Source organism: Cololabis saira, chromosome 10 (assembly GCF_033807715.1).
Source record: "Cololabis saira isolate AMF1-May2022 chromosome 10, fColSai1.1, whole genome shotgun sequence".
Lineage (NCBI taxonomy): Eukaryota > Metazoa > Chordata > Actinopteri > Beloniformes > Belonidae > Cololabis > Cololabis saira.
This window is the reverse complement of record NC_084596.1, coordinates 35412368-35700427: the sequence shown is the minus strand read 5'-3', so window position 1 is coordinate 35700427 and position 288060 is coordinate 35412368. Positions and strand designations below refer to the sequence as shown.

At 41.2% G+C, this 288060-nt stretch overlaps 1 protein-coding gene across 1 annotated transcript; it reads right to left on the bottom strand.

Annotated features, from left to right (window-relative positions):
* Positions 1-58638: 58638 nt before the first annotated feature.
* Positions 58639-268345, bottom strand: LOC133452993 (uncharacterized). The gene is made up of 14 exons (XM_061732788.1): positions 268254-268345; positions 189471-191264; positions 156877-157171; positions 148959-149078; positions 143113-143280; positions 112449-112630; positions 97341-97597; positions 96563-96699; positions 87467-87588; positions 80000-80117; positions 70897-71223; positions 66019-66226; positions 62871-63348; positions 58639-61742 (listed from the first exon to the last, which is right to left on the bottom strand). The coding sequence occupies exons 2-14, from the start codon at positions 190989-190991 to the stop codon at positions 60759-60761; spliced, it is 4917 nt and encodes a 1638-aa protein (XP_061588772.1). The 5' UTR covers positions 190992-191264; positions 268254-268345; the 3' UTR covers positions 58639-60758.
* Between the last annotated feature and the right edge of the window lie 19715 nt (positions 268346-288060).

The following is a 288060-nucleotide window of genomic DNA, read 5'->3' as shown; positions in this document are numbered from 1 at the left end:
GAAAGCAAAACTACATGTACTGCTGCAAATTTTCAAAATGTAACATGTTTTCGAATTGTAAAGATTTTCAGCTTTTCAGACTTTCAGACAGTATGAGTTAACAGCATTCTTGACGTTACCTAACCAGCTTACTAGCTGGGTGGCCTTGGTTTAAGGGTGACATATTACGGCCTTTACAAAAAAAGATGACAGAATTTCTTGAGATCATAATAAAATTGGGTTCTACAAACGTAGGTCAAAATCTCATATATAGAAGGGCAGCTCCACTCTTTTTTTTTTTGTAAAGTGTTTTTTCTTTCTGAAACCAGAGAGTAACACAGCTTTGTATAACGCGTTTCCAAGGTTAAAAAAAATGCAGCATATGTTTGGAGGTTTTTTTTAGATAAAGATGAACAACTGGATAATTCCTGATACAAGTCTGTGATATCAACAACAATCAACAACTTATTGGGTGACATATTTTAAGACCTAGGTGGCCCCAATCAAAGCGGTAGGGTTGTTTTAAGTTTTTAAGCTGGTAGTCACTTCAGATGCGTAATGATCACTATCGGTCCCAGGATATGTTTATTTTTCTAAATATCCCCTATAAGCGAAAGTTAACCACTGTTGTGACCGCTATTATAATTTACTTGCCTCTGAAGTGTATTGGCTCTAGAGACGCATACTTCTGAGAAACTTCGAAACATAAATTGCTTGCATATGAAATCACTGAATGTTCTCTCTTCAATAATTCCTGTTTGATGATAATATTGTTCAAAGGCTCTCTGATGTTATTAGTTATGGTCAATTAAGAAATCACTTTAGTGGTACTAAAAAGATAACTGTTTATTATTAAAAAATAATAATAATACAATAAGAGAGCTATGCTATCTGCAGCAATGAGCTTACAGTAATTGAAGCAACCGCAGAGGTTTTCAGGGACAGAAACAACAGAATTAAAAGTTATTTTACACTGTTCTTCGGTTGACTTTTATCATTTATTTGAAGAATGTTTCAGCATTATCTCTTCTAGCAGTAATAGGTTTACTATTTCATAGCAAAAAGCTGATTTGCTGCTTTTGATGAATGTGTTTTGATAGCAATATTACTGTAAAGATGTTTGGACACTCAGGGAATAGAATCATATATCACACGGTTTCATTCAGCAGCTTTCTCCTCAGAGTTTTGTGATCACAACTCATGGAATTGATGGTATTTGAGATGGAGAATTGGGGGGCCAGGTTGGATCTCTATCTAAAGGTAACACTGATGTATGATTTATGAACTCATCTGAATGGCTGCTAGTTGTCGATGTCATCGCTTATACAAGATGCTTGAACTGTTTTTCTTTGTTGCAGCCACAATCAGACTGGGGTTTGGTTTTTTGTCTTTTAGACCCATATATCACTTATTAATCTGTCAAATCTGTTCACAAAGACACAAATGAGTAGCCTGTGGTGGCTGCAGCTGTCTCTGGATTGGAAAATATTGCCCCCCTGGGTCGATGGAGCCATACAACAAAAGTGTCAGGTCTGCTATGTCTTTCTATGCTTCTATGTATAGTAGTCTGTGTATGTGAGACCTTTGTGTTTGCATCTCACTGTTACTTCTTACTGATGAAAGAAAAACCCAATGGGGGGCATTGTGGCAGAATGAGATAGGTTTGGGGGCATTGAAAGAGAGTATGGCTTGAATATGATGTTTTAGTCTGGGGTACTAAATCTATCTCCAGGTTTCATCAGGATAAAACTTCAGTGATTTTCAAAGATGCCCTTGAAAGGGCGATTTATTATTTATTCATCAGAGCAGCATCTCATGGATACGTAGGAGTCAATGTGCTCAATATGATCTCTATTACTTGACTGTCTTCTGTATGTGCATGAATCTGCTTACATAAAGCAATGCAGTTTTACAAAGGATTTGCTTCTTAGGCAGCTACGTGTTTAAAACAGACATGAAAGAAGAAAAATCCCATTCATTTGAAATATCTGCCTCTCCTTGTACGGATATATCATTTGTTAGAGAGTAATTTTGAAACAGAGACAACCCAAAAATCACACAAACACAGGACGATAGAACAAAAGAGGAGACAAAGAATTGTAAGAGATTGGGGGATTTGAGGAGGGACGTCACCTCCCTTATTATCAGAATTACCAAATTACAAAAATGCACCCCGCTTTCTGCCAGTTCTACATGTGTATTGTTTGGTGATGTCAGAGCGCTCCCATGAGGCCAGACCCCCAGGTTAACAAATGATAAATCACCTACTAGGGAACAAAATGCTGGAAATGGCAATCCGTCTGCAACAGCCAGTGGATACAAACTGCAGCATCATTCATCTTCCTGATGTTTCAGATGTTCTCTAGATTCAACATGACGCTTGAAAGCTGGCATCGATCTATCCCCAATATTCACCCCAGGCAGGGGAGCTCTCCGTTGGTGTGAAGAATGTGCTACAGTAACATGTGAATTCAGGCTGTGCAGAGTGCTAAAGAAAGTAGTGCACTGCCCTCATCTGGTTGAACATAGTTAACAGCTACACCTGGGATTTAAGCAGGGAGCAAACCCAGGTTACACAGAGCAGTTTATTTTAAGGCAGAAGTTTTATTTTATTGATATTATTTTGTTTATAATCTGCAATACATAATTTATACATTTGTTTCATTTAGTTTATCTTATTCTATTTTGTTACTTCTGTCCTATTTAGAGTGACGGGGTACTGGAGCTAGGGTTGCCACCTTTCAGAAATAGAAATAAGGGACGCCCTGATTTCAGCAGCGCAGGAGCCAAAAAAAAAGCTCCAAAACTTCTAAACTGAATAAAAATGTGTTTATTTTATATGAAAAAACTAAATGCTTTGATTTAAAGTTTCAAGTGCTTTAATAGCATTGAACTTGCATGACTGTACAGACAGACAACCACACTAGCAACTGAAATATCCTCCTATGCTGTGTACGTCCACATCAGCCCAGATGTAGAATATAGATACAGGTGAAGAATATGGTGTAAAAGTTAATTTATTTCAATAATTCAACTAGAATATGGTGTAAAAGTTAATTTATTTCAATAATTCAACTAGAATATGGTGTAAAAGTTAATTTATTTCAATAATTCAACTAGAATATGGTGTAAAAGTTAATTTATTTCAATAATTCAACTAGAATATGGTGTAAAAGTTAATGAAAATACGGTACAAATAGCGTCCCGTATTAGTTCAATACGGGACGCAACATTTTTTTCTCAAATAAAGGACAATTCCGTATTTTACGGGACGGGTGGCAACCCTAACTGGAGCCAATCCTAGATGTGTTTTGGTGAGAAGTAAGAGCCATTACATGGCCACACAGAGTCAAATGAAACAAACCACGTATGCTCACTTTTACTCATCTGTACATTTGCCAGTCATCAGTCAACCCTACGTGCATATGTTTGGACTGCGAGGGAAAGCTGGACTCAGCAGACACCACTTTGCATCCCTTAGTTTTCCTTTTTTAAAGCCTGATTGAAAGATTGGAGACACTTGTGATGTTAATTACAGTGAACACTTTAGTTAATGACATGCCACCATGGTTAAATTATTTTCAATTTTTTTCTACAGGTACCAACTAATTCATCAAGGCCAGTCTCATTAATTTGTTTTAAATGATTCTGTTAAAGGTCGGTTCAAAAGAAATTTTCATCTGTCAATGTTTGGCAGATTATTATTTGTTATCACTTTGTCAGTTTTCATTTATTTCACTGACTATTGTGGGTTTTTCTTTCTTTAGTGGAAGAATGGAACATATTTGTCCTTGTGTGTGTTCTGTCTTGCTCATGCATATCTCTACGTATACCACTTGCTCCTCACTCTCGATACAGATCACAATGTCATCTGCGGACATCATAATCCACGGAGACTCCTGCCTGACCTCATCTGTCAACCTATCCACCACGGTGGCAAACAAGAAAGCGTTTGCCACCATGTGGCAAACTCTCAGGGTGGGTCGATGTTTGATGCAGTCCCACTTTCACCTGACACCCATCTGTTCATCTACTTCCACCCATCTACTAGATATCCCACTCCTGTCATGCTGTCCTCATATATGTCCTGTACCATTTTAACATATGTTTCTGACTCTGCACTTCATACTTCATGTATGAAGCAGGACCTTTCTGTGTGGAGTTTGCATGTTCTCCCCGTGCTTGCATGGGTTTCCTCCGGGTACTCCGGTTTCCTCCCACAGTCCAAAAAAAACATGCATGCTAGGTAGGGTTGCCACCCGTCCCGTAAAATACGGAATTGTCCTTTATTTGAGAAAAAAATGTTGCGTCCCGTATTGAACTAATACGGGACACGATTTGTACCGTATTTTCATTAACTTTTACACCATATTCTAGTTGAATTATTGAAATAAATTAACTTTTACAACATATTCTAGTTGAATTATTGAAATAAGTTAACTTTTACACCATATTCTAGTTGAATTATTGAAATAAATTAACCTTTACACCATATTCTAGTTGAATTATTGAAATAAATTAACTTTTACACCATATTCTAGTTGAATTATTGAAATAAATTAACTTTTACACCATATTCTTCACCTGTAGCTATATTATACATCTTGGCTGATGTGGACATACAGAGCATAGGAGGATATTTCAGTTGCTGTTGGCTGTTGCAGTTGGCTGTCTGTACAGTCATGCAAGTTCAATGCTATTAAAGCACTTTAAACTTTAAATCAAAGCATTTAGTTTTTTCATATAAAATAAACACATTTTTATTCAGATTAGAAGTTTTGGGGCTTTTTTTTTGGCTCCTGCTCTGCTGAAATCAGGGCGTCCCTTATTTCTATTTCTGAAAGGTGGCAACCCTAATGCTAGGTAAATTGATGATTCTAAATTGCCCGTAGGTGTGAGTGTGAGTGTGTCTGGTTGTTTGTGGGGACTGCGGGTGGAAACTAGCATTTCTGCTAAACCCGGTGTATTTACACTGCTTAATGTAGTGTTCATGAATATGCATTGTCCCGTCTAAATAAACTTTGAAACATTTTCAGCATGTGGCTTATCAGTTTTATATCTCTGTAGTTGATACACCTCTGGCCATCACTCTTATACTTGAAAATCAGCACTAGTACATTTTTCCTCCACTCTTCAGGTATTCTTTCACTCTCCAAGATGTTGTTGAGCAATCTAACTACATACTCCATTCCCATCTCTCCTGGACACGTCTATACCTCCAGTATGTCACATGACATGTTTACTATGTCATCAGGCCCAGCTATGCTATTCTTCATTCTTGTTCAGTTCAAGTACTTCAGCTGATTTCACTTCAACCTCTCTGATTCTTGGTACTTCTTGGTCTACAGGTGCTGCCCTCTCCACCATCTCTCTCTCTCTCTCTCTCTCTCTCTCTCTCTCTCTCTCTCTCTCTCTCTCTCTCTCTCTCCTGTGTGCTGATTTTCTCCTTTCATCTGTTCTCCAGGGTTCTTTTTCCATCTTGCCCTAATACTTTCCTCATTTGTCAGCACATTTTCATCTCTATCCTTAATCACCCTAACCTGCTGCACATCCTTTCCATCTGGATCTCTCTGTCTCACCAGACAGTGCAAATCCTTCTCTCTTTCCTTAGTGTTTAGCCTCTCTTACAACTCATCAGGAAGCTCCGGTTTAGCCTTCGCCACCTCACTCTGTGCCTTACATTGCAATCTCTTTGCACTCCTGCCTAGCTTCTTTGTCTCTCTTGGTACCCCACCTGTTTTAAAATTCCACAGAACCTTATCATTTCATCACAAAGTTTGCTTATTGCCATTCCTCTGCCCAGATGACACAACCGACCTACTCTGATAATGTTTTCAGTAGTTGCTCAGTCATCTGGAAGTCCTTCCCAATCTCCCAGGGTCATTCTTGACCCCTCCAGCCTTCCTTCTCCAACTACTACCACTTGATCTTCTGCTCTACCTTTTACTATTTTACTCTTTTATATCAACAAAGTAATCTTGCATACTACCATCCTGCTCGGTCTTGTCACTCTTGACAATCTCGAATCTCTTTCAGACTCTGTAAACAATCTAGCCACCATGCAAACTCCTACTACCACTCTTATATGTTACCTGGTGCTACTCCCATTTTTGTTTGTATGTATTCAATACTGCTATTTATATACTTTTTGCAGTCTTCCATCATTTGTCCTCCCGTGTAGCTGTTCTTAACACCATACTTGCCCATCACCTCATTATATCCACTGTTCCCCTCCCTAATACCACTGAAGTTTCGTCCAACGACTATTCTGTCACCACTGGAGGAGAGAGGTGAATCTCAACCAATTTGTGGGACTTTATCATTGACAATGTTCATCATCACTCATCGAGTTTCTATTTTCATGATAATCACATCATCTGGGACTGTTTTTATTTTCAGAACACTCCCCTCACACACTCTTCCTTCACAATCACCCATAAACCATTTTTCCTATCATTTACTCCAAAATAAAACAGTTTGTATCCTCCTCCAGTTTTTTAGTTTTGCTGTCTCTCCACTTGGTTTCCTGGACATGCAATGTACCCACCTTTATTCTCTGCACTACTGGCTCCTCTTTTCCCTGACTCAACCCTCCCCATTCATCTTGGTTTGGGACAGGCACTATGAGAACGCTAGCTTGTGAGGCCCCTCATGGCTAATTTAAACTGTGATACATTTCATATCATATCTGGCATTTTGCTCAAGTCAAATTTAAAATGAGCATTCGCTTAAAACAAACAATTGTTCAGTCTAATTCACTTAACAAAAGTGTTTGAACTGTTTGCACATAATTGCATTCAGTTTCGATAATATTTTGCATAGTAAGTCATGTTCTGAAGAGTGACAGAGGAATCCTATCCTGGAGTGAACTTCCAGTATCTGTCCTTAACTATAGTCTCTGGATTCTCACAGAAGCTAATTATTCCGGGTACACATTTTCACAGGATGCACTGTAAAGTTTGTCACCTATTTTTAGGGCTTCCCTGAGGCATAAAATGTATCTATACATTGCTACACTAACTCTGCATGGGGATACTGAATCCTAGCAGCCAGATGCTAAATGGGCCCGGATGCATCAAGAGCAAGTGTGAAACAGCTATTAACACAAAGACTGCTTTATTAGCTGCATGTGCTGCACTCCGCCAACCCAGACAGCGTGGACCTACATGCTCCACATCAACCGAATTCCTGCTGTTATTAAACTCTATCCTCTCTGATTCATCTACTTCATACATTTTTACCATAGGTTACATGAGGACAACTTGAGCTAATCTCCCTGCTGATTAGTTGTACAACTTCCCTGATCTGTTCAAGGAAACAATTTGACACAGTTTCCTAAGGCCTTAGTAAAATGTCAGTGACTTAATTTGCTTAAAAAGCCACACCAATGACCGTCTTTAGAGCTCCGTTCCTAGCAGCTGCTTTGAAAGGTGTCAGCTTTGGTCATACCGACTGGCTCAGCTAAACTGAAGATGAGGGAAACATTTCAAAATAAAATTGACAGTCAATAGTTAATGGTTTGGTTGATGGTGGTGTGTTGAGTGTACTCTCACAGGCTTAGTGTTGCATGCTCTCTCATATGGTAATGATGTGCTTCAAGGGCTGTTGAGTGTGACCAAGATGCATTAACATGAAAGAGCAAAGCTGTAGTAAGGATCTGTTTTAACACCATGGTGGAGTAGCTCACTCCTCGCATAGAAGTTGCTGCTATGAACAGAGGTGACATATAATATTCCTTTTGTACCTGGTTTCTCTGGCATTTTCACCAAAGCATGGCACTGACCATTCATTAAGTGAAAAAGGGCATGTTACGTTTCCTTTCAGGAATTCAGGGGCTTTTTCCAAACATCTTTGAGGCCTTAGATGGACCTGGCTGCCTAGATTTTGTAGTTGCCCAGTATGGGATGGCAACAGAGATGTTCAATTTAATACATTTCCATCAGGACACTCACATCAGGCTCAAACTATTTTATCCAACCATCAATAGAATACGATGGCTGTCGTCCCAAGAAAATCAGTGGCACATTCACAAGGATCATCTCTAAGTTTAAAGCACCTCACGCTTAACATGTGATCCAAAACATTTGGATGAACATGAAGAAGCAGCAGTAAAACATCGTAAACCCATATGCTAATGTAGGATGAGGCTGGAGAGGTAGTAGTGATGATATACTGTAGCTGCTATTAACTGTGCTGAATCTTCAAGAATGTGGCATTAAAAAGAAGCATTTAAGGTGCATTAAGACCAGCTCATCTCCATTTTTTTTTAAAATATTTTCTTTCCAAACAAGTGAGAATAGAAAAACCTTAAGAGACATTCTCTGTGTATTTCTCATTACAAGGTCAGTCTGAAAAAACTATAAAAATATAAACTACTCCAAATATCTATTTTTCATCAATGTTATTTTCACTGGACCACTTAAAAACTCTGTGTGGTAGACACACACACACACACACACACACACACACACACACACACACACACACACACACACACAAACAGAAATTCTACAGCATTTACAAGTAAAGTCTTGTTTGGTTGCAACAACAATAGTGCCATTAAGTCCTCATTGCAGGAGCAAAATAGCAAACCTATTGATTTTCTTTTTCTTTTTTTGGCAAACACTAACCATTTTCTCTTGAACTGAGTCCATAATACTTGTGAGTAAATCCGTAATCCCACCACTCTATCTCGTCTGCCAGCCTGTTGTGGAGCATCCACAGCATGAGTGAGTAGCTGCAGCTCTCTGAAAAGCACACTAGAATGGATACATCGTTCACAGTTCAGGATGGGAAAAAAAATCACAAAGTGAGTGCCGTCTTTCTCACAATAAATATTAATTTCAGATCTAAAGTGTGCATTAATTTGGTCTTCTGTTATTCAGGTTAGTCATCAACATATTTTTGCGAGCTAACAAGTTTGTTTGATACTGTACATCCATGCTCCAATCTGGCTGAATTAGATCAATGAATGTTTGACTAAAAGACCTCTCAGCGCAAGTCTGCGTCCTGTGTTATTTCTGGTGTGCACCTTCTGGTACCTTGGAAACCAACTATTACAATACAGGCACATATACAGGACTGTCTCAGAAAATTAGAATATTGTTTTTATTATTTTAATATTGCTGATCATGGTTTACAGCTTAAGAAAACTCAAATATCCTATCTCAAAAGAGTAGAATATTCTGGGAATCTTAATCTTAAACTGTAAACCATAATCAGCAATATTAAAATAATAAAAGGCTTGCAATATTTCAGTTGATTTGTAATGAATCCAGAATGTATGACATTTTTGTTTTTGTAATTGCATTACAGAAAATAAAGGACTTTATCACAATATTCTAATTTTCTGAGACAGTCCTGTAAATCTGATAAAAGGAAGAACAATAATGTATACTGAAAGCATGGAATTATGTACTCAAAATACTGAATTTTACAAGTGGAGGTCTATGACTGCGGAGCAAGGATCCTGCTATCCATTCTGGTAAATCTACTTTTACTCATTACTTAAACTTTTTGTTATAGTTTCTGTTGTTGTCACCAAATAAATATGAATGGTAGGAAAGTTGTCCTTCCATGGCTAAGCAGATGCAATTGGTTTTTCCAGCCCACCGACAGAGTTAATGTATCTTTTATTTATTTATTTTGTGTTGGCGTTAGTGACACTTCACGGAGCAATGTTTTATGACCAAGGCCCAGTACGCCATATGATTAGGACAAAGACTGAAATTGAAGGCTGCTAGAAGCTTTTGAATCTAACGTAAACTGTCTTTCTTGTTCTCAGTGTAAAGCTTTTAGCACAAACATAATTTTTACAGTGACCACAGACCCATTTATGCTCTGATTCCTGCTAACAAGAAAATTAATCCATTCACTTCAATGCATTTCTCACACACACACACACAAAAGTAATTAAGTTTTATCCCACCAAGAGCATCCTTAGCTTTTTTATGTTTCTGACTGAGCCCACATGTTCCCAGACTTCCCACATGTGGATTAATCATATCTATACCTCAAACATGCTTGGAAGAGTTTTTAGATGTTGAGACTGTTTAGAAGAAATGGTGAATCGAGCACTGACTATGTGGATTCATAAACCATTAGTTCTGTTGCCCAGGAGGCTTTCAGTTATTTGAACAAACAGAAAACAGTCTAGCTGAACCTGCTTGTTTACAGCATGAGCCTCTCCCTGTGATTCATGGTTTTTCTCATTCTGAGATAATTACAGCGTTTTAAGTTATGCCAGATACCAAGCTGCTCTGGAGGTGTCACGGATTTAAATTTGATCACAGAAAATAACCCTAATATTAACGCTGATTTAGCTTCAAGTTACCGCGAAACAACTGCTGCACTTCTTAGTATGTAAAATAGAGGAGGAGATGGAGGTCTTGTAGGGAGAAAAAAGCGGATTAAGCAACAGACGGAGTGGTCATAATTGTTTAAAAAGTCAATCGTGGCGTTCAAGCATTGGTCCTTTACAAGTGAGCTGAAGCAACAACGTGTGCATGAAGGCATTAGTGGGGGTTAAGAGTTTCAGGGCTCCACTGCTAAGCACACTCCATTTAATTCAGCAGCATAGTTTAGAAAGAGCTGAAGTGGAAGAGTGGCCAGATGAAGGCGGATTTAAATTCATGGTTCTGTGATCAGAAGCAGCTGCACGACTGCCTACTTAAAAAAGAGATTGTGCCTAACTTATAAAAGCTTTTGAGGCTCTGGGGAAATAAATATTCTGTGACTATAATGGTGCATGGTGTCTGTTGTGCACAAGTTCTTTCAATTGCAATGTATGGCATACCTATGGGCACGCCCGCCGATAGGGGGGGACAAACTGGCCTGTTGTCCCGGGCCCAGGATAGGGGCCCAGAACAGAAAAAAAAAAAAAATATTCTCATTAAATTATGGAATCATTTTTCAAAATGTTTCAAAATATGCCTATTTGTGGAAAAAATATGTAGTATTTGAGTTACATAAAAGCTTGTTATTTGTTTTCTTCCTAATTGTCCTTGTGGTCAAGAACCCCCAACACAAAAATGGTTTGGCCGCTGATCAAAATTTGATGTTATCATTTAATTCAACCATTAGAATGGTCAAAATGTCCGGTCAGCACAAGTCTGGTGCTCAGAAAAGAAGAGAAAAGAGAAGAAGAGAAAAAGAAAATAGAGGTCTCCGAGATTCTCTACACAAATATTTAAAAAAGGGTGGTGACGGTGAAGCTGGAATTAATAAAGTCCTTAACTTAACCTAACTGGCTAGCTCTAATGTTAACGTCCATTAGCTTGTATAAAAACCTGAAGAGCAGAGGGAGAGGAGAGGAAGAGGGAGAAGGAGAGATCCGGGCGCAGGGGGGCCCATCTTAGATTATTTTGTCCGGGGCCCCGGCAAGACTGTCAGCTGGCCTGCCTATGGGTGAAAGATCATGTGGTGTGACACTGGTAAATCCTTTTGAAATGAACCCACCGTAAACCATCAACATTCACAATTTACTGTACAGACTTGTACAAATTGAGAACAAATTTTGAGCTGCAAAATTGCGCAGATGATATTAGTAGAATCCCTGAAAACGAGATTGCAAATCGGAAGTAATTAAAATCTGAAGAAAATGCTAATTGAGCATCATCATCAAATGTGTACCTGCAGATCCTTCTTCACTCATATGTTTGTTTTCTTTGCCCATCTGCCTCCCCTCTGAGGCAGTGGGGCTGGAACTCCCCTCCTCGTGTGCTCTGAGGAAAGCCTGACTCGGAAAACGAGTCATGTTGAGCTGAAAATAATCTGGGAGAAAAGCAAAGGCGGGTGTAATTTCACAGTCATTCGTGGCAACAGAGAGAACCCTTGTTGCGTCAAGAAATCAGCCTCGTTAATGCAGCTTGATTCTCCCAGGGACTGAATGTGCATTCTGAGCATAAAAATTAACTAGCATGGAAATGAAAAGTTAATTTGGTGTGCAAATGCCAAAACAAAACAACAGACTCTATTTCAGCTAACAGAGCAGCTCAAGCAAGTCTCCAGACACCACAAGACGTTTGATCTGGGCCGCGGCTCTGCTAGGAAGGCTGATCATTGCTGCTGTTAAACATTTACAGTATGAGGGTTGTTATATAGAAAATTGGATTGTTTCCGTAAATAGTTAACTTATTACATCAAATTTTCTCACCCCAGTTCAATGCATAAATAATGTCTCTTATAATCATTTGAACTTTTTTAAACTAAAATGACATCAGCGGGATCCAGACATTAAAAAAATAAGCCTAATTCATAACTCTGCCCCGTTTCAGTGGTCACTCATCTGACATATTGCCTTCATAAAGTGTTGTAAATGATCAAATGTGGAATAAAAACTCACACATTGAAGTAAAATAAAAGTGCTGCGCTTAATAGTATGTAATATCTGCCTTTAAAATATACAGCAAAGACATTTTCATGGGTTTTTCCACTTTGTACTCGGTGTTAAACCCAAATCAGACTCAGATGTAGAACTGGTTTAAAATATTTATCCAAGAATTGATATGCAGGGCTCCAAAAAGTCCCTGAAGTAAGACCTAAATTCCAGTAATGCACAATATCAGTGGTTTGGTCTGGGTCCAGGGAAAAGAGGATGAATTCATGCAGAAAGTCTTTCATACAGACGTGGGACTACAGAGCATAAAGACAGTTAATCTAGTTAAAAAGATGAGAGGATAGTAAGTTTCAGCAGGTCAGTAACAAGAAAAACTATATATATATAAAAGGTATAACGACGGAGCAGGAAAGTGAACAATCTGTTGGGCTTTATGAGGTACAGTCCATAAGTGTATTTAATTCGTTGGAGGATGTCATAAACACAGTCTGTGTGGAACAACCGTATCTAGACAGGAGCTGATGCAGTCAGACACTGCTCAGCCTCCACCGGCCTTTCAGACGCCTGAACACAGCAGTCCCCAGCTGGCAAACAACTTCACATACGTAACATGTTGTGGTGTATGAAGTCAGGCCTTTTAGTTTGGTTGTTTTTTAAAACTGTGGTTCTTTTATTTAACCTGTTTCTTGTTTAATTATTTTACTCGTGGCATTCTGTCATGTTAATTCTATTGTGTGTTTAATCTGAACTTTCTGACTTGATCCTGTGTCTTCATAGCCTGTGTGTGTGTGAGTGTGAGTGTGAGTGTGTGTGTGTGTGTGTGCGTGTGTGCGTGTGTGCGTGTGTGCGTGTGTGCGCGTGTGCGCGTGTGCGCGTGTGCGTGTGTGCGTGTGTGCGTGTGTGCGTGTGTGCGTGCGTGCGTGCGTGCGTGCGTGCGTGCGTGCGTGCGTGCGTGCGTGCGTGCGTGCGTGCGTGCGTGCGTGCGTGCGTGCGTGCGTGCGTGCGTGCGTGCGTGCGTGCGTGCGTGCGTGCGTGCGTGGTCCTGCGTCTCCTTTTACTTTTGTGAGTCTGTTTGTTTTCCACCAGCCTGTTTTCCTCCTCTGAATTCTGTTTTTCTGGCCTATTTCTGTCCAGTTTTTCCTGCAAAGTTCTTTTGGTTTTGTTAGGATAACTTTACTGTGACAGTGTCTTCGGTTACTAATTAAATATCCCATGCTTGCTGCTGTCGGCTTGCATCTTATGCATCCGGGTCCTTCTTCTGCACAACTCTATGATAGTTTACAGGGTTTTACACTTTGGGATTTAAACAGTGAAAGCCTATGCTTGGGAGGACAAAGGGGGGGCTTTGACAGCTCTGGGGAAACAGCTGTCCCTCAGCCTGTTTGTTGTAGTCAGTGTGTATCTGTACCACTTGTCTGATGGAAGCAGTACAAACAGTCTGTGGCCCGGGTGGCTGGGCTCCGTGGCGATGGATATGGCCCTCTCCGTGACCCAGCCTGCATAAATAGGGTCCAGTTCTGCGAGGGGGCAGCCCACAATGCCCTGATCAGTTCTCACCACCCGTGCCAGCTATTTCCTCTCCAGTGCCGTACAGCTGCCATACCACACTGTCACACCGAGGTTGAGGATGCTTTCGATGGTGGCCCCGTAGAAGTTCACGAGCAGCCAAGAGGAGAGTCCAGCACGTTTCAGCTTCCTGACGAGGAAGACTCTTTGTTGTGCCTTCTTCACCTGGTGGGAGGTGTTCATGGACCAAGAAATGTCAGATGAAATGTGGAGGAACTTGATGTTGTCCACACGCTCCACCACTTCTCCACCTATGAGAAGGGGGGTGTGATCCGTCTTCCTGGACCTCCTGAAGTCCACAATGACCTCCTTGGTCTTCTCTGTGTTCAGCATCAGGTTGTTGGCTGAACACCACTGAGTGAGGTGCTGGATCTCCTCTCAGTAGTGGGTCTCGTTGAGGTCTGAGATGAGACCCACTACTGTTGCGTCATCTGCAAACTTCACGACTGAGTTGGTGGGGTGGATGGAAGTGCAGTCGTGTGTGAACAGAGTGAAGTGGGCTGGACTGAGCACACAGCCCTGTGGCATGCCTGTGTTGAGGACCAGAGAGGACGATGTCATGATGTCCCCTATTCTCACCACCCGGTTAGTGACAAAGTCTCTGATCCAGTGGCACAGAGACACAGGCAGGCCCAGCTCACGTAGCTTCAGCATCGGCTTGTCTGGAACGACAGTGTTGAAAGCTGAGCTGAAATCTACAAGCAGCATCCTGGCATAGGTTTTGGGATGCTTAAGGTGGGTCAGGGCTGTCATCAAGGTTTGCACAATTCTGTTAAGGACACAGTCACTTGTATCACTGTGCAATGAAGCAGATAAACATCTAAAACCTGTAGGACACCGGCCCTCGAGACCCAGGAATGCCCACCCCTGATCTAAAACATGCAGGACTGGGGCTCTCTAGGACCAGGGTTGCCTACCGCACTAGGGGAGTTTTTACCTGCCATTGTTGAATACCCTATTTACCGCACCATAAGGCGCATCGTATTATGAGACGCACGTAATATACGGTAAGATACCGTAAAGTCAAACTTTATTAACAAAATAAAAACCAGCTTTCTGAAAACTTTGTTCACTCCCAAAACAAACGCGGAGGGAAACTTTAACAGTTCATTCCCCATCCTCGAATCCCTCGAAATCTTCTTCTGTGTCGGAATAGAAGAGCTGGGCGAGTGCGGCATCCAATAGTCCCGGCTCCGTCTCGTCATAGTCATTATGCGAGTCAGCATCGCTGCTGTTGTCTTGAACGTCTGTGACGATCCCTGCCGGTTTTAGCGCCGTAATGCTGACATCGACTACAGTACCCCAATCATATATCCCCAATCATGATCATATATAAGGTGCACTGCCGTTTTTTTCAGAAAATTAAAGGCTTTTAGGTGCGCCTTATAGTGCGGAAAATACAGTACGTGTGTGTGTGTGTGTGTGTGTGTGTGTGTGTGTGTGTGTGTGTGTGTGTGTGTGTGTGTGTGTGTGTGTGTGTGTGTGTGTGTGTGTGTGTGTGTGTGTGTGTGTGTGTGTGTGTGTGTGTGCGCGCATACTTGAAGAGACATTTTTAGGATTCAGGAATCAGACTCAAACCATGACAAATTAGTTCAGACAGCAGGTGATGTCATTTTCACACATGGATTCACCACAACAGTGTTCGGGATTTCACCCCACTGAGAATCTTTGGGATGTGCTGCAGAAGACTTCCCACAAGAGAGTGACTCTGCCGTCATAAGAAATATTCCTTGCTGAAAAATTGATGCAACTAGGTATGTACAGGTGACAATGTTATGATACGCCATACATTAATAAAAAACAACGTGCTGTAATCAAAGTTATAGATGGTTTAGCAAATATTAGTGTGTAAGCAACCTTAATAGTATATGATAATGATAAAGACATTATGACAAGTAATAATAAAATGACATTCCACTAATTATCATGTAATGTTTGCTTAATTTACAGAGCTCTTATCATGGCAACGCAGTTGTTTCACTGAGATAGGATTAGGAAGCTTCTAAGCATTAAAAATAGATTATTAAAGGTGTTTGGAGATGACTGGGATGTGAGGTTCGGATGCAACACGCCTGAATTACTCCTGCAGCTACAGAGAGGAACAAGGGACACGAGCAGGAACATTACCTACAAAACAAAGTGCCTGAAGGGTAAATATTATTTGCAATATTGTATTCAGTATCACAGTTACTTTTTCTGCGTCAGTAAACATAATGAAGGTTGTATACATGATATCATCAGTGCAGACTTTTACTAAATTAAGACTTTCCAAATTAAATCTGCATATACAGGAGTAGATTTTTGGCCAGACTCACAGTCCTGATGCATGGTGACCGCAGAGGTGTCACAACAACGGGGCAGGCAACCCAGGCAATTGCCAAGGGGCCAGAGCTGAAGGGGGCCCCGAGGGACGGCTGACGTCAACAACAAAACAATGGAACTGCTTTAGACGCTGCAACAACAACGCATCAGAAATGCCCCACATGCGTCCTTTCCAAGTTATCACTAGCTACTGTAGGTGATAGTAGGGGGCTCCAACAGACGGCTGATATGGCTCCATATCAGCGATGCAACTCTAAACCCCCATAGACACTGCGATGACAGTCAGGGATCTCACTAATGGGGCCCCCTTACTAGCCAGCATCGACTTGTGGCATTAGTGATTCACAATTTGAAAAAATGAAGGGAACGTATCCCCCTGTCCACACGAAAAGAAAAAAAAAACAAGAAAAGGACTGTAGCAACTCATAATGTAATAATGGCTCATAATGTAATAACTTAAATGTAATTAAAGTTCATAATGTAATAATCGGCTCATAATGTAATAAAATCATGAGCACATAAAGTAATAACTGCTTTGCGCATAATGTAATAATGTAATAACTTATTACATTATGAGCCTTACTGGCGCCGCTCATAATGTAATAACAGCTCATAATGTAATAATGGCTCATATTGTGAGAAAACAGCTGCATTATCATCATTTTTACTTCTTAAGAGTGCAAATAAAGCAAACAGCATGGGTTTCAGCGCATTAGTAAAGTAAATTAGTGAAACCAAGTATTATTTAATAGTAATTGCATTCTCACATTTTATTATGTAAGATTTATAAAGTTGAGCCACTAGGTGGGACCCATGTTAGTTATTTTGGGCCTTTGCAAATGCCATGCTAACTTCCACTGTCTGATTGTTGCAGGTAAGCAGTAGTATTTGTGAACTCCAAGGTTCAATTAATCTTTGTTAAACCACCACCATATCTCTTTAAATATTGGGTGTATTAAGATGTTTGTTAGGATAATGTATGTTTTAGCTGGCAGCTGAAGTCTCATGTATAAGCCCTGTGGAGAAAAAAAAGAAAAGTAGCTAATCTACCACAGTCCCCAGTAAACAAAAAATGAATGTTGATTTAATTCTTTATAGTGTTTTCCACTGAGCAAATACCTTATCATCAAGCAAGTTTCCTCTGCTCTATGTTTTTAATTGGTTATCTGTGGCTCTATCAACCAGCAACAGGTAGAGGTTCATCAAGCACCTGTATCATACTGTATAGGTGCATAACACGCTAAAATATAAGCAGATATCCTACTTGTTGAAAATAAATCAATATTGACATTAATCTAGTGATTCTGAAAATTAAAAAAAAGGAATCAAAGAATGTTGTTTCATTCACATAAAAGGAACAATGAGACTGGACATAACAATTGCTCAGTGCAGGGCCCTCCCTGGGTTGGTAGAGGATGGCAATGCCCAGGACTGTCACTTAGGTAGGAGCACTGGGTGATATAATGGGAAAAAATCTGGGATAAAAAAATATTAAAAAGATTTTGGTTGCTGATCTGTGGTCCTGGATATCATTCATCATGATTCTGGGGGGCCCCATGGTCTCTCTTGCCTCGGGCCCCCAGGGGGTCTAGAAACCCCCCTGGGCGACCGCACTTGTCAGTTTTGAAGTCAGGAAGACATAGAGCAATAGCAACACTGCACCGACATTGAGCTCCTATTTGAGTCTTCTTCTTCTTCTTCTTCTGCTTCTGCTCTGGTGTGCATCTGCATTGCATCTGCAAGTTTCTAAAGTCTACATCCATTCTTGTTACTTTGTAGTTCTGTGAAATGATTTTGTATTTTCAAGGTGAGCTGAGTGTCTCCTTGTGTCATCATTTCACATTTTGCACTCTGAGGAGAGATGCTCAGAGGACCTTGTCTGATTACTTTTCTCAGGAGGCGGCTATTTTCATTACCACAGAGCTCTGACACCTCTTTCACAGCAAAGTCTGCTTATAGGCCTTACAACAAGCAGATGATTAAAAGTCAAGCCTTTATCCTCAATCAGAGACAACAACCAGTTTACTTGAGCAGCTGTAGACCCAGAGCAACAAGAATAAGGGTTATAACAAATACAATAGCAGCAGTAAAGTTTGAGGTTAAAACAACAAGTTTCATGAAAATTAAGCATATTTGCAAACTATAAAGACATTTCAAATGACCCAGACACACATTTACATCATCAGATTATAAACTCAACATCGTTCTGACCTCTTTTGTTAGATTTCCTTCCACAATAAAAGTTCAAAAGGTTTGTTTGCTGTTGGGTATTTTTTTCTTCTTTTTTTGAGGATGTTGTTTTGGATCCCTGTGACAATCTGCCTTTTAGGCAAGTGTGCTTCTGAGAAAGAGCAGGGTTTGTGGTAGTTTCATCAGACCGGTCGTGCTGAAAAGAGAGCAAACTAGACAGAGCTGTCAGTCTTATTTAGAATCTTCTGTCACTTCGTCTCTGATTCAGTCAAAACATTTCAAAACAGCAGTTCAAAAATCTACCAGACAAGTGAAAACGATTCAAATGGAGGTCATCGTGGCATCTTAAACAGTGTATGTGGAAATAACTTCCTCCCGGTTGAAAAAAGGGTTTCAAAACAAGGTCAGAGTGACATTTTCTTAACATGTTACTCAGAACCATTTCAGACTTTGTACATGATTAATGATTTATGAAAGTACATATTTATATGCAGCACAACTGTTGATCCAGTTCTCAAATTTACGTATCAAAGCGTTTGGAAAAGGTTGATGAACCTGATATATTAACTATCACCACTGTTTTAAGGATTTATAGAATACATCTAGACTCTTACTTTGCATGGGACGAAAGCTTCACAGGCTAATCAAATAAATGTGATTATAAAGAGAGAGAAATACAAAAGAAATAGCTCTCCTCTGCTTTGTACAATCAATAAACGTCATGGCTCTTTTATTTAATAGTTTTATATTTACAAAACAGGAGAGAAGGAACAGAACTGCGCAAAAAAAGAAAAGAAGTCATGCATTTTTTATAGTGACAGCAAGAAATATAGTTTCATATATATTTTTATTTTATTTAAAAAAGCCTTTCCCATTTACCTGCTCAATTGATTTATTGATTTAAGAAAAAGAAAGAATTACATGGAAATATAGGGGGATTAAAAAAAACATGTTGATTCTTAATAAACTGTGTGTGTCTGTATCGTGTGGAGTAAGTTAAGCCTGGGATATACTTGGTGCTTGCGTTCACATCTGTTCGCGTCCGTTCGCGTGCACCACCAACAGCAACGTTGCTCACGTAGTACGTGAGGAGAGCGCGTCGTACCGGCGGTCACCGATTGGGGGCAGTAAGCAGAGGAACAGTTGTGTAGTAGTAGTGATTAAATATTTAGTAGTAGCGGTAGTAGCAGTAGCAGATTAGAACAACAAACAAGTTTATATGACACCATTGGATGATGTAGGAGATTATAACATTGCTTTGGTTGCGATCTCGGCAAAGGAAACGGCACCAGCGACCTCCGCGTCGTCACTTGTGGCCAGCTGGTATCAGACCGGGACCAGCCGGTACCAGACCGGGACCAGCCGGTACCAGACCGGGACCAGCTGGTACCAGACCGGGACCAGCTGGTATCTGACCGGGACCAGCTGTCTAACCGGGACCAGCTGGTATCTGACCGGGACCAGCTGTCTAACCGGGACCAGCTGGTATCTGACCGGGACCAGCTGGTATCAGACCGGGACCAGCTGGTGCCGGGACCAGCTGGTATCGGACCAGAACCAGCTGGTATGAGACCGGGACCAGAGCCACTCATGGCCAGAGCGAGAACTGCAGGTCGCGTACGCGTTCAGTGTCTTTTTGAGAATGTGCACATCGACACGTCAAATGAACGCAGGATACGCGTGGCGGCCATGATGCGTACGCGGTCTGAACTGCAAGTATATCCCAGGCTTTAGTGTTTATCTAACTCTGCTTCATCCATTCATTCATTTTATACACTGGCCTCATCCCATTCAGGGTCACATGATTGCCGGTGTGTGTCCCAGAGATGAGAGGTGAGATGAGATGTGGGATACACCTGCAGGGTTTCCAGTCCACAAATGTGTCAACACTACTTAATTTTAGCATTACCTTACTGGATGGTGAATTATATCATGAATAGGAGTGGAGGCTGAACACACAGACTCACAGCAGATATAAAACATGTCTAGAGTCTAGAGTCTAGAAATAACTGAATCAGTACAAATCTAATGAAGAACAGGGTGAAGATTTAGATGCATATCAGATCAGGCATTTACATATTATCAAACTTGATATTGTTCATCAGTGAAACATCTCAAAGTTGGCATTTGTGACATTGTGGCATAAAAGAGGCACGTGTTACCTTCTGGGATCAGAACAGACGCCATAGAAAGGCAGAAACTCATTGTCTGGACATCATGAAAATATAATATTTTTGATTTATCTTTGATTGTGTACAGCAAATTCCAAGTCCAAGGGGAAGCAGCTAAAACTTTACAATAATCTATTGAGAATCAGCCTTTAGGGATAATAAATCTATTCCAGTGAAATTGTTGTGTCAGTTATTTTAGCTTGCATTTGATGCTGATTTAAGGATATGTGTATTTTTTCATCATTTGCAATTTTTTTTTCACCTGCAAGCGCAGTGGGAAAATAGAGTTGTTTTTAAATGTGCTATATAAAAAAACTGTTTTGACATAACTTAGAAATACTTTCTGTTGATGGTGATGCATGAAAAACAGCTCCCTAAGACCTGCAATGCAAGAACAGCAGGCTGAAGAAAACAAACACATGAAATTGACACCAACTGTGAGGTTTTGGAGATGATGCAATCGGGGCTGGAGAGTGGGACATTTTTGTGATAACTGAAATGGAAGGAAACAATTACTAAGTGTACAATAAAGTTGCATGGTTTAGAACCTGGAATACAAATAGAGAAACAAATCGAGATGAAATAAACATAATAAATAGAAGATACAGTACCTCATGCTTTACTAAGCCAAACATCTGATTTAACTTGAGCTAAATGTTATTAGAATGGGTTTTTCAGAATCAGAATCAGCTTTAATGACAATGTTTGAACATATCAAACAGGGAATTTGACTTCGGTAAACACCGTTGGCACCATAGTTGTTATAAGGCACCATTTTTCCAAAAGAGGATGACACTGGGATGGAGGAGGGAAAAAAGCATCTTCACACTGTGTATAAATACACAGTGTCATGGTGCAAAAAACACCTCAGCACAGAAAAGCATCATAACAACATCATGACAAAGACTTGCATGTGGGTGTTTGTTTGTTGCTTAAAGAAGGCCAAACTCAAGTATAACAATGATTCATTCAAAGGTTTTTATTGAAATTTAAGCAGGTGAATTAGTTGCACTCCTGTTACAATTAGACTGGTGGTGCTGTTGATAAAATCTTGACAGTGTAACTATGTCTGACATTTTGTCAGACAGACACAAGTTAAAAAGAACAAACAAATGAGATGTGGAATATAAAACTTTTATGGTGCATTATGGTGGATTACTGAAATGCTGCAGTAATTAAAAGGCTTTCAACTTTGACTCAAAGAAACTGAGTTTCCACAGGTGAGGAGCATAAAAACTAAACGTACAGAAAGTAGGTGTGACCCTGATGACCTGAGGGTGTCTGGTTGGTTCATGATGGAACAGGAGACAACGAGATGTATTTTGGAAATAGACTATCCAGATATTTATAAACCAATGGCAGGATTTCAACATCTATTCTGTGACAGACAGGAAGCCAGTGTAAAAATCTAAGAACTGGAGTTATATGGTCCACTCTCTTGGTCTTAGTGAGGTCTCAGGCAGCAGCGTTCTGGACTAACTGCAGCTGTTATGGATATTGGATATTTAAGGGAAACCCGTGAGAACAGCGTTATAGTAATCCAGTCTACTGAAGATAAAATCTTGGACAAGTTTTCCTGAATCCTGCTGAGAAATCAGTCCGTTAATCCTTTATATGTTCTTTAGGTGATAACAGGCTGACTTCACTTCTGTCTCAATGAGGCTGTTATATAGATTTGTGTGTCATCTGCATAGTTATGGTATACTATTTTGTTCCTTCTCATTATTTGGGGAGTGGGAGTAGAATGTTTTAAACAATAAAGGCCCATGAATTGAACCTTGGGGAATGCCATACATTATTTTTATTAGTTGCAAATTAGATAATTACCTAAAGATACAAAATAGTCTGTGTCTTTTATAGAGGTAAGTGTAAGTGCTATGCCAAAAGGTCCCATCCAGTTCTTCAACCGGTCTATCAAAATGTTCTGGTTGACCTTGTCGACTGCAGCACTGAGTAACACCAAGACTGAAATGTTGCCACTATCCATATTGGAGCAGATGGCATTAAAGACCTTTACTAGCGCTGTGTCAGTGCTGTGATGTAGCCGGAAACCTGAATGGAAAACATCAAAACAGTCATTTAGTGTTAGGAGGTTATAAAGTTTTTTCTATGGTTTTACTGAGAAAGGAGAGGTTTGATACAAGTCTATAGCTGTTCACGAGTGACCTGGATGTTCTTTTTAAAAAGTGGCTTAATTATGTCTCTTCTTTGGCACTGGGGAAAGTTACCTGAAAGCAGAGACATATTTACAATCTCTAGAAAACTTCCCAATCTCTAGAGACCATACAATGTGCAACACTTAAAAAAACCCTGTTGGCAGAGTATCAAGGCAGCACGTGGTGGTGTGGTGATGTGCAGGTGATGTGTGATGTCATCTAGGTTTTTATGAGTTGTGTCATGGTTTCTTTCAGTGGACTCTGAGGCGGTGCATATCCTGCATCTAGCCTAGGAGCAGTGACTGATTTTCTGAATTTTGTCACTAGAGAAAGAGGCAAACTCATTACAGGCACGGTTGGTTAGAAGTTCAGGGTCCACTGACTCGGGGGGATTTGTTAGGCTGTCAACAGTAATGAACAAAGTGCATGAATTATTATTGTTTTTAGCAATGATATCAGAAGAATATGACTGCCTTGCATTTCTCAGCTGTATATTATATATGCTCAGTCTTTTTTTTTATAAATGTCATAATTAACCTGTGATGTAGTTTTCCGCTACCTGCGTTCAGCTTTTTGACACTCTTTTTTCAGCTCTGAGCCATGCAGCATTTACAGTATCCATGGAGGTTTCTTTCTAGTAGCGATCACCTTCACCTTGGTGGGGGCAATGGTATCAATAATACCAATAATTTTACCATAATATTAATCCACAGACTTAATAACTAAAGGAGTGAGTGGTGGAGGAGGGGCGAGGAGGAGAATATTTGGATGAACATTCTTCTGGCATTTTCACCAACGTATGGTTTCTTGTCGATCTCTGTCTGGAAGCTTCTGTTGACAATAATAAAACTCTCAAAGAAAACACAAGAATGGTCCGACAGAGCAACATCTGTCACCGTGACGTTAGAGATGTTCAGACCTGTGGACATTATTAAGTCGAGACAATGTCTTTTGTTGTCTGTGTTTTTTTCATCACACGTTGAGTCAGTTCAAAATGATCAGGAACACAACACAATTCCTTTGCCCATACCTCCTGGGTGGTGTGGAGACATTGAGAAACGGCACACAGGACTAGGATTTCCACTGAAGAGTCACATATCAAAATGAAGCATAGTTGTCATAACACATTTAATTACATTGAAGGGAGTCATTAAAAAGAACAGCTACTTCTTTCTATTCAGTCTGTGTTTGCTCATGAGGCTGCCGCTGTGAGGGGTTGTTTCAGGAAGAACTGCTGCCATGTTCCTGTTAAAACCATAAAAATCTAGTTTTTGTTTTGAAATAAAATCATCTACTTATCATTTGTCACAATCAATTATCAATGCTCAACATGAACGGGATGAGAAGTACACACACAATTAGAATAATACATAGCTAATTTCCAAAACATTGGGACACTGTGCATAATGTAAATTGAAAAACAAAACCAAAAGAAGCAAAATACAAGGATTTGCAAATCTCATAAACCCTTATTTCACTTCCAACAGAATATCAACAACCTACCAGATGTTGAAACTGCAACATTTTTCCATTTCACGGAAAACTTTAAGTAATTTTGAATGTGATGGCTGCACATGTGGAAAGGCACCAACGATGTTGAAAAGAACAACAGGTTTTAGAGCAACGTACTGTATGCTCCCGTCCAGACAACATCTCTTTCAGAGAAGACCTTGCATTTTTCAGCAAGACAATACTAAACCACATACTGCACCCATCACAACAGCAAGGCTTTGCAGGAGAAGAGTCTGAGTGCTGAACTGGCCCGCCAGCAGTCCAGGGCTTGACAACATTGGTCATGAAATGAAAACTCCAGCAACGACGGCCCAGGACTGTCGAGCAGCTAGAATCCTGCATAAAAAAATAACAGGACAACCTTCCTTTTCTAAATCCCCAGCAACTGGTCTCCTCACTTCCCAGACGTGCACTGACAGTCGTGAAAAAAAGACGGGATGCTACACAACAGTAAATGATCAACTTCTTTGAGATGTGCTACAACTATCGATTTCCAAAATGAATAAACATTTTCATGAAGTGGCAAACTCTCTCAGTTTTAACATCTGTTATGTTTATGTTCTGTTAGGAATAAAACATGGGTTTATGAGACTTGCAAATCACTGCCCTCTGTTTTAATTTCATTCTTACACAGCATCCCAACTTTTTTGGAAGCCGGGTTGAAATTGTATAATCCATTCAAAATTGGGCCTGAGTTTGCAGATGGGTAACAGATTAAAGGACAAACCAACATAAAGTGGAACAGCATCCTTAGCAGGAATACAGTTTATCCCATTTGAGATCAAATGGGAAGATTTCTGATGGAACGCTTAGCATGTTTTATGGACCGTTATCTCCAGCTACTGGAAGTTTATAAATGTCAATAAATAGACACCATTACCTGTGATATACCTTCCAGGGCAGGACAGCAATAGCTAATACAATCACATATGCAAACACATCACTGCCGTCTTCTTGTAAATGATCTTGTAGGTATAATCCCCTTCCCTAAAACTTGGTTTGATTAATGCAATAAATGATTTCAAAAAGCTATTCATAAGAATTCAGCACATCTCTAAGGCAAGGCGTTCTGGTTCCTGCACCCCTGCTGTTTTAATCTCCCAACATGAAGGTTTAATTCCTCCCCTGAGCTTTTATGCTGCAAGTTTTCTGCAAGATACTTGCATATCATTTATTTTTTCTCCCTCTGATTGCAAAGTCCTGTAGACCAGACTGACTGAAAAATGTTAATTGGCCAAAACTGAGAATATGAACGAAAGTTTGAATCAGTGAGTTAGTACTATAATGAGCTGATGATCTGTGAAGGGTGCTCCCTCTGGTCACGCTGACATGGTCTGCAGACACAACTGGAATGTATAAGCAGGGAGAGAAGTTCATCAGCTCTGGCAATTGTGAGTCCAGCAGGTGGCACCAGACACAAACCAATGAGCTTATATGAGCTGTTACTTGCTGGGGAGGCTTGTTTGTGTCAGTGTGGTTTTGTTTTCAGTGAAACTGCAACACCAAAAATGTGTCCAGCATTCATGACAAGACGACAGATCAGAGCTGTCATTGTGGCTGACGGATTTTCAGAATCAGTGGCAGGCATTCCCAGACCTGCAGGAGCATTCACTTCTGCATGTGCAAATGCACTCTGGTAGATTTAATTCAAAACCAACTCTGTGACACCAAACAGACAAACAGTTCCTTTGATCCCGTCCCACAGTGATGCCTTAGTGCACTGGCACATCCCAGCTTTCAGTACTACAGGAAGGTGACACATTAGGACTGAAGTGAACTGAAGTGAAGCTGTCTTAGAAACGATCCAACAAGTTTGGCACACCTCTCCTTGGAAAACGAACTTCTTCTCAGATGTGCTTGTCAGATGGGGAGAAACGGTGCAGAGACGTCTTCTGTTTTCTCTAGAGACGCCTAACTGGATATGTGTCCGTCTTCAGGAAGAGATTCCTAATATGTGTTCTCAGACGTCTTTTCCTTGATCTCAAATAGTCTCCCTATTGCAGTTAAACATAACATAACAGCATATTTGACTGAGGTACGATATCATTAAACACTGTTAGGGATCGTTGGCAAATAGTTTACTCATTCTTTTATCCAATCACAGGATTTTGATGGTTATACAGAATATGTGTTCAAATATTTTTCTATCTAGTTATCTTTCTGCCTATACCAAAAGAGACCTTGTAAATAAAGTGCAGCAGTTGTTTCTCTGTCAGGATCTTACAAAAGTACTCTGGATCTCACTTTTAGCAACCAGTTTGAAGGTTACCCATCCGAACAAAACCCTTCATCCCTGATTAATCTGCTGTCTCTCAGGTCCACTGACTGCTCTCGTGGCTAATTAACCCGTTTTTGATTTTGAGATAAAATCCATTTCCAACTGTGAGACCTTACACTGACAGGTGTTTGCCTCCTTGACGACGTAAAATGTAATCAATTCAATGGAGACTGACCTTTCTTAGTTGCAGGAGCTTTTGAAGGACCACTAACAGAAGCAGGACGCATCAGAGCCCAACAGTGTCACAGCCGTGGCTAAGTAACCCTATATGTAAATAAGATACTTAGCTTGTTACTTTAAACAAAGGAAAATAAATACAATTCTTCATGAGTGATCAGTGCTTTGTAATTGTGGAGTATTTAAGTATTGAAGAGGAGTGTCTTTGAAGAAATATAAAACTGAAAAACTGTTAAAAAATAATAATCAGAATTACAAGCTGTTACTGTAAATCAAAATTCTAGATAAACTCCACAAACAGATCCAATATTTCCATTTGATAATCGCTGCAGGCAAAACAATCATAGAGGCCAAGGAGTAAATAACTCTGCGAGATAGCTTGAGGGGAAAGCTCAAAAAGCTGGAACACAATCTGCACTATAAAGTCAGAGGGAAGTCGCATAGCAGCACGGCCTCTGTAAGCGTATTTCATAGAATGTGTTAAAGCTTAGATTCAAACATTTTAGTTATATCACTAATAAACATGTCCATGTAATTGATGTAGCATAATTTAAACACAAACAACACAAAACTAACAGGAACATGCATGTATCTACAAGCCCAGGAGGAAGCACCATCCCAGTAATTGGGAACTACCAGTAGGACTGCCACTAACCATTATTTTCGTGTTGATTAATCTATCAATTACTTTTTTGAAGTTTCTTTAGGGGATCATTTGGTTTATTCAGGACCATATCCATAAATCTAAAATAACTTATTCAAAGTTTAAAAACACTGTTTAAAACATCACTTTGTGTAAGAGTCCATAATTCTAACATAAACTCTGCCTAATGTAAGTCTGAAGTCTTTCAATCAAACGCATAATCGCTGCACAATTCATGTTAAACCTTTTATTTTTTTAATCTTAAAGGATCTTTTACTAGGTGATGGCACAGAAAGGGATGTATATATGCCAACTGTTATATTGACAGACAGCACCAACATGACATTAATAGATTCAATATTGTTTAGTTTTAAGTGCTTATAAAAGACCCAAATTGTCACGGCAGAACTAAGATCTGGACCCAAATGCACGACCGGAGACCAATTCAAAATAAAACAATCTTTTTAATGCAAAGTATCAACAACAAAAAAATCACTCTACAGAGGAAAATTCTCAAACTGGAAAAACAAAGTATCAACAAAAATTCACTCCACAGAGGAAAATGCTCAAACTGCAAAAACACAAAGTATCAACAAAAATTCACTCCACAGAGGAAAATTCTCAAACTGCAAACAAACAAGGAAATGCAAGACCTGGCTTTAACAAATTGCGTGACTTGGAGGCTAGAACACTTGACGTGGCAGACAAGACGAACTAGCAACAAGACAAGGGGAGACCATGGATGTATGGGGGAGACACGGACTATTTATACACGAGGAAAGGGAACACAGGTGGAGTCAATCAGGGGCGGGGTCAACAATCACAGTGGAGGGAAAATCACGCAAAGGGAGGAAGTCAGGATCTGAAACGAGAGGGAGAAGGTCAGTATCAAAATAAAACAGGAAGCCACGAGACAACATAGAGACAAGACAAAACTAAACACAACTTAACGTTTCTTGGACATGACACAAATAGGCTGGAACACTTTGAAGCAGGTAAGCTGTTCATCATTTTATTTTTTACACCAGAAAATGATCAAGCCACAACTTACACATGAAAACTATAAAATAACAAACTACTATTTAATGCGTCTAATAAGTTTACCGTCACTTGATAATTAGGTAAATGCTTATATTGTTGTAGGGTCATCATTTTAAGGTTTGAGAACTGCAGGATGTTTTCTTTTGAGATGCTCACGCATGGCAGTTGTGATGTGATACGCCATTTCGATTTTACTGAGTGTATTGAGCACCATTTTTTTGGGTTTCTCTCTGAAAAAGTCCCAAACCTGATCTTCAATTCCAATTTTAAGGGGAAGAGTTTAATTTGATTAATGTATGGTACTTGTACCCGCCATTGTCAGGGTGTTGTGTACATTCGGCGCATCGACGCACTCTATACAAGTTGATGTATTTATGTAATCAATTACGTTGACGCGTCGCTGCAGCTCTAATTAACAGTAAAATAAAAGAAGTTGCTAACATTCATGAGTCTCTGTTATTGGCCTCTGAGCACAAGGGAGTGTATAGAAAAGAATGAATACAGTGGGTACGGAGAGTATTCAGACCCCTTTAAATTGTTCCCTCTTTGTTTCATTGCAGCCATTTGCTAAAATCAAAAAGGGTCATTTTATTTCTCATTAATGTACACTCAGCACCCCATCTTGACAGATAAAAACTGAAACGTAGAAACTTTGGCAAATTTATTAAAAAAGAAATATCACATGGTCATAGACCCTGTGCTGTGACACTCATATTTAACTCACATGCTGTCCATTTCTTCTGATCCTCCTTGAGATGGTTCTGCTCCTTCATTGGAGTCCAGATGCATTTTAATTAAACTGATTGGACCTGATAAGGAAATGCACTCACCTGTCTATATAAGGCCTTACAGCTCACAGTGTATGTTAGAGCAAATGAGAATCATGAGGTCGAAAGATCTGCCAAGGAGCTCAGAGACAGAATTGTGGCAAGACACAGATCTGGCCAGGGTTACCAAATAATGTCTGCAGCACTCAAGGGCACTCTTTATGGCAGAGTAGCCCGACGCAAGCCTTTCCTCAGTGCAAGACATAGAAAGCCCGTATAGATTTTGCCAAAAAACACATGAATGACTCCCAGACTATGAGAAATAAGATTCTCTGGTCTGATGAGACCAAGATTGAAGTTTTTGGTGTTAATTCTGAGTGGTATGTGTGGAGAAATGCAGGCACTGTTCATCACCTGGAATTTAGTTAGTACCGAGATATCCTGACAGAAAACCTCCTCCAAAATGCTCAGGACCTCAGACTGGGCCGAAGGTTCACCTTCCAACAAGACAATGACCCTAAGCACACAGCTAAAATAACTAAGGAGTGGCTTTGGAACAACTCTGGTACCATTCTTTTTTTTTTTCTTTTTTTTTACCTTGTCTGCACACATAGGGCCCGATTTACTAAGATCCTAAATAAAGAGTACTAAATTGCGTGTGCACTGAAAAAGTTTGCACGTGCTGTTGTTGTGTGTTTTGCGGGTGATCAACTAAGATTGCGTGCGCAATTGATAACAGGTGCAAACAGCAGTATTTAAATGAGGTGTTGCGCGTCTTAGGGTTTGCGGCGCAAACTTTGGCCATGGAGAGTCTGGATGGAAAGCAGGATATAGTCGCAAGCGCAAAATGAAATTTGACGAGTTGGAGTTAGAGATATTAGTGGAAGAGGCAAATTGTTGTGCCGTATTCAGCACCCCTGCCGTGAAAATCACCCCCTCGTATATTCAATGATAAGTAGACCAAGAAAAAAAACAACACACTGACACTTCAATATATTTATATATACACACTCACACAAACACATACTTAGGAGTTTATATTATATATATTTACAAATATTATGGAAGACAACACAGTAAGCAGGCTATTAATTAATGACATCAATAACCATTTACCCGATTTTTGTTATCTGTGACTGTGATTGTGGGAAAGTATGACTATTGTGGAATCCATGAGCGCATTTAAACATGAATCATTAACACAAAACTGGACGCTAAACAGAACATGACACGGAATGAGAATATAATTTTTGTCAGACGAGGGGGTGCTTTTCACGGCAGGGGTGCTGAATACGGCACAACACCGGGGTATGACAACTGCAGAACAAGTATAGGCGCACAATGAGAAACACTTTTTTCTCCATGAAAACACATGATTTATTTATTATCACAAATAAAAAAATGAATGTGCCTCCTGTGGCAACCTTTTGCTGAATAATACTTGATTTAACATTCAAATAAAATATTTCTCCTTTTGCATGTGGAGATTAGCACCTTCCTTTTGAACGTATTAAATACAGACGCAATCACAATCCACGCAAAAACTTTCAGGCTTGGTAAATCTCATTGCGCGTGGTAAATGGACCAATTTGCATTTTCCCCTCCCAGTATTTAGCGATTTCTGGCGGGTACGCCCCATATTGATTATTCATCAGGGCAAAAGTACTAAATGAACAGCGTGTGCTATTTTGCGCATTTGAGAGGCGCAGCCCTCTTTGCACGCTGTTAGTAGATCAGCTGGCACTTTGGTTTGCGGGTGCTGTCAAGTTTGCACACGTTTTTACACACGCAAACCTTTAGTAAATCCGGCCCATAGGCTATTATTGGTTAATACCATGCTGGTAAAAAAAACCTAAGGCATATATATGCATTGTTACTATATTTAATGTATATACATATATATACGCATACATACGCATACACATACATACATATACACATACAAACCCAGTGATTTTTTTTCAACTTTTTTGATATTAGCCAATGGCTGCAATGAAACAAAGAGGGAAAAATGTCTGAATACTTTCCGTACTCACTGTCTTTGGTAGAAAATCATGAAACAAGTGTGTGAAGAACAACATGGGGGGATTTTTTTTCTCCCAAAATGATTAAAAGATTGGTGTTGAAGTTTTAAGACAAATGCTGCACGTGTTATTTTCAGTAAACTTGAATCAAACACATGAGGACATATTTTCTGAACACTGACATTGTTACATGGTGAGTGGAGCAGGAAATGAAGCGCCTGGAGTTTCAAAAAACAAAAAGGCTTTTATCAAACCAAAAATGCTGCTGAACAGTAATCCAAAGCAAATAAGGTCTTTACCAGTGTTGCCAGGCACCCAAAGCCAAATTATCGTACAGAGAGCCAGAAACTATCATATTTCGCATAAACTTATTGTACGCTACAATAACCGAGAATGAGAAAGGAGTTTGCTGATGGCTTGGGGCTAAGGAGGTGTGTCTGTGTAAGAGAAAAAGTGAGGATGTACAAAATAAACTGTGACAAAACACCAGATTATATACGAACAAATTAATCTGCTAATTATGATTCCGAAGCAGACTAGTAGTAAATAAAAGCTGCGAAGAAATACTCGCTTGTCGAGAGGGATTGTAAATTATCGTACACTTCCAACTTTTGATCATATGAAAGTCGAGATAATCGTAAAAATACGATAATTACCGTATATGGCCAGACAAGGATGTGTGGAATGAAAAAGAAATCTAATGAAACTGCCACCCTGGGGATTTCCCCCAGGGAATTAGTTCCACGTTTAGTAGGGACAAACACAAGTTCACTTACTCAAGCCAGGAGACGTGGTTCAAGTTTTAAAATACACATTTTAACTTTAAAGTAGTAAAAAAAAGTTAAAAAAAGAAAAAATAAATATACCTCAGACGTGAGACACCGGATGAATAGCACAGTGATAGAAGGGGGAATCCACAAAACAAAAACAAAAAACAAAAAAACACCCAGACAGTTCCAAAGCAACTGTGAATTAATGCAAAACCCAACATAGCAAGAAGAGGAAACCAGCAGCAACACCACCAGGGCCTAGCACACTGAAATGAAAAGAAACAGACACATTAAAATGAGCACTTGGCTAGACCCAGCGCAATCGCCCTGCGGGGCCACAGTCCGCAGGACAACCAGTTTTCCGACAGCGAAGGGGGCTAGCACCAGCCAGGACAGAGCCCGCACACCGATGCACGCCACTGCTGATTATGAGATGGGAGCGGTCGTGAGACACAGCAGCGAGGAAGGTAGAAATGCAGGTGAAGCACAAACCCACGCAGCAACCAAAGCGGAGACGCTGGATGGAAACCCGGATGACAAAACATCCACGCAAATCAGGTATCCCCGTAGCAGCAGTATGACCGAGTAGGTTGTCCGATAAGGTTTCCAACAGTGGTGACTACAGCTGCTCTTACTGTTTTAAGATAATTAAAAAGAGATTATTTAAAAATTTTGATCAAGAAAAATATGTGAGAGATATTGCAAATGCTAGGTTAACGGATATTCTGCTGCTTGATGATCCTGAGGCTGCCTTTCAGGTTTTTAATGAAACTTTAACGAATGTTATAGATAAGCACGCACCTGTGAGAAAATCAACAGTTAGAGCCATCAACTCTCCATGGTTGGACAAAGAATTGAAAGAATACATGATTGAAAGAGATCAGGCAAAACAGATAGCTTTATCATTGTGTATTAAGTCAGATTGGCAAGTTTATTGTAAATTAAGAAATTTTGTTACTAAACTAAATAAGAGAAAGAAAAAAAAGTACTATGGTAATATTATTCATGAAATTAAACACGATAGTAAAAGATAATGGAGCACCTTAAGTTATTTAATTAAAGGCAATGCTAAGTATACACCATCTTATTTAGAAACTGGAGGGGAGTTTTTCACTAAACCTAAAGACATTGCAAATCATTTAAATAATTATTTTATAAGTAAAATAGAGAAACTTAAGAGAACTGTACAGCATAATAACACTGACCTAGCGGTTAGATTAGTAAATCAGATAATGGAGCATAAGGACTGTATTTTTAATTTTAAAAATGTTACTGCATCAAAAGTTGAGTTAATGTTAATGACTTGCAAAAATAAACCACCTGGAGTTGATTTTCTTGATGGAAGACTGCTCAAGCCTATTGTTTCTATTGTTGCTCCAGTGATTACACATATAATTAATTTATGTTTTACAAAAAATAAATGGCCACAGGGATGGAAAATTGCAAAAATTATACTTATACCAAAAAATAAAAAGTTGCAGTTTTCTGAGTCTAACAGTAGACCAATAAGTTTATTACCTATTTTGAGTAAAATAATGGAGAGAATTGTGTTTGAACAAATTCAGTTTTATTTTTCAAAGAATAATTTATTTACTGATTTCCAGCACACATACAGGGAAAAATACTCCACAGCAACAGCCTTAACTCAGATGGTGGACGATTGGTATAATAATCTCAAACAAAAGAAAATTATTGGAGCTATTTTTCTTGATTTTTCTGCAGCGTTTGATATACTTGATCATGAGTTAATATTAGAAAAACTAAAACGTTATGGTTTTTCTTCTTCTGCATTGTTAACAATTAATATTTATTTGAGCGAGAGACAGCAATTGGTTTATTTTAATGGAAGTGAATCAAATATAATGTATGTTAAACATGGAGTACCTCAAGGAAGTTGCCTTGGGCCTCTTTTATTTTCTATTTTTACTAATGATTTCCCCTTGGTATTACATAAAGCACACATGGCATTGTATGCGAATGATAGTACAATTTATTTATCAGAAGAAACAATTAGTGATTTAAATACAAATTTAAGAGAGGAAATTAAATTAGTTATGGATTGGATTAATAGCAATAAACTTATTTTGTCGAAGACCACTGGGATGATTGTTGGAACAAACCACACATTGCGTTCGAATCCAAGGCTTTATCTTACCAATAATAATGAAACAATCAAACAAGTGAATGAAGTTAAACTGTTGGGGATTATTATTGATAATACATTAACATGGGACAAACACATACAGAGAAAAGTAACAAAAATTGGAAATATTTTATCAATGGTCCGGAGATGCAAAAAATATCTCACGCCACAAACCACTAATCAAGTAATTCAAGCCTTGGTTTTGTCACATCTGAATTATTGTACTGTTGTCTGGTCAAACACATCATTGGGAAATATAAGAAAGCTGCAACTTGCTCAGAATAAAGCAGCACGTGTTGCTCTTTCATGTGGAAGAAGGACAAATGTTGCTAAAATGAATGACAGTCTCTGCTGGCTAGATATAAGAAATAGATTTATGTACTTGTTGATGGTTTTTATAAGAAATGTTATTATTACAAAAATGCCAAGACTTTTGTATGGAAAATTAACCTTCGGCTCAGAAACTCATAACTATTCAACAAGACATGCTGCTAGAGGTTGCTTTACCTTACCAAAATCTAACACATCTGCTGGCACAGTGATATACAGAGCAATGAAGGAGTGGAATTTACTTCCTGATTATATAACGCAACAGAAAAATGTGCTAAGTTTTAAAATGAAATTAAAAGATTATTATTCAACACAAAATTTTAAGGATTAATATTTAATAATTAATTAATTAAATAATTAAATATTTAACTCATATTGTTGGGTCATGGCATCTTTGCAATGTAAACAAAAGTATTCGTGATGATTCAATGTAGGAGCTTGTCTTGTATGTTTTCTTGTTTATATGTTTTGTATGTGTGAATTTTTGTGTTTTTGTATATATTTGTGAATTAGTATTTCTTCTGTTTGGTTTGTATTGTGTGTACACTGTATTGTCACTTATGAGTGTATGACGACCCCAGGAAGAATAGCTGCTGCTTTTTGCAAAAGCTAATGGGGATCGTAATAATACAAACAAACAAACTGTGGCTGATACAGACACGCACACAAACACACTTGGGATTGAGGAACGGGACCCTGCAGCTACCGGCGCTCACCTGTGATAGCACTTTTACACTAGTACCTACTCAGCCCGACTCGACTCGACTCGACTCGACTCGACTCGGCTTGCCCTCATTTATTTTCGATACCCAGATCAGAAGTAGGAGGTTGGAGCGAAGCTGCTGTGACGTACTTGATTGTGTGATCTAAACGGAGAAGACAACAACACTAAAGATGTAGAACATGGAGGAGATGATATGTGCTGCTGGATCTGTGACATGGCTTCGATAACAAGTTAAAAAATGAGAGTGAAAGAAGCTTCAAGCGGCAACGCTTTTTTTTTGTTTGTTCGTCTCGGCGCTGCTGAAAAGTCAGTTGGGAGCCGCGAGCAGCTATGAAGAGACAGAGCTCCTGGTGGATCTTGTCCTTCCTTATCGCCCGTCTAGATCCTTTTTTAATTTTCTCCTCAGCCACCAGGTTTATGAATATGGACAGAACATGAACAGAAACAGACTTTTGCGCTGCCATTGCTGGTGGAATAAAATGAACAAGAAGCCGCAAGTCGCTCTTTCGCTGATTTCCGCCTCCTGACTCAGACATCTGACTCCAACCCCCCGACCAATCGGTGGCCTGTAGTGTGATGACGTCAGATGCCGCTGACTCAGCCGCTTAGAACCTCGGCAGAATAGATACAGAAAAATAATCTACTCGGCACGCCTCCACCCGCCTCGACCCCTAGTGGAGAAGCGCCAAACCGAGTGGAGGCGAGTCGAGTTGGGCTGAGTAGGTACTAGTGGAAAAGCGCCAGATGATGCAAACCACTATTTGGTGCAGGCAGACGCTGTGTAGTAGAGAGTGCAACCTGACAAAGAGACAGACCAGCAGGGTGGAAGGGGAAGAACAAGATAAGATACTCACTGGGTCTGAATAGACACAGGTGCAAACAAACAGGACAGATGAGGCAGCAGAAAACAAGACGAGGAAAGACCTTCAAAGTAAAACAGGAAGTAAAGTTAACAGAAACAAATCAATAAATCTTTATTTCTATGGTCGTTTTTGCAGATAAAATCACAAAGTGCTTTACAAGAATATACAGAGTCAACTAAAATCAAATTAGTTCAAACACAAAGGGTAAGATGAATGTAAAAAATGACAACAATAAAAGAAATGTATACACAAAAAACATTTATAATGAAAGACAAGTTGCCCAGTCAACTAAAAGCTTGTTTAAATAAAAGTGTCAACACTATTGGCCAGACGCAGATAAGGACCAGCGTTCCATAGTTGATGGGGATCACAAATGTATTTTTGGGCTTGTCCGTGAAAAGCTCCAAAAGTCAGAACTAAAATGTTAAAAATCAATGCGTTGTCTGACTGGCAGCCAGTGCAGAGAGGATAATGTGGGGGTAATATGTTGCCATTTACGAGCACCTGTTAAAAGCCGAGCTGTTGCATTCTGCACAATCTGCAGACGGTTAGAGGAGAACTTGTTGAAACAAGTAAAAAGAGAGTTAGAATAATCAAGGCTAGAAGAAATAAAATGTAAAATTATCTCCAAATCAGTGATGTTCCTCAGATGATAAAAGTAATTACATGGTCAGAGGAGCAAAAACAAGACAAGACCCAAAAACACCAACATCAAATTGAACACAGTTCAGAAAACAGAAAACACCCAAACTAAAGAACCATGTATGACAAAAGTATATCAACACCAAAACCACAATAACCTTACACCATAACTTGTATCTTCAATCTTGCAGTCAGTCAGTCTGACTATTTAAATGGTGATAAATAGTCAGGCTACTGTTTGGTATCATGCAATCAACGTGGTCAAAAGAAAGCCAAGGAGAGAGTTGCTTTAGAACAGTGGTTCTCAAACTTTTTTCAGTGATGTACCCCCTTTGAAATATTTTTTCAGCCAAGTACCCCATGACCAGTGCAAAACATTTTTGGTAGAAAAGAAAGAGGTACAGTGCTGTGCCATCAATGTCTAATTTATTAAACCTTAACTAAACATTAAACTAAACATTGCATGTAGAAACAAATAAGAAAAACAGAAAACAATGAATATACATAAATAACTAAAAATTTGTTCACAAAAAAATGATTAACTTAATTATAAATAAATCATATTTTCTTTACAAATTGATAACATAATAATAAATAAAGATTTGCTCACACAAAATAATCAGCAACTTTGCTTCTTTTGGGATCAAACAATGAAAATTGCAAGTTTTCATCACATAAAATTGAATTGTCGCATTGACATTGAACATTTTTTTAAGGATACTACTATAATATAATAATTTCTCAAGACTTATTTATTATTATTAGGCTTACTGCTTTTTTTAAATATATATTTTTATAAATCTCACGTACCCCCTGGAGTACCTCCATGTACCCCCAGGGGTACGCGTACCCCCATTTGAGAACCACTGCTTTAGAAGATCAGAAAGTAACTTACATTTACAGGACATTAAAGGTAAAGGTTATGAGATTATCCCCAAGCAGCTGGAAGCTCCTGTGACTGCAGTTTCATTCTGAAGTTTAGAGTCTACAGGACCTATCTGGACATGGCAGCAAAAGAAAAACTGATGACAAATTGAAGAGACAGATAAAACAAATAGTAACCAAAGATCCCAGAAGAACTTCCAAAGAGATTTAAAGGTCACGCCATCCATCCATCACTGTTTGCGCTAAAATGGACAATAGAGGAGCTTAAAAAAAAAGACAAACGTGCTAGAATTTGTCAAATGCATATTTACAAGCCACATAACTTCCGTGGGAATTTCCTTTGGACAAATGGCACATAATTGGGGCTTTTTTGGCAAGTCAGAGAAAAGTGAATGGTTTAGTGGCAGCACACACTGAGTGAGTTTGAGTTGTGGGTAGGTGAACAAACACTGACACTGCCTCTTCTGCAGCCGTCAGGTAGTAGCATTATTTCATGATCTGTGTTGGACGAAAAAGAGGCACCGCAGATGAGAATGAATCCCCGTGATCATTGCACCAAAGGCATAACATCCCCCTCAGTTTATTACTCTACCCACTTCATTGAACAATTAACCAATCTGACACAAAGCTCTAATGAACGCACTTAGCTCCCCGTCTAGTCTGTGTTTGTGTGTCTGTAATTGGTTATCATGTTCTCTGTTTCTCTTTGTCTCTAAAGACCAGCTGTGTAAACAGAATCTGTCACCTCCCTGAACACATCCACCGACTTGTCTCACGAGTCTTCAGCTGCCACAGAAACGCCGCTGCAGATATGATCATCCTGCTCGGAGCGGTCAACCAGCGTGGCTCCCTGGAAACCGCTCCCAACAGATAAACAAAACTCAGGTCCTATAAATAACACTGTGTATCTGCAAATAAAGAAGCACCTGGACAAATAAAATGAATAATATTAATTATGATCCAAGGATATCTATTGTCTGAGGCTAGGTTGCTATGCTGCGTTTATGGGCTTTCGTTTCCTCGGGTTTGGATCCTGAGCTGAGGGATTTTGATCATTTCGTACAGGAAACAGCAACAGAACTACAGCAACGACATCGTTCACTGAGGTGAAACGAAGCAACAGAGGAAAAGAACATTTTCAGTTTTAGAACCCCCTCTTTTAATCCTGTTTTTTTTTCATTGTATAAAACACAACAAAAATCATGTGATTGTGGTGAGTACTTCATACAAATACAACTTCAGATGAATAACAAAGCAGAATCTTTTTTCATTGTTTAAGTATTTCTTTAGGAAAAATTAAGGCAAAAAGAAAAAAAAAACATCTGGGGAAAACTAAGTACCTAAGATTCAAAAGCTTGTAGGGCAAGGCAAGGCCACGCAAATTTATTTCTACAGCACATTTCAGCAACAAGGCAATTCAAGGTGCTTTACATAATACATTTATGAAATGTCAATAGAAGAAAAAAGGTTACAGTGCAGTGGCAGAATAAAGCAAACTTAGACTTAAACTAAAGTTACAGTTTAGTTCTAAAATTAAAATTAAATTCAGAACAGTTTAAATAATTCAGTCACAGACAGCTGGAAACAAATGAGTTGTTAACGTTGATTTAAAGGAACTGAGGGTTTCAGGATTCCTGCAGCTTTTTTCTGTTCCAGACCTGTGGAGCATAGAAGCTGAATGCTGCTTCTCCCTGTTTTGTTCTGATTCTGAGGACACAGAGCAGACATGAATCAGAATACCTGAGAGGTTTGGATGGTTGATATGGAAACAACAAGCATCTGATGTATTTTAGTCCTAAACCATTCACATTGTTGGGCCTGTTCTCCTTTACAGAATTGTTTAAGTTCATTAGGGTTTTTGGATGTTGGTTTTTCTCCTCAAGCTTTTCTCCAGGTACTCTGACGTCCTCCCACAGTCCAAAAACATGTATGTTAGGTTAATTGATTCAATTGATTGAAATGTAATGTAATGAGCTGATACAGGCTCCAGCAGCCCCTTGGGATCCTGTATAGGATTAAATGGGTATTCAAAAAGTGGGTGGATGGATGGATGGATGGATGGATGGATGGATGGATGGATGGATGGATGGATGGATGGATGGATGGATGGATGGATGGATGGATGGATGGATGGATGGATGGATGGATGGATGGATGGATAGATTCCTACTTAATTTAATAAACTTCGTTGAGGCACCACTTTTTATTACAAAGGAAAAATAAATGACATACTGTACACACATACATAATGAGGAGAACACGACTTAATAAGATGATTATACAGTAGGATCTTTAGGTCAACATCAGAGAAGAAAAGAGATTCAATGAAAATGAGAAAGAGAGAAAAGTTTTCTTGACCAAAAATCTGATATCAAATACACTAAAATAAATCTGGCAACTAACCAAAAAAGGATGATTAGCTTTAAAGAAAAATTAAGTTTGGGCTTCTTCAGTTCAAACTGTGAGAGCAACCAACGCACACCAGATGACCTGCCTTACGGAGCCGTAGACTGGTTGAACCGAGGTGGAATTTTGCCAAGTAGACAAACTGCCGGCCTCAGTGAGATGCTCTGGGGCCTAATGGACGCTTCTCGGGGATGTTGCGGTCGGTCTGCCATCAGGTCGACTGCGCTCTGGTTCGTCTCGGCTGCTTGGCTATTGTCTAGTCCAGCCTTTCTCAACCGGGGTGTCGCGGCACCCTGGGGTGTCGTCTGACGCTTCAGGGGTGTCGTCAAAAAATTACCTATTCTGACATTTCATATATAAATACCGTATTTTCACGACCATTCGGCGCGCTGTGTGGAAAGGCGTACCCTCAGTTGTGTGTGTCATTTCTGTATTTAAAACACTCACACGGCGCACTGACCGAAAAGGCGCCGTCTACACACACACGCGCCGCGGAACACACACACAAGCACACAAGTGTGCGTATTTAAAAATAGAGCGGGAGTAAAACTTGGTTTGATTGTACTTTATTTATTTCCATCGAAGTCTCATCCTCTGTTTCTGCATTAAAGAGCTCCGCTAAATCAGCTGTGCCAGTCCGAATTTCCTCGCTGTCAGAGTCACTTTCCGTGCCGTGCGGCGCCTCGGAAATGCACGCTTTTGCGAAAGCTTGCAAATTAGTCCCAGCAGACACGTTAGCCCACGCATCAACAATCCATCTGCAAACTGTGGCCCAACTTGCCCGACGCTGCCTTCCACTCTTGGTGAAACTGTGTTCTCCCTCAGTCATCCATCTCTCCCACGCCGCTCGCAGCCTTAAGACTGATTTATGGTTCCGCGTTACACCAACGCAGAGCCTACGCCGGAGGGTACGCGCATGTACGGTGCGCGTCGCTGCGTACCCTCCGGCGTAGGCTCTGCGTCGATTTAACGCGGAACCATATGTAGCCCTGTGGGGATTTGAGATTAAAAAGGCATTAATTAGTGTTAAAAAGTCATTTTATTAGAGTATTTTCAAAATAAATAACCTTTGTGATTGAAAAGAAAGAAAAAAAAAGGTTAATGGTTATGTTATGTCAAATGTTTATTTGTGTTATAAAAGAAGTGCATTTAATATGTTTTTATTTCATGATTGTGAATGTTAATGAGGCATTTTGCTGATGTTGAAGGTACAGGAGTAAATGTATGTATTTTATTTTGAAAAGCCGGGTACGGATGTTGGTCGGGTTGAGAAAAAAGACGCGAAGAAGACGCAGGGGAGACACGAGGAGAAGGCGCAGGGAGGACGGAGCAGAGAGACGCAGGAGAGACGACACGAGAGCGGAGGAATGACGGTTGGCAGGAAAGCAGACAAAACGTGGACAACTTTGGCTAAAAGTCTGTCGAGTTTTCTGTCTGTTTCACCAGAGTCGAGCAGGAGTTCGGCCAGGACTCTGAGAAGACGTGTGGTGATGGTCGTGTGCGGTCCAGTGGCAAACTGAACCCGAGAACGACCATGCAGCAAAGCTAGAGGCTAGTCCAGCCGCACGTGGTTTCCCGGGACGTTGTGGAGGGCGCGGCCAGCTACCTGGACGGCAAGGACCGGGAGAAAAGCGGGCGTGGAGCCGAGCAACGCGGGATTGGCAGTGGCGGTTCCTCAGGACGGGTCCTCTTCGCAGAACCTCATCTCTCCTCCGGCCATCAGTCTGTGTGTGTGTGTGTGGATACGACACTCGGGGGGTAAGGTACCTTTTTTCTTTTGTCGCCATTTCATGGTGAAACAGCCATTTTGTTTTAGGCTTCAACGCACACAAGCTTCATTCAGGCCTGCAACGTTGGGACAATTAACTGAGTGCTCAATTTAATTGGCACGTGTTTTATTTTTGAGTTTATGGAGACCCTTTAAAGTGGGATATATTATATTTTTGCATTTTGTGAAAGAACTGTTTTTGTTTTATCTGTTGAAACCAAGTTTTGAGTAAACGATTTATTTTTTGGAAAACTGGTTTGGTTATTGAATGTAACAGGTGGTATTTTTTAAGTTTATTACACAAACCCCATTTTTTTGTTTGGAGGAAAAAAGAGCTCAGGTTAGCCACCTCTCGCTTATAGGTTTTCACCCTAGAGAGGCGCTACATAAAATGGAGGCACCGCTGGGATTATTTTAATGTGGGTTTTTTGTGTTTTCTGTAGGTTTTGAGTTGTAATCTCTGTGTTACCTGTTAAGCTAAAATGGAGACTGAGCTCCAAGCAGAATCAGGGGAAGAGTTGTATTTTGCTTTCCGCTTACTACAGCAGCAACCAGGTGAGAAGCTTTCTGACTTCCTTAGGCGGCTAGAACAGTCGTTGGGCAGGGTCGTGCGGAGAGGTGGTCTTCCCCCGGGTTATACAGACAGAGCCAGGCTTGAACAGTTGTTGCGTGGGGCTATAGCATCTGACCTGATGCTGGTCAATCTTCGTCTGAGGGAGAAGAAGGAAAAACCCCCAACCTTTCTTCAGCTCTTAAGAGACATACGCACTGAGGAGGAATATGAGGCCTCAAGAAAACAGCTTACACCTATAGTGCAGAGTGCGTATAAGGAAAATGTTGTTGCGAAACAAACTGAAATCCAAAACTTACGGTCGGAGATCAGAGAGCTCAAATCCTTAGTTGCTGCTGTGGTTTCTAAGCCGGCTCAAGATGTGTCAGATAGCCAGGAGAAGAAAACTCCCCTAAACGCTGCGCCCAGTGAGTGCAGTGCTGATAGTGAGATAGCAGCTTTAAAAAAACAGTTAAAGCACCTACAACAGAAGTTCACTAACAAAGTAGCTGAACCTAGAGCCTCTGTTTCCACTGTAAATGCCTCGAAACTGGTAGCCAGCGTTCCCCAAAGATCATTCAAAATCTCAGAAGAAGATTTTTGTTATCGATGTGGAGAGGGTGGGCATTATGCTGGGAAGTGCCAAAACCAGGAAAACCAGGCTAAGGTTATCAGGAGACTTATTCAGGCTCTGAAGGTGTCAAAAAACAGGCCGTCGAATAATGCCACTGTGAGTAGAGTTAACTGCTCGGTGGTGGAAAGTAAAGCGGACATATCAGAGACAACAGGTATACCCGATGGGTTGGTTGGTCCACCTAGCCTGATGCCATTGAAGGTTAATGGACAACCCTGCACTGCTTTGATGGATAGTGGCTCGCAGGTGACGATCATATTTGAGCCCTGGTATCAGAAACACCTATCAGATATCCCCATTCATCCGGTGTCCCGTCTTTCCCTGTGGGGGTTGAGTGAATCTGGAGATAGCTACCCTTACCGTGGTTATGTGGTGGTTGACTTGGAGTATCCAGCTGAGGTGTTGGGGACCAGTCAGACGGTTACGGTCCTTGCACTCATTTGTCCTAGTCCAGGGACTGGAGATGAGATACCTATTGTGGTGGGAACCAATACTAGTCATGTTAGACGTTTGGTGGACCAATGCCAGAAAAATGGTCTTGATGTCGAAAAAACACTTGGTTTTCGGGTGGGTGTCAAAGAAGATCAGTCTGACTTACATGGAGCTACGTTTCAGCTTAGTAATGATGAGGCTGGGCGGGTCCGATGGATGGGTCCTGGCCCTTTGACCTTACCTTCAGATGGTGACATTCAAGTGGTGTGCAAGGTTGAGTTGAAGAAACCTGTCGGGGGTGAAATTCTAATGGTAGATTCCGCACCGGCAGCTGCATTGCCTGCTGATGTGTTTCTGCATCCCATGGTTGTGCCCAGTGGGGCTTTGGATGTCAACAGTTTGAAAGTGTTAGTGAAGAACGACTCTTCAAGAGAGACTTCCCTACCTGTGGGAACAGTGATTGGAGGTATGTACTACGTTGATTCGGTAGTCACTATTCCTAACAAGGAGACAGGCTCCACAGACTTTGATGAAAGCGTGATAAACTTTGGAGATTCTCCCATCTCCGAACAATGGAAAAACAGACTACGAAAGAAACTGGCTCAGAAGTCTCATGTTTTTTCCATGCAGGAGTGGGACATGGGATTGGCCGAAGGGGTGGAGCACAAGATCCGCCTTACTGATCCCCGGCCTTTCCGTCAACGATCGCGCCGCCTAGCCCCAGCCGACCTAGAAGATGTGCGAAAGCATTTGCAGGAGTTAATGCAGGCGGGGATCATAACTGAGTCACGAAGCCCCTATGCTTCCCCAATAGTGATAGTTCGAAAAAAGAATGGAGCTATTCGGATGTGTATAGATTACAGGCTTTTGAATAGCCGAACCACACCTGATCAATATACCACGCCCTGCATTGAAGATGCACTGAATGCTCTTACTGGGAGTCAGTGGTTCTCTGTTCTGGATTTGCGTTCAGGTTACTACCAGATAGCCATGTCCGAAGAGGATAAAGAGAAAACGGCATTTATATGCCCGTTAGGATTTTTTCAGTTTGAGCGCATGCCACAAGGCATTACAGGGGCTCCAGCAACCTTTCAGAGGTTAATGGAGAGGGCGGTAGGAGACATGAACCTCCTGCAGGTGCTGGTGTACCTTGACGATTTGATAGTGTTTGGTAAGACGCTCGAAGAACACGAAGAGAGACTGCTCAAAGTCTTGGATCGTCTTGGAGAAGTTGGGTTAAAGCTGTCGGTAGACAAGTGTCAGATATGTTTGCCGAGGGTCAAATACCTAGGGCATATTGTGTCTGCTGAAGGGGTTGCGCCCGATCCTGATAAGATTGAGGCTGTAACCACCTGGCCTAAGCCAACAAACCTGAAGACGTTGCAGTCTTTTCTGGGTTTTTGCGGTTATTACCGTAGGTTCATACAGAACTATGCTGCAATCGTTAGACCACTGACTGAACTCACCAAGGGCTATGCTCCAACGCAGAAGAGAAATAAGCTTGCCCCAGGTGTAGACAAAGTCTACCTGAAAGAGTCAGAGCCTTTTGGAGACAGATGGGACAAATCCTGTACAGATGCGTTCCACCAGATCATCCGCTGTTTGACCCATGCCCCTGTACTGGCTTTCGCTGATCCACAAAAGCCGTACATTCTGCATGTAGATGCGAGCTTGAAGGGTCTTGGGGCCGTATTGTACCAAGAGTACCTTGAAGGCCTACGACCGGTTGCGTTTGCGAGTCGAAAGCTGAGTTCGTCAGAGAAAAATTACCCCATACATCAGTTAGAATTCTTGTCCCTTAAGTGGGCAGTAGTCGACAAATTTCACGACTACTTGTATGGAGCAATTTTCACTGTACGCACCGATAACAATCCGCTGACGTACGTGCTGAGTACAGCCAAACTCAGTGCGGTAGGGCATCGCTGGCTGGCTGCTCTATCAACGTACGAGTTTGATGTACAGTATCGCCCTGGGCGACAGAATATTGATGCCGATCTCTTGTCGAGAAACATGCCAGGTGCAGATGATTATGGTTGGGTGACACTCCCGCAGTCTGGGGTCAAGACTATCTGCCAGAAAGTCGCCATTCCAGAAGCTGCTCACATAACGCCTGTGTATGTTGCGCAGCTCGGGGCATCCGCTCACTGTGTTCCAGATGTTTATGCATTCCCAACACACATGGAGCTGAAGTCACTAGAACTCATGAGCAAAGAGAGTCTCAAGAAGGCTCAAGAGGTTGATGAGGCCATTGGACCAGCCATCAAGGCTCTTAGAAATGGATGTTGGCCTGAGGAGGCAAACATGAGTCCAGAGTTGTTGAGGTTTAAGAGAGAAGCAGGAAAGCTGTCCATGAAGGATGGCATGCTGTACCGTTACAGTAAAAGACCCTCCGGGGAGGTGGTCAGTCAGTTGGTCCTGCCAATAGAGTTCCGAGAGACTGTCATGAGGGCTATGCACGACGACCTTGGCCATCTGGGGCAGGAAAGAACGGTGGACCTGCTCCGCAGTAGATTCTTTTGGCCTCGGATGTTGGTGGATGTCGGGGAGTACATCAAAGATTGTGTAGAGTGTATTACACATAAGACACCGGTACAGAGAGCTGCTCCATTGCACCAGATCGTTAGCCATGGGCCTATGGATTTAGTGTGCATGGACTTTCTTTCTCTAGAGCCTGATTCCAAAGGCATTAGTAATGTGTTGGTCGTTACGGACCACTTTACGAGGTATGCGCAGGCCTTTCCTACAAAAAGTCAGAAGGCACCAGTGGTAGCAAAGGTCCTGATGGAAAAGTACTTTGTACACTATGGACTGCCCTCCAGGATCCACTCGGATCAAGGAAGGGATTTTGAGAGCCGGTTGATTAAAGAGCTGATGAACTTGATGGGAATACGCAAGTCGCGAACAACTCCTTATCACCCCCAGGGTGACCCTCAGCCGGAAAGGTTCAACCGAACATTACTTTCTATGCTGGGTACGCTAGGGCGAGAAAAAAAGCGCTCATGGAGTCAGCATGTGCCCTACTTGGTCCATGCGTACAATAGTACTAAGTGTGATGCCACGGGGTATTCACCATACCATCTAATGTTTGGCCGTGAAGCGAGACTTCCGGTAGATGTATGTTTTGGAACGTCCCCTGATGGCGCTGAAGATGTGTGCCATACACGATATGTCACAAAACTTAAAGAGGATTTGAAGCAGGCTTATAAGTTAGCCTCCGAGGCTGCAAACAAAAGACACCAGAGAAACCGAAGGTTGTATGACCGCAGAGTTACCTTTCAGTCCATTGAAATCGGTGATAGGGTTTTGCTCCGGAACTTGGGCCTGAGAGGAAAACACAAACTGGAGAGTAAGTGGAATCCTGCTCCTTATGTGGTCATAGGGAAAATGCCGAACCTGCCTGTGTTCAAGATAAAACGGGAAGATGGAACACGAGGGACTAAAACTATGCATAGGGATCACCTTCTTCCTATAGGCCAGTTGGTGAGAATACCTCCCACTGAGGAGCTTGAATGCCCAACAGATAGGCGCAAGACCAGAGCAGTCGCAAGAAGGCAAAGACAGAAAGAAGCCAGACCAGAAACTCAGGAGTTTCAGGAGTTTTCTGACTCGTCCTCTGACATGGAATATTATGTCACTCATCACGCCAGTTGTAGGGACTCAGTCCCGAGGGTGACATCTACTTCCAAGTCAGTGGTTGAAGTTGAACCTGACTCTGAACCAGAACCAGACGATGACTCTGAAAGTGATCATGATCATGAATCTATACATGTCCATGAGCATATTTCTGACAGTGAAGATGATGGCCACAAATCTGAACATGAATCTCAGGGTGAGAGGAATGAGTGTGAAAGAGAAATAACGTTGGAAGAAACCCGTGACGTTGTTTCTGAGTCTGATCAGGAAGAGGAGGTGTTCGAGGGTCAGGACAGAAGAGGGGTAACTCAACCTGTTCCGAGAACTATTCCTAAGAGAGCGGTTAAGCCGATTGTTAAACTGACCTACGATGAGCCGGGTAGACCGAGAGATCAGGCTCTGACTATTGTTCACAGAGGGATAGTCATCAAGATAGGGAAACACTAGTTATACTGAGGTATTACACTCTTTTATTTTCATTTTCTTGCTCCTTAGTTAAGTTTGTTACAGTCTGATGAGGACATACAGACATTTTAAAAGGGGGAGAGTGTAGCCCTGTGGGGATTTGAGATTAAAAAGGCATTAATTAGTGTTAAAAAGTCATTTTATTAGAGTATTTTCAAAATAAATAACCTTTGTGATTGAAAAGAAAGAAAAAAAAAGGTTAATGGTTATGTTATGTCAAATGTTTATTTGTGTTATAAAAGAAGTGCATTTAATATGTTTTTATTTCATGATTGTGAATGTTAATGAGGCATTTTGCTGATGTTGAAGGTACAGGAGTAAATGTATGTATTTTATTTTGAAAAGCCGGGTACGGATGTTGGTCGGGTTGAGAAAAAAGACGCGAAGAAGACGCAGGGGAGACACGAGGAGAAGGCGCAGGGAGGACGGAGCAGAGAGACGCAGGAGAGACGACACGAGAGCGGAGGAATGACGGTTGGCAGGAAAGCAGACAAAACGTGGACAACTTTGGCTAAAAGTCTGTCGAGTTTTCTGTCTGTTTCACCAGAGTCGAGCAGGAGTTCGGCCAGGACTCTGAGAAGACGTGTGGTGATGGTCGTGTGCGGTCCAGTGGCAAACTGAACCCGAGAACGACCATGCAGCAAAGCTAGAGGCTAGTCCAGCCGCACGTGGTTTCCCGGGACGTTGTGGAGGGCGCGGCCAGCTACCTGGACGGCAAGGACCGGGAGAAAAGCGGGCGTGGAGCCGAGCAACGCGGGATTGGCAGTGGCGGTTCCTCAGGACGGGTCCTCTTCGCAGAACCTCATCTCTCCTCCGGCCATCAGTCTGTGTGTGTGTGTGTGGATACGACACTCGGGGGGTAAGGTACCTTTTTTCTTTTGTCGCCATTTCATGGTGAAACAGCCATTTTGTTTTAGGCTTCAACGCACACAAGCTTCATTCAGGCCTGCAACGTTGGGACAATTAACTGAGTGCTCAATTTAATTGGCACGTGTTTTATTTTTGAGTTTATGGAGACCCTTTAAAGTGGGATATATTATATTTTTGCATTTTGTGAAAGAACTGTTTTTGTTTTATCTGTTGAAACCAAGTTTTGAGTAAACGATTTATTTTTTGGAAAACTGGTTTGGTTATTGAATGTAACAGGTGGTATTTTTTAAGTTTATTACACAAACCCCATTTTTTTGTTTGGAGGAAAAAAGAGCTCAGGTTAGCCACCTCTCGCTTATAGGTTTTCACCCTAGAGAGGCGCTACACATAAATCAGGCTTCACTTTGAACGGCCGGTTCACACCGACATCCAGCGGTTGGAATTCCTTCGTCAGACCTCTCGGAATAACAGCAAGCACAGCGTTCATATTTTTCATTTATTTTTTTACATTGTCTGTGAGATGGGCGCGCATAGAGTCACAGATCAGCAGCGATGGTGATGTGTGGAAAAAACCAGGTAACGGGACATATGCATTTACAGTCAGAGCGATGTAGTGTGGTTTTTAATTATACTTTACTCTGGGGTGTTGTGAGATTTTATTCACTTTTGAAAGGTGTCATGACTGAAAAAAGGTTGAGAAAGGCTGGTCTAGTCTGACGTGATTGATGGGCGACGGTGCTGGGAGATTCTTGTTGGTAAAACCAGACTAGAACCAGTTTCTACTTGCTGTGACAAACACCGCGACCAGACCTAAAATGGAAAAACTTTACTTAACTCAAAAAGAAAAAAAATCTAAATTTCTCTGGAGACAATATTAACTCAGTTTTAGTAACGATACAAAACTTGATCGAAAATTAATCAATGCAAAATTAAAGAAAGATTTCACATTTCTAAAAAGAACATCCAGTCAAACTTAAAGGGGACGAATTATGGCATTTATATGTATTAATGTATTTTAAACAGGCCTTGAATGTCTTAAAAACAATCAAAAGCGTGTTTTTTCTACATAAATCAGAAATTCAACCTCTGGGCCATGTCTTTATTTTAACCGCTTCTAACCTCCTTCTGTTCTCACTTCCATCTCCACCTTCAAACTACATCTTTTATTAATTACAACCGACTCCTGCACTTGCCTTTAGTCCTCCTTCATGCATACTGACTGTTTTACTTGATTCATTGTTTTATCTTTTGTATTGTGTTTTAATGTCTTTTTGTGTATTTATATAACTTTGTTCTTTTTCATCTTAGCTCCCTCCCCTTACCCTCCTAGGCTGCACTTGTAAATAAGAAATTTGTTCTTAATTTGCTTGCCTGGTTAAATAAAGGTTAAATAAAATTCTCTATGAGGGATCCTGAGGGGAGGGGAGGTTATGATAATGAGGCTCTGTGCTGATTGGCTGCCTGAATGACGTGTAGCAGGGGAGGACACAAAGCCTCGCTCCGGCCAGAAGAGCCGGCTGCGTACACAAAGCGTGTCCCATGCGAGCGAGCTTCGGCGACAAAATCAATTCCATAAAGCCTGAATTACGGTCCTGCGTTAAATCGACGCGTACCCTACGCCGTAGGCTCTGCATTGGTGTAACGCGGAACCATAAATCAGTTCCCTGACCGGGTCACCTCGTCTTCACACTAATTCACACAGGAAGATTTAATTGAATTCTAAACAGGGACACCACAGTTATTTACTCCGATTCCTCATCATTTCATTTCTTATGTTACAAGACAAATGAGTCATGTTAACTGTAAAGAAATCACAACACTGAATGTTCACAAATGGCAACTTTATTGTTAAAAAAAATAAAATAAGTTGTATATAAATAACATGTATGCACTATTGCTGGCTCAAGGAAGAACCGTTCATTTCTTCTGAAGGTGTCGTTGAACAGCTTCAGGTGCTTGGAAGATCTGAAACTATAAACAGAACAAAAATGTATTACTAATAGAGCTCCGGTGTTACCTAACGAGTGAGTGGCTCCATTAGGGAAAACTGGAGCCACCGGAGCTAAGCTAAATACTTAGCTCATGCAAAGATCATACTTGTAGACAAATATAAATAACAAAAAAATAACGTCACTTACCGCTGACTCGTGTGCAGTTGCCGGGTCCGTACTGTTGGTACTGATCCTTTTATGAGGGTAAGTGTCGATGCGAAACCTAATTTTCACTCTCCCTCATTGTTGAAACAGCCACCGCTTCGGAACAATGGCGGACGCTCTGGCCGGCGGAGTTAGTTTTGGGCGTGGTTTCACGCAGCAAGGCCGACTGAGGCGTGGTTTGCATTTTGCTTACGTAACGAAAATGTGCAAATCTGAACGGCTCGTAAAAGTCACATGACACTGGAAGGCTCCTCCGGGTGGCTGTACAGACACTGCAGAATTTGGTTGCTTTCTTCCTTCTGTGTGTTGGCAGGGTGATGGGAGACCACTTTATATATGTTAATGCAAGAAAAAACGTGTTTTTCATAATAGGTCCCCTTTAAAGACTCAAAGAATCAGAGGAAAATGACTATGGAAAAGAAAAGATGGCTAAAGGAGCCAAAGGAATAGTACAAATCTTAACTCTCTCTCTACTCTGACTAAACTGTATATATATCTATATATATATATATATATATATATATATATATATATATATATACATATATACATATTACGGTTTTCATGCATACTACACATAAGGCATCCGGTTACATTGGTCCTGTGACTTAATAAAGGACCTGAAATCATTTACAAAGCATGGAAAGAACAACAACAGAATAGTTCAACCATGGTGATAGACGTGGAGATAGAACTGTAGTTTAACCAAAGCAAAATCACATTGAAGGTTGGTTAACTGAAGTTAATTTAAACATTCCAGTCTTAAAGTTTATCTCATGGTGTTGGGGTTGCTGGAGACGGAGTCAGGTCTGGTTCTTCTCAAAGTGATAATTTTACGACTATAGAATCCTTTGTTTCTTGTTGTGCCAGGCTCTGATGGGCCTCCCCCGAATTCTTCTCTGGTGGTGCTTTCGACAGGCGGTTCCTCCCCAGGTGCATCTTATTCAGGGAAATAATCATCCTGCTTTGAAGGAATCACCCAAATTCTTATTTGGTTTGTTTAAGGATAAGATGTGTATCTATTTGGAGGCATCTGAGGGCCGTTCCTCCCCAGGTGTAACCTACTGAAAAAGGTCATGTGTATTTCACTCTCCTTGGATTTGGGGAGAGTGTGTCTGTGAATTGAGGTGTTGACATGTGTCAAAATGAGGTATTTTGACACGTGTCAAACCATGATCTTTTATTTTTCAGCCATACTGTTGTACCTTGTTTTGGAGGGCTTTCGATCCTTGTCCAACTGGATCCAACTTTGACCAAGCTGCAGATGTCACGCAGATAGCCTTAGTTTTGGCTGAAGAATACTAATGTGCAGATAGGCTCATGGTCATGCTCATGGTCATGGTCATGGTCATGCTCATTCAATGACTGCAAGGTGCTCCGGTCCCACGGCTGCAAAACAAGCTCAAGTAAGTAACACCTGTCTGCAATTTTCCCTCTTCAGTGTATCGAGGGGGTTCTTAGTATTGGCTACATGATTTTTTCTTCTTTCATTTTGGATTAATTTTGATCAAATAAAAACAGGCAAAATACATTTTATGCTGATGTTCACCTGAAGTTGTCTTTGCCTACAGAGCAATGGGCAAAAACCCATTACGATCAGATGATTTTTTTATGTTTTACACCGAAAACAAAGGATTAAAAGAAGAGATACTAATTTTTGCATGACTGTACCGGTCGATCGGTGCACAAAGGAGCTTAGCAGTGTCATATGTAAATGTGGATAATAGAGCAAGCACTGGGCTGCATGCTTAGCAGGGTTTTTGTATGGTTAGTAGCTTGTATTAAGCAAATGCTCCTCGCTTATGGGGCCTGATAACAGAATATGTTGCCTCAAGTAATGCCATGTCACCAAAAGCAAGACAAGAAGCAATTTCAGTAAAGGCTTCTGGCTAATAAAATCTTCCTTCTACTTCTGCTCCCATCCTATGGGCCACAGTCTGGGGCCACAGTCTGACAGCAGAGCGGTAACATGAACTCCATATGCATAAACATATATTTCACACACGTAAGACTATTGTTCCCTTAGCCCACCGTTGATCGAGTGACTCTTATTAACCACTTCTTATGTCAATTCCTCTGCCTCATAAGTGTAAATACCTCTTGTGTAATTTACCCCGAAGATCCTATTCACTAATTACCCCTTCTAATCCCCCACCAATACCAGCACCACCTTCCAAAACCAACTGCATCCCCAGGTCTCCCCCCGTTACACTATAGATTCTCTGTCAGCTCGCTACGGGGAGATCGAACTCTAATTAAGATTGTTAATGAAGATTTAATTTTCCACTTCAAAAGAACCAGTGAACCAGTGAAGCATCAGCAGCAAAACGCATGAGCGGAGGTGAGCGAGGGCTAAAACTACAAGACCAGTTGGAGTTAAAAGTGGCTGTTCGACATTAAACTGTGAGGAAGGAAGTTGTCAGGTCTGAAAAGTTGTACGCTCAGCTCGAGCTGCATGTGTTCTGAAGATGCCTTTTTACAGCCCCATGCTCAAAACACCAAGACAATCGCAAGTGTGGCACATGCTCAGAAGCGCGCACATGCACGGGAATGCCCGTGCTCGCACTGTGCTGAGGAGCCAGAGGGGACTGAGTGTGTCAGCAAGGTTCAAACAGAATGAGGAATTTCCATGTACTTGACTTCTCCCATACGCACACATTTACCAACGTGCACAGCTCCATACACCAACTCATGTGTCCTCTGATGCAATCCTGCAGCAGAGTGTGCAGCTCTCCATTACAGCGCACAGTTAGACACTCCCAGGTGTACGGCATTAACAGAGCTCATTTTATCTCCAGCTCCGCCATTATACTATGATCAATTATGCATGCTGTAATTATTGACAGTGCCGTGACAGCACATCTAACCTACCTTGCTGCATTGCAGTGTTGATGCTTGAGGGAGACTGATAAAATGTATATGCAGAAGCTGTAAATTGATAAGAGAGCTGTATTGGTTGCACGTCGGTGTGTTTTATCAGTTTGGTTGTGGTAAAGCAAGTTAAAGCTCTGTTTCGCCTCAAACTGAATTTCCTATCCTCTTTAGATACAGGATGCTGCTTCCGTGGTGGGGGGGGGGGGGGGGGGGGTGGCCTCAAGAATCTCATAATTATGGGAAGGCATAGTTTCTGACTGAGATGGCGAGGCTTTTTCTTCTGCAGAATCAGCTCTAACCCACTCGCAAATATGATTTTATGTAATGAAACAGACTAGCATATTAACTGCTAATATGCCTCCCTCTATCCTCTCCCCTCTCCCTCTGCTTCTCTCCTTTTCTTGACTTGAGGCGGGTATTATCATTGTAATCAAGCGAAGACCCAGCTAACACGATCATTCTCTAAACCATCATGTAGCAATAATCCCCTCCTTCATATTTGATTATTGTAATAAATCTTTTTAACTAGCTATTCAGTCACACAGCAGTGGTGCACATCTCCCCAATCCATCATTCGGCAGGACAAATGGTGCAGGATTCAGGAGAGCTGCAAAGGTTGATGAAGGGGTCTCATATATTTGCGAGCGGCTGTCAAGTTTGCTTTATTTGCTTGCGCTCCGGAGTTTAAACTTTTCTTTTCTTTTCTTTTTTTTTAGTTTCTTCATGTCTGTGCAAAAGCCGAGAACCTCATTCCCCGATCCTCCACTCCCCTACCCCGCTACCTGTCTTCATCTGAAAGCCTTCTGTCGGCCCTCTTCTACTAACCTCACATCCTCCTGTCATCTTGCATGCATACATGCACACGATATGTCCATGGTTTGTACGTTTCAAAGGGCCAGTCTTGACAAGGTCCAACCACCTACTCACACGGAGACATGTGCTTCTAAGGTGTGCTCAGATTTGTATGCACTGTGGGTTGGCACCTCACATCTCAAAATAGTCCCTCTCCGGCACAGAAATGCAGGAAGGTGTGTGATTACTCAGAAATTACAGAGACTGCAGCAAGGAACACAGGCCAACTGTGACTCATACCTTTGAAATAATTTGATTTTTTATTCAAATTTACAAAAAGGAAAAAGTACAACATAAATAAATACAGTCTGTTGAGCATGCAACAGTGGAATGGTGTCAACATGGTGCAGGACTTTAAACATCACGAGGGCATGGGTACAGAACCGATGGGGTCAGCTTGCTCTTAGTAAAGAGACTCTCACAGGGCGTAGGCCAAACCCGTCACCTTGTACCCTTAACTACATACAGCAATGTCACAATTTTTACCATCATTCTTTTTTTTTTTTTTCTTTTTTACAGAAAAGTTGACAACTGCGCTGGCAATTTTCATTTCTTAACGCATCGAAGCTGGGTAGGAGAGCGTAAATGTGCGGAGGAGTGCCGCAGAGATTGCAGGCCCTAATTTCATCCAAAACAACTGATTCAACTAATCACGCCTTTGATGGAACCAATTTGCTGGTCTCAGGAGGTGCAATAATCAGCTCTGTGAAGTGGTTCAGTCAGCACAGCGCTTATAAACTCTGAAATAAAACAAATCAAGAGAATCATCACTCTGATTTTGACCAATCAGCCAGAGCAGTGCTTTGAATGAACAAACACGAGACACCAAGAGCCAATCAAGACTCTGGAATGAACCATGTGATTAGAAAGGAGAGAAAGGTCACTTTGTGATATGACACGTTAATTGTTTTTGCGATGGCTGCCCAAGAAGTGCTCATACAGTTGGGTGTATGAGACGAAGTTGGCACATTACACATTAACGCTGGAGGAAAGTCGTTATAGGTGATGCGTTGGCAAAGCATCAGTGCACTCAGCCATATTTGAGCTCATTCAAAAAAGTTTCCAAGTTTTAAGGCAGTTGTTTAAGGTGTACCTCTGAGATTAGGAAACAACAACCCCAAATTTACAGATAACCCGGGTATGTTAAAGCCTCTTACATCCATCCATCCATCCATCCATCACCCGCCGCTTATCCGTTCCCGGGTCGCGGGGGCAGCAGCCTCAGCAGGGATGCCCAGACTTCCTTCACCCCAGACACTTCCTCCAGCTCTTCCGGGGGGAGTCCGAGGCGTTCCCAGGCCAGCCGAGAGACATAGTCTCTCCAGCGTGTCCTGGGTCTTCCCCGGGGTCTCCTCCCGGAGGGACATGCCTGGAACACCTCCCTAGGGAGGAGGGACATGCCTGGAACACCTCCCTAAGCAGGAGGGACATGCCTGGAACACCTCCCTAGGGAGGCGTCCAGGAGGCATCCAGTACAGATGCCCAAGCCACCTCAGCTGATTCCTCTCAATGTGAAGGAGCAGCGGCTCGACTCCGAGCTCCTCCCGGGTGACCGAACTCCTCACCCTATCTCTAAGGGAGCGTCCAGCCACCCTGCGGAGGAAACTCATCTCGGCCGCTTGTATCCGCGATCTTGTCCTTTCGGTCACTACCCAAAGTTCATGACCATAGGTGAGGGTAGGGGCGTAGATTGACCGGTAAATAGAGAGCTTCGCCTTTCTTCTTCACCACGACGGTCCGGTACATCGACCGCATAACTGCGGACGCTGCACCGATCCGTCTGTCAATCTCCCGCTCCATCGTTCCCTCACTCGTGAACAAGACCCCGAGATACTTGAACTCCTCCACCTGAGGCAGGACTTCTCCACCCACCCGGAGAAGGCACGCCACCCTTTCCCGATGGAGAACCATGGCCTCGGTTTTGGAGGTGCTGATTCTCATCCCTGCCGCGTCACACTCGGCCTCAAACCTCCCCAGCACATGCTGAAGGTCCCGGTCTGATGAAGCCAACAGGACAACATCATCTGCAAAAAGCAGAGATGAAATCCTGAGGTTCCCAAACCGGATCCCCTCCGGCCCCTGGCTGCGCCTAGAAATCCTGTTCCATAAAAATGATGAACAGGACCGGTGACAAAGGGCAGCCCTGCCGGAGTCCAACATGCACTTGGAACAAGTCTGACTTACTGCCGGCAATGCAAACCAGACTCCTGCTCCGATCATACAGAGACAGCCCTTAATAGAGGGCCCCGGACTCCATACTCACTGAGCAGCCCCCGGCCTCTTACAGTTTTAGTTATTGTTTCTATCAGTCCATTAAACATTATACATTTTGGAGAGTTACTACAAAATCCAACTGGATAAAAAAAAAGATGAGAGAACCAATTACTGCAGCGATTGCACTTAAATCCAGTCGTTTAATATGATCGTGTGGATGTGTAGGCTTCATCCACTTAGTCACAGAAGACCAAAATACCAAAAAAAAAAAAGTTGCAAAGCTGTAAAATATTTTATTCCCAGGGAAACATAGAAAGCATATCAAATGATGAGAGTCAGACATTTTACTAGTTCATGAAAAATATTACCGGTAACTCATTTTGAATTTGATGCCCCCAAAGATTTGGGACAAAGGTAACAGAGTGTAAAGATGAGCAGAGGTTTTTCAATATGGGAAAGGGAAGGGAAGGGAAACGCTTAATATTCAAAGTCGAGTTCTTTACATATCGTGTCATCTATAGTAAACATCAAAGGAAACATCTGAAGAAATCTCTGTCAGTGTGGGACTAGGTCATAAATCAATACTGTTTGATGGATTTCAGGCAGCACTGCATTAAAAGCAGGTATGATTTATTGTTGGAAATCAATGCATGGGCTCAGGAACACTTCTTGAAATGACAGTGCACTGCTCTCTGTGCCATCCACAAATGCAGGTTAAAGCCCTATCATGCGAAGATGAAGCCGCACATGAGCATGTCCCAGCAGGGTCACTGCCTCCCCTCACTTAGACCAGACCCAGGGGAAATATTCAAAACAGCCTGTGGGCAGACTGACTGTTGTGAGTCGAGACCTTTCACCAGTTGAAAATATCGTCATGAAACAAAACTATAACAAGGAATCCCAGTGCTGTGGAGCAGCTCACTTTCTGTATCAAAGAAGAACAGAACAAACCTCCTCCAACTCGTCGCCTCAGTTGTTAAAAGAAGAGATGATACATAGTGGTGGACACCCGTCTGCCAAGACTTTTTTTAGACTTTTCGATGCTATGAAATTCAAAATGACATTATTTTTTGTTTCCTTATAATGGTCCTCAGTTTAAGCATTTGGTATGCCGTCTGTTTTGATGAGGAAAAAAAAGATTCATCTGGATTTCCATTTTACATAGCACATAACATTTTTAGAAATGACGTTGTACATGTATAGATGTGGCATGTTTGACATCTGCTTTGTTATTTCAAAGCAGTATGCACATCTGACTGAACGTGGGGGTGGTGTTGCTGCACTTGGAGCTGTTTAGCAACACAGAGACAGACGGGCATGTCCACGTCAAGTGTCTGCTTGAAACCATGACAGGTTTATTATTTACCTCAAACCCGTCCAGCCTCCACGGTGGGTTTTCTTTGCTTGAAGAGTCGCTGCTCACTTAGCAGTGCAAAGTCTCTACACGTAAGCTCGTACAAAACCTGATGCAGGAGCTTCAGTGATGACATCGTTGTCTCTTTGGCAGTGTGACATAACTTTTTTATTCAATATTTTCTGATTTTATGACATTGCCTTCCAGGGATTAATGAACTGTGATAAATTAAGACATGAATGAACTAGCATAGTAGGTTTGTTGCCTTACTGGACTTCTTTTTTCTTTAATCAATGTCGTCCATGGTCAAATCCTCAACTGTTAACTTGGTCTCTGCAGTATTACTGATAGAAAAAACAGCTGAGATGATTAAAAAGCACGCACACAGCAATAAACAAGAATGTTCCTTTACAGAATAAAAAACAAACCCCTCAGCATCCAGCAATGTTGATAAGACTTAATCAATTATCAGCAAGAGCTCCCCAGGTATCTGCATTCCCCCAACTCTTTCCAACTCCTTACGCAGTACTTGTATCCTCGGTCCAGGCTGCACAGTGGTACTGCAGGGGGGGGTCTGTGGCTCAGGTAACATGTAGAGAGGTGTACAGCAATGAGTCTGACTACCTGGTCGCTTAATTAACGCGTGACATCAAAACTGTGGTGGATCAGACTCGTGGTGATGCTTCGAGCTCGGCTCCATTCCTGGATAGCGTGATAGTGACGCGGCGATAACAGACGGCGGCAACATCTCCGCCACAGTACACCAAAGACATCTACATTAAAACTTGGAGTGCTATTATTCCACAAAATTTAAAAAAAATGTATCTTGGAAAAAAAAGGAAATGAAATATTAATCTTGCGATGAAGTTGCTGAAATGTGTGAAAGATGAAAGAAGCCACTTTCCCTTAATGTACACTTTTATTAAATTCCCAAAGAGAGGTAACTATCTATAAAACCTCCATATCTCTCAGGCATAGTAAAGTCATTACATACTCAATTATTTTACCTTGAAGAATTGTAATACAGATTTTAGGGGGGAAATGATTGCTGATTTGTCCGCCTTTGAAAGGAATTTCCTCTCAGGCCGCAGGATTTTCGTCAAATTGGTTCCTCACTGGGACAGGCTTGCCGACGGGCTTCCTGTAACAACAATACGGTTCTGCACAACAAGCTTCTGCCCGAGGCCACATGTAGAACGTAATCCTTAGCTTGTCCACATCAAGACCAGAGCTACTACAGGACAAACCCACATACAGATGTCGAATACATGGTGCTGTTTTTCAGTCCGGCTCAGATGACCCATTTCTAATCTACAGTACACACAGAGAGTCCCCACATGGCTCCATTTGGACATCTAAATTCTTTTTTTTTTTTTTAAACTCTTTCTTTTTTTTAAATTTTATTTTATATACTCTATTTAGCAATAATATTCAGTGGTATTTACATTTGACATGATTTTACATACAGTCAGACATTTTATCATTTATCATTGACATCTTATAAAACATCTGCAATTTGTGACATTATCCATGATCTATTAATGAACATCACATGTATAAAAGTGCATTCCAGCAGAAAACTCCAGCCCGTCAGCGCTATGACCTCTGACGGCAACACAAGGCCTGTTGTGTGAGTTTCTGTGGCGTTGTTCCCTCACGATCTCGTTAAAAGACCTTAAAAGAAATGTTTCAATTTGGGCAGTACGAGTGTCAAAGTGGAAGCTGATTGCCATTTTGAAGATTTTTCCCGCTTTTCTTTTTTTATCTTTTTTTTTTATTCAAAAAAATTCATGCATACTTTGTCAGCAAGGTGCTTAATTTGAGACTACAGTAGAGAGTGGGGGAGGGGGGTGATTTAAACTGAAACAAAACGGCAGACTTCCACCTTGAAATCATTGAAATAATCTTAAAAAGAGTGATAATTACTCTGAAAAGCAGATTAGTCGTGGGTGGCTCGGCTTTTGGAATTTTCTGTAGTACAATCAAAGCCTTACGATGTTAATCATTTCTTTTTGTGTCTGTGTGTGCTTACGTGTGAAACTCTGTAAACATATCAACACTCACTGGCATTAGAAAAAAAAAATGCAGGTGGGGGTGGTCAGAGAGAAGGGGATTTCCCTAAATCATTTAAATTTTTCACAATGTCTGTTTTCCTTGTGGGCTGAAAGGAGGGAGAATCTTTTTCAGGATTTAAATGATTCATCATTTTCATTTGGAATGGAGTAGCAAGGTGAATTATTCACTTTTCTGCCGCTGCAGATGGACTAAAAAGTGACAATGTTCTGTACAATTTCCCCACTTATGAGATCATTTTAGTCTTCATACATTCTTGCCATCCTATTAACTTCTTACCCCCAATCATGTCATCCCCTCCACCTTTACCCTACTTTCTAAACTCCCTTGTACATCATTCAGAAACCCCGTGTCACAGCTTATGTGGAGCTCGTCCTCGGCCTCGTCATTAAATCGTTTCTGGGTATCATGATTTTTAACTTACCCATCTCTATTTAAAGTCCCACGAGCGCGCTCCAACAAGTGAACATAGAGAGTGCGGTTGTGCTCTCATTCTCCGTATTCCCTCACACACCAACGTGATGTTCAGGCTATAGCAAGCACAGCGAGGAACATCTCCTTGTTCCCTGCTGTTTCTCATTCCATACATGAGAACTGAATTAAATTGAGTCTGGGATGTTTGGAGTTGTTTTTCTTTGTCCAAGGAACAACAAATTGTTGGTGCCCCGAGCCGCAGCAGCCTCTGCATTGTCTCAGTATCTGTGCTCAACCGTATCAGCGTTTCAACACTTATTGCTTTAAATTACATCAATCACTCCCTCTCCTGCCCTCGCGTTCTCCATCCTCCCTAGGCTCATTTTTCTCTGTCTGTTTTTATTACTTTTCCTCTTCATCTTTCTCCCCTTTAACTTCTCTTCACATTATTCTAACTCTAGTTGCCTTTTCATCATCTTCCCATTCCTCTCTTCCTCTCTACCTCCTTTGCCCCGTACTTGTTTTATTTTTTCGTCTTCTTCCTCAGTCTTCCCCTTCATGTTCAACCTGCTCACCTCCCTCTTTCTTCTCGTTGTTTTCCGGGTCATCTCTCTTCTCCCTTTCCTTTTTGGCAACCTCTTCAGTGTTTTCCTGGTCCTCCCTCTCTTTATCCCTGTCTTTGAAGAGCTGGGCTAATTTCTGAAACTGGGGACCCCACTCTTCTAGTCCTGCCCCCCAATCCTCTTTCTCTCCTTCGCTCTCGAGTGAGCTGAGGGATCCAGCCCTTGACCCGGTCCCCTCCAGGCCGTACACCTGCACGGAGTCGTACGGTGGCTGCGAGGGGTCAAAAGTGACCTGGGCAAGGCGTAGCCGTAGGAACTCTCCCACCCTCAGTGCCAAGGAAGGACCCCCGGCCCCCGGCTGCCCTCTTGCCGCCTCCATTCCAGGAACCCAACTAGGGCCGTAGCCCATGACTCCACCGTACGCTCCCCGCGGCTGCCCCGGGAAAGGCAAGAGCTGAGGGCTCATATCCCTCCTCCCCAAAACGTACCCTCCCAGACCCACTCGATCACGCCAGTCCCCGAGGAAGCCAGATGCTTCTGAGTAGACGGATGAGGTCCCCGTTACTGATATCCCTCCATTCTCCCTGTCTGGCCTCGCCACGACAAAGTTGCTCCCCATCTCCAGTCCTCCTCTCCCCAGGCTGCCGGGGTAGTCCCTTGGTCCAGATGTTTCCCCCTGCAGAACTGTGGCATAGTTGCGTCCACTCAGAGGTTGCTGTTGTCCATCTGTAGGAGCCCCCCGATTCCCATTGCCACCCGCACCTCCCCCTCCACCGGAGTCAGGGTCAGCCAGAATGAAGCTTTTATTTTTTGGGGACAAGCCAACGCGCGAGGCCCGGCGACCTGCCAGGGGAAGGGTAGCCGAGTCACACACCCAGCCGCCGGCACCGTGACCCTGGCCGATCACGGAGCCAGACCGGGTCAGGACGAGGTTATGCTCCCTAGGCAATGTCTCCGACTGCACCTGGAGGGGAACATACACAGACATGAGCCATTTTTCCGTCTTGACTGGGGGCTGGCTGTTGGGGTTCAGTTACAGCAGTATTAAGTTTAGATGAGACAATTTGCAAAAAGCAAGAGTGAACATTTCATAACCGACATAGTAAAAGCCAGAAGATGGGGAGAGAAGATGGGGAGAGAGATGGCTTTGTGGCCTGATGAAGAGAAAAGCAGATGATAAAAATATGATTTAGTTGACAGAAAGACAGACGCTGAGCAGAACAGTGTGGAGGAAAAGAAGAGTTAGATGAAGGCGTTGATATTAATTGCACTCGAGAACGAGCTAACACTGTACTGTGAGAAGGAGATGGAGAGGCAAGTGACAGAGAGATAGAATATTTCAAAATTAAATAAAGAAAAAGCGGGAGAGCTTTGGAATGACCTTATAAATAAAAGAAAACACAGACAAAAATGAACAGTGGGACATAAATATGCTGATATATCGGAACCATCATCTCCTCCCAGTATTGCCTTCACAATTATGCTTCTTCATAGAGATTAAAAAGAAGAAATCCGAATGTGCAATAGCTGATATTATCTAGTGTACTTGAATGGCAACTTAATAATTCCATTATGTTTGCTTAATTACCTTGTTACATATTTTTTGCTTATTCAAATGAATAATTAAGTCTTTCATTCCACTTTAATTATATTTCCTTTACAGCCATCTATCATTATTCAAGTAAATTTATTCAGCCTAATAAATGATTTATACCAACATCGCTCGCTCATCTCTTTTCTCCTTCCGGTAACATCTGTCCATGTATTTTGCCATTTTGCAGCATACGATATGTAAATATGCCAGTTTGTTTCACACACAATGCTTAAAACAATTAAGATTTCAGGACATTATTTGTAGAAGCATTAGAGTACAAAGCAATAATCATATAAACTACATAACCTTGTATTTCCATTACTCTCTGCAAAGATGCAGTAGACTGGAACAAAATACTTATTACTTATTTGATTACATGAATTTAAAATACATTAAAACTTTCTTCCATATTTGACTGTTCCACACTGGACCCTGGGCTCAAAAACTGAACTATGGTCTCTATTCCAGCCTTTTGTATGAAATCGGACTATTTCTTACCCAGTCCACGTCTTGGTTGGGGTTCCCTTTGTCATCACCACTCCCGTCTGTGCAGTTACTTGCGGGTCCTCTCTCCTGGTAGTCACTGATCCTCGGCGTCCCTCCATCCGATGTGCTCACTGCACTTTGAGGTGCCGTCCCATCCCGGCTTCCCGTGCGACTGTCCGTTTGGCTTCCCGTACTGAGATCGGTGGGAGCCACGTACACCGCTCCCGACTCCATGGCCCCCACAAGGGCTCCCTGGTTCTGGATGACTAAAGAGTGGTCCGGATTGCCTCCGGGGAAGCGATATGCCAGTTCCGCCAAGCCTTGGTCAAACGTTCCACCTGGCGCGCGGCGGAGAACAGGTAACGTGTGGCTGCTGTAGCACAGACGACCGTAAAGGGCTCCTCCTGGTCCTGAGAGGTTTTGATCCACACCTGGATTCTGAGCCCAACTGTAGTTGCGAGCTTTGTCTTGACAGTGCTGGGTGTATCGACTATGAGACACAATAGGAAATGTCAATAAAAATTTGACAATTTTTTAGAACAATGTGCATTATGAACACTTCAAAAACTGTTATGCCTTTGATCTAAATAACAGCCATCTTGTTTCTAAACAGCCATTCTTTAGAGCAGTGGTTTGCAACCTTTTTTCCTTGCAGCCCCCCCTACTTGTGTCTAAGACCAGCCGGGCCCCCCTACCCGTACATACTAGCAGCAAAAGAGTAAAGTTATTCGTTACAAACCTTTAATTGAAAAAAATGAACATTAATTATGTTTTTTTGATACATTTCTCTTTGGTTTACCCTGTACTTTGTTTTTCTCACCTTCCTTTTGTGTCACCAATGTATAAAATACGCACAAAAAATAATTGCAAGGACATAAAAATATTTCTGAAAAATGTCTCTTTTAATATGAGAGCAACATTTTTTTACCTTTAGTAGTAGTAGTATGATTAAATGTTGAATAATGATATAATAATACGTTTTTAAGTTTTTATCCCGATAAATAACTTAGTATTTTAAAATGACCAAAATATATTTCTAAGTGGGTTTATACAGACTTGGATTACTGTATTCCATTAGGTGTGTTATTATGATTTTTTTATTTATTTAACATGTGTAAATATAATTTTTACAACTGCATATCCTCAAAGCAGACAAAGTTTCGCGCCTCCCCCCCCAGAGATCTCTGGCGCCCCCCCCAGGGGGGGCCCGGACCCCACATTGGGAGACACTGCTTTAGAGAAATCCTCCAGTTATTTCCCATATTCTTTCTGGTCACTGATTACATCACTCTCTCTATTAAAACAGAAAAAAAACAGCAATTTGATTGTTGCTGAGCCATTTTTTTACCATCAGAGGCTTTCTGTTCAAGGAGTTAATCTTGGTTCACCGTTGTTCAGAGAGTTCAGCAATAACGGTAGTGAAATCAACATTTAAATGCCTATTTTTAGGCAAATGACATTCTTGTTTAAACAGCAAGCTCCATTCGGCCTATCCCTGCTTCTTCTTCTGTCCTCTTTTCAGTTAGCCCTCCACTCTGCAAAGTTCATGTTAGTCTTCACCTGAACAAGTTACTCTGACTCTTCTGCCATTTCAGCTCTAAATGGCACACTCATTACTATCGCTGAGTCATGCGAACAAGCGAACCTCGGCGGCAGTTAAAGTGTAGAAGTGGCTCTCATAAGAACAAGGGTTGGTGTGCCCACTTCTGGTTAGAAATAAGCTACTGCCTCAAGTAGAGGAGTAACACAGGGTGGTGGGGTTAGGACGGAGTGGGAGACTGACAGGTGTGGGCTGAAGCTGCACTGCTCTCTCCCTTTCTGGAGGGAGCGCTGAGCCAAACGGCAAAAAAGCTGCCGACTTAACAGTCTACGTCCCAAATCACCTCCAGGTTCATGAGCTGTGGGTGGTGACCAAAAGGAATGAGGTAGCAAATACAACTGGCTGAAATGAATTCCTACAAAGAGCATCTGATGGGAAGTCAGTCACCAAGAACAGCCTCTGCATTCAAACGAGCCATTTCAAGAGATGAACAGGACAAAACGATGACTCCTCTAACTGTAAAACTGCTGCTCAGTATTTCTTCATCCCTGGCCATATAGAGATGATCTTTATCGTCACGACACACTCCAATATCAAAGAGCATTGTGTCTGATTACAAATAACACATTAAGTAGGATACTCATGATTATTATTTTAAACAGGGGGTTGGTTTGACTTTATGGCATTAAAAAGAAAGAGCCATGTCACATCATTCGTCCATAAAACTCTTGTTTAGACTTCCAAAACACTTTTTCTCATCAGGTCAGTGAAAGACCTGACCACATTTGTCGTTAAAGACGCATTATCCTGGTTAGATTTTAATCTCCATTATGCTCAGGAACCCTTATAAACGCTATCCTTAAAGAATGAACCATTTCAGAAACATTTACCGCTTTAAGTATGAAGACAAATTGATAAATGTTTGTTATCGGGGTTTCAAGTCCTCAAGGTCAATAAAAATCCAATGCAGTAAACACAACGTGCGGCACTAAAGTTACCACAAAGTTTAGCCATCAACCTCTCAGTGACATTGCATCAAGAAAAGGAAAAAAAAAAGGACGCATCAAGAGCATTTTTGCAGGTATATTGCACCGGATTGCATTAGATCCAGACAATTTTTCATGCTTCTGTGTCCACCTCCATAAATTGCAAGAAGCAATTTCAGATAAACTACAGGCAGCCTTTGTACTTGTTTATGGCCACTCCATATGGCTTGCATGAATTCAGGAGCTAATTATTAGTCCAAAGGCAATAACAATTTTTCACAGGAACATCAAAGTGGGTGCAAACAACCCTCTGATGTAGTCGAACATAAATGAACCTCAGCAAAATGAGATCAACAAAGTGGTCTTTTACGACTGCCAAGCTTGATAGCCTTCTGTTTCACCGTTTTGATCAATGACTGATTAAGACCTGGGGGTTTGGGGCTCACTTAGTTACATAATTGGATCAGCTAAGTGCTGGGCTATGATGAAAGTTTTGACTCCAAAGGGGCAAATTTGTTTCCCCACTTAACTTTAGCATGTCATAGGGGCCCAGCTGCAAGATCTGACTTAATTGAATATGTAACACCCCGTGCAAAAGGAACACTAGCCCACGATCCCCCCCCCGCCTGCTTACATATTTCTGCTGTCTAGCGTGCGGTAGCCATGGGAGCGTGAACTGTGCGGGGCGCTCTGGAGCGCAGCGATGTCAAAGGCGGCCGTGTCAGCCTCTCCTCCTCCCTCGTCATCATACGTTATGATGTTCTCGCGTACGTCGTCCTCCTCCAGCGGTGACAGGGAGTCGCGCTTCTGACGGCGCAGAGACAGCGACAGGGCGCTCACCGCTGCCGAGGGGCGGGCGGTGACAAGAATGAAGGATACAGAGGGCATGAGGCAGAAATTGGAGGGAAAAAAAAAGAATGATGGAGAATGGAGAAGGGGGAAGAAGTCACAAGGGAAATAAAGGAGAAAGTGGGCGAGAGAGAAAAATTCATGGTGAAGAAAAGGTGAAACACATGAAGACAAAACGAAAACAGGCGAGGCCTTAGGTGAGAGGCCTGGTATATCGTATCAGCACACAGCATGCCTCCACTAGGTAATTGACTTTGAGCTCCAGCTGGGCGAATGGTTGCCATATTCTCTCATGGCTCCCTGACTCTTATTATATATTCTCCGAACATAGAGCTACATTTGACCCCAGGCTGTGGAAATGAGCCAAGCTGTGGCGGTTCATCTACACGTGTTTAACTCAGACACCTGTGGTAAAAATCCAACCAAAAAACACATTTACAAGAATTTACAAGAACCTTTAATTAACCTAGTAACTTGGGAAATGTTATAAATGTGCAAAACAGATGGCTGACAAAAGGAAAAGGAAAACTCTTTCGATTCTAACCTAGATATTTCCTCCGGCAAGGTCAGCCCTAATCACAGCAAACGTAACATTTCCAAGTGATTACAGGATCCTCCAGAAGCAGCATAATAAAATGTCACCGCCGCCTTTTGCAAAGAAAAAAATTCATACGCTCAGTTGCTTTATGTCTAGGTGCTGAGAAGGCTATGGCTCTGGGCCAGCATCATTGTCATTTTTATTCAGTCCGCTGGATCACCACTCATGCCTCGTTGATAGAGGCATTATCATTCAGGAAGAAGCCAGTTCAGCCGAGACAGAGAGGCAACACGGCGTGAAGGTGATCACACATACCAGCTTTGATGAAGTTAAGAATTTAGTTCACTAAGTGACAAGGAAACACACACAACTTTGCAGCAAGTTTGCAGCTGCATGAAAGATCTCTTGAATCATGCCATTACAGCCCTAATTAGAAAACAGTGGGGGTGCCATTTAAAAGAAAATGAGGGAAAATTGCAAATATTTGCATATCTTATAAAACTATAACTTATTCACAATAGAACACAGAATATACACCGAATGTTACATTTTACCATTCAAAAAACATATATATTTTGAATTTGATGGCAGAAATATGCCTCAATATGCCTCCTCATGTACAGCGCATAATAATGTGTAAAGATTCAGAGAATCTGGAGAGAAGTGGGACAAGGCCGACAATCAGAATTGGATGAATGTAATTTTCAGTATCTCTCTGCATTAAACACAGGTATGATTCTGTGGTGGAACTCATTAAAGCGCTGAGGCATTATCGTGAAGCGATGTGTGAATGTGATCAAAAAATGCGTCTGTCTTCCCTGCAACAAAGCTCGTTTAAAATAGACTGAGGCAAAGTGGAAGGCAAAGTTGTCAGATAAACTGAAATTTGAAGGTTTTTAAATATGGGCTGCTCCCCCAGACCGAAAGGGGGATGGATCGTCTGGTTTGCCGTCAGCGCTAAATTCAAAGGCCTGCATCTCTGATGGAGTTTATTAGACCCTGTTCAAATTAAAATGGAAATTCCCTCACAATAAATTCTCTTCCACTAACGTAAAGCATAAACACATTTCAAGACGAATCCAGATCCGATCCCTTTGGACACATTTAAAGGTGGTCTCGGACACTTGTGGACACATTCTCTTCACAGTCTGAACAGGAAAAGTGTGTGTGAATGACTGCAAAAATACTCTTTCCTCTCCTGGCGGAGCTTTCTTCATATTGTCTTCACCCTGATTTATATCGTACATGTCCTTTTGTTCAATAAAGTTTGGGAAATTGAGTTTGTGGCAGATCTTATTTATCTTGTTATTTCTGGCTTCTTCTTATGTTTTTATTTTTTATTTCTTCACTGTTTTTTTTCTAGCAAGTTATGCCAAGTTATTTTCTGCCGCTGCCTTTGGTGGTTAAAAATAACAACGCAATTCGTGTTTGCAAGCGAAAATGGCGTATCTATTTATTTGTTTGCAGCGCGGGAAGGCCAGATCAAATGATTGACGATGCATTTGGGTACTAACTTTAATGCAGGTACGAACATACGTGCTCTTCACCGGCTGCTTCTGATTCGATTTCTGAGGATGCACTGTAATACAAAGTCCGGCCAGAGCCTTAGTGCCCACGGAGAAGGCAGCTCGCACCTCTGGAAAGGAAATATAGTGCACCAGGCATAGATACACCAGGCATACTTAATAATGTGGTTTGTGAGTGTTTTGCTTCTAGAGCAACATATGCTCCCATCCAGACAAAGCTTTTTCAGGAGAGAGCTTCTGTCTTCCAGAAAAATAATACTCAGAGGTGTCAAGTAACGAAGTACAAATACTTCATTACCTTACTTAAGTAGAAATTTTGGTTATCTATACTTCACTGGAGTAATTATTTTTCAGACGACTTTTTACTTTTACTCCTTACATTTTCACGCAATTATCTGTACTTTTTACTCCTTACATTTTAAAAACAGCGTCGTTACTCTATTTCATTTCGGCCTTTAAAAAAAACTATCCAGTTAAATTGCTCCATCCGGATAGAGTGAATTTGGTTGTGGTTGTTTCAGATGTTCTTGTCCAGTTTTGTTCTTACATCCGTCGCCCTCAGATTCCTGCAACTAAACTTGGATGTACATTCCAATAAAGGTTAGGATAAATGATAACATGCCTCTGAAGTTTGACTTTTTGCACCATTACAATACTTATAGGCAACTAGTCATCATATCTCCTGCTCTCTGAAACACATTTTAATGCTCAATAGTACACATATATGGTTCTTTAATATATTTGCATTATACTAAGATACATTCATTTTCAATGGCTTTTGTCCTTAATGGCTTTTTTCCCCCTTACATTACTTTTACTTTTATACTTTAAGTAGTTTTGAAACCAGTACTTTTATACTTTTACTTGAGTAAAAAACTTGAGTTGATACTTCAACTTCTACAGGAGTATTTTTAAACTCTAGTATCTATACTTCTACCTGAGTCATGAATGTGAATACTTTTGACACCTCTGATAATACTAAACATGAAACTGCATCCAGAATGAAAGTATCGGTTTTCAGTAGCAGAGTCCTGTATAGGCCTACTTGCAATCATGAGTTGAAAAACACCGCAAAGAAGACCCAGGTCTGTTGAGGAGCTCAGATTTTATATCAGACGACATTTGTCTCTGGATAAAAAGCAGCGACTGGTCTTCTTATCTCCCAGACAACCATGATCCGTTGCTAAATAAAGAAGGGATGCTACACAGAACTAAATATCAGCTGTTCTAACCTTTCTTGAAATGTATTTTCTGTTCGGTTTTTATTCACATTTAACATGGTGTCCCAGCTTTTGTGGGATTCCAAGTCCTCTAGAGGAGTAACAATGACAAATGTCCTCGTAGCAGCTTTGAAAATAGCTCCATCAGGAACTTAACTGTGTATGTAAAGAAGGGTTTGAACACGTATGCATTCAGTAACCTTTCGTGCCTTGTGGATAGGGCACCCTTTAAGTGAGAAATCATGCACATCATGGCGTGAAGATAATGCCACAAATGATTATGGATGGGGAGCGTTTTCCCATTCATTCCAGGGATCACTGGATTATTTCCATGGGAATCAAATAATGCAACCTCCAACAATATCATGACTGCAGATTACCTCACTACAGCAGCTTAACCACCTACGATGCTCCCACATGAAGGCGCAGGCACAAATCCACACAAAGTGATAGAATGACTCTCTGTTTGTGAAATCCACTTTCCAAACTGAGAGGGTCTAATTATAGTACAGCAAATGTAATCTATTAGCAGAGCGGGTCACCTTTTTGTTTGGCTCTTGGTTAATGAAACTTCTAATGCTGTATATTCTGGATTTACTGGACCATGTCTGCTGCTGTAGTAGCAGCAAAAAAAGAAAAATATGCTCTTTTAGATTCTAAGAGTGAAGATTTTGGATCATCTTCATCTCGTAATTTATCCATAAATTGGATATAAGTTCTGTTCATGAGCCTTCTTTGGCTTGAATTCATAAATTTGGACTTTTGATGACTTCTACCTAATAAAATGATTAGAAATAATTCAAGATGGGTAACAAATAGAAGGAAAAATCCTAATTTAAGGTAAAATTTTATAATTAATTTGTTGGTTTCAATCCTTGAAGGTCAAAGACAGAAATCTGCTCAATAAGGTTGTCAGTCTAAGCAGTAAAATCATCGGGTCGGCTCAACAAACTTTACAAGAACTTTATAAAAAACAGCTGATCAAGAAGGCAAACTCCATATTGTCTGATTGTTCACATCCTTTACACCAACAGTTTCAGTTTCTACCATCAGTTACTGCTTAGACTCTCTTTTGCAAAGACAAACCGATATAAACACTCCTTTGTTCCCACCGCTATTGTTCTTTTAAATGCCGGAAGGAAAAGTTAGTGGGTGAAAAAGCCTTCATTTATTATGTATATTTTATGTATATTTAACATTGTGTGCTTCTCCTGTCGCGAAACGAATCGCCCCCTTGGGGACAAATAAAGTAATTGATTGATTGATCAAGTAGGCACCAAATCATATGAACAGCATGATTAAAAAATATTTTTTAGATGAATAATTTCCCCAGACTATATATTTCAAAATCTATGAATTGACCCCAGAAGAGTATTTACCCAGTAGTGTAGCGACACAAGCCAGGATAGCCAGCAGGGCGGCGGTGCTCAGGCCCGGGGAAGGCAGCATGGACTGCTGAGGGAGACACACGGCCTCTCTCTCCCAGTCCCACTCCCCCTCCGCCTCTGTCTGTTTGTCCTTTTGTTTCTCCCCGGCCCGAGCCCCTCCTCGCAGGCAGGGACAGATGGACACGGTGACCGTCCCCGTGCTGGTGAGGCCGGACGTCCCGTCCCTGAGCACCAGAGGAACGTAGAGCGTCAAGGTGGAGGCCGAAGAGCGGGACAGTGGCAGGAGCTGGGACACCAGCACCAAGCTGGCTGTGGGGCCTGAGGGAGGACGGGGAGACAGGGACACAGTCAGAGGTGTCAAAAGTATTCACATTCATTACTCAGGTAGAAGTATAGATACTAGAGTTTAAAAATACTCCTGTTGAAGTTGAAGTATCAACTCAAGTTTTTACTCAAGTAAAAGTATAAAAGTACTGGTTTCAAAACTACTTAAAGTATAAAAGTAAAAGTAATGTAAGGGGGAAAAAAAGCCATTAAGGACAAAAGCCATTGAAAATGAATGTATCTTAGTATAATGCAAATATATTAAAGAACCATATATGTGTACTATTGAGCATTAACATGTGTTTCAGAGAGCAGGAGATATGATGACTAGTTGCCTATAAGTATTGTAATGGTGCAAAAAGTCAAACTTCAGAGGCATGTTATCATTTATCCTAACCTTTATTGGAATGTACATCCAAGTTTAGTTGCAGGAATCTGAGGGAACGGATGTAAGAACAAAACTGGACAAGAACATCTGAAACAACCACAACCAAATTCACTCTATCCGGATGGAGCAATTTAACTGGATAGTTTTTTTTAAAGGCCGAAATGAAATAGAGTAACAAGGCTGTTTTTAAAATGTAAGGAGTAAAAAGTACAGATAATTGCGTGAAAATGTAAGGAGTAAAAGTAAGAAGTCGTCTGAAATATAATTACTCCAGTGAAGTATAGATAACCAAAATTTCTACTTAAGTAAGGTAACGAAGTATTTGTACTTCGTTACTTGACACCTCTGGACACAGTCATTATTAATACACTTCTAACGGCAAGGCAAGGCAAAAACTATTTTCTTTTTCGAACCTTGGCAAAATGTTAATATTTGAAAATGTAGCCCTGAATTCAATGTTTATAGCTGCTAAAAGGAACGAGGCAGACACAAATATTGTCAGCTCATTTTCGCCTCCTCTGTTATCTTCACAATTTATTTTCACACCTCTAACACCTAGAGAAACATTTCTGTCAATTAAGCTACAATATGTTGCCTTACATAAAAAGGTTGAGCTGCAGTTAGGTTGTCTTTGAGCCAGTAAATGCTTTCAGGGTGGGGCGTGATGCTCCAGCTCAAACCCACAATACAGTGTATCACCGTAAACAGCTCAGACGGTGACGTTAAGGAACCTAATCGGGATGGGGGCATAAGTCGCTGTTTGCATGCTGTGGCGTCTTTTCTCTGTCTACATCATACTAACTAAGAGAGATAAAAAAAAAAAGCTCTGTGGCAGCATTGATTAAAGGGAGCTAATTTTGTTACATGGCCATTCTGGTTCCTTGTTTATTTTAGCAACAGAGCACAATTAAGTGACAAAGAGAGTGGATAAAGCAAAAATGAGAACATGAAGAGGAAAGAGCAGACTGAACAGGTAGAGTAATTATTTTTTAATGTAACCTCTAATTATTCATCGTGACACTTAGTCTGCGGCGTCGCCATACACAAGCTGTTTCCAAGCTGATATTGGGACTGCGCGCAACTTTCACACAACACACGGCAGCAGTAAATAATTGCTAAATGTTTCATGGAACGGCAAACGACTGAGCCACAGAAAAAAAATAAAAAAAGACAGTTAGTTGAATTATTTGCTGCTAACCTAGAGAATTAAATTATTGGAAAGACTTGAATATCTCATCATGTACAGTACACAATATCCTAATCCTCACTGGAACTCTACGACTCTGAATCTGTGTCTGGAGGCAAAGCAGTTGAGAGAAATTAGTCTCGTAGCTGTCACAAATGTGTATTACACGACGTACAAGTGCACAAAGATTTATGTCTAACTTTGGGGCTTGCAGATGTTTACTGTGATCCACACACAGGTACAAAGCAATCTGAACACATGTAAAACAACTTAAAAAAATGCTCACATTACAAATTGAATAGATATAAATATTTCATTTGCACATCGTTACTCTCAACCTCACAGATGTGATCGTGAAACCTCTTCTGTTAAATGGGTGAGCACGCATGACCTAACACGCACAGATCAGGTTACATTTGCTCACAGATCCGCGTGTGTGTGGAATTTCGAAGTTTTCTTTCTCTTTTTTCTTAACTCTCAGCTTTTCTACAGTTATTTTGACATGGAAAATATGTTTTACATTGGAGACAGAAAAGTCATTGCTCGTCTTTCACTTGGACAGCAGCAGGACTCAGAAGACACGAGCGAAGACCCAGGTGAATCCCGGTGGCTCTTCGTCTGAAATGTGCAGAAACTGAATATGCACACTTGCAGTGTGAATATTATGATATAGAATATTGTCAGACTATGTTGCTAGAAGGCATCCCTGAAATATAAGATGCTGAAAAGAAAAATATTTCCAGTTTTGAACCTGCTCTAGGCATCTCATTTGAATGTAACCCTCTGAGCTACAGTTGTAGTTAATTTCACAGCTGTGCATTTAACATACAGGCCCAAATATATTTATGCTAATGTTAATATTTTAGTAAAGGAAAAAAAAAATTAAAGGCTGTATTTGCACTTAACCACAAATTTAAATAACATGTGAATTTTCGACAGCCCAGATGTAACAATTATAACACAGATTTCAGAAAAACTAATGGTTTCAAAGAGTTTCACACGCCTGCGCTGGATTTCCAGCCCCATCAGCTCCCCCAACTATTTCCTCATTAGCTCATCATCATGGCAGACATTTTTTGATCCGTCCTTTTCTAGAATTATCTGCATAGATATTGCACTGAGCCCTCTGACAACCACTACAATCTGACCAATGTTGCAGCAGTTTTCAAGCTGTGGTCAAGCTGAAGGAGATTGGCGAGTTGTTGAAGCTTGTCTTTGGTACACCTCGTCTCCCCACCTTCATCCTTGAGTAAATAAATCCTGTATCTCACCACATTTATCCCTGTAAAGCTCAGGAGTCAATTTCAGGGCAAAAGACGAGAACCCCTAGATCAAGCGAGGCTACAGCGCCAGAAATGACCACATAGATGCTGTTGGACCTGGTACACGTTCCCTCACTTACTTTCAGCACAATAATATGCATCCTAGTGGCACTAACTTATCTCAGCCTTTATGATCTGTGACTCTTTTTTACTACAAAATTTTTAAATATAATTGGATCGTTTCACATGTGAAACTATTATCCAATAATAATATCCACTCATGTCCCGTTCTTGTATCCCGGTCAACAATAAAATGTGCAATACAGACTTCTACATTATGTTTTCATGAGTCAAACAGCTCATGAACAGCCCATTTGTAAACTATGTTATGATGTTGTGACACTAATCATGAACATACTTTCTTACAAGAACAGCAGCAGCTCAAGAGATAATTTGCCTGAACTAGTTGGACTTTTCTGACTTTTAGACAGAAAAATAGTGGACAACTTATGTGATAATTATTTAAGACTTCTATTAAATATAGATATAAAATATTTATTTATATTCTTACAGTCACAGCATGATCTCACTGATAAGAGGCTGGGTATCTTTCATAATCACGAATGGCAGGGAAACGCTGTACCAACATGACAAAAGTGATTATCCAGATATTCTTCTGTGATCCAAATCACAGCTCAAATTATTATCTTCTGCAACAAAACAAATAACGGAGCATGTTTTAGTGACAAGCTGTCCATATGGGAACAGAAACCGATCTTATTGTTCCTCTGTTCTACTGTTGGATGACACATCAAAGAGGCCTTTGATACCACATGTCAGAGAGTTTTTCTTCCTGATCCATGATCCAATTGTGTGTTCTAATCAAGGAACTGTCAGCTATCCAAAAAAGATCTTTCCAGCTTTAAAATGACACATGAAACCTACTAAAGCCAAAAAGTCTCATTGTTTCAACATCTCTAGGACGCTGCGAACTTAAAATGATCTTAGTGGCTGCTAAATGTCTCCAAACTTCAAGTTTTGTGCAGTGCAGGGATAGGAATTTAATTGTCCTTAAATATTGGTAATATAGCTTCATTTCCATTGTGTGTGTGTATAAGTGTAATAATTCTAAAAATTGCTTGGTAATTGTATGCAGACCTGTGAAAATAAAGTAATAATGCAATAATAACAAGGATACACCCTGTGTGTAGATCAGGTATGTTGTGTTGAGGGCAGGATCAGCACACCAAGACCCAGGCCTTGATGTGCCGATCCTCGGCTTCCAAAGCTAGATTAGTTGTCCCAAGTCTGAGACCATGGGTGGAATGTCATCTCAGGGTTGGAAGTGAGGTGCTGCTCCAAGTGAAGGAGTTTAAATATCTCAGGGCCTTGCTTCAGAATAAGGGAAGAGTGGACCCGGAGACTAACAGGTGGATCAGTGCTGCATCTGGAGTGGTGCTGGTCTGATGTGGTGAAGAAAGAGCTGAGCCAAAAGGCAAGGCATCCTCTTTACTGTGATGTGTGTTTCTACCCATGCCTTCAGCTTGAACTGTTAGTTCTGACCGGAATAATGAGACTGGCAAGCGGCTGAAATGACTTTCTCCTGTAGGGTGGATGGACTCTCCTTTGGAGATAGGGTGAGAAGTTCAGTCATCTGGAAGAGACTCGCAGTGGAGTCGCTCCTCCTCCACACTGAGAGGAGCCAGCTGAGGTAGTTCAGGCATCTGAGGATGCGTTTACACCGGAAGCGTCAAAAATCGCCTGTGGTCACTCAGGACGCCTGCATCGCGCCGCCTGCCAACGTCTGCAGTAGACGGGGCTTTCAAGCTGCGCTGCAGAACTGGAGGGAAAAAAGTGTATATACATATATCTATTTATTTATGTATATAGCGTGCACACCTCTTTCCTCTTTCACAATGGATCACACTTTGGGAAGCTTTCTTTATATTTCAGCATTATTTCCGCATAGATAAGAGTGAGTTTGATGCTGTCCTTAACAAGGTTAGTACTCGGATCAACTGGATGGACACCAGCCATCGGCGAGCCGTCGGTCCCGGTGAAGCTGCAGTCTGTCTGCGGTGAGCACCACTCACACACCGGGTAGTAGCAAATTTGGTCATAATGTTTAAACTGTTTTGTGATTAATAAGCACTGTTTTTAATGATTTTGCATTGGATCGATGTAGCAAAATAAAATTGTTCAGACCATACAGCTCCTCAACCATCAGTTACGTGTTTCACATGAGCAGAGTTCAGGTAAAAACGGCAGTCAAATCAGCTAAAATGTTAGTTTGCTAGATAAAATATATTAATTCTTGATAAATTAAGTGTATTTGGGCATAGGTACACATGTGAATGAGTGTAAGTTTGTGTGTACACAAAAGTACAATGTGTGTTGAGGCTTCTTGCTTTGGGAATCCCGGTCTGTAATTGGACACTGCTTCGCCGTCGCAGCTGCTCATTCACATAAAGTTGAGATTCTCTTCAGACAACTTCAAATTGATGCTCTGGACACTTCCATCGCGCCGCTGCCGACACCTCCGACGCTTCCAACGCCTCCGACCCCTATTGCAGTGTGCTTTCATAGAAAATGAATGGCTGCCGGCGCCTATGACGCCTGTGACGCTTTCGGTGTGAGTGCACGGTTAGATGGGTTGCCCCTGGACGACTCCCTTCGGAGGTGTTTCAGTCCGATCAGGGGAAGGCCCTTGGGCAGACCCAGGGCATGCTGGAGAGATTATATCTGCTAGCTTGCCTTTGAATCCCTCTGTATTTTCCTGGCGGACCTGGAGCAGGTGGCCGAGGGAGCGAGCTGCCTCTCAGCTTAGGCTGATGAGCCTGCATCCCCAATTCAAATAAGCAGAGCCGAATGGATGAATATAATAATTATAAGCACCTGGCAACTTACCAATTCTTAAATTAGGTAATTACATCAGCAAATTAGCAACATATATAGATGTAAATAAATATCACATCTAGTCTTTTCACATTTGAACAAAACCTACTAGGAATTTAAAAAGTAAGCAACAGTAATCACAAACCTTCATTAATTGAAAAGTAGGACAAAATTCCCCCGCAACAATGGGACAGTCTCATGACTTCATACATAACTTGTTTTTCTTTTTTTTCCTCTGTGGTGTACGTGCAATATTGTTTGTGAGTACGGTCTACAATGTTGTAACTTTGGAGGCCCGTAAATGGTGTTTCTTTACGGTTGAGCCACTGCAAAGCAAAAATAACTCCCAACTCTGCTGTTCTCCTGCCTTAGCTTCTTTTAACAAAGCAGCCACAACAAATGGCCCTCAAGAACACATTCACAAAGTTTGACACACTAAAAAACTTAAAAGCAATACCAGCACTGGATGTACAACCAGCAGGCGGCCCAGAACAACACTTGAAATCCGTGCCTTTGTGTCTGCTGAACACGTGACTGAACACGTTCACCCTTGCCATAACCGTGTTACGTGTTAATAGAACAACAATTGTTTTTAAAACTGGTTCTGCTTCATGTCCAGATGAAGCTGAACACATGCATTTAATTATTTCTCTTCACATTTTCCAAAGCACATTCACATAAAGACTAATCAGATCTGATCCTTTACTGGGGATATGTATTTCCATAATCAGCCCAATTATGGCCTAAAGTTCTTCACACCTACATTTAGGTGAGCATAGTTATCAGAAAGTCTCACAACCTCATGTAAAATAGGCCAGAAAAAGAGATGTCATAGACACTGCGATAATTAAACTCAAAATTTGCGAAACGGCTCCCAGGCAAACACAACCCTGCTGAAATAGTATTCATAACTGTCAAGGAGCAGCTACCTAATGATCAAATAGTTGCAAATTGATGATATAGTTGTAAATATGCAAAGAAAAGAAAAGGAGCAAGATCATTACAACAGAGTTGAGAAAAAAAAGAATGCAGCCACAAGCAACCCGGTATCCTGTAGTATCCTGTAGTATCATGTAGTATGTTGTAGTATCCTGGAGTATCCTGTAGTATCCTGTAGTATCCTGTAGTATCCTGTAGTATCCTGTAGTATCCTGCACCTGGACGACTCCTGATGCAACACATGTTGGACCTGTGGCTGGATCACTCATGCACAGGCGTCATTAGTGATTCAGACCCGAGCACGTTGGTAGCGCTGGAGTGGGCTGCTGTTGTTAAGGAAGGGATAATTAGTGCGTTTTGAAGCCTATGTAGAACACTGCTCCACCACAGGCATCGCAAACTCCGCAGCTCAGCTATTCAGAAAAAGGACCCAAAGATTACAAAGACATGGCTTCCTCCCTCTTCCCAATTAAATCCTACTGAGAACATAACAGCCCCATTTACACTGGAGATTTACAATCAGAGATAAATCTTTGCGGGGACGATGTGCTTGATCAGAAACCGAACAAGAGACCCGGGTCCATGATGCAATGCTTACAGCAGTTAAGAAATGGATGTATCCTGGTCACTAAAACATCTTAAGAACAAAACGTAAAACACAGGAGTTTGTAATGTTTATGCTGCTTACCATGAAGTGGATAATGTAAGGCAAGCTCGGAAAATCTTTGTTTTTAATATATTTTAATTATTCTGCACACTTTCTGATTTCCCCTCAGACATACAGAATGCTCTTACTTTGTAAAACATTCAGGTTTGAGGTTTATTGCCCCTTCAGACTGACTGAGAGCACTGTATTTGTTCAACAGTGCTTCCAATAATTGACAACTTAAATCTCCACTGTTAAGTAGTCTCAAGTGTAATTGTGTATCAAGGACAGTCTGCAAAGCTTCCTGGGTTTCTTGCTTTTCCACATCAAGACTGTCACATGCAAAAAAGGTTGATTATGTGAGATTGTAGATACATATTGTGGTTAAATGTATTGTATTGTAATGAATTTATCCTTAAACAAGATCTTTTCCTAATCATGATAAAGTATGTTGGATTCTTAAATATCACCAGGCATATGCGATTCAAAGGAAGGTAAAGGCTTTGTAGCAGTTTTTTGTAAAGAAAATGTGATCACTGTTTCATAAACAGTGAGGGTATATTTAGTTTGGAAGAACAGTTGCTAACATTTGTTGAAAATGTCATAGAAATAATGCAGCAGGTAAATATGAGAAAAGTACTCATTTGTAAAATTAACTGTAGTATTAGATGTACGGGTTTAAAAAGTTCAAAAACTAAAGTTTTACAAACGTTTTATGCTTTTTTTATGCTCTTCTCAAGATAAAATGTTTTCAATTGATATATAAATATTTTTGTCAAGTATTACTTTTTTGCACATGAAATGTGACTTATTGAAGAAGCAAAATGTTTGAAAGTCTAATTTAAACCCAACACATTTATTCATGAATGTTTACAGTTACAAATCATCATGTGTTTATGTATGCATGTTTTGTGTTTATGTATGTTTTTAAAAAAACATGCACTAAGACCTAGTATGTAATAACTGCATATTTATGCACCACATGGGACTTAATGAAGAAAAAAAACCTACCAAGTTGCCACATTCACTGCAGCTTAATTGCATTAAACGAAGCAGGTCTGATATCTTTAAGAACCTGCTGTGGAAATAGTAAGTGTATGCAGCGGGGTGGGAAAAAAAGATGGATGGAAAGGATATGGCGAGGCAAGCAAGAGGAATGAGCTAAAGAACGTAGAATAACAAGGCAAAACTATGAAGCCACCAGCATTGAGAGATGGATAAAGGGAAAGAAAGCACGAGACAGAAAACATGAAGAGGGAATTAGAAAGGCTTCGGATTCAAGAAAGAGAGAAGAGGAAAAAGACAAGACATGTAAAGAGAAAAAGAGAAAAAATATGTGGGATTTGTGTGTGTGTGGGGGGGGGGGGGGGGGGGGGGTACTTTGTGCCTGTCAAGGGAACAGAAATAGAAATAAATAAAAGAAAAACCCTGAGAGTAAAAGATTGAGTACCCACCACCACTGTCCCTGATGCTGAAGTTGAGGGCAGCGCCGGACTCTGGGGGGATGCTGAAATACACGGTGCTGTCATTCCCTCCCTCATCTCTATCAATCGCCCGCAACACCTGCACCACCTGAAAGAGAGTGAAGGAGAGCACAAGAGACAGGATGAAGCCGTGTGTTTGTGTATATGAGAGTCCGCGTGCATTTCTTGGACAGAGGAGCAAAAAGAAAAACAAAAGGGCTGGAAAAGCAAACAGACTGCTTTTAACATCAAACTATTAGCCAATGTAGGCAGGAATCCAAGCGAGCCAATTAGCATAGAGGCACAAGCGAACTGTATAGAAACTGACACCAAATAAATAACTGCGTCTAATGTGAATTGCAGTGCATAAATACATTGAAGTATGGCTTTCAATTTAGAAACAGCATCCACACCAGCTGTGGTAATAAGATTAATCTAAAAGAGATCTCCCACAACCTACGCTGATGGGTAATTTCTTTTTAATGAAAAACCCGCTGCCAACATGCAAGACGCTCTTTCAGGAATACTTTCAAGACTGAACGTGGGGATGAAATGTGCCATGTGCTTTCTGAGTTTCAGTCTCCAGGTCTCTAGAAGATTTGTCGTGTTCACTCATATTATCTTATCAGTTTCTTGATGGGAATATCCAAACACGTTTTGCCTAATGACTTGTCAAACAGAGATGTGAACACAGAACTTTAACACAGTGGAACACATCATAATCCTTTCTTCTTGAATTGTTTCCCACTCAGTCAAATAACAGTATGTGCAGATCGAGACATGAACATCACAGGCAAAAAGCAATCAACGCCATTGCCACAGAATCACAGATTTAGTGGCAAAACAACAAAGACTCAAGCAGCGCAATGAAAACACCAGCAAAAAAACAACAGATGGGACAAGACACCAAATTATAATGATGGAGCCAGCGTGGAATACAGAAGACGGAAGAGAGGGAAGAAAGTATGTGAGAGCAAAGGCTGGCTTCCAGGGAGAGATTGAGGAGCACAGAGATGATTTTTATAATTGAGAAGGGATCAAATAAGGAAATCATGATGCTGAAAAACAGACAAAAAGAGAGGAAAAAAAGCAGGAAGCAAGTCAGGAAGGAAGGATGTGGTTCATGAGGAGGCAGAATTTAATTACAATGTGAATAGCTGTTGTATTCTGATAACAGGCCATAGAGGATTCACCTGCTTTTACGGTGAATGGGCCTGCTTAATAGACGCAGTCTTGCATTACTGCAGTCTGTTTGGACCTATAGTAGATCATGCGTTGCTTTGTGAAGCAGGTTATACCTACACATTTGAATGAAAATGAATGAAAAATGAAAAATATTTATTTATTTATTTATTTACCGTATTTTCTGGACTATAAGCCGCTAGTTTTTTCATAGGTTTTCAACCATGCGGCTTATACAAAGGTGCGGCTATTCTGTGGATTTTTCTTCCACCGCTCGGGGCGCTCTAACCGGAATTAGAATAAAAACTAAGACAAAATAAATGCAAAGAAGAATACGCTACTTCTTCTTTAGCAGATATAAGTAGGTAGAAGTAGATTTCAAAAAGATAAATAGATAAATAAATAGCGGTTATTTTCTCTTTTGGTTCTGTCCCGTTTTAATCTGCAAAGTTGCTGCCGTGTTAAAAGACACTGTTAGGAAAGGATCTATTTAGGTACAAACATGTACATCATTTACAGTTCAAAATCCTTCTGTACATGTAGTAAATATCTAATCTAACAACATAAATATCTGCGGCTTGCATATCTTTTTTAGAGCGGATGCGGCTTATATGCAGGTGCGGCTTATAGTCCAGAAAATACGGTATTGATTATTTAAACGAAAGAATCACTCAGATATTGTTAACATAATTTCTATGTTTTTTTTGTTGCAAACTGGCTGCTTGTACTAAAGTTCTATGAACTATTGACATAAAGCACAATATCAGATATCAGGTTCAGATCCAAGCTTATCATGACATTTTTTATTTGCTTCATTTACACACACTGTTAAGTCAAATTTGCCAATGCAAACATTTTAGCTTTAAAAAGTAAAAAGACAATATCTGGGGAAAACTGTATTTAAAGGGGACCAACCATGAGAAATAAAAGTGACTACCAAGTCAAAGACTTTGACATAACTCAACTTCGCCCCTTTGTGGCCATTTAAATCTTAAAATACCCTGTTTAGCGAGCAGTTCACTGACCCGGGATCAGCACAGTGTCACAGTTTGGGGTTTTTGTCACGGTTTTTCTATTTACAATAGGTTCCAGTTTTATTTTGAAATCCCATGTCCTCTGTGCCTATCTTGCCCTGTCTTCCCCTTGCTCCCCGTGGATCCGTACTGTTCTACTCCTCATGTTTCTCGTCATAGTTAGTTAATCGCTCAATTTTTTTAATCCCTTGACAGCACTAATTTTAATAAATCACATTTCTTGGAACTACTGCCGCTTTTGTCTCCTGCACCTGGGTCCTACTCATCTGAACCTTGACACATAGAATTATCTAGCTTCTCCTTCTTTAATGCCATACACTTTTGAATTTTGCTGGATATAATTTACCACAGAAATAACTACAATGAGAGGTGCACTCTGTAGAAGAGGGGGGTGGAAATATAATTTTCATTCTTCTTAACCACTTAAACTAGCTGCTACAAACAAAGATGAACAGATGTGGTTATTATATAAGGGAGCTATTGTATAATATCCCTATGGTATCTAGATTAAAACCTGTCAGGGTTAGGGTTATTTTAATCAGACCTCACACTTAAATGCTGATCTCACTACTTAGGGCCAAGAATTAATTAAACATTTGATGTTGCTGTGGTTGTTACTGTGAAGAGGAGAGACTTTGGGAAGCAGAATGTGAAGTGGAGACAAGAAGATTTCTGCACTCATGTTGATTTATCTGTATTTCCAGAAGGAGACATTAGCAGAACATTTTGATTAGCTTCCAGAAACAGATTGTGGAGGATAGAGATACTTTTAAGACCAGTAAGTCTCAACTTGCTGAAGGAAATCTAAGACAACTTGGGACTTCTAAGGATAATGAAAAATATTAGACAGCTAATTAAAATATATGTAATTTCTTAAAATTCTAAAGTGGGGCAGCACAGTGGTATGTTGGTTAACACTGTTGCTCACAGCAAAAAGAGTCCTGGTTCAAATCTCAGTGGGGTTCTTTAGTGTGGAATTTGTTCATTCTTTTTGTGTCTACTTTGGGACTCCCGCTTCCTCCCAGTCAGAAACAAGCCCAGTGTTTGCATACATTACTGGTTCTGTGGGGACACGGCAGTCTGGGGTACACCCTGGACTGCCAACCTGTTCAAGCTGTACCCTCACTCTCTCCAGACGAGAGCTGGAATAAGCTCCACCCTCCATGCTCCTGAAAAGGATGAAGTGGTTGTAGAAAATGAGCCAACAGATTTCAGTCACCGCAATCTTTTGCACTGTCCGTGGTGCTGAACGACAACAATTCAACTAAAATGACACTTGGGTGGAAGTATTTGCTTATTGTTTTAAATGGGGGTATAAAGAGCATTTTATTATCATTCAGATAACTTATTAAAAACATTAACAACAACTTATGCAGGCTCAGGTTTATTATAGATGGCCCATTATCTTTGAAATAAACATGTTGGTCCTGTGTACTGTGTTTGGTAGACCGTTTTGGTGATCACTAAAATCTGTGTGTGTGTGAGAAAATGAGTGAAGGGTTAGAAGCTGAACTTCCCCTTCACAGCTGTTTCTTATTCAAGAGCACGTGCTTGTCTTAGTACAATCCATGTCTACATGGTACTGTATGTACCGGTACATCGTATTCAGATAAAAACAGTGTTAATACCCTAATGCAGTGGTTCCCAAACTGGGGGACGCGCCTCCTAGGGGTGTGTGGTGCTATTGCAGGGGGGGTGCGGCGAGGTTGGAAGGTAGATTCATTTAAAGGAGCTTGAGGCTCCTTTTAAGAAATGAGACTCTCTAGCGCCACCCTTCACCACGACGGCCGTCGGGGGTACTGCAGCCAACAGTGAAGCCGGCACGGGAGAACGGGGAGAACGCACATGCAGCGTCATATGACGTCACATCCGCAGCCCAGCGCGGGAAATTCGGGACCGAATTGCAGCACATTTTGCAGCACACAGCCTGTTCAAGGCAACTGAGAGATACACTAGAGGGCTCATTCTTTTGGGTTTGGAACGCTTCATCTGACATTATTACTAGAAAACTTAAAACGTATAGGAATTTTTTCATAAATCCTGCCACAATCCGGCCTCAAGCTCCTTTAAATTTTTTTTTTTTAATTTCTTTAAGATTTTGCCTTCAACACATAGTGCAGTGAGAGAGAGACAGGAAATAGGGGGAAGAGAGAAGGGGAATGACATGAAGAAATGGTCTGGACAGCGGGAATCTAACTGGGGACCTGCTGCTTCAGGTCCCACAACTACCCGGTGCTACTGAGGAAGAGTCATGTGGCAGTTTCTCACCTGCAACCGGTTTGAGAGGATCTGTAACATGAAACAAGCCCACCCACTCACTGAAAAGGTGTGGGGATTAAAACTGACATTTTTGCAGAGCAATTGTTGAAATTTTGATTATTTGTTTAGCTGTTGATGCTGTTTTTCAAAAATATGTTGAAAGTAATGCATACTGTATTGTACAGTAAAAAGGAAAAAAAAAACAATGTGTTGCACACATGAAGCAAGCCCACTCACATCACTGAAAAGATGTGGGGATTAAAGGTGTAATTGTTGTAGAGATTTTGGCTCCTATTTGTGTTGTTGTTTCAATCTCTGTGAGCTGGTCAGGTTGAAAATCTATTTTTACAGAGATGGACAGTTTTTTCGCACATATGTTCAATATATGAAATAAATTGCAGTCGCATTTGAATGCAAAAGATGTGTGTGTCTGTGTTGGGGTCGGGGGGGGGGGGGTCGGGGGGGGGGGGGGCTCGAAAATTATGTTACGTACAAAAGGGGGGCCTTGCAAAAAAAGTTTGGGAACCACTGCCCTAATGTACTAAAACAAATACACAACTAAACATACTAATGCACTGTAGGTTTACTTTGTTCACTATTTATGCATTTATCTATTTTACAGATGGTAGTTTAACTAAACTCTAAAGTGTGGTTCAGATGTTTGCAAGTATTTGGCCAGAAACTAGAGTATTAGATAAATCAACATTTTAACTCAATGTAAAATAGTGAAACCTCTCCTGTCAACAAAATAGATAAGTTCATCAAATCGCTCATGCTCCCTTCTATAATTTTTAAATAAATGATTTGAAAGCTTAAAATTTGACAATTTTCTTAATGCAAGAGCTGAATGAACAATGACTCTTATTCAGAAACCTTTGTTGTGGAATCAGTGTTATTTATACATATTAAGTATTTCAGTCTTCTACGTCATGTGTCTTTGGCAGAAAATATACAGCCCTATTTTTATCAACCCAGCTGTCCTGACAGGCTGGCATTTACCCATACTATACTCCCCCGCTGCAAGTCTGTTTTATATACAGTATGTCTATTCCTGTAGTGACTGCATGTTGGACCCTAAGTCCATCTAAAGTGCTGCTGGCCTATCCCCAATAATGTGTCACCAGTGCCTTGATTGTATACACAGAGAGAGCTGGAGCTGCTGCTTCTTCTGCCTTTTCTTGGTGGATCATATTTCAACGTGGTCTCATTGAAATATTTTTTGTCTGGAGCCAGGAAAACACTCAGATGCACACTCATTATTGTTCTCTCTTTTGTATTGTATCTATTGTATTTTTTCTGATTCTCCTGGCTTGTCTCTCCATCAGTGTTTCCAGAGTATGATGCTGCCATGACCACATCTGACTGTAGGAATGGTATTAATGAGATTAGCCCCCAACATTCACACACTGTTCACAGACTGTGGCCAAATAGTTCAGCGAGATCAGAGGATTTTGCTTCTCATGGTCTGAGAGTTAATCTGGTGCCTTTTGGCAAACTACCAGCTGGGTGTGATATGCTGTTTAGTGAGGAATGGCTTCCATTTGGACAATCTTATCTTGAAGGGCTGATTGGTGGCGTATTGCCCCGATGGTTGTCCTGTTCTTTCATAAACACAGATGAATGGTATTTTCTTGTTATATACCGGGCTGACCCAGACACTTCACCTTTGATTACTGGTATAGCTATGAGATTGTTGATTCCAAACTTCAGTGCTGCTGCACATTACAGCATTTTTACAAAAGTAAAGTTCCTGTCTACTTCTCCAGATCTAACAAAATGAAGTCACTAATCTACAGACAATTGTCAGGATCTCAACACTTACAGTGGTTGTCACTAGGCCTGTGTTGAAAAAAAATATTTCCCAATTCTAAATCGATTCTCATATTAATTCCTAAAAATCGATTCATATGTCTAAAGATCGATTTTTTTTTTCTCTTTTATGTATTTTTTTTTCATCATTACATTACAACTTTTGGTTATTTTTTTGTTTATCCCCAAAAAAGTAATGTTTTGTTGGACACGAGAATAACTGGTGCCATGTTTTTGCCTTTAAATATGTTTAAAGGTATGAAAACATTAAAGTGTTAGGTTATAATTGCATAAATTGTCTATATTTCATTACTTTATATACTGTCTTGGGGTTACATTTGCAAAAAATGCTAAAAACCAAATGCTCAAAAATTAAAAACCAAAATAGACAAAAAAATAAAAACGGAATGTGGGAAAAAATAAAAGCGATTTCATCCGTCTCTGTTTGCTGCCCTGGATCTGTTTGGTAATTCTGACCCACACAATGTTTCTGAAAGCAGTTCTATCAGCATTCTGGGAGGTGATTGGTCCTTACAGCATCATTAGCTGCAATACTTGCTGTTTAATCTCAATATAATACTAGTAGTAATATTTTGCATAACTACAGTCATATAATTCATGCAACAGCTCAAAAAACATTTTTAATAACACTAACCCAAATCAATATCGGAATCGAATCGAATCAAATCTTGATAATCGATTTTGAATCTTAAGAATTGGAATCAAATCGATTCTTGACATTTGAATCGATCCCCAGCCCTAGTTGTCACTCCAAATTATTCCTCCAACCACTGCGGTTCAACATGACGAAAGAGTGACCTAAAGTACCTTTGGAAATAATTTTTCTCTCTATGGTTATGAAAAGTCAACATTTTTCATTTTCATGTGATTCAACGCTGATGGGAAAAAAATATTCATAAAACTACATTTTTCTTCCAATATACTAAACTGACGAAAACGTGTTTCTTGCCTTTTCATGGTGGATAATTGTTTGATGAAAAAGAAAATTGAATGACTTTAAACACAAAATATGCTCCTTTTTCTTATTTCACTCCCTATTCTCTAGTGGGTGAAATTACTGATAAATATGAGGCCTTAATTTCAAACTTTGAAACAAACCATTTAAGTGCAATGAAACATATTTACCTCAAAGTTTATTTAAAGCCACACTGACCTGTCCCATGGAGGAGGAGTCACACATGGCTGTTGTGTATTGCCTGTCCAGCTCGGGTGCGTTGTCATTTAGGTCTAATGTCTCAATCACAACCAGAACTCTGGATACTTGGTTTGGATTGTCTGGAAGAAAAAGAAAGAGGCATATCATAGTTTGAGCTGTAAATGTGCACACAAACTCACCTGCACAAAAAACTAGATCAGGAGCAAGTTTTCACTCTATTAATTCCTTTCAATTGTCCTCGTAAGCACAATCAAGCATTTCAGACATTGTCCAAATTCTTCAACAACTCTCAGATCACATTAGCCAACAAGCATTTGGCTAAATAAGCGGTAGTACATTCGGTTTCATTTGGCTTGTGTTTCAGCCCACCAGATCCCAGCTGGAGTATAACTGATGCATCCAAGCAGTCACATTTCTCCACATCAAAGTGTTGGGTTCCCAGCCAAAACACTTCACACTGTCAAATGTGCAAGTGTGTTTTTAAGAAAGAGAGTGATCAGGCAAGGAGGATGTACAGAGCAGTCAATCTGCATGCAGTTACACAATGATGCAGTTTAAATGGATTGGCATAGGCTCTCCTACACCATATTCACTTGGCTGTGCACTCAGAACATGAACATGAAGTTCTCACAGCTATGCTTGAAATTGCATGAAGTCATACTCTCATCCTCCTGAACATTCACCCATTTTCCATTTTAAGTTACTTTGACGCAATCCAGGCTAAGCTGCACACATCATTAATCTAACCAGGCAACCCTGCAAAACGGCAGACCACACTCCCCCCAAAAAATGAGGCATGTACATTTACTTGCACATTACGAGACCCTCCCACACCATGATCTCAAGCGCAGTGGAGTAACATTGTATCATGGATGACAGGAATTGGTTCCCATCACAGAAAAAACAGAAAATAATCTCTTCTGGAGTGCCACTGGGTGAGCAGGCCTGCCCTCGGCCATGGCAAGACTCCCACTGTGTTTATGTCAACACAATCTCCGACAGCCTGTTTATTAGATGGAGCTCATTATTCAAGGGAGGCACTCGCTGTGCTGCCGTCTCATTGCCACCAACATTCTGCTGCCACAAGGAGCCCCGAGAAGATTTTAAGTAAAGATTAACTTTGCCCAGGACAAGACTTGGCAGGAAAACAACTGCCTTGCACACAGCTGCCAGTATAATCTAGCAATACTTCTGTTTTTACAAAAAGCTGTTGGATTTTTTTTTTTTTTTTTTAATTAATGACTTGTCACCTGCCAAAAAAGTACTTGAGCATAACCATGATTTATTAGTAAACTAGTGTTAATTTCATTTCATATCTCAAATTAGAGAGACTTTTGGCTGAGTGAGTGTCACGGCTGAATGAGTGTTTTCTGAGCTGGCACCTGGCATCGGCAGCAACGTGTCAAACCCTTAAATACAATGACTAACCAGATGATTCTTATTGACTGCTTACTGATACGCCACCGATGTGCCTGAAGTTTGGGCATGATACAGCACTAAAAATGATGATTGCGGTTTCTTGTTTGTTCCTGGTTATTCCCAAAGGCACAACCAATGGGAAAATTGGTAGCCTATTAGGTAATTGCAGCTATTTATTATTAATATTTATGTTTAATTTATGATAAGAGGTAACAAAGGGGCAGGGTTAAATAAGTTTTACTTCAACCTGCTCCTTTTCGGACACTGTTTTTTTTTTTCCCCCTGTTTGTATTACATTTTTGTTGTTGTTGCTTTTTTTTCTGTATGTTTTGAATTTGTTTTGAAATCTTATATTTTTTTATGTGTTCGAAATAAACAATTCAATCAATCAATCAATCAATATACAGTAGCTAGGATGTTAATATCCCACTCTAATAAAAATAGTTTCTTAGACTAATAATGATTTAAATCACATTTCACATTCATAATCTGAAAAGACAAGAAGATCAATCACTGCAATCTTAAACAGGAACAATGTTTTCTTGAATGGGCTTCCATTGTCTAACCAGCTAATAATATTCTTCATTAAATGTTTAATATATTATTTGTTTTACTGTCATACTTCCCTTGTTGCTTTAAAACAAGACTTGGAAAAGAAAAAGAAAACACTACCGTGTTTAGCCACATTTAGAAAAAAAAAAGCTACTTTCATTAGATTTGTGGGTTGGAACCATATTTACATGAAATATTTACTTTTTCACTATTTACTTGAAAACACTGTTCATTTGCCTTGGCGCAACCTTTCTGCAAGCGGCAGCCCAGTCCCAGGTAAGCAGAATAAAATAAATGGGTGGATTTGTGACCTCTAAAAGAACAATCCACATATTAAATCCCACTCATGAACAAAACTTCACAACTACTACTTGGGATGTTTTCCCAGCTGAAATAAAAACCTGTTACGAATCTAAATGCTTGCTGTTACTCTGTATCCTTACTAGAAATCTTGAGGAAGCTTCCGGGTCCCCTTTTTCTTCACATTGTGCAATGTTTGTCTTCGATTTGTTGCTTCTGTGTTGTGATTCAAGTTGTATCCTTGTGAGAATGGATTTATTGCAGCATCCATTAATCAACACAGTATAGACCAGGGGTCGGCAACCCGCGGCTCTAGAGCCGCATGCGGCTCTTTAGCGCCGCCCTAGTGGCTCCTGGAGCTTTTTCAAAAATGTTTCACCTTTTTTTCCCCTTTTTCTTCTTTTTTGCTTCTTTTTTTTCTTCCTTTTTTTCTCTTTCTTTCTCTTTCTTTTCTCTTTTTTTTTCTCTTTTTTTCCTTTTTTTCTTTCTTTTCTTGTTTTTTTAGGGCCCGAGCACCTTCAGTGCGAAGGCCCTATTGTATTTGCAGGAATTTTTATTATTATTAGGGCCCGAGCACTTGCAGTGCGAAGGCCCTATTGTATTTGCAGGAATTTTTATTATTATTAGGGCCCGAGCACCTTCAGTGCGAAGGCCCTATTGTATCTGTAGGAATTTTTTTTCTTTTTCTTTTTCTTCTGACGAAAGGATGGCCTTTTTGCCCCCCTAAACGTTCCCAAAAAGTCACCAAATTTTGCATGCAAGCCAGGTCTGGCGAAAAATTTGATATTTAATGGTTTACATTAATGGGCGTGGCAAAATGGCTCAACAGCGCCCCCCGGAAAACTTTGTGACTCAAGCCCCACGATACGGTTTGACGTACATGCACGAAAATCGCTACACACCTGTATCAGTACACAACTTGAAGAAAAGTCTCTTGGCGACATGGCCGAAACCGAACAGGAAGTCAGCCATTTGGAATTAATCGTGTCACTTTGGCACAATTGATGCCATTCCTTCGGCAGTTAATACGGCCCGAACCGTAACGTGCCCCCAAGTGTGTTATACATCAAAATGTGCGTCTCCATCCTGCGACAACACGCATTACTTTTCTCTTTCAAAAGCGTTACCGTGGCGACGCTAGACGCCAAAAAGCGCGCCCACCCTTCATCTGGTTGGTTCAGACCGAAAAAACTTTGCGCCTCAAGCCCCAGAATACGGTGTGACGTACATGAACGAAAATCAGTACACACCTGTATCATGTCGCAACTTAAAGAAAAGTCTCTTGGCACCGTGGCCGAAACCAAACAGGAAGTCGGCCATTTTAAACATTCTGAATTAATCGCGTAATTTTGGAGCAATATGAGCCATTCCTTCGAGAATTAATACGGCCCGAACCGTAACGTGCACCCAGATGTGTTATACATCAAAATGTGCGTCTCTATCCTGCGACTACGCGCATTACTTTTCTCTTTCAAAAGTGTTAATGTGGCGACGCTAGACGGCAAAAAGCGCGCCCCCCTTCATCTGATTGGTCCATATTTGATAGTTCCCCAAAAGTCACCAAATTTTGCATGCAAGGCAGGCCTGGCGAAAAATTTGATATTTTATGGTTTACATTAATGGGCGTGGCCTAACGGCTCAACAGCGCCCCCCAGAAAACTTTGTGCCTCAAGCCCCACAATACGGTTTGACGTATATGCACGAAAATCGGTACACACCTGTATCATGGGACAACTTAAAGAAAAGTCTCTTGGAGCCATGGCCCAAACCCAACAGGAAGTCAGCCATTTTTAATTTATTGTGTAATTTTGGCGCAATTTATGCCATTCCTTCGGCAATTAATACGGCCCGAACCGTAACGTGCACCCAGGTGTGTTATACATCAAAATGTGCGTCTCTATCCTGCGACTACGCGCATTACTTTTCTCTTTCAAAAGTGTTACCGTGGCGACGCTAGATGCCAAAAAGCGCGCGTCCCCTTCATCTGATTGGTCCATATTTGATAGTTCTCCAAAAGTCACCAAATTTTGCATGCAAGCCAGGCCTGGCGATAAATTTGATATTTTATGGTTTGCATTAATGGGCGTGGCCTAACGGCTCAACAGCGCCCCCTAGAAAACTTTTCTCTGCCATAACTTTTGAATGGTTTGACATGGAGAGTCGTGGGTTGTGTCATGGGACTTGGTATTGAGTCCTTGACCATAATTGGTGAAAATTAGCCCCGCCCCTTCTTCTGATTGGTTGTCCCTATTTCCTGCTATAACATTTAAATGTTTTGACATAGAGAGTCGTGGGTGGTGTCATGGGACTCTGTAATGAGTCCTTGACCTTCATTGGCCTGAATTAACCCCCCCCCCCCCCCTTCTTCTGATTTGTTGTCCCTTTTTTCTGCTATATCTTTTGAATGGTTTGACATAGGAAGTCTTGGGTGGTGTCATTTCTGTTATGCTTATGGGGGCGGTGGCCGTGAGTGCGAGGGCCCGTTCATCGCTGCTTGCAGCTTTAATTATTATTATTTTTTTTTTTCTTCTGACAAAGTGATGGCCTTTTTGCCCCCCTTAACATGCCCAAAAAGTCACCAAATTTTGCACCCAAGTCAGGCCTGGCGAAAAATTTGATATTTAATGGTTTGCATTAATGGGCGTGGTAAAATGGCTCAACAGCGCCCCCTTGAAATCTTTGTGCCTCAAGCCCCACGATACGGTTTGACGTACATGCACGAAAATCGGTACACACCTGTATCAGTAAACAACTTAAAGAAAAGTCTCTTGGCGTCATGCCTGAAACCGAACAGGAAGTCGGCCATTTTGAATTAATCGTGTCACTTTGGCGCAATTTATGCCATTCCTTCGAGAGTTAATTCAGCCCGAACCGTATCGTGAACCCAGGTGTGTTATACATCAAAATGTGCGTCTCCATCCTGCGACTACACGCATTACTTTTCTCTTTCATAAGTGTTACCGTGGCGACGCTAGAGTCCAACAAGCGCACCCCCCTTTCATCTGATTGGTCCATATTTGATAGTTCCCCAAAAGGCACCAAATTTGGCATGCATGCCAGGCCTGGCGATAAATTTGATATTTCATGGTTTGCATTAATGGGCGTGGCAAAATGGCTCAACAGCGCCCCCCGGAAAACTTTGTGCCTCAAGCCCCACAATACGGTTTGACGTACATGCACGAACATCGCTACACACCTGTATCATGGCACAACTTAAAGAAAAGTCTCTTGGAGCCATGGCCGAAACCGAACAGGATGTCGGCCATTTTGAATAAATTGTGTCATTTTGGCGAAATTTATGCCATTCCTTCGACAGTTAATTCAGCCCGAACCGTAACGTGCACCCAGGTGTGTTATACATCAAAATGTGCGTCTACATCCTGCGACACCACGCATTACTTTTCTCTTTCAGAAGTGTTACCGTGGCGACGCTAGATGCCAAAAGGCGCGCCCGCCCTTCATGTGATTGGTCCATATTTGATAGTTCTCCAAAAGTCACCAAATTTTGCACGCAAGCCAGACTTGGCGATAAATTTGATATTTCATGGTTTGCATTAATGGGCGTGGCCTAACGGCTCAACAGCGCCCCCTAGAATACTTTTATCTGCCATAACTTTTGAATGGTTTGACATAGGAAGTTGTGGGTGGTGTCATGGGACTCTGTAATGAGTCCTTAAGCTTCGTTGGCCTTAATTAGCCCCGCCCCTTCTTCTGATTGGTTGTCCCGATTTTCTGCTATAACTTTGGAATGGTTTGACATAGGGAGTCGTGGGTGGGGTCATCAGATTCTTTATGGAGTCCTTGACCTTCATTGGCCTAAATTAGCCCCGCCCCTTCTTCTGATTGGTTGTCCCTTTTTTCTGCTATAACTTTTGAATAGTTTGACATAGGAAGTCTTGGGTGGTGTCATGGGACTCTGTAATGAGTTCTTAAGCTTCGTTGGCCTTAATTAGCCCCGCCCCTTCTTCTGATTGGTTGTCCCGATTTTCTGCTATAACTTTGGAATGGTTTGACATAGAGAGTCGTGGGTGGTGTCATCAGATTCTGTATGGAGTCCTTGACCTTCATTGGCCTGAATTAGCCCCGCCCCTTCTTCTGATTGGTTGTCCCTTTTTTCTGGTATAACTTTTGAATGGTTTGACATAGGAAGTCGTGGGTGGTGTCTTTTCTGATATGCTTATGGTGGGCGGTGGCCGTGAGTGCGAGGGCCCGTTCATCGCTGCTTGCAGCTTTAATTATTATTATTATTATTTTCCTGACAAAGTGAAGGCCTTTTTGCCCCCCTTAACATGCCCAAAAAGTCACCAAATTTTGCACCCTAGTCAGGCCTGGCGAAAAATTTGATATTTAAAGGTTTGCATTAATGGGCGTGGCAAAATGGCTCAACAGCGCCCCCCGGAAAACTTTGTGCCTCAAGCCCCACGATACGGTTTGACTTACATGCACGAAAATCAGTACACACCTGTATCATGGGACAACTTAAAGAAAAGTCTCTTGGGGTCATGCCCGAAACCGAACAGGATGTCGGCCATTTTGAATTAGTCGTGTCATTTTGGCGAAATTTATGCCATTCCTTCGAAAGTTAATTCAGCCCGCACCGTAACGTGCCCCCAAGTGTGTTATACATCAAAATGTGCGTCTCCATCCTGCGACAACACGCATTACTTTTCTCTTTCAAAAGCGTTACCGTGGCGGCGCTAGACGCCAAAAAGCGCACCCACCCTTCATCTGATTGGTTCGACAGAAAAAACTTTGTGCCTCAAGCCCCATAATACGGTTTGACGTACATGAACGAAAATCGGTACACACCTGTATCATGTCGCAACTAAAAGAAAAGTCTCTTGGCGCCATGGCCGAAACCGAACAGGAAGTCGGCCATTTTGAACATTCTGAATTAATTGCGTAATTTTGGAGCAATATATGCCATTCCTTCGAGAGTTAATTCAGCCCGAACCGTATCGTGTGCCCAGATGTGTTATACATCAAAATGTGCGTCTCCATCCTGCGACTACACGCATTACTTTTCTCTTTCGAAAGTGTTACCGTGGCGACGCTAGACGCCAACAAGCGCACCCCCCCTTCATCTGATTGGTCCATATTTGATAGTTCCCCAAAAGGCACCAAATTTGGCATGCAAGCCAGTCCTGGCGATAAATTTGATATTTCATGGTTTGCATTAATGGGCGTGGCAAAATGGCTCAACAGCGCCCCCCGGAAAACTTTGTGCCTCAAGCCCCACAATACGGTTTGACGTACATGCACGAAAATCGCTACACACCTGTATCATGGCACAACTTAAACAAAAGTCTCTTGGAGCCATGGCCGAAACCAAACAGGATGTCGGCCATTTTGAATACATTTTGTCATTTTGGCGAAATTTATGCCATTCCTTCGGCAGTTAATTCAGCCCGAACCGTAACGTGCACCCAGGTGTGTTATACATCAAAATGTGCGTCTACATCCTGCGACTACACGCATTACTTTTCTCTTTCAAAAGTGTTACCGTGGCGACGCTAGACGCCAAAAGGCGCGCCCCCCCTTCATGTGATTGGTCCATATTTGATAGTTCTCCAAAAGTCACCAAATTTTGCATGCAAGCCAGACTTGGCGATAAATTTGATATTTCATGGTTTGCATTAATGGGCGGGGCCTAACGGCTCAACAGCGCCCCCTAGAATACTTTTATCTGCCATAACTTTTGAATGGTTTGACATAGGAAGTTGTGGGTGGTGTCATGGGACTCTGTAATGAGTCCTTAAGCTTCGTTAGCCTTAATTAGCCCCGCCCCTTCTTCTGATTGGTTGTCCCGATTTTCTACTGTAACTTTTGAATGTTTTGACATAGAGAGTCGTGGGTGGGGTCATCAGATTCTGTATGGAGTCCTTGGCCTTCATTGGCCTGAATTAGCCCCGCCCCTTCTTCTGATTGGTTGTCCCTTTTTTCTGCTATATCTTTTGAATGGTTTGACATAGGAAGTCGTGGGTGGTGTCGTTTCTGATATGCTTATGGGGGCGGTGGCCGTGAGTGCGAGGGCCCGTTCATCGCTGCTTGCAGCTTTAATTTTGCTTTTTTCTTCTTTTTTTCCCTTTTTTCTTCTTTTTTTTCTTCCCTTTTTTCTCTTTCTTTGTCTTTATTTTCTCTTTTTTTCTCTTTTTTTCCTTTTTTTTCTTTCTTTTCTTGTTTTTTTTCTTTTTTCTTCTTTCTTTCCTTTTTTCCACCTTTTTTTCTTCCTTTTTCCTTTCCTTTTTAATCTCAACATTTCGACTTTTTTCTCGACATTTCCACTTTTTTCTCAACATTTGACCTTTTTTCTTGAGATTGTACTTCAACATTAATCTCAACATTTTGACTTTTTTCTCTAAATTTTGACTTTTTCTCCACATTTTGACTTTTTTTTCGACATTTCTCCTTTCACCATTTGTCTTCATTCTAAGGCTGATACAAGACCTTTCATTTTTTACGGCTCCAGACATATTCGTTTTTTGTGTTTTTGGTCCAATATGGCTCTTTCAACATTTTGGGTTGCCGACCCCTGGTATAGACCAATTGACTGTGAGGCACGCTTTAACGAACTGTTTCTGCCAACAAACAGCATTCCTGACTTGAGAAACTAAGCTGCTTAGTGAGCAGCACCACAAGCCGGAAACTGGGCTTTTCAGATTTCAACTTTCTTAACCCTTCTACTCATCAGTGGATGTAGGTGTCAAGAGGTGCAAAATGTTGGTTTTCACTGAAAACATGCCCAGATAAAAGAAATGATCCAAGGGGCGAAGTTGGAACGATGCCTCAGTGTTAATTGGCGTACAAAGAGGGGCGCCTAACCTCTCTGGGTGGCGATGACTGTAATGTTGTGCCAATGCTCGCGCTCCCGGTCCAGCTCCACAGCCGTGGTGATGAGGCCGCTGTCTGGGGTGATACGAAACAAAGCCTCGGGATCTGACTGCGGATCAATGGAGAACCTGAAGAAGAGAAAGTAGGACGAGAGGAGAAATAGTCTTCATAGAAATCAGATGAATGAAAGGAGGAGAGGGTAAAGAGAAGCGCTGAGGCAAAAGAGGGAAGGAAGAACGCGGGAATGGCAGTTGGCTGCAGAGTGAAAGACGCCGACAGGGCAAGTGTGTGAAGAAGTGATAAGGAGGTCGGCATTCAAATGGCCAAAGAATTAATATAGTGAGATTATCACAGCAGATAGGAGGTCTTTTGAAGTGCAACCAATTATCTGAATATCTCTGTGAATATAGCAACTATCATTCCTCCCCATGCAGTCACTCATAGCGCTTTTGCTTTTAATTGGGACATGGCTTTCTGCGGTTATTACAGACAAATCACTTGCCTCCCTCCTTGAACTTTTTAGAACTAAATTTACTGCAAAAGCAAGTGGCGGCACGAAACCTGCTAGTTCTTGTGATTACGTTCTGGCTCTTATCTTTCTTTTTGAAGAATAATGATCGAAGTCAAATCTAAAAGGAGAGGGGATTGTTTGAGTGATTTGAATTTCCTCAATCTATAATATAAAGGACACAGAGGGAGACTCAATTCCAGCAACGTAAGATTATTACGAGTTCTGTTTTTCTCTGATTGCAAATATCCTAATCTGTACCTGATATTGTTGGTCAGTCTAGTATCTGGGTCGGAAGCACTGACGCTGCCCACAGTGCAGGCCGGCGGGCAATTCTCAGATACATCCATGTGATATCGGGAGCGGGTGAACTTGGGTGGCTCATCAGCGTCCAGCACTGCCACTTGGATTGAAGCGCGGTCTTTAAATGGACCTCGACGTAAGAAGCGAGGGTCGATGATTGGGTTGAGGACCTCCACAGAGAAGGAGTAAGAGCTCCGACTCTCATAGTCCACTGCCTGGGGAGGACAGAGAAGATTTATTAACGGGTTAGTCTTGAAGTATGTGACAATGTAATGCTTACATATGAACATAATGTGAAATTAGCACTGGAGGCATGTTTCAATGGCATGAAATTACGCACATTTCACAGTTTTAAACATCAAATCATGTGTTTATACCTTAGTTGGGTAGAGTTCTCACACCGAATTCTCTACCGAAGAATTCTAAATTACATATCAAAAGCTGTGAGATGGTGCATAATGAATTTCTTAGTATATCAGAGGTAGAGAATGGTCACATCCAAAATAAGCTCGGAATAAACTGGAGTGAATAACATCATGGCTAACCATCCATGTTGTGACGTTTGGGTGTCTGAAGTGATACTTTGAAGTTTGTTGTGGGTGGGTGGCTGCTTGGATGGTGGAGTTGTGTGTGAAGTGGAAGAAGGCATTCATGAGGTTTTGATGTTCCAGCGTTACCAATGAGATTCTTGATGCTCACAAAGTTAAAAAGCTTCTTCAGAACTTCGACACTGAAGTCACTACGTGTTTGGGTGTCACTTTGACATTACTTGGAGTTGATGTTTGGATATTCTTGGCATGATAAAAGTAGAAATATATAGATTTGGAGTATACTTCCAGCAAGTTGAATGTCATTGGTGCATTCACAGGAGTTTTTGAAGTTAGTTTTACAATCTGCTGCAGGAGCAGATAAGATTTTTTTTCCTTTTCTTTTCTTTTTTTTCCTCGGCTTTAGCATTGTTTTGTACTGCAGTGTTGTGAAAAAAAAAACAAAAAAAAAAACTAGGTTTTGTTTTGGTCTGTACCTGTCAAGAAGTTTGTTTTTTTTGGTCTTTTTTTAATGTTGCAAATGTGTTGTTAGGAATAGTTTCAGACTTGTAAAAGGTAGAAGTGAAGCTTGTTTTTATGAAAACATAGCGTGGAGACGGAGTTCACTTTCAGGTGCGTTGCAAATTGCCTGCTGCGCTACACAACTGTGGAGTCAACAGATGATTTCCATAAACATTAGGGTTTCCTATGACTAAAATGAAAGCAAAACCATTCTCCCATGTTCCATATGAACACTTGCCCTGTTTGAAACCCTATCTCTGTCACTATGGAGATTCTGCTATCACCATGGAGACCCATACCTGGCTATGAGGAGATTAAAAATTCCTTTGTATCCTTGCATCTACGCAGGTGCAATAGATTCGATTTGGCAAAAGGGGCTCAGTTCCCAGAGATTGTTTGTTACAGAGAAGTTATGAACCTTGTTTGTCTGAGGTCTCACTGTGATTGTGTGCAGCTATCCAGCCAGCACAGCGCCTCTGAAGTGAAACCGTCTCCGATTTGGTTCATCGAGATGATTGTTGGCAAGGATGGAGGCACACACAAGTAATCACATACATCTACTCCCTCACACTAACATAAACCTGCTGCTGATACATTTTTAGAGAAGTAGCATGATTGTGCACAGTCTTTTTGAGCTAAGAGAGGGTAGTGTGTCCAAATACAATTGATTATTTTGAGCTTATATATCATAAGATACTTTAAAAGCAGTTATGGGTCCTAAAAATGTAAATTGAATTTCCCAAACCTGCAATAAAATTTTTCATGCAAAAATCATATTAAAAAAAAACATAGTAAATACAACTTCTCATGAACAGCAAAACATTTAATAGTGTTAGATATAACAAAAAGCAGGAAACAGTCTGTGGAAAGTACAACAAATGATTTATTATCCTGTAGAACCACATTTAGTAGCAATAACTGGAATTAACTTGTTTTTTTTTATCAGTTTTTCACATTTTGCGGAGGATTAGCGAACCACTTAATATACAATTGTTGCTCATCGTAGGTTGTGTTTGCCCACTTTAACTACCAGTAAGAACAAGATGATTTATCTGTATTATGTATTTTCATTTAGTCAGGGAAACCGTTAAATTGAAAGAGTCTTTACTTGCATTTCTCACATGACTATAAGTATGCACATAAATAATCTCGGTGTGATTGGTAGAGTGAACAACGTCGAACAGAGGACCAATAGGCCCCCTGCGTGATGCAGAAGTGTTGCTGTCAGGAAAAAAAAGAGAGGAAAAAAAATCAGAAGATCCCACCAGCAATGGGAATATTGATATCCTTTCCTTTCATTCTAATCTCGGTGAACCAGTGTACACAGCTTTGCAGAAAATCAGCACTTTTAGGGCAGAGCTGCTGATAGATTGAAAAGTATGCCGGGAAAAGTCGAACTGAAAGACTTCAGAATGTGAGCAATTCGACAATATCTGCATAAAAAAAGGAGAACAGAAAGATGAAGATCATGACATTGTGTCTGCAGAAGGGGGATTGATGGGGGGAAATTGTGCTCTAACAGGGTCCCCATTATTACAGGGAGGCAGAGAGACAATCTGTCTGAGGAGGAGAGGTGTCACTTACACTGTGAACACACACTCATCACCCCCAGCCCTCCCTGCATCCCCAACTCCATCACTCCCCACCCTCTCTTTCACCACTTCACACACTCCATCACCTTTTCCCTCCCCCCTTTTTCCCCACTAATGCGTGTGCAACAGGGTGCCAGCTCTGACAATGCACAACACACCAATTCTCCTCCCTCATGCATCCAAACGGGAAGCACTTATCACCCAGTGACAAAACATTTACTATGGTTTTGCATTTTTCTGTCTTGTGAGGAACTCATTGTCATTTTCTCCACACGTTATGCTATCTTGGCTCCAACATCCCCAAAAGACACACGCACACACATATAATGCACACAACCTTTAATGAGCAGCTTACAGCCATGCTGATAGAGCTTTGAGGGAGTGGGTAGAGATGTCTCTGTTAAGAGTTAACGCTTAAGAAATAACACCGACTTCCATTCTGCCTTGGATCTCTGCCTTCACTGAAAGCTAAGACTATGATTTAGAGTAGTTTCAACTGCTTAGCATTAATTTAACCAGGCTGTAGTAAAGGTATTGATGAATAAGCAATTAGGAGAGTTACGCAAGAGGAAAGAAGGTAAAAAGGAACATTTCAGCTGGCGAGACTTTCCCCGTGTGCAGGAAAATGTTGGAAGTCCCAGGTCTCGGTTCTTACTGCGAAGAAACGGTCTTTCTATCTCACCAAATCCGTCTGTCGGTCAATATCCACAGCAGTACATAATATGATATGTTTGTTTCGAGATTGAGACAAGGAAATATTGTTACCGGTCTGTCAACCGGCAAGGGAGAGACAGACAATGTGCTGGAAGCTGCAATGGCTGAGCGAGCTGGAGGGTAAATGTGAAGAGGAGGATGCCATCACGACAACAACAGACAAGGATCCACAAAAACACAAAAAACATATCTGATCCATCAATTTTCTATCCCGGCTTCATCCTATTATCCTGCTCATCCCAGGGTGCACCATGGAAAGTTTGCTTTTAAGATGTACAGTCTTAACAGCTGGCCGTGCAGGGGTGTACTACTCTTTGTTTTCATAAATATGATCCATTAATATGTTTTTTTAATAAATTGGTTGTTTATTATCAGGTCTGTAAGTAATCTCCCTCTGATTTGGGTGAATAGATCAATGAAAAATGTTTCAGAATTGGAGATGAGAGTTAATTTAAACCATAAATGCCTGACATATGAAATAACACACAACAAATATATTTATTTTTGAAGTGTTTATTATATATCGAAATCAAAAACACTTCCAATATTGTTTCATTGTTCATTATGAATACATTGGGTAAGTTTATGTATTTATTTATTTGTTTAAATTTGTATAATATTTTTGTTTGAATAAAACTTTTTTTCTTTTTTGATTATGGGGTGGTTTATAGAGGTCTCAGAAATGTATGTGCCAAATATGATACATCCGGCATCATACAATAGGGTTAAGAGACAGAAAGGGTCTTATTTTCTTACAAAAGGAAATACTGAAACCTCACTAGTTTAGGTTCTTCCAACTGGCTGTTGGACTGTGCTGCATCGAGATTTCTTATGGTGAGGGACTTCACCGTTTTCCTCAGAAGAACATTTGGAAGATAAATTGTTTTTGCTTTCATGCCTCTGCAGTTTTGGTGTATTTTTCAGGCCAGTAATCTCTAAAAACCACAGAAAAACCTATTTCCCACTTCTAGACTTTACGCAGTACAAGTGTGTTGAGTATAAATACTTTAGTTTTGTGTTTAATGTTGACATGAAAACTGAAAACAACTGGAGCAATGGACCGCTTTCTGCTTAGACAGTGATGCACAGTTTCCATGTGCACCACTTGGGAAGTGGTAGTGTAGCCTAGAGGTTACAGAGGTGTCAAAAGTATTCACATTCATTACTCAGGTAGAAGTATAGATACTAGAGTTAAAAAATATTCCTGTAGAAGTTGAAGTATCAACTCAAGTTTTTTACTCAAGTAAAAGTATAAAAGTACTGGTTTCAAAACTACTTAAAGTATAAAAGTAAAAGTAATGTAAGGGGAAAAAAAGCCATTAAGGACAAAAGCCATTGAAAATGAATGCATCTTAGTATAATGCAAATATATTAAAGAAGCATATATGTGTACTATTGAGCATTAACATGTGTTTCAAAGAGCAGACGCGTACAAACCAATAAGGTGTCGGAATGGTATTATGTTTATACTTCTCATCCAACCACAACCAAATTCACTCTATCCGGATGGAGCAATTTAACTGGATAGTTTTTTTTAAAGGCCGAAATGAAATAGAGTAACAAGGCTGTTTTTAAAATGTAAGGAGTAAAAAGTACAGATAATTGCGTGAAAATGTAAGGAGTAAAAGTAAAAAGTCGTCTGAAAAATAATTATTCCAGTGAAGTATAGATAACCAAAATTTCTACTTAAGTAAGGTAACAAAGTATTTGTAATTCGTTACTTGACACCTCTAGTGGTTACAGAGGTGGACTTGGTTCCTAACCCTAACTGCTCCCTGGGCAGCCCGCTGCTCCTAGTCCAACTACTGATGGGTTAAAAGAGACTCATTTCAGTGAGTTTCATAAACTGACAAATAAAGATTATTATCCACTGTCAGGATTGCAGGAATGTTGCATCCAAATGCACGAAACCAGGAGGTGAGAGTACTAAAAGTCCTGTAGCTAAAAAAGAAAAGTTGCACAAAACTAGAGAGAAAAACAGGGAAGCATGAATGGAGCTGCAACAAGGAGCAAAATGACATCAAACTGGTATCGAAGGGAAATAATAAACATAGATAAACACACCTACAGATACTCAAAGGTTAACACACGGGTGTTGATAATCAAAAATGAGAGGACAACAGGAAGTGATATAATAAATCACATAGAGGGGAAAAGCATTTTCAACAGAAAACATCACAAGAAAACTTTACAATAAAAGAGAATTCAGAAAGGACCACAACCAACTCAAACTCAACACCCCAGGACCATGACAGGCTCATGCTTTGAACGTCTGCCCTGACATCTGCAGGAAGTGTTAATGTTATGGCTCGCATGATAAAACAACAGTTTAATGCTGCTACCCCAAATGCTTGACGAATACTTGGTGAAGTGTTATCTCTATTGTTAAAATGCGTAAAAGAGCTTTACGTGTTTATTTCAGAAACGCATCTGTGGTTCACGTCTCCATTTCATATTTGCAGTGACTACTCCCAAACCAATATTCACCTCTTTCCAACACGTTGAGCCTCTTTGTAATGAAAACATCCTGAAGGTGGTCCTATAAAGTAACGATATGCCGATTGCTGTTGTCCAACGGAGTCATATTAAATGCACAGTAAAGTGCTAAGTTTCATTTATAGCTCCACCTGGTGCGATCTGCTGCGTAATCACTGCAACTAGTGTGGAAAGTGTGTTTGGATGCTTGTAAGTGAGGAAGAGTGGACCAGGAAAACGTGATACAAATACATACAATAATAGAAAAGTGGGGGAGAGCTTTTAGTTTAGAAATAAAACAAAAAAAGCAAGTTTTTGGGGAAAAAATGCTCAGTTAGTGTCCTCACATGTGTCCTCAAACTCAGAGAGCTGAGGACATTGGACTGACATGTACTGTTACTGTGGCGCTTGTCTTTGGACCAGTTTTTAACTGCAGGGCTCAGCGGTCACGTGTCTCCAGCGCTGATTTGTGGCCTTGGCCTTCATGCTCAGATTTTCATCAGACTTCTGGCATCTTTTTGCAGAAGTTGAAACTTTTTGTCACTTTGCACTGACATTTTTATTTTAACCAAACAATGATTCTCTGCCAGCTTTTGGCACAAAGTGGTGACCCACAGCCTGTCCTTGTTTGCTAAAAGTCAAGCTTTGGTGGATACTCTTTTTATGTCCAGTCCTGACACCCTGATCTGTCAACAATTAAAGTCATGCTGACAATTTATGCCATTTGTCCACTTTTTACTTGAGTGATTCTGCCTCAAACTCCAGAAATATTTACAGTATGTTCTATAATTACAATGAACTTAATCTTTTTTTTTTTTTTTTTTATTAAAATATTTTTTATCCCCGATTTTTTCCCATTATATCACCCAGTGCTCCTACCTAAGTAAAAAAAAAAAAAAAAACAAAAAAAAAACTTAATCAGTTGTGACCCTGAAGATAATTCCCTATGTACGTGTATAAATTCAGTGGGGTTCGAACAAATGAGCAAGTCACAAATGTACGTTTTTGTTGCACTTTGGTAGACTTCCTGTCTTTTTCTGGAAATGGGAAAAGTGTAATACTGCAGTACTGAGAAAAAGCTGGGATGTTTTAAAACATATTAAGTACATATTCATGCATTTTAAAATTGCAATGTTGTTTTTTGTTTTTTAAACATTAGTCTTCATTTCAACTGGATTTAAAGAGACAATAACCTGCCACAGTTATTACTGTGGGTGCTTCTTTAGCACCGGATCACGTTGACTGGCGTGAAACACAAGAAAACAAGAGCCGACATGAGTCTGAAACAGGATTATAAGACACCAAAGAATTCCCACAATGCTGCATGTGGTCATTGCTGCAGACCGTGGCATCTTTCCACACTTTATTTTTCTTCTTCCTTTCTTCCTTATATTAATTATTTTTTTGCAGTCTACGGAGCTGCAGTAATAGATTTTATAAAAGATAAAAAAAATTGTGCGTGAAATCAGTCACATTTATTTATGTAGTTTAATTTAATTCAAGTCTATTTTATTTATATAGCGTCTATTACAACAGAAGTTGCCTCTAGGTGTTTTCCAGAGACTCAGAACATGACCCCCGAGCAATTATTACATAAACAATGTCATGTTAATGTTAAAATGTTATATTTATGTTTCAAAGTGCGAGAAAAGTTGAATTTCAAAGATTTTAAAGCTCAAAACAGTTCACTCCAACCACACAATAACACCTCTGACATTTAAAAGATTAATCATTAAAAAACATTAATAATGAGGATAATACTGAAAATCTTCTTTGGTTTGGTTCATTTTCCAACTCTTAAAATCTTAAAACTGGAATATTTACATTATAAACCACTGTTTAAACAAGCAACAAAAAAAACCTTTGAAGAGTTCCTCTTATTCTCAATTTTCTCACTGTTTGCAGTCACTCATCAAATTGAAAATATCTGATCTGCAGCTCTTGTGAAGGCACACACACTCACTTCCACACACTGCCCTCTTGTTCCTCCCCCACACACTCTACAAATGTAACCTTCCCGTGATGCGTGCCTTCAAAAGTCCTTTTTGAAATTCTAATTTCTATACAATTTCCCTTTTAAATTTGCTTCACAGTAAGCAGAAATTAATTAGCTAACCTGCATGCTAGGCTGGCAATGCATAATACCGCTCCTCTAAAAAAGGCCGACCCACAGTCACATGCGCTACACATCTTACAGTCGAACAAGCACGGGGCGAGGCTTCACATCACAGAGCTGCCGGTTCTCCCAGCCTCTACTGTAATTGGTAGAAAACAAGAGGATGCTGTGTAAATGCAGGTGAGCACATGCATGTTTTCGCTCACCTCCTCATGTTTGTACATCACAGTCAGCACATATGGCGTACACCACTTGCATGTTTGGCGCCCTGCTGTCCTTGGCAGCTTGAGTTCTTTTCTGATTTTGAGCACTTTGAATCAAGATCACACATCACACTTGTCTGATGACAAATGCAGCTTTGGACATGTCTGCCAACAAGCACAGCTGCAGAGTTGAGAGAACAAAGGCTCTTCTAAATCTCCCTTTTGACTTTGTCTGCTGCCTTCCCTCTGTCACTTGTCCCTTGCCTTCTGTCTCTGTCTTATTCCACTGTCACGGGTCCTGCGTCGTCGTCGTCTTCTTTTTTTTTTTACTTATCAAGAAGAAGTTGGCCTGCCTCTCTTTTTCTTCCTCTATTGCTCTATCTCTCTCTGTTTTTTTTTTTTTTCCCCGCGAGGAGATTAACACAATCTCTCCTCCGCACGAGAAAACAAACACAGATAATCCTGGGCGCGCTGCTGGCGTGTGACCGAGGATTAGCCAACCGTTTTAAGTGAGAGCATATGGAAATAATAACGGCAAACTGACACATGCATGAGCTAGTTTGTCCCCCAGGTAAGAGAAATGAAAGGCGCACAAATAGAAGGCTTATACAGCTCACAGCACCCCAAAACATACCTCAAAAGGGAAACCTCATGAATCACGCTGTCGACTGATTTGTGTTAATGCTGCTGGGAGATACATACTGTGGCATCTAGTGGTCCCACTTTGTCACATAAAATGCTATTAAGTACACTATACATGTGTAATGAGGTGTTTTGAAGTTGGGGCATTATCCTACATCCGTTAGCTCTCAAAGCTTTTTTTTATTTTTTATTATATCCTAATAAATGCAGCTGCGAACCTGAACGAACCATTTGCACATGAAGCAGGTTTTTATATCAATCAGCTTCTAATTGCTCCTCAATGTTGCGGGTGATTAGTGGATTGACTTCAGGGTAAACCCAAACCACCAGAGACCGGTTCTGGCTGCCACAAACGCCGCCCTCTGGCCATTAGAAAGCGCTGCCATGTCAAGGAGTCACTGGGTGGGGAGTGAGGAACTCATTCTTGAATTACGCTCCACTTGCACCGCTGCCTCGCCTCCACGTTGTGTGAAGGAAGAAAGAGGAAAAAAAAAACTCTTATCCTTAATAAGTTCATTCATTACAGGCCGTATATAATAAGTAAATGAGTGGAGTGGAGCGGCGCTGACCGTTCTGGGAGCAACGGAGGAGCACAACAAATAGCAGGGAAAGAAAATAACTAGAAAGAGGAAATTAATTCCAAATGAATAAAAGGCTGGCTGATGTGTGTGTCATTATGTGTGTGCTTGTGTCTTGTCATGCAAGTGTGTGTGAATATGAATGAAGCAGAGCCAGGCTGACTCACAGCCCCAGACGAGCAATCGCGCGCCACGTGACATGGCCGCCAGACAGAAGGCAGGGCAAGGACGGGGCGAGGGAGCCGGCAAGACGCGGGGTTAGGAGGGGGATGCGTGTGCATCCATTTGCATTTCGGCTTCTACCGAAATAAAAACAGAGCCCCTCCCCCCGCCCTCCCTGTGTTGGCTGCATATGAGGACATGTGTGGCACAGACAGGAGGAGTAGCGACATGCATAGAGACAGCAGCTGATGACGGGGGGGGCTTTTATAATGCTGGGGTCTCCGCGGGGCTGGTGGGTAATGTGCAGTGATAAGCGGCAGGCGGCTTCAGTCGACACCCAGACCTGCAGGCTGTTGACGATCCAGCTTCAGTCCCTGGCGATGATGTGCGTTCCCCCCCTTCCATGCTCACGCCCGATTCCCAACGTCTGCTTCCTTTTCCTAAATTTTCTCATCACAATTTTTCTCGCCATCTTCCCCAAATGATTCCCAAATCCTTATTTCTCTAGCTCTCTCAGTATTGACGCTGCGTCTTTTCCTAATCTGCCGCTATAACCCTCCCGCAGTTCCCACCCACCTGGCATCTGACACATCACTCCGAGGTAAAGACGAGCTCTGTTTTCCCTTTCCATCTTCAGGCGAGGAGCTCTTCCCGAGCTCCTTCCCTTCAATTCCCCCTTCGGTTTAAACAGAGGGAGCAGCGAGGTCAAGTGAGTTATATTGATTTGTGTATATCTCTCCGTGCTTTATTGTCGGATGTGTAAATGCGCATCCACATTCCTGTGTGTCCCCCGCCCGCGTGAGCGGGAGGAACGGCTCTCGTAGATCAGCGGTTAAAGAGATTCAGCCCACAGCAGCAAGATGGCCATCGAGGTCAAGGCCGGCTCTCTGGCAACACAAATTGTTCTGCTCGGAAATCCTTTCCTAACCGGAGGGTCACAGATCGTCTTATTCCCCCACGTTTGACTTTCTCACAACGTGGAAACCATCTGACTCTGTGCACAGACACCAGAACACAGCATCATCACACATGAACACATGCATTCACACACGCGGATGAGGGAAAGAAAGCAGGCCTATATTTATTCAGTATTTTTTTTTTGCTTGTTTGTTTAATGAAGTGAAAACTGAGGGGGCGCTTAGCGCTAATTTTACGCTTTGTTTGTTTTAATTCTATTAGAGTTGTAGACTGCTTCAGATTTTCATTACTAGTGTAGATTCCTTGAAAGCCTAAACCCCTCGCAGCCACATTCTGGCCTGCTTTTCCTTCTTTTTTTAAATTAATATGAAGTTTCTCAGGAGTATAGCCATATTTACCAAACATTCTGAACAACAGGATGATGTAAACAGCTGGAAAACTGCCTGGACCCACCTGTAAATATTCAACATGCGTTCCACTCCGCTTGCAAACATTAAAAATCAATACCCGTGGAAATTGGGATTTTAATTTTAATTTTTCAGAACATTCCACATGTGGCTGTTCAAATCTATTCCTCAGCCTCTCTGGGTGTCTTTGTGGAGGGATTAAAGCAGCCCGAAACAGCATAAAGGAGGCCATGTTGAAATACTAATTGTGTTTTTTTGTTTGGTGTCTCTGAGAGCGGCGAGGCTGAATCCAGTGGGAGGAACATCGTGGGTGGGAGATGTTTGCTGTATTTGTTTTACTGTACATGTCATTTTCCAACACCAGTAACTCCCCCGACCGCCGACACCAACTCCCAACTCACTCACTCACTTCTCATGTCGTCTCTCTTCCTACCAACCGATAAGGGCTTCTCTTTTAAAACTTGTTTAACCTCTCCATATTAGGAATGGGTGATATTTTACCGTTCACGATAAACCGTCAAAAAAATTCCTCACGATAAGAATTTGTCATCTTGCGGTAAAACGATAAATTCCCGTTGATGATGTTTTTGTGTAAAGCTGATTTATGATTCTGCGTTAAAGGAAGGAAGGAAGGAAGGAAGGAAGGAAGGAAGGAAGGAAGGAAGGAAGGAAGGAAGGAAGGAAGGAAGGAAGGAAGGAAGGAAGGAAGGAAGGAAGGAAGGAAGGAAGGAAAGGGGAGAAGGAAGGGAGAAAACAAGGAAAGGAGGAAGGAAGGGAGAAAACAAGGAAAGGAGGAAGGAAATGACCCTGAAAGAAAGAAAGAAAGAAAGAAAGAAAGAAAGAAAGAAAGAAAGAAAGAAAGAAAGAAAGAAAGAAAGAAAGAAAGAAAGAAAGAAAGAAAGAAAGAAAGAAAGAAAGAAAGAAAGAAAGAAAGAAAGAAAGAAAGAAAGAAAGAAAGAGAAAAATTCCCATTGATGACATTTTTGTGTAACAAACATGGTGGATCTGAGAGCGAGATAGATTTATAGTTTAAAAAGGTGGAGTTAAATTGTTTTGTTTTTTTATCGTTATCGGGATAAATGCCAGATTTTTTATACATTTTTTAGTCCATACCGCCCATCCCTACTCCATATATATACTGTGTGGATGGGTATTTCTATACTAGCTGTCCTCTAATCTCCACGAGGCTGTCACTGATTTCACGACTCTTGCCATCTCTGCATATCTTTCACTGTCTATTTGCACATCTCTCTCTGGTTCTCCCCAACTCTTTCCCCCTTGTTATACTGTCTTTTTCTGCTGTCGCAGCCACACAGGACCTCATTTAAACACTCCTCCTCTGCCCATGTCCTCTCTCCTTTATTCTCACCCATTCCCCTCATTCAGGGTCCTTGCCTTCCCTTTCGTTCTTCTTGCATCCCTTCCAGTCTCCAGCCCGCTCCTCTACTCCTCTGCTCCTCTTCAAAGAGGCTCTTAGCGGTCCTTGAAATCCTGCTCTACATGCTACCTCAAGGTGGGGGATTGTTTTTCACTGACTCCTACAAACCCAAGGCTAAGAACTGACACGGTGATAAATTCACACGTATTCCCTGGTTCCACATGCCCACATGCTTGCAAGAACACATGCTGCACAGAAACAGAAGTGCTCATCTGTAAAAATACACAAAATACTTGTTATTGATATAAACAGCCATACACTTGGAGAATCATGCAAAAAATGGATGCTTTTTGTTTGTTTTCTGAAACAGTTTGTTCATGTCTGTTTCCCAAACTATAAACTTGTCATTAAAATATGAAAATGCCATAGAAACTTGACTTACTCTACCATCAACAACAAAAAATCAGCAGAAAGCTTCAGCCATCCTTGTTTCCGTTCACCTATCTTGAAATACTGACTTGGGGGCGGTACTCGATGACTGGCAACAAGTTCAAGTACGCCCACAAACCATGCAACATCTTCGTGTCATCATATTGTATCGAGCCCGCTATGTTGCTCGCTATCGCCACACATGGCAAAAACTGGTATTACAAGACTGGATTGACCAGAGCTATTTATTTAGCACGCTAAATGGGCAGATATCTCAGCAGCCAAACACATAGTCATCATTTTTGTGACATGACTGCACTTATTTCCTCTCACTCTTTTGCTGTTTTTATGCTATTTTGGGATATTTTTAACGTACAATCTTACACTTTTGTATTTTAATGTGGATTTAAAATGATAATTTGGGGATTTCAACTATATATTGTTTATTGTTGGCTTTGTCTCGAACACAACAAAACCCAATCAAATTAAAAGCATCAAAATATAAAAAAAGCTAAACAATTTAATAGTCTCATTCAAAAATAAAACACACAGCAAAACAATGTGTTCGAGAGGGAACAGGAGGAAGCAGAACGCTTATTTAGTCTTGTCCCTTCCTCACAATATCATATCATATATAACCTATAAAAATTAAAAAAAAATGTAAAGAAAAGAAAAGAAAAGAAAAGAAAAGATATATATGACTATGACTATGACTATATAAAGGTGAGTACCCTAAATGAGTGGGATTTTTTTAAATCCGTTGTGTATCAACATAATTAATCGCATTTCCCTACTTTTTGAGATGTGTTTGCTGCCATCAAGACAAGTTCATATTTTCATGACAAGGTGAGACTTCTCACTCTAAAATATAGGTATATGAGATTTGGAAATCATTACACGCAGTGAAAGGTTGTTTTTTTTTTAATCAGAGTTGTATATGATATATTGGCTGGAATAATTGAAGCGTTTGAAAATGTGACCCACATTGATTCTGCTAATGGAGGCCAGAAGGAGGGAGGAGACGCCCACACGTAGTGAAATTTTCCATCTTGTTTACATTATTTTGCAAATACTGTAGATGAAATGGAATGGCAATGGCCGGTTTTTATGTCATGCCATGAAACCACAGGTTTACCGCTGCAATTGCCCTGGTGCTGCCCACTGATCTGAGTTTAACAGTTTTTGGAAGAGACAAGCCCAGTTTGGCAGAAGAGGAAAAACAGAGATAGCAGCGTTGTCAATGGTATCATTTCATTGTTGTCATCTTTTTATGGGAGTTCTCTAAACACAGTGCAATACTGGTGAGCAGTGTAGTGAATTTAGGGCAGGACACAATCATACAGCCCTGAGAACAGAAAACATCTGACATCATTAAAATGGACAACCATATGTTTTTTACTGAGACATAAAAGACACTTCTGAAGATTTTGTTTGAAGTGAAAGTGTCACATATGAAACTGGCTTCCAACTGAGGGACCACCTCTGTCTGCATATTAAATTTGGCACAGACCCTGTGCAGACACATATGCGCTTTAACAACTGGCTATGACAGGGTGTTGGCACTCATCACCCCCTCTGAGCACACACATCTTCATAAGAATGTGATTATTGTGGATGACAGGCTTGGGGAATGGCTGTTTGAAACTGAAATAATCCAGTATTACACTAAAGGGATCTATTAGCCAGCTGCTCTCAGAATGGAGCAGAAGAGCTTCACTGATTCTTTTGTACATGCCAATGCTCTGTATGGACTACCCTTGCTGAAAAGCAGAGTCAAAACTCAACAACAGTGGTCAAAACACTTTTTTGCAGCAAAATTTGCACTCAAATCGGCTACTGAAGGCATTTGCATTTGGATGGCGGTTGCTTTGATTGATTTTCACACAGAGGTTTGATTACATTTGTTGTATATAGATAGAAATATTTATGCGGAAAAAAAGGCTAAATTACAGCAAGTGAATTAAGCATAACTTTGTCGAAAAATCCATCAAAGCACTCATCTGATGGGAGTCAGATACACAGAAAAGATAGGATGAATAGAGATTAACTGGTTTAAAGCTCTCACTAAAAAGGCTGCTAATTGATGAACTGTGTAAATTCTTACAGGCTTACCATGTTTCCTGTGTATTTCCAAGTAATTCCAGGTTAATTGGCTTAGATGAAATGTTGTAGCTGTGATTTGACTCAAAACAGCACATCTCTAAAGATCATGCCACATTACCTCATCATCTGCTCCACTTTCTTCCCTTGCAAGCACATTTCCCTGTATTTTTATCTTTGTTTTTCCCCTTTGCCACCATCTTTCTTACACTCAGACAGGATTTTCTTTCCTCCCGTACAATGCTGTCCTTCAACACCTTCTCCCACCTGACCTCATCTCCATCTCTGCCATCCTTGTCTCACCTTGTTGAGCGTGATGACCGCCTCTTGGTTCAATCCGGTGATGTTGAAGATATCCCCACTATCCAACTCCAGGATGCTGTATCCCAGTTTAGCGTTCTCGCCGAGGTCGGCGTCGGTCGCTGAGATGCGTCCGATCTCGGCGCCCGGGATGGCCAGCTCCGAAACGGAGAAGGACCACGACTCTGTAAAACAGACACGAAGGCAACGCGTTAGAGACGTTGTCACTTTATTGCCGGCGACGCGCGTTTATTTGTCAGTTAAACATTTCATTTTGTCTTTTAAACTGTTTTCAAATCACTGCCTCCCACCTTGACGGCGCCAATATTTACAGCATTTCGTTCAGATAAGGCAGCATTTAGTTTAACTGAACTGAGAGGATGAAGGAGAGCGATAAAGCAGGAGGAAGGCAGAGTGTGTTTGAGCACTTGGCTCAAACGATATTATTAAAAGCCAGATAGAAATTGGCCGGAAAAGACTGCTGTGAAAAATAGCTGAATTATGAGAGGCTAGGATTGAGAAACAGAACATTGAAGATAAAGAAAATGAAAAAGACTGTAGTTAAGAGAAGACACACCATCCCCTGCACATTTTAACGTGAAATAACATGTTATTATAAATACTTATCACAATCACTGGTGTTTTAGTCCCTGAGTTGTCCATTGTTTCCCTGTGCTAACAAGTATTGATCAAGATAACAGGCCTTGGCATATGTGCTGCCATCCCATTTAAACATGGTGTTTTATTTCAGTGCCAACCCCGGTACAGGACAGAACAGCAGGGCATTGTCTTTTTTTCTGTAGTTATATAAAAACAACGAAATACAAGATGACTTTCCCTGCATGAAAAGGGAAACACTCACATGACCGTGTGAATTTAAATATAGTCCTGCCATCTTATTTTATCTGGGCGCGCACATAGCCACCAGCAGCAAGGATAAATGCACAAGGACAGGCAAAAAAAAAATCAAAATTGAGCGAGGAAAAAGGTTAAATATCAGCATTTGGCTTGCACACAAAGAACAGAGCGGCTCGCTCAAACTGAGCTCTTATCTGTTCGGCTAAAGCTAGAGGAATCAGATAGACCCATAAACATAGGAGAGAACATCCACACACAAACACGATGGGATGACAGAATGAAAGATAGCCCACACTTTAACAAGACAGTATCAGTGCCAGCCAACAGTCAGATGAATTCTGCAAATGTGAAGACATCACAGCGAAACAGACTGTGGGGGTATTTCAGTTAGTGAACCGGGATTACAGTTCAGACTTCACAGTGTTATGAGCTGCCAAAGTCATCCCTCAGGCTGTTCCACAGTTGTCTTTTCTAGTTTGCTGAAGTCAAACCTGCAACAGAGGCTGTCCTAGTAGTAATTTGTAATATATTTAAAAAAGAATGCTATACTTGCTTTCAAGGTCAAACAATGACACTACTGAAATGACAACAGACTGCGCTTTCTCTCTGTTTTTAAAGTTTTGTCAAGCTTCAGAAAAATATTGAGATCTTAGAATAATCTTTCAATACTTAAAATAAAAAAGTTTAGATTTTTCATGTCTTTTTTAGTCAGTTGACTACATTTTCTGCAGATTTGTTTTGCCCACAGAAAATGAGGAAGGATGGTGGTTCAGCACAGTCGCCTTAAAACAAGAAAGTTCCCATTTTCAATCTTGCCTGGGCATTTTCTGCATGGAGTGTGAATGTTTTCCCCCCGATTAGGATTTTTATTTTATTCCCTTGTGAATAAGATGAACTAGATAAGTAACTATCAGTTTTAATTCAAGCAGTTCGTATTCTAAAAAGTCTAGAAAAAAATGTCCAAAATAAGTTTCCTCGCCTTACATCCTTGAAGAAAAAAAGAAGTACCTAAAATAATAATAAAATTTAAAAAAAAAAGGATTCAAGCTGAAAACTTTTTTGGATGCTTAACTTTGTCAATCAATGTTGAATCTATTTCTTTTTATCTCAATATTCATGACAGTGTAAATCCTAGAATTGAAACAAATGAACATAATAACTTAATTCTGCAAAAGATTCAAGGTTGAAAAATGCTAAAAATTTGACGTAAAAGAGAAAAACGCAGCTGATGGGATTGCCTTATGGAGAATGCATGAGAGGTAAAAATAATGTAACAGATGTGGATTTTCTCACAAGTTCAAAAGCTGCTTTATGGGTCCGTTTTTCAGCAGAACAACACAGAGATGACACCACCCATGACTCTGTATGTCATACCATTCAAAAGTTATGGCAGAAAATAGGATCTATCAAATATCGACCAATCAGAAGAAGAGGCAGGGCTAATTCATGCCAATGAAGGTCAAGTACTCAAAACTGAGTCAGATGACACCACCCACGACTATCTATGTCAAACCATTCAAAAGTTATGGCAGAAAATAGGAACTATCAAATATCGACCAATCAGAAGAAGGGGCTGGGCTAATTTGCACCAAATATGTTTAAGGACTCAAAACCAAGTCCAATGACACCACCCACGACTATTTATGTCAAACCATTCAAAAGTTATTGCAGAAAGTAGGAACTATCAGATATGGACCAATCAGATGAAGTGGGGGCGCGCTTTTTGGTGTCTATGGTCACCACGGTAACGCTTTTGACTGAGAAAAGTAATGCCCATCGTCGCAGGATGGAGACACACATTTTGATGTATAACACACCTAGGTGTTACGGTTTGGGCAAAGAAACGGCCGAAGAAATGGCATAAATTGCGCCAAAATTACACGATTATTTCAAAATGGCCGACTTCCTGTTCGGTTTCGGCCATTGCGCCAAGAGACTTTTCTTTAAGTTGCAACATGATACAGGTGTGTACCGATTTTTGTGCATGTACGTCAAACCGTATTGTGGGGCTTGAGGCCAGAAGTTTTATAGGGGGCGCTGTTGAGCCATTAGGCCACGCCCATTAATGCAAACTTGCATGCAGACTTTTGGGGCACGTTTAGGGGGGCAAAAAGGCCCTCCTTTCTTCGGAAAAATAAAAACGAGAAAAAAAAATTCTTACAGATACAATAGGGCCTTCGCACTGTAAGTGCTCGGGCCCTAAAAACCAAATTCCTACAGATACAATAGGGCCTTCGCACTGTCAGTGCTCAGGCCCTAATGATTGAGTATGTCAAGTATCTTGAACATGACTATGGACCATGCATCAGCGTTCAACACCATAGTCCGCTCTAGGCTGGCCTCCAAGCTGAGTGACCTCAGACTGAACTCTTCTCAATGTAGATGGGTCCTCAGGTTCTCAGGTTGGGCAACCACACCTCATCGCCCCTCACCCTCAACACCCTGTGGGGGTCTCATCTCCAACAACGATGAGTTGGCATACATGAGAGAGATCCGCCACCTGGAGGATTGGTGCCAGTTTAACAACCTCCAGCTGAACGACGGCAAAATTAAGGAGCTGATTGTGGACTTAAGTCGGAAACAGCAGGGGATCTCCACCCCACTCACCATCAGCAGGACGCAGGTGGAGAGGGTGGATACATTCAGATACGTTGGGGTCAACATTTCAGAGGATATGACATGGGCTACTTGTCACAGTTTGGTTATTCAGTTCCTGTTTTATTTTGAAACCTGTGTTTGTGTTTCAGTTCTGTTTTGACTTCCCTGGTTCCCATCTGCCCTGATTGTCTGCACCCGTGTCTCGTCAACCCTTCTATGTATATCTGGTCCCCTTCTATGTATATCTGGTCTTGTCTTTCCCTTGTTCCCTGCTGGTCCGTACTGTTTTCACCCTCCGTGTGTCCTGTCAGGTTTTCGGATTTTGGCTCTTGTGTTTTTTTGTCAACCCTGCTCTGCAGCGCTTCTGGTTTGTTTTTACTTAATAAATCAGCTTTTTTTGGAACTCCTTCCTCCTGCTCTCCTCTATTTGGGTCCTCATCTACCCACATCGTGACACTACTCACATCAACGTCGTGGTGAAGAAGGCCCGTCAGATTTTTTAACACCTGACACTGCTGTGTAACTTCATACTCCCTGTCAGGATACTTGGGAATTTTTACACATACACTGTGGAGAGAAGCTCCAAACAGGACGTACTGGCCATCAGGAGGGGGGTCCGCTCAGCACCACAGATCATCAGAACCACTCTTCCCCAGCCATTGGAAATTTACAACAAACGTTGTAGAACCATAACCACCAGGGTTCTGAAAGGACCCACCCACCCCGCCATAAACTAACTGCTGCATTCAGGGAGATGTTACCCCTGCCTGAAGGCGCATACCGAGAGGATGAGGAGGAGCGTCTTTCCTCAGGCCATCCGCATCCTCAACGGACACTGAACTGAACTGATCTCCACCTACATGGACATTTCAGTTCACTGCACAAAACTCAGCAAAATCTGCACACATCCATTTGCACATACCCACATTTATGTTCATTTGCACATCTGTTCCTATTTTCTTCTGCTTTATGTTGTGCTGCTGTTGTATTGTGTTGTTGTTACTGTGTGTAAAGCATCTGGAGCAGGTACACAAAGCATTTCACTGCACATTGTACCATGTAGAATGTTTATGTAACAAATACAATTTGAACTTGAATATTGATGTAAGTTGACAGATTTTCTATTTTTTGCTGTAGTTACTCCCACTTAATGCCTTTGATGTGCTGAGGATTTTTTTTTTTTAATGGAAGTGCCTCATCTGCAGAAACTGAACATCACTAGAAATTAACTTTGTGGTAAAATATCTCTAAAATAAGAACTCAGTAATCAACATGTATCAATCAATCTGCAGTGGCAGAGGCAGGAATCCATGAAATGCTGGGATATCTCAACAGCTAAGGTTTAACTTTTTTCATGTTCAAAATGAATCAATATTTTTAAAGGAGAGATATTTTTCCCCTTTTTATCTGCAAGGATGACTCAATATCTCATGGTCTTTGTAAAATGTCTCTCACCAAAATACAACAGAGACAGAATACCATACCCTCCTTTTCAACGCTGAATTTACAGCTTTTTTCATAGCTCCTGCTTTTATTGGCGGGGTGTCGAGCCACTGTACTTCATTTCACCTCTCTTTTATGGCAAATGTGTCTTATTTAAGATCTGCCCCTGGGTGGCAGCCACTTGCCCTGAGTAGGGTATCTGGACTATTGCGGTGTGGGCCTGGAGCTTCCGCATCTGGGGGCTGGCAACTTTCTGCATTGGGTGGTCATCGTTGAGGTGGGGGTATTGGCTCGCCGTGCCTGGGGGGGTCTGCTAGGCTGTGTCGGGCCTCCAGGGGGAGATGGGAATGGTGAGAGAATGATTGTCCATGTCATTGTCAGTGAGTGTATGTTAGTGTCTGTGTGAATGGGTGTCCGTTGTCTAGCCTGGGTTTGAGACTCTTTGCTGTTGGGCTTGTCTGGGTGGCTCCTTGTCGGGGGGGTTCTTGCGCTCTGTGCCCGTCTTCACTTCCCCCCCGCTGCCCCTGCAGCTGGGCACACCTTTGGCTCTGGGGTTCTCACTTTCATCGGGGGTGGCCCTGTCTCTGCCGGCGGGCTGGCCTTTGGCTGGGTGGGGGTTGTGGGCCTGGAGGGCGTGGACCTCTTGACCCTGCGGTCGGCCTATGCCGGGTGGTTGGTGTTCGGCTGGGTCCTGGTCCGTCGCCGTAGATTTTCTAGCTGTCTCCTCCCGTGGTCATGGGGGCTCTGCCCGGGGCTTCCCTCTGTCACCTGCTGGGAGGGGGCGGGCCTTGCTGGCGGGGGGTTTCCTCCTGCCCTCTTCTGGTCCTCCGTGGGGCTGCTGGTGGCCTGAGTTCAGCTTTCTTCTTTGTCAGCTTCTGGGGCCTCATGTACAAAGGCGCACAAAAAACATGCGTACGCCACTTTCCATGCTCATGTGATTTGAACGTGGAAAGTTGCGGTCCTTCACACGCACATCAAGGCTGGCATATGCATATTTCTGAGGTTTTGTCCATTGGCAACACTCATTGGCAATACAGTGAAGTCCAGAATATGAGGAAACTTGACGTCAATAAATTCACAACCACACGTGAAGGACACAACAGTCCACACATCACCAGATAAGTTACACACGAGTGGAGCTGCAACAATCTCACAATCAACCACATGAAGATATGAAGGTAGGAGCACAATGATGGAACCCGCAAATACCAATGGCAGCCTTGGCTCTGAGGACACTGCTGATGGCAGGATCAGGAGGGAGTCTTCAGGGACCACACCAATCTGCTGGTCCAGAATTAAGACTGGATCATCAACTGATTTAGGTTACCAAGAAGATCCTTCTGGATCGCTGCCCTGAACTGGACCAGCTGCTCCGGTTCGGACCAACATGATGCCTTCAGCGGGAGCTGCTGACAGGTCGGACATCTCTTATGGACCCAGGATAACCTCCTGGGTCTCAGGAGGATATATGTTATATATATATATATGCCCTACAGCTTTGATTAAAAACAAAAATGTATGTTGTGTATGTTGTTTTGTCAGAGGTTGTATTTCCCTAGTTTTAAGACCTGGTCAGGACAAAATTAAATTTTTCTTTGTTTGTTCATTTACCACACATCTCTACACTACTTTCCAGGCTGTTTTATAAACTATGTTCCTGCTATCATCAACTGGTTCCCATGTGTGAAACTTACAAATTATTAACTACAGTATAAAATTACATTAGGAGGAATTAATGATTTAAGGTCACTAGAGCACTTCAGTCTCTGAACACCGCTGGATACAAAACTACTTGAACTGCTATTTATACTTTTTTTTTATTCTTTATTTCAGTATTTGAAACTATTAGTTTCACTGAATCAATTCTGTTTTATAAACATTAATTAAAAAACTGAAAATCCAACAAGAAACATATTAGTAGACAATGAGTAATTCATCTCATATTCATGTATTAGTATAATAAGTAAAGTGTGTCCACATCCCCACAGGTTCCTACTAAAATTAGTATAACCACTATTCATTTACTATTCAATCCATTTTCTGACATGAACTTGTGTATGACATGACTATGTTGTTTTTATGGTTGATGTGTGGACAGCCACAGCTTGGTAAGTAAGGAAAGGTTTAATAATAAGATTTCATCTAGCATTAGACAGATGTCCACATCCTGAACGTTTCACCAAAACTCAACCAAAATAGGAGTTTTAATCTTACAGTTGCAGTATCTCATTTATTCATAACAACTTTGCATCCGTTTTGAATGAGAAAAAATATGAATGATGTGACTTGTTGTCAATATTACAGGGGTACGTGTGGTATTTACAGCTTCTGCTTCACAGCTCTCAGCTGAATGTTGACTTATTTGGTCCACTTTCACTGATCTCATAGTGGCAGAGATCAGGAACATGTCTCCAATAGAAAAAAAACCTACCAGCCCAGCCTCAAACAGCAGACAAACCTACTGACAAGTAGCTGGTAATGAAGGAGGACTGCGTTCCTTCGACAGGAGGTGCCAAAACTAACACCAGACCTGGTAGAGAATATGAAATAGCAGTTAGGTAGCTGGGGGGAAAAAAGCCCAAACATCTGTGTGTTTGTGATTTGGTTTGGCTGATTGTGCCTTATGCTACCCTCTAGGAAGAAGCAAAAACAAAAAGAAACTATGATTCTAATTATATAGTTTGCATATTTAACAAACCTTTAGATAATTAATGACACAATTACACATTAGTATTTGTAGAAATGTAGCTAGGCTTTAAATAACATTTAATCAAATTTACTGCCATGCCGCCACTTAAGGTCTGGCAATTCTTCTTGTTTCAACTCAGTGATGCCCTCATGCAAGATGCCAGGTCCATAAAGACCAATATTTTCCCGGGTTGGCATGGCAGGAAACTTGATTGGCCTGCCCAGGGCCAAGACCTCGGCCCCATCCATCTCCTCTGGGATGGATTAGAGCACTGACAGCGAGCCAGACCTTGTCAAAAAACAGTGCCTGTCTTCACTGTTGTGCTCGTGGCTGAATGGGGGTCTGTATATGTTGAGTTGAAAGCCTTCCTTGAAGAGTGGAAGCTGTGACAGCAGCAATGTAACGCCCGTGGTTTTGAAATAACATGCTGAACAATCAAATGCTATATGTGACTAAAATATTGATACATTTGCTGCAGAGACCTTGCGACAACGATACTTGCATAACCGTAACTTATACGTATATATATTCTACTGCTGACAGAGAGTGCCTTGGCTCACATGGTCTTACAAGGCTCTGCCCATTTAAAGGGAAAGAAAGTGCCAGTTAATCAATGCTAAACGCCAGTTTATGTGGCGTGACTACCATGCCCACCATCTGGGACTGACACTACACCAGAAGGCGGAGATGAAGGCAGTTTGAACATAAACAGGCCTGTTGCTAATGAGACATCAAATTAGCAAAGTTATTTACAAGTCAGAGACTGCGGTTTCTATTGATCTGGGTGATTGTGAAGAAGCAGGGGCACAACGGTCCCAGTCATGAGCTTTTTTTTTTTTTTTCTTCTCTTTATATCCCCATAGACACCAACAGAGAGAACTCCTCCAGCCTTGCTCTTTCTAATACACACTTGTCACACACAGGGAGCACTCAAGAGAGTACTGACAAAGGGGGCGTGATGCTGGTAACGTAGGCTAGCCCTAATCATTATCAGCTTTGTGCTCGCACAGGAGAGCAGCGTGCAACACAAGTGATACATCATTTCTACCTTTGATAGACTGAAAGGGGGTGTGGGGGGGGTTCAGCAGGGAACATGAGAAGAGACAGGATAGTGAAAAAGTGAGTGGCAGGGAAAGAATCCCTGCTAATTCCACACATGGAGAAGCTCAGAAAGGAGCACCAGTCTAATAAAAACACACGTTGGACCAAAATGAGGCGCAGATGGCTTGTCTGCTACCTTTGTTCACACAGGTAAGGCCATTAATGGGGGCTGTGAGCAAACAGCATGAACAAGGCAGCTCAATTATATTTCACCAATGTACTGTAGGTGTTTCCCAATGAGCCGGCTATAATTGTGCCCAGGAAAGAATAAAAGAGAATATTACTTTTTCTATATTCAGGAACATCTTCACAGAGGAAATAGGCTCTTCCTCCATGTCTCTGTCTCAACTATTCTCTATGAGGCTGTACTGATTTACCGTGACATCAAACTGCGATTCACAGGGAGCATTGCAATTGGCTGGGGACCTTCAGTTTCTGCAGGTGACTGGATGGATTGAGGCCATACTGGCAAGGAGTATTAGTTGGATATGAAGCAGAATGACAGGCGGTGATGGTTAATTAGGAAGTCTGTCATTTAATATGGGTGTAAAAGTGCAGAAAAAGAGCTTAAATTGACATACTGTTTGATACAGAAAGGAAGGGAGATGGGTGACATTATGAAAAGGAGAAGGGGGCAGACAGCAAAAAGGACAGATAAACGTGTAATGAAAGATGCAACATGAGAGGAACAGAGAGGATGGGAAGAGAGGAATGAAGAGGGTGACAAGCCAGCAGGGAACCCCTTTTTGAAGAGTGGACTGTGGGTCGGTACTGTAAAAGCACTAGGAGATGAGAGGCAGGGGGTTGAGTGGAAAAAAGAAAAAAATAATAGGATGCAACTGAGGCACATTTTATCAGAGCCAAAGGAGGCATGTTTCTTTTGATGGTGGTGGAAAATTTGGAGGAAGGCGAGTCAATAAAAAATGCTTGCTGGCTAAAGTGCATGCACAGGTTTTAAAAGAGGCCTGAATTAAAATCTACACCCATTAGAGGGAAGCTCATTACACAGGCATTAATACACAAAAGGGCGTAATAGAAAATGCCAGAGACAGAGGGGATGATAAAGGCAAAGCCAAGTGCAAATAAGGGGTGATAAGGGGACAAAGAGAGGAAAGTAATAGTTGAAATGGGAATGGTGAGACAAAAACTGAACTGTAATTCATGTTTGAAGCAACTATAAATGAAACAGAATGCAGTAAAAGTGAAAGTGATGTCTTCTATCTCAGTATTCAAAGGGTTAATAATGAAACATAGAAGATCTCTTTCTTCTTTCTTTGCATGATCCAGAGCAAGCAGTATAAAGCACTACAGACTGCTGTTTAACTTGCCGTGTACAGAGAGGTAAGCCATTAGCCATGACTGAGCTCTGCTCTGATGCCATATGGAGTGGGAGGAAATGTCTAGGAGAGCTTGAGTTTGTGTGTTTGTGTGCGTGTGTGTGTGTGTGTGTGTGTGTGTGTGTGTGTGTGTGTGTGTGTGTGTGTGTGTGTGTGTGTGTGTGTGTGTGTGTGTGTGTGTGTGTGTGTGTGTGTGTGTGTGTGTGTGTGTGTGTGTCCATTAATCCATTAGTATGTGAATGCTTGCACATGCATGCTAACATGGGCACACTCAGGTAGGTAAACACACCAAGCCCCAAACAGAGTTAACTCCCTCGCCCTGCATCGATTCTCAGTTAGTGCTGGTCCAATGAGGAGATGTACATTGGAGAACTTAGCATTTGGATCTGTCTGCAGAAACCTCTTGAAAGCATTTTAAAATGACATACCGTGCAGTCATTTTAAATGCATTCAAGCTGTAAGGGGGTGAAAAGACTACAAGCGGGAGCTCCAGTCTACGCAAGATATCAAGTGGCTAAAAAGCTTTGCAAAGACTGGCGCTGGAGTGCACTGACTAAATGATGAAATGACAGAGTGGGAGGCTGGCTGGCTGGCTGGCTGCTTGAGAGAATGACTGACTGGTGTCAGAAAAGGGAACATGGAGTTTGCAGCCGTTAAAAGCCAGTTAGAGTCATGGCTGACATTTCCCTCCACCTGCAAGGTATTGCGAGGGACGAAAGGATTGAGACAAATGTGTGGCGAGAGCTGAAGAGAAAGAAAGAAACGGAGAGAAACGCAACTTAAGACTCAAAGCGAATGATGTGAGAAAAGGAGGAGAAGAACGAAAGAGAAGGAGACGTGACCAAGAGCAATTTTTCCAGCAGTGATTTTACTGTCTACTGAAGCAGAAAGCACTGAACTTTAGATTAAATATTAATACAGAGCCGGAGAAAAATACAGGGATGGAAAAAATGAAAGGATAAAAAGTGTGTTGATATTAGCCACCTCTGTTTTAATTAGTTTGTCCTTTTATTCCATTTTGTCCATCTCCTATTTGGGTTTTGCAAATGAAGAACTTAATTAAGGAATAACAATTATTGGAAGTTATAGCATATTACCTAATTGTTTAGGTTATCACAGTAATCGGTATTACTCTCTGCAAGTACAAATGAGTATTAACACTAGAAGGGAAAATAGTAAATCTCTGGAATCAAACATTAAATTTTTTTCCCCCAGAATGTGCAAAGAAGGCTAAGAGAAGGCAAATTCAGGGATTTGGTTTAATTAACACAAGGCATTGTTCAAACCTGAAGGGGGCTGCACACTGAGTAAGTGAGAAGGAATTTTAGTAAAGAGAAACACTTTGTGGGTTTTAAAAAACATGAGATGGCCCACAACCCCAGTTCCACGGTTCCTACACAGTGAATGCCGTACACGCTTGCTTGTGCAAAGTAATTTACTGTGATTGCATGCAAAAAGGCTCTGTGAAATGCAGTCAGTGCTTATATTTACCAACCATCCGAGAAGTATGTCTGCGAGTCCCACTATAAGTAAACATACGAGAGTGAAAACAGTCCTCACACCAAGATGTGCCAGTTATTTATGAAGCCTTCTGTACGGATTCCTTGTGAGACAAATATAACCCCTTCCTTTCTATTTTTACAATACTTCTGGACATTTGAATTCATGGGGATGTTTCTCCCTGACAGTCACTGTTTAAAATACTGCATTGGCAAGATATAAAATGCAAGGAAAGAAGAAAAAAGACTATGTGAAGGAGGTAGAACAGTCCTCTGCCAACGGGAACATCTGTTGTTTGATCCTCGGACTCCCAATGTCTCAGTATCTTTGGGCAAGACACTGAGCCTCAGATTACCTCTGGCATGTAAATGTGTATGATATAAAAACAAATGAATAAAAAAATATGTGCTTCTATGTATACATGTTTTGTGTGCTCAACAAGACTAGAATCATGGAGCATAAATGCACTCCATTGAAGGCATGACATATACAAGCAAGTTACAAATCCAGTTTCAAGATCATTTACAAATCGTATTGTTACAATATTTTTTGTGTATTTTTTGTGCAGTTAAAGTAGCACAAAGGAGTGTTTTTCATGTTCAAATATCCGTTTCAGTGTGACGTGAAGGAAAATTTGATGACTCTCAGGAAGCGTTGTCCAGCTTTCGGAGTCTCCGGTCCCTACTGTCAGCAAAAGCCCGCCAAAGTTACTTTACTCTCTTTTGACAACTGTGTATCACATCAGGGCACTATGTCTCACTTCAACAACAGTGGAACTAGGTCAGTGTCTGCTGGAGCCCATCCCAACTGTCTTTGTGCGGGATAAACCCTGGACAGGTCAGTAAAAGTCCAAACAAGAGTGCATTTTGGACAGTGTTTGCTTTTAACATGTATTTTATGTTATTTTCCAAAATTATTCTCTTCATCCTTGGACTAACACCAAAGGTACCAAAGAATTACTTTCATCCTTCACTGATGAAGTCTATTGCATTCAGGAAGTCTAGAATTTAATGCAAAAAAACACTTAAAAATAAGTCAAAAGAGATGAAAATGAAAAACTTTAGACTTTAAGTCCTTAAAGTCTTGAGAATATGCAAATAACACCATACTACATTCAACAGTGTTGAATTATTGAAATAAGAAGCACTATATACTGTGTTTATATATATATATATATATGTATATATATATATATATATATATATATATATATATATATATATATATATATATATATATATATATATTTATTTTATTTTTTTTATCTAACCTAAAAATGGCTGAGAAAAGCCCTCAACTTGTGGTGTTTTCCTTTGAATTTATTACATTATTGTGGACGATCAAAACATTGATATATAACAAAAAAAAAAGTGTCTTTATAAAGGTTTTTTTTTTTTAACAGACCTGAACAGATGCAGTCCTAAACGTTTACATCCACTTGGCAAGATCATTCGTCAGCCTCTCAGTCGCAGTCGTGCGCATGCGCGGCCTGCTCTCCTGAAGTTTAGTTTGAAGAGCGTCGGGGCGTTTTAGAAATGTAAATTCTCCATTCACTGGATTGATAACTTTCACATGCTCCTCCATTTTCAGCCTGTTCAGCTCATGGTCCAGCTACGATGGGAGCCTAGCAACGTCTGCTAAACACGCCCACACACACTGACAGCCAATCAATGTCCACTTCCAGGTGTGACTGACCGTTGTTTTCCAGCCCACTGCACAAATACAGATTTCACAATAAAGGCAACTTGCAAAAAGAAAAGGTAAAATTAAAGATTAAAATGTAGATTATTAGGCGCTTACAAAATATAACGCGGTGCAATTAACGCGCTAATTTGACACCCCTAATATACGTGTGTGTGTGTGTGTGCTTCTCCATTGACTGCAATTGAAGAGGGTGGACTCTGCCGTCTTTACTCCTTCACAGACTGTGCCCCTTTTAAAACTGGTGTTAAAGATTTGTGCTGTGAAGTACAGCAAATGCAGCATGATGAGATGTTTGGTGGAGATAAATATAAAAAGCTGAAAGATTCTGCTTTCTATATTTATCTCAAGCTGTCATTACACAGTACCACATAACTATGAATGGCTCGCTGGGTGGGAAAGTTTTTACACCAAGGCCACACTAAACAAAGAGAGCATTTGTAGTAGCTTCACACATCCAGATAAGGGCAATCAAGCATAGAAAAGGAGTTTTTTGTGTCATTTCAAATGGAGATCACAAATTTGCATTCTGTAATAACACCATATGTTACCTTTTCATAAACGTCACTCTTTTTTTTCTTTTGTGCCCACTTATCTTATAAGTGTGAGCGAATGGCATGGCTGAGGTAGTAGTCCATTTGCTCGGCAAAGCCATTAACAGAAAAAAAAAAGAATTGTGTGGAGGTGTGGATGACTTATCGTGTGCTTTAGAAGGTAATCACTGTGAATAAAACGAGAAATAAAGTCTTATTTCCCTGATTTACTGATTCATTTTGTGACTGGACCTGTGAGTGCCTCGTGAGCAACCTCAAACGCTATGAGGGTGTGTCGTGTGAAAGCATCAGCGATGCACAGGCTTATATTGGATTTTCAAAGAAACATTTGCGGCAATCAAAGCAATGTCTTCTCCTAAGAGGTTTGTGCTTATTTCGGTTGGAAAACAGCAGACCTCGTTTGGCCCTTCACACAACAGTGATGCCTCACTGACAAACAGACGTTGTGCTTCACTGGCCAGCCTGCAGTCCAGACCTTTCTGCTGTTGAAGAAGTATAGCGACTCATGACGGAGACAGTCAGAAATTAATGATTGCAGACTGTTGAGCTGCTCAAATGAACAAAGATTCCTCTTACAAAACTGCAAGAATCGGTAATCTCACTTCACAAAGGATTAAAGAAAGGACAGGTGATGTAACACAATGGTAACTCCTCACTTTTATTGAGTGAGTGCTTTCCTAACATTTGATTCATTATTTATTTGAGCAATAAAGTTGGTACAATGACACTGTTCCTATGCATTGGTGTTTGACTAATAAAAGCTAAAAAGACTTTTTTAAAGTTTCTGTTGCATTCTCTTACCAGACAACAAAGAAACCTTGCTCTTGTCAAGCTAAAATGAACGGGACCAGTACACAAAAATCATCCTGAAAAAGAAATCTGTGTTTTGTTCAGAGGGAGGCCACACTAAATATTGACTTTTGCTTGTAGAGTCATTTTATTCTGAACATTGTGTGGTTGTATTTTGTGTTTTGTCTTGAAGTCAGCCAGTGCAGCCAGTGCAGATTATTAAAACCTGGCCGACGATCGATTAATTGGTCCATCACTATACATACATAAATAATTAGAATGGTCACTAAAACTTTGATGAAACCAGAAAGACTAGGAGTGCCTTTGATTTTTGCACAATATTGGATATTGCCGTTTTGAAATGCATGAATGCAGATGAATATATTTGAAACAATCTATGTGTAACTTATTACTTTTGGAACCAGCATTCCCCTTTCTAGTGTTTAGCGTGTTTTATGCAAAGCAGTTTACGATGAACACATGCTGTGTAGCGATATGAGACTAGTGAGAAGTGAACACATAATTGCAAGTGCAGCAGTTACAACATAGTAAACCACGCGGGAGCTTTCATACATTTGGGAAAAAAAGAGTGTGCAGGTGCACAGCTTTAACGATATTAACGGAGCAAAAATCACTGCTTTTATAAAACAGGTAGAAAGACCTTTTCATTTGAGAGCTGGAATGCAGAGCTTTCCTTTGGCTCTTTAAGTCTCTACAAAGAATAGTTTTGAGCTTCAATAACGGTTTTTCAATATCAGTCCTTCAGAGTGACTGACGTTCAGGACAGACCCACTGACTTCTTCCAATGTTCTTTTATTAACCTTGTCTTCAGTCATCTTTTCTTCCTCGCTTTTGTGTTTCTCATGAAAGATTTGTTCATTCACAACATTACAACAAACAACTCCTGTTTGACCCATTTAAACAGCTGGAAGCTTTGGATTCCCACGAGGCCCAGCAGGGTCCACATTGGCATCACATCTGTCTGCATAGATCCCCCATCGTTTGTTTATACATGTACCCTTGCAGAATGATCACCCATTTGCCCAATAAAGCCAGATCTTTCTTATTATCTATGATAATATGTAAGGTTTGTGGGCTTTTATTTATAAGAGATGAGAGGGCAACTGAATAGTTTACAAACCTGCCATTTCTCTGCACAAAGACCGCATGGTGGATGGAGCTACTTAGCATAAATTGGGGAGATGACATGTTGGCCTATTTCCAGCTGTGTACTGAGTAAGCCTAGGGAAAGCAGTGTCAAGTATGTGGTAAGGGCAGGAGGCAGAGGCAAAAACCTCAGGGAGGACGCCTTAGTCAGCCACACCGGGATCATTTGGAGTTTAGGTGCAGATTGAACATGTTCAGCCATGTAGACATCAATGTAGTTCTTCAGTAACAAGGGATAAGGGATTTTCAGAGATGCTCAAAGAGTTCTCTTTGGCTTGTCCAACTTTTTTTTTTTCAGTCCAGGAATCCATGTGGATGGGTTTGAGTTTGAGGGAGGATTTTTATGCATACCAAAAAAGCAATAGTAACTGGGGGAGAAAGCAAAGAAATATACCCCAATAGATAACGATGAGAGACAGCTAGAAATGGCTCACCACACCTCATTAGGGACACTGCTCAAAGTCCAGCATCTTCATTCATCAGACTCAGAGAGATCAGAGCAAGGCAGCAGACAGACACAAAGCAAACACCAGGAAGGAAAGGAAGAAAGAAGTAAACAGAGACTGAGAGGTGAAACGTAACGTTGCAACACAAGAGCAGAAGGACCGAGTCCTTGGGGACGGCAGCAGGTAAAGGACCACGAGCACAAAGCACATAGGAGACGAGGAAGCAGCAATAGAGGAAAAGGAAAGGAGGGTAAGGTTTAGATGCTGCTGGGAAGGTTCCCATTAACATGGAAATAACTTCCTCCGGCTCTCCATGGCTCACTGATGGCTCGGCAAAAAGAGAATGGCTTTAGCTCCTATTATTCTGCGTGATGGGGCACACTGCCAGGTCAGATGAAAAAGCAAAAGTAAAAAAATAAAAAATAGCCAAGGCAGTCTCTTTGGAGCCCTGTCTCTCTGTGATTTTTTTTTTTTTTCTGTGTGTTCTCAGCGAACAAAGGGCACGGGCTTTCCAGGAGAAAGTGTGATGGATTCACTTAATTTTCACAGTACAGCTAGAGCTGATACACAGGGAAACAAAAAAAAAAGGGAAACAGGGACAAAAATGGCCCAGTTTATGGGAGTTTGTATAGGTTTTAAATTTCCCAGTTTTTCTTCTTTGGTCACAGGAAAAGTTGGGACTATGAAAACTGTGGAGAATTTAAACCCTTCTTGAGCCTCAATAAGGCTGGATTGCCTGCATGGAGGTCCTTTGGAAACCGTGGGTTGTATAGAAAGATTACTGCTCGATGACTCTCCACTCCCAGGCTCTTTTAGCTGCACAGGATTGCAGACGAAAAGCTCGTCTAGGAAGCTCTGACGGAAAATTCCTAATAAGAGCTGCCAATTTGACTAGGTTCTGATGTTAGCGTTAAGCTTCATGTGTGGCGTATGTGCAACATATATGAAAAGTGCAAGAGATGAAAGAGAGCCAAAATCCACCACCCAGGGGGCTGACTGCCTCTGCTTTCTTAAACACTTCTGCAACCGCTGGACACAAGACACATAATCACACAGTCAGTGGGCTACTGCAGCTTTCATAATCGCACAGAAACCTATCCAAGCATAGTTTTCAAGTGCCACCATTGACTCCAGGGCACTGCAATGGCAGGTCTAATTGTGCATTGTTTTATGAGGGAGCCACTTTGGATAACGCTTTTTTTATGGCCCAGTGCTCTCACGCACGCCAGAGCTGCCTATATTTAGTTTTTTTTTTTTTTTTTGTCATATATAGCACATGCACGTTGAATTGGTGATTGTGCTCATGAGAATTCTCTGAAGAATTCTTAAGACAGATTTAATCAACATCTGTCAATAGTAGCTTGTACACAAACCCGAAACGCTTATTTTTTTTGCGTGTACTCGCACACAATAGTACACACAAAAAGAAACCCATCTTTCTGCATCATGTCCTCTAAATGCAACACTGAAAACCCGCTTCATTCCATTTCCCAGCATGCCATCAGCCCAGTGTGAGATGAAGTGATTTTTAGTTAGCCTGATTATCACTGTTGCCGTAAAGCCATTAGCCTTCCTCCCCTCCTTTCTATCCCCCCATTTCCATCTCTCTATACCATCGTCTCCCTCCTCCATCCTTCACGCTTTGGTGAACTTGCCCCCAGGACTCGCTTTCATGCATTCTAAAGAGTTTATCGTGCCGGTCCAAACAATGGGAGATGTGTGTGTGGGTGGCGATCATTGGACAGGACGGCAGCATGTGGGCGGCCGTGTTGGACCGGATTGGCCTATGTTTGTGTCCCTTAACTCCAATGAGCCCATTACTAGTTCAAAAATGCACATTAGTCATGGCCTTTAACCAAATTCATTATCGATGCCCTATTGAAGAGGACACAAGCTATTTTCGACATATTAGACTGTACTGAATGTGTATTGACTGTAAAAAAGGATATGACGGAAAGACATGTCATCGGATGCCAGCAGTGGTGACGGTATGCTGAAATTGGTAGAGATAAAGTACACACTACCTCTTTCGTATAAAAATAAAGTAGTTTGAATCATTGACATTTCATTACCTATAATTACCTATAATACCTATAATATACTGACCTGTACATAAAGAGGCTTTACTGACCAATATTAACCCAAGGGATGGATTTTTGATTTCTTTCCACTTGGCAGGAACCACAAATATTCCGTGACAATAGCTATACTAGTAGGTGGAACTGTGAAAGTAGATAACACAAGTGTGATTCCTCGTGAGGATACCAGGTGTATAAAGAGCACCCACACTGAGAGTGAGACTCAGGATTGTTTGTGTGCCTGTAGGCCAGACAGGAGATGACAGAGCTGCCACTGCTCTGTGTCCCCATCGCCTCACCTCTGGCAGACCGGGAAAGTGTGCACAAATGTATGCATGTGTCTGCAAGTGTGTATATGTGTGTGTTTGTATTCTTATAGGAACTCCACTTTTTTTTATTTTTTTTTTACTTTGGAATTAGAATTTCCTATAGGGGGGTGATTCACCTGAAATGTGAAATATTTCTGGCACAGCATTCCACTCTGTATTTATTTTCACAAGTGTGGTCCTGCCTCAGTGATCAAAGCAGTAACCCAAAGCAGTAAGCCACCAGTCACTGCACACCATGACTAGAGTTTTTAGTGATATGATCTCCCACATGTATTAACCATTATTTTTGTAAAAGCAGTGTAGGATCACCCCCGGTGATAATGCTAATGATGGCCTGCCTGAGCTTCATGATGTCATCATTAAGCAACACAGATACCAAAACACACCAACAGAAACTGGCCAGGGGGACCTGAGGCAGCCTTATGCAGCGAGAAGACCGTGGAAATTTCCCATCTGCAACCATTACATCTGCTAGCGATAGTAGACATACGCTGTGATTGGGTATAGCGAGCTGCATAAGGGCATCACTTTTGTAAACATCATAACCACATATGCAAAGAGAGGTTGTCAGCTGAGGTCCATGCCCTGCTCGGAGTGAGAGATTCTGCCTTCAGGTTAAAAGAGAAAGGCCTTCTCATGTCAGCAAGGCATCAGCTTTCCAAGGCAATAAGCAAAGATAAAAGACAAGAATATGCACAGGAGATTAATGAAGACTTTTGTTGCACAAAAGCACATTTGTTAGGATGTCCATGGTTAAGATTAGGGTTAGTGTGAGGCACCAGAGCGGCCTCCCCACGTACAAGGGGATCAGGCAAACTGGACCTGGGTGATGAGGTGTAAAGGAGAGACCCCGCAGAGCGTGGAATGCCAAAAAATAAGGCTTTTTATTGTATGCCAAAAAAGCACAAAGACATAAAGGCGAAGGCAAAATCAGTATTCTAAAAAATGGCAGATTGAGTATAGCCTCTCAGCAAGCTACCTCCACTCAGCAGCCCCCTTTCTGGTATGCAGCCACTGGTTATGAAGCCAGGCAGGGTGGGGAGGTTGATTGGGCACAGGTGTGCCCAATCAGCAGAACCAGGTACACCTGTGTGCTGCTCCCCCGCAGACCACGCCCAATCCTCCACCCTGCCACACACACTAAAAAAGTCTGGTGACGGTGAGAAGGGGAGGGGTTGCTCACTTTCTCACAGTTAGGGATAAACAAATAATGGTTAACATTGGAGTTAGGGTTTTGGATAAGCTGTGCACTATGAATGGAAGCCAATATGATGTAATAACAAAGCTGTACAAACCTGTGTGTGTGTATCAGAGAGCGAGTGTGTGTGTAATGTTAACATAAAGTTCCACGGATGCAGAGGAAGGTTTGGGGGCAGAGAACAGGGTTATGTGATTTTTTTTTCTAAGTAGGCTTTTAACACACCCACTCAACTCCCCTTTGTTGTCTGTAGGCCTCTTTACCTTTTTTTTATGTCTCATTCAAGCTAAAGGAAATAATACCATCTTTATCCCTCGCGATTCCCTCTATTACATTCACTCCTCCGCTTTCTTTTCTTGTGCTTTTGTCTCCTTGTTTCTTGTCTCTGTGGCATCCTATACATCCTATACAAATCTTCCTCACCCACTTCCGTCTTTTTGCTTAGTCTTCAGACAACTTCATCATGCCTTTGCTTTTTCTTTTTCCAGCAAATTCTCACATTTGAACCTAATCACACAACAATGCGCAATCACTTGCACCTTCCTCTCTGAATTTTTACCACCAATTCACACTCTATTACAGATCTCGCTCTCCTTGGGGAATGGGCTGCTGATTTTTACGACGATACCCAACCTGGCAACTCCCTCTATTGCTCTTCCCTCTCTCTGTCTCATTTCCCTTGTGCATAAAATGACACTGATCTTATCAGCGCTACCGTTGTAGTCATCTGTCAGGCCATCTATCTTTCCGTCCATCAAATTGCTGGGAGAGTGATGGTTCCCTCAGTGTCTTTATGCCGCACTGTTGGCAAGCCAAAGGTTGTTTGGGGACCACATAAAAATGGAAAGTGACACCTGTGCCTCTGTCTACAGACTTGTCACTGAGCAGGGTTGTAGCTTTTCAAAGGCTTCTCGCAGGCACAGCCGAGGAGCCAAAAAGTTGAGTGTGTGTAGAAAATGCTGCTCACACTGTCACAGCACACTGAATCAACATTTTGCCATTTGGCAGCTTACAGATATATTGGAGAAGCTAGGGCTGGTGTAGAGATCTCTAGCTTGTTTGCGAGTCACGTTTCGCCATCAGCAGAAACACATAGTGACATTTCGATTTCAAAGAGAAGAAAATGGCTATGAATAATTTCTGAAAACGTTTTGAATCAAACGGTTTTGAAAGTTGGCCTTGCATATTTAAGGTGGGTTTTTAATGGAGTGAATGGCATTTATTTTAGATTATGTGTGCTTGTTAGTTAAATGTTAAAGGAAATAATTATCGCAGCTAAGATAAATAAAAAACGACCAGAGTTTTAGATCACAATTACGCGCTTCTCAATATGTCAGCATGACAAAGACTAGACTTAAAACTGTCAAATTATGTTCAATTGCAGCCTTGTAGTTTTAATCTCTAGTGGCCGTACTGTAGCTTTGTACCCAGCATTACTCCAAAAGCCTGTAATTATTTATGAACAATAAAGACTAAAACTCACATGAGGAATATCTGCCTGAAAACAAGCAGATTTGGCTCAGATGTTTTGTTTGTGGGTCAAATTCCTGGAGGCTTGCCAATAGGCAGAGTTAATAGCTCATGAACATGCAGAACGTCTGTTGTTAGCCAGACACAACATGCTACATTTCTCAAATCACCTCAACACCTCCAATGGGAAATGGATCACATGATCATAAGTGCATATTAATGAACTGTTGCTTTTCAAATTAGTTAATGCTTTTGATCTTCTTTTACTAATAACACCAGAGAGTTGGCATTAAAAAAAAAAGGTCTCCAATAGGAACCACTCTGAGCAAGTAGTAACCAAATACATTATTCATTTAGTAAAATTTTTGAACCTGAGGTTACAAATAAGATAATTAATCACAATAACACTGTAGGTAAGTAAGAAAAATGGAAAAGCACAAGAGGACTGTGGAAATGTGCTTTCTAGGCATTTGAATGGTTCTGCGCATCAGCACTGATTCCACTTTTGAATCGTGTGAAATGGATTAACCAGTAAGATATTTAACTTAAGTGCTAGTGGATTGGTAATACTTTTATTGTTAACTTTTAATAAACAGCTGAAAGCTCAGAGAAAAATATGGGGATATAGTATTGGGATATTCTTGTAAGATCCAGTGTCAAACTTTTCTGGTGGTCCTCTTCTAACTGACTTCTCATTTGTAATTATCTGCATTAGACATAATCAGAGGCAACACTGGGACATCTTCCACTGGACTTGGCTGCTCATGAATCTATAACTAATGTAACTGGCTCAATAGTGAGTCGGTGACATTAGACAGGAAAATGAGATCTATTTACATTGTGATGTCACTGGTATTTTGGATTGCTTTTTTAAGTGTATACTGTATGTGTGAGTATATGACTAGAAAATGGACAATTATACAGTACATCATGTTCTTTATAGGTCTGATTTACTGTATAAAAGAGTTCAGTCAACTTTTCCCGTGGGAATTCAGCCACACACATCAATCATTGATGTACACACATCAATGAAATAGTTATATTCCCAGATAAAACACACGTCAAAACGTACGACTACATATGTATATTAAAGTGGTGGTATGGACTTTCAAATTGGCTCAGGCACAACACATTAGCCCAATTACAAAGTCATATGTAGCCGTGGAAGAACTAATTTCCCAGTGGATTACAGGAGTACAGATACATCTGTAGCACGTGTTCTGTGGGTTTGCACAGAAAGTTAATCATTTGTGGTGTTATATTACATATATATATATACTCTCAAACAGTTAGCCATCCTCATCCACAGTGTTGGATTATAATCAACAGCTTAATCCAGTGTTTTTTCTTGTACATCTGCCTGCGTTATTAGCTGCACATATTCCAAATTCAGTGATCATTTTAGAAAAAAAGTGTAGTTAATTTTGAGTTATATTCAATTAGGTGCAATTCGGGTTCAAAAAAATTGAAAAAAAAAGAGAACAATGGAAACCATTAGAAAAATAAAACATAAAACTGGCAATCAAAACTTTGATTTCTTATTGTGGATATACAATATCCAACAACATACTGGTAAGACAATGACTTTCTTAAGGTAAGGGAATTGCAATAGATCTTGATAAGAATAAAAATTCCTGATTGCATAATGAATTGAAATTGCATTTAGGTGCAGATAAAGACGAGAAGGCTGAATCATTCTGGTTGGTCTGGATGTGTAGGATACCGACCCTGTTTCAAACCCAGGCTCCCACCCACCCTTAAAGTGACAGGGTTGTGTGTTTGTGGGGGGATGGGTAAGGTTTTGAGTTGGTAGTGACTTCACACATGCAAATATGTGTGTTCAAGTGCAGAATTAGGTTTTCTTTCATAATATTCCTCAAAATATTACATTTCTGTCTTTCAAAGTCTGCAGGACTGCAGAGCTAAAACATCCAAAATAATGTTCATGCCCAAATATATATATAGTGCTTGATGTGGGCGCTTTTGATTAAAGAAAAAATAAATAAAAAAGTGTAAAAAAAAGCATAAAATATAGCTCATTCTCTAAAAAACCTACAATCTGCATGGTAGCCTACTTTCCCTCTGCGACACTGCCTCCTCCAGGCATAAGAAATCCCCAAACAATGCGTATACAGGAAACCCACTTAGTTCCTAAAATCATGTTTTAGCTAAAGAGAAATTCCAGGGTGCAGTATAAAGGCAAAACCCTCAAAGCTTGGTCTGTTTTTTACTTCTTGTTAAGGCTATGATAGACAGCCAATACCTGGTTTATGGGCTCCAATGTTATCCTCACCCTCTCGCTTTATGGAATACCACATAAAATAAACTATTTTGACCCTGGGATGCACGAGGGCTAGATTTGAGTGTGTGTTTTTAAAAGCCAACATGTGTAAGTGAGTAGAGTAGTGGGACAGCTGGATTTGTGATGTGGCTCACAAGGAGAAAAAAAGGCAAGCAGAGCATCCGAGATATATTAATACAAGAATGTAATATTGGGGTTGTTCACACACAGCCCAAACTGTGGGAGTCAATATTCAGTAAAGTACATAAATGCAGGGAGTCACCGGCAAGACAAGGGGGGGCAACAGCGAAGGGAAATTAGATTGTGAGGTTTCAAAGGAGTCACTGATACTGTGAGACTCTTCCTTTTTCACATAGATCAGAAAGAGCTTAGTTTCCCTCTAAGAAGCCCTCTGGATCTCCCACAATCCCCGTCCTAGACATCATATTTGATGCTGAATGAACTTGACCAATAAACCTACCACCCCAAGACATCATTAGTTCAATTTTGACATTGAAGCCAGTGTTGAAAAAGAAACCTTCATCATAAGCTAAAGCAACCCCTGTAGGCACTTCTCCCGCTTTCTTTCATCAACGTGTTATTTTCAAAGCAGTAAAATTGTTTACTCACTCAATCAATAGGTACCTTGATACAAGAGCGGCAAATTGAATTCTAACTTTTATGAGTCAGAAGTAAGTAATACGTTTAAATATCCTCATGAAACTGTTCTATTAACCCAAAGGTAATTTGACCATCTTCACATCTAGAAATCTGAATGAATGAAAGATATTTTTCCACATACTTCATAGTTATGAAACATAATTGCTGGATTGCATATTTCTTTAGCAAACTGCCGGATCATGAAGGGCAGTTTCCACTTGATTTGCCTAAACAATTATTTAATTCTTTTATGGCTGTGTTACTGCACTTGCAGCATTAAGTTAAGAGTATGAAAAATCCTGTAATGGCTTAATTTAAAAAAAAAAGCAGCACATTTATTTCACATGCCACATTTAATCCAAATTGCACTGGTTTCCTTACATTAAATAAAATGAAATTTAAAAAAAGAGTCCTTTTGTTGCTCAAGTTTAACCACAGACAAATGTCTCCATGCAATTCTTGGTTTTGTGATGCAATAACTGTGCTCCTGCCCATCCCATCTATCTCCTGCAGACTTTCAAGAGGTACTTTATTCAATCAAAGAAAAGAAAAAACAAACATCGCCTCCACATCCAGCTACAGAAGCAGCACAAAGACTTAAGAAGGAAATCAAATGATTTGTGTATGAACGTGGTGGCTTAGTTTGGACTGCTAAAACATCCTTTAAGGACAAAAGGTAAAAAAAAAAAAAAAAAAAAGCCCCATATTTAGCATTCATGTCAATATCCTTTTTTCGTAATAATTAATAGAAGAGAAGAAGAAAATTGACAGCTGCCTTTCAGCTAACAGCAAAAGAATGACATGTTAACTGTTAATACATTTTTAAAATCTCCCTTTAATATAGATGACTCTAAAACTCCTGAGGGTCTACTACTCACAGACTAGTAAATGATCATTGACTGAACGAGAAGGGGTTAATACAGCCAAGGCTTTTTTTTCTTCAGAAAATACATAGTGCTTTGAGGGTAAGAATAACAAGAAAAAGAAAAGGGATGGTTTCGGTTTGGAACCCCCCCTCCCCCTGACGTCAGACACAGTAGAAGACAGTTTACACAACCTGAGATTTACATGAAAACGAGATAATATCTGGAAAATGAAGGGCTGAGTGCATCGCTGCCTGTCCCCAAATGATGTGAGCATGTGTTGTCCAGGGAATTCTCCATAAAACAGTGTTTGAACATTTTTACTTAAAGGGGACCTATTATGGCATGTAATGTAAATCTTAAACAGGCCTTGAATGTCTTAAAAACAATCAAAAGCTTGTTTTTTCTACATAAATGAGAATTTCAGCCTCTGGGCCATGTTTTCATTTGTACCGCTTCTAACCTCCTTCTCTATGAGGGATTCTGAGGGGAGGGGGGGCTATGATAATGAGGCACTGCGCTGATTGGTTGTCTGAATGACGTGTAGCAGGGGAGGGAACAAAGCCTCTCCGGGCTGAAGAGCAGCATGGGACACAAAGCGTGTCCCATGCGACCGAGCTTCAGCGACAAAATCAATTCCATTGCTTTATTTTTTTTGTATTGGACTGTCCTAACTGGCCGCGAGTTTAACGGTTTCAGTGTGGACAGAGAGCGTCCGATGTCACGCAGCTCGACGCGATAGTCGGACGCTCGCATGCAGTTATGACGCGTGTAAACCGGATCTTAAAGCCTGAATTACGGTTCTGCGTTAAATCGACGCGTACCCTACGCCGTAGGCTCTGCGTTGGTGTAACGCGGAACCATAAATCAGCCTTTAGTTCCCTGAAGGGGGGAACGGGTCACATCGTCTTCACACAGGAAGATTTAATTGAATTCTAAACAGGTACACCACAGTTATTTACATCATTTCATTTCTTATGATACAAGACAAATGAATCATGTTAACTGTAAAGAAATCACAACACTGAATGTTCACAAATGGCAACTTTATTGTTAAAAAAAAGTCAGGTGCCTGCATAATTCTGAAAAACTACTATTCTACTAATAAAACTAGACTGTTTGCTGATTTTATTTTTTATTTTTTTTATTTTTTTTTAATTTCAAGTCACTACCAGCCCGATCACAAGTAAGGATCACACGCACATTTAATAAAATGTGTAAGTATGAAAAAGTTCAATATGCATTACTTGCCCATAATGTTGGGTCTTAAAGGGGACCTATTATGAAAAACATGTTTTTTTCTTGCTTTAACATGTATAAAGTGGTCTCCCCTCACCCTGCCAACACAGAGAAGGAGTAAAGCAACCAAATTCTGCAGTGTCTGTACAGCCGCCCGGATGATCCTTCCAGTGTCATGTGACTTCTACGAGCCGTTCAGAATCTGCATGAACTTCAACACTGACCACATACATGGTCACATAGTCAGAGTTGAATTTAATGCGTAGAGTTGGAGCCTACAGCAGAAAGTTTTAGCAGTTGTGCATTCATTGTCAAAGCAGAGATGGACACTCTTTGCTCCTTGAATAGAAGAACGAAGTAATCGAAGCAAATTACTATTTTAGAGGAGTGTAAATGAGTGCAAATATGTGTTTCTGCACCTGCCAGAAAGAACCCTGGAAACATCTCATTTTAGGCTTATGGAGCATACTGTACACTGGCAATGTGTTTTCCTGGCAACTAGGGGGTGTTCTCACAACTGGAAACATTTTGGAGACATGCCTGGTCAGCTATAGCAATGACACATGATAGTCCAGTTTCATTTACTCATTTGTAAACTTCTTATTCATTCATTCACTCACAACTTAGAAAACATATCCAGTATTAAAAATTAGACATTTTACCATTTTAAATGTTGAACCGTTTTGAAATAGAAAGTGGTAAGTGAGCGCTAAAAAAGAAATACCTCAAGGATCATTGTGTGACTATTTGGTAAACTGAATTAAATAATAATCGTTATCAGGTCAGTGACATGACTGTGTATAAAAAAATGCATTGTAGAAAGGCACAGTCTCTCAGAAGTAATGGTGGGGAGAGGTTCTCCACTCAACAAAAGACTGTCCACCAATTGTGAAACTATTTCATAATAACATTCCTGAGTGTAAAATTGCTGAGACCTTGAATAGTTCTCATCTACGGTAGGTATTACCTCAAGATTCTGAGAATCTGGAGAAATGTTCAAAAAGAACAAGGTTCAAAATCGATGTTGGATGTAATCTTCAGGTACTTATGCAGAGAAAGGAACAATCAAATAATGGAAATCACAGCAGGAGCAATACTTCTGAAAGTCTTATTCTAAGATCAGTTTGTCATTCCATCAACATATGGAGGTAAAAAAAAGTTTGACGTAAACATTATTCAGAATAACTGCATTTTCTCTGGTCCAAAGCTCATTTGAAAGGGTGGTCAGACGGACCTCAGTTTGAAATTCATTTTAGGTTTTAAGTTCTCGACTCTGATTCTGATGTGGGGTGGAGTAGTGTATTTGAAAATGAAACAATTGTGCTAGAAGATGAATACATGTTTCAGAACAACATACGCTTCCATCCAGACAAAGGAAGGGAAGGCTTTGCTCTTTCAGCAAGACAACGTTAAACCATGTACTTCATCCATTACAAAAGCATAGCTTTGCAGCACAAGAGTCCAAGTGCTGAACAAACTTAAAACTGCTCTTTATTTTTACCAGCAGCATTTTTTAAGTACTGAAACAGTTTTTAAACAGTACTTGAATTAAAAATGTCATACTGTGTAATGTGATAACATGAGCTGGTATGATGATTTTTGAATCCTTAAATCCTTGTTGAAATGATAAGCGGATGCTAGATGGGTAAAAATGTGTTGCCACCATCAAATCCAAATCTCCCTCGTTTCTGTGTCATAGTTTGTCAGTTTAGACATTGGATCTGGCACCAGACCATCACAGGTTCCCGCTGCAGCCAAATTAAAATGATTTATGTCATATGCATGTCTTTGTACGACAGGGTGAAAAACAGAGCACTTAGTAAAAAGCAGTTCAGAAGAAAGAAATAACACACAAACCCCACACAGACAGAGTCCTAATAGCGTCCCAACTATCCCGCTTCAGGATACCAGAACTGAGCCCAGGGAACTTTTACAACTTGGGGGCCATACCTCTGGAAATGTTATTGGTAAAGATTTGAAAAACCAAATATTCTATTCCCTATTGCTTTCAAGCGATTAAAAAAATCGAGAGATTAATGAATTCATTAAGATCTGTAATTAATTAATCTCTTTTTTAATCTCACCTAAAAATTGCTGAGAAAAGTCCTCAATATGAGGTGTTTTCCTTTTAATTCATTACATTATTGTGGCAGATCAAAAGATTGATATAAAACAAAAAAAAGTCTTGAACAACCGCAGTCCTAGCCACTTACATCCACCTGGTGTGGCTGACCATTGTTTTCCAGCCCACCGCACAAACACAGATTTCAAATTAAAGGCAACTTGCAAACACAAAAAGTAAAGTTAGAGATTAAAAAATACATTAAGCGATTAAAAAACATAACACACTAAATATGTCTGTATTTAATTAATCGCAATTAACATCCAAATTTGACACCCCTACTATCTCTTGTGTCTCCACTGTAATAATTTCAAACACAAAAGCCACATTAGCTTTTCAAAATTGTTTGCAGCGTGAGTGCCCCCCCTCTCTTATACCTGGTTATTGCATTTTATTTTCCGCATAAGTGATGCGATTATCTTTATTTGAAGAATGTTGATGAGCAAATGACAACTCTCCTTTCAGCCCCTTAAAAATATGAAGTAAAAGTGTGCAACTCTTTTCCCTTTAACTAAGAGAAGGTCAGCAGTTAAATTGGAGGAGACAGAGTTGCTCAGATGACAGATGGTAGTAAGGATGACATTAAGCATAGGATGACAAGAACACAGGGTATCGACAGCACTTGCTTCACTTGATCCTTTACTGAACGAGCGACTGGCATGTCCCCCCCCGAAGGTAATAAAGGTCACACCTTATTAATTTGTTTGGTGGTTTAATGAAAGCAGATTTAATTAACAACGGCCTTCATCCAACAACAGAGGCAGTCAAACACAATGAAGTGTGAAGTGCTGCATGAAGAGCTCTATACATAGCACATCCACCTCCTCACTCACAGAATGATTAACAGTAAATTGTCCAACCCAGAAAATAATAATGCATTAGTAGACAAGGCCATAGAAGTAAGTACAAATTGAATTTACCAACAATAACAGTCAAAAGCTACGAAGGAGGCTGGCATTTTATATCCATTGTTTGTTTAGTGTTTCCACTATAAAAAGTTTATGATTCCAGACAATGAAATGGTATAGGAAACACTCCTAGAGAGTTTTGAGTAAAGCAGCTACTGTATACAGTAGATATAGACGATGCTGAAAACAGTATGATCAGTCATTGTAAAGGCGACTTAAATCCACGGCTAAATGTTTTTATGAGGTACTTTGCAGCCCTGCAAGAGTCTCCGCCGTCCGACTGCGGCTGTGAAAATCCTGACAGGACCTGCAGGTCAAAGAGGTCTGAGAACTCGCCTGCCCTCCGGGGCAAAACAAACACAGTGTTTAAGCTGTGAAGCAGACGAACGTTTGTTTTCCATTCACATCTTATGATAATGAGAACTAAAAAAGTTACCACAGGGCCAAAGAAATAAGTTATTTATTTTCAGAGGTGGGTAGAGTAGCCAAAAACTGTACTCAAGTAAAAGTACTGTTACTTCAGAATAATATGACTCAAGTAGAAGTAAAAAGTAGTCATCCAAATAATTACTTGAGTAAAAAGTAAAAAAGTACTTGGTGAAAAAACTACTCAAGTACTGAGTAACTGTTGAGTAACGTCTGAAGTACAAAATAATCATCTTCAGGCAAATTAAATCAATAAAATAAATAAAAAATAAAAAATAGATAAATTAAATTAAATTAATCTTAAAGTAAATTCAAGTACTTTAATAAATAATAACAGAATAAAAAAAAAAATTAAGCACAAGTAGCACAAAATTTCAAGCCTTTGTACTTTTCTTTTTTAACCAGAACTAGAACAAGCCCATGAACTCATAGAAACTCTGTGTGTGTTTGAGTCTGTGTAAATGTGACAAAACATGCAAAAACAAACATTTTTCCCAAAGAATCACTCAGTGATGTCATGAGATTGACGCGTACGTGGATAAAAAGGGATAAAAGAAAAGTAACAGCTCAATGTAGCCTAATGTAGCGGAGTAAGAGTAACAGTTTCTTCTTCACAAATCTACTCAAGTAAAAGTAAAAAGTATAGTGATTCAAAACTACTCCTAAAAGTACAACATTTCCCAAAACGTACTCAAGTAAATGTAACGGAGTAAATGTAACTCGTTACTACCCACCTCTGTTTATTTTACTTCACAGACAAGACAGCTCCCTTATGAAGCGGTAATGCCAACTGCATCTGTTGCAAGCAGAGACCCACCAACCCACCAACGCGTGGTCGTGATGCAGTACTTTCTCTTCCTGTCTGGTTACGCTTTGGGTGCGTTGTTGTGTGAGCTGCTGAGATACTCACTTTTGACGAAATGTGGAGGGTTGTCATTGACGTCAGAGAGCTTGACAGTAACGGTGGTGGTACCGGATAATCCTCCCAGGTGGCCCCCCATGTCTTTGGCCTGGAGTACCACTAAATACTGGTCCTGGGTCTCCCTGTCCATGTCAGGCACTGCTGTGCGTAAAATACCTGGGGAGAACACAGACAGTAGCGTCAAGGCCAGCATGACGTTTTTAAAGCAGGGATCTTACGGCTTAAAAGAATTGCACCAAATGGCCATCGTATATCTGAGAGGGAGTAAAAAGGTTTCCTGATCAATATTTATGGCTCTGTGATTATCCAGCAGTGAACCTCCTGCCTTCCAAACATGCTTTTTATCTTCTGCTCTGACGTAAAAGAAATGCTTTGTGCATACTGCGTTTTTTTTTCATTCAGCTCTATTTTATATTTTTCACTGCAGGAAATATTGTTAATATACAGACGTGTTATCACACCTTTTATTTTATGAGCTCATTTCATTATTATACATAAACTAATTCTAATTACAACAGTAATGGGTAACAATCAGCCATTTAGCTTTTTTGGATCAGCAACATGCCATTACAAATACTATTAACACATGCAGTGATCAGCCTTCATGGATTAATATAATGAAGTAGCTCGGCATTAATGACTGTGGCGGGGGGAGCTGGATGAACTGCTCTACAGACACAGAGCAGCAAATACAGCCGGTTTGAACTACCAATCCCATGAAGTGGTTGGAGAGAAAATTTTAATAGACACTGTGACCTTTTATTGATGACTTATTAACATTTATAACAGCACATTTAACGGCCCATTATGAACTGAGAAAGTCATGACCCTTTATTTAAGGCTTCATCAAAACTGCAGTTACATGTGTTAGTAAGTCATTAATAAAATGTTGTGCGTTTCTCGATTTCCAAGCCATTTAGCCTACAGCTATAAATGTTAATAATGGTTTTAATGGGGTTTGGTCCAGATGCTCTGGAGCTCTTTCTTTCAAACTGCCTGGTTCACTGGAAAAAACGTATACTTATTAGAGATATAAATTAACTCGTAAAGCAGTTGGGCCAATAAAGTAACTTATTTGTTTTGCATTTGCATGATATGCTCGTTAAATGTGTGTCCTTTCATAACCCAAGCTTTCAAGCAAACTAAATGACAACCAACTCAGCAGCTGAATGTGAACTTCATCAGATCTTCGGTTCAAAACATATCTTTCTTACTTTCCTTTACTATGACATATTGAAAAGCAAAAAAACACAGTCCTTTTTTCATTAAATGAGAGTATATATATTTATGTGAATGACATAGCTATCAATGAAAAGACTGCACTCACAACCCATAACCCAGAGAAAGATAAAACAGGTATAGAAAGTTCATGAATAATACATCAGAGATCCAGCCCAGAGTAAAACCTCCTTCTCACCGCCGAAGATCTCCGGCCACAACTTCAAATCATGCTACATTAAGCTTTTATAGGGCACTCAATTAAATAGTTGGAATCTATAAGTTTTAATAAAGTGTCTTTGGAGAATAGAAGACCATTTTATTTCTTTTTTTAAATTGTATGTACGTATGTATGTGTGTGTGTGTGTGTGTGTGTGTGTGTGTGTGTGTGTGTGTGTGTGTGTGTGTGTGGGTGCGCGCGCACGCACGCACGCGCGCGCGCGCGCACGCACGCACGCACGGACGGACGGACGGACGCACGCACGCACGCACGCACGCACGGACGGACGGACGGACGGACGCACGCACGCACGCACGCACGCACGCACGGACGGACGGACGGACGGACGGACGGACGGACGGACGGACGGACGGACGGATGGAGGGATGGAGGGATGGATAGTCACCAGTTTTCCAGTAAAGGATTTACTGTACTTTATAAGCAAAATGCTGAAACTCCTTTGATCTTGCTTATTCATATTTGCTATTAATTCTCGTTAGCAGCTACAAAGTTTCCACAAAAAAAATGGGACAGAACTTGTGGGACATCTGACTTCATATAAGGATATTTGTTTGTTTTATTGTTTTTTTTGTATTTCCCAAATCTTAAATTTGAAAGTCCAGCATCGGTGAAATGTTGACCATTTAAACGATAGGTCTTATTATTATGACGAAAAAAAACCCTTAGACACACAGGAATGGACTGAGCGTTTAACACAAGACTGATTGAGCAGACGTCACAGAGTCATTTTGACTGTCCTACCAACCGCCAGCTAGGTGTTACATGTTTCTTTTTAACCTATCCGGTGTCGTTTTACAAACCCGGGCCTGTTCAGTGGATGAGTCATGATGATATTTGTCCAAACGACAGATAAGCATTAACTGTTTGTGACTAAACTATGTGGAAGTGTGTGTCATTATTGAGAGATAGGAGTATTAGATAATTTATTGTCACTGAGCGGCATAGAACCATTAAGGTTAGGAATAGACACATTCTGTCTTTCTTCTGTCCTTCATGTGGAAACAATTTGGAAAGGACATCAAAATAGCCAATCTGTGCTGGCCCAGTTTTGTGTGCATGTGTGCCGTTTTTGGAGAAAGCTAGTGGCATAGTACCTTAAAGGTGCATTTCCATGACCTGGGGTTCCAGGTAGTTTTTCGGGGCTGGATCATTGACGTGTGTCTCCATTAGCAGGAACTGCACTGCAAAAGTGGCCTTCTGGAACCCTTACGGGCGAAAAACAGATTGGCCTACAGGACCTACCTAGCGGGGGTCTCTGCTGATCGGGTGTTCTGGGTTTTCAGCCCTCTCACGTGAACATAAATCACACCAACACAACTCAATTGGACCTACCAGAAACATTTTGCTGATGTTACATTCGATGAAGAGGGAGATTACAAAACAGACATAGCTGGACCAACGAGTCCATTCAGATCTTGTTACAGGTGAAGATATCCAGCAGGGGGATTTATTTTAATCTCAATCGCTAACACTGCGGTGTACAGGTATGTTAAAAAAAGCAGACAAAAACGCAAGTAGCATCCCTTATGTTTACTTCTTTCTTCTTCTCTTTCTTCTTTGCTGCATTCTTCTCTTCCATCTCCTTGGACAACCCAGGTAGTGAACACTATCCTTGGAATCATTGACTACGTTTACATGCAGTCAAAATTCGGGTTATTGCTAATATTCCAGTTACTGAAACATTCGGAATATTCTGTTTTCATGCGTGAGCAGAACAGGGTTATCCCTGTATACATGGTAATTAATCATTTGGGATATCCCGATCAAACCAGCAATGCACGGAGAACGTGATGACGCAATTAGCGTCATTTCCGCTTCTTCTTCCTGTATCCAAATTCAAAACAAATGCTGCTTCGTGCAACTTTTCGATCACCTTCTTGTAAATCTCGCTATCCCGGTACTTTCTACCGTCTACAAATGCCAAAATGTTCATATCCTTCATTACATTTATGAAGTGATTAGTCTCCTCCTCACTCCAAAAGTGTGGTGTGGTCCTGCGTTTCGCCGTGTTTATAAGAACTTCCTGGACTCAAAAGACCAGGATTCCTTGTGAACAGAGCATGCGCAGAAAACAAATTCATGTTCCGTTTGATGGGGATATTCCGTTTGGCATTTATATGACCGAATATTCGGGTTTTAAAAGGTGTAACCCAGGGGTCATATTTGGGTTTTTAAAAACCGGAATATGAGCAAATTCGGGTTATTCAAAGGGGTTATTGGTGTTTACATGGCTGTGCAAATTCGGGTTATTGCCAATATTTGGGTTTTAAAAGCGTTATTGAGTGCATGTAACTGAAGAAACTGAAGAAGAAGATGCGCAAAAGGAACTTGATGGCGAAGTGAAAAAGGGGAAAGTGTTCCACCAGGAAAGATTCCAGCAGATTGGAATTGCCTGATCAGATGTCAGGAAGGGAGAGCTATCTGTTCTGCACACCTGGTCGTAGAAATGGCTGCCATGTAGGGATCTGTAGCACTGCGGCTCCATCTGAGCCACACCGCTCACTGGAAATTTGGCTCAATTTCACTTGTGACGCAACTTTGTCGCAACTTTGAGAAATTGAAGCACGTTAACTATGACAGACGAATGTATACTCTAAGTTCTTTTTAGCCTTTTTTTGGAAACTTATGGCACAATATCAAAATGCATTGTCATCAAGCCGCAGCATTTCCTGACATTTTGACAGTCTTTCTGACATTTTGGAGACTCAGTTCCCATTTGACAGCATCAATACATAATTTATTGTCCCAGTGAAGACAAACAGAAGCACATACAGACAGCGCTTCGCAAATATATAAGCACACATACGTGAAGAAGCTCATATGGAAAGAGATAAATCACCAAATGACAACAGCTAGACATGCTGACGGAGCGTAAAATCTCGTTTTGTGTCATGCTCTTTAACAGCATACCAAGATGCCACGCTTACACGCATTCAACATCGATCACCTACTCTGCGTAAATGGCCTCATTCTGCTACATATGATTGGACGTTGCACATCAAGAACTGGCTGCTTGCGGGCCCATAAGAGTCAGCGGCTCAAGATGAATAACATTCAACAAGGCTTGTTTTGTGTGCTAACGAACACACAGAAATGCATCGAGCTTTATGATCAGATTCCACAAAGAAACCTTCTCAGCTTATGAATAAATGTGCTTTTTTTTTAATAACATGTTTGGTGATGGAGCCAAAAAGGCATACCAGGATTGAAAAAGGACTATAGAGGGAGGGAACAAAGGGCAGACGTGCAGAATACCAAAACTCGTCTAATTGCACAGGGCCGTGATTAATACTGGCCAAGTAGAATTAGGCTTATTTTCCTCAATTAGTATTTCAAAAAGTGCCACAACTTCCGCCAAACAAAAATGCATAACACAAACAGCGGCCACCTGTGACCCATGTGTGCAAAGCAAATACTCATAATCCATCCTATTTCTATGCACGCTTCCTATCAAAACTAAAGTGTCAGACAGAACTCCCTCTCTGTATCAACAGAGCTACGATTTTCCCTCCAAGGTAAAGTGCAACAAAAAGTAATCATCATAAAAATAAATGTATATATAAACAATGGGCTCAGTAATAAAACTTTTTGCCCCTAAGGTAATACGAGGCAGAAACATGAAGAAAGACACGATAGATCTTATCTGTTCTTGTTCTGTAGTTCACAAAGCTTTCCTTACATTTGTCTTTTAAAATGCCATTTATCTATTTTGACAAGCTGAAATTGGGCTAACATTGGGCCGCTGCTGTGTTTTTGTATCAGGCATGCACAGCCTGGCAGCATGGATGCATTTCTGCCAACTCATTCTAGCGCAGGAGGAGGGATGCAAGGCGAGAGGCGTGTGATTGAGAGAGCGAGCATGCGTTGGAGTCTGTGGGCCTGGGCACAGGGTATTTGAGGAGGCACACGAGGGAAATGGGGAGAGGTAAAGACGGATGACTGACTGTGACAGGGGAACGAGCGACGCACAGGTGGGAGAAGTTAAAACATTGTGTGCGTGTGTGTGTGTGCGTGCGTGCGCGTGTGTGTGTGCGTGTGTGTGTGTGTGCGTGTACATATCCAACTCCACAACTTCCACCTGTGATTGAATGCTCATGCAAACCTGGGTTTACTTGTGTGTGTCCCTTTGGCCCCATCTGTGTGTCTGCACACCTATTCAGAGGTGTGCGTGTGTGCGTGCATGTGTGTGTGTGTGTGTGTGTGTGTTTGTGCGTGTAGTTCACGAGTCAAGACCAAATGCACTTGTTTGGTCTTCATCGCCTTGAGTATATTTGTCTTTCTGCAGCACGTGTCCGTGTGTTTGCCTTCCGACATCTGCCCATCTTTTACATTTCCCTGCCGGTGTGTGTTGTGCGGAACGCACACACTCGCTCACCTGTCTGGGGATCGACGGAGAAGTACTGCTGGCCCTGCACCAGTGTGTACACAAGCTTGGCGTTGTTCCCATACGTTGGGTCATCAGCATCTGTTGCTGTCACCTGGATTATAGACATGCCTGCAGGGAGGACAGACAAGGAGGGATGGAGGAGAGGAAGAAAGGCAGAGAAAGAAAAATAAGCATAATGAAAAGAGAAAAAGACGAGGTAAACTACAAGAACAGTCTAGAGGAATGAAGGCTTTATGTGAAGAATATCTCTGCCTTCCTACCTGCACACATTTATTGTTTTTCCAACAGAAGTGTGACAAATACTTCATTTGCCATTCACCCCGATTCTATGTACTCACCCTCCTCTCTCCTACCACTCACCTTCTTTTCCCCTCCACTCCCTTGATTCTCTCTGTCTCACTTCATTTCTCTTCATCTCCGTCTCCAATTCCCTCTCGCTCCCTCTCTCAATCAGACCGTCTGTCTCCACAACAGGCCTCCCTCTCATACCCTTAAATCTTCTTTTTACGGATCACGGACCATCAATTTGGCAGGATATTTTTTTCTTAAGTTGTCGGCAAAAAATAAGAACGTATGAATGACAGTAAGCACACATCTCATTTGTTTCGTATTTGTAAAGGTCTGTATTTGTACACAAGTGCAGACAGAATGACTATTCCCAGGAGAACTCCTTTCAGATGAGGAGGCAGGCAGCAGCTGGTGGTTTATTTCTGATCAAAGACCAGCTGCAGTGGCAACGGAGGAAAAAGGGGGAGGGAATGTATTCCTGCATGTGTATGGAAAAGTGGAATACGGGACAAAACGTCATCTGATCATTGTACTTAACTTAAGAATCAGAAGGAATTACAGTCAGATGGTAGACATAGTGCACAAAGACTTCACCTTAGTGAACCCAAGACAGAGAAGAGATATGCATTGGGTCTACAACCTCTTATGGTCCTAAATCTTACTGATGAGGTATTACTATAACCGGATGAGCTTGGTTCTGCAGTGTTTCATTTCTACAACGCTGCGGTATATATTATATATTTAGTTAAGAATAGATTTAAGCTTAAACTACATGTTAGAATTACAACTTTACCATTAATTAAAAACGAGACCTTAAGCAGGGAGTAGCAGCCATCTAAAATGGTATTTGCAGGTTAAAGGAGTCAAGTTTACACCTGTACTGAACAACTAAGCAGTGTGCACACAAAACAAGTTTCTCCATGTATCTAAACATGGGCTGAAAGCAGTACTGGGCATTTACAGATCCAAAGTCAAAATCAATCAAAACCATATAGCCAATAAAATGCATCATGATTCTAATAAATGCTGGAGATTAAGATAGTGAGACTGTGTTAAATGTAGTCTCATACAAGTATATGGGTATACGTATATTCATATGGGTCTGAGACGTCACGGTAACATGCAACTTGTAAACTGAACAGCTCAGTGATTTACATATTTTCTGACTCAGGTTGTCTAAAACAAAGTAACAGGGTTGTGTTATGTACGAGTATTTCATTTATTAGTCCCTTCAGACTATCTCAAATGGATAGGGAGGTGATGGAGGCATAACAGGACTTTAATTGTAAGGGCCCATTGACTTTCAAATATTATTAGTTTGTTTGTTTTCTTTTCACATTTCTCACATTTGCAGATGCTATCTGGTTAAGCTAGGGACTGCATTATATTTTATTTTACCAAAAGAGGAAAAAAATATCCTGAATTGTACTCTCCAGTGTTCAAGAAACGTTGTCTCCATTTTTGGAGTTTCCATGGTGACTCGTCCCATGACAGTGATGACACCAGCAAAGACATTTTTAGCTGTGTTTTATATGTTTTGCTGTTATTTTAAATTCCCATTCCCCCCATTTCTGGCAACTAGAAAGGAATAATATTAGATGACTGTCTGCATGTCGCCTTTTATTTTCAGAGCACTTGTAACCGACACCATGTTTTTTAACAACTACAGTGCGTCTGCTTATGACTCCCCTTGTTTATCTTTATACGTTTTTCCCCTTCTATAGATGTTACAGATTACATCCTGAGGACAACAACAGATAAATGCAAGAAATGTTTCCTTTGACAACAGTAAAAGTAATCAGACTTGCATGGCTCTGAGGTTGATGCAACAAGTGCAAACCAGAGGCAAACGTATTGGTATGCACGCTGTCAACCGTGCACCACAGTCAGTCACACTCCACATGGATCAAATATTCACACCGCCACTCATCCTGGTGGAACGCATGTTCCTACAATAAGATGTTGGTCCTCTGAGGAGACGGAGCAGGAACCTAGGAATCGCTGGTATCTACATATGTATGAGAATACTGCGTTTAAATATCAAGGTTACATTTTAAATGTGAGCCTCTCTCCCAGAATGCAGATGCACATCTGGAAAGATGTTTACACACAGTCAAGTGAAACCAACACACAAACATTTCAGGCAGGGGAATTGGCTCTCTTCCAGTGCATCTTGCTTCAGCATCTCTTTGTCATATGAGACACAAACTCCCCACTCCCCCTCCCCCCCGAGCCTCACCCTCCAATGTCTCATGTAACGAGTCTTTGATAGGATCCTCACCGCAGCACTATCTCCTCAGTCATGCACGCTACAGAGCATCTTGGTAAATATTGAATTGTCGAGTAAATATTGAATCCATGATTGACTGAACAACTCAATCTGAAGATGGAGGGGCTGCGAGGAACAGACGCTCATGAGGCAACTGATAGGATTACTAAATACAGCTGGGCAGCATCGCCCAGTCTTCCTCTGACCCTGCTCCACCAGACTGCTGCCAGGGGTCATTATTCTAATCTGAATAAAACAATCCAACACAAGAGGGGCGTTAATGTTAGGGAGGGGGGAACAAAGTTGCAGAGGCAGATGGCGAGGACCCTGGACCAAATTCAACCTTTCTAAACTAACCACCTTAGCGGTGAATTATTTGCAAAAATACCTAACTTTCTGGCAAATTGTTAGAAGCAATTGAGATTTCTCTAAACTGAAATAGTGCTTATCAAAGGATTGCTACTTTAATGGGGCTGAGTGAAGTTTAAATGGAGATTAGAGTACGTTTTGTACATACAAACTGTTCCCTACTGGTACTTTGCAGTCATGACTTGAATAACAATTTCCGCCTGTCATTGTCACAAAAACATCTCACTGAAATTTTTTTTAAGAAAAACCCACTCTCACACCTTTACTTTTAATGTCATTCCTTCTCTCAAGGTTGCAATCACATTGTCAATGTTTTATTTTTTTAATTTTTTTTTGTTTTTTGCTGTTAAAAGAAACAAGATCGGGTCACCAAGGTTGTGACATCTACTCTTCTGCATTTTTAAACAGAAAGCCAATGAAAATTGACAAAAATAGGCAATACATTTGATATTTTTTAAATAGTTTTCCTCAGCCTCAGCTGCTCTTATTTGTATCCAGCATCATTCAAGTTAATAAAAGGTTTCCTCAGCATTTGAAAAATGGCTCCAATCTGTCTTTGCAAATGTTCTGAGGTCTCCTCGCTTTAGCCTCAAAATTATTTTATATTTTCAATTTGACTGACAGAGGTATCCAGGTTTGTGTTTAATATACTGTTTCACATAAAGTCGTAATAACACTCTTTTCTCTTCCCGTGAAATCATTGTAAATAAAAAGAGGGGTGTTTCTGACAATAAAATTATTCCTACTTTAGAAACAGTGTAGATTAGATTGTAGTGAATGGTTTTATTCAATTGAAAGAATCCACCAGTTCTGCCACACTTTTATTCACAAAAGGAATTATTTTTAATAAAAAAACAGAACATTTGCAAATGCAGACACTGGCTGTGGGACCAATAGATTCCTGCAGCTTTGGTGCACAGGGCAACGTGCAGGCCAGAATGCAAATTTCATTAAGAGTCAGAATTGATTATTCATAGTTGGAGTCAAAAGGTTTGAGCTTTGTCCATACACATAAGCTACTCATCCCATTTTAAAGACATTGTCAGGGACCAAATAAGCTGGGAGGAAAATCCATACTGCTAGGACACCAAGTCCCAAAGGAGCAAAGTAACGTTCAGCAATCAAATATGAATAGAGAGCATCCCTAAGATGCACCCTATTTGTATCATAAAGTGCATTTATATGTTTACTGTTATTTGCATGTTTAAACAGTGTGTACACATTAAACAGATTATATTTGGGTAATAAAGGCTTGGAAGAATACATTCTCATGCACGCAAGTGCAAAAGCACAAACAAGACAAATAGCCTCTAAAACCATTTAGATGATTGCATAACATTAAGGCTTCCTATACTAATAACCATATTAACATTATAACCCATACCGCTTGACCTGTGCATAATCACAAGCGACACATCTTTTAAATTAGTGACTGCAGATATGTATTAGTCTCTTCCTCATGCTGTGACATGGTTGCAGTTAGTTAATCAGAAACAGAGAAGACTTTCATGCATCCAGCCAGCCGCTTTGGTAGCATTCCCATTAAAAATCAGCTAATAATCTCATTTATTTCAGAACGTACTTGCATCGTCTGTCAATAGATTTCACATTTGCATATTCCATCCATCTATCCTCTATATCCACTTATTCCTTTTAAGGGTCACAGGGATCTGCCAGAGCTTATCCCAGCTCTCTTTGGGTGAATGACACCAGGCACACAGAGAACATGTCCAACATCATCTCCATAAAGAATGACTCCTGCTGAGATTCAAACCAGGAACCTTTATTTTTCAATTCTAGAGACATATGTGTGTGCCTGCTCTTGCACTCCAGCCATGACCTTTTCTCACTTTAGTTTGAACAGGTGGAAACAGATTTATTTCACACCAGAAGAAAAAAAAACAAAAAAAAAAAGTCCCACATGACCTGCTGACACCTGGTGAAATTTTCCTATAAAATATATTAAAACTAATGTATAGAGTTCTAAACTTAAATTACACTAAATTGTTTATATATTTGGCTTTAATGCTACATACCTGCATCAAAGTCTCTTGGAAAGAAATAGTCATGGGACTCTTAAAGAGAGTTTTATGGGATGATTAAGCACATGTCCAATATATAACAGCGTTATAGCAGGATAATTGCCCTTCATTATGTGCTACTTTTAGCTTGTGACTGCACTGAGGGCAATTTTGAAGCTGCATTTAAGTGATAAAGCTCTGTAAAGGGCACCCAGGACTCCACAGTTCTCCTGTAATTCTGGTGCCTCAGATTCTGGAGCCAGGTGCCACATTAACATAAAGATCTACTGGATGTCGTTTTTTGCATCACTCTGCTAGATTTCTAACATTAGGAATTATGCTCAGTACTATTTTTAGAGTTCCTTTAACAAATGCAAAACCCCCAAAGAACCCAGAAAAATGCATACTTAAAAAAACTAAAACAAAAAACAAACAGGAATGCTATTATCATTTCATTTGAGAGTGAGAATTACTGAGTTGGTCATTCATTAGTTGTTCAAAGATGCATCCCAAACAAGCAACCTCTTGCATCTTTTTCTGTGTTTTTAGGGGTCACCAGGATGGACCAGCGTATTCTGCATATTAACTTAGCAGCTTGTTTATGTTGAACATCTTTCCTGACCCACCTCTCACCCCTGATCCATGCTGGGGACCAGCGCTATATGAACACTGGTCTGTTGACCCTTAATGGCGGGAGCATTGGCGGCGTTATGGGATTGTCTCTGGGGAACTACAGTACATGACGGGGCTGGGAATGGATCTGGCAACCTCCCGATAAGAGGCCAACCAACTCTTGGCTCATGGAGTACAGTACAGTTTTAGAAACAGCTGCTTTTTCCTCAGCATTTATTTTAAAATACATAAATAATTCTGAAATGGGGATAAGAGTTCTTTCATTTTAGACCAGATAAAATTATCCTGATGAATATTCATGCAAATGTGGAGCAGTAGTAACATCCGACAGTTTGCTGCCTTTGCCAGGACCCCAGCATGACACAATAAAATCTATGCTTTGAAAAACAGTCATTCAAAATTCAAGATTATTTATTATTATTTCATAATCAGCTCCATTAAAGCTTTTTCTTTTAATAGTACAAGCTACATCAAGTTTATAGTTTTGAATAAGTGGTTATTTCTTCTAAAGCTATCCAGATATAAAACTTGTAGTATTGCACTACACCTTTTGTTGATGACTGATTTTGCCTTCAGTCATCAACTAGTTTCAGACCAATGATGGTGAAACTCAAAGGGTTACCTAAATTCTGTTTCTCTCTCTTTTTTTTTCACAAGTTAATATTGCTGTGTGCATTAGCTGTGAAATGTAGTGTGATATGTTCTTAAGTCCTTTTTTAAAAACTAGGTAGTTAACATCTGACAAAACTAAAGGGAAACTTTTAACTTCATTCTCAAAAGCAGCATGTTTTGCTAACATCTTATTGTTACAGTAGAATAAGATTAACTGAATATATAAATGAATGGCCTGGCAACTTGTTCAGGGAGTGTATCACCTGGGATCAGCTCTAATCTCCTTGAATCTGACTAAAGCAGGCACAGAATATAAATGAATGGATATTTTCTAATATAATAAGTTATTTTGCAAGCTGTATTACATTATTGATTATTCAGTACCAGTTGTAGTTAGTATATTGGGAGAAAGTTTAAAAATATTATGCCTTCATGGTTCCCACAGCCCCATGACACATTGCCTCAAATTTGTTTAACTTCTTAGAGGAATGCCTCTTTGGTTGATAACATACCCTCAAAACATCTGGGAATTTAAAATATTCCCCAAACTGAGTGTTTACATCACAAGTTGTTAATTAAACATATTTATCAAGGCAGAAGTGTTGAATTTATTTTTTTTTTCTTTAGATTAAAATCCCTTCATGATAAACTATCCTATAGATTCGGTGCTGAAAAGAGGGGTTTGAAATTGTGTTACAACAAAATTTGAAAAAAATAATTGTAATATATATAATTTGGTCAGGCACATGGGAGCACATTGTTTTGGAGAACATTGTTACCAAACTAAATTTAATCTCTTGACCAAACGAGCAATAAGGCAGTTTTGTGGTAGTTACGATACCATGAGCTTTCGTGGTCTAGCCATAATATTTAACTGCTATTGGCAGATAGTGCTGTGGAAGTAGTTAGGCTACTGTATAACCTGAGAAAAATGGAACAAACTGCTGTGGATACTGAGAAAAACAGAATAGATTGCATAGATGTCAGTATCCTTCCTGGGAACCACAGCCTTAGAGAAAAATAAGAAATAAAGGGACTGTAGCCTGCAGTAGCCTATGCGTTATGAAGTTGATGCTTCATATGAATTTAAAAAGTGCAATGGTACCAAATGGGTACTACAAAAGCATTGTGACTTTTTGTTATCAAACCAGTTTTCAAGTCAAAACAAAAGCATGAAGCTGTTCTTTATCACTATCCTGTAGCTTAGCTACCTTTCTTGAAGCTAGCTCATGTTTTAGCTTACTTTTAAGTGTGCAGCAAGTGCAGTCCAAAGTTATTAAATTAAAACAATTGGCATCTGTACTGCAAGTATTGTGTAATTTTACTTCAGAAACTTTCGTTCCGAATGATTTCACGTTGCGGTGGTTCTAGCTGCCAGAAGTTACCTGGCTAACTTTGGAAACATTGGAAATGCTGAACTGTTAGGTAGGATTCACACTGTTTTTGATTATTTGTTGCTTCCCATGCACAATGATGTGCTTGTGATATGGGTCATCAAATGCAATCGTGGGTCTCTTTTAGTAAAGTTTTGTGTTTGAAAAGTTACAAACATTTACACTGTTAAAGTGGCAAACAAAGGTTCCAGCCAATCGTGCATGGTTGTTGCTACATGATCAGACCTCGTGGATGTCCAGCAGCAAGAGATAGTGAATTTAAGTGTGAATCCTGCCCTACAGCTCAGGCACAGCTGACTCCCCCACCCTTCTTCCATTACCGATGTTCGACATCTCCGGCACAGTGGCGCTGTAGGGACCGTCTTCAAAGACAGGAGGATTGTCGTTGATGTCCTGCACCCGGATTATGAACTGTGATGAGGGCTCCAGAGGACGTTCAGTCAGCCTGTCAATGGCCGTCGCGACGAGACGGAACTCATCCTTCTCCTCGCGGTCCAGCGGTTTGGTGACGTGGATGTTACCCGTTTTCTCGTCAATCACAAAGATCGCGCCTGCTCCCTCGCCTTGGAGGACATACTTAGTGCGGCCATCATTCCTGTCCATGTCAGTGTGGAGCTAGAAGAGAGGTGAAAAGGGGGTTTAAAAAAGAAAGCAAGGAAGAAAATGTGGAAATAGTAAAAAGGAAAAGGGTTGTGAGAGGTAGGGACAGAAAATAAAGTAAAGGGCAAGAAGGAAAGAAGAAAGTAAACAGCAGTTAAAAATTAAAGTTGTTTTCCAAGACAGGCAGTGAAGACTAAACAAGCAGATTATCCTCTGCATGCCTCCAGGGTATAATGAATTTAAACACAGGCAAATAAATGAAATGGGTATAATACCTCATTTTCTCACTCACACTTTCCTTCCATTGTCCTGTGCTTCATCTTTCTTTTTTTCACAGCACTGCAAAGGCAGTTATGAAGCTAGATCTCCTTAATCTCAAAGATATCCAGAAAACATGCTCTACTGCTTACACATAAAGCCCCTATCCTTATCCCAGCAGCTGTGGGCAGCGAGAGCTGACTAGTTACTAGTCCGTTCACATACAGTTCTAGTATTTCATGAACAGAACTAAATCAAAGGAACAATGAACACTAGCCCAATCAATTACTCCCTACCTAATGGGTGTAGATGAGTGAGAGTACAGGGGTGCAAGGCAGCGGGACATTTGGTATCGATCACAGCACTGTGTTGCATTTTATTGGATCAGAGCCTGGTGGGATGGCAGTGCAGCAGAGCAACCCCCATCCCCTCATGCAGGGCGAGGTAATATCGGGGAGGGCTCCACTGTCCTCTGCCCCCGAAGAGAGTATAGTCAGCGGGATGCAGCGAGCACTCCAAGATTCAATCTCATTACCCCACACCCATGCGGATCGAATAACAACTGTGATGAAAAAAAAAAGAGTGTGCTAAATTAGGCTTCACTCCCAAGAAAGTGTGACATTATGACTTCGGGTAGAAAGAGGGTGTGGTAAGCACATTTGCTAAATGAAATGAGAATGGATACTGTGAATCGAAATGTTCATTTACTCTGAGAATCACCATATTCATGGGTGTGGGGATGGTGTGACTGAAACAGCCTCTCAGGGGCTAAACGATAATCACAGTCACAGTCGGTGCAAAATAGTGAACTTGCAAAGTTTGTCTCGAGCCTTTAAAAAGACAGAACCAAACCTGAAACCACAGTCAGCTAGGAACCCTCTAGCAGCGCGTTGGACTCTATCGTTGGAAAGCAAATTTGACTGTGGTCTTATCATTTTTAAGACTCTAGTCCTTCGGAGAAAGTGCACGCTGATTAAAGAGGCCCTCCACTTTTTCGAGGGCTTTTTTAATCAGTATGCACTTTCTTCTGTGGTGAAAAATGTGGAAGGTCACCCCGAGCTAAATATCATTTCTCCAATGCGGTGTGAGAGGGATTTAAACATGCAGTGCCGTACGCTTGTCACCCGCTCAGCTTCTGCATCCGAGAACAAAGATGATCAGATTACGACACACACTTTTCTGGCATTATTCAGGTATACCGCTACTCTTCTACCAGATAAATGTCTGCTGTTATACCAATAATTAAAGTTGATCAAAATATTCTAATCACATAACTTCTGTTAATTAATTTAACAGCCTTTTTCCTTCATGACCAAAGCAAGTATAGGCCTTGCAGAAGTAACACATGGTGACAACTTCTCAGGGTTGAGAAAATGGAATGACCTCATACATTGAAACCTGGAAACACAGGGTCATGTTGGTACACGTGAGCATGTTAAGGATACTACTCTTTCTGTGGCCAGTATGCAGACCAAGAATATTAATATCAAAGTAATACATTTGGCAGATAAGTTAATTACTATGCCAAGGTGCTTTGGCAGCCTTCAGCTGATATGTTGATACTTTCCGCTACTGTAATAAGAGGTTGGGCCCTCAGTTTTATAATAGCTTATTAATATTTCATTACCTAAGTTCTCTCATTAGTCTCTCTCTCTCTCTTTTTTTCAAGGCCAATTTCAGTACCCATGTGTAGCACTTGGGTAACGGCCCCTTATTCTCGGTTATTTTGATGAGTAACAGCAGGAAAAGCACAAAACAACAAATGACGTTAGAGATGCACTTCATATGTCTCGCTGAGTCATAACAGTGGGATGGTGAATCAGCACGCAGGAATGTGAAAAGGAAGTAGCTGTAACTCAAACCATTATTATCAACCTTATTCATGCTCTTGTTATCTTGCTGTGTCCTGCCAAAATGTAAGTAAAGGAGATGTATTCACATCCTATGAAGTTTGCGTCCTGTTGCAGCAGTTTTGCTGGTGTTTTGTTTTTTTGTGTTTTTTTCTGTTGTCTTCTCATCGTGTGATCAACAGCAAATTTCCCTTAGCCAGATTCTCTGTGTACACCTGGCCACACACATCAGCCCTCTGCAGACTGTAAATGCTATGATTGCCTCTGAAACCCGCAAAATTGCTCCTGACTGTCCAACTGGTGGAGGCAGATGGTGCCCTCCCCGCGTCTGCTTTCGCCAGAGATTTCCTTTGTGTGAAGTCTGTTAGTTTCCATTCCATCCGAGAAGACTTTTTTATGAAGTGGTACTGTATAGATTAAACTAAATTATGCTAAATTGATTTCACCTCCTCTCTGGGACCTGGTTGCTGACTGTCCATTTGACTTTGAGCCCACGCAACAACAAAGACGAGGATTAATAATAACATTTCAGAACTTGTCGGAGAAAATGGATTTACTGTAGGATCCACTGTATCGATAAGCTTCATCAATCTGGATTCACAGTGATAAAGCAGATGGATTTATTGTCTGTCTGTGTACAACCTACTGGCATCCCTTGTACAATAACCAAATTGCATATTGTGCATCTAAATAGTTAACATTTTGACTTGTTCAGAGTTGAGAGTTCTTTTTATCTTCAGAGGAGGCCAACTGAGGGCAATTGCCCAAAACATCCGGCTGGTCAGGATCCCGATAGGAGCCTGGTTCGTCATTCTCCTTAACGAAGAGCCATTAACTATCAAAGTCTTAACGGCCCTGCAGCTTAACGAGGGGACTTAACGAGCTTCTTAATGAAGCCCCGGCCATCATTACTACGGTGAGTGGTGGCACTGCTGACTGAGAGCACTGCTAAGTCATCTTGAAGCAAAGGAGCCCAGCCCAAGGAAACCAGATCCATTTAAGGCCGACCTTTCACCCCTTTCCTTTCACCCTTTTCTGTTCCTGCAAGATTAATTGGAAAGTATAAAAAGGACACACAGCTAACCAGATGTAATGACTGTGGATATTTTATGACTAGAGAAGTGAAACAGCTTTGAAATTGCGCAGTCATCTTTTTTCGGACTAAAAAAAAAGGGGCGGTGTCATAGAAAACAAAATTACCTACCATCATATTTTTCCTGTTTACACAAAATGATGTGACATCTCATAAGTCTTGCATTTCATATCCTGGTGATATAATATCAAACATCAAGATCCAAACAACATGAAGCCACTGGCTACAAAAGTAAAATTTAGTGATGTGTCACCTCTGCTTGGAGAATGATTTGAGCCCGATAAGCTGCCATTTCCATTTTATTTGATGCTGTTGTGTATGCATCAGCCAGCCTCTCCAGACTCCTAAATCTCTTTAATTATTTATATCATCATAAGGTAATATGCTTATACTCATATACTCAATTTCACATTTTTGCAATAACCATAAATCATGAAGTGTGCAGGAAAAGTACTCCCTGGCAACCTCTAAATCACTTAAATAACTAATATCCCATGCACACAACTTTACATTTATGCTGCACAATCAATCAGAAAAAAAAAACTGAAAAAATTTGGGTTTTTTTCCACGGCTGTGCATTAGCCTAATGAATGTGTATGTCTCCCTTGTCAGTGATTGTGTGTGTGTGTGTGTGTGTGTCTGTGTGGTCGCTATGCTTGCTAAAATGGACAAGAGGTTGCACGAGCAGGAAAAAGAGGGTGAGAAAACAAGCTGGCAGCTCACATGACCTGCCAGAAGGAATACTGAAGCAAGACAGGGCACCGCTGAGCCCTATGATTGGCAGCAGAGTTCAATTCCCTCAACACATCAGGGAAAGTTTGCAAGGGCATGCACGCAGGTGTGAGAATATCTCCCGATCTCCTCAGCAAGCCCGTGGAGGAGGGAAAGCTTTTCATCTTCTCTTTGGTGACTTCAAAAGAGCCAGAGGCTTACGGGACAACCGCAAGCTAGGCTGGGTGGATGTAAAGCTGCGGGATGGGACTGAACCCGGCTCTATCATATCAGCCAGGAGATGTCAAGCGGGGTAGAGGGTCAACCAATTGATTTGAAGCAAGGCCACCGATTCAAAGAAATGTCTGGGAAAAAAAATAGAAACCTATCAGGGAAAACAGGAGGAAATTAATTTGGGACATGGACATATGAGTTCAGAGACGCTGTTTGAAATGAAAACCCGCCTGGTGGCCAGCTTACCTGCTGCTATCAGACCATCATTTCTGCTACAGGATGTGTATATTTAAGCATTTGCACATTTGGATTCATGTGTGTCTTAGTGGATGTGATTTCTTTCTGTATTGCACGTGTGTGTGTGTGTGCTTCTGCCCCAAAGAGAAGCTAATTTGATCTGTTTTCAATGTCCTGCTCAGTGGGATATGTGCATGGAGCACTATTTAGACTAAAAAAACTGATAATGCTTGTTGGGAAATGAGCGAGGAGGTTTACAGGTTTGCAGCCTATTTGCATGATTGTCATTTATACCAGAGGTATTGATTAAATAAATATCATCATATCAGACACCTTTAGTATTTATTATGGCTTAAAACGTATGCATGAGGTATTGATTAAATAAATATCATCATTTTAGACGCATTTAGTATTTACTATGGCTTGAATCTCACATCATTTACTTGCCATTGTCATTGTCCTCTTGAATTATTGCAAGTCTTTATTGCAACTCTTGAACCTTGCCAGAATGATTGGTGAAAAAGCATGCTCATTTAGTATTTTCAGGTAGCCTCATCTTTTTGGGGCCCACAACATTGCAGAACCTTAAGCCGACCAACTGAAGCAGCTCCAGATCATCATACTGACTCACAGTTGGCTCTGTATATATCCTCTACATGATGGCTACACTGCTAGAACCTGCCTCACCTCAATGCACCCATCACTATTTGATGAAATTGGAATACACCACACCAAATGACTTATTTTTCTCTCTATTTCGCCACAATCCAGTGTTTAGGCAGCTTAAATCATCATTTCATGTTGTTTTTTTTTTTAAATCTAGCATCAGCAATGTAGCTGCGTAACTCTTAATGTGCAGCTCTTTTGTTCAAAAAAGAGAACTCAGTTTCACTACTTAACATCGCCATGAGTTCTACTGTTGATTGTCTTTACTTTGATTGGAGTGTTTGATTTGAGTCTTTCTTCCCTCCGACCTCATTTGTTCTTCAAAGAGAGCGGTTCACCTCTATCCTCTATCCTATCTTTGATGTGCTGGACACTTCTCAAAGTAGTTTTATTAGGTTCAGCGTTCAACACTTGTATCGTTAACTTAAAACAGACCAGCGATTTGACCTTCTTAAAACTAAAATAAATTCCACATCCATATCTTCTAACAAGCTTGTTCAAAGAGTAAGAAGCTGCATCAGTTAGGCTCAGTACCTAACTCTTCCAGAGTTAAAAAATATTACTCAACTTAGTCTCTTACTGGGTTTAATCTTTTTTTTTTTTTGCACAGTGTTTTATTGGAGTTATCAATTAATTTGTTGAAGTTATTTGATACTAAATAAACGATCATACCTATGTATTTGTTTGTAATAGAGTCTGTACTATTTTCCCAACTTGACTGTCAACAATGTCAGGGAAGTGAACGAAGCACTTCAATTTTGCAAATTCCTTTGACTGTTGTCTCTCTGAAATAATATTTCAACATGCTTGATGCAAATTTTAGAGCTTAAAATTCAAAAACAGAGTGTGAAATTCCAAATACCTTACGGAGATTATGTTAATTTCCATTTTTTTTTTAAATTTGCATATAAACACACACCTATGAGGTGTAAAAATAAGGCGGAGATGACAGCTGTGGTACTTTAGTCCTGTGGTATTTTGGCCAAAGCATTTTATTAAGACCTCAGGTACTGTAATTTTATCTAGTAGTCATTGAAAAAAAAAGAAAAAGGTATGTGTGTCCTTTAAAGTCTGAGTCTCCTTCGGTCCTGGCAGAACCTCAACCTGGCAGAGTTATAACCCAGAGTGGACAAGGAGCCAAGCTGTGACTAAGATTGTGTGTGTGTGTATCTGACTGTGAACTCGGTGTGTGCCTCTGAGTTCCGGTGGCGACTGACCCAGAGAGAGAGAGAGAAAGCTAAAACAAACAAACACACACACAGCTCAAAGCTGCCCAGGAACTGAGGAGCAGGTAATCGGGTTTTAGAGCACACACTCAGAACGTCAGCGACACAACAACTAATAATGAAAGTCAACACCTCTCTGGGTCGGTTGACATCAGCCCTGGCAGATGTTTTTGGTTTCACTCCCATCTGGAGAAGAGTGGGTGTGCCCCAGCTGCGTCTCCAGAGAGAGAGAGGTGTACTGTAAAACAAATAAATGCCTATCCAGGACTACAAAACAAACAGGCACCGGCAGGTTGAACTGACCTGATAATGCCTGCTCAGTTCCTGTTTAACACGTGCAGTCATGTCAAATTCAATTCAAGGTGTTCAAATGTTTTTTTTCCGGACTTCAACTCTTGTAATCATCTTCATGCATGTATATTAAGGAGATGTGTTGAGCAAGGTTCGTCAGCATTTTCAGTCTTCTGCTTTCCCCCGTCAGTGGTCGACACTTTCATAGTTGTCAACACGTTTCGACAAGCGTTTAGAATTTTTTTATCAGTAATCCTTGGCTACTCGTTTGCTTTTTTCTCTTTTCTTTTCAGTTTTTTTTTTTTCATTTCATGCCTATTTAAAAAAAACAAAGAAAACCTCTGCAACATTTCAAGCGTACAAATCTCAACCTTAACAATTCTATCATCCTCCATGTCTGCCAATTTAAAATATCTCAGAATTTGTGAATTATTAGTTGTTTCTTTTGAAAGTTACCTTCCACATCATGTGTGATATACTTTCAAAGAAGTGGCCTTGAATTAATCTCTCTTTGATCTGATGAAAAGATCACAACGGAGTAAATGAGTGCAAGTTAACGTCAGATGCCGCAGTATGACGCCTACACATCAGTGATGATGCTGACCTTCTTGAAGACTTGCTTTTCCTTTCATTCAGAAACCTTTAATGCTATGAATTCAAAATTGTATATGTTGTTTCTTCTGTAATCGTTCAATGATTAAATGTCATATTTAAAGTCAATAAACATATCTTTAAAGTAGCAAACAATCCCCTTTCATAAAAGGCTATAGACAATAAAATGTGCATTAAAACCAAGAGGAATCATGAGAACCGCAGTCACACAAAAACCCCACCAGATTATAGATGCTAAATATACAGATGAATGATTTCAGATTATGCTTTGGTCTGATCATATGAGCCTCCAGAGGATGAGATCATGGAGCAGGCCCCATGTGTGCCAGTCTGATATAACCATCTAAAGCTATAAATGATGTCAGATTTACATAGCTATGCATTACTGCACTCAACCTGGACCTAATAGTCCTCTAATAATCTGGAACATACCACTGATCAGATTAAAGACAATGGATACACAAGTTCTCTATCCATATTGATGTTATTTTGACCAGCAGTCTGACACATTTTAATCAACCCTACCGAAAAAGTCCACAGACATTTCATTAGGACTTAATGGCATCATGTCTTCTCTAAGGCCACGTTTACACGTAGCCAGGTATTTACAAAAACGGATATATTCCCCTCTACGTTTTCAAAAATATCCTCGTTTACACGAACCCGCATGAAAACGCTGTTAACGTCATGCCAGCCAATCAGAATCCTGGAAAAAACATCAACAAATGACACGTGTAACTTCCAGTTAAGGCTGATTTATGGTTCTGCGTTACACCAACGCAGAGCTACGGCGTAGGGTACGCGGCGACGCACACCGTACGGCGCGCATGGCCGCGTACCCTACGCCGTAGGCTCTGTGTCGATTTAACGCGGGACCATAATTCAGGCTTTACTTTCATTTGGAGTGACAGAGAAGTGGAGTTACTTTTAAATGTGACTTTAGAATATAAAACAGGTAAAATACAAGAAAATATTGACGGTGGCCAAACTAATTGTAAACACAGGTCGCACACATGACGCTGGTGAGTTTCTGGTGCATAATGTGACGTTCTGAAGCTTAAAGGAGCCGTCTGTAAGAAATGGCCAAAACTGGTACTGCAGTCACTTTCAAAATATTGTTGAGCGGCGTGTACCCTCCCCCTCCTCCCCCCGACCAGAGGTTGCCAGGTAGACTGCAGAATGCAGCAGGAACGTAGGCTGCCATGGCTGCGATAATTAGAGCCGAGCTGGCAACCCGGATGCCGAAACAATACTGACTTGGTGATTGGGAGATAGGTGGAGGGTGGAGCTTCAGAAACAATACTGACTTGGTGATTGGGAGATAGGTGGAGGGTGGAGCTTCAGAAACAATACTGACTTGGTGATTGGGAGATAGGTGGAGGGTGGAGCTTCAGAAACAATACTGACTTGGTGATTGGGAGATAGGTGGAGGGTGGAGCTTCAGGCCAAAACAAAAAATGACAACATAAACATCAGTTGAGGGCTGCAACTCCTCTTTTTAAACTGGAATATCCTGGCTTGAGTGCTGTTGTCAGTGACATAAGTATTTGAAATGAACATGATTTTTAAATGTCTGTTGACATATCGGGGTCATTTTATGATTCGTTTTATTGTTGCTCTTACATACAGCTCCTTTAAATCTCCATTTTCCTCCATTTTCCTCCGTTTTCCTCCGTTTTCCTCCGTTTTCCTCCGTTTAGACGCAAACGTGAAAACTGAGTTTTTGAAAATCTCCACTTTGGCCGGAGTTTTCAGAAATGATCGTTTTTGGGGACTTTGAGCTGCGTTTTCGTGTAAACGAACGGCCAAAACGCATGAAAACGCCTCCGTTTTTGCTCCGTGTAAACGGGGCCTAACTATTATGTTGTGTCATTCTCCATGCATGGAAATTATAACACACATATCCCTTTATGATTTTTAGAGATATCGTGCCAATAAACAAACAAGTTAGACCAACTACATTGTCTATCAAGTCAGATTTCTGCAGTGTGAAAGTTGCGAGAACTCCCCTGACTCAGCTGGAACCAGGATACTTTAATCTGATAAAACAAGTCACGCGCATGCAGATCTGGACGCCCTCATCCGGATTCCCCGCTCTCCGGTTTAATCATTAAAGACTAAAGACACGGATCAGAAAAACACCTTTCAATTTCGCGGAGACACTCAAACATCAAGTCCGGGCTCAAGACGAAGAATAAAACTGCCAGTTCTCTGAGGAGCACTTGTGACTTCAGAAGACAGACAGGTTTAAAATTCTGTCTGAACTTTCAATCAAGCCTATTCTTGCAGCAAGTGTGTGAGGAGGAGGATGAGGAGGAGGAGGGGGAGGAGGAGGAGGAGGAGGAGGAGGAGGAGGAGGGGGAGGATGGGGAAATTCCCTTTTGTTCAGCACTCACACTGAAATGTCAGACGGTATTGAAAAGAGTCTCTTCTCACCCTGTCTGTTTGTCTTACACAGTTTAAATGCGTCATGAGGAGCAGCAGTAAATTGTTTAGCATTGATCCACCATTGATTGACCATTGAAGTTTGGTTAGCGTAGATTGCCGTTTAATTCATTTGTGGCATGGACATGTTGGCCTGTTCTCACTTGATCTAATTCAGTCTGTCTCCGCGGGCACACTGTGTGGCCTCCACATCAATACGCTCACATTTACATTCACAAAATGTCTCTCTGTCACCCTCGCATACTTCCTTCCACTCGCACACTTCCTAATAGAGCATTCATTATTCATCATTATTAGACTTTTCTTTTTGCCCCATAAGCTGTTCGATGCATCTCGCCGCTGTTCTCTTCCTCTGCGATACATTATTCAGGACAAAACTGTGCTTTTAGCCTCAGAGTATGCAAATCCCGCGTTTGATTATCATAATCAGCTGATGTACATGAAGCCTTCTGTGTGTGTGTGGCAGCTTGTCAGATTATTGTTTGTATTTATTGCTTTAGAGCTCCGCTCTGATAGCGTAGACTTTATATTATATTTTTAGCTGAGAGAGATGAGCTTGGAAAAGGCCACTCGAGGGTGAACTCTTTGCTGTACATTCAAAAGGGCAACTCGCCCACATATATGCCACTGCATGCTTTTGCCAAAGGGACTGGCCTCTGCCACCAGGAAATAAAAGGCTTTGAGTGGTTGCGTAGAAATGATGGAAAGCATACGATGAAAGAGAATTTCAAGCTCCATTTATTATCTTATTTATCACTACAAATGTTAGAATTTTTAAAGGCAAAGTGTTTACAGTATATACACGTCCAGACGATTAAGGAAAAACACTGATTACATTTGGATATACCGTATATTATTTTAAGTAAAACGAATGTGTAAAATGCATTCAAAACTAGGGCTGGGGATCGATTCAAATGTCAAGAATCAATTCGAATCCGATTCTTAAGATTCAGAATCGATTATCAAGATTTGATTCGATCCGATTCGATTCGATTTCGATATTGATTTGGGTTAGTGTTATTAAAACTGTTTTTTGAGCTGTTGCATGAATTATATGACTGTAGTTATGCAAAATATTACTACTAGTATTATATTGAGATTCAACAGCAAGTATTGGCAGCTAATGATGTTGTAAGGACCAATCAGCTCCCAGAATGCTGATAGAACTGCTTTCAGAAACATCGTGTGGGTCAGAATTATCAAACAGATCCAGGGAGGAAACAGAGACGGATGAAATCGGTTTTATTTTTTCCAACATTCCGTTTTTATTTGTTCCATTTTCGGTCTATTTTGGTTTTTAATTTTTGAGCATTTGATTTTTAGCATTTTTTGCAAATGTTAACCCCAAGACAGTATATAAAGTAATGAAATATAGACAATTTATGCAATTATAACCTAACACTTTAATATTTTCATACCTTTAAACATATTTAAAGGCAAAAACATGGCACCAGTTATCCTCGTGTCCAACAAAACATTCCTTTTTTGGGGATAAACAAAAAAATAACCAAAAGTTGTAATGCAATGATGAAAAAAAAATAACATAAATAAATAAAAGAAAAAATAAATAAATAAAAAAAATCGATCTTTAGACATATGAATTGATTTTTAGGAATTCATATAAGAATCGATTTAGAATTGGGAAATCGATTTTTTCAACACAGGCCTATTCAAAACATCCCTATAATAATTATCTTACACTACATCATGTAATAAAAATGTGAATAAATAAAAACTGAAAACAGTACTCGAGTACTGTATAATATCCTGACCTTACGGCTCCAAGGCTCCAATCACCCCCTTCCTCTGGTGTGGTATTAGCGTTTTGTGGTGATATGGTGCTTCATTTCTGCCAAACATGTAGATTACTTATTGACAAACATCTCCACTAGTTTGTTCAGATTAAAATGTATCTTCCCATAAGTCTTTGGGAGAAAAGACATTTCTTCCTGACGACCATCCAGACAAGCCATACTTGCAGCGCTGTGAACTTTAATATGCAACATGTTCACTGAGGCTTAAAGATTCTGAGATATGTTCCGAAATAGTTTTTGTTGTTGTTGTTGTTGTTGTTGTGGATCAATCTTTCTTACTGATGAATCTTGGATCAAGAATGCTGAAACTGTGTGGAAATGCACTTCTAATTTCCTCATACAATCTTAATTATATAAAAATATGGACAAATAAACTAGAAGGGGTGTACTTTCTTTTTCATGTGAATTCTTAAGCTGCTATAAAAGCTGTATCATTGTTTTAAAAGGATCAGAGCATGCGTGTGCATGAAAAGAATAACCTGCATGTCTTCATGTGTCATAAACCTTCTCCCCTCTTCTGCCCTCTGCTGTCTACTCTCGTTTCCTTTTGCAGCTCTGTTGATCCCTAACATCTGGAGCCACCTATGACCAGGTTGCTCTCCTCTCCACTGATCTCCTGCTCCTCTCTTGGTGTCCATGCTCTCTTTTCCTGACATGTCTCTCACCATTCACCTCCTTAAGTTGACAGCTGAGCCTCTTCACACATTCGGTGCAGATTTTGGGTTGGTGTGTAGGTTTCTCATGGTGTTTCTGCTTCCTCACACCATCCAAACACATGCATCTGGAGGAACTGGTGACTGTAAACTGGCCGCAAACGTCTCATACAGGTACTTGGAAGGAGACTTTGAGAGCTAAGTCTGCTTCTCATTCACCCACTCAAACAAATATATAGCACACTCGTTATACAGTATCAATTACTTTTTTCTTCAATTCACAGTCACACACCAATGATCATTTAGGAGGCAAAGCTGGAGTTCAGTTTTCTAGTTGGTGTCACATGGACGGAGCTATAAGAATCATAATAATCATAATCTGATCTGAAGATGAGCTTTCTTCTACCATAGTTGTCAGCAAACAAACATACGTTTTTCTTTCTTTCATACTTGGGGACAGAATACAGTAGGGCTGTAGCTATCGAATATTTTAGTAATCGAGTATTCTACTGAAAATTCCATCGATTAATCGCGTAATCGGATAAAACGTATTTTTGTTTAGTTAAAGAGCAATTATAAATATACATAAGATGTATGTTAATTGACATTACTAAGACTAAATTATATAATACAGTAGGTTCATGGCTGTGTATTTAAAAACCCTGAACTTACACCAGTTGACCAAATTCACTGCCTTCACTCAAAAAACTAAGGATCTTGCCAAAATGCCATTACACCTGATAACACACATCACTTAAAAGGTTAGGTGTTTTTCCCACGTGTTTCAATTGAACTTTCATTTGTGTCAAGCAAATTTTAAGTTCTAGTTAAGTTTTAAGTTAGAGTTTTGGCAGTGTTCAAAATAAAATGATGAGACCTGCTGTATTGGAGCACATTTTCTTTTAGTTAAAACTGTAGCGGGAACAGAGGTTTAGAGGAACCTATGTATGTACCGGGTAAAGGCTGATTTATGGTTCCGCGTTACAACAACGCAGAGCCTACGCCGTAGGCTACGGCGTAGGCTCTGCGTCTATTTAACGCGGAACAATAATTTTGGCTTCAGAGGGGGAACATATAGGAGAACGGACCAGAAGAATATAGAGTGGATTAAAAATAAAAGTTAAGCACTGAGCTACATGTGTCTCCCGTCTGGGCCATTGCAGACTCATTGCCTGAGCATGGCATGTTACAAAAACCAAACATACCCGCTGCCTCTTTCTTCTACCTTTTACGTGCGCGGCGTCAGTGCGTTGTGTCCGGGCGTAATACGATGCTTTGAGCTGGTGAAATTAAACGATTCCTCGAGGCAGAGAAAATTCCTCGATCATTTTTTGCAATCCAATTACTCAAATTATTCGAGGAATCGTTTCAGCCCTAGAATACAGGTTCAAACAGGAATACAGTCTCATAGTATTTTATGAATCTGTTAAACAGGAGTGATTACAAGATGAGTGGCAGAAAAGTTTGCTCGATTGCTTGTGATGGACCTATTGACTTCTATTGTCCAGAAGAGCCAAGCTCTTCTCCCTCCCAACACAATGCTTTCAACCGAAACTGTATTTTTCTTTCAATTGCTCTTTGCCGTCACCTTGAGTTGCCAATCAGATTTTTAAAAGTTGTCCTGACTGATGTGAAATAGACATACACAGTTGAATACACAGATTTTGCTTTTGTGACCATTTACATTTGAGGAAACAGATCCCTAGCAGTGTAGATTTTCTGTCTCTATTTATGTCCCTCGCCCCTTTTTCCCTTTGCTTTCTGTCCTGACCTCTCGCCTTCTTTAGTGCGCTCCCCCGCATTCGCCAGCTCGTGCCCTCAGCTCCATGACTCATAGACTCCTCGCGGGCTTTGGGGAGAAGTGGAGCGCTAGGTCCAGGCCAAGGCATAAATATTAGCTCAAGGTCATGGTCACAGGGCTCACACCAGGCTATGCATAATCATGAATCCAACTCCCGCACAGTCTGTTCACTTCACACATTCCGTACGCCACATTACCGCACGCGGACTAAACACCCAAACACGGTGTTTCTCACCACTGACTCAGCTAACCTTGAAGGGCTCAAGCCCCAGGTAATGAACCGGCTCCAACACCAATTTGTGCTTTATGTTGTATTAGGATTAGGCCTCCGTGCATTGTTGGCTTCTGCCTTCGCTAACTTACATTTCCAAGGCTACAAATGCATTTTTATATTTTGGAAGAAGCAGGCTTCAGTATTCTGAGAGGCTCACATTTTCTTGGAGATAAAATACCAGTATTCCCATTTCCAAGAGGAAGACGCTTTACATTCAGAGACTTGCTTTTCTGATTTGTTCGACATCATCCCAAGATGAAACACTGGCTATATAAAAGCCGTACTATGGCTTCTTTGAATTCTGTCTTGAATAGATTCCTATTCTTTCCCCTCTTTTACCTGTGCAGTTTTGTATCTTAACTTATCTTGCCTTTTACTTCTTCCGTGTGATCCTGTGCCTGCTCAGCACAGGGACACATTCAAACGAAACCTCCACGGGGGTTTGCAGTAAAATAGATTTTAACTGCTTTCTTTCGCTCCCCCCTCGCCTGAACTCTCCTGCACATTCCTCCGCGTAAAAGCCCGCTCGACCACGAGCCGATGGGCTCGGATTCCCGGTTGCCTCTTTTCATGACCCTTCTCATTCTCCCTCCAGTCTGTCTTCCTCCAACTCGCTTCAGACTCGACAGGCTACGAGGTGAGCATCAGAAAGAGCCTGTGATCTCACAGTCTTTCTATGCTTCCCGTTTCTTCCGCTATCTCAAACGTTGCTCCCACTTTCAGTTGTCAGCTGTTAGCCTTTTTCACATTTCACCTGTCTGGCTTCTTTTTTTTATATGGACAGCGGCGCTCTCTGTCCATATACCATTAACTTTCATCCACATCATCTCTCCTTTGTCGGCATAGAAATCACACTCATTCCCCCCTTGTTAACCCCTTCTCCACCGCCTCTACCACACTCCCTCTCTCCTTCCTGTACTGTAGTCAGTCTATAATTGCTGTCTCCCGCCTGCTGTGATCAGACCCAGAGGCTAAACGATTCTTTTTTTCGATGTAAGCACATGGAAGCATAAGAGATATTTACAAAGTGAGTTCCTTTCATTACCATTATCGCTGATGAGCTCCTTGTCAGGTCCTGTGTGTGTGTGTGTGTGTGTGTGTGTGTGTGTGTGTGTGTGTGTGTGTGTGTGTGTGTGTGTGATACAGTTACTTTGACCCTCCAACGGGGACCATCACTTAGTTTTCTCTTCTTTCTTTTTCTCTTTTCCTACACCCAGCCATCTCTTTCCTCCGGTTTCATAAGAATCCCTTTTATCTGAGTGGCTGTTATTTTTAACCTTGGAGCAGGATATAAAGGTTTTTGTGTTGTGTGATAGGTTCATGTTCTGACACAGAGTGGATTTCAACTGTTTTTTAATAAAAGTATATACCCAGAATCTACAACTCGTGCTTGTTAGTGCAGAGCATGTTTCTACAGCAGAGAAAGACATATTATTTTGTTTACATATTATGGGTTTCCTTCAAAATCGAGCACAATCTAAATTGAATACATGTGTTATGATTTTTTTTTTTTTCCATTAATTCACACTGATGCTCATTGTATCTGCAAAATATGAAAAGTGGTGGAGATTTAAAAAAAAAAGTGTGGTGGCAGTGTAATTCTACTTTGGATGCATGATATCACAGTACCCTACAAATTTGAAGCACTGAAGCATATTTTCTGACTAATGAATGCCCAAGGACAAAGTTTTACTGTTATATTGGATTTTTTTAGTTTGTAGTAGTTTGCAGGTACTCAGATATTTGCTCTCCAAAGCAGCAAAAAAAGACCCCTTTAAGCCGACATTTTTTTTGGTATTCAAATACCAAATACCTTGGTGGGTTTGCACAATTGCCTCATAACAAGAAGGTTGGAATACCGGCAGGGGGCTTGGCGGTGTGGAGATGTTCTCTCTGTGCTTGTGTGGGTTTTCTCCAGGAACCTCCTCCAAAAGCATGCATGCCAGGTTAATTGGTGTACATTTCCCATGGGAGTGAGTGAGAGTGTGCATGGTTGTATGTCGATATGTGGCCCTGCAAAGGACTGGCAGCGTCTCCAGGGTGTACCCCTGCCGTTTGCACAAACAGAGCTGGGATATGCTCCAGCAGGTCCCTGTGAACCTGAAATGCAGGTATAGATAATGACTGGATGGATTATTATTCTTAGACTAAAATACCAACTGAGAAATGCTGAAATACTTCTTTGGTTGTGTAACTTCTGCATGAAAGCATCCTAACATCCTAAGACCTGGCGTACATATATGTGGACATCACATGTTTTGTTCTTAACTGGAGCCCAAAGCAACAAGGAAAAAAATGACATATTACTTTGGAGGCTAAAGTGCGTTGGAAAAAAAGTGCATCATGATAAAAGTACAAAATGCCAACCAGAAACATTTTGTAGGCAGGACAGTTCCTCTGCTTTATGGGTCAGCTTACCACCACATGAAAGCTGCTTTGGAGTGCAAATGCATCAGAAGGTGGATTTTCATTACACTTTTTCACAAAGCTGAAGCAAAACATTGAAATTGTGACATACAGTAGGTACTGCTGTGGGGGGGCGGTGTTTCCATTGAACAGTGTTTTTCTTTGTACAGTATGAGTGTAACTCTCCGAGTTCTGTCTTCTGTCTCTGTAACGCTCCGTATCTCATCCTGAGAGACTTCTTGTCAAAACAAAGAAAAAGAAAATCTCGACTTTGAAGAAGATGGATGGAGACGTGTTTCGTTTTGGTAAAATTAATGAGACTGCCACTGCCGCTGTTGTGAAAATAGTCAACAGAAGAATGCAGTGGATGAACATTCAAATGATTTCTCAGAGGCAAAGCCCTTGGGTAATGCAGTAATGCATATAGATTAAGTAGTGTTATAGCACAACTACATCACATTAATGAGGCCAAAAACAGCTGGTACCTAGATTTTGATGATTTTGGATTGACGGATTACCTCACATCCAGTTTTTGCAAATGCAAAAAAGCATTTCCATTACACATTTTCGATAAAATGGATTATCCGTACATCTGAATAAAAAAAACACCTCATAAAAGGTAGTTTTTTCCAATTAAAGGCGTTTCCATTAAAGGTTTTTCTTTGCGATGTTTAGATTTTGTGTAAATCGAAGGGTAATAGAAACTAGAAGGGAACACACTTATGATGTTGTTGGTGTGGATGTCCTTTTATTTAATGATCTCTCTAACCAAGTAATAGCCACTATTACTGATTATGGCTCAAACTTTGTTAGGGTGTTTAAAGCTTGTGGTTAATTATTCTGATCATGTGGAAGACACTGCTGTGGTTAAGGATGAAGATGTAGGGTACAATTTATTACTTCCTCGAGTGTTTTAGTTACCTTTATCGGCTCTGTTAACTAATAATTGCATATCAGCTGTCTTTAAATATTCCTTATTAGAGAACTGATGGAGGATTTTACTGTTACCTGATCCAGGTACAGAGTTTTTCCCTCCAGTTTTTTAAGTGCTTCACGTCATCAGCAGAATACCTGCTGCTTGCAAAGCATTGTGGTGGGAGAAGGAGTGGGCGTGCAGGCTGGTGTCCAGACCAGGCTGGGAGAGTGTTGAATCCGAGGGCATCCACCATGGTCCGCTGGGATCTGGCCTGTTGGTTGCGAGTGGTGTTTGCGACCAGTTCCAGTCTGTGAGTCAGATCTTGATGTGGCCTGAGTGCTGACATCTCTATTGAGTATATTTTCGGACTGGATTTTCCCGACTCGTCCAGCCCAAAATCCTGCTCCGCATGAGCGGTTTCTGCATCCCATCATCTGTCTGAGAAGTGGGGATGCTGTCCTGTGACCACAGCACTGATCTTACCAGTGCGCATCCACAGCTGATCTCATGCATCCAATAGTGATCACTCTGCTCAATGAGTGCTCCATAGCCAATAAGGCATTCATCCTCATCGACTTTTTTATTAAAAAGCAGTTAGATTTTATGTCCCTGATGGAGACCTGGCAGCGCCAACGTGATCATACACATTTGAATGAGCGTTGCCCTTCAGACTGCTCTGTGTTTGGGACCCCGTGGGTTTTACGGCCTGGAGGTGGACTGGCAGTCGTTCACCCGTTTCTGCTGCAGGTTATCGAACACAGACTCTTTCAACTTCTTCAAACTGCAGATGAGTAAAGATGAACTCATTTTATTGTATTTTAATTTACCCACCACCTGGCCCTGAAGCCTTGTTTTAGAGTTCTCAGACTTTCTTTCGTCTATCATTAAACTTGAGAATATTTTAATCCTTGGCAAATTTAACCTTCACATTGATGATCTTGTTACATGGCAGCAGAGTTATTAACTAACTCTTAACTTACTGAACTTTATAATTTTAAACAACACATTTGTGGTTCCATGCATATAAAGGGCCTTAAGAACATTGAACAGTTAAGCATTGAGGGTGTTCATATGAGTGACCATTGTTGTGTTTTATTTAATTTGCCTTCTACCATGCCTTCTACTGGCAAAATCTTGTCTCACAGACATTTCATAAATCAAGCTGCCATCGAGGGATTTTCTGCTTGTTTTGATCCCAGTTCCTTTTCTGAATGTGTCAATATTGACTCATTTATGACATGTTTCAACAGCCATTGTTCATCTATTTTAAACGCTGTAGCTCCAGTTAAAAAGGGTTCCTTTTTTCATTAAAAACCATGCCCATGGGTAAATTAAGCTTTTGTTAGCTTTAGGAGGAACTGGTGTAAAGTTGAGTGTCTGTGGAAAGCTACTAAACTAAAAGTACACTGATGCATCTAAACGAAAGGATAAAACAGGCTAGATCAGCTTTCTTTTCTCAACTGGTTTCATTTAATTTATATAATCCCAATTTCCTGTTTGAGACAATTAAGAAAATCGTATTTTTCTTTCAGTTTCTCAAGTTCCTGCGTAAAAAAAGACTGTAATGTATTTTTAAACCTTTTTAAGTAAAGTGCAAGACATTAGGGGTAGCATTAACCTAAATAATGGCACATCATCTATGCATTTGTGGTCCTCATTCACTCCTGTTACTCTAGAGGGTGTGAAAATGTTATTAAAATAAGATAAAACCATCCTCTAGTCCTGTTGACATTTTTTCCAACAGGTTCGATTTTAAATGTTTTTCATTTGATTGGTCCCTGGATTGAGAAACAAATAAATCTCTCTCTTAAAATTGGATTAGTCCCCATTTATCTGAAACATGCCGTTGTTAATCCAATTTAATCAAAAAGCCTAACCTTGACCCCGTGGAACTTTAAAACTACAGGGCTATATCAAAACTCCCCTTTACGTCAAAAATATTGGGAAAAATGGTAGCAGGACATCTAATTACTTTTATGGAAAATAATGAATTATTTGACCAATTTCAATGAGTTTTTAGGAAAATGCATTCTACAGAGACTGCTTTAATCAATGTCTCTCGTGATATAATGATGGCTGCTGGCTCAGGTCGATATATACAGTTTTAGTTTTACTTGATCTACTGTCTGCTTTGATGCCGTGGATTGTGCACTTTTGATAAACGGCTCTAAACTGAAATAGGATTTTCTGGGTCTGTACTTCAGCGGTTTCATTCTTATCTCACTGCGGTTGTCATTAACAATATTCTCTCTGAAACATCTAGTTTGTGGAGACCCACAGGTCTCAGTTTTGGGTCTAATTTAATTTTTGTTGTATTATTTGTTGTTTTAATAATGTATCGTATCATTTTTATGCCAACAATGTTCAACTTTACTGTTTTTTCAATGATTCAGAGTTTCATTTTTTATCAATATTGATCTGATCATTGCACTGGATAAAAAGTTCCCTTGAATCCAACAGCACCTGGGTTTTCCGGGTTCTTCTGTCCAGTCGAGCCATCGGAAACCTGGGTGTTGCAGTTAATGTCTCTCAACTTATGACAGTCAATCAAAAACTGTCAGCTCCAGGTTGTTCAAAATGCTTTTAACAGGAACTTCTAAAACAGCTCACATCACTTCAGTTTAATGTTCACTTTACTGGTTATCTGTCAAGTTCAGAATTGATTTTAAAATGTTCACGTTAACATTAAGAGCATTATCTGGCCCCTCAGTGCATTACAGACCTCTTGAAACCATACTTGTGGCCGGGTGGAGAGGTTGACGGGACACGCACCTGTGTCCCATCCACCTGAGTGGCTGCCACGCCTCCACCCGGCCTGCCTTTATAACGCAGCGCTGGAGAACAGAAAAGGGTCGGAGGAGCTGCTGTCAGGCAGAGGTGCTTATGCACTGTGTGTGGGTGATTTGGGTGTTTGAAGTGAATAAAACAGGGTTCTGCACAAGCTTCGTGTCTCTCCATCCTTCGGGCGGGCCCCCGTGGCACGCACCCTGCCACATCTGGCGCCCAACGTGGGGCCTTCGAAGGTGGATGAGAGAGGCATGGAGCGGGCCCTGGACGCGCTCGCCCAGGCCATGGCGGGCATGACGGCCATGTTCCGCGACCAGGGCGAGCGGCAGCTGGCCGCAGTGGAGGCGCTCATGGCCGCGGGGAGACCCACCCCGGCGCCAGCAGCGCGGGAGGAGATGCCAGCGCCGCAGCTAAGCGGCCGGGAGGCAGGAGCTGCGGGCCGCCAGGCGACGGCTCCCGAGACGGCGGGACCGACGGAGCGACCCATCCCTGCACCCCGTCTGAGGTTCGCCGCGGCAGCGCTGGTGGCGGAGCTTAGGGGCCGCGAGGCAGAAGCTGCGGGCCACCAGACGACGGCTCCTGGGATGGAGTCAGCGGCGGAGACGGAGGGGGAGGCGGAGTTGGCTGGGGAGGCGGCTGCGGAGGCGCAGCCGCCAGCGACGTCGGGTCCCGCGGAGACGGGGCCGGAGCAAAGTGTGGGGGAAGTGGCGGTCCTGGAGGCGGACCAGCAGCCGGCGCAGGGCTGCGTCACCAAGGAGGGCGTGGTCCGGGACGCACCAGCTCCAGGACGGGGCTGCGCCGTGAGGGACGCGGTCGTGGACGCACCGTGTGGCCCGAGGCCACCATGGGCCCGGCCCCGAGAGCGGCTTCCACGGCGGGCGGGCCGACGCCGGGGGCGACCCCCCCGACCGTTGCGCTGGTCAGGCCGACGCCGGGGACGACCCCCCGACCAGGAAGGCCCGGAGGGTTCCGGGCTTCCTCTCCCGCTCCGAGGAGGGGGCGGGGGGGGGAGTAGGCTCGTTCCGGACTGACCCCGGCTCGAGATTGGCGTTGGGGGTGTGTGGCCGGGTGGAGAGGTTGACGGGACACGCACCTGTGTCCCATCCACCTGAGTGGCTGCCACGCCTCCACCCGGCCTGCCTTTATAACGCAGCGCTGGAGAACAGAAAAGGGTCGGAGGAGCTGCTGTCAGGCAGAGGTGCTTATGCACTGTGTGTGGGTGATTTGGGTGTTTGAAGTGAATAAAACAGGGTTCTGCACAAGCTTCGTGTCTCTCCATCCTTCGGGCGGGCCCCCGTGGCACGCACCCTGCCACAATACTCATCTAGCTGCTCTCTCCATTATTTTGGGTCAAAACCTCCTCACCACTAAAACATGTTTTAAAATTTGGAGGGGATGTGTCTTTTAGCCTGTACCCCCCAGATTGTGAAGCTACTCATCCCTGTCCCTGCATGTCGCTGAATCTGTTGAATGTTTATAAAAAACAGCTGAAGACACTTCTATTTAGACACAGGTCCCATGACCAGCAGTGGGCATAGTCTCATTCTGCTCTAAATAAACCAACAAAACAATAAAGAAAGAAAAACAACCGATTGGCTGACAGGTTGGTGACTCCAGACAGCTGCTGTGGGCTGAGAGCTCAGCGCACAGTAGCGGGGTCTACCTTTGACATGTTTGGAAGATGGGCTGTTGGAATTACTGTGCCGTGAAGTTAATTTCTCAGCGAGAGAAATGCCATGCGTGGCGTGAGAGCGTGTGAACACTCAATCCGTGAGACTGCACAGGGTTCCTTTTAGCCTGTATGAAAGTAGTGATGTTCACCAAAAAGGGACTGTTGTGTTGGGTGGGGGGGGGGGAAACAAAAAAAAAACCCTAGCACCAATCCTAGCAGTGTCCAACCGGACTCCCAGCAGTGGAGGACCCAAATGCAGGAGACGCCAGGAGGCAGGAGTTCCAAAAATGATGTTTTTTTAAAGGAGCATGAGGCTCCTTTTAAGAAATGAGACTCTCTAGCGCCACCCTTCACCACGACAGCCGTTGGGGGTACTGCAGCCAACAGCGAAGCCGGCACGGGAGAACGGGGAGAGCGTGCATGCAGCGTCATTTGACGTCACATCCGCAGGACAGCGCGGGAAATTCGGCCCCACAATTGCAGCACATTTTGCAGCACACAGCCTGTTCAAGGCAACGGAGAGATACACTAGAGGGCTCATTCTTTTTGGTTTGGAACGCTTTATCTGACCTTATTACTAGAAAACTTAAAACGTATACGAATTTTTTTCATAAATCCTGCCTCAATCCTGCCTCATGCTCCTTTAACTTAAAACCAAAAATGCCGCTGAACAGGATTGCAAAAAACTAGAGCTTAAACATGCTCAAAAGTACAAAAAAGTGACATGGCACATGGAGGAACAAAACAGTACGGACCAGCAGGGAGCAAGAGAAAAGACCAACACAGAGGGGTTAACGACACACAGGTGCAGACCAGCCCCCGGGTCTGGCACTCAGAAGGCGCGCCGATTTTTTCCAGTGGCCAACCGCGGTACTGCAACCAAAAATCCCATGCGGCCCAGAAAGCTTTTTTCCCATAGACCGCAATAGTAAAAGAGAAGCCTCTAAAACTGTTCACAGGACACCTCCAGCTGTAATCCCCGGCAATTACTAATCTTTGTATTCTATATTTTTAAGTCATGGACTTTATATCCGTCAAAAATGTTTTATAACGGCCAGAAAAGTAAAAGAAAAGTCTCTTTCTGGGCGTGACGTCACGGCTGACGTCACAGCCGTGTCCGTGCATTCCACGGATGTTTTATATTAATATATATTATATAATTATATTATATTAATACATTAATAATATATGTAATGCTATACATGTAATAATATACATTAATTAAGATATTATATTAATACATATTATATTAATACTCGCGTCATTGCCCCGGGGCATGATGGGAGGCCCCAGAGCATCATGGGAGGTGACTCAACTGCGCATGCTCTATGGGCCGCTGTATGCGGAAGTAAACCCGGAAGTCAGAGATTTTTTCGGCTTATGCGCTGGCTGAGCAGAAGGCATTGAAATGAATGGGCGGCCATTTTTAGTCTCCGATCCAGTTTCTATAATACATCCATGGTGCAGACAGTCAGGGCAGATGGAAAGAAGGGAAGTCAAGACAGAACTGAAACACAAAGACACAGGTTTCAAAATAAAACAGGAACTGACAAAACCGTGACACCCTCCTATGTGATCTCTTGCTTGTGTTGCTCACTCAGATGTAAGTCGCTTTGAATAAAAGCATCTGCTAAATGACAGTAGTAGTAGTAGTAGTAGTAGTAGTAGTAGTAGATTAAGATTAGATACTTTATTAATCCCTCACAGGAAATTAAGATATTACAGCAGCATCAGTGCGTTTTTCATACATGCATTCAACACACTTAAAGTAGTAGTAGGCATTACAAGAACTCAGACCAGGGAGGGGAAAGAAAAGGTTCCCTTAACCCCTCATCCCTGGCCCTGACCATCAGGTAGGAGCACAGCCCCAAGCAACCATGGAGGGGGGTGACCCACAAGAACCAAGTATGGGCAACTCAAGGGACGGCAGGCCATAGGGGAACACCAGGGTATGAAGGGACAGCATCCTGGAACCCCCACTCCTGTGGTCATAGTGACTTGAGCCAGATGGGAACAGGAGTCATTTTTGATACCAGCAGCTGGGAGGTTCATAAGACACGGCCCCCAGAGCCCCCCTAGAGCCACCCCCACAGGATGAATATTATAATAAACTGCTCAGATTGCATGTGCTAAACTAATCCTGTATGAATAGGGCTATAGCTGCACTTTCACAGGTAAGCATGCATGTCTGAATTTTAAGGAAAAAGGATGCACTTACCAATTCTTTTCAATACAAAAATGCACAAATGTGTTGCATCATATTGTGTTATTGGAGTTTCTCTCCTGTTTATGTATCCATTATATATTTTGTATAATGTATCATCTGAATATTTAGAAATAAACAATGTATAGAGGAAAAACAACTTTGTCTAGCTGTGGTGAAAAAAAGAGTACAAGTTGAGCACAAATATTGCATCCTCTTTTTCTTAGTAATGCCCTTATTTAACCCTGGAGAACCCAACAACCTTTTTCTTCTTTGATAAATTATGAACTATGCATTAAATGATTGCTTTAGGTTAACTGAACACCAGAATTTTTTTATTATTTTTTTTTATTAATTACTCCCTAATCTAGTATAAGGGTTTAACGGGTATCATTTGAAATAATAGAAATTGTCAATGCAAATTATTAAATTTTTTGGGAAATTAACAGTCCAACACAGAACTACATTTAACATTTCTTTCTAACTACATTTTTTGCATGTTAGGCAAAATTTAAAAGATTCACCTTCATCACCTTAATGTGGTTGAAACAATTCATCAGAATCGCAGTCATTGTCCAGTTCAAGGCCAAAGTCCCTTTCATCAGCTTCAAGTAGCTCTAAAACTAACTTCTAAAACTGTCAGAAGTGACACTCTGGGCTTTTTTTTGGTTTGCTTATTTTAGGTATCAGCAAAATATGGTGGTCAAATTTGACACCATGGGTTCTCCAGGGTTAAATTTACTTTCTGAAAAGTCTATGTAAAAGACGATCTATAAGTCTAAACCTTCCATCTAAATTTTCAAATATTTCACTTGAATCCAGTATAATTAATAGTGACGGTGTAAGTGCTACTTTGCACAGCTTAATGTAAAGCTTAAATGCATGAAATGGCTATTTCTACTATGTGCCAGCCTTAAAACAATAGTCATATTTAATTGAATTTGATTTATTAATGTGTTTTGTGTTGCTATTGCTGTAAAATATATATATAGTGTGGTAGAAGTGGCATTAAAGTAAACTGTAGCTGAATCTGTTTGCACTTATGTTCTATTATTGAATTAATGTGGTCAGGGGTTTGCTGGAGTAAGAAAACCCCAGGCTTTTTAATATAACATTTGTGCATGTTGTATTACATGCAAGCCCAATCGGTCTGCAGAGAGGGAAAGGAATCAAATACAATATTCAGCAACTGGGTTGTTTGCTGGTTGTTTCTGGGGTTGTTTTCTTTATGTTTAGAAATCCATGGGCAGGGAGAATCTTTTATCATGCAAAGCAGTTTTTGCATCTGTATTTTCATGAATGCTGATAATTAACACTACATAATGCATAAGCAAATTACAATTGATTGTTAATATTTTGCATCAAATGTTGGAATTTGCCCAATATGTCTTATTTTTGTATTCTTTTTATTGATGCCTGCATGTTTTATATTCATGTTGCATGAAATGCGGCAAGGCATTAATGTTAACTGTGTAATTCAAGCATATTACACTATAAATTATGTACGCACCGTAGGATATTAATAATATGCTAATGATGAATATAGCCTTAGGACCATTCTTTTTTTTCTGTGTTGTGCAGGTGAATTAGATCTGCGTACTCGCCAATGTGTCAGGTAGCTCCATAATATACTTAAGCTGTTAGAATGGTGAGACAGGGCCAGATGGAATTTATATATATATATATATATATATATATATATATATATATATATATATATATATATATATATATATATATATATATATATATATATATATATATATATATATCCAGGTACAGGTGCCCAAGCCACCTCAGCTGACTCCTCTCAATGTGAAGGAGCAGCGGCTCGACTCCGAGCTCCTCCCGGGTGACCGAACTCCTCACCCTATCTCTAAGGGAGCGTCCAGCCACCCTGCGGAGGAAACTAATCTCGGCCGCTTGTATCCGGGATCTTGTCCTTTCAGTCACTACCCAAAGTTCATGACCATAGTTCAGGGTAGGTGCGTAGATTGACTGGTAAATCGAGAGCTTCGCCTTTCGACTCAGCTCCTTCTTCACCACGACGGTCTGGTACATCGACCGCATAACTACGGACGCTGCGCCGATCCGTCTTTCAATCTCACGCTCCATCGTTCCCTCACTCGTGAACAAGACCCCGAGATACTTGAACTCCTCCACCTGAGGCACGCCACCCTTTCCCGATGGAGAACCATGGCCTCGGTTTTGGAGGTGCTGATTCTCATCCCTGCCGTGTCACACTCGGCCTCAAACCGCCCCAGCACATGCTGAAGGTCCCGGTCCGATGAAGCCAACAGGACAACATCATCCGCAAAAAGCAGAGATGAAATCCTGAGGTTCCCAAACCGGATCCCCTCCGGCCCCTGGCTACGCCTAGAAATCCTGTCCATAAAAATTATGAACAGGACCGGTGACAAAGGGCAGCCCTGCCGGAGTCCAACATGCACCGGGAACAAGTCTGATCTACTGCCGGCAATGCGAACCAAACTCCTGCTCCGATCATACAGAGACCGGACAGCCCTTAATAGAGGGCCCCGAACTCCATACTCACCGAGCACCCCCCACAGAATGGCATGAGGGACACGGTCAAATGCCTTCTCCAGATCCACAAAACACATAGACTGGTTGGGAAAATTCCCACGCACCCTAGAGCATAGTATAGGTATAGTATAAGTATAGAGCTGGTCCAGTGTTCCACGACCGGGACGAAAACCGCATTGCACTGAATCCGAGGTTCAACTATCGGCTGTATTCTCCTCTCCAGTACCCTGGCGTAGACTTTCCCGGGGAGGCTGAGAAGTGCGATCCCCCTATAGTGGGAACACACTCTCCGGTCCCCCTTTTTAAAAAGGGTTTGCCACTCCAGCGGTATTGTCGACCTTCCTCCATGCAATGTTGCAGAGGCGTGTCAACCAAGACAGCCCTACGACATCCAGAGACTTGAGGTACTCAGGGCGAATCTCATTCATCCCCGGTGCCCTGCCACTGAGGAGCTTACGAACCCCCTCAGTGACCTCGGCTTGGGTGATGGATGAGGACGTCCCCGAGTCCCCACCCTCTGCTTCCTCAATGGAAGGCATGTCAGTCGGGTTGAGGAGATCCTCGAAGTATTCATTCCACTGTCCGACGATGTCCCCAGTCGAGGTCAACAGCTCCCCACCCGCACCGTAAACGGTGCCGGCAGAGTACTGCTTCCCCCTTCTGAGGCGCCGAACGGTCCTCCAGAATTTCCTTGAGGTCGAGCCTCACCGAACTCCTCCCAGACCCGAGTTTTTGCCTCCAGGACAGCCCGAGCTGCAGCTTGCTTGGCCTGCGGGTACCTATCTACTGCGTCAGGAGTCCCACAGGCCAACATAGCCCGGTAGGACTCCTTTTTCAGTCTGACGGCATCCTGTACTTCCGGTGTCCACCACCGGGTTCTAGGATTGCCGCCACGACAGGCACTGGAGACCTTGCATCCACAACTTCGAGCCGCCGCGTCGACAATGGAGGCAGAGAACATGGTCCACTCGGACTCGATGTCCCCCGTCTCCCCCGGGATCTGAGAGAAGTTCTCTCGGAGGTGAGAGTTGAAGATGTCCCTGACAGAGGGCTCGGCCAGACGTTCCCAACAGACCCTCACAATCCGTTTGGGTCTGCCCGGTCTGTCCAACCTCCTCCTCCGCCAGCGCACCCAACTCACCACCAGGTGGTGATCAGTTGACAGCTCAGCCCCTCTCTTCACCCGAGTGTCCAAGACATGCGGCCGAAGGTCAGATGAGACGACAACAAAGTCGATCATTGACCTCCGGCCTAGGGTGTCCTGGTGCCACGTGCACTGATGGACACCCTCATGTTTGAACATGTGTTCGTTATGGACAAACTGTGACTAGCACAGAAGTCCAACAACAAAACACCGTTCGGGTTCAGATCGGGGAGGCCGTTCCTCCCAATCACGCCTCTCCAGGTATCACTGTCATTTCCCACGTGAGCGTTGAAGTCCCCCAGTAGAACAATGGAGTCCCCAGTTGGAGCACTATCCAGTACTCCTCCCAGGGACCCCAAGAAGGCCGGTACTCCGCACTGCTGTTCGGCCCGTAGGCACAAACAACAGTGAGAGACCTTTTCCCGACCCAAAGGCGCAGGGAAGTGACCCTCTCGTTCACCGGGGTGAACTCCAACACATGGCGACTGAGCTGGGGGGCTATAAACAAGCCCACACCAGCACGCCGCCTCTCACCCTGGGCAACTCCAGAGTAGTGGAGGGTCCAGCCCCTTTCAAGGAGCTGGGTTCCAGAGCCCAAGCTATGTGTGGAGGTGAGCCTGACTATCTCTAGCTGGTATCTCTCAAGAAGCTCTGGCTCCTTCCCCCCCAGCGAGGTGACATTCCATGTCCCCACTGTGAGGGTTTTAGTCCAGGGATTGGGTCGTCGAGGCATCCCGCCACGACTGCTACCCAGTCCCCATTGCACCGGCCTCTTACGGTCCTTCCTGCGGGTGGTGGGCCTACAGGAAGTCGGGCCCACGTCGCCGTTTCGGGCTGAGCCCGGCCGGGTCCCACGGGCAAAGACCCGGCCACCAGGCGCTCGCCTATGAGCCCCAACCCTAGGCCTGGCTCCAAGTAGGGGTCCCGGTGACGCCGATCCGGGCGACATAGCGGTCCTTGTTCTCTTCCTCCCCATGATAAACTTTGTGAATAAGGTAGGCTGTGGTATTTAAACAGATACTAAGGGACCCAGAACTTGCCAAGAAATTATCCCCCACACCAATATACCACCACTATCTGCTTGAACTGTTGATATAAGGCAGGATGGATCCATGATGTTCAAATTCTGACCCTTCCATCTACTGTAAATGTTGAAGCTGAAATCAAGACTCAATCATACCGAGGAAGTTTTTTTCCAATCTTCCAATCTTTTTCCTTCTGTCCACTTTGTAAATTGTACCTGTGTAAAGTTTGTTCTTAGCTTACAGGAGTGGCACCTGGTGTGGTCTTCTGCTGCTGTACCCCATCTGCTGTAAGTTCCGATGTGTTTTGCACTCATATATGCTATTCTGCATATCTTGGTTGTAACGAGTGGTTACTTACAGTTGCTTTTCTATCATGTAGAACCTGTTCGTTCATTCTCTTCTAACCTCAGACATTTAAGAGGGTTTGTCCAGATGAATGGGGCACCAAGACAACGAAGCTCCTCACAATGCACAGGGGATTTCATTCCAAGTCAAGCACCATGAGGCTCTACACAAAGTGGAACTATGGAGGCCTAGAATTAATGAGCATCAAAGCCACCATCCCGCTTTAAAAAACAAATATCCAGGAATACGTCAAGAAGATGGTCCCGAAGGATAAGCTGCCAAGTGAATCCTTCAGACGCAAGAAATCCAGTGAGGATTGGGGCAATTGGAGCTGTGTCCTCCAAGCTAGGAAAGTGGCACCAGTGGATCCCAGGAACAACATCCGGGCTCTCGGTCCAATAGAGCGCAGTCTGAGGAACTGTGAAAATACCGCGCAGGCCCCCTTAAGCTCCCAGGCCACTGGTAGAGGACCCGGGCTTAAAGAGGGAAACCTCCCACAGAGGAAGGGCAAGGGTGGAGTTTTTATGCATGTGTGTGTCACGTTTTCTACCCACATGAGTTGTTAGGCAGTTTACATTTCAAGGGGAGCGTTAGGGGAGAAGAAAAGCTAATCAGAAAGGGGTGTTTTTTTTTCTTTCCTTTAATCCCTGCTCTGCTGAGGCGCCTTTCCTCCTGAAGAAAAATCTGTGTTTCTTTCACACTGCCTCTGCAATCACTTGAAACCCCATTACAGACCATGTGACAGCATCAATTAAATTCACAATTATCATGGGGTATAGACACTCCAGCATGAGAAAATATAGTAACGTGGCATCGTGTGAACGTGTGTGTGAATATGCCCATGCCCATGCGTGTGTGTGTGTGTGTGTGTGTGTGTGTGTGTGTGTGTGTGTGTGTGTGTGTGTGTGTGTGTGTGTGTGTGTGTGTGTGTGTGTGTGTGTGTGTGTGTGTGTGTGTGCACTGAAGAGATAGATAGATAGATAGATAAAAAGAAAGTATTGATAGAAAGCAGAAAGCAGAGCCAGACAATCCACTTCTGCAAAATGTTTCATACTCTTTTTGGCAACTTTTGTGATCCTGAACAAATCTCTAAAAACAAAAACGTAGATCCAGTATAAAGACATTTCAAGGGTTCCTCCAGCAACAGTGGGTGGTAGCGGGTGCTTCACTGACTTCTACATGCAGTCTGTTGCCATTTCATTTTATTTTTTGTTTGAGTGTTTCGGAAAATGTTACATCAGATAAAGCGCTTAAAAAATATCCTCTGAAAATAACACCAGATGCTGTTTCACAAATTGTACTGTAATTTATTATCAATTCAGAAGCAGAGCCTTTGTCTCCCTTTGACATCCCAGATAAGAGTCTTGGCTCTGGTTTTCTCATGTTAGGGGAAATTTTTGTCTGACTCAGCTGCCTGAAATTACACCACAAATACAACACAGAGGCTGATTTATAAGAAGAGCGAAAAGTAACACATCTAAAAAGAAATAAAAATAAAAATAAATTTAAAGAGTATGATTTATGTGACAAATTGTCCTCATGTCTGGCAAATAAGTGTAGTTAATCACTGGCAGCAATATTAGAATTTGGCTAGTTTTGTATCTGCCTAATAGAGCTGTACTGAACATTGGTCATTTTCCTCACTTCCTCACCACATAGCTGTCTCCATTAAAACACAATCGGGTGCCTGATAAGAAAAAAGAAAATCACGGCAGCATTGATCTCTCAACCTATAGAGACCACACTGGAACAGAAGATTAAAAATCATAAACGTATTAAGCTCTGTAAGAATATTATTTGGATGTGTACGATAACTGTTTAATGCGATGGGGTTACAACAGTAGGCTGGGTGTACTCCAAGTATCCACACTATCATATGGGCATGTGTGCACCCTGGTGTTGTTTTCTTCTTGGGTCCCATACAAAATTCTGGCATTAATACCTGCCTCACACAGCAGATTGGCACTAATGACTTTACATGCAGTGCCATCTGTAAGCTGGACCGCTGGCTCTTCTATCTTCTCCATGCACACTAATAGACCTTCATAGCATTTTGCTCAGACTTCATTATTCATGATACAAAAGCAGAAGCAGCTAAATTAGATGTTGGCTAAACAACAGAAAGGCTACACAGACACCTCTCAAGGTCCTTCCCATTTGTGTGGACCTGGATACACAAAGCAGCTTGGGATTTTTTGTCTATTCAAAGATGAAGCACTCACACTTACACAAACCAACTTCTTACTCTCCAGCTTCCAATAGCCTGCAGCAGTCACACAGTGATCATTACTATTCATTTGCTCTGCAAACTGGCTACACAGGCTTATAAATTAGCTCATCTAACTGCAGCTGGGGACTCAGACAGTTGGCGCATTACAGTGCTGGGATCAGAGGCACCTTCTGTCCATTCGACGTGATTCCCCCCTCCACGAGCATCTCTCTTCCAAAGAGGGGATTGGCAGTAAGATAGGAGCAGGGGTCAGACATTCCCCCATCTCTGATTGAAATAAATTGGGGAGTTGGGCGAAAGAATAGCAAGAATATCACTGCTGAGGAAGCATGCAGTGATATTTGCTGTCAAACCAAGTGTAAATCAGTCTGAATGAAATATCATAAGAAGGACCTCTTACACCAAGAGGGAGGAGAGCTGACAGGTCTGACCTACAGGGAAATGAGGGAACACTCGGACTACTCTTTCTTTCTGCCTTGAGGGGAGGATCAATGGTGGAAGGAAAAAGCATAGCTATTAATTCTGCCGGGTATGTCAATTCCCATTGGCGTGTGCAGATTGGTAGTGATCATGACTAGCCTCTTGGGCAGGCGAGATCTGGGGTTTCGAGGCGCCTCAGTGGACCATTGATTTATTGAAGTTTTTTTTACGATTACCTGGAAGGCACCACATCGCACCAGAAGAATGTAAATCAATTCTAATTGCAGGGTTATAACAATGCATAAGAGAAAAAAAAACTCTGAGCATGACTTTGGGGTTAAATTATGCTAATCATCCCCTGGATGATAAAATAAGCTTTGTAAGAAACTTCTAACAGTGTTTTACATTTTTATGAAATATTCATAAAACAGTTCACAGCCTTTTTCTTTTTCCTTACCCGTCCGATGAGCACAGGTTCAGGCCCGGCGTATTCTTCAATCACAAAGAACTGGTTCCAGATCCAGCTCCTCCTGCTGCGAGAGCGTGACCCCTTCCCCTCCGTACGGTCCTGTGCTTCTTCCTCCACCTCCGAATCAGCTTCTTCAAACACAAGACCGTCTCCATTTTCTGGGTCGACTGCTTGCATCCCAGAGTATTTCGTGCCGGGGTTCCCTTCGGGGGCAGGGGGAAGCCTCAGGACATGACTGCTGTTGACAAGTTTGTTGCCTTCATTTCCAGGGTTCTGAGCTGCGCTGGGTTCTATTTCAGCACCGTGAGATGACTCTGTTAATGGGTCTCTATGGGAATCTGCTGGCCTATTCCCTCGTTTCCCTCCTAGGGTTTGGCCTGTCAGCACTGGTGGAATAGAATCATTCGTCTCGGAGGAAACGTGCACTTGGGTGTGTTTCGCCAATGTAAATGGGGGTTCTGTTTGGCTGACCATCACTTCTCTCTCCGAGCCAAGGCTCACCCCACTCCAAGGTGACGACAGAAAACGGACAAGGTGTTTGCTCTTACCATCATCACTATCAGACTCCTGTATTCCCTGCCCTTTACTTAAAGCTTGCTTGACTCCATTTAAAGGATTAATTTGAGCATCAACAGCTTGGTCTTGATTAAGATCTGGATGAGTGACTGGACTTGCATACGGAAATGCTGTCTGATTATCAAACCCAGTGTGAGACTGAGTGACAGCTGTATCTTGTCTCTGCACCTTCTGAGCCTCTAACTGCCCATGATTAACGTCAATCAAATCTCTCTTTCTACTCCGACTGCCCTTGCTTGGGAAGCTGAGGCTAGGAATGCTTTGCATTTGGGAATTAACAATCCTAACTAAGTTCTCTTTGGACAGCAGCTTCAGTACTCCAAAACCACCTGTGAGGTTAAGCTTTCGGTTTGAATCTATACCGAACCCTTTACCAGGCATACCAGTGGTATGGACACTCGGCTCAGGCCTGCTCCTGGACCTAGAGCCTGATTTGAACCTGGTTCTATTGGAGTGGAGATCTGACTTGTGATGGATCATGAGTGCTTTCTCTGACCTTCCTGTTTTGAAGATCTCAGTACTCTTGGTATTGTTTTTTACTTTCCTTCCATCCTGGTTTAATGCCTTATTACTGGCTAACATGTAAGTGGTCACCTCCCTTTTACTGACGGAGTCAACTTCGCGCTTGGGCTTGAACGACTGCTTCTCCTTGTTAGCCACTGATGGGGGATGACTCTGCAGCATTTTAGAGCGAGGAAATGACCCAGTGTCACTTGCTTGCTCATGACTAATCAGATTTCTAAGGGTCACCATGGGCATTGCATTCCGATCCACGTTAGCATCCCAGTGGTCAGCAGATCTGCTCTCGCTTAGCTTCACCAGGTGCGATCCACCCGCGCCTCTCCTGCGAACAGCCTTACTGGACAAGGCACCTCCCGTGAGTTCCTTCCACAAGCAAAGAAAAACCAATAGGAGCAGAACTCTTGCAATCATCTTGTCTTGTGCAGAGATGTCCTAATTTGAGCAGGGTTTGCAGAAATGCAGGTCTTGTTTTCCAGTTGTCTTCATTCTCACCTTCATGCCCCCACCTCTCACTCTCCCATTCCGTGTCCTTCACACTGAGCTGGAGGGTAGGTGTCAATCACTCCTTTTCTCTCTTTTTTCTGACACTTTCTAATATCTTCCTCTATCGCATGAAGCCTCTTGCCGCTTTTTTTTCCCTCTTTTGAAGCGTCTCATTCAGTTTTCCACAGAGAGTTGAACACCCTAAGAGGAAAGATAAAGATAATTAAGCCAAAACTTTAATCATTGTGCTGCATTAATTAAAAACGGAGCTGCATAGACAGGTGGGAGAACTCATAGACAAGCGGGACAGACCTTTTAACAAGGCGCCAATCACTTTTTCACAAGCACAAAGGGCTTTTTAGACCCAGAACATGCTTTCATTTATACCCTCATAATGACATAAATGTTTTTGCTTCACATCTCTGAGATAGACAAGAACAAAGTTAGAACGGCTGACACAGGAAAAGGCTCTGAGCGTTTATTAATGGGAATAGGTGTCAAGGATATTTAACAGCTGTGTAAAAAAAGAACTAGAATATGAAACTACCATATCCTCATATCACTTTGATGTGTGATTAATTAACTGGATTAATACTGTACTTGGATTAGTTAGTTATCTCAGTTCAGATGTAAACCACTAATCAGTTGTACTTTGTTGGCTACTGTGCTTCAAGTGATCTGAAAGTTCCCAGACTTGTGCATCCGACCCATGCTTCAAGCGTGTCTCTCATACCCTCAAGCCACATATTTAAAAAGCTACGCTGAATGAAAATGGCAGCTATCAATCAGTGGGCTTGTTTTATCACACAAGCAGACGTCCTCCAGTGGTGTTTCAGAGAACCCAGCCTACACATCTGACAAGTCAACAAGTTGACAATTTGACAAATTGCATTAACAAAGCAAAGTAATTAAAGTAATATAAGTATGCGCAATACAGAACATTTTATTTTCAGTGGTTTGGCAATACACTTCTAAAATGTCTAAAATGTTTGTCACACAGGACAAAAGGATAGGTCATTTCAAAAAGGTCTGTTATTGTATATGACTCCCTAGAAATGTACCGTATTTTCTGGACTATAAGCCGCACCCGTATATAAGCCGCATCAGCTCTATTTTTTAAAAAACAATAAAAAAAGATATACAAGCCGCACCTGTATATAAGCCGCATCCGCTCTATTTAAAAAAAAAAAAGATATGCAAGCCGCAGATATTTATGTTGTTAGATTAGATATTTACTACATGTACAGAAGGATTTTGAACTGTAAATGATTTACATGTTTGTACCTAAATAGATCCTTTCCTAACAGTGTCTTTTAACACGGCAGCAACTTTGCTGATTAAAACGGGACAGAACCAAGAGAAAATAACCGGTATTTATTCATCTGTTTGAAATCTGCTTCTACCTACTTCTATCTGCTAAAGAAGAAGTAGCGTATTCTTCTTTGCATTTATTTTGTCTTATTCTAATTCCGGTTACCACTCCCCCTAGCGGTGGAAGAAAAATCCACAGAATAGCCGCACCTTTGTATAAGCTGCATGGTTCAAAACCTATGAAAAAAGTAGTGGCTTATAGTCCAGAAAATACGGTATGTCCTTTTTTAAAACCATTGTGTATGTTTTTGAGCTGACAACTTTGAATAGTTGGCATGTAAACACCAGTCAGTGACAGCACAGCAGGAATGGAGACGCAACAAGCATAGCAATCAGTTCACATTGTCATCTTGTACACGTTCTATTCTCTGTCTATCCGTCTGGGCCCCATAGGGCTGGTCAGTATACAAAAAAACCCATAAATCTGTACTGTTTGAATCAATTTCATATGTTTCTCCCAAAAGGACATGTCAATGTCCTCTTGGTCAATTCTCCACACACCTCCCATTGTCTGTATTTGCATCATGGAAAGCATGCAGAATGCTAATACTGTGTTCTAGTGTACTGCTAAACATATTTGAACTCAGTATTCATAGACCAAAACCAATATTCCAATTCTATGAGCAATAACTATGTATTTATTTGTTTATTTATATATCTATTTACCATATCACCTAGCTCAAGTACCACATCAACATTCAGGCAACATCGAGACGTTACATGAACTCTATTGATGTGGCCAAGATTATATGGAGCTACGCATCTGTTTATTTCTGCTTTGGAATCTCACCTCTGCGTGAAATAATCAATAACCTTTTATTTATCCTATTTACTATTTTGTGGTTACATAATTACAAAGTGGAATGCTGTTTTTGCAAGCAGTAACCTAAAATGAGTTTATCCGGATTAGTCTGGCCTTTAGAACGAACGTGAAATCGAGGTGAGCTGATAAATCACGATTTTCTGACACTGCAACTCAATAGCATCTTTTCCCAGTCTTCTGCTCTGATTGATAAAATGCCTATACCTTTTAAACTCCATGTCAAAGTTATTAATATTATCAACCGGATATATTTCTTCAAGGCCATGTAAGACATCACGCGAGCCTTTGAAAGAGTCCAAAGAAGTCTCAATGATGTACAGATTTAAAGCGTGAAGTGCTTTAAAGTATTTCTACTAATCATTTTTTTTCTGCTGGTCGAATGAATATACTTTGTAAAAAGTGAATTAAATGCCTTTAAAGTTGGTGAAATGTGTGTGTTAGGGATTACGCACTGCAAGTTTCTGAGTGCATAGCACTTGCTGCGCCGTGGCATTGACAGACCTTGTCAGCGTATTCACTGGGGCCTGACTGAAGTTGCTAGGTTCCTCCTGGAATAGGTTTCACCTTTTTCTTCTCTCATCTTCTCCTCAGCATCCTCAGCCTCATCTTTTTCAGCCTCCCTTTCTCTAAGCAACCTCTTTTGATGTACAGTAAGAGGGCAAAAAAAAAGCGATCCACCTCTCCGCATCTCGGCTTTCTCTCTCCCCACCTCTCCTACTCACCACCTGTCTCTTCTTTGGTCCATCTATCTATGTAAATCTCTGTTCATCCTGTCTGTTTAGCTTGCTATTGTTTTAGTATCCCGTCCTCTCCACTGCTTGATTCCACCCTCTTTTCTCTTCCTCTCATCTCTGTCAATCACAGGCCTGTCACAGCGTACCTCAACCTCGCTGCACTCAGACTTCAATCAATCAGCCAATCTCCTTCGTTGGCCTTGCAACATGGAAAGTGACAGGTGTCTTGTCAGCTACCCTGCTGATGACAGGCAGCAGCATTATAATTGTCCATATAAATCTAGTCATAAAAATAAAAAAAGGTGGCAAACAGGATGTTTCCGGTATTTACATGAGACTTGCTGAGAAAAAGCTACAGAGATTTCGCTGCATAAGTTATTCCTAAACGTGACAGGGGCCTTTACGGAGGACATGAGGCTGGGATAGACTGAGTGTTATCTCAAATGTACAGCACGAGGAGCCGATCAGGGTGAAGTCAATGACAAAGCTCTCGCTCTCTCCCTCCCAGAGGAACTTATCAGCTTGGAGTTTGATGGCCAGGCAATCATTGCCACAGGCACCTTGTTAACAATCCTGGGCCAGATGGTTGGATACAGAATACTGTCACCCACTGAGCACAAATTTAAAACATTTTTGTGTGCGTGAGGATCTGTTGGTGTGAGAATTACTTTTTTAAAAACCAAAATATGAATAAAACCCCAATTATTCTTTGATCCTTCTACGTTTTACATTATTTTTTAGCAGATAAATCTCCCTCAGAAGAGTAAAGACTCCTTCTGTGATGCACCGATTGATGCCACAGCCATCGTGCTGGGCACCTTTGCTGATAACCGTTGTTAGGTCATTATCCTGGGTGCAACACAGCGCAAGGGAAGGTAATTGGGTGCTACAGTAAGATGCAGAAGGTGGCTCATGCTTTCTCATTACACTTCTATGATGTTATATACTATAACTGTTGTCTTCCAATGAGAATAAAAGCAGGAATTCCACACTTGCCTTACCTTGAGTATAATGAGAAAAGTAAATTAGGTAAATGGCAAGTTGATGTAGTTAACAGCCACAGCATCAAAAAATAAAGTTGAAGTATATTCTTCTAGCGACCTTGTTTGGGTTGTCTGGTTTTTTAATTTTTGTCTTACCTATAGTGTTATTATGATAGACTATCATATTAGATGTAATCAGAGGCTCAATAACTGAGGTAAATAAGGTTTTAGTCTTCCTATGCACAAAGCAGTTTGTACTAATGGTGCTGGGGACAGTTTCCTTTTCTTCCTAACACTGTGGTTGAGGGTGGGATTTCTCTTTGTGCAGATATTCTCCAGGCAGTCCATGTTCACATATGCAAGAGCTTCAACAGTGACTTTTTCTAGTACTTCTCACTGAGAACTTAGCTTTTTTTGAACGTGTGTTTAGTACAGAGAGAAAGTGGTTCGGACCATGACTCAGGTCAGCAATGGTGCAAATGAATTATTTTCAGGGCAGTTCATAGAGAACTGTTTTATGACCAAGGCTCAGTGTGCTGCTGGATTTGCAGAGACTAAAGCTGAAAGTCAGTGCATCCAAAGCCAGAAGCCAATGGTGTGGTAAACTGCCCGTTTTCGTATCAGAATGTTATTGCAAACATTGCAACTATAGTTCTTAAGTCCCACCTTTTCATGTCATGTTTCATAATACCAAATGACAAAAACAATAAAATATGGAGTTTGCTCCCATCATTTTAAGCTTCTAATTGTTTATTAGCAGCAGCCGTTTTCTGACACAGTCAGCATTTAACATTTGCTCGAGTGTATGCAGAAAAACACATTTATATAATTGTTCACTGACTAAAGAAATGACATTATCCATAATGTTACGCAGCATCTGCTAATGAGCAAAGTATTGACCAAACAGAGTCCAGCCATCATCTTGGCTGTTGCAGTTTGTTTTGCGGTCCACTTTAATATTTCTATTTCAAAATGTTGCGGTTAAGTGTTGAGGGTGTTTACAGAAAAGGATGCAAACATAGCACTGATAAAAGAGTTGTGCTCATTAATGAGCCATTTGCTCGACCCATCGGAAAGCTTCCTGGATTCCACACTCGGAATTGAACCACTCAGAAAACACTTGAGTCAACTCTGCCTGTTTTCAAGTCGAGTCTCTCCTTGTAATTACAGATTTTTGAAGTTCTGATAGGTGAAAAGCTACTCTAGAGGTATCAGAGATTGAAATCAGGTGGCTGAAAATACGCATATAGCCAATTTGAAGTATTTATACCTACATTATACACAAACGAGTTTTTTTATGTACGCCTACATCATGTGTCTCAGTGAATTGATTAATTGATGCAACAAATAACTTAATTATTTTCCCCTTATCGTTCCTGATCCCTCTTAAAACTCATCAGCTCTAATCTTTTGGTTCGTTAAGACTGGAGGCAGATCTTCTCCATCGATCGCGAGCTGTCACCAGCTTAACAAGACTGAAATTTTAATCACGGCCCACCGTGTCACTAGCTGTCCATACCCATTTTCTGTAGATAGCCCATCTATTGATCAGGCATTGCTGCGGATGCTACAACACCACACTATCATTCTCATCCATTTCACAACAATGAACAAACACAAAGTTTTGTTGGCGAAAGTCATTGATTCTCCAGAGGAAAAGGAAGTAAAATAAAAACAAAAAAGGAGGGGGAAAAAGTGTTTATTTACTTTTGTGTGGAGGAGGTACGAAACTTGGACTTAGAAAACTTCATTCATCTACCCCTCTCAAACACAAAGTCACTGAGGAACCCAAAAAACCTGAGCACCACTTACATCCGCATTGGTAAGAAACACAAAGCAAGCTCAGGGGACTGCCTCTCTGGACGCAGCACAGTCTGAGAGAAGAAAGAGAGCGCTTGCGCACACCGGGATGGAAAAGAAAAAGCAACCACCTCAAAAGAATTATGCATGGAGTAACAAAGGAAAACTTCAGACACTGCTCTGGGTTTTTGAGCATATGTGCACGGAGAGGATGGGTGGTGAGTCACCTTTGGTATCCTGACCAGGTAGTTTTAAGTGCAAAGCCCAGAAAAGCAACTCCATCCTCACCTTCCACCTTTGCTGATAAAGCACATCCTTCGGGTGTAAGGAGGTGAGATGTATGGATACCCTTTCTGGCAATGTCTTACCTCATCTGCACTTCAGGCTTACCGATATACTAACAGGAGGTGCAAAAATCTCTTGGGAGAGCATTAAAGCAGTGGGACATGGACATAAGGCAACTCCCCAGAGATAGTATAAGTTTACAGCAACTGTGGCAGCTCTTTTTTCCACAGTGAAAAAGACTTGTAGGAATTATACAGTTTGCAATAGTGGAGGCTATAAAAGAACAGTCCACTTAAGGGTGGCTTTTTGCCTGCTGGTGAGATTAAGACTAAAAATACTCTGTAACAGAGCAGCGATGCAGGGCTTTGGATTTACATGGCTTTACAATAAATCCTAAGTGCTTAAACAGAATGCAACTGGACTTCTTCCTCTCGTTTCTTAAAGACATTTCACTTTTCATGCGAAAGGCTGCTTCTATTCCCAGGAACTGAAGGGACATGTTAGCCTTATAAGTTGTTGCAGAGACATTCATCTTTGGGAGTTATTGGGTTAGATGTCTGTCTCTGATCCACCCAGCCCCCATGGGTCATTGTCAAATGTGATATTGACGTCCCATGATTAAAAGGTATGAACGTAAAGTTTCCAGTGGATCTGAAGCAAATGCATACACTTGAAATCCAAATACCAAATATCTAATATTGATACAGGTGCTTAAAATGCTATCCATGATTGTCATCACCAGGAAATATGTTGGCATTGCCAGGACACAGAGCAGTATACACAATCAAAAAGGTATACTCACAATTGTGCACACCGTGTGCACAAATGCATTCTAATGCAGAACTGTGATGATTCTACCTCCATCCTTTCATCTGCTCATTTCTCACAAGCTTTTCATCCTTACATTTGAAGCTGTGTAAGGCAGGATTAGTGTCTGGCTTCTCTCTTATGTTCATCCTTCAGTATTAGTCCAAAAGAATCTTTAAAAACATATTCAATAGAATATAAGAAAAAAAAAAACCTTGATCAAGCAACAGTTCCCTTTGGTTGTTGTTGAAACAGGAAGTGATGTGACAATGTTAGAGAGGGAGAAATTACAACCTGTTTCAAGCAGCCTCCCATCCAATAACCTGCCATTGATGCTTTGAATTCCTGTACTTCCATTGTCACCATTACAGCAGCCAAAAAAATGTAACATAATGGTATATCTGTTACTTGTAATGTCACCGTTAATCATAGTCATATTAGTGAACATCCTATTATGCTCATGCTTTACTTTTGTTTCAGATACAAGGACCAAACATGGCTGGGTTCAGGCATTATGTAGTCCACTACGTAGTCCACTATGAGCATGGTTAGTAGTCTCAGCAAAATAGTCATTTCAAATGTTAACAAAAGTCAGGGTAACATTTCTAAATCAGCATGGTAGTTTACATCCACTCAGGCCACGTTTACACATAGCCGGGTATTTACAAAAACGGATATTTCCCCCTCTACGTTTTGAAAAATACCCTCGTTTACACGAACCCGGATGAATACGCTGTTAAGGTGCTATGAGCAGCCAAACCTGCAGGGGGCAGTGTAACGAGAAGAATAAAGTCATGCTAGCCAATTGGAATCCTGGAAAAAAACGTCAACAAATGACACGTGTGAAGCCTGAATAATATGGTTCCGCGTACCCTACGCCGTAGGCTCTTCGTTGGTGTAACGCGGAACCATAAATCAGCCTTGACTGCCAGTTACTTCCAAGACGGAACGAGAGTCTCTCGTTTGGAGTGACAGAGAAGTGGAGTTACTTGTAACAAGTGTGACTTTAGAATATAAAACAGGTATAAAACAGGCTCCGTGCCGGTTTCGGGCTTTGTTTGTGGTTTTTTGTTGCAGATTTCCAGTGCTTGACGTGTGTTTCCGTGTGTTCCTGCTTCCTGGATTGGCAGTGGATGTCGTCACCCCCCCCCCCCCAAAAAAAAAAAAAAAAATCACTGGGTTTGTATGTGTATATTTATGTATGTGTACGCATATGTATGTGTACGCATATGTATGTGTACGCATATGTATGCGTATATATATGTATATATATTAAATAGAAGCCCCTTTCACACAGCCAGTTCGAGGCGGGAACGTTGCGCCTTTAAGCCGCCTCGCTGTTCTGTGTGAAAGTCACGGAGGCGGAATGGGGGGGCCAAGTGGCCCCACCAATAAGCCGGCAGCGGAGGTAGTCACAGAGCCGTCACAGAGACGAAACGGGGTCTGTGTGAATGACACAGCCGGCATGCCGCTGACATGACGGTCGGACTGACGCTGTCGTCACGCCTCTGATTGCGGAACGCCGGCATGCTGTGTGAATTTACAGACGGGAGCGGCGTTATGCCGGCGTTGTATGGTTCTGTGTGAACCAACAAAGGCGGCGTATTGGCAGGACTTCTTTACACCAATATTGCGGAATCTCTGTGTGAAAGGGGCTATAGTAATAATGCACATATATATACTTTTGGTTTCTACCGTCATGGTATCAATCATTAATATGTGTGCAGACAAGGGTAAAAAAAAAAAAAAAAAGAATATAAAACAGGTAAAATACAAGAAAATATTGATGCTGGTGACGTTTCTGTCTCATAATGTGACGTTCAGAAGCCTAAATCTCTGTTTCCCTCCGTTTACAAGCAAACGTGAAAACTGAGTTTTTGAAAATTTCCACTTTGGCCGGAGTTTTCAGAAATTATCGTTTTTGGTGACTTTGAGCTCTGTTTTCGTGTAAACGAACGGCCAAAACGCATAAAAACGCCACCGTTTTTGCTCCGTGTAAACGGGGCCTCAGTGGTAGACTATAACAAAAATAGCACCGGTGGTGATTTTACTTTTACTCTTACTACAGGTGCTCTCTACCAAACTTTTTCCATGCTTATCGAAACTACCAACATCGTTTCCACCTCCAGAGCCTCAAAAGTCAGGATGATGACTTAGCGTAACTTAAGCAGCTTTGACAGTGTAGGATGGATAGAGTGTGCATTCACTCATTCACTCACACTTCTCCACAGAGTGAACACATCTACCCTCGTGAGTCTACTTCCTGTTTATGAATACAGTTGTGATGCAGAAATGATCCTTTTCCCTCATGAATGCTATTTAGATCATGTTTATCCACATGGTTTAATGTGCATGCCCATTGTTGCCAAGCTCTGGTTTTAAATCTAATTAACACGCTATACGCACAGACATGAAGTCAGCTGGAGAGAAAAGTCATGACTTTATATGTTTAAAAAAAGAAAAAAATCACAAAGGAAGCGGCCTCTTACACTGTCTCACAGAGATATTTCAAATGTTTGTTCAAAAGTTGTAGGATTGTTCAAATCCAAGTTGTAGCCATGCTTGTGTACAGTATGTTCCTCTTTTGTCTCATCTCAACTAGCAGCCAATGCAAAAATAATGACACCTTTTTTTTTACACGATTTTTCATGTTCTCAAGGTAAATCAAATTCAGTGTTCCCACATTTGCTTTGCTTTATAAAGTAGGGAATAATGAGGCTGTGAGTCTCGTGCGTTTGCTAAAACGCTGTAAAAACACTTTGAAAATGCTTTTCTGCAAGCATAAAAATGCATTTATAGAGAAAATAAGGAAGAGGAAAAACTTTGTTCATGTGTTTCCCGTCAGCAGTTTCCAAAGAGCTCCAGGAGTTACTGTACTCCTGACAGGTCGCGAGCAGGTTTAATTCAGAGGTAAACACTTAAATTGTAACCAGGGCAGTTTGAAGTTTTAGCACCAGATCTGTGTCTGCTGTACACAGCAAAAGCAAAGCTCCACTGCAGCTGCTTTATCTTAGGCAACAGAATATAAACCGTGAGAGGTGCCATAAAGATCAAATAAATCTTGACAGGAGACAGTCCAAAGAACCACAGAGCCAGGAGACGTGCCAGTAGGTCACGACAGGGACAATATTTGTGGGCCATATTTTACTGCCTTGGCAGGGGTTCAAGTTGTTCGAAGTCTGATTTGTCTGGCCAGGAGGTAAAGTGCTGTCTAAGAGCGTGGAGATATACCAACAGTGACAGCACTAACCCACTGAAGGATTCAAAATCTGCTCACAATTCAGGCCTTTTATAAAGCCATTAATTATGCATAAATATCAAAGAGTGTGCAGTGTTGCAGGGTAAAAAGGTAGAGATTTCGTGCTGCACCAAATGCTCCCCCAGTGTGCGCCCTCACCTCCCCTTCAGGGTGACTGATCTCGGCTCTGTCTGCATCATATGGCTGCAGCAAATTATTGTTGTGCCACTGAACTTTAACAACAACTGACATCTCTTCACCTGTGGGCCTCTCTGCTGCATCTTCGCCGAGGACTTGAAGGAGCTGATCAGCTCCAATGATCTTCATGCACAAAGGTCAGGGGGATGTTTTCGTATCGGACAGCTCATCTGCTTTGAGCCTGTTTCTCTCTCAAGTTAGGTACTTGGCCTGTGTTTTCTGAATTGTGAGTCATCAGCTGCCACGGCGGTAACTGAAATTACACCTGATGCCTATCAAGCCTGTCTGTCTTCTTCTTCCACCTGGCCGCATGCGCAACATCAAAAAGCTATCTGATCCTGTCAGCGCACTGACTGACATTTCGGCAGAAATGCTCAGGCACACCAGGCGGCCTTTGGCTCCATGAAGTTTTGTGTGTGTGTTAATACAATTTGTAAATGTTTGAGAATATAAAAGTACATTATGCACGTTGTAACAGAAAATGTGTAAAACAAATGATTTCCAAGTAGTTTGATCTGCCGTGAGCCACAAAGCATCACTGGGCAATTTGATGGAGTCAGTCTTTATAAGCTTAACTGCACGACATGCGTTTTGTCCAAGGTGCAATTCGTGACTCCCCTTTCCTCCTCTTCAGGTGCTGCTTGTTTACCTCTCAAGGGCATTCTTTCAGGAGGGAGGATGAGGCAGTGGCGGAGGGGGCATCGCGAGATGGGAAAGGGTCGTTTCAGGGATTAATAAACACATCACGTCCAAGGTTGCCTCTGATAGTATGTGATACATCGGGGAGGAGATGGCACACTTTAAAACAGCATCAAGGCCACTGGCCAACATGAAGAGTGAATAATGACACCTATATACCACCTTAATCGACCAGATTTTCTCTTCAATATACATTCAGGGATTCTTTTCTTCTTTTTTTTTATCTCCTGTTGAACCAGCATCGGAGTCATGGAAAGATAGACTGAGTGCACGTCCTGTTAATGGCCTCATGATAAAATCAATACTCCACTACTGAATGTGTTAAATTTGATCTGAATGAAACCTCAACAGGAGTTCAAGGTTTCGGTCTTCTATCTAAAACTGTGTGGGTAGTAGGTCACACCTAGACCCGCAAAACTGCTGAGGAAGGAATCAAACCAGCAGGATGCATCAAGGCATTTATCTGCCCTCCAAACTTTCTAAATATCAACCTGATGAGGTTTCATTCAGATTGATAACCTTAATCTTGACTCAACCCCACAACCCAAAGGCCCCAAAGGGTCTTTTACTTTTATATCCCAGCAACAGTTGATGATGTTTTGGTGGCATGTTTGATATATCTGAGTTATGTTTCCTTATCATTCTTTAATTTTAATCCATGTTATTGCTTCTCTCTTAGGGATGGTATTTTCCCCAGCTCCTCAAAATGAGCCTTGAAGTTTTCAACAAAAAAAAAAGAAATCTCCATATTTGATTGGTGTCTTTATAGCGTAACTACAAACATTATATTTTCTGCCGATATTTATCAGAACACTGGAGAAAACATACATTTACTTTTCATTTAATTTTGTTTTATTTTTTTTAATTATGACCAATGCCATTGATGTAATGTCTTAGTTTTTACATTTGTGAACTCCTCACGTTCCTGTGAACATAGAGAACCCTCCTCTATCCTCCTCTATCCTGCTCCTCCTGAAATTTCTATAGAATTTATTGACACTCTTGATTGCAGCCTTGCTACTTACATAGCTTTCTTTGTTGCAAATTTTTGCCCTTGAGAGTCTTTTTGTGCAGTTTCAAGTATTATATCATTCATCACTCATTACCCACAGCTGCGACTGCTCACTTTCAGTCAGCATATACAGTAAGCCCCACTCTCCCAGACCATCGCAGCTAAACCGGCAGCACAGTCCTTCTTCTTATTACTAGTCCCTTTTGAATTTCCTGAATTCTGCCCTCTGCTAAACTCTTATCTGATCTTGTTGCTTGTGTTAACGTCACGTCCCGTGTAGTTAGATCTTGGCCCTTTATTGCTGCCTACAACCACATTAGCTGCTTTTTGTTTCAAAATAAAACTGATCTATGTCTACATTTATGTATCGGCTCTGTGACGTCTGTCAACAGTGCATAACAGTAAATGTAAACTTTGTTGCTGATTGCATCTTACGTTAGTTTTCTTCCCACACCATTGCAGGCAGTTGCAATGTTAAATGGAGCCTGGGCTGTGTGACAGCTGGTACGAAGGACAGCAAAGTCACAAGCACTTGCTGTTTATCTACATGTTGTTACTCACATTGTTGTCTGTGCATCATCGAAAGGAAATGGCCGTATAATATAGGTCTGAAAAATCTGGGAAGGATACATAGTGTCCCATGAGCAAATGGCAAAGTGAAAGTGTGATTTACGCCTGTCGGTGTGGACTCACATTAGACTGAAAGCCTAGCATTTACAAACTGAGACAGGCTGAAGTCTGCAGAGTATCAAATATATCCAGTGGATCATAATGTGGCTTCTCATCAGTGTAAAATATGGTAATGAGCCATGCTTGAGAGTTGGGGGAGGTGGGTTGAAGTGACCTCTAAGACAAACTGCTCCTCAACCGGACCATTTAAGAGATGCGATTCAACGGCATTTCACCAGTCCGCCATGACGTCAACATTACTTACTCTTATCCCCAGATCGCAAAGAAAAAACTCTGGAAATGCTGTAAAATGTAAAAAAAAAAAACATATTTTTATATATGTTAAATTAAATATCAAATAACTTCCCTTCACGGATTCATCAAGTATTTATGAATGGAATTAAAGTGATATACGTATATACAATTTTGTCTCAAAAGAAATTGGGACACAGGCAACGAGGAGCTGTTACTAAAAAGAAATTTCCAGCAGGTTTAATTGGCAACAGGTCAGTGACATGATTGGGTATAAAAAGAGCAGCTAATGGCGTATTAGCATGGGACCCGCATTATCTGGGCACCTGGGGTTATTTAAAATAATTACAGAGGATGTCTGTGATATTAATCCAGAGTGAATATGCCATGTCTGTGATAAGTAAGATACACATTTAACTGCAAATTATATCCCCTATTTCAGCAAACATAAAGGTCATGAGATATTTGTGAGTTCACTTGGGAGTTCACGTGAGGTTTCCTTTTAAAACGTTCCTGTAGTTACCTTTTCTTCCTCTTTCCCAACTTAGTTAAGGCAGCTGCAGTAGATAGAGCAATAAAATACTAAGATATCAGGCTGTATCCACAACATGTAGACTAATGATAATATTTTTAGTGGGTAAGAATAAAGACGTTAGTCAGCAATAATCTCACATACATAAATACACATCACATACAAAAAGCAAGAAGCCCAGATACAGCAGAGGGGAGACAATGTTGTTTTCTTTCTTGCATCAAGCTCAAGACCTCGTCTGGCAGTACAAAACCCTTAGGCTGCAGGGAAACCGCCGACTACATGTACCATACAGTTTACTGTTACCATGGCAACTTACTGTACGCACATGGGCCTGTACGTAATTTTCAGGTTTTGTCGCCTGTCAAAATGGGGTGTGTTGACTTTGCTTTTCCTGTGTGCTGCTGGAAACTGTAATTTCTAATAACTCCAGGGGCCTTATGTACTAAGAGTGCGGCGCACAAAAAACGTGCGTACGCCACTTTCAACGCTCACGGTCGGATGTACAAAGAATGACGTGAACGTAGAAAGGTGCGGTCCTTCACTCACAGATTAAGGCTGTTGTACGCACTTTTCTGAGGTTTTGTCCGTTGGCGACACTCACTGGTGATGCAGTGAAGTGCAGAATATGAGGAAACAATAAGTTCACGACCACGTGAAGGACACGACAGTCCCCACATCACCAGATAATTTACACAAGAGTGGAGCTGCAACAATCTCACAATCAACCACATGATCTGAACAAACAACTAAAGGAGCTCAACGATGGAACCAGCAAATCCTGATGGAGCTTTGGCTCCGTTAGAGGAACTTGCTGATGGCAGGATCGGGAGCGAGTCCTCAGGGACCAGACTGATCTGCTGGTCCAGGATCCAATGAATGAATAAAGTTTTTATTGAATGTTTAGGCAACTTTCAGAGTCTGATATGGAGTCGGCTGCAAGTGCTGCAGGACTCCTGACAGTGTTTCCCCGGTGATGGACCAGGATCTAGACCTGTCTCTCCTCCTGCGGATGCAACACTCCGAGTTTAAGCAATCTTGCTCTTTATTTCTCACGTTTGCACCTCGATAATCCTGTTGCACAAGTTGTCTTTATTTCTGCAGCAGAGGAATCAGATCATGATGCTTCATGTTTTAAATATTTAAATAAGTTTATATTGTTCACATTGTTATACTTATGAGAGAGGTGATCGCGGACATCCACTATGTGTAAAACTCAATAAACGTGTAGGCTACATTGGTCTTAATCCGTTAGTATATAATATGCGTGACAATAAAGCAGAACGAGGAGCCGTTTTTCATCCACCAATTTAAGTTCTGGTGTCGGTTCTAAAATTTCCAACAAGAAAAGCAGGGTGTATTGATGCACTGACGCTGCCCATAAACATTCAAACCCCTGCAGTCACGCCATCTCCGCTTCGGAGAGGCGCAGTCGCGCTATCTGCGCTTGGAAATCAATTGCCCGTCTACATCGCGTTGTACGGTAAAGCGTGTTGACGGCTTCAAAACGGTTATTGTTATTATTTTCATGTCTTGAAATAGATACATATGTCATTACTTTTTGTAGTTTTACTAAAGTCTAACAAAATGATAAAAAAAGCAAAACCAATCGCCCATTCAGAATCCCATTCATTTCTATATAGGCAGATTTTAAATATTAATTAAAAAATCAAATCAAATTGTTTTCAGGAAACTGCACCATATTCTTGTTCATCATGTCCTCAGTCCTCAGGTACCTCTGACATCATTTTCAAGTTCTTTCACTGCAGCATTTTCTAATGCTAAATTCATACCCAATATAATACTAATATAGTAATTCATTTTTTTAATCTGATACACCTGTGTATTGGGTATGATTTAAGCATGTAATTATTAGAAAATGCTACAGTAAAAGAACTTGAAAATGATGCCAGAGGTACCTGGAGACATGATACAAGAATACGTTGCAGTTTCCTGAAAACAATTTGATTTGATTTTTTAATGAATATTTAAAATCTGCCTATATAGAAATGAATGGGATTCTGAATGGGCGATTGGTTTTGCTTTTTTTATCATTTTGTTAAACTTTAGTAAAACTACAAAAAGTAATGACATATGTATCTATTTCAAGACATGAAAATAATAATAATAACCGTTTTGAAGCCGTCAACACGCTTTACCGTACAACGCGATGTAGACGGGCAATTCCCAAGCGATTTCCAAGCGTAGATAGCGCGACTGCGGCTCTCCGAAGCGGAGATGGCGTGACCGCAGTCACAAACTCGTACGATCAGTATAAAACCAAAACTCTTCACGGAACGCAACGCAAAGCAAAGAACAGCATTACCCATATGCAGCTGAAATCGGAAGAAATGCCCCCAAATAAATGTATTCCAGCTCAGAGCCGATGTTTTTTTCTATATGTTTTGCCTGTTTTTGTACATTTCTTGTTAGGATGAGTGGTTTTTAATGGATAATTATCTTCATTATCATATTCAAACTATTTGAGGGAAGAGACCGGGTGGAGTGTTGTCCTCCCGCATGTGCACTCAATTCCACGCTGATTGGGATGTACAGAGAAACATGCGTGGATTTGGGTGTACGCACAGTTTTGTACATCGGAATTTTTGCGTTCTTGTTAATTCCACGCACGGATTCAAGTTGAAATCCACGCACTCTTAGTACATGAGGCCCCAGGTCTCCAGATAATACCAGTCCCATGCGAACAGCATTTGAGAGGCAAATTCGCTCAGAAGTAAACAGTCTACAAAACCCTGCATCTATAAATCTTGAAACTCAGAGTAAAAGTGCAAAGACTTTTTCATCATCTGCAGAACATAATATGAAAAGAGATTTTGAGACTCCAGAGAAATCTTCCTGTACAACGGACAAGGCTAAAAATCGATATTGTTGGATGCCCTTGATTTCCGGGCCCTCAAGCGGCACTGCATTAAAAACAGCATGATTCTCGAATGGAAATCCCTGCATGGGCTCACCGTCTGGAAATCAGTGTTTTAGAAAACAGTTTGCTGTGCCATCCACGAATGCAAGTTAAAGCTGTGTCATGTAAAGCGGAAGCCATATGTGAACATGATCCAGAAACCCTGCCCTCTTCTCTGGGCCACAGCTCATTTAAAATGGACTGAAGTGAAATGGAAAACTGTCCTGTGGTAAGATCATAGACTGAATAAAAAGAAGTTGACAAACCCGCTGTGATAGGTTGTCTAAAGACTACCTTTAAAGCATCTTTTTTTTTTTCTTTATCGCATGGCGGCATGTTGGTGAGAAATAATGCCATTCAAACCTAGTTAATCCAAAAATTAGCAAATGGGTGGAAAGAGCAGGCGCTGAAGCTTGCTGGAACAAACCCACCTTTGTTCAGTTACAGAGAGTCAGCTGTTTTAGCTTGGCTGGCTCACGCTTACTTATGATGCCATCTGATGTCCGTTCCGACCGAATCTCTCCAGAGATCCAGGATCTTTGGCTACTGAAACTACATCCAACATAGGTGCTGCCAGAGTTGAAACAGGGCTAGTGGGACCCTCAAGTCTGGCGCCTGCAAGCCTGGGCTGGTGGGCTTGTGTGATTAATATATTTTTTAAAATCCAACATGTGGTCTCATTAGGCTGCAGACGTACAAGGAGGCTGTCAGAAGAAGGAGGGATGCTACACAGTCCTGAACATTGGCCTGTTTTTAATATAATTAATATTTGTATATAGAGGTGGGTGCAATTCATCGATGTGTCGATGCATCGCGATGCGTCACGTGACGATTAAGAATCGATTATTAAAAAAAAAAAAAAAAAAAAAAAAAAAAATTTAAGTTGTCCTATCCAGATTCCAGACTGAATAAGCTGCTGAATCATTTCATTTTCAAGAATGCACATTTCTTATTGTTCACTTGAAATATGGCAGATATGTTTACACTAAGTTCATATCTGGTTTACTTGAATTAATGAACTCATTAAATCCAGGGCTTGACCGTTTTCAGTGTTTTCCGCAAATAGAGGGCGCTCTCATGCAAGTGCAGCTTTCCCTGGTCAAAGTTAAGTAAGTCAAAGAGCAAATGTTTACATAGTCATAAAATACATTATTTTGTGTCTTTGAAAACTACATGTCAAATGTTCAAAAAACCTTGTTATTTACTTAATGAGTGTTGTTAGAGGAACTGAGTTAATTGATTGTCTATTTACTTACAAATGTAGCCACAGATGAAGACAAAATCAATCTTGTATGGAAAAAAGCATTAAAAATCACAATAATCGAAGAATCGTGGCACCAATAATTGAGTCGAATCGACAATCGTTATAATCGAAGAATCGAAGAATCGAAGCTCCAATAATCGAAATCAAATCGAATCGTGAGGTACCCTTGTTTGCACACCCCTATTTGTATATGTGTTGATGCCATCAAATTCAAAATTAGTTTTGTTTTTTGTCCTCTGAAGATGATAGTTTTCCTCACTTCCAGTGTTTGATGTTTTCTGTTGTGAATAAATATGGCTATATGAGATTTGCATATCAATGCACTCTGACACTCCCAGGATGTTCTGTGACGACTGGAACCAGAACCACAGTTTTACTAAAGCAACTACTAATAAAGTGCTCATCTTTCTCAGATTTATTCAGCAATGATTTTTTTTTATAGTCATCCACCCTGAGGACGATGTTGGGTCATTTTTCCTTATGATTTTTCCATCAAATCCACTGTTTTGCGCCTTCGGCTGAGTGGACCTTACAAGCTCGTACGGTCACAGCCTTTAATCCGCCTGGTTAAACTCACAGCCCTATTAGCATACATCCCTCTGCCATGTGTTCATGACTTCTGCGTTTTCTCCTCTTTTTCCCTACAGTTTGACTGACAGTTTACTTTTGTAGTTCCAATGACGTTGCCCCAATCTCCGATGTATTTTGCCTTTGTCTCTCTCTATTTGGGTCAGTCTGTCGTTCCGTTTATTTTTCCAGTGGCTCAGGAAGACGGAGCAGATTGCGACGCGTTTAAGTCGCCGTCTCTGGCAGGTTGTAACTCTGAACCACCTTGGGTGAGGATCAGATAGAGGATGTGGAAATTCAAACTGAGTTGTTTGTGCGGCGGGATGTAGTGCAACATCCAGCGACATGGCAGCAGTGCAGCAGTCGTTTCCTCTTCAGCTGGGTGGTGCTCAGCTGAGACAACAGCCGTCACTTCAAAATACTCCTCCCTTTTCTTTCCCTCTCCAACAATATTTGGGGGTAGCGTTGTATTTACTGAGAACTATTGCGCAGTTAGGACGACAGCAAGGTGATGTATTTTGAAAGATTTCCAAGTATCATTTACCCCCCCTTCAGTAATGCAGGATGGTGACACGAGTGATGAAGGTTTGCCCGTGTAGTTTGAGGACAATTTTCTTTTCTTTGGAGTGCGTTTATGCTGTGTAATGTTGTGGAAATTAAGATGCCACAACAACACTTGGACTATAAATTCTGTTTAAGACGTGAGGGGCAGCTCAAAACTCACATAAACCAAAAAAAACATCCTATTAAACACACAGAAGTACCTCGCACCAATATTAGAAAAGAAACAGAGCTGTGAGGCTTTTATTACTTTACACGGTTTCATCTGTATCAGCAACAAAGGTGTCAAAAGTATTCACATTCATTACTCAGGTAGAAGTATAGATACTAGAGTTTAAAAATACTCCTGTAGAAGTTGAAGTATCAACTCAAGTTTTTTACTCAAGTAAAAGTATAAAAGTACTGGTTTCAAAACTACTTAAAGTATAAAAGTAAAAGTAATGTAAGGGGGAAAAAAAGCCATTAAGGACAAAAGCCATTGAAAATGAATGCGTCTTAGTATAATGCAAATATATTAAAGAACCATATATGTGTTCTATTGAGCATTAACATGTGTTTCAGAGAGCAGCAGATATGATGACTAGTTGCCTATAAGTATTGTAATGGTGCAAAAAGTCAAACTTCAGAGGCATGTTATCATTTATCCTAACCTTTATTGGAATGTACATCCAAGTTTAGTTGCAGGAATCTGAGGGAACGGATGTAAGAACAAAACTGGACAAGAACATCTGAAACAACCACAACCAAATTCACTCTATCCGGATGGAGCAATTTAACTGGATAGTTTTTTTTTAAAGGCCGCAATGAAATAGAGTAACAAGGCTGTTTTTAAAATGTAAGGAGTAAAAAGTACAGATAATTACGTGAAAATGTAAGGAGGAGAAGTAAAAAGTCATCTGAAAAATAATTACTCCAGTGAAGTATAGATAACCAAAATTTCAACTTAAGTAAGGTAACGAAGTATTTGTACTTCGTTACTTGACACCTCTGATCAGCAAAAGTGCAGTAATGATCCCATCTCCAGTCCGGCAGGCCACAGAGGTGGGGGCTGAGGCCGGTCCTCCGACCCTTCCCCATGGCACCCCTTTCCCCACTGCATCATGGGATGGAGTCAGCAGTCATCTGGCCGTGGAGATCTCATTGGGAGAATCCCCTCAATGCTCATCTGCCCTCTGCTTTTGTCTCTAATATAGAGCCGGAGGAGCAAGGGCCACTGCCTTTAGAAAAGCTCTGTGTCTCTGCTATAAAAACCACATCTATGGCCATGGAGAAGCTTACACTGTAATCCTGCATGACGGATTGAGTCTGCCACTGCAGCGCTCTCCCTCTCTTTTTCCATCTTTTTCCTTCCGTCTTCATTTTCCGCAGAAACTTATGTGGCAGCAGCGAGTAAGCATGTGGACACATGCATTTGTCAAACACGATGGAGCGCACGTGCTTGGGTGAGTACACATCCGCATGCTGCAAACACTTTTTCTTTTGTCACGTCACCCCCCTTTAACCCAGGGGGGGGTTAAAAAAGAAAGAAAAATCTACGGCAGCCAATAGCTGATATCTGCTAAAATGTTCCAGGACGGTCAAAAGACAGAGAAAAAAGTCGAAAATAGGTTTCCGTTTCCTGCAAGTGAAAAATAACTGAATGTTAAAGATACCATCACAAAGACTTGCACCGGATAAGAGAAAGAGTCCCAGCGGGGAGTCTCAGTGAAAGCCAGTGCTGCAGAGGTATACAGATGACCTGGATTTTGAGTCTTAGCTCCCATGGCATGGATTACTGCACACCGCTAGAAATGGTCTCCGCGATAGAGGACGTTTAGATGCTCATATCACGACTATTAGGACCCCTATGAGCCTGATTTGCCGTTGTCTTTATCTATTCAGTCTCATGTCGCTTTCCATTTCTCTATCTGTCGTCTTTTCTTTACTCATTCACTGTTGTCTCTTCCGCTCCTCATTCTGACTCTGTTTCTCCGTCGCTCTCTGGGTATTAGCCATTCAGAGATGTTTCTGTGGCATGTGGTAGAAGTTATCACCAGATCTCTCTCCCCACCTCACTCTATCTCACTAATCTTTGCTAATCTTCCAGCCCAGACCGAAGTGAGAATTAGTTTCACACTCTCCCTCATCAATCTCTTGCACCTCCCCTTCTTCTACCATCTTCTTTCACCTCATCGCTCTCTCTCTCTCTCCCCTCTGGATCAACCTCACCAGCTGCTTTCTTAATCCTCCTTGCTCAGTTTGTCTCCTCTCTTTTCCCTCATCTCACCTCTTCTTCTGCTTCATGTCATCAACAGAGCTGCAGAGGTCATTTCTGCTTTGCACTCTCGCATCTGCCTCCGTCGCCTCCTCTATCCATTTCCACCTCTCTCTCCTATATATCGTTTTTTTTCTGGCTCCCTCTTCAAAAGGCTTCAAAAGGCTCTTGGGATTTTTGCGTCTGACACCCCCTGTTAACCCTGGGCAGTGTCCCTACCAGCACAGTGTTGCACTTGAGCACAAACTTTGAGACAGAGCATATGTTAGTGCTCATTATCCAACATGTTGAGAAGCTTCAAGAAGTGAGCACAAAAAAAGTAGAAAAAAAAAACTTTAGTTGTCTACATTAGGCTACCAGGAAAAAAGTCTGGATACACCTACTCACTCTGCTACTCACTCAAGTTTTGACTGCAACTCTTTAAAGAAAAACAGTGAAATTGTCCTAGAGTGATACTTTGGCTGGTAACAAGCTATTCAACCCAAAATGATGAAGTGATAAACTTGTCATTCCTTGAATCAGCATGTTGGAGACAGGTCCTGTGGTCATGGAAAACAGAACAACTAAGGAGATTCCTGAATCTACTAAAATAAGGTTTATTATGGTGAAATAAGGTTTATTGTGATGTGAAAGAATTGTAGAATATTGTCATTTTTTAATAACTATCGTTGGAAAACAAAATCTTAAATCATCGCGACCAGAGATACCCTAAATCAGGGGTATTCAACTAGATTCGGCCGGGGGCCACATCTGCAAAAGGACTGTATGGAGAGGGCCGCACAATTTGAAAATGTGGGGGTTTTCAAAATGTATTTTGCACTCAAAGACGATGACTTATGTAAATATAATACATTTGTATTATACATTTGAATATATCTAGTTTACATATGAATTATGTATTTATTGTCTCCAGATTTAGTAATTGTGAATGTTAAATATAATATTCAGATAAAGAAATATTATTTTGAATGCAAGTTCATTTTGAAACCATGCATTGTGCAAACTTAATGAAATTAATATTGACCTACTTTTAATAAAACACGCCATACCAAAGCACCACTTTCCACCAAGATTTCCTTATTTGAATATTATATTAAGCATTGAGCGCAACCATTTTAGTCCATAGTAGCCAGTTATAAAAATATTATAAAAAAAATAAATAAATAAAAAATAAAAATTTCAACACCCCCTTTTTTTAAATATGACCAGGGGCCACATAAAAGCTCCTGGCGGGCCGCATGTGGCCCGCGGGCCGCCAATTGAATATCCCTGCCCTAAATGTTTGATTAAATCTAATTGAAGAGAACCAACAATAGCAATATTTAATAGTGAAAGTATCGAAGCTCTTCCACACCCACTGGGCTACAATATTCAGACACATAAAACATGAGAAAAAATCAAGTTTATGGGAATAAAACAGCTCTGCAGCCTGATGAAAACAGCTTATCAGTGAGGCTAATTAAAAGAAAATAAGCCTCAGCTCACTAAGGAGCATAAAGTTTGGACTCTGGAGATATGGGAAAAAGTCACGTGGTCAGATGAGTCCAAATTGCTGACAGCATTCAGAGGGCGATGACAGAGTGGCAGATGGCGGTGATGCACAGTCCGTACCATGCGAGCCTGAGGCGGCACCATCATGATCTGGGTTTGCTTCGGTCAGCCAGGTCGGGGTTCAGCAACACCATGTTGCCAAAAAATGAGATCAGCTAACTACTTGAATATATTTGATGACCATGCTTTTCCATTAATAGGAAGAATTTCTCTTCCTTGATGGCGCTGTCATATTCCAAGATAACAAGGTCCTTCAGGCTCAAGTTGTGAAAGACTGTTTCAGGAAGCATCTTTTTTCATATGGACAGACCCCCACAGTACAGAAACCTTAACCTCTTTGATATTCATGGGAAAAAAGCAAAAAATGCAAGCAAGTACCTGCAGAATGTGAGCCATAATCAAAGTTAAATCTGATCCAACGTAATGTTAGGCTATGTTACTTACTGTTTTTGGCTATGAGGTGCAGAAAAAAGGCTTCAAACTGTGCAGTAAATTATAAAATGTTTTATATCATACCATCTTTAAAAAACAGCCTTTTGTGTCGGGCCTTTTCAGAGTCTATGACTTGATGGGTTTCGCCAGTTTCAAAGCCGTAATTCCCTAATTCAGGGCCCAGGAAGCACCTACCACAACCATCGACATGACGGTCACTTTAACCCACCTTTAACCCACCTCTTCTAACATGACAGCGCCTCAAAGTTAACGGCCATAAGTGGAAGCAGTCCCCTTCAGTACATCATGCTATGCACAATTGCTAGGTAAATTGATCATTCTAAATTGCCCGTAGGTGTGAGTGTGAGTGTGAGTGTGTCTGGTTGTTTGTGGGGGCTGCGGGTGGAAACTAGCATTTCTGCTAAACCTGGTGTATTTACACTGCTTAATGTAGTGTTAATTAATATGCATTGTCCCGTCTAAATAAACTTTGAAACATGAAACAATTATACATACAACTTCTTTCGCTTCTTTTTGCAGTTTCATTATCTATACAAATCCCAAAAGAAATGAAAATGCATCTGTTTTTTGGCTGCTGATGAGATTTACACTTTTTTCATCTTAATTGTCAAATTGTTAGCATATTCTTTTGAAATATTCACAAAGTAACAGTTGTTTAACAGGTGATGAAGTCTGTATTTGGTGGTTAGAAAACCACCCTTTTCTGTTTTAAGGTACTTTTACTTTTTTTTTTTTAGTTCAGCCTATTTTTCTTTGCTGTTGTACACATTTTGGTTACATGATTACGATTAGGTACTGAAAGCCACATGGTTATGGATAAGAAAACAGCTTTCATTAAATCAGACAACTTTATAATATATCCCATCAAAATAACCTTTCCCTGGATTACAGGCTGAATGCTCCCGCCCCCGTGGATAATCCACATGCCTTGCTGATATACATTACTCTGAAAACCATGCTGTGTGACACAAAAAAAAGAAAGAAAAATCAATAAATAAAAAGATACAGAATTTGTATTCATCAGTATAACTACAAAGTTTTCTGTAACATATTTTCTGTGAGATCGAGCTGAAACAAATTATGTGCAATTTCTTTGTTCTAATTTCCAAACGCGCACACGTTTCTGTGTCAGAGCTGCATGAGGGAGAAAAAGACTCATTTCGTCAAACGCACGCCTGATCTTACTTTCAACTTGGAGTTCCCAGTGGAACATGCTAGTCAAAAGCGCTGACTGTGTTGAGCAGAAGCACAGAGCTGTTTTAACAATCCAAGTAGCTCCTTCCTCTCTTGCCCTCTATCTATAAGTTCTGCCATTAAAAGTCATTGGTGACCTATAAATAAATAAATAAAAATTAATGGAGCCGAGTTGGAGGGTTGGGGGGGTTGGAGGGTTGGAACGAAACCTCAGCGTGCACCAAATGCTCCTCGTGCTCTGTTGTCTCTACAGCCCTGCAACCCTTTGACTTCCTTATAACGCTAATACATTCAATCACTAAAAGGCCACTGGGAGGCGATAGCTTTGTTCCAAGGTCAATGCTGTTTTTAGAAATTTGAAAGAAAGGCAACTGGATTTAAAGTTTCCTACAATCTTCCTTTGCCCCCAAACTTCTCCTTAACCAGGTTTTATGAAATTCTGCTTTTTAATTTTTTGTTTTTTGTTTATATTATAACGGTATTTTATTTCAACAGATGTAATGGTCAAAGACTGTCTATCTGAATCTAATTCAACTTATATTCTCCTCATGAGTCAGTGTGTCACAGCAGAGTGCATCCATTTACATTTTAGAGTAGATTGTGAGAAACAATGAATATTAATTCCACCATGTCTCATTATCACAGTGGCATAATTATGATGAATACTAGCCTGCAACGAATGAGCCCTAAAATTAAAAGAAATAAGCAGAGGTTCCTGCTGGAGACCTACTGCGCATTAAGTAGTCAAAGGAAGGCAAGCCAGTAAAAAAAACCTTACACTTCTGACCTTTTCACTGGGAGTTTTGGGGCTTTGAACAAAGCTGAGCTGCCACGGTAACGTAAGCAGCCCTGGGAGACTGCTCAAAGGAAACACACAGATGTTTACCGTTGCAGCTTTGAAACACTGTTCACTACAATAATATGCTAGTTAGTGCAATAATGTAACCTGGCAACAAATTAGGGGGTGACCAATTGTTATTTATCCTGAGCAGAACAGGAGCATCTTTGATTTGGTTTGATTTGATTTGAGTGCAGTAATATCAAGCTATTTAGGGATGTTTTACTTAGAAGAAATATGGAGCATCTCTATTTTTGTGCTTTGAGCAAAACATGCATAAAACGTTTGGCTGGAGGAACAAAATAAGCTATCTGCTCTGCTCGTTTACCCAAAAACATACAGTAATGATATCTCCACTGTAATATCAGCAGCCGCTTTACTCCAGATTAATAGACCAGATCCTGTTTGTGAAAAATGTCCCACGAGACCTTAATTCCTGATGCTACAACAAGCCACAAAACAAAAATCCATCCTCACTGTAAGTGTTGTGTTTGGAAGATGCTTAATGTGTAACTGAAGGGAAAACCTTGAGCAAAGCCAGGGAGCGCATTAGAGTGGGAGACTCTTAGAGCCAGATAAAGGCAACAAAAGGTAATAATGCGAGGAGCAAGGGATGCCAAAGGGTAAAAAAAAAAAAGAAGTAGAAGATTAGCGGGAGTGGGATAAACAGATAAGGAGGGCATCCACGTGATGAGAGACAAAAATGTTAAAAAGGTAGAGGGATAAGGGAGTGGTATAATGCTTGGTAATCCCTGCTCCTCCTTTTTTCTGCCTTTTTATTGGTGTAAAAAAAGTGAAACGGGGGATGTGAGTCAAGTTAGGCAGAGATAGAGAAGGGTGGATGAAAGATGAGAATCACACTGAGCTAAAACTGATAAGGGATGATTTAGGAGTGGATGAATGCCAGGCAAGGTTATTGTCTTAATCAGCAGTGGAGTGCCAACTGCAAGACGTACATAGTACAGTTCAGCTCGAGGAGCCGCTTTAGCTCAAGTGGAGTGTTTCAAGTAGGACCTGTGGATAATATGTGCAGCTGAAGCAAGAAGAAAGCTGGGAGTCATTAGCATGCATGCAACAAAGCATGAGAAATCACTTTAATAACACAGAATGCTAATGACAGTGATTGGCGTAATCACAGCAACATGGGCGGAAGGGGTGAGACAACAGGAGGTCACCCATTTCTCAAATCATTATTCCGCCATGTCGTTCCACCCCTGTTGATGCGATTCCTTCAAAAATAGCAGCACTTTGTCTCACATTCTGATGCTGATTGAAGTTACCAACCTTGGTCCTGATGATGTATTCTCGTATTCTAATTGCAGCATCTTCATCAGTTTCTAGAGTCAGCTGGAAATATCGTGACTCAACATCCCACATCATCATGACTGCTTCCCCAGCTTTTCAGTCCCACTTCTATGAGTAAATACTGGACTCCAAACAAGATTTTCCACTGCACGCGTGTGTGTGTGTGTGAGTAGGAGTGAACAGTGTGCATGACTGTTAACAGTCACGGCAACAGCAACTGGGCTTCAAGTTGCATTCCCAGTAGGTACGGTGGGGCTATGTGCAACAATTGAGCCAATTAACCTGCACACGTCCACCGGGACCTCCGGCTGTAGGGGGAGACTGAGTTTTAACACTGTAAGTTACCATAGTTTTGTTGGTAGAGGACATCTGTCCGACAAATCAGCAAAGCTACACTTTGTAATCATGTTTCACACTAAGCTAATCACTTCAGCCTGATTTATCACTCGTATAAAAACAATCCTAAGTGATGGTGAGGGAGAGCAGCTGAAAAGGAAGGGAGACGGGCTAGACAGAGAGAAAAAAAGGGAGATGGCGGAAGTGTGATCATGTCAAAAAGAGCTGAGATTTGACTAAAGCTCACTAATTCAATCTTGGAAATCCGTCTGAGTGACTGAGCAGTGCCCCCTCTTGCCCTCCTCCTCCTCCTCCTCCTCCTCCCTTTGCTCCTCCCCACCTAGGCCTCATCCTCAGCGTTTGAGAGCAGAGCTCTCAACGTCTCTAATCCTGCCTCTGATAGCAGCACCGTGCAAGGATGGAGACATCAACACCACACAAGGTTGGGAAGGAGCAAAACGAGTGGCAGAGGAAACAGAGTAAAAGGAAGATGACGAGCAGGGGGAGAATAACAGGTGTGACAATTTGGTTGCATCAAATTCCTCTTTAATTAAAATTTCTAAATCCTCCTTACTTTAAAACCCTTACTTTATAATTAACACTTTGATCCCTCCATCACTTGAAAAGAGAAAAAAAACAATTAAAAACTTTTGAGATTTTTTACTTTAAAACCCATTAATTAAAAATGGCCAATGAACAATGGTGCAATATTGAGGCAGGCCCCCACTTTGCTCATTAGCCGCCGGTTAATTGATCCTAACGGCGATGTTTACCAAAGGGATGCTAGAGACGAAAACATTATCATTTTTACCTCGCCTAATTGCAGTCTTTAAAGATGGATGGCCAAAAGGGAATTTGTATGTTTGAGATCACAGGAAAAGTGGATTTCACAGCCTCCTCTGTGATTTGGTCTCTGGGGGTTTTTCGCAGTCACTTTCAAGCACTTTTAAAAGGTTATAAGACATCCAATATTGCCTAAATATTCTAGCTGGAAAGGAAAAAAAAGCCAGTAGAATTAAAGCCCCAGCAGTGGGCGATGCTGTAATTTCTGGTGGTCAGCTATCAGCGTGGTGCAGTCAGTCGTACCCTCCCTCCACCCGCGCCTCCATTACCCAACACTCTTATTCTTACTCTGCCTCTTCTCCCAAAATTGCATCATAGCAGCTCCCAACTGCAAATCACTGAATGTTTTCTTTTCTTTAGGACTGCAAATATAGTCACAACTTCCACGATTTATTAACCTTTCTTTTGGGCGCCCTCCCTCAAAACAATTTTGACTTTTATTTCCTCCTAACGTTGTCTCCCTGCCGCTCTCACCTCAGGTCAGGAGACAACTAATGAAAGTCTGCTCTCAGAGGAGCGCGGGTGAGACGTATCATGCTGCCTCTCAGCCGTCTCACCGTGAAGCCAGCTATAAAAAATTCAGGGCAGCTGCAGCTGTCACCACCCGCAAGCTTCTCCCTCGGTTATCTGGTGCCGCCTCGTGCATCTGTCTGTTTCCCGCTCCCCTTTTTTTTCTCTCCCCCCCATTTTTCATTTTTAATCATCATAATTATATTATCATTATATCTTAGCATTGTTCCACTCCCCTCCCTCTGACCTGGTCGTTTCTCCTTTAGTTCTCCCCTTTTTGCATGAGATCTATTCTCTTCAATCCCGGTTTTCTTTTCTTCCTTTTTTCGTCGAGCAAAGCATTATTTGACCCTGATTATTGTATGAATATATTCCAGCAATAAGATGCAGATACAAGTACAGGTTTTTCCCACAGTTATATTTTTCTTATTTTTCAGCCTCCTTGACAGAAGCAGAAAATAAAAGGGCATCTGGAAAGCATGTGTTTTTGTTGCTATTGAGGGATGAAGTTTTTCTTAGGCTGACCCCAGACCTGTGTCTTGTTAGCATGTTTACTGTACACCCTGACAGTTTGATTAGCAGTTCTGGATGTGGAGTCCTTATGCTGTATAATCGAGTCTGCCAATAACGGCAAAGCACAGACTTTCCATCTGATGTTGACACAGAAAAATGATAAAAAGAGTTACGACCACTGCTGCGCAGATTTATTTCTGCATAAATAGGTAATGAACGCTGCGCTATTCCAAGTATACAAGCAATGCATCCTGACGCATTTTTGAACTATTCTTCTTACAGTCTTGTATTCCCTCATCATATATTAACTTGAATGTAAAAATGGATTTGTTTAGGCCTGATAGAGCTTTCTGTTTTTTCACTTCACTATCTGCTCATCTGAACATGATGAAAATCAGGTCAATCTTGTGAGATTTCTGCCTCCACAGTAGGGCTGGGCGATATATCGAGATTTTAATATATATCGATATATTTTCAAACGCGATATGGTACGAGACAATATCGTTTATATCGAAAAAAAAATTAATTTTTTTTTTAATGATTTTGATATGGCTTATTTTGTGACAAATTGACTTAAATGTTTTATTTGAGATTTGCACAAATGTTTGGTTATTTGCACAACTGTCAACCTCAGTGGAAAAGTCGGCCTGTTACTGTCTACATTGTATTAATTGCACAGTGTATTTTAATTTAATTGTTATGCAGGAAAGGGATATTTGTTTTATTTTATTCAAGAAGCATTTTTATTCTATATATGCAGGCAGTTTATCTTATTTCATTTGTTTTATACATTTTGATATTGTGCAGACCTCTGTTAATAAAGGAACCTGTGTGACATTTGGCACGAGGCATTGTATTAAAACTGACTGTTTTTTTAAGGGTTTGCCTCAGAAAAAACGAAGCTAACAGAGATGCTATGCTATAATGCTTTGGGGGAAACCCCAATTATGGCACAGAAAAAATATCGATAATTATCGAGTATCGCCATTCAGCTAGAAAATATCGAGATATGACTTTTGGTCCATATCGCCCAGCCCTACTCCACAGTGAAGATTAACCACGTTGTGTGTGTCATGCTTAAAGGAATTTCAACAACAGGAGCCTGGTTTGTCCGAATAATCCACAGACCTCATCATGAAACTGTGAGTGTGTGATAATGGAACATTTTCGGTGAAAATGTGTTTACACCAGACAGTGTGTATAAGTGTACACTCTTTTTCACTAACACTAAAGCATGGGACCAAAGTTACTACCAAAGTTAATACTGGTGAACATGGATAAGTGATGAATACATGATATTGGAAATAGATTCAATTTAACACTGCAGGTGTTTTAAAACATTTCGCACTCAAAATATACACGAACGCTTTGTGAAATTTACTGTGAAAGTTGTACTTTTAGTCCCAACAGTGTTACAATAACAGTAAAAGGTGTGGGCACAAACACACACTGCCTAGTGTTAATTTAACACAGCCGATTTTGCTGTGTGGTCTGTGAATTACCCAGGGTAAACACTCTGGTATTTCAAAGGGCAAACTCATGCATGAAATCAGTTTCATTTGTACATTTAGAGTAATCAAAGTCAGCCTGCATAAATTATATGTTTTTTTGTTGTTCTTTTTGGGTTAACTTGTGTGAATGTGTTTTGTTGACCAACAGCAAACTGTTTGACATTGTTGAGGTCAGTAATGGACAGTTGCCACTGTGTCCAAACTGGAGCAAACCATTAATCCATGTTGTATTATGCCTTTTATTCAATGTTCTCTATCAGGAGAGGGCTGTTTTCTTTAATGCATGCCTACTGCTGCCAACAGGGACATCCTGTCTTAAGGTGATGCAGAAAATGGGGCCATGCATTTTTTTTTTTATTTCAGGATGGGACTACTACTTCCTTGTAACGGCTTCATTTGAAAAGCATCCAGCTGATTCAGAATACAACAGGAAGCGTTCAGATAAGAATTGGGGCCATACCTTGCGTTTCACCAATTTCAGCTTTTTATCAGTTGCTCTCTTTTACATCTAGAAATGATTCTCCTAACATATAAAGCACTTAAAGGAGCTTGAGGCAGGATTGAGGCAGGATTTATGAAAAAAATGTGTATACGTTTTAAGTTTTCTAGTAATAATGTCAGATGAAGCGTTCCAAACCAAAAAGAATGAGCCCTCTAGTGTATCTCTCCGTTGCCTTGAACAGGCTGTGTGCTGCAAAATGTGCTGCAATTGTGACCGGAATTTCCTGCGCTGTCCTGCGGATGTGACGTCACATGACGCTGCATGCATGAGGCTCCTTTTAAGAAATGAAATTCATTACCGCCACCCTTCGCCACGACGGCCGTTGGGGGTACTGCAGCCAACAGCGAAGCCGGCACGGGAGAACGGGGAGAACGCACATGCAGCGTCATGTGACGTCACATCCACAGCCCAGTGCGGGAAATTCAGCCCCACAATTGCAGCACATTTTGCAGCACACAGCCTGTTCAAGGCAACGGAGAGATACGCTAGAGGGCTCATTCTTTTTGGTTTGGAACGCTTCATCTGACATTATTCCTAGAAAACTTAAAACATATACGAATTTTTTTCATAAATCCTGTCTCAAGCTCCTTTAAGAGCGAAATGATTGCATCTTGAAAGAACTCATGGCTCCGTATCATCCCAAAAGGGTTAGACTGCAGGCTAATTTGTCATTGCTAGAGTTTTCAAAAGAAGAACAATGGGAAGTCTTCGGTTATCAGGCCGATCTCTTGTGGAAACCCTTCCCAGTTTGAGGTCAGGAGACAGAGACAACCTTTACCTCAAAGACAAGACTTTAAACTTAAGTTATTGATAAAGTTTATATTAGGGCTGGCTCATTCAGGTGACCCTGACCAATTCCTTTAGTTATGCTGTTAAAGGCCAAGGCTGTTAAAGGACTTTCAAAGGCTCCTTAAACTCTAATATGCACCGGCTGTCGCACAAAGAGAACTGCATTAGGCTCCATAAGCGGGCATAAGGCATGTTTCCACTGGCAGGAGTTCCTGGTAAACCCATGAGACAGGAACCGGTAACAGGTCCCTGTCTCGGCCCCTTCACCCGGCCAGTCTCCATTATAAGGAGACTTTACCATTAATATAAAATAATTAAGAAAAGAAGATACACGTAAACGATGGATGCTACTTGCATTTTTGGCATGGATGGATGGATGGATGGATGGATGACTTTCTCTTCATGAAAGCAAAATTTGCAGTTGCAAACTCCAAATACACCCAGCTCTACTCCCACATAGAGTCAGGCCCTGCCTTCCTTGGACAGGTTTCAGTTCTAAAAGAAACATCCTCCAACTGTCTCTGTCATCATGGCATGTGACTGACAGTACCATGTCCGATTGGTCTACGAAGGTAACCAATGACAGCAGACCGAGCAGGGAACAAAGGGTAGTGGGGCCCGAAGACAATCTCAAGGAGCACACAAAAAAATACAAAATTTAGGATGCGCCATCTGACAGAGTTTGAGTCATGACCAAAGTAAAATGACTTTATTATAGTGCTTGATCAATATCAGGACTTTGAGTATTAAAACCTCTGAATATGGATTGGCATTAAAAAAAAACAATAAAACTCCACAGAAAAGACTGATAATAGATATACGTTTTTGAAAATGCAGCTAGGACAAAAAAAAGTTCCCCTCTCCTCATCATGTTGACACGGATCTCACAAGTTTAAATGATTTTTTTTCATGCCAAAATGAGAAATCTTGAATGGTTTTTCCAGCTACTTTTCCCATTAATATTTTCTCCTTGCCTTCGTAGTTCCCTCGCCATGCTTCTTTGTACTCTCCGGTGGTCCCGTCTCCGTTTTGTAACCTCTAGTTTTTTTTCCTTTCTTCCCTTTTCAGATAGTGAGTTGTCAATTATTCATTAGTCTCTCCACTCAGTAAAAGTGTCTTAATTTCCCTCGCTTCTCCCCCGTGCCTTGCCATGCCTGGGCTGGTGTCGTTCACACTTTCCACCTCCCCTCATCTCCCTGTCTCTTCTCCTTCTCCAGACCTCGACATGGATGCATTTATGCTCCTTGCCTTTGTGTGAGCTGCCCCAATCCTCCCTGCATCGCCTTTACTCGGCCAACGGTCCAATCCCTTTCAACTCTCTCCCACACCTTTTTGGTCATAAGTTTTATCTGCCACGGGACATTTTCATTCAATTAAAGCCCTGGTGTTGCTGTTATCGTCTCTGCTAATAATGATAGCCCTACATCCTGCCTGCTGTCGCGGACATGATCATCAATATTATCACACGGAGACATGAACAAAATTACATGCATGCATTGGTGAGTGTGTGTGTGGGGGTGTGTGTTGTGTGGGTACGTGTGTGTGTGCAGACAGTATGAGCGATGTAGGGGGTGGATGGATGGATGGAGAGCCTGAGGAGAAAAGAGTAGGAGAATGGAATTGGAAGACAGTGGAGGAGAGTGACAGAGAAGATTTTTGTGCCTAAGTACGTGTGTGTTTAAGTGTGTGTGCTGGGTGGGAAAAAGCGTTTGGCTGGTTGGAAGGTGTGTGTGTGTGTGTGTGTGTGTGTGTGTGTGTGTGTGTGTGTGTGTGTGTGTGTGTGTGTGTGTGTGTGTGTGTGTGTGGGTGACAAAAAGAGGAGAAGCTCGCAGGAGTGATGCGATTATAACATGCGTGAGTGTAGTGCGTGCATGTACAGCGTCTGTGTGCGTGGGTGGATGTGTGTGTGAGCTTCTGTGTGTGCGTGTGTGTGTGTGTGTTTGTGTGTGCGTGAGAGAGAGAGAAAGTGAGAGAGAGAGAGGGAGAGAAGAATACTGGAGTTGCAGGCAAGCAAGGAGAGATGTTGCGCTTGTACCAGGAGAGTGAAGGCCCCTCGAGGCTGTTGTTGCATTTTGAATCCAGGACACACACTGACATGAATGTAATTGGTGGAAACTAGCTCAGATTGTGGTTCTGTGGAAATGGAGACATAGTAGATCACTTATTCACTGTCTCTCGCACTTTGTCTGTCTTTATCTCTCCACGTATAACCGAAGCCACTCATGTGGAAGTCAAATTCCCCTCGGAACAATCTGAGAACACTTTTCCGTGTCCTCATTCACAACTACGCTTCCTCTTCTTTCTTCTACCTTCTTTTCTTGTTTATTTCAGGTTATGCCTCGCTAAATAGTTGCATATCTTAAATAAATATAAATTCTTAAATCTTTCCTTTTGCCAAAGATGGGGAGAGTACACACTTCTAGTCTTAGATAAACATGCTCATTGTCAACATTAATACCAGAGGAGTATTTTTTATTATTATTGCACAACTGAAAAGTAAACATTGAATAGACAAGTATCCTCCAGTGATCAAGATTTCAGCTGTGCCAAAATAAAGAGTCTGTTTAACAGCATTTGCTGGTTTTACCAACATGGGAAGGTTTAAGTAGCAGTGTGGAGTTTAGGGATGGCTATCACTTCATCAATGCCCACACCAATCTGGCTTTTCAGTACTGATACTTATTGATACTATGAACAAAAGTCAATGAGAGAAGGAAATTAATGAGTTTGAATGAGAATGAAATGAAAAGCCACTTACATTTAAATGGGTTTATGTCTCAGAGGCAAGCAGAATATATTCTAAATGAACGAAATAGATAATAATCACACTTTCTCTGGTGATAAACATATGAACAGGATGTGATATATCAGAACAGAATGTAATTGAGAACCGCAATTTAGCCAACCCAAACAGTCATTTAAGAAAATCTAAATGTAACTAATTTCATTCCCCCTGGAAGCTGGGACCAGCTCCAGCAGACCCCCATGACCCTGTATACGATAAAACAGTTGCAGAAAATGGATGAATGAATGAATAACTTCCCCTGCAGAGAGTAAAATTATTTCATGTATAGGTCACAATGTTGTGTACATAGAAAAGGGAAAGTAGCAGTGTCCTGCAAGTCAATCTGCTTCTAAACTGAGTATAAAGAGATGATAACAAAATGTGTTTTACTGGTTATTGTCTGCAACACCTAAACCAACGAGAATCCACTGAAGTGAACGGTGCTATCTTTTTACAAGAATTTGGCAACAGCCCTGCAACACTAGCGTCTTCTTCCTGCATCATCTTCCCTCGCTTCGCAGTGGAGAATGTACCGATCAAAGGTTTCTCTACTACAGGTGAAGCCTGCCTGGTGTTTCCTGTGGGGTTATTAATCATTTTTAATGTTACAAATTAAAAGTGACGCAGTATAATCAGTTTATAACTGAGGACTCATTTTTATAACGACCGCTAACCCTCACCTGACAAGACTGACCAGACTGAACTGGAGCTGGGAGCTTGTGATGAACACACAGTGGATTTCGCTTTAAATGCACTCCACTGCTTTCGCTTGATGCTGGGTCCAATCTGTAGGTGTTTAATGATGTTGTTAGCATTACTCCCTTTTGCACGCTATGATGCTGGGCATTAAAATGCATTTAACATCACTCTCATAAAGTTTAATAACATGAGCCCACAGTGTTTAACAACTTGCACACGTGTATTGCCCAACGTTAGTCATGCACCCTATTATTCGAGGCAAGTGCCCATCCTGAGTAGATTTACATAAGTTAGGAATGTTTCCTACAGCTCTTTATAATCAAATATTTGAACTGATGCTTGTAAACTCGTTAATTCAAATATGTGCACAGAAGTATAAGTTATTTAGAGATGTAATCAATTTGCAGTGTCCCCCTCAGCTGCAGATGAAGCTGGTTGGAATGGAACAGACTGATGAAAGATTGAATGAAGGAGGACAGCTAGATTATTCAAACGTGGGTATAACTGGGTTTTCCAACAGGACAATGAGCCCCAATAAACATCCAAGTTGTTTGTAGAAAAGACTGACATTAAGCGATTGGGAAACACCTCCCAAAGACTTTGACCTCAACAGCATCCAAATATACATGAACTGTGCTCAAAAACCAGGTCCATGCTAGAAAACCAACTACTTTAGTTCACAGCAACAGAGTTCAAATATCCAAACGAGAGTTTTTCCAGAGGCTTGCTGATGGCTACAAAAAGTTTTAGGCCAAAATAAACTTGCTGTTGAAGTAGGGCTGGGCGATATGGACCAAAAGTCATATCTCAATATTTTCTAGCTGAATGGCGATACTCGATATATATCGATATTTTTTCTGTGCCATAATTGGGGTTTCCCCCAAAGCATTATAGCATAGCATCTCTGTTAGCTTCATTTTTTCTGAGGCAAACCCTTAAAAAAACAGCCAGTTTTAATACAAAGCCTCGTGCCAAATGTCACACAGGTACATTTATTAACAGAGGTCTGCACAATATCAAAATGTATAAAACAAAGGAAATAAAAATAAACTGCCTGCATATATAGAATAAAAATGCTTCTTGAATAAAATAAAACAAATATCCCTTTCCTGCATAACGATTAAATTAAAATACACTTTGCAATTAATACAATGTAGACTGTAACAGGCAGACTTTTCCACTGAGGTTGACAGTTGTGCAAATAACAAAACATTTGTGCAAATCTCAAATAAAACATTCAAGTCAATTTGTCACAAAATAAGCTATATCAAAGTCATTAAAAAAAAATATATATATATATATATTTTTTTTTAAATCGATATAAACGATATTGTCTCGCGGTTGAAAATATATCGATATATATTAAAATCTCGATATATCGCCCAGCCCTACGTTGAAGATGCATGCCGTGCAATGAGGGCATGCATGCTTTCAGTGGAAAAAAATGTGGGACTTTCTGGCATTTTTTCACCTGCACTACTGAGGTATGGATGCTGCTGTTAAAGAATTGAATTTATGAACAAAAAAAGGAAGCGAGAGCTAAAAAAATTAAAATGTCAGCAGATCCTGACCTGAATAGTATAAATTGACTTTGCTTTTCCCTGTCAGTTTAAATATGGCAATTTGAAAAGGAAAAATGAAAAAAGGTGAAAGATAGGTCATAAATCATGTCTGGCTTGCCAAATGCCAAATGCCAGTGTGCTGGATCATCATGGTCAAATCAGGATTAAATCCAATACAGTTTTTTTTTACAGTTACACATTTTCTCACCGCTGCCTGAATTTCTTAAAATACGAAATCTCCCATAAAGTCTGAAGAAAGCAGGAACTTAAAAAAAGCAAGCACAGATGAATTGTTAGTGCTTTCTTCGTTCATTTTTAGAAAATAACTTTAGTAGGCATCCAGCTGGCTTCCTAACCATGAGTAATAAGACAGCTCCATTGCTCACGCAGAAAGGTGTTGCATTTCTTTTTTCACTCCCCCATCACTTGTGATAAATAGCCATGAGCGGAGCTGAACTAAGGAAGTCTCAAAGGCCCAAAATTTGAAACATTTTGAGCCCCGCAGCACAACTTTGATGGTTTCTTCTCTCGGGCCTAGTTGGGAGAGCAGCAGTGCAAGGGTTAATCCTGGTGCTGAACTGTGTGCTGTTGCTTCTACATTCAATTACATGTGCCTAATATACCCGTTCAACCTTCCCCGTCAGTGCAGGAGGGAAGCCAATTCCCTCCTAATTCTGTTCAAAGGAGTGTGTCTTTAGAGAAGAGTTGGGCTTAAAATGCACGAGAGATAGCTGAGACTGGTGAGGCACTGCAAAATGATCTAGTTTCGTAAACATGTTACGCATAGCAAATTCATGCTGATTGGTGTCAGGCTGATTGATGGAGAGGGAGGCCAAGTTAATGAATGGAGCCCGAGGAAGGCGCACAGTGAAGTTCACACGCTGCAGAGATAGTTGCAGTATGAGGTTACTTAATGTCCCAGTTTAAGAAGCGCTTCATACATTTGTACCCAGGTACCAATGGTAGTATATACTAGGGATGGGCGGTATGGACTAAAAAATGTATCACGATAATTTCTGGCATTTATCCCGATTATGATAAAAATGACGATAAAAAAACGAAACTAACTAAACTACACCAATTAAACTGAATTAATAAAAAACAATTAAATTAGTACACCTGTACTGCAAAACTTCTTTCTTTCTTTCTTTCTTTTTTTCTTTCAGGCTCCTTTCTTCCTTCCTTCCTCCCTTCCTTCCTCCTTCTTACTTCATTCTTTACTTACTTACTTACTTCCTTCCTTCCCTTCTTCCTTCCTTCCTTCCTTCCTTCCTTCCTTCCTTCCATTCTTCCTTCCCTCCTTCCTTCCTTCTTTCCTCCCTTCCTTCCTTCCCTTCTTCCTTCCTCCCTTCCTTCCTTCCTTCCTTCCTTCCTTCCTTCCCTTCTTCCTTCATTCCTTCCTTCCCTTCTTCCTTCCTCCCTTCCTTCCTTCCTTCCTTCCCTTCTTCCTTCCTCCCTTCCTTCCTTCCTTCCTTCCTTCTTTCCTTCCCTCCTTCCATCCTTGCCTTCTTCCTTCCTCCCTTCCTTCCTTCCCTTCTTCCTTCCTCCCTTCCTTCCTTCTTTCCCTTCTTCCTTCCTCCCTTCCTTCCTTCCTTCCTTCCTTCCTTCCTTCTTTTTTTCCTTCCGTCATCAACAGGAATTTATCGTTTTTACCACGAGATGACAAATTCTTACCGTGGGGAATTTTTTTGACGGTATATCGTGAACGGTAAAATATCGCCCATTCCTAGTATATACTATGTTTTCTTCTGTTGAAGGAGAGAGGTCCTCGTCTATAAACTGGAGTGAACCCAGACTTATAAATCCACAGTGGGGACATTTATCTTAGATATAAAGTGCCAGCACAGGAGCAAGGGCTACATTTATTGTTGAAACTCTATTTTATGGTGTCACACTAATGTCACATTTTGGAGAGAGCAAAAAAAAAAAAAATGGTTAGAAGCAAGTTATATTGTTATTGCCGACAATTTCATCACTTGTGGTTGCAGAATTAAGAGCCAAAAACAGCCAAATGTGGAAGAGATATCCTGCTGTACTTGTACATGATCTCTCCACTGCTGCTGGGGGATCAATGCACTATTGACCAGCTCGTGATTGGTCATTTTAACTGTGATCACAGCCACACAGATGGCCACCTTATTGGTCTCCACCCCCCCCAGAGAGTCCAAAGTTGGATTAAGCTGAGTTAAAATCAACTTCTGCAGCACAGTATTCAAGAGGATGCAAATGCCCTCCAGCAGTGAAGAGGCAGAACTTGTCGGGCACGTGGAGAGGTCCTGGGCACGCAACACAGGATCTCTCTCACACTCCAAAGGTTTTATGCTCTTGGGCTGCTTAATTTTTGCAAAAGCAAGTGATGGATTTGAATAATACAACTGGCTCGTGAGCTCTCGACCATTTATTTAATGTGACGCCGTCCTTTCATCTATTTATGTACCAAAGTACCAACTCAAAACCTTCTTTGTTAAAGTGAAACTTCTCCCTACCTTTGAGGAATTACAATCAATAGATTCATATTTAACCTACTGACAACAGCGTGCAACTCTTTATTATTTATCCCTGCTAGCTGTTGTGCAGCATGCATTCTCTTCTTTGAGCAACACTGTGCTTCACATTCACGCAGTCCCATATATTCACGCCTGAGAGCGGCCCAGTACGACCACAGACACCCACTGCTGACCACTCAGCAGCTTCATCCGAGCATTACTCATTCACTTTCTCCTTTTCTGCTGCCTCACCAAAGGCCCTCATTCACCGCAGATTTCTCATTTTCACAAACCATCTTGTTCACATTCAAAGCTTGTAAGGGAGTCATACATCAAGCAGCGGCAGTGGCTTATTGGGCTGATTGCGCATTGCGGCTTCACAGAGCTACAGTACACCACGGCGGCAGTTCCATTAATTGGAAAAGTGGCTTTTATTTGGAGGGCATGATTAAAATATGGTGTGCTGTGTTTTTGTGATAAGGACTTCTGGAGATTGAGAGATATGAGGAGAGTGCGCTCAAAGGGAGGCGATGAGAGGAGCAGCCCGGAGGCCCGGCACGCTGGGTCACAATCCAGAGCCCGTGGGGGGGCACCAGCGGGAGGCGGAGCATCATCTGGTTGTGTGAAAACGGACTAGAAGCCAGTGTTTTATCTCAGTGGAACTGCAAGAAACAGCAAAAAGATGGAGCTGCACAAAGTCACGACTTAGGTCTCTGAAAGTCTGGGACAAAGAGGCCTCATGGCAGTAGTTTAGTTCTAGATTTGACCTCGCGTTACAAGGATGACATTTTCAACTGGAGAGGAGTAAATCCTCTGAATAGTTGTACTATTCGTTTATATATATATATATCGATATTTTTTCTGTGCCATAATTGGGGTTTCCCCCAAAGCATTATAGCATAGCATCTCTGTTAGCTCCATTTTTTTCTGAGGCAAACCCTTAAAAAACAATCAGTTTTAATACAAAGCCTCGTGCCAAATGTCACACAGGTACATTTATTAACAGAGGTCTGCACAATATCAAAATGTATAAAACAAATGAAATAAAAATAAACTGTCTGCATATATAGAATAAAAATGCTTCTTGAATAAAATAAAACAAATATCCCTTTCCTGCATAACAATTAAATTAAAATACACTGTACAATTAATACAATGTAGACAGTAACAGGCAGACTTTTCCACTGAGGTTGACAGTTGTGCAAATAACAAAACATTTGTGCAAATCTCAAATAAAACATTCAAGTCAATTTGTCACAAAATAAGCTATATCAAAATCAAAAAAAAAAAAAATCAAAAAAAAAATTTAAATCGATATAAACGATATTGTCTCGTACCATATCGCGTTTGAAAATATATCGATATATATTAAAATCTTGATATATCGCCCAGCCCTAATATATATATATATATATATATATATATATATATATATATATATATATATATATATATATATATATATATATATATATATATGAAACGAATATGTATGTATAAAACTCTCTTTGTCCCTTTGAAATTTGTCACTGCCTCTCCTGTCCTCGACACTGCTGTTCAGTGACTGATGAATATTTATTCTCTTCACACTTTAGCATGGCCAGATTTCAGCTCAACCATTTATTACAGCTAGATATACTTCGCATGTGAAAGTGAGAATAGACTTCCAGACTTAGGGACATTGTGTCTCTGAAGGCAGAAAGTGTGAGTTTGTGTGTGTACTTTGTACTCTCATACTTCTTGTCCTTGATTCCATGGTCTCGTCGTGTGACAGGCCCTGGGGTTTATGGAGATGGTGTGGAAACTGGCTTGGCTGACTGCTTTGGCTATACTCCCTTTTTCCATCCCTCCAGGGGAGCCTTTTGCTCCCCGTTTCTCATGCCACTAATTGCACCTCAAGGTGGGCTTTCCCCCTGGATAATTATCCGTCTATGCTCCAGAGCGCTCAACTCCCCACGAGCCATACTGGTTTGTACGGTAGAGACGCGCCAAGGCTGCTTCAGGGGGGGAAAGCAGCTGATCTGGGTCGGGGGGTCCTCTCCTGGAAGGGTTAGCGGGGTGCAACTCAACCAGGTGGTGTGGGCAGATCACTGGTAACCACGGGATTGCTTGTAGACACACAAGCTTCAGGCTGAGCACAGCTAAACTTCCCTGCATGCCCCTTCACACTCAGCTTAGTGCAAACATCTGCACGCCTGGGTACTCCGTCAAAATAAAAAGGGCTTTTACTTTCAATGGAACTTTGTTGAGGAGCAGCGAGCAGAACAGTTGAGGTAGAGTAATTATATGAGCCAGTGTGTACACTTTGAATGTAAACTATTGTTACAGGAGAAACATTTGTGGGAATAAGAAACAACAGGAGAAAGACGGGTGTTGAGGGAACTTACTTTGCCAAAAGAAAAAGGTTTTTGCATTGCTTTTAACCATAAGTGTTGCCCTTTGCAATTAACATAAGTGAATACCTTTCTGCCGCTATGAATTTTCATGAGAAGAGCTTTTTACTGTTTCCCATCTTTGCATGAGTTTCCTTTTATCTCCTCCATTAAGTGAGCTCCAAGTGACCTCTTTGCCACACATCCATACCCGGCTTTTCAGAGCATTAGCTAAGAAATGTCAATGGCCGTTCATTTCCGATCCTGACACGGGGAGGATCAAGTGATGGCAACAAATGGAAAAGCACCTCCACCAGGTGTGTTGACTTTAACTCCCGCAGACCTTGCAGGACTTTGACACTGCTCTCTCCGCTAGCCATTAATCTGAGGCTCTGAGACTGAGCCAAGGAGCTATCAACCTTTTAAAGTGTCACTTTCAGAGGGAAATGGATTGCCCCGTTGGGAGGGGAAAGAAGAGAGAGACAGACAAGTAGAGGATAAAATATCTGAGGACAAACGACCGGTGTAATCAAATCACCCTCGTCGAAAGATCATCATTCATTGCTTAACAGCTCCCTTCAGTGTGTTATTAGCGAGGTGTGTTTATGTACATGAGTACATTTGATCGCATTAGGAATCCTATTCACATCTAATGTAGCAAGCCATAAAAGATACATTATGCACAGTATCCTGAGATCTTAATAAAATGTCTGTGACATGCTTCAGTCAAATTATCACAGGAATACCGTGCAGAAGCACACCTTTGAATCTCCTCTGTCCACAGCTAAAGATTCAAGGGGTGGAGTTCTTTATTCCTTATGGTTATTTTATGTCAGACCTTTTAATTTGGAGATTAAATTATAACTCCAAGGCAATCACATCACCTGTTGGATGATAGCAGTCAGGTGAGGTTATAGCAGCGAGTCAAGCACAGTTGAGTATAACGATCAGAGGCGTGCTGAAAGCTTTAACGGAAAGCGATCTGTGAGGTTTGTTAAGGACGTTAATAAAGCAGCGATATTTCTCATTTTGTGAAAGAAAAAAAGCAACAAAAGAGTCAAACCTTTGAAAAAAATGTGCAAACTATCAAATAGTAGTTTAAATTAAGTTTTGTCATTTATTCAACTTATTCCAAAAAACAATATTTTCCCAGCTTTGCCTGTTTATAATAAATAATTAAATAAATAAATAAGTCAGCTGAAACTCACAGCCAACTAAGCTGATTTCAGGCTGTTGCAGTTAGCAGTAAAGCTCCACCGTGGAATACTTTAACACCTCAAACTTGGCAAATAAAGGCTGTTATTCTGGTCTCACTTCTGCTGAAAATCATCACTTTGTGACATTCTTCAAGGTTTTTTTCTTTTCTTTTATTAAAACATATATTTCCGAGGAAGTACGTGAATAAAGAATACCAAGAACTTACAATTAGCCTTGACAAGAGTATCACAAATCATCAGATCTAAATAGACATTGAGAAGAAAAATGACATGGATAAGAGGTCTTGAGAATAAATTATATTCTAAGAGACGACTTTTCTTCATGCACGCATGATAAGAAACACAAGAGCAGCTTTGACTGTTGTAATATTTCCAATCAAAAAACAAGTGCAGAACAGTTTTTCTCTCAGCACAGTTCTTGTTTCCCCATAACTCGTGAACTTCAGCAGTGAAAGCTGAGCACACGGAGCAGCAAACAGACCAGCACGTTGGCAGCGCTTTGTCTTACTGTAGCTCCAACAGGTGCATGTAGGCGCTTGACAGTGAATGTTAAGAAACTCTTTCCACCTTTTATTTCCCACTGGCAAGCTTTAAGGGAGTATATACTGACATGGGGGTGTTTTTGATAATATTGTTTCAAGCATATTTGAAAAAAAAAGATGAATAAACAAGATTAGATTTTCTATTGAGAGGCACTGCTACATCCATGTTTGCCTTTGGACATTGGCAGTGTGCTGATGTGTACAGTGTGAAAGTTAGTTTAGAGCCACCTACTGCTGATCTTTCAACTTTTAACCTCTGTGATGAAAACTTGAATAATTCAAAAAGCCTGCGAGGGTCCTCTACCAATATGAAGCACTATGTCTTCTTTTATGTACGCAATCGATTGACAGAGCTGACCTTGGACCTGTTCTTCTATTCTTGTTTTAATTTAGCTCCTCATAGCACAGAATACAAGCTTCGACAAAGGTTGCAAATATGTATGGGGGTTTTTCCACTCTCTTAAGGAGAGAGAGGGAGATAGAGCATATAGGTAAGTTTCTTCTGCCTTTAAACCTCAGCAAACACCATGATTAGGGCTGTTCGATTTTGCCCAAAAATAAAATCTCGATTTTTTTTCTCTCAAAATCCGATTTTCGATTACGATTACGATTATTTTGTGAATTGACAAAAGGCAAAGAAATTATTTCAAATATGCTGTTTTTTTATTGAACATTTGCCCCATTGGGCTTTAAGTGCAAACTTTGCTCTTATTAAACCAAAAATGAATGAATAAAGTGCAAAACGTTGTAAAATAAGTTGAAAAAAAGTTTTAAAAAATATAATAAAATATAAAGTTTTATCTCTGAAAAATAAAATCAGCAAATCAGCACTTGCAAACATACAGTAAGTTATATTTCCAATTAAGTAAAACAAGACATTTTCTAATTAAACTAAACTGGGTCTTTGCATGCCAAATAATAATGCAACCCATGAAGGAGGTAGAGGTGTGTAATGTCAGTCATTACATTTGCTATTCACATTTGCAAGTTTTTTGCAAGGAACACGAGCCGGTCTAGCGCATCTGGCTTGAGGGATGCCCGGTGGCATGTTACAACGCCCCCTCCTACACTAAAGAGCCTCTCCGATGGGGCACTTGTCGCAGGTATTGAGAGGTATTTCCATCAATCATTAATATGGTATCAATCATTAATATGTGTGCAGACACATTTTAACATCGTTCTAATTACATAATCGCGATTACGATTTAAAATCGATTAATCGAACAGCCCTAACCATGATATACATTTATCTCCACCAAGATTTTCTGATTTTGGATCAAATGTGCATGTTGGAGAAATTGGTTAAATGGAGAGGAAGAACCGAGGTTGATGCACTGGCTTGGCAGAAAGAAGATGCTATGAAGGAAAAAGGGCAGCATGTTAGGCATCGCTTCTGCATCAAAGGCGGAGTTGTGGCAATGTGGTGAAAAGAAAAAAGCCCCCCTGGCCATGGAAACCAGTAAATGACCTGACAAACACCCACCCCCACAAACACACACTTACAGCAGCAACACCAGTCTCCACTCTCGAGCACCAGGCTCATAAACAAACTCACGCAGGACACACTTTATGAACACATCTCTGCATCACCAGAGATATGACAGAAATCCAAACACCTTACAAGACAAGTCGGAGGGATCCAGCGCCTCAAGGCAGCGGAGGAGAAGAGATGAGGAGGGGGAGCAAGAACATGACGAATGAAGGGAGGAGAAATATTCATTTGGGATAGACAGAGTGGCACTGGATGAAATGAAACAAGAAGGAGAGGCGGAGGACATAGAGGGGGAGTAGGAGGAGAGATGCCAAATAATGGGTGAGGAGAGAGGTGGAAGCAAGTGTGGGAGGAGTGGGAATGGCATGAACTCCGAGTGTAAAAATGAAAAGGAAACTGTGGAAGCGGAGCTGCGTTTGGAGGCACTAAGTGAGTCCGAGGACAGACTCGGGACAAGAAAGAAGAATGTGTTCTGCGTGCAAACCTGGATAAGAGTCAAAGAGACAGGCAGATCAACTGTCAAGAGGAACCAGTGAATCCTGTGTGACAGAGAGGGGACACGTATGCATTTAGATGTATTCCTGTACGCGAGGAAGGCCCAGCGCAGCTAAAATATCCGCCGAAGGATGTCTGAAAGAGTAGCAGAGAGATGCAAAAGGGGGACAAAGTGGGTAAGAGAGAGGGTGGCGGTGAGTCGTTGATGCTATCTGGGTGGGGGTAGATGTGTGTGACACAATCTCAAATTGGAAATCGCTGTTTCAATCTCGCCTCACTCCGCGGCTACCCGCTCCACTGATAACAAGAGCAGCCTAATTCTATTAAAAATATCCCGTGAGTGCATTGGTGGCTGAGACGACAGCGGCGAGGACGAGGAGCGGGGTGAGTGACGCTGGGAGAAGGAGGACAAATGCAGGTGAAAAGGACAGAAAGAAGGCTGACCGACTGAAGAAGCAAAGAAAAACCTTAAGTGGTCACGTGGGAGGAAAGTTTAACCTGTCTTTTGCTATATCTCTTCACCCCATCTGTCCATCATCACTCCCAATCGCTGCATCTCAGCAAATCACCACACTCCATCTATCTAACTACCCATCTGTCTATTTATCGCTCCATCCATCTGCCATCTCTTATCACCCTCCACAAGCTACTGTTCTCATCTAAATACCTTTCATCTTACCTTCCATTCCATTTTCCTCTGCCATGCCCGTTCAGTTTTTGAATCTTCAAATCATTTAGTAAACTCATTTCGCAAACCATTTTGCAAAGAGTAAGCCAACCTTTCCGTCTGACAGCTCCTTGCTGTTTCATCTCCAAACCCCTTAGAGCTCTGAAACCTCTTTGCAACTATACTTGAATAAAGATCGTATTAAAACGGCCAATTAATCATTCATTAGTCAATATGATTCCTTTATACCAGTGACATTGGCTTTTTCTGAAATGTATACATTTATTTCAGGAAAACTAATTAACATAACATGGTATCATTTTGAATATTGAAGGCTACATTCAAAACAGCATAAGAAATGAATCAATTGAAGCTTGAATACAAGTCCTGATCTCAAAAGCTGAATGACTGAGTTTGCTGTTGGCATGTACATGTTGGTCAAATTAGTAATTTTAGAATACAATTGAATGATTTATTACTTTAATTGGCTTAAATTTACAAAATAGGATTTGTCAACCAGGCCACAACATTTTCTGCCTCTGATTGGCCAGTTTATTGCTTAGTTCAGGTTATGTTAGATGATAAAACTTTAATAAGAGAAATAAAGCCAGGTGAAGTACATATGACTGACACACCATCATTTATGGTGTTATTATTATTATTATTACTCATTATCTTTAATAATAAAAGTTTGTACTGGTACACCACCAGTAAGGCAGATGTCCTTCATCATTTTATTCATCAAGCGGCAATCTTGCTAATGTCAGATGATGCAAGTGAGACTCATAGCTGCTCATAGCTGGTAGCCAGCCCTTTTTTGCATGAATTATTGAAAACAGTACTTTTTTCCACATATGATACGACCCCCGGGAGTTATTTCCAGCAGGCAATCTCTGCAGTGCGTGCGTCTGCTTATTTACCCCGTCTGAATGGTTCGTTCCTATTACTCAATTTGTTCTTTGACCTATTTAAGGAGCATTAAGGAAGTGTTCTTATGCTTTCAGATGTCTCACTTACCAAGCTCGGTGTCAATCCCACCTCCACCTGTGGGCTCTGATTTAAAGGGGGGGCTCTGATTCAAATTAACGTGTTTCAAACTTACTGCGTGAGTTGTCTGACTGAAATTATATTTACTTCTAGTGGCATGTAGAGTTATTTTATTTTTCATTATTTTCCTTGTATTCATTCTTTTTAAATACTTGCTGATGGGTCTGCTTATATACAATAGTGTAATTACAAGTATTTGCCCATTTACAGATTTCTGTTTTTGCTTACATATTTTAGATTGTCAAACTCCTGTTAAATCAATAAGTTACTGTGATTGAGCACATTTTTTTTAAGAAAGCTGAGTTCAGTTTCTTTAACTAAACCTGGGCCTGTAGAGACAATAAATCACTTAAGTGGAACCTGTCTAACAACATGAAGTAGGGAAAACATTCTCAAAAAGTGACTCATCATGTCCCAATCACAACAAATTCAAGAACAGATGAGAAACAAATCCGTCTGAAAAGGCTGAGAAATGGTTTTGTGACTCCAGCGAACCACAGTGACAGTGATTATCTCCAAATGGACAAAACATGAAACAATGGTAAACCCTCCCTACCAAAATTACCCCAAGAGGACATTGACCCAACTTATCCTGGAGGTCACAAACAACATTTAGAGCACTGCAGGCCTCACTTCACTCCGTTAAGGTCAGTGTTCATGATTCAACAATAAGCAAGAAGCTGGGCAAGGTGAATTAAAGGTGAAAACCCCCAAAGACACCATAACAATCCAAGACTTTCTGGGAAGTATTCTGTGGACTGATGAGACAGTGGAACATTTTGGAAAAGAACAGACCATCATGCTGACAGTCAAACACGGGGGTGTTAGTGTGATGGTCTGGAGCTGCTTTGCTGCTTCAGGGCTTGGGCGACTTGCCGTGATTGAAAAATGAATTTCTCTCTCCACCAGAAAAGGCTGCTCGGCCATCAGTTCATGACCTTAAGCTCAAGTGTACTTGGGCTATTCAGCAGGATAATGATCCAAAGTACATGAGCAGGTCCATCTTTGAATGACCCAAATGAAAACAAAAAAATTAAATGAAGACAGTGCAGTGGCCTAGTCAAAGTCTAGACTTAAATCTGTCTGATAAGCTGTGGCATGACCTTAGACAGAGGCCATTCATGCTGGAAAAACCTTGAAAGAATTAAAACAATAAGAGAGGGCCAAAGTTGTTCTGCAGCGATATGAAACACTCAGTTACCACATACACTTGATTGCAGGGGCGAGGGATCTGAGGACTGGTGTTTTTGCACACTTGCACTTTTTGCACACTACTTGCTCACTTGCACATGTACTGGACTTTTATTCTCTTAAACTGTTTTTATTACCAACTAATCTACTCTGCTTTTTAACTTAAGTCTTTTTAACTTATTTCAACTCTTCTTAAACTGTTCTGTTGCTGGCGTACAAACTGAATCTCCCTACGGGGACAATAAAGGTTTTCATTCATTCATTCATTCATTCATTGCAGTTGTTGCTGCCAAAGGTGGCACAACCACTTATTATTCCTTTTCCACATAGAACCCGGCTGATTTGGATAGTTTGTGTCTTTAAATTCTTAAATTCTTAAATTGAATCATCGATTAAAAACTGCATTTTATATTTACCCAGGTTATCTTTGCTGACTACGAGTTGCGTCATTCAATTTCAACACAATACCGACTTAAGAAAGTTTTGATTTGACAGTTGAGCAGGGCCGGTTCTAGAAAATGATGACTAGGGCTGCATCTCAGATCAGAGGGGGTGCACATGCCTGGCACGTTATTCAACACTAAATTATGCATTTTCCCATAATTTCTTTTTTTTTTTTTTTTTTTTTTTTTTTTTTTTTTTTTTTTTTTTTTTTTTTTTTTTTTTTTTTTTTTTTACCTTGTCTGCACACATATTATTGATTGATACCATGACGGTAGAAACCAAAAGTGTATATATGTGCATTATTACTATATGTAATATATACATATATATACGCACACATATGCGTACACATACATAAATATACACATACAAACCCAGTGTTTTTTTTTTTTTTTTGTTTTTTTTTGTTTTTTTTTTGTTTTTTGGGGGGGGGAGGGGGTGGGGGGGGGGGGTGACGACATCCACTGCCAATCCAGGAAGCAGGAACACACGGAGACACACGTCAAGCACTGGAAATCTGCAACAAAAAACCACAAACAAAGCACGAAACCGGCACGGAGCCAACCAAAACACGAACAGCAATCGACCTAAATCTTGAGATCTGATCGCAGTCTGAGCTAAGCTATCGCTACCGCTAACTAAGCCCAAAAACTAGAGAGCCAGCATGCAGGTGAACAAGCCAGTGTGTATGTCTATGTGTGTGTGTGTGTATGTATATGATCATGCGTGTGTGTGTGTGTGTGTGTGCATGTGACTAAATGACTATATGTGTGTATGTGTGTATGTGTGTGTGTGTGTGTGTGTGTGTGTGTGTGTGTGTGTGTGTGTGTGTGTGTGTGTGTGTGTGTGTGTGTGTAATAAACCAAACAAAGCTCCACCTGAAGTGTATCTATAGTGGGGGAGGGGGGGGAGCGACCCCGCCACCCGCGAGACCAGAGGCCGACAAGGAAGAGCCCGGAACCCAGGCCACCGGCAAACCCCACAGAGGGGAGAAGCAGGAGGGAGGCAACCCACCGCCTGCGAGGCCCCCCCCCCGCCCGGCGGCGGCCGAGGGGGCCCGCGGGCGGGGCCCCCACGGCGCGGGAAGAAGCAGCCAGGGATCCCGCGGCGGCGGACCGCGACCCAGGCAATCCCCGGCCACCCGGTCCGGGCCGGACACGCGGCCAGGAGGCCCATAATTTTCCCATAATTTCAAGTGGAATGATACTAGCAAGCAAGAATATTTAAAGTGTATTTCAAGTGCATTTTTGCAGCAATATCGCTGTACAACAAAGAAAATGCTACATTTAGTCTGGGCTACCTCACCCATCAGACAATCTGCACTGCAAAAATTCAAAATCTTAACAAGAATTACACTTAAAACAAGACTCACTGGAAAAAACAACAATTTTCACCTGTTTCAAGTAGATTTTCACTTAAAATAAGTAGAAGAATCTGCCAGTGGAACAAGATTGTTTTGCTTGTAATGAGAAGATAAATCTTGTCCCACTGGCAGATTTTTCTACTTATTTCAAGTGAAAATGTACTTGAAACAGGTGAAAATTGTCAAATAACAAGTTATTTTTCTGGTAATGACTCTTGTTTTAAGTGTAATGAGATTTTTTGACTAAAAATTAGACATTTTAACTAGAAATAAGACAAATATTCCTGGTAAGATAAATAAATATAACCTGTGTGGTCCAGTCAAGTTGATATGGAGTCTCTGTCTCATGACCACCGTTGTCTAACTTGCTGGCGTGGTTGTGCTTGAACCACTTCCAAATATCCATCGTTACTTTGTGTTAACGGTGCAGCAGAGAGCAGCGTCTTGCTGGTGAGGGTAACTGCGCGCTGGACGCAGATGAGTGACGTACACTGAAGGCTGATTTATGGTTCTGCGTTACACCAACGCAGAGCCTACGGCGTAGGTGCGCGTCGATTTAACGCAGAACCATAAATCAGGCTTAACGCGCGCGCACTTGTCAGTTTTTTTTCGTCTTTTCAACTGAGCATGCAAACACATAAACTGAGGGTGCAATGCATGCTTATGCACCCTCGTAGAACCGGGCCTGCAGTTGAGTTTCATTAGTCCAAGTGTCCTCCATGAGCCTTTCACATAAATGTGACTGCACGCTGACACAGTAGGCTACTCGCATGCTTCAGCATGTGTCTTTTGTAACAACAACAACAACAGAAAACATCATATTTGCAACATCACATTGATGCAGGGAATCTAATTGAGGCAGGACACAAACAGCTGAAAATGGGAGCGATGGCAGCTCTGTTCCTCCATCTTTGCTGATTGATTTTTTTTTATGTATTTTTGAGAGATCTGCATTCCTGCAGAGAAAGGTGCTCCACGATCCACAGCACTCGTGCATGTATGTACATAAAAATCCACCAGAATTATGCTCGTTCTCACTCAGGTGGCACTGTCACACATTTATGTATTTCCAGTCCAGCACTGGAAATTCACTGAGGTGACACAACCCTGATCTAAAACTAATCAAAATGAACAAGAAGATTTCTGTGTCCACAGAGCCTTGAAAACAATCACGAGTCATCTGAGTCACATCGACAGAAAAATAGGTCACTAGTCTACGAATAGTTGTCCAGCGCGGTGAAATGAAAAAGAGGCTGTAAGAAAGGCAGATGGATTTGGTGAAGATGGGGACAAAAGCTCCTGCTCTGGTTTGCTAAAAAGCAGGATTATCCTTTGCTTTTTCATAAAAAGTGATGTGGCTAAAGAAAAAGCTGAAGTTTTATGGGGAGGGGTTGAGTGGTCTAAAATAAAAATGTAAACAGTTATGACTCCACTAGCCAGGAAATTAAGTGCTGCAAAAGTGAACTAATCCGCCACTCATGAGTTACTGTCTGCCAAAGTCCGAGCCAACCACTTTTTTTCCTTGCCTGTTTCTTTGCAGCCACAGAGGCGCAGGGAGCACGCAGGGAGCGGATGCTCACTCAGCTGTGAATGAGACTTTGCATTTGTGTGTTGACCCACTGTTTGTGTCGCTTTGAATGCATAAAGAGTGTGCATGTGTACATGTGCAACTGCACCCATTACACTTTCTGTTTCCCTTTCTTCTGCTGATCATCACCTGTCACGCCACTAAACTGGATCCGAAGCCCCGAATGAGAAAAGAGGGTTAAAGATGAGGTAGCGTGGAGAGCACAGAGGGAAAGCCTAGGAAGTGGGAGTCGTGGGGAGCGAGGAGAGAGAGAGAAAGAGAGAAAGACAATGAGAGAAAAAAATTAGACAGTTGGGAGACAGTCAAAGCTGAGATAAGATACTTGGATTAGCAAGGAGAGAGCTAGCGAGTGAGAGATGAAGAGGTTGAGATAGGGAGGAGGGCAGTTGTGTAATCTTGGGCTCTGAAATGAACTTGCTTCTGCAATGGCCAGAGCTCAACACTGAGATTATAAAGGATGGAGGGATTGTGGAGAAATAGGTAGCAACATGATGGGCCGACCAATGACAAATGTATAGATGTATAAAGCCGGGGATCAAGACAATTACTATGCAAGTCTATATGGGAGCAGATACTTAATCCTTCCCTTTTAAATATCGCCTCTTTTAGCATAAGCAAAACAAAGGAAAGGCACAATTCTCAGACATACATTAATAAAACCACAGATAAATGTCCCTTTATCTCCAAAGCCTCCTCTGCTTAAAACCAGTATCAGTTGTGACCTGAAATGTTTACATCACTGAATGACGGACTGCTCTGTTTCACTGAATCCAAATGGAATAGAAATCAAGAAAATGGGACACGTATTAAGTTAAGATGAATAATCACTGCCAGCGAAACAATAATTTATTCAAGAGAGTTGCTACTAACAATGAGCCTTTGGGGTCTCTCTAATAATGGCTGCTTTAGCTGGAGCTTTTAAAAACAATCGATAGAGTAATAACACAGTCCCGAGTAGAGTAGAATTAGTTAAAGCCACATATTTCAATGCAGGTGGGTGAGATAAGCAGAACCAAGGGCAGCCACCTCCTAACAGTGAATGGCTGTTTGATGTCATCCAGGTTGAGTCTCTGTGACTATGAGTCTATTATCTTGAAAGTGGGCCGCAATTTTGTCACGTTGGATTGCAGCGCTGGTCTCAGGACAACTGGTCAGAACCTGCTACAGCAGGAGAGCTGGTTCATTTGCTGCAGTGCTAAGATCACTAAGGCTACAGAGCCAAGTAAGTGCCCCAGAATTAATCCCATAGTTTAAAAACTGACCAGCTGCAGTCCACAACAGCGGAGCTGGAGACGGTCCACAGCACAGGAGACTCGAGGAAAAGGCAGCTGAATGCCATGGATGACTGCCATTATAGCAATTTGGCTCCTTATTCTGTAAATAGACACCAGTGATGCAGGGGTTGGGGACGTTAATGTTAGATGAAGTGGCAGGACAACAAGTCCTTTGTTAAGATAAAAATATGCTACGAACAAAACCTTCTGATATCAATCCTAGTTCCGTTACTGCATGTTAAGTGCCGTCAAATGATTAAAAAAATTGAGAGATTAATTAATTAAGATCTGTAATTAACTAATTTAATTAATCTCTTTTTTAATCTCACCTAAAAATTGCTGAGAAAAGCCCTCAATTTAAGGTGTTTTCCTTTAAATTCATTACATTGTGGCAGATTAAAACATATAACAAAAAAAAAGGCTTTATAAAGTAATTTATTTATTGTTTCAACAGACTTGAGCAGATGCAGTCCTAGTCGTTTACATCCACTTGCCAAGATCATTCACCAGCCTCTCGGTCGCAGACGTCCGCATGCGCACGGTGCTCTCCTCGAGTCTAGTTTGGGGAAGAGCGTTGCTGTGGTAACATCGTTGCTGCTAACGTTAGCTGTGGCTGCGCTCTGGACCGGGTGCTTTGCGTTCATGTGGCTAAACTTGAGCTGCTTCCGTGGTAAACAAGTCCTTTCCACAAAGAACACATATCACTGTACCTTTATCAATGGTGCCGTCGGGGTGTTTTAGAAATGTAAATTCATTGAAGAAGAACTTTCACATGCTCCTCCATTCTCACTTCTCCGCTACTCACCGTTCCCCCCCCCCCAGCCTGTCCGGCTACACTAGAACCAGCGTAGCTAAACACGCCCACACACATGGACAGCAATCAATGTCCACTTCAAGGTGGGACTGACTGTTGTTTTACATCCTAACAATCAAGCACAAGAAGCCCACCGCACAAACGCAGATTTCATAATAAAGTCAACTTGCAAACAGAAAAAGTAAAGTTATAGATTAAAAAACAGATTAAGCAATTAAAAAACATAACACGCTAAATATGTAATTAATTCATTGCAATTAACTTGCTAATTTGTCACCCCCATGCATGTTATTTATTTTAGCTTGAGTGCCTTAGCTCATGTTATACTATGATACTATTATTACATCACATTCATTCTGATCAAATCAGTTCACACATCGTCATCCTCATCCTCAAATCAAATGTTGCTACTCAAACAGCATCAGAAACAAGTACTGCCAAAGCGCAAAGATCTCTGGTTACCCTGATCCACCGCTCATGGGCCAAGGCATGTCGCCAATTAAACCTACTGGCCCACAAGTGGCATCCTCGTTTCAGCTCTGACAGCACTCATTTTGGATTTCGTTAGCTTGTGGTGAAGTTAGTCAACTTGGAAGTGTCTGTAAGAGATCAGAGGTGAATGATGCATGACAGCAGAACCCAGCGGCTGCAATAGGTAGGTCTACGCTAATGAGCTAGTTGTAGTCCAGTTTAACAACAGCACCTCAAGCCATATTATCTTTAAGATAGGAATCACTATGCTCTGTTAGGTCTTTCTTTCCAGCTGACAGTTTGAATTAAAAAACCTGACACAAAATATCAGATCAGTTGGGAGTCTGACCTATGGCTATCTTTACCCTGCCATCAATCTATCCATGCCATCTGTGCTGCCTGGTTCACAAAGCAGGGACTTGATCTGCACAGCGGTGACAGTACAAAGAGAAATCCCATCAACCGTCTAATGTTAAACAGTTGCTACATTTCAAATACTCTGCAGGGTTGGGGTTAGAGATTTTTCAAGAAAAAGACCAAACCATATGAGTGAAAACTAATTTTAGTCATTTTTTTATCCTTATGATGGTAGAGAATTTTATAAATATTGTAGTGTCCCCAGTGGGACCATCATAGCAATCAGGGTTCGTTGTAGAAAAGATAAGATTCAGTTGCTCCTGTTGGGTTTTGTTCTTGTACTCTTGTTAGATCAAAATTGTAACTTCATTAATGCAGAGGGTTCATCATTTCTCGTGGGAGCAAAGACAGGCTTGCTAAGTGCAATCCTCTCCTCACCACATAATCAAATAACTGTGCTGAGAAACTTCAGCACCTTTGACAATTTCCCTTAAGAGCAACTCTCAACTCTTGTCATAGCTAAAGACTCATATGCGCTAGCCCTGAAACCAGGTAACTAAAACCATGTTTAATGATCATGTTCACCACGTGAACATCAGAAAATGTTAACACTTTTTGTGTCAGCAAGGTATACTTTACAATAAAAGACAATGTGCCACAGCTGTGAACAACTTATATACCGATATAAATAAACATCCTAACCTCAGGGTTGAAGCTAACATGGAGGTAAGGAAATTTGCAGTTCCCAGTACCTAATGGGGTGGCTCCAAAGGTGAGTCAATCCTCATCCACCATGTTAACATGTCCACACAAACTGGTACAGACAACAATTTGGACTCTATAGTTAGATTTTACATTAAACCTGCCTGGGGGAATTACTTTGTTTGTATCACAGCCAGCCAATGGCTAGCTGCCATCATTTTAAATCCTTAGCACTGTTTTGCATCTGCTCATAGCTTCTAAGCTAGTCATTCATATTTAAAGGAAATAAAATTTGTTGTGCTTTTTATTGCGCGAACAGAATGGCATGACTGGCTAAAACTTAGCTAAGCAGAAGGCAGGGTGTGCTAACCTTGCATCATAGTTGCGACAGGTCCTTCTGGTGTTGTCACTGACACAACATTTAAAACACCACGGTGGATCATTTCCAGGTTTTTTCTAACAGTCGTCTATGTGGACTTGCAGTTAAGCAGTCCACAACACAAGCAAACCTGGCCCGCCTGGCTGCCACGAGTCTAACCCCTCAAGCAGTAGCCCGAGTGATACCAGGTCCCTGCAGAGCTCTGCTGGTCCTCATTTCAGCTCTGGCACCACTTGTTTGGGATGTTGTTCTGGTACCATTACGTGATAGAATATTTGGACAGATTAAATCAGAATAGCATAATATTAATTATTGTCAAAGGTGACTCTCAAAGCTGTCATACGCAACCAAGCTAAAATAACTGATTGAAATAAAGTGGGGCGTGTGTCAGCCAGCTTCAAAAGCACTCTTCAGAAGACCTTTGGGTGCAACCTGTTGGTCCAGTTCCTCTTATACATGATGTGAACACAATTTAGCCTTAAAAGTGTTATATTATGACCATTTTAAACTAGTTGATACAATTTCCTTTCATTTTGATATAAGGTCTTTGGTCAGAAGAGCACAGGAAAACAGTTTCAAACCCTCTGTGCCTCTGTTTATGGTCCCCACTGGTAAATGGCAGAATAAGACATTTACTTCACAGCAACACCATCCTCTGCAGGGTGCTCCTTGTGGAAATCTGTGTCCAACTTCTGAGGTAGAATAAAAAATGCAGCACGATGTGAAAGTGGGTAAGGATTAAGATGGGACAGCTGCATAATTCTACTCTGATCTGGGTCTGTGATGTCACAGTATGGTAAATCTGAGCCACTCGATAAATTACATACTTAGCAATGCAATTACTTTAGACTAATTTATTTACACAAAACTACTTGAGAAGGCTGTGATTGTCTAAATTTTGAGATGCTTGAGACGTCCAAACATATGCACTCACACACCCGTTCAAACCAGAATGGTACAGTCAGACTACTCCGACCGGCATCTAAAATCCAAGCTGACACCAATGTGTGGAAGAACAACAGAAGCTTCCTCTTTGCAACAGATGGCCAAAGTAGAAAAGTTAAGAAAATGGCATCTCTTGATATAACTGGTTAATCAATACAATGCATCCCATTGATGGCTTTAAGGACTTAGCCTAAGCTCTGCTCTATTCTCAGAGGGCTGTCATTCAATAATGGGCTGCCTAGACACGTCTTAATCCAGCAGGAGACAGCGATTCACTTTGTGACTTTCAACTGTCTGTGAAAAGCAAAGCGTTACATACTGTCCATTTTGAAAGAGACTAATAAGAAGAAATAGTGAGTTCACGGGGGTGAGCCGAGGGATCGGAGCTTTCAATAGAAAATGGTTTTGGGTGGGGTGATGGATGTGGCTCTATTGAGAAACCACAATATGAGAATAGAACAGATTGCACAGGCTGCAATCAGGAAATCATCAAACAGCAGTTGGTTAAGGGTCTCTCTTGTCCCACTGCGGTAAAGCGACCCTGATGATGTGACACCAGGCTGAGAGGATGAATGCGACTTTTGGCCCTGGTTATAGATATTCAACACGGGGCTGCCTTTCTTCCATTGGCAGCAAGCTGAATGGGGGCTTGGCATTTGAGAGGAAGCCGAGAGATTTTCTGGCGGATTAATCCTTTCATTAGGGAAAGTGAGACGTTAATTGCGGCAACAGCTGCATCTCTCATGTTTACACGACTGACGATATAAGCGCCATCCCTTTAAACAGAGCAAAAGCAATTATCAATAAATGCAGGGCAATCTTGCCACGATGAATTGGGCTCAAATTAGGCTTTCTTTTTCTCTGTACTGCGTATTCGTGACGCAAACATCTGTGTTGGCTAGCAATATGTGGTTGTGAGTTGAATTGTCCCACGACAGAGATTAAGCACTTGACTTTCTGCGATGAGGAGCTCCAAGGGAGAGTGATCAAAGACGAGTCAAGATTTTTTTTTTCTTTTTAACTGACGGGGATAAAGCGCAGGGGTGTAGTGGAGCAAGGGTGAAGAGGCTTTGTGCAGTGTGAGGGAGAGGAGGAACTGGAGGTGTTGACACAAAGTTGAGCAAGTTCAACTGAGAAAAGCCTGCCAGAAAATTAAATGCCACATTTTGGGGGCACTTGGGAAAAACTGAGATGCCGTGGTTATCTGTATCCTAAAGCCTGGGTTTAAAGGAGATCTATTATGGCATTTAATGTATATTTTAAACAGGCCTTGAATGTCTTAAAAACAATCTAAAGCTTGTTTTTTCTACATAAATCAGAAATCCAGCCTGTGGGCCCTGTCACTAGTTTTACCGCTTCTAACCCCTTTTTCTGTGCTCCATTCTAAGGGAAGGGGGGGGTATGATAATGAGGCTCTGTGCTGATTGGCTCCCTGAATGACGTGTAGCAGGGGAGGAGAATAAACCTCGCTCCGCCAGAGCAGCCCGAGCCTGTAAATAAATACAACACTGAATTTTCACAAATGGCAACTTTATTGTTAAAAAAATAAAATATGAGTTGTATATAAATAACATTTATGCACTATTTCAGCCGGATCTGCCCGGCAGATGCTGAACGCTGGCCCCGGGGCGCATCGCCCGTTACCGGTGATCAAACCGACAGATTTCGCTGAAAATCTCGGAGGGTGAAGCTGATCCAGCCTGGGACGTACCCCAGAAATCCCTGCTCCCAAAGCGGCTGGGAACCTGGACAATTTAGTCAGACGGACCCGGTTTGGGAACCAGGAAGTAGGCTGGAGCAGCGCGCATCACAGCAGCTTTAACCAGGGAATCTGACCGGTTCCGACCGGCCGGGGCCGCAGGAACCCGCCTGGACTGGTAGCAGGGACTCCCGGGGACCGACCAGCGGAATTTCAGCCGGATCTGCCCGGCGGATGCTGCGCGACGGGCGCCGCAACCCCACGGCGGGCGCACAGATCAGCTCCGGAGCGCATCCGCGGCGCATCGCCCGTTACCGGGGATCAAACCGACAGATTTGGCTGAAAATCTCGGAGGGTGAAGCTGGTCCGACCTGGGACGGACCTCCGAGGACCCAGCTCCCAAACCACCCGGGAACCTGGATGATTTAACCCGGATCCGCGGCGCCGCGGCCGACTGGCTGAAGGATGGAGCGCTCCAGCTCTGTAGAGAGCTGGTAGTGGGCGTGGTTTCAGCAGCGGAGGCTGAACCTATGGAAATGAGCGCCTATGGTGACGTCACCATAGGCGCAGATTCAGAATGGCTCAAAAAAAGGTCACGTGACACTGGAAGACTCAGTCAGGGGGTGAGCAGACCCTGCAGAATTCCATGGTATTTTGTCTCCCCTGTGCTGGCAGGGTGAGGGGAGACCACTTTATATATGTTAAAACAAGAAAAAACGTGTTTTTCATAATAGGTCCCCTTTAAAAACGACAATCAAAAGAGAATAGGTGGCTGTGGTAACAGGATAACCCAAAACAAGGAAAGTGAGGAGTTTGACAGCAAGAAAGGATCGAGGCAGATCGAGGGCAAATAAAGCAGGGGGCACAGCAGTAGTGAAAGGAGAAGTGGGAAATGAAAAACAGAGGAAGGCAGAGTAGCATTCGCCGTTAGAGCCAATCAATTTTTTTGTCCCATCAATAATAGATGTGACTAGCACGGTGGGCTGTTATCTGTCAGACTTGACCGGTGGAAATACAATCCCCACTGGGAGACCACAGACACGCATACACACATGCAAGCACAAAAAATGTCAACTTTCAAGGCGCACGCGCTCGCAGCACCACTTACCAGCTAACCTTGAAGCACATGGTGCCAAAAGATAGAGAAAATGAAATTCAACACAGATTGGAAACCATTTGGTCTCACTGCCGCTCTTGTTGTCATCTCTACGGTCACACAGCACTGATGCCGCTGACGCCCTCATTCATCAGCTGAGCCCTTTCCTCCATGTCACATACAAAGGCTAAAAGAAGCGGAGATGCCACCGCTTCTTTTCTCACCCTCTTGAGTTGTGTTCTGATTATTTCTCACACTCACCATCTTTCAGTGGACCCAACGTCGCCTCACAGGCATGTGCATCTGAAGAGACTCTGCACTGAATCCTGCACTTTCTACCCTGTGCCAGCATTAACACCTGTATACATGCATGCGCACACCGGCTCCAGGTTAGGTAACAGCTATCAGGCAGACGCGAGATTTGCAGGCACACGGAAGGAGCCTTTGCAGCACAAACAGACTCTCGCTCAGCCCTTATCTGTCAGGACCCCCCCTCATGTCGCTTAACTCAGATGTGTCACATCAGGACGCCCACACACTCCCTACTTATTTGCTTCATCTCCACCTGCACCCCCTGCAAGTACAAAACACGGAGAGGGAGATGCACTTCACACTTCTGATTGGGGTGTATAAATATATACGTGCATGCACCTACAGATCAGAGGAATATCTGATCACACGGCTTTTTTGTCTTTGCTGACATTTACCATATCGCATGTCACCGCATATTGGCGCAGATGCATATAAAGAGATTGTGACAAAAGCAGAGTGGAAAATATCAGTGCATACGTTGTTCAGACGACACAGGATCTGAAAAACAACTGAGGGCAGCCTGACACACTCGTCACGCGTCTTCAAGATGAAGGGCAGAGCCGATGTACTCAACTGGAATTCAACATTTGAATTCCACTCATAAAAGACTGAAAAATATAATTAGATGTTCAGAGGCATCTCAACTGCCCAGTCGACAACATCACATTTTGAACTGAAAGGTATTAAAGCATCAATGGTCATAATAATACGAGTCAGCTCCTGCGAGTCAGCTGTACATCAGCGGTATGGTCATTATCACATCATGTAATCAGAGATGACAAATAGTCAGGCACACTGTGGCATCTAAAAGCACTTCACACACACACACAAAATGAGTGGCAGCAGCTAAACAAGAAGTTATAGAACACATGATAACAGGCAATTGTCATCCGGGGATAAACCAATGATTTATTTATTCCTGGAGAGACGTTATAGGAAAAATTTGTGCCTGTGGTGTGTACTTGAATTTATTTTGCTGACGGCTTTTAAATTACGTGTCATTCATGGTTTTAAACAAAGAGGAGCCCCAGGAAAGCAGATTTATATGGAAAATTGCTTCCTGGGCACAGGTCTTTTGAGAAGACAATAATGCAGGCTTACGTTTGCTTCTCTAAGTGTGATTGAAGTGTTCAATGCGCGCTGATACACAACCATCCTCTCCGGTGACAGAAATAGATTGGCCACTGATTACTTGAGCAGATATGACACTGCGTATTCACAATGATATGCGACTGTTTTGTTAAACAACATTAGACGTTTTTTTTCTGCCCTACAAACCCACAAAGGTGTTTTAAGAGGCAACAGATCCCCTCTGAATGAACACAGTGAGGACAGGATGTAAGAGGTGTGTTTGTTCCCATTAAGCATCACAGTAAAAACATCTGACAGGCTCACATGTGTCTTCAAAGCTATGACACAGGTAAGTATTATCTAAAACAGCCAGACCATGGCACTGCATGCTAGAATGGCCTGATTAAGACTCTTATTTACATTTTTCTTTCTCCATTGATTCTCCTTTGTGAATGTTAACAATCAGGTCTTCTACCCATCAACGTGTTTATTAGACCCCATCACAAGCAGACTATTAAACGATGACCTACCCCTTATCAACACCTCTATACTCCATCAAAACGGTTAATCTCCATCCACTGGCCTGTTCTAATCTATTCATAGGCTTTTAAGTTAGCTGTAATTAAACCATAAAAAAACGTAACTCTCGCTCTTAAGGCTTTGTCCAATTATCTAACCTTCCCTTTATCTCAAAAATTCATTTGAATCACTGTATCAAACCAAATGACTTCTCGTTTTCTAAATAATGGTTTGTGTGAGAAGCTTCTGTCTGGCTTTACACCAAAGTAGTACCGTACACAGTAGCACATAGTTAAATGACATTATCTAAAATTGATGACCAAATGAGCTCCCTGTGGCCCCTGATAACGGTTTTGTGCCTGTGCCAGTGCTGCATTTAACACCATTTATCACAAGATCTTATTGCAAAGAACTGAACCGAACACCTGGATCGGAGGTACTGCTTTGAACTGATTTAAGTTTTATGTATCTTATAATCAGAGTTTGCTCATGTAAGTCGTGTGTCCTCCAGACTCATTCAGTTCTGGTCTTACTACATCTTTAAATGCTGTTTCGTCATTCTTAAGACACCGAAGTCAATTTTCCAATGAGACCTCAGTTTGTAAAGTTGAAAGATAAATTCCCAATAAACATTGTGAGTCCAGCCCTATACTTCAGTGGGATGCAACTGATTTGGCTCGCAGTGTGAGACATTTAGAGTCTTTGTCAGCTAGGAGTTGCATATTATGAGTTAAAACAGTGTTATTTCACCTGTGTAATATCACCAGAATCAGAAGCATCATGTGCCAAAACAATGTTGAAAAACCGACCCATGAAAATACCATATACGGCTCTACTGCAATGCCATTTTATTGATGTATAAAAAACAATGACTGCGTTCACTGTACATGCACTCAATAACCCTTTTAAAACCCGAATATTGGCAATAACCCGAATTTGCACGGCCATGTAAACACCAATAACCCCTTTGAATAACCGGAATTTGCTCATATTCCGGTTTTTAAAAACCCGAATATGAACCCTGGGTTACTCCTTTTAAAACCCTAATATTGGGTCATGTAAACGCCAAACGTGATATCCCCATCAAACGGAACAGGAATTTGTTTTCTGCGCATGCTCTGTTCACAAGGAATCCTGGTCTTTTGAGTCCAGGATGTACTTCTAAACACGGAGAAACGCAAGACCACGCCACACTTTTGGAGTGAGGACGAGACTAATCACTTCATAAATGTAATGAAGGATATGAACATTTTGGCATTTGTAGACGGTAGAAAGTACCGGGATAGCGAGATTTACAAGAAGGTGAGCGAAAAGTTGCGCGAAGCAGCATTTGTTTTGAATTTGCGGAAATGACGCTAATTGCGTCATCACGTTCTCCGCGCGTCGCTGGTTTGATCCAGATATCTCAAATGATTAACTACCATGTAAACACGGATAACTCTGTTTGCTCACGCATGTAAACAGATTATTCCGAATCTTTCAGTAACCGGAATATTAGTAATAACCCGAATTTTGACTGCATGTAAACGTAGTCACTGTTGACTACTGAAAAACCCTGCTGTTGATCAGAAACATGAAACAGACCAGGTACCAACACGGTGCGATTTTATTCCTGTTTCAGCATCTTTACATTAGCTTCCTGAAAAGTATAGTATAGAAGTTGAAATACTTTTCATTATATCTAAAGCTCATATTGGCCAAAGTCTGTCTTACCTTTAAAAATCTCATTGTTCCCCATCACACAAGAAACCTTTGTTATGAAAACATTGGCCTTGTGAGATATTCAAATACAATAATACATTTTTATTTAATACGTTAGGCCCCCATAGTTCTAATAGATTTTTTTTTCTGAGTCAAAGAGAATATTTTAAATAAGGTTCATATTTGTATGGCCAGTAATCATGTCTGTGGAAACGATTGTCAACAGGTGTTCTTGTTTTATGGTAGCTCTTGCTGTTATCTCTAAGTAGATGTATCGTATACGTGTTCCAATCTCAAAGCGATGACCTCCCAGCCATATAAACATGGAAATATATTATGTTTATTGTGTGTTGTGTGTTTGGAAATGCATACAGTTATCAGAGTTGGGGGGGTGGGGGGTTGTAGCAGAGATTTAACCTGCTGAGAGCTTGTATTCTTTTCATAGAGGGGGACTTCCAGCTTCTGGCTCTGTAAAGATAAGGTACTCTGAACTGAAAGAAATGTGGCAGAGTTTTTAAGCGGGTAAGAACAAAGGGCATGTATGAGAGGTGAAGAGAGCGCAAACTGCATGAACGTGCTCTCTGAAGTCCGACACATTCAGGGTAACAGTCGTTCAAAAGCACAATGCACAAATGCAGTTTCTTAACTTGATGCAGGAATCGTTTAGTTGCAGACTTACAATCCAAGCTGCACATCTGGCCATGGCAATATGGCCCGTTTATGGTCTGTTTAGCTTTTGTTTGCGCAACACTGGGCTTTATCATGTTAATGTAAATGCTTTAAAGAACACGCTGACAGTATTTACCACTTGTGAAACGAATGTGTGCTTGTGTGTGTCTGTCTGTGTTCTCGTCCTTCTTTGCTCTTCCTTTTTTTATTTTAACTTCCCTCTGTCCAATGCATGCTGGGATATACTTTGAATGTCCTGGAATACACTGACATGCCGAGTGAGTAAATGTGGTATCCTGGTAAAATACTGAGGTAATTAATACATTTCTGATCAATGACATATCTTCAGCTTTCTCCTGTAGTTAAAAACCAAAAAATGTGATTTAAACATTTGAATCATGCAGAAAAACTGCAATAAATCAATTACTAGAAGGCCATTTAAACTTTCAACTCCTCTTTATTGCTCCATTTTTATTTTCCAGACCAACATTACTCAGAGTTTTATTAATAGTCTTGCAGTAGGTGTTAAAATAGCTTGGATGAGTGTACAGATACAATATGCTTGGGGGAAAAGTAATATGATAATAAAAAGTATAAAGGCATTTCTAGGGCAGGACCGACAGAGGAAAATTGCTTCCCAAGAACTGAGCACGGCTCCCCAGTGAGCAGCTCACAAAAAAGAAGAAAACACCTGCAAATTTTACAGTCCACTTGAATCGAGATGGATGAGGAGACTGTAAATAACGGAGGGGGTTCGCACCAGACATCATGTACGACGCACGGTGGAGCAGATTCTCCATACGAAGGATGCTCTATTGCCGTCAAAACATGGCTGCAGCTCTATAGCTGTGAAATCGCTGCCATGTAGGCCAAGCCAAAACAAATGTTATGTCAATGCAATAATAAATGAGCTTTGTATTTGAGTGCGACCATGATAATTAGTCTCAGGACGGTATGTTACCAGAGAGAAAACTCATAAAATATAGAGGCTGGTTGGCATGCACTCAAGAACAAATCTGCATTCTAAGTGCGTGGGCTGTTACACTAATGTTCTACACAGTTCAGATCTGGCACCGGCACAGTCGGAAAACTTTATTTGGAGAAAAGATGCTGACGGTTCCAGGAGGCAAGCGAGAGAGAATACTGAGTCAGCGCGCACACACACACACCCTTTTTCAGACACACACACACACATCGCACGTGCCATTATGCTACACATTCCAGCCCAAAAGAATAAATTTAAAAAAAAGGTCCTTTCTGTTGACTCGATTGCCCATTTGGCCCGGAGACCACATGCATCACAATTCAAGGTTCCTGTTGAAACCGGGGCCAGCCCTGAACAGCTCGGCAACCCAAGGTCAGGGAGATGATAATGATGTTTATGAAGCCTAAATCCACAAAATAAGATTCTGTATGTCCCCAAGTGCCTACCTGTCGAGCAAACTTCTATTGTGACCGAACACTATAAAGGTCTGCATCGCAATTTCAGCTGGAAGCTGCATCATATTGTGTGGCTGAGGGAGGAGGCCAAGGAAAGTGCACATAGACCCACGTACCAAGTGAGGTGAATTATAAGATTAATTCTGCCAGTCCTAGTACACCTACAGGGCACGCAGTGACCTGTTGAAGGCGTTAATCACCTCATTCTGAACCTCTTCTGTTTGCTTGGGGAAAAATATCCAGCAGTTAAGAGCTGGCGATAAAAAAAAAAAAAAAAAGGCACAGCAAAGACTTTTGCTGCCCGTCAGGTGGGCCAAAAAAGTCATGGTGAGCTTTCTGGTTCAAGATGCTGGTGGCTCGCTCAAATTGCCACGCAGTGTGGATTCACAGCTTCAGTTAAAACCATGTTTCCTGTACCGCGAAAACCCCTCAAGAGACACAACAAGAACTTCTGAGCCATCTCCTGAAGAACTAACAAATAAAGAAGATGAGGTACTTTGTATTCTTTGAATGTTTGGCGCTGCACCCCCCCTTTTTTTTTCCTTAGGATTAATTGCGCAAAAAAAATGAGATGTTTGGATTAAAGCATCAAAAGCACATAAATGCGGTTTGAGCATGGATTTTTTTTTTCAGAGGAGAAACTTTCCATGCATAATTGAAGTATGCTTTCATACTGATCAAACGCACGCCCTCTGACATAAACACAAAAAAAAAACTAAATAAAATGATGATTTAAAAAAAATCTGTAAGAAAAATAAGACTTAGTTGGCATTGCCGTAATTAAAGAGAGCTGTGCTGCTATCTTCATCCAACATGCCCATAAATGTGCCTCTGATAAATCAAAGTTGATAATATAGATATAGGATAAATATAATATCACATAGCAGCTAAATTATATGTAATGCCTCAGGAATGCAGCCATGTGCATTACAGTTTGACCGGGGCTGGGCGCCCTTACTACAAAGGTCTTCTCACGCTCGCTCGACACAAACGCACGGCCCAAACTGCTGCAATTACCATCGGAGCTCAGCGCTCCTGGAGGCCAGTGTATCGATGATTCATTTTGTGTTTTATCAAAGACACGGGAGTGCCATTAAAAAGTGATCAGTCAACCACCAGGCATGAGGAGTCTACTTCTAATTGGTCATTCATCAGAAATCCTTCTAAAGTGGATCACAGCCCTGAAATATCACACATGACACACTGAACCGCGCCACATTAAATGGCCTCGTGCTCCGTGGCCCGACCCCGTGTGATTTTAGAGGGGCCAGAAAATGCAAAGATGCACGCGCACCTGGACACGTGTGCAGCGGAGAGATCTGAGACACAGTGGGAAAAGGCTGTCAGCTCTAATATGAATCATGATGGGGTGCATCGCATCTCACTGAAAAAGAAAATCATGGTATTTATCAATGCAATTTGACTCTAAGATAAGCACGAACAAACGGTTTCTTTGCCTCTGTATTTTTAGCTTCAAAAACCTTCCCTGAGGTGCTGGCATTTCATCTGCTCAATATCATCAGTCAACCTTTAAAAAGATGCTTTCAACCATTTCACTTCACCGCAGGTCTGGTATGTTTTCACAGAGATGGAGAACTGGTTGGAAAATATCTGGTTCTGTCTGTCTCTCGGTTGTCTTTGTTCAACTTAGCAGCCATCAGGACACACACAGATGCATTTCGAGCTCAGTCTCTTTCCTTTCGCCACGTGCGGGGAATTCTCCCTTTCATCCGTTCCTGATGCACTCTAACTAGACAGTTTTCGGTCATGTCCCAGAATTATGCATGCTAGCTTTGTAGCATTTCACACACGCACGCACACACACAGACACAAAAAACAGCTGCACATTGGCTGAGTGTTCATCCATCTCTGAATCTCTCATTTTCTGGTTTGAGCATTTTGATGCCTTTCTCCCGTTCCGAGCCGCTGGATCAGCTGGGGTCTGGTTGCACTAAGCACCTGCCCGGAGGCCAAGAAACAGAGAGGCAACCGCTGTTAGTGTGGTTACCGAGCTAGTTCTGGGTTAAAACACGCTTAAAAAGAACCACATGTAAGCCCATGTGTAAGCATGTGCACACACAGTTATCTGTTGTGTCTCCTTGAGGCCACGATACATACTGCTGAGAAAAGATTCTTCGGAGAGAAACTCAGATTGTGTTTGATGTGTGGATAATGATTTAGGTGAGGCTACAGCTGCACCTTCCCCACATCCAAGCTCAGTCAAAGCCTCAAACTGTGTAGACTTGGGGATGGAAATCAGAAACTGATGGCATTATAGGACATCTTAGATGCAGAGATTACTCCTAAACCATCCTGTCTTTGACTTCATTAAGAATAAAGAGCCATGCATGCAGGACCCTTTTTAAGATATTCACTCTGTGGGAGCCAACTTGTGCACGTGTGTTTTGGTCCCTTCACAGCAGCTCTGGACTGGGCACTGCCGCTATCAGTTCATCATCGTCATGCAATAATTCAGTATGTAATGTGTATCTAAGTCTCTGAGCAGCAGAGGAACAGACACAAGGTCTTCTCAGAGCATGCTAAGCCAAGGCAGTGTCCTGCAGGACCGGCTATTTAACACAGGAATAAGCCAATTATCTTCATGGAGAGGGCAAATTTACAAAAGGATTTACTAAATTCCTACTGGACTCCCTTGTCAGGGGGTGGCAGTGGTACAGGAACCTTGAGCATAAGCTGCTGTGGGTTATGTTGTAGGTCCCTGCCCCCAGGCTGATGTCATGCAAGCCACCGTGCGGATGCACATTATCACCAGGTCAAACGAACACCTACGAGGTCACTCCTCCATCAATCTCTGCAGCATGTGACCAGAATGACTGAGCCTTGAGAAAGATGAGTCAAAATAAGGATGTTTATTGGTAGAATATAAAGGAATAATGTAGTCATGAATAGAAGTGACCGAACTACGATCTGTGCAACCTGTTTTGATGCAAATTCAATTATTAAAAAAAAAAAGAAAGAAAATTGACAGCTCTCTTAGGATGAAAAATTCGATTCTAAAGCACTGGTTTCAGTCGTTGGCGCCTTTTGTTACAAAGCTTGTTAAAGTTTTTCTCAGAGTGTGCTGTAAAAGAAAGGAAAAAAAGAAATCAGTAGCTACAGTCAGTACTTTCAATTTTACAAGCTCTCATGACTTCAGAAATAAGGAAAAGAAAATGAAAATCCACTGAAAGTGTGTAAAATTGAAAACTGCTATTCCAACCAGGTTTTAAAACTAATAATGTCAATGCGCAGTTTAATTAGAGAAAATCTAATTTAACATTAAATGAATAATAATTTGTAATAATTTCAAATTGCGTGTGTAAAAGCATTAGTTGTGGCCTCTTGTTTTAGCACAGCTCAGTGAGTGTTGACCCTCTTCATGGATTCTACCCTCATTATCCTCGTACACGCAAGTAATGCAAGCTGGGCACTGTGACTGATACGCCTGTTCTTTGATCTCTCCCTCACTTTTACATTTTGGTCCTCTCACCACCATGACTCATGATTAATAGGCATAGCAGGGGTGGCCAGGGATCGAGAGCGTTCCCCGTGGGCCGCTTAACAGGTGGATCAGTGTCCCTTCAGGAAAATAGGGCTATCTGCTTAACGCCTGTATGCTTTGCTGATGGAAACATCAGGATCGCAGCATATCTGATGGACACATTCATCCAAACAGGACTATTTTAAAAGTAAAAGATAAAATGGACAGTACAGACGTGTAATCAGGAGGATTACACAGCCAAATGTATATCTTCTAAGTAGGGCTGGGGATCGATTCAAATGTCAAGAATCGATTCGATTCCGATTCTTAAGATTCAGAATCGATTATCAAGATTTGATTTGATCCAATTCGATTCGATTCCGATATTGATTTGGGTTAGTGTTATTAAAACAGTTTTTTGAGCTGTTGCATGAATTATATGACTGTAGTTATGCAACATATTACTACTAGTATTATATTGAGATTCAACAGCAAGTATTGCAGCTAATGATGCTGTAAGGACCAATCAGCTCCCAGAATGCTGATAGAACTGCTTTCAGAAACATCATGTGGATCAGAATTACCAAACAGATCCAGGGAGGAAACAGTCGTATGAAATCGGTTTTATTTTTTCCCACATTCCATTTTTATTTGTTCCTTTTTCTGTCTATTTTGGTTTTTAATTTTTGAAAATTTGGTTTTTAGCATTTTTTGCAAATGTAACCCCAAGACAGTATATAAAGTAATGAAATTCAGTGTTGTCAGTGTGGACACCCAAGAACAGTCTGTTGGTTCTGAACATTCATCGCTCGTGTTGTTGCGTACTCGTTTACGGCTGTTGACCTGCAGACCTCAGTTGCAGGTTTATTCTATTTATTTTATCTTTTTGTTCATCAAACTGAACACTTTAATGTTTTCATACCTTTAAACATATTTAAAGGCAAAAACATGGCAACAGTTATTCTCGTGTCCAACAAAACATTCCTTTTTTGGGGATAAACAAAACAATAACCAAAAGTTGTAATGTAATGATGAAAAAAAAAAAATACATAAATAAATAAAAGAAAATAACCCCCCCCCTCAAAAAAAAAAAATAAAAAATCGATATTTAGACATATGAATCGATGTTTAGGAATTAATATGAGAATCAATTTAGAATTGGGAAATCGATTTTTTCAACACAGGCCTACTTCTAAGAGGGCAGATGGGCAAAGAAACAGTCACTGCTGTCATTTCAGATGACTCTGAAATGTCATGTTGTCAGTGTGTTGCCAAACAATTCATCCCATCAATAGTTGGAGAGTTAAATTGAGATGTTATTTAACGGGAAAAGGTTAAACAAGACTTTTTTTTTTTTTTTTAAATTGAGCATGACCTGCATGTGCAGTAAAATAGCAATTTAAGTGCCACAGGATGATTTACATGCACATCAACACAGGCAATAACATCACAGACATGTTAACGTGTCATTATCCTGGAAGCTCTTTGCCATAATTAAAAAAAGAAACAAATAATTTTGGCACACATGACATTAAGTGTTGTTACAGAGCAGCCTTTCTCCCTGAAAGTGACGTGTTGGAACTGTCCGTCAGCCACACCTCAGTCCAACCTCAGTAAAAGCTCAACCCCGCGGTGGAGCAGCTGAGGTTAAGGTGGTCTGTGTGGATGCATCCAAATCACGACAGCAGGGACGGCTCAAGACTGGAGAGTCCCACCAGAATGATAAACAGCAATTGCTGTGTTTAGTGTGTTGTCGACGAATGGTACGCCACAAAGACCAAACAAAGTCGCTGCGCAGCGCATCAATTATACGAGGCAACCCATCAATCCATTGCAGCACTCACTTAGAACAATTCTGCTCAACAGAGATGGTGAGAAACTGGATTCACAACAAGTTAAAGGGACTGCTGCCTGTTTGAGCCGAGGATGAACATTCTCAGGTCCGTGGCACTGCAGGACCCAGCGTGCAGTCATCATTAAAATAGCTGAAGACTTTGTGATTAGCTAATCCCTAATGAATCAAAAAGAAGCTTCAGTTCAGAGCAAATATCAATGAATGCTGGTTAGAGTTATCTCAATGGTATTTAAAGGTCTGTCTGCACGGTCATATTGTCTCTCTTGCACTGTGTGTTTACAAATCTGCAAATAAAGGGGATTAGTGTCTGATAGTAGTACTACATCAAAGGTAGGACCAAATTTCAAATCCAGCAAGCCGCCCTCAGCGGCAGACGTGTAACACTGGTCTTTACTCCGTCAGCTGTGACTGAAGTCTGCAACACAGAAAAGCCCAACAGCTCTTTTCATATTTCACATTAGAGACAGTGAGGAGGCTGAATATTGTTTACTGGTTTATCTGTGCAAAAAAGAGGGGGGGGGGGACTTCTATCCAGTAACTAGGGAATCTATTTTGTGTAACACTAAAGAGATATTAATCAGATTCATAAATGAAATGTGATGCAATGAAAGAACAACTCCAAAAGAGAAAGGTAATTACAGTGTGCTGATTTCAGCCAGCTTTGGTGGTTCCGGGAAGGTTTACCATTAACCGCAGGCTCCCACATACACGCTGAAAGGGATATGAAAGTCACACCGACGTAAAGCTTCGCCAAACCGAATTGTGGGTTCCGTGAAAATCATGGAGGGAGCGTCCTTCAAAAAGTTGGAGAATTTTCAACCTTTTGACGCTTCGCCGCGAGCGCCAGTGAATCAAATTTCAGTTACGCAGCCAGTGCCAGCCAATGATATCCTACATGGGGGAAAGGCTTACTTGTGTAGTGCGTAGGGAGAGATTTAATTGGTTATTTATGGTTTGATGAAGGAGCATCAGAAGCACCACGTAGTAACGCAACGTTGCTGCTGTGTGAGCCCACAGTTACGCTCCCACCTTGCATATTTACGTAACTTTGCACCCGCACAAAGCCATTGACAAATTTCCAGTGATTTTTGAAAAACAAAGTCAGAAAATGCTTAATATTATTATTCAACACTCATTCCCATCAGAAATAGCAAGAGAAAAGATCCTTTTTACCTCAGCACTCAGACATGCCCACTTCAGTCCAAGGGGGAAAGCGTCCTCTTCCCGGACTTTTCCTCTATTCATCATGGTAGAGTATAAATGCTAATATACAGAACATGCAGGAACACTCTCACAGAACGCCAACACACTCAGCCTGGGGCAGCCTCCTGTCTTTCTTTATTATAATGTTCCCAGTGAAGCGAGATGCAGTACTTTCTCCACCGGAGCGCTCCTTCATACCAGCCAACCAGCATCGAGCTGGGACTTGCTTTCACCACCCCAGCTCAGAGATTTAGTCCACACAGGCAGTAATGCAGACCCCCTGCCGGTACCACAAAGAGAATGCATCCCCACACATTCAGTTTGTATTAAAGAGGGAGGAAATTGAGGGACAGTAAATGTGAGTGAGCATGCACAGAGACTTGTTTTAAGATATTCAAGATGCAGACAAGTGCATTTGTCTTTAATTGCAGTTGTGCATGAATAAAAGCAGCGGCACCTGCCGCACATCCCTGCATTACCACATGCATGTTGGGAAATGCCGTTGTTGATCTGAGAACAATTAGACCATGACAGAGTCTGCAGCACCATCCCGCAGGCTTCCACAGAAGAAAAACACTGCACTGCTAGACATAGTCATTCCCTGTAAATGACTACCCCCCCTCATGTCCTTCCTCACCAGCCAGGGGAGGGTGGTTCCATGTCTCGACATCACTCTACTAAGGCTGGGGTCAGCATGTCCTCCTCTAACTTCCATCAGGGGATGCTGGAGGCCTAGTGCAATTTCTGAGAATGATGCCAAAAAGCGTGAAGGATTTTCAAGCTAATTCCCACTCTTTTCCTGTGAGAGGCAAGCTGTGAAACCTCTGGAAAAATGTCCCTTTTTAGAAATCTGCATCTGCAATGATTTGTCTTCACCTCCTCTAATGCACAATAACCATCAAAGGGCACTGAGGGGAGGTATAGCACATCATTCTCCATATCTACCTGGAGTATAAAAGGAGCGTCATATGTGGGTGAGAAATGGCTCGTCAGTCACTCGCCTTGAGTAGGTAATTGGAGATGATATAGTTGAGATCCAGCTCTGAGCAAAGTCAATACGGAGTCATGGGCCTTATTACTCCCTCTTCAAAAGACTGACACTAGAGGAAAAGTACTCTGCCGAAGGTTTTATACAGCTCATTCTGATTTCCTGATGTCTGAAAAGCAAAGGGAGTGTAGCAAAAGCAGGATCTGAAGCGATGTTTGATCCAGGAAACTCCTTGTTTCCTTTTCCGTTTGAAACAGTCAGGAAGGGAATTCAGCCACTGCATCATCTCTGTGCATGAGTGCTCCAGGGAATGATGTTGAGCACTAAGCAGTCACCCCCCCCTCCACCCCATCCCTACCCACAAAGATCCTTAGGAGGTCATGTCTGATTCATTTCACTGATGTGTCCGCTAAAGGAATGGTACACAGCCATTGTCTGCCACACAGACATTCCCACAAAGCCGGAAAAAGCCCTGTGGGGTTTCATCTTGTGGGTTCTAAGATTCTCGTTACGAGGAATTTAGAATGAAAGTGGGGAATCACTGATCATTTTCCATGTCCCCTGTGTATTTTCTGAGGATGTATTTCCCTCCACTGAATGCACATCAGCATGTTTGGACACATCTACAGCATCTTGAAACACACATCATTGACAGAATTTAATTGAATCGTTAAAGGAAGAGCGCTAGTGTTGTTTTTTGGCAGGGCCTTGGTAATAAATTTGTCATCCTGGTAAAGACTTCCAAGGGAACACAGGCGGAAAAGGAGTCAAAAAGTTTGTGGAAGATTGGCAGATGAATATACTCTAAGAAAACCATCATACAATGCAAGCAAATTTGAGCAAATTTCCTGTCTATCCTCGACTGTGTAGTTTCTCTTATGAACTCATAGTCCAGCACTTCTTTACTACTACTATTGTTCCATCTGTTATTCTTTTTCAACAAAACATGATCTATCATGAACTCCTTCCTTACATTTGGGAAAAGCACATAATTAATCCCCACTGATGGGACTCGGTGTGTCCTTCATATGTTACAATAATAGCACATTTACTATTTCAGCGAGTTTTATGGCCCACCAACTGAATAGATGCTTTCAGACTGCAGGAAGCTTTTCACAGGTCTATACTAAAAGCTAGAGGTTACAATGGTATGCACTGGTGGGTCCTTTTAACACTGAAGCATTCACACACAGACCCAAACAGCACTTGTTATTGTATACATCCATTTCAAACCTAAACCTCAAATCTAAACAAACACAGCGGGTTATCGAGCCATTATACGCAACAAAAGAATTGCAGCATGAATTTTCACGCCCTGACTGGTTGTTACGTCATTACACCTTTCCTATATGTAGTGCAAATGGTCCTTTTGAGGTGCATTGTTCTTCTGGGACCTCACCAGTCTCCACAACCGTCACAAGGGTCATTTACAGTCATTAACCTTAGTGTAAAACAAACTTGATGGTACAATGAGATATCAACTGGCTAAACATTTTGATATTGCATTAGAGAAGGACAACTGTAGCCTTGTCGGTTTGATTCAAAGGAGAATACTTAAAAACAACCAATTGTACTCTGGCATAGATGTGAATTTTAAATAGCAATGAACAAACAACCTATAATGTTCAAATTATCAGTGCTTGTGGCATTCTCAATGGCCGGTTTAAAATGAATTGAGAAACTACTAATGGCATCTTCAACAACAATGTTGCTGTTCGACAACAGTTTTAATACTTTTAGATGCTTTAAAGCAGTAAAAAGCTGTTTTCTAATGTTTAAATATCAGTTTCAATTTTCATTTGAAGGAATATTTATCTTCAAGCTCTAGTGGTGTCCCATACCTTCTATCTGCAAAAACCACCCAAAATAACTTTGGACTCCCATCACTGTTATCTCTTGTGACACCTGCGTATCACTTAGCGGTGCAATGTAACATGTTGACATTGATTAATCTCGACCACCGAGCTACACTGGACAACATGACAGAGGAAAATAAAAAAACCTGAGAGTTAAAAAAAATAGAAGAGAAAACGAAAGTGACAATGCAAGAGAGTGAACTAAAAGTACATCTTGAACAGCAATTTCTACATGACCTAACCTCCTGCACGGAGACCCTGTGGAAATAAAAACTGCAAAACTTTCTTTGTGCTGCATAAGATGTTTCATGATCAACTGTGTCTCTGAATCCTGCCCAAAACTGTGTGTATAAACTTTAGCAGTATTGATTAATATGGTCAACATTCAGAATTATGACATGGTAACAAGTAGGGATGGGCGGTATGGATTAAAAAATGTATCACGATAATTTCTGGCATTTATCCCGATAATGATATAAATGATGATAAAAAAAATACCAATTCAACTCCATCTTTGTAACTATAAATCTATCTTGCTCTCAGATCCACCATGTTTGTTACACAAAAACCTCATCAACGGGAATTTATCCTTCTTTCTTTCTTTCTTTCTTTCTTTCTTTCTTTCTTTCTTTCTTTCTTTCTTTCTTTCTTTCTTTCTTTCTTTCTTTCTTTCTTTCAGGCTCATTTCCTTCCTTCATTCCTTCTTTCCTTCCTTCCTTTTTCCATTCCTTCCTTCTTCCCTTCCTCTTTTCTCCCTTCCTTCCTCCTTTCCTTGTTTTCTCCCTCCCTTCCTTCCTGCCTTCCTTCCTTCCTTCCTTTCCTTCCTTCTTTCCTCCTGCTCTCTCCTTCCTTCTTCCCTTCCTCTTTTCTCCCTTCCTTCCTTCTTTCCTTGTTTTCTCCCTTCCTTCCTTCTTTCCTTGTTTTCTCCCTTCCTTCCTTGTTTCCTTGTTTTCTTCCTTCCTTCCTTCCTTCCTTCCTTCCTTCCTTCCTTCCTTCCTTCCTTCCTTCCTTCCTTCCTTCCTTCCTTCCTTCCTTCCTCCCTTCCTTCCTTCACGTACGTTGTGCATGGATTTAACACAGAACCATAAATCAGGCTTTACACAAAAACGTCATCAACAGGAATTTATCGTTTTTACCGCGAGATGACAAATTCTTACCGCAGGGAATTTTTTTGACGGTTTATCGTGAACGGTAAAATATCGCCCATTCCTAGTAACAAGCATAAGTTCGCAAATGCACTGTTGTTCACTACAACTTTAAAGAGGGTAAACTGCCCATATAATGGGACATTAGGTGGCTTGTAATCTACAGTATGCCTTCTGTGCACCATGACCCTTTACATAAATCCAGAATAAACAAAGGTCCAATGGAAGTGACATAAGGTGGCCATGTATACATAGTGGCTCTGTGTGACTTGAAAAGCAAACCAATTCTTGAAATGTTACAAAACAATACCAGCTTTTAAATGGCTCTAGAATTACCAAAGGTCATAAGAGAGCTTTGGAGACTGTTTGGTCCAAATCTAATCCAGACCTGGGATGTAGTCCAGGGGGAATTGCTGAGAGGCACTCGTGTAATTAAGAAAATTGATGCAAATAAAAGATCAACACGTTCACGGACAACTCATAAATGGGCTTTTACATCAGTGGTGGTGTTCGGTGATGTTAAGACACGAGCTTTCCATTATCATGTCTCTAAGTGATCAGAGCCATTTCCTCAAAGCTCTTCGTGCGTGATAAATCTCTGCACTTGAGAATTGACCTCAGCCAAAGACATGACAGTATCGGATGCCTATTGTTACAGCATCAAGAAATTAAAGATACGGCGAGCCCACTTTTACTTGCACGCAGCAGGGCTCTAATAATCGATATAACTTGAGAAGGCAGGTTATGCATCCAAGTGAATGTATCTCACAGAAGGGGGATGCTCCAGGTCCCGCAGAAACATTTGCGCTGCATCATTTGCGCTCAGAGTGAAAAGCAGAAGATTTTGCAAAGCGCATCCCCCCCATACCCCCCCTACTAATGAAGTCAAATAGGCCACCTATTACGACCGACTTATAGGGGTCGCGTAATGAACGCACGCAATTAAGCCTGGTTTTTGAAGTGACTCACACACGACCGACCTCATTAAGGCTGATTTATGGTTCCGCGTTACACCGACGCAGCGCCTACGCCGTAGGCGCACGGCGTACCCTACGGCGTAGGCTCTGCGTCGATTTAACGCGGAACCATAATTCAGGCTTTATTAGACGCGCGCTGAACCGCAGACAAATCCGCACATACGGAGCCGGTAAAGCTTCGCCCCGCGGCGTCGCTACTCCGTATGTGGCCGTCTGTCGCTCCGATGGGAATCACTCCGGAAAGCGTAAAAACATCCAAAATGCGCCTGTCCAAAAAAAAAAAAAAAAGTGAAATGCCCCTCACCTCGTCGTCGGAAGGCAAAAATGTGGTCGAATCGATGAGTGGATCAATAAGGCAATCAATCAGTGTCGGATATCCAGCAGTTATCACTTAAATTCCCTCACATGAAAGAAAGCGCGTATTACTGTGTGCGCCAGAGTCTCCTTAACCAAGCGCTTCTCCAAATCTCGCTTCACCGTCGGCCATTACGAAATTGGACCCAGTATAATATTTTTTTCCCCTCCAACTACAGTTCAAATGTAATTTTACACTTTAATTCAATGGATAGGCTATAGTTTTACAGGGACACACAACTGAATATCCCAAAAGCGCACGGAGCCGGTCCGTCGTGCGATATCAACCACACAGCTTTTATTTCACTGAACAGAGGGGAAAAGATATAAGAAAAAGACCGACAGAACGATAATAAACATTTAAGTGTGTCCCGAAAGTCATTTTCCCATCCTGAATGCGATCTGTGTTGAATCTTAAGCAGTGATGCCCATGCAGGAGCAGGGCGCAGAGAAACGCAATCCCCAAATACAGAGCGACTGGAAACTGCTGATCATCAGTCAACCTGACCGACGAAAAACTCAAATAAAAATAAAAAGAACAACAAGCAAAAGGAAAGCAAGCATGCTTAAAATGGTTCAAATAAGGTGGAGAAATGCACTTAGAAATGAGGGCTATACCTCTGAGAGTCGGATCTCGGTGATGGTCTCAAGTTTCTCCTCCGGTCGCTTGTGCTGCTGTCCGACGTTCACAGAACTGAGTCCAAGGAGGAGAAACCCGCGCTGTTATCAGCCGTCTCTCCCTCTCTCCTTCTCTCTCACACTCCCTCGCTCCAGCTTTCCTCTGTCTGCACGATATTAACGCGACTCTTTAAAATCCCCCGGCATTTTTCTTCTTAAACCTCTGCCTCTAATTTCCACGGTTTTGTTCCTTGGACCTCTTTTGATCTCTTCATCGCTGCTTTATCTCTTGTGATTAACACTGGTACCCTGCGTTTGTCCATCAACAGGGATGATAACAGCCACCACTGTGTGTGTGACTGTCTGATCATCATCATCCATCATCTTAAGTTAAATTATATTCGTCTTAGAAGGGCTCCCCTGAAGTATAAAAATTAACATTGTAAATGCAGTCTTAGACAAACAGAATAAGCCCATTTTAATACAAAACGAATTTAAAAAGAGACCTTATATTTAGGATAATAAGATACAGCCAAATCCTAAATGAGTCCTTATAGTGCACAGGTAACATCCTGTTGTATATCTCTTATATATGTTTAAGTGAAAGAAGAGGGTTAACACTGTAGTTCCTGCCCCCAGAGCAAGATCGCTTTTTTTGCCATGTTGCAACTCCTTCCTTTAAGTGGATGTTTCTGTGACTGGAAACCATTCCTGCACATGCTCACATCCATGGGAGTAAATTCTCATTTAGCAGTCATGAAAAAGTTATTAAAAAGCTGCCTTTTCAGCTAGTATGTATCTTGTAAGCTCTTAATTCTTATTTCCCATAATGAAACAAGTCTATCATAACATGCTCTGTCATGGTTCAAAGTTTCAATATAAACAAGTGGAACGTTTGTGAACGTTTTTACCTGTTTTTTGAACTTGGTTATACTTCTCTTTTATTCTTGATCAGCATCAGCAGCAGGATGGAGGACATTCATATCAAGAACACAAAAACTGCTTTACAACCTGTGACGGATCACAGAAATGACGACAGGTGACTTAACAGTCGTAACAACTGGTTTAGTCTCGGACCATGGCCTCACTGATTGTATTTTTTTATCATGGACTTCATTGATTATGGCAATGAAATTGTTGACAATTGTGCTACAAATTACCAGAACCCAAATCTAGTTTTAGCAAGACATGGTTAGACATGTCTAAGCGCCAAATTGCATGACGTATATAGATAATCTATGCTATTGAGAGAGGCAGTGTTTAGGATAATCTTCATGCATACAAACTCTAGATGAATATAACTATGTTCCCTATGTAGAAACATGAGATAACATCTTATGGCAAGGGATCAGTGTCTTTAAAAACTTTGCTGCATGTGGGAATCATGGGAGTTACGTATTTCCCCTTTAATGGCCCAGATCCACAATTTTCAATTTTCTTCTGCTCCTGGAAAAGGTCTTTGATCGAGTATTGAAGAGTTTCTAACTTTTTTTTTTTTTTTTTACTTTTTTTGGTTGTAACAGCCCAGTGTATTAACATTTCTTCTCAGGCTGACTCTGGCAAGCAAACTCAGATGAGCGCTGCGTTCTCCACCCTGCCTCCCAGTGCACACAGAAATCTCTGACAGGATTGCACTGAAGTGATTTTGGCATTTACTTTTATTTCTTTGCAGATGGTATGAACTTTTTTTTTTCTATGACCTCTAATGGGCAGAAGATCTCCACTTTAAGAAAACATGCAAGAGAGAAACCCATGAAAAGTTTGAAAACAATGTCCTTAAAATAAATTTTGGAAGGAATTTGTGTATAGTGAATGATTTCTTGGTTCCGAGGCACCTGAGATGGACCATCACACATGTACTATGGTTGTAAGCAGCATTGCAGGTATATTATTTGAAAGAAATGGGAGCCTTGGGCTCCAGACCAATCTAAGGACCATGCAGGCTGTGATCAGCACCACGTCAACAGCCCTGGCTTGGTGATAGTATGGAGTTGTGTCAGTATCCTTGGCAAAGGTCATTTACACTTATATGATAGTGCCATTAACGCAGAACAGAACACCGTGATTTTAGAGCAAGATATGTTGCCTTCAAGACCACATCCTTTCCAAGAACATCCATGCATTTTCTTTCAAATAAGGTCAAGGCAGTGTTAATGACTTTAAGTGTGACGCTATAACACACTTGACTCTGAGCACTAAGAGTACCTGCTGCTCCTGTAAAGGGATTTTGTGAAGCAAATGTCGTTACACTATAGCTATCACACAGTCTGTATTGCTCATTATTTTCATTTTGTGCAAATTTGCTAAAGGCAAAATCTGTTGAAGAATATCCTCTGGAAAAAGCCAGTAACTTGTCACAAGACACAGATTCCTTGCACGTATAGCGGTTGCAAAGCACTCATAAAGAGTTTCTTGTTAGAAAGTTGCACGAGAAGCACTTTCAAAGAGTGTCCCAGAGAATTGCTGGTAGCGAACAGGATAGCATTCCCAGCTGCTTAAAGTGTTCTGACCTCATGCTGCAGTTTCAGGGATTGTGAATCCCTGGTATCATTGTATTATCACAACATTAAAGCAGCTTGTGGGATTTCAACTACTAATGCTTTGTTCAGAATGCGAGCAGATCAGATTTGTTTCTCAAATCAGATATTTAGGACAGACCATCAATCACGTCAGATCGGATTTGTAGGTCCAGACATTCCCGACCTCTGTGGATGTAACATGTTGTAAAGGTCAATAACAACTTATGTTGCTTTCCTGTGTTGACATGCAGACGTGAATGTCTGAAATGAGATGTGGCTGCAGAAACCCGCTTGGATATAATGTCAAAACAATGTGGTTTGGCTCCATTTTGGACAACTTGCTGTCGAGCCTTTCAAACAGATCAAACAAAAATAAAAAGCAACAAAATCTACAGTTTACAGACCCTTTTTAAACCGAGGCGCCCTTTTGTTTTTTAAGAGCGCTGCAGCATAAAAGCATGTTTACACATTCTGTTTAGTTTATTTCTGTTGCAGTGATTCACAGTTGGTGGTAACTTGCAAAGCAACATTGCATTAATCATATCTAAAAATGGACACATTTCTTTGATTGTGAGGATACACACAAATCTAAACACAACTTTAGGATGTTTACATAGAAAAATCTACAGGGTGCATTTCAAGCTATGGGGGGAAATAAACATTTTCTCACATAACAAATTGCAAGTCAAGCTTTTATAATGTCCCTGCTAAAATCAGCGGGATATTTCTCCAAATAAGAGACCATTATCATCCTTAAAAACATCCTTATCAGCACCAAGTCATCACCTGATTATGATCCGGTGATAACATGATTATATTCATATTAATCTGTATCGTCGTCACAGTCTTTTTTCAGAAGGCCATTACCTCCATCCAAATAACTTGAGAACAAATTACACCTCCTCTACACACACATACAGCTGCTCGCTCACACACACACACACACACACACACACACACACACACACACACACACACATACTTCACAAGGCTTATATACCCTCCTCAATCATTACACATGCTGTAAGTCCTGTATCTTCAGTCTACAATGTAACTTGTAGATTGGTTACACCAAAAGCTCTTTGAAGAAAAGAGGGAGGAGGGAAGAGGGAGATGTATATGTGACCATCAGAAAGTAAAGGAGATGGACTACACTTTCTCTATTATAGAAACACAGTATAACAGGGCCAGGCAGACGACAGAGCATGAAAGGACTGATTTATCCAGCCGGGAGAGATTCTGTGTGAGTGTGTATGTGTGTCTTTGTGCATCTCAGGAAGAGAGATAGATAGAGAGGCAGTTGTGTGTGCTTTTTTTTATTACATCTATCTCTCTAATATTGAACAATAGAGTGGGTGAGTACAATATTAAATTAAACATGCATTTGTGTGTGTGTTTGTGTGGGTTTTGAATGGATCGGATTCTCTCGCGCATCTGCCTGGATTTCCTGCAGCATAGAGGCTTGTTTTTGCCATACATGTGTTTGGCAGGCAAACACGGTTGGCCAGGCTGCAGAACCAGGCTGAATTTATTGTTCCCAGAACTACATGCCACAAATCGTACCACAAAATTTGCAAGGGTTCATTATGCCCTCAAAGCTTCACAAAGTCAGGCATCGCTTTGTTTCATTGGTTTGTGTTTCAAGGGAAATAAGTTGTACTCAAGTTAAAATAACAAATATTTCAGACACTTTTGTTTGGAAAGTTCTGTAAATGGTTTTATCACTCAGTGCGGTTACATGCACATCTAAATCAAGCTATTGGAAACAATCTAGCTAAGGATTAAACTGGAGGTTCAGAGAAATGCAAGTAAACATGCGCAAGAAGACAATCGAATATTGAGTGAGGGTCGGTCGACCACGTGATGCTCGGTGGCGCCACATGTACTTTTACGTTGGCGTTCTTCCAGTTAGTTCTTTGTTGTTCGTCTTCTTCTTCTCCTACTGTGTTGATATTCTGGCTTTTGCGTCGTCATCACTTCTGGAAGGGGGAGTCCCAGGGCAATCAGTAGCTCGGCTAAGCGTGGGTTGGTATACATGCCAAAATAACTTGGATTAGGACTCATTATCTGGCTCTAATAGCTAGATCTCAAGAGCTTCAGTTCTGTTCGACTACAGCCCAGCTAAGGTGTATACATAGCTGTTAAATATTGGATATCGGTCGGATTAAGGCAACAATTCCACTTTCTGTTTGTGCATGAAAACGTAGTGACTATGTCATATTACACCCAGTGTAACGTATTGGACATTAGAGTGAGGTAGACTTCCTTCAAGGCCTCTGCTGCCTGTCTGAGAGGGATGTTAGCATTGACAACACACAATAACAGTGTTTCTACACTATCCACCAACTTCATCTTTTTTAGAGCTGTGGGGGTATTGGAGTCTGGCCCAGGTTGGGGTTTTCCCTGGACAGGTTCTCAGTTTATCATAGGGCTATAAAGAGACAAATGGGACCAACAAGTGATTTATGCATCTGCATTGCATTAATGTTAAAGCTACGTTTTGGGTTTGCCATAGATGGGAATTGTAGCTTGACATGCCTCTCCCCAAAACGGTGAGTACACATAGGGCCTGATTTACTAAGATCCTAAATAAAGAGTACTAAATTGCGTGTGCACTGAAAAAGTTTGCACGTGCTGTTGTTGTGTGTTTTGCGGGTGATCAACTAAGATTGCGTGCGCAATTGATAACAGGTGCAAACCTCCGTATTTAAATGAGGTGTTGCGTGTCTTAGGGTTTGCGGCGCAAACTTTGCGCCATGGAGAGTCTGGATGGAAAGCAGGATATAGTCGCAAGCGCAAAATGAAATTTGACGAGTTGGAGTTAGAGATATTAGTGGAAGAGGCAAATTGTTGTGCGTATTCAGCACCCCTGCCATGAAAAGCACCCCCTCGTATATTCAATGATAAGTAGACCAAGAAAAAAAACAACACACTGACACTTCAATATATTTATATATACACACTCACACAAACACATACTTAGGAGTTTATATTATATATATTTACAAATATTATGGAAGACAACACAGTAAGCAGGCTATTAATTAATGGCATCAATAACCATTTACCCGATTTTTGTTATCTGTGACTGTGATTGTGGGAAAGTATGACTATTGTGGAATCCATGAGCGCATTTAAACATGAATCATTAACACAAAACTGGACGCTAAACAGAACATGACACGGAATGAGAATATCATTTTTGTCATTGTGTGTACGTTGTCATTTGTAGTAAATTAAACATGAGCATTTAGTCCTTTTTGACATTTACTTGTGAATAAGAGATCTGTGGGTAATATATGTCGACGAGGGGGTGCTTTTCACGGCAGGGGTGCTGAATACGGCACAACACCTGCCGGGGTATGACACGCTAGAGCCAACTGCAGAACAGGCGCACAATAAGAAACACTTTTTTCTCCATGAAAACACGTGATTTATTTATTATCACAAATAAAACAATAAATGTGCCTCCTGTGGCAACCTTTTGCTGAATAATACTCGATTTAACATTCAAATAAAATATTTCTCCTTTTGCATGTGGAGAATCCTCACCACAAGTTGAGCCATCCCCACCCCAGTCCTCAAATCAGGCACCAACAAGCATCCCTGCGTAATGCTGGGCAGATTAGCACCTTCCTTTCCAACGTATTAAATACAGACGCAATCACAATCCACGCAAAAACTTTCTGGCTTGGTAAATCTCATTGCGCGTGGTAAATGGACATATTTGCATTTTCCCCTCCCAGTATTTAGCGATTTCTGGCGGGTACGCCCCATATTGATTATTCATCAGGGCAAAAGTAATAAATGAATTGCGTATGCTATTTTGCTCATTTGAGAGGCGCAGTCCTCTTTGCACGCTGTTAGTAGATCAGCTTGCACATTGCTTTGCAGGTGATGTCAAGTTTGCACAGGTTTTTACGCACGCAAACCTTTAGTAAATCAGGCCCATAGTGTTGACACAGTACACAACAACTGTGACTGGACCACTTGTTAGCTTTGCATTTCCCTCTGCATACTGTATATCAAGCTAGCACTTCCCCTCTGTGGTTTTAAAACTGGAATGATTGTTTTGCTGTAATTTCAGTAAAAGTAACTGTTGTTCCACATTTGTCACCTCCAAGTCACACAAGATCTAGACAGTATTTCAGCTGCCACGTCTCAGCTACATGACGGAAGTAAATCAAAACGCTGCACTCCAAGCAGGGAGAGCTGCTCAAAAGACGGCACGACGCCAACCGACATTTATGGAGTAATTACGGGCACAAACACAACAATGTAGTTCACAAGCTCTGCGTAGATGTGATGCAGAATAAATCAGTCTTCACGCAAACAGGCCATTCAGCTCCACAAATTAAAATCGCATCCATGTTTCTCGGCTGGCAGAGCATTCAGAGAAAAACCCACAGGCAGGTAAGGGGAGAACAATTGAATCACACGCAGAAAGGCCAGAAAAGATTTGAACCAGCTGCCACCACACCACCCCACCACCCTGAAAATGGATATCTAAATTGATCAAACACCTCTTCATATAATAAGGAAACACTGGCGCTTTATCCATCCACTGACCTCTCAGTTTTGTGATGACTTCCACTTTTTATCTCAACTGAGCATGTAAGCATATTTTAGGCAACTGTCATTTGCTTGGAAGTGTTTTCAGGCCATTTCCCTGCAGCAGCTATGGAAATTTGATCCCAGTAAATCTTCAAGTCATCTATCAGATTATAAATCAGCATGAATGTGTATGCGGTGTGTAAACAGAACGCCGGTGATGATATGCACAGTGACAGGGACGCCGGACTCTTCTCATGAACGAGCAGGTGAGCGATATGCCCGAACTGTGCTCACAGCAACAAGAACAGCTTATTGCGGCTTTGCCTCACAGACGGACACAAGGACGGGCAGGCAGAGTGACAGATAGCATGAGGATACCAGACGGACCGACAGATGCATCATGGTATTCCAGATTTACACCGAGAGACTGGCCAGGTATAGCGTCTAACAGCACGCCACTCAGAGCGACACGGACAGCTGCCGCTAGGTATAGTCTTGAGTCTGGGCGGAGACAGACAGATGCCCTTCTCTCAGCTGGAAAGATGCTTCAGCACACAAGCACAAAACGTCACACACACACACACACACAGATACACAAGATGCTCGGCTCATCCTCCTCCTTTCTCCACCTGTCTGCTCTTTGCTGTCAGAGAGCCAGACAGGTGGTGATGTTTGTTCCCCCAGGCACTGTCACCACCCTCCCCCTTCGCTCCATCCTTCTCCTTCCCTTTCCTTTTCTCAGTGGCATTTAAGTGCTGCTATCCTGAAGACAATACCATGGAAAGAAAGTGCAGACTGAACTGTATGCGTCTGAGTCTGTTTATAGTGAGAGTCCAGCTAAAAATATGACAAGGGCTTTGTGCCAGTGAGAGTGCCTCAACATTTGTTTGAATGATCAGGACCATAAATGAAACCATTGTTATTTAGATTTTCTGTCTGCCTTTCTCCTTTTTGTTCTCTTCGCGCTCATCAAACTGGCCAAGATCCTTCAGCACATTATTTCAGCCTTTGACTGACTGTTGACAATCAGTGACAGACAGATATGGATTGAAAACAAAAGAAGAAGACGACGAAGGGTGGGAGTTCTGTTACATAAGATCTCAACGTCGGCCCCCTCACAAGGGTCCAGTGGGACATATTCATAAAGAGAGTATAACTGTGTGTCTGATATAGAGGGTTTCAGCAGCCCAGATGGTGAGGTGCTGCCATTTGCAGTTGGCAATCGTATTTTTCAGCATAAATGCAAAGATTTACATGCTAGAAACTACTTTATATGTACAAATGAAAATACAAGTTTGTATTTAGTGGAGCTGACATCATTTCTTACCACCAACATTTGTCATTTCAACTAGTGACAGCAAGAACACAAAGGATTCAGTAAAGCATGTCTCAGCCCAGGGGTGAAAACTCACTGAAAGTGACATAACGCTCTGGTTCATTTTCTATGTGGAACAATTGCTGCGCAGGGCATTGTGGGATACCTGGTGACATGGCTGTGACCAGCAATGCAAACATTCTTCAATTTTGTGCAAGGGCTTGCACAATCCCCCCCGGTGACTAAGGTGTTTTGCAGAAAAACTGACAACAAACGTGGAGTGCAGTTGCGTGTCAAAAGGTTTGATTTCTAGCAGCTCTGCAGTTCCTCCAAATCTTTTCTGCAACCTCATTTCCAAAAAGGCTTGGAAACTAAAATAAAAGCAGTAGGCACTGATTTGCAAATCTAGTAAACCCATATTGAGAGGATTAAGTTCCTCACCACAATAGCCGTTAGGTAACAGTAATCAAGTCACAGCCAACTGGTTAATGTGGATTTAAAACTCAACATAACTTCAGCCAAAATCTACCCTCTACCATTGAGAGGGGATTCATATATTATGTGTTTTCTGAGACCATAAAGTTGATTTACTGGTTTACTCTTAGTTTACTTGACACATTCAGTGATAAAACCTTCTATTTACACTCTTCTCCTTTAATGTCATGCTCTTGTAATTGATGCGGTATGTGTTTTGTAACATTATCTTGCTGAAAGTTGCAAGACCTTCTCTGAAAAAGACATCGTCTGTATAAAAGCATATGTTGCTCATACTTATAAATACCTTTCAGCGGTCATGTTTTCTTTCCATATTTGAAAGTTGCTCATTCCATATGCACTAATGTACCAAACCATGACGGATGCAAGTTTTTTAAGTGGGCTTTGATAAGAAGTGGGATGATCCCTCCCCTGTTCAGTGCAGAGAATACGTCAAAAATAAATTCAAGTCTTGTTCACGTGACCACTTGACAGTTTTGCTCTCCTTTAACCAGAATTTAATGTGCCAACTGGGCATACAATGTTTATTTTCAGCCTCATCCCATGCACACAGAGATTTCTCCAGATTCCTAGAATCTATTCATATTATGTGCTGTAGATGATGGAAATATTCAAATCCTTTGCAACTTATTCAGAGGTGCATTATTATGAAAATGTTGCACAATTTATAGACAATTTCTCACAGATTGGTTGATCTCATCCCATCTTTACTTTTGAGAGACTCTACCGTGTTCCTTTAATTCATAAGCATGTCAATGACCTGTTGCCAATTAACCCAAAAAGTTGCAACATGTTCCTCCTGGTGTTCCTTTTTAATACCAATTATTTTCCCAGACTTTTAAAGTCCGTGTCCTAACTTTCTTGAGGTGCATTTGTGCCATTAAATCCATGACAGAAACCATTAAAAGAAGTCAAAGTTTCTCTCTTTTTTTCTTTTATTTTCTCTTTTTTCAACACAACCTGCTAACAAGCAAGCTTTTTGCAGGATCGCGTACATTGACAGATCTATAATGATGAGGTAGGAGTGGAGCTGATGTTGTCCATGTGTGAACTTCTAATCTTTCGTCTTTAGTCAAACTTTAAAAAGAACCATTAGGCTTTCAGAGTCTTTACCTTTTGTGTGCTGTAAATATCACATGGAGTGTGAAATCCAGACCAAAGAATGTTTTCTCCCCTTAAAAATATATATAAATGAATAAATAAAAATTAAAAAATAGGCTTCTTTCTTCACACTCAACACAGGTGCTAAAACAGACCATGTAAAGCTCAATGTTTCTCCATAGACATAGATTCATCTAAAAACATCAAAACTGATTCACTTCCAGGGAATTTACAGAAAATGTTTTGTGACAGGGAGGGGGGTTATAATTTAAGAGGAAAATATAATTTCAAAAAACAATGTTTTCATTCTAAAAGGAAAAGCATGTGTATCTCAGTTGTTGGAGTGGATTTATGGAATGGGTTGGGTGATGGGTTGAAGCAATGTACAAATATAAATCAATTTAAAAAACGGTACAAAAAGGAAGTTCTGGGAAGTTATTTGGTTGAAGAGTTATGTTAAGGCAATATGGCAGTATGGTATTGTTAGCTGGTTATTCCCAATGGCACAACCAATGGGAAAATTGGTAGCCTATTAGGTAATTGCAGCTATATATTATTAATATTTATGTTTAATTTATGATAGAGGTAACAAAGGGGCAGGGTTAAATAAGTTTTACTTCAACCTGCTCCTTTTCGGACACTGTTTTTTTTTTTTTTTCCCTGTTTGTATTACGTTTTTGTTGTTGTTGCTTTTTTACTGTATGTTTTGAATTTGTTTTAAAATCTTATATTTTTTTATGTGTTCGAAATAAACAATTCAATCAATCAATCAATCAATCAATCTATGAAAGAGATGCTGCATTCAGTCTTCAGAGCGACTCAAGGTGATGTCCCCACCGCTCTATTCTTATAAACACCTCAGAGTGAGTCTATCTTAAGAGAACTGAGTAAAATAAAATAAAACATTTTAATAAAAAAACGACAGAAAATGAAGGTGAGAAGGGGGGTAAGCTGAGAGGGCGCAAGCCCAAAAACCAAAAAGTCTCCATGCGGTTGCCAAATATGTACATCCTCTTATCAGTCTTAAGCATCGGCAACGTCTGTCTGCACTTGCATGCAGAAACATATGAAAGGTGGAGAGCAGGAGGGATGCAGCGCTGTGACGTTGAAGAGCATTTCAAAGTTTAGAGGAAGCAGAAAAGAGCATGCAGGCAAAAAGTGACACACGGGAAACAACATTCGACTCTGTGCATCAAGATGTTATTGGTAATCATGAGTAAAGTATGTTCCATTATTATGAAAGGCTAACATCAGTCAACACTTCTGCAGATACTCACCCAGACAATCAATGCAGAATAGCGTAACATGAGCTAATCAGCACAATTACATCATACATCATGAAATGATATGATAGTGAAATGAACACGTGACAGGGCCGGACTGGGACAAAAAGTCCTGCCGGGAGTCACACACTCACTCAGGCCACCGCTACGCATACACTGCACACACGTGCTCACAGTTGAGCAGGTGCAGCACACAACCACGAATCCATGCTCACACATATGCCCAAATAATAACCAGAAAGCTCATTATTCTGTATCTAATATAAATTTAAACACCATTACAACAGAACTATAAGCCACCAGTCCAGTGCTTCTCTATGGAGACATCCTCAAATGTCTTATTTTGTACAAACCAACATTCCACAATCCCAAGATATTTAATTTTCTCTCATAAAATTAGAGAAACCAGACAATATTAATATTTCAGAAGCTTTTTATTCTTAAAAGCAAAAGACTCAAAATGATTAGTCGATTATCAAAATTTTTGCCGATTAATTCAATAGTAAATTAGTCATTGATTAGTGGATTAATTGTTGCAGCTCTATTCTATATTAACAGCATAATCACTTTTCATACATAATTAAAACTTAAACTTTTTCTACTATGGATTCCCCTGTACATGTACGCTCTTCTGAGCTACAACCAGGCTGAGATTACCCTGATATAAGAGGAAAGAGTGTAATCATTACATCAAGAAAAACGAATCAATAGGACTGTTGCAAAATATTTGTATTATTTTTATGTTTAACTGTTTAGGTGATCTGTTTAGGTGTCATAGGCTCCTGTAAATGCTGCACATTCATTACTCATTCTTGAAACAATGACGTACTCTGTACCAGCTACCAGTTCATTTTATAACTACTGGACTGTCGTCCAGTTCATCTTTGGAACTACTATATTCTGTAAGGATCTGTGAACGTCAACCTCAGACGTCAAAAGCATTTAACCAGCAAAGATGAAAAGTTACAATCACATAATTTACAGCAAAACCAGATAAACACATTGATAAACTGATTAAACCAAAAGTTCTCTCATCAGGATTTAACATGGATTAATAAAATGCTCTTCACTGGCACAGTTTTGCTACTATTTCTGTGTTGGACGTGGACAGATGTGGAAAATATACCGGTATGTGGACAGACTGGTGTAGCAAAGCAGCCCGAGTATTAAAATATCAACCTGTCAGTTTAACACTACACATATTATTAGCTAAATGTTTATTTTCATCCAGGTTATAACAGGAAGTTCCAAATATGGCCTACTGTATATCAATGGCTTGAATATTTGTAGTGTTATGTTTGGGCTGATGTGAGGTTTAACAATATGTCAACCACTGCAAACAGAATTAAGTTTTGACAGGAGTTTATACCAAGGTCATCGATACAGCTACATTAAAAGGTTCATGGAGAATCTCAAAAGTGATCATAGATAAAAGCAGCTTGTAACACATCCATCTCCCTTGTATTTGTCATTTATTAAACATTAACTTAGGTGATGTCGCGCAGGACTGAACACCGCTGCTGGTGGAGGCTTTAAAGATGTCCCAAATCCTTCGGCATTTGCCGGCCTCCTCTGCTAGTGCCTTCTTTTTTCGGACAAGGTCTTTCTTGGCCCCCGCTCCTCTTTTTTTTTAACTCCATTACGACCGACGCCAACACATCCCGCTGCCTCTCTGTCTTGCCTCCGCTCGATTTCATGTTGATCGGTTTGAAAGTAAAACTTGACTTTGTAATTTTGACCAAAGACTTTGCAACAATTAGTGATAACAAAGAGCACAAATCACTTTATTTATGGGCAGTGCCAGTTTCTGCTGGCCAATCAGCTGCACCAATGTATTGCAGGTCGTTCAGGACACGCAAGAGCTCCAGGCCACTGGGAATTGTCCTGCTGCTCTCGATGGCCAGTACGGGCCTGTGTGACATTGTTGATAAAACTTGATAAAGATGCATAAAGGCTGTAAAACAGGTTACAATGGCTCTGCTGTTTTAAAATGTTTGTAATTTCCAACAACAGGCAATCAAGTAGCTACTAGAAAACGGTTATATAAATAGTACTGAATACTCTCATTACTGTTGGTGAGATTATGCAGGCCCTGGATGGAGTCTGCCAAAACCGACTCACAAACATACTAATTAACTTTGTGTAATAATATAAAAGTTCATATAAGTGATAGAGTTATGTAAGTAATACACATCACATCGAGACAATAAAACATCTATAAATGGCATGCGTAACCCCTCTGATAGTACGACAAGTGTTCAATACTATTTACATGATAATTGTTACCATTTCCTGACAATAAACATACTTTGGTTTACCTTGTTGCCTGTTCTTGCAAGTTCCCATCTTTTTATATTGGGCTGGGTCAGCTGATCATAAGACAGGCCTCTCAGCACAGTAGGCACAGTAGAGACTTAGACGTAACCTATTTAAGTTTCTTTTGTGTATCTTTATCAAGGAAACCTCCAGTTTCATCACATTCATTTTAAAGTGTTATATGACAGTGTGTCGCTCTGTGATCAGTCTGCCTTTTTATTTTGTTTGTGCTCTACACTGCAATAACCCACTTGTAAGAAAGTAAATAAAAGCCTTGTTTCAGGATGATTAGTCTCACTCTTTTTGTAGTGCCTTGATTATTTAGATTGCTTTAAAAAAAACCTAGTCTAGAAACACTTTTCTTACTCCACTGGAAGAGATAATGTTGCTTAAAAAAGACAAATTGGCATGATTTAGGAATATTAGGTTTATTTCTGGAGGGGCTGTGTTTTGCACTGTAATGTGCATTACTTACATAACTCTATTACACACCTCTGAACATTGTTGTGTAAAGTTAATCTACTGACATAGTATTGCACATTCCTCTTACATCCTTTTGAGTATTGAAAGATATGTGTTCTTTTGTCTGGTGAATCAAGAAAGACTAGTGGAAAGAATTACAGGTTAATTCAACTTTTAATCATGTCAAGCACAAGGTTTTTTTCCGGCCGGAGGTACAGTTGTCTCCGGCCGGGGTACACTTCTTTCAGACCGCGTGAGTCGGAGAGAAATGCACCACGTTTTCACGAGTCCAGTTGAATTTATACTGAAAAGGAGGATGTTCTTTGCAAGTGAATTTCATTGGTGGAGAGAACGGGAAAAGACCCCCGAACTTTGTCACTTCCAGCTCTACATTTCCTTTAACTGTCTCCCATCTGAGGTGTCAAACCAGACCGCAGATCAGACCCCCCAATGCTAAACATCTGTTTCTTTCCATTGTCGTCTCTCAACAAATTGTATGTGTATTGCTATCAAGGGGAAATCACCTTAAGGTGTCACCTTTCCCCCGTCTCCTCTCCTACAATGTGTATTTCTATTTAACTTCTAATCTAATTTAAACCTTTTGCTCTTAATCAGAATGAGATTACTTTGAAGAGAGAGCTTAGACAGTTTTGAGCTTCAATAATTTCATTAAATCCTAACAACTTCCACTCAAAACATGATTAATTCATGTTTTTCAAATCAAACATGTAAAAATGTCCACTGGGATATAAAAATATATGTGTTGTTTTTGTACCCCCCTTTTCATATAAAATAGATCAACCTGCTTAGCTGTATAGACAAAACAGAGTCCCAATCCTGCAATATTACACATGACCACCAGATGTGAGGATACAAGCAGAGCAACAGAAGAAAAAACCCACAAATATCAAGAACCATACATACAGATTAATATACAAATACATTCAACAACAATCATAAATTTAAAGCTGTGGAAGTCTGAATATTCATGTTGTAAACCATTGTACATCTCATAATGGATGAGCATTTCACAAATAAACCAAATAAATCAGTATAACCATGTGTAAAGTCCGTTATACATCCCAGTCAAAAATGGGGAAATCCAGGTGTCCAGGTTTAAGGCAACAAAAAAATAATCCATTGTTCTTCTGGAGACGAGAGCACACCCACTTCATGATCCCTGTATGTCTCAAAAAACAGAACGGACAGGTTGTACAGTAATTACTGTCTATCTATAATCTCAGTTGAGCCTTGCCCCTTTGTAACAACTTTAAACAACAGATGTTAGTTATTAGAAAAATGACATGCAAGTAGTTTGTATTCCTCTGACGTATTAACATTGTCTACTATCATTGTCTACTATCCCCCCATTTTTTATTTTTTTTATTTTTTTTTTCTTATTCTTTCAACAGGCATGGGCACACTTTGGACAGATAACCATCTTTTCAAACTAATCCCCCGAAAAACAAAATAAAATTAAAAAAAAAAAAATCGTAAATTAATATCCAACCAGCTCTATGAAAAAGTATGTAAAACCGATGACCCATTGGAACAAAACAGTAGGAAATGAGTGTGTGCAGTATACCAACAATCGCCCTCGTGAGAACACCAGGCATCCGCAGAAAATCTCGGCCTTTCAGCACCACCGGCTGTTCCCAGAGCTGTAAGTAGATAGACCTTCGCCAGTGTCCAAGCATAGTTTCGGCAGATACAGTTGCACCTCGTATTCAGATGAAGACGCGGCCGTTATCCATCAGTCTTTTCTTCGTCAGCGTCTTGGGCGAGAGCCCACCTCGTATTCAGATGAAGTTCGTATCATCAGCCGACACAGCTTTGTCGTCTTTGACCTGAAGACGAACAGTGCTGCACATTGAAGCAGCGTAGGAGATGGATCTGACGTTGATTTCTGTGGTTTTGTACCTGGGGTAACTTTCCAGTCAAGGTCCCACAGAAACCAGTGTAGCTCCTAAGTGGAGCACTTAGCACACTGCACACACCACATCCCTCTCTGGGTCATCAATCCTCCACCCTCTCTCTTTTTTTTTTTTTTTTTTTTTTTTTTTTTTTTTTACTAAAATCAAAAAAAAAAAAAAAACATATAACATCTGCATAAAATAAGAACAACCACAGCCATTACAATACAAATTGATACCACCACACCTTTCCATTTACCAAAACATTAAGAGAACAAATCTCCAAGAAAATTAAATTAGGGGGGGGGGGCTGGGGGGTCATTGTTTGTCACCTCTGGCTTTCTCAATGTTGGTGGGGGCGCCTCCCACCCACTGTGACGTTTCCCAAAACAAAACAAAAGAGGACTGATTGTCAGTCCTGAACAAAAAGGGGGGGGGGGGCTCGCAGGGGGAGAGGGCACAAATTAATACTACATAACAGACATACATTATACATGACAAGCAAAACAATAATAGACAACAAAATTCTGTTATTTGACATTTCTTTTCATTTAAGTGTGTCCTTATGTGTTCAAACTTTACTTATGATCTGAAGTAATCGAATCTCTGACTACTTTAAATACTTTTAACACAAGTAGAATGTTTTAAGACATGGGACTCGCTTGTTACGGGTAGTTTAAGGCAATCCAATAACTAAGGCAGAAAACTGCTAATCTCTGTATATGGGCCCAGGATTGCTTAGACTTCCAGAAACAAAACCTCCTGTCTGCTCATCGGCGTGGTTAACCACTGCAAACGTCATCTTAGATGAGCTCCCAATATCATCTGAACTTCAGAATCATAAACAAAGTTACCCAGCCGTGCACGGACTTGACACACTATATTCATCAATACGTTAAGACATTAATAGCTAAGGGGTCCGCGACCCCCGAAAGTCCGCGACTTTCAACCTGTAGTTTCACTAATCTAATGGGATCCGCGACCCCCGAAAGTCCGCGACTTTCAACCTGTAGTATCACTAATCTAATGGGATCCGCGACCCCCGAAAGTCCGCGACTTTCAACCTGTAGTTTCACTAATCTAATGGGATCCGCGACCCCCGAAAGTCCGCGACTTTCAACTGAAACTAAATTTCAAACATTGTGCATGACACATCAAAAAGTCAACCTGTCTATGTCAAAACCTATTTTTTAATCTTTATGAGCTTGAGAAAAATTCAATCAGACAACCACTATTAATTTGATAAATCCAAATGTGCAGAATTTCTACTCATCAGCGGTTTCTGCTTACCTTATTTTGACTAGTCAGGTTTTGGTTGTCTGCATGAAAACTTCCAGGGCTCCTCTCCACAATTCCACAGTCAGGAAACAACCAGATCACGTTTCAGGGTCACCATTGAAAGATATGTGTTCTTTTGTCTGGTGAATCAAGAAAGACTAGTGGAAAGAATTACAGGTTAATTCAACTTTTAATCATGTCAAGCACAAGGTTTTTTTCCGGCCGGAGGTACAGTTGTCTCCGGCCGGGGTACACTTCTTTCAGACCGCGTGAGTCGGAGAGAAATGCACCACGTTTTCACGAGTCCAGTTGAATTTATACTGAAAAGGAGGATGTTCTTTGCAAGTGAATTTCATTGGTGGAGGGAGTCAGCTACGGGAAAAAACCCCCGAACTTTGTCACTTCCAGCTCTACATTTCCTTTAACTGTCTCCCATCTGAGGTGTCAAACCAGACCGCAGACCAGACCCCCCAATGCTAAACATCTGTTTCTGCCCATTGTCTTCTCTCAACAAATTGTATGTGTATTGCTATCAAGGGGAAATCACCTTAAGGTGTCACCTTTCCCCCGTCTCCTCTCCTACAATGTGTATTTCTATTTAACTTCTAATCTAATTTAAACCTTTTGCTCTTAATCAGAATGAGATTACTTTGAAGAGAGAGCTTAGACAGTTTTGAGCTTCAATAATTTCATTAAATCCTAACAGTATGAATATTGTACACTCCACAGTCAGCCAAGAATGAACAAGTACTGTACACAGATACGTCCTGATTACAACAACAAATGAGTATACTGCTACACTCCAACTGCTACAATTGTCCATGACACTGCTGCAGTAAAGACCATGTATTTGAATATTGCAGATGACGTGTGGTGGGTGGTGTTCACCAGCGTTTGAGATGGAGCCACAAATCCTTTAATTGTGATTGAGTTAAGCACCTTTTTTGTAAAGATGAAAAACTTTTATGTTGAAGTTTTTGAGTCTTGAATAAATTGATGAATTAAAAAAAAACAAATAATTGAAAAACAGCAATATTTCTCATGCCAACAAAAGATGTGAGATGAAGTTTTACATTTTTTTTTCTGTTTTTTCTTATTTGTCTATTCACTTCCTGAACCAGTTTTATCCTGCTCGGGTTCTCAGGGGACATTTGAGGGCAATACCCCACAAAGACCATCAGTTTATCGCTCCAGTAGACACACAGCCATGTTCACATTGAAATGGACATGAATAAGGTGTTGGACCACACTGAAAGATCCCCTGCTGGGCAGCAGGTTTGAGCCCAGACACAAGGTACAATCTTGAACACTACACCACATACTGGCCAACTGAATTGCATCAGTATTGAAAGTCTGAAGGTAAATTCTATCTGAATTTTACATAACATCAATGTCTAAAATATTTGCTTTAGCGTGCAGCTTTGTTTTAAAGTTCAGATCATAAAACAATGTTGTTGAACTTTTATTATATATCAGGCAATGAAAAGACTCTTCTTTTCATTTCTGATGAATTATTCAAGCATTTGTGGAGTCTGGTTCTTTTTTTAACAACTTCAGAAAGAGATATCTAAAGAATGAGAAATTCACTTAGAGGTTTCAGGGCTACGGAATCTCAGATGCATTACCAACACCCTTTTCATGTTTTCACACTGAAACTAAGAGTTTCCATGGAACCAAAGAAAGGAGGATTTGTGGGAACAAAAAGGGTACGAAAAAATTAATTTTGTAGTAAGGCTAATGAAAATGAAATAATCCACACAATTTATAGGATTTTGTAAAAATGTAAAATTCCTGCCTGCTACTTGAATAATTTTTTTTCAAATGTAACTTAGAATTACAATCAATTAAAATAAATAATTAGATAATAAATTAAATTTAAAAAGAAGAAATTACTCATAAATTGACGTTAATGGCTACATTTAGTATGAAATTGCAATTACACTTAGTGTGGGAGAAATGTTCTCTGAATTCTGGTTGAGGTTACAGGTTTGCTGTTTTAGTTATTGTTGAATTGGTTTTCTTTCTAAATTAAAAAAAGAAAAAGAAAAGCTGTACTTTAGATTGTTTTGTTTCTTTTATTTGTAACAACCAAATATTTAAAACATGTTTGATTTGTTTTTTTATTTTATATCAAATGAAAAGTCAAATAAGTAAGGGAACAAAATAACTTAATTTCAAGCCTTCACTTGAAATGAAAAGCAGGTAAGTTTGGAAACATAAAGAAACTAAACTAAGTAAAATTTCTGTTTTCTGTTTTCTGTTTCCAATTTCCAATTCTACCATTCTGTGTTGTGTAGTTTGTACAAGGGGTTTCAAAATGCAAGTATGTTCCTCTTTAAGAGGAGGAGTGGTAGCCTAGTGGTTACAGGGTGGGCTTGGGTCTGGAGGAGTTCAAGTTGGTAACTGAGGTGAACCACTATGGGCCCCTGAGCGAGGCCCTTATCCCCCTAACTGCTCCCCAGGCACTGGAAAAAGGGCAGCCCAGTGTTCCTAATTTCTGTGTGTTTCGTAAGATATAGACTGACAAAAAAAGATTACTATAACTGCTGATGGTGGAAAAGACTCAGAGAT

What these genes read in the sequence shown, in the direction of transcription:
- LOC133452993 (XM_061732788.1), bottom strand. Translation starts at nt 190,991, where the DNA reads ATGATTGCAAGAGTTCTGCTCCTATTGGTTTTTCTTTGCTTGTGGAAG. An exon ending in CCCTCCACATTTCGTCAAAA is followed by an intron (nt 112,631 to 143,112) that starts GTGAGTATCTCA and finishes TCTGTTTTACAG; the next exon opens with AGTCGTGGTCCTTCTCCGTT. An exon ending in ACTCCTCCTCCATGGGACAG is followed by an intron (nt 80,118 to 87,466) that starts GTCAGTGTGGCT and finishes ACTCTCTTTCAG; the next exon opens with GTGGTGCAGGTGTTGCGGGC.